Raw genomic sequence first — 280,434 nt, 5'->3', positions numbered from 1 at the left:
CCTACATTATCAGCTATGCTTCCTGGCAGGAACACACAACACAGGGGCGTACCATGGGTCTCCAGCACCTGGGGGCCAATGCTTGCATTTGCGCCCCTCCCTCTGGCCTCATACACCCATGTACAGGGTAGGAGGGATCCTCAGCTCCCACCAGACAGCGCCACCCCGCAGCTGCCCTGGGGAGGAGGGGTCTGTACCTGCGCAGGGGGGACACACTGCTTTCCTCCTCCTGTGCCCCAGAGACTTTCTGGAGCTCATGCGGCAGACCCCTGTTCTGGTAGGGCTCCGCCGCTGCTCCCCCTCGCACTTACTGGCCATGCAGTGCCCGCCTCTCACTCCAGCCCTGCAGCACAATCAGTCCGTTACTGGCTCCCCCTCCCGGGCATGGTGGTCTCACCCCCTGGCCAGGAGGTAGCAGGTTGGGAGTTCCTCCTCCAGGTCACCTACAGCTCCCTGCCTGCCCCTGGGCTCTGCCCACCTGCCTCTCAGAGCCTCCAGTGCCCCCCACCCCCTGCGCATTATGAAGGGCCCGGTCAGTGCCCCGCCCCCAGGCCAGCACCTGGGGCCTAGCCCCTCCTGCCTCCTCTCTCCACCCCCGTCGGTACGCCACTGACACAGCACTGGTGTTCCTTGATCTGCATTGGGGGCTTGTTGGTTTCCAGATTCAAGTAAAGGTGCTAGTTTTCACCTATAAAACTCTAAGACTCAGATTTTTCAAGATATTTAAGATTTGCTGTGCTCAGCTTTGTGACGTCTAAGTGATTTAGAAGACTAAATCTCATTTTCAGAAGGGATTTAGGCACTTAGTAGTTTGCCAATGGGGAATCATTCAAGCTTGGACTAAAGACTCTCACATCCCAGTCCCAGCACAGACTCTGGCATGCTGTTCCCTTTTATCAGGCAGGTTTTGCAATTAGTGTTTCTGTGCAGCAACTGACCCTCCTGCTCTATCTCTACCACTCTTCCACCTCACCTATAGGCTCCCACGTACTCCTCCACATTATCATTGTGGGAAGCAACACAAAGCTCAGCTCCATGATTCACAGGTTGCTGCAGTTTCCTTGTAAGGCATGACTGCTTCTTAGGCCCTTCCTCATGCAGCCGCAATAGGACTGGGGTAGTTCTGTGTGTTTTGCTTTCCACAGCCACTGCAGAGCCACGAGTCTTTGGCCCTAAGCTAGTATAAGGACATTTCTAATTGTTATAGTGTGTGCTGTATCTTTAAGGGCAGGCCAGGACCAGCACATCCCTGCTTCAAGTTCTGACCCTTTAAGAACTAGCATTCTGGGAATTAGAGTCTCCAGAGGGTCATGTAATTTGGGGAATGCTGGGAAGCAGTGCCAGGGAATATAATGAGCATCTGTCCCTCTACAGAGGAAGGAAAGAGCAGGTCTGTTGTACCATTCTCTGTTAAGGGAACCGAGGAAGTACTCAGGCCTGGAGGAGCTGTGAGGAGACCCATAGAGAGGGAGGATAGAGAAGGACCCTCAGGAAGGAATAGATGTGGAGCAATACGGTATAGATGTGGGCTTGAAGTCTGGTATTTGTACACTGCCCTATAAGTGCCAATTTGCAGCTCCACCTAATGGACTGCAGCATTCTGCAGCATTAGCTTTGACTTCTTAATGGTCCCCGTGTGTAGGCATAGAATGTGTTACATAAACTTTATATATGTAGATACTAGATGTAATTTTGAGGTGACAGAGCCATGGATAATTATGGTGAGAACTGCATCAGAGAGAAAAGGAGGAGCTTGGCTTGCCAGGAGGTGATGGAAAAATCTTTCTTGCCTACAGCTGCTACTTGAGCATCCAGTTGAACAGCTCCAGGGTGGTAGATCATGACTTGCTGCTGTTTTACAAAAGGCAAAGTCACCCTGTACTAACAAAAGTTCTGCCAATTTTTCTGGCTACTTTCCCAGCCTGCCAAATTATCTCTATCTCACCTGGGGTGAGCTGCAGCCAGCTAGCTCTCATCCAGGCCCCAAGTTCATCAAGGTACGGGGTGATTGTTCCACTGCTCAGCCTGGGTCAGAGGTGGTGAAGATGTAGACCTGAATATAATCATTGCACTGGATGCACTGCAGCATTTGTCCTCTCACTAACACTCATACACACGTTGAACAAGGGGTAAAAATACAGACCCAAGTGAGAGCCCATAAGAGAGAATCCTTGGGCCAGAAAAACTGCCCACATCTGCCCCTTGGGTTCTCTCAAACAACAGAGCCACTCAAGAGCAGCTCCATCCATCCTGACTAGTGTCCGCAAAAAAAACTGCCCACATCTGCCCCTTGGGTTCTCTCAAACAACACAGCCACTCAAGAGCAGCTCCATCCATCCTGACTAGTGTCCGCAAAAAAAGCCAATAAAATTTCATGACCAACTGTATCAAAGGCTGCTGATGGATCCATAAGACTCAGCATGGACACTTTATCTTCATCCCTCGTTAGTCCTATAACCAAATTGACTCAGAATGAAAAGAAATAAAAAAAAAAAATTGCAAAGTTGTCCGGCCACAATTTTCTCAATAACCTTTCCTAAAAATGGGAGATTTGGACTCTCGTTTGCCTTAGAGGGGAGTACTCTTACTGATTAATCGGATGGTGAAGTCATGGTCTTCTATGGAAGTAGACCATTTTTTAGGAGAAACAGAGGAAGATGATACATATATGATACAGAGAGGTAAGACATCTGTTACAGTAATATACAAAAATTGTTACTTGGGTGCATCTAGATAGTTCCTAGGGATGTGATCTTCTGTCAGGTCTCACAAAACAAGCAGAGTTGGGTCTGATCAATAATGAATGGGAAACCTATATAGAATAGCAGAGTGCTACAGGAAATGCTGCTGAGCATTCTGAGTCACCACTAAAGCACGAGTGACCTTAATTCTAGCATTCCTTAACTTTTGAGTGCTTGACTTTACAACATTAATATTCTTTTAATGTATTTGTGTGTGTGTAATTTCCAAGGTTTTTAAAAGCAAACAGAAAAACAGAAACTCCATGTGGAACCCACAAGGTTCACCAGCATGGTTGGAATCTGTCCTTCCACAGCACAGTCCGCTGCCACTTGAGCTAACTGAGTAGCAGATAGCAGTAACTGGTTGTGAACCACTGTGTGGACCAGCACTAGAGGGGATTAAGAGATACATTTTGGAGGCAGGTTTCACAGATCTTTGCTGACAGCAGGGGGATGTTGAGACTCAGGAATCTTGGGTTTCATTCCAGGCTCTGGAAGGGAGTGTGCACTAGCAGTCACAGACCCTTCTGCTCCTGTTCTCTTCCTTTTCCCACCTTTAACCTGGCCCCTGCTGCCCCATTCCCTCCAGTCCATTCCTGCATGTCTCTTCCCAGTCCCCTGGCTTCTCATCCCAGTATTCCTGCCAAGCCAGTTCCAATCTCTCCTACCCCTGAGTTCCTCCTCCAATATCAGTCTCCACAACTGGTCCTAGACTCCCCTCCCCCGGCTCCTTGTCCCCGTCTCTTTGTCCAGCTAATTTCAGTCTTTTCCCCCATACACACACCAAACCCCAATCCCCCTCCCCAGCCTTCTCATCCCAGCTTCCTTGTCCAGCTGGTCCTTGTTCCCCAGCTTCGTCCCCACTCTCACTCCCTGTCCCAGTCTTCCACTTCCCTAATCTTGCCTTCTGTCTTCTCCCAAACTCCAACTGCCTCCTACCAGAGGGGTCCTCATCTGATTCCAATCTCCATCCCCCATCCCAGTGCATTGTCCCAGTCTCCTTGCTCAGCCAGTCCCCACAGTCTTACCCCACATCCAACTCCTCATCCAGTCTCTCTTCCCTCACCTACACAGGTTCCCAGGTGACCCTGTTTCACCACATTCAATTGCCTCATCTGATCTAAGTCTCTCTCTTTCCACCACTCCTGCTCTTGTTTCCCTTCTGGCTTCCATTCTCCTTGCCTCATCTCTCTCTCTCTCTCTCTCGTCCCCTCCTCCAAACCTGGCCAGCCCCCAGTCATCTTCCCCTCAGGTTTCTTGTCCCGATCTACTCACCCTGTCTTCCAGCTCTGGCTCTTGTCCTCTCCACCTTTGAGTCAGGCAGTTTCCTGCCCCATGCTACCTAGATGCCAATGAGGGGCTGTGGGGTGACATTGAGAGCACAGGAGAGAGTCTCCCTGCTCTCATTTCCTGTGCTCAGCTCGGAGCAGCAACTGAAGAGAAAACCCTGTTCAGCCCCTGCAGCCCTGGAATGTAGCATGCTCCAGTCACTCAATGGGGATGATGCATGTGTAGTCCCATCGACATGTAGGAGCTGTGAGGGAATGGAGCATGCTCAGTGCAGGTGGAATCTTTGGAGAATTTAGCTGCCAAACTGCAACAAGTTTTTGCTGAGTACGTGTGAACTGAGATTTTTCCAAAGGCTTGTAATTTAGCCAGCATAGGGCAAATGTTCATGGAAACAGCAAAAGGCACAGATGGAGGCACTGGAGCGTCTTACAAAGTATTCTTGTAACCAATTTATTAACATTAGCAAAACAAAGTATTATCTCTAATATTGTTTTCAGAAATACAAGAAATTTTGGTGAATTTTTTTAAAAAAATTCAACCTGGGGCAGACATCTGGCATGAAAAATCTGAGCCTGAACGGTGTAAATGTAACAAAGTTGTAAGCAACTGGGGTCTTATAATGAAAAGTAGGGGGAACCTTATTATTATTATTAATTTGTATTACTGTAGTGCCTAGGACCTCTAGTCATGGAGCCCATTGTGCTAGGCCTGTTAAAACACAGAACAAAAAGACTGTCCTTGCCCCAAAAGCTTACAATCTAACATAAGAGACAACAGATGTCTACAGACAGATAGAGGAGTACAAGGAAACAGTAAGACTTTATTAGTCAGCATGATAAGTAGTCTTCTCCGCACACATGCGGCTTAACTGTTGTCAAGTTTATTGTAGGCCTCATGGAAAAGGAGAGTTTTGAGGAAGGATTTGAAGGAGGATAATGAGGTAACTTTGTGGACATTTACAGGGAGCTCTTTCCACGCATGAGAAGCAGGATGGGAGAAAGCACAAAGGTACTCTTTTGAAAATATAACAAGTGAGCAATGGAGGCTGGCATTTTGGGCTTATCAGAGGGGAGTATCAACAGCTCGATAGCAAATGAGAGATGATCTTAAGGTGGGGCTAGACCACGAAGGGCTTTGAAAGTGAATTCAATCAGCTTATGTTTGACATGATAGAAAAAGGGGAGCCAATGGAGGGATTCACCCATATGTCTGATGCGATAAGAAAGAGGGGAGCCAATGGAAGGATGTTTTAACTATATGCATTGCTGTGCCTATCTGCTAGTTGTGTGTGGTGGAAAATGAGGGGGCACCCTCATTCCCTTCCCCTTTCAGAGCCCTACTATTCATGCAAGGAGGGAACATGGACTACGCTTCTCACTATGGATCTGGCCAGCAACTGCGTGGGTGGGGAATGGCGTTCTTTGTATCATTTTGAGACTTCACCCCCACTGTGCTCCTGTGAAGGGACTGGTCTGAGGTAACTTTAAACAAGAACTCTTAACTAGATGTTTCCAATTCAGGCTCTCTCTTTTCGCACAATGCAATATGCTTCACTTTTTCCACTAGCTTTTTGAAGGCTGAAACTACCCACCTAACCTTCAGCATTGTTCTGCAGCTTTCTCCATTCCATGGAATGGGGGATATTGAGAGTGGCTTGCCTTTGTTCAGCTTCAACTGCTCCAGCTAACTGATCTGCACTGATGGGCTCTGAAGGGAGTATTGGTTGGTTCTCCTTTCCCAAAAGGATGATGGCAAAGTTATGGGAAGAACCTCAGGGATTTAGAAGACCCTGTTGGTAAACAGACATTTCTCCTATCCAATTGGGTTCATTAGTTTCTAAAATAGATTCTGACTATATCACAGGTCATCTTCTAGACTGCAGTCACTCTGAGTATGTGGCATCACATCTGTGTGCAGGGTAAAATGCTTGGATATTCCAATATTTTTGTATTACAGTCACTGAGATAATCCAGCTAAGACTGCAACAGATTCGGTTTTCAGGGCATGAAAAATGTATTGCCTGAAAACGTGGATATTTTATTCATATACAAATCAAACAAAACAACACCTTGAATAAGTCATTCTACAGCTTAGTTTTACGTATTGGTTTAAGCAGACTTTCCCCTATTGCATGTGGCCAGTTTTTCTTACAACCTTTGATGTCAGGCTCACAGGAGGGACCACTTTTCAATTAAAGTTATCAGCAGCATGCAGTATGACTGCCATCTCCTGGACTAGGCTTACCACTGCTAAGACTGGAACTTGTGCAAGTTACTTTTTCTTGGGAAACTTACTTTTAAAATCTTCTATTTTCTTTGGGAATGCTAGGCTCTAGCTAGGGAACCAGGGTGAAATTCTAGTGCCCTGTATATTTCACCCTTGGTTTAAAAAAACCCCAGTAAAAAGCTAATATTCAATGCCACACTGGGCATAGAGGGTGTGTAGTGATAAGTGTCGTCATCTGATTATTATTTCCTTCAGACTGAGCTCAGGGCTTGCCTCACTCTGGTAGAGGGGATGTGAAAGGTGTGTTTTGTTGAATTGCCCTCAGATTGATGGATTCAAGTGGATTCCAGTACTCTATCTGATCTACATCTAGGTTGCCTATCGCTGTAGTAACCAAGTGCCATGACCTGAAGGAGAGCTCTGCATAGCTCAAAAGCTTATCATTTTCACCAACAGAAGTTGGTTCAATAAAAGGTATTACCTCCCCTTGTCTCTCTAATACAGTGATTCACATTTGCACAGAGGTATCCATAGTGGACAGGCACTTTGCCTATCCCTGTTATAGAAGCATTGCTTGCAATCTCTATTCTGGTTTATCATCTTTTACAAAAAGCTGAGTCTTGCAGCTTGCTCCAAAAGCAGAGACCTCATCTCCTCAGGTAGGTCATTCCAGAGTTTGTAGACCTCAGATGAGAACACCTTGTCTCCAGCTCTTACAGTTCCATAGAAGGCACTGGCAGCTGTATTATTTTAGAGGAGGGGTCATAAATGAAGATATAGCCTCTAATATAGCTGGCCCCAATCTTGAGACTAAGAGCATGTCTACACTGCCCCACTGTTCAGACCACTGGGGTGTGAATATCAATGTGCATCAACGTACTGCACTGTAACACTCATGTGGACGTTGCACAGGTGAACTAAAAAGTTTCCAGTTTGCATTAGCATAGTCCTCTTCAAACTGGACTACATTAATGCAAACTAGGAACCTTCTAGTTCATGCTCACAGCATACACACGGGGGAGTTACAGTGCAGCTCTCTGGTGCACACTTCAGGGCAATGTAGACATAGCTAGGGCCGCACCTAGACCAAATGGCACCCCAGGCGAGGAGCATCTTCAGCACCCTCCCCCCATTTGTTAAGCTTTTGAATACCTTTTTTTTTTTAATTGCATTTGTAGCCCATTTCATGACTTTGATGTACAATTTACATGCATGATTTATCCCTGTCATATAAGACAATACATTTGCATGCTAGCATCTGTAAATCTGTATTTATTCATGTCTGATACAAGCAAATTAAAAAAAATCATTTCCTTTAAGCTTATAGAAACTTCTTAATTTTAAGAATAACTGAAATGTACTAACATCAAGAAATTGAACTGTGTACTAATATTGGATGGACCAGTATTAAATAGTGTTACAGTAGATGACAGCCTTAGAATGTCAATCCTAGTCCGTTAGTTCAAAATGTTGCTTTTCTTACCTTTACCCTTGTGAACTGAATCACACCATCAGAGAGATCCAAAGATTGGCCAATGGTATTTTCAAACGATAAAATAGCAAGTGATGTCAGTCTCTTGTTGGCCATCGTCGATCAAAGATATGTTATAGTGAGCCTGAGCTTCGAAAAGCTGTGCTCATCACTCACGACTATTATGAGCAGCGTGAGCAGACTCCTCAAAGCTATCCACACTCTAGAAAAATGTCCTTTAGCTCTGCATCATGAGTGAATTGGAGAACTTGGAGTGGAGAGTATTTCCCATCTGGCAAAATGTGACAGACATTGTCCAGTTGGATGTAGAGTATCTTTGACGTCTGAACATTCCACATGTGTCAGTGTCCAGTGAAGGTCCATACAATTGTTCAAGAGTGTTTTTCCTGTCTGCCAGCAGCTTACCAAGGTCATGCAAAAAACCCCAGGTCTTTTCATGGTTCTTCATTTGTCCAAACCTTTCTTTGATGGACGCTTGAGCAGTGTCAATGAGAGAGCAAAAAAACTCCCTCATCTCTGCCCTTGTAACCAAAATGTCTCTTCTTCCAATGAATATGAGTTTCCTTGAAGACCTTGTATTTGGCTGTATTAAAATGCATTTTGTTTGAATGAGCCTAACTTATCAAGTGCTAAAGATTGCTCTGTATGACTGCTCAGCCCTTATTGTTATTTACCACTCTGCCAATCTTTGTTACCTGCAAATTTTAGCAACAGTGATTTTATATTTACTTCTAGATCACTGAGGAAATTGTTGAATTATGTCAGCCCTAAAACTGATCCCTGTCGAACCCCACTGAATACAGCCTCATTTAATGAGGATTCCCCATTGATACTACTTTTTGGGATATGATGGCAACATATCTCCCACCACATGTGGGACCATGACTAAGTGAGGGATGTATGTTCCAGAAACTCTTTACCCCTTAGCACTTCTCCTTAGGAGTTACAGCATTCTCTTTTTCTTCTGAGGATGTGTAATATTGAAACTTCTCCTCTAGGATGTCCTCTCAGGCCTAGAGGCATTGCAAGGGGCCCTTGTCTCTGGCATCTCCTAGTGGCCACTTTATTGGCCCTGAAATGGCCTTTTCCAGCCTGTGTCTTCTTCCAGTTCTCTGTCTGGGTTTTCAGTCACATAAAATTTCAAACCCCTTCCAGGGTAACAAAAGGTCCAACTATCTTCAGATATAACTCTTCTGCTCTTCTTGGGCCACTCTAAAGTCTTCTTCTTTGCCTCCCCTCTTGGGGGGTGGTCACCGACACAGTCCCAGAACACGGGACATTCCAGTACTTCTGAGAACAGCGTGGGCCTGCCCCTAGTGATGTGACCCTGCTTCCCTCAGCATGTCTTCATGCCATATGGAGGACGCCATTTGAAAGAGCATGCCGCTCTGCCCCCCCTGGCATGACCTTGTGTGCACGATGTGTGCAAGGTCATGCCAGTGGGCAGGAAGCGGTGTGCTCTTCATTCTCTCACCCCACGTCTGATACCAGACAAAACCACATCTGATTTTGTCTCAGTACTAGGTAGGGGACTAACATTAGAAAAGCAGGACTGTCAGGTTTGAAACCAGACGAATGGCCTGTCTACTCCAGGGCCCTGCAGAGTTCCTGCTCAGCTGATTCTTGTCCAACAGGATTCCTTCCCCAGGGACACAGGCAGTTTATCTCAGAGATCTTCCCGACTCACGCAAGCCCTGTCTCAGCGCCACCCACACATGAGCCTGACCTACTCCTTATGAGTCTCTTCCAACCTGACTTCCCCCAGGTCTTTCCCAGACAAAGAACTCTCCTTGTTCCTCTCTCTTGAGTCTCTCCCTCCCTAACTGCTCTCTCCACTCTGGTTATAGTCTTTTCCTGACTTTTTCACAACTGGGGTCACTCATTATCATTAAGTTGTCATATCTCCGTCAGCTAGTGGCTAGCTGGAAGGTCACAGGCAAGGGTGAGCCCAGCTTGTCTTAAAGGGCCAGCCAGCCTGTGACAGGATGTCTGTGTGAAACAATCATACAACAGCAGTCTTAACAAAACCAAGCTTTATTAAACACAGAAACTGGAATCAAAACAAACAAAATAGAGAAAAGGCTTGCTTAACATCTACATTTGCACTTCTCAGAAACTAGAAGAGGCATTTTCAGCTCAGTTGCAGAGGAAAAAAGAAAACTCAATAGCTTACACCTCTTGAAAGCAATTCCATCTCGCTGACCATTCCTTGTTCAGCCTGCCAACATTGCTTGCTGTCTAGAGAGAGGTTTTCAGCGCTGTGTGAAGAGATCCTTCTTGTCAAGCCCACATTGTTCAGGGTTATTCCCCTTTTTTTAGCCCACTTTTCTCCAGTTAATTACACACACAATAGGGTCTGGACTTCTTGCTTTTTTTCAGGCCTGCACACTTTGTACCTATTTAACTATTTCAGTTAGGGGGTATGATTTTTATTTTTTATTGATACAATTAAATCTGTACAGTTCCCATAGCATGGATTTTTTTACAGCCCTATAAAGCTGTCTTACACCAGTATATCTTATTCCCCTGAACTTACTGGAATAACAGTGCACACATTTGGGGATTTTACCCCTTTAATTAGACCAGTTTCAAAGGGACGTCATTAATTTCCAAAAAATGTGTGTGGACCAGCACTAAGATATCCTATTGATGATACAGAGACCTTTCATAATTAATAGCCATCTTTTAACTGTTTAACTCAGAGACCATATTCCACAGATTCTTGTCTGCTCAGAACCCAGTTTATCCAGCCTCTGTTTCAAACCTTTTAATCAATTTTTCCTCCAAGCAATTTTTACTGTGTTAAAAATATATGAATTCTGGGCCCCATGCCCTCCATCACATCTTGTAATCATCTTTTGGTCCATGCCTGTCAATGCACTGGCCCCCAGATACACAGTCCCACCACATCATCTTTGGAAAAGGTGTTCGCAGAAAGCCTGAAAACAAATGGAAGAGCCGGGAAGTGGCTACAGTGTTGGAAGCAGAAGATGTCCTTTGAATCTGACCAACTGCAGCACAGTGGTGTTGCTGTGGTGGAAGCTAAAGCTTTGTATACTCTAACATTCTTTTTATTTTTGAAAAGAAATACTTCAGCGTTGCACTGTTGTTGGTGCAGCTCCAGTGGGGGTAGCAATGTGCTTGTGTAACCCCCTTTTCTTGTTTTCTTATTTTCTGGTGTTCAGCCAAAACCATTATTTCTGTAATTGCAGCTGCTGTTTCTACTTGCTCTGAGTTGATATGGAAACATTCCCAGACAAGGTGGCAATATAGACCTTGAGAGTCTATAAACAAATACTTGCTATTTCAGCACACTAGAAGGGGTGCGGGAAGTTGTTAACCGTGCTCAGTAGCTGTTTTGAAGCTGGTGTGGACGGAAGGCTGCATATGCCATAGAGGGAAGACATTCCTGCATGCACACACACACCCTTAGTTAGAAGCTGAGAGCTTTTGACCATTGCTGGTCTGCAGCATTTATATGTTAAGACATCTGTAAAATCCTTAGTCCTAAGAAGGAAAATAGGCATTTTTTTTTCATACAGTAATTGGTTATAGCTAAGGGGACAGGGAAATTTGCTACCTGCCTAAAGGGCTGCTGCCTTACTCTAGTTATTCTAAGAAGCAAGTTTAGAATCAAGTAAGGCAGATGTGTTTGTATGAATATATATTGTTGAGACACAAGGCATGGCCCTGCGCCCTGAGTGGTAGAGCTCCAGTCAGATCCAGCCCAGCCCCACAGAGAAGATAGAGCTGCCAGGAGTTGCCCAGACTGAATCTGTGGGTAGGATCTCAATACAGTTTCCAGAAATTTTACAGAAATCATTAGGATTGAGACTGGGAAAACACCGGAAAGGAGAAATTGTAGCCTGGAGGCCAAATGTCTTTGTGGGTTGTATTACATTGAACCAAAGACACCATGTGTGCCTAACAGCTACAGTAACTGTCAGCTACAGTAACTTTTCTTATTTAAAGTTGTGTATGTGGTCAGTATTGTAGATGCTGAAATAACTGGTTATGAGGTACCATTAAAAGTTTTATCTAATATAATACCCAGTGTGATCCTACATGAAAGCAGATCTCCAATTGTCAGAAGTTCCAGTCTCTGTACTTATTTTGTGAAGTTTATATATATGTGAAGGTTATATGTATGTGGATTTAGGCCCTGTATTATACTTTCTTTTAATTTTAAAGAAAAATAACAAATCTCTAGTTAGTGATGTTAGTCTAGCTAGGGTGTATTGTAACTGCTGTGCTGTAATGGTTTATTTGAAACTGCTCAGTGTGTGTGTGTGTGTGTGTGTGTATAACTGTCTTATGGTAAAGACTGGTACTGAGTTCTTACAGTAAATCCAGCTGTAGTCTCTCAAAGTCATGGTTTGTGCAAATACTTTAAATCAGATAGAGGAATTCTGTAGCACAGAATTGGTAAATAAATTGACTTCCCTCGATGTGGTTAAAAATGCCTGTGGCCAATCTAGATAGTGTAACCTACAATGTCCTCTAAGCCTGCTCAGAGCTGGTCTAGGTAACATGGTAAAATGTCTGTTCCTGGTTTACACTTCTGCTATGTCCAGTGTATCTGCGTCATTGATAGTGCAAATGAGAGAGATTCTCCAAAGAGTGATAACGCAGACACGGCCTAAGATGTGATTCATTCCCTGCATCATCACATTGGCAAAGTCTCAAGCAGCAGAACTCCTTCAAGTAATGAGCAAGCCAATTAATCTGGACTCTCTCCTTTCAGAGACATTCTTTCTCGTGAACAGTTTTCCAGCTGCATTATAGCTAAGATTTATCAGATCTGTGACAGTCTGTTCAGTATTATGGGACAGTGTCAGGACAGTGTCTAAGTCTTTTGTTAGATTTAACCTGGTAGAGCAGACATGTTTTCCTGTGAGGCTGATCTTAGGGAGAAAGCCTGGCTCCATTTAAGTCAATGACGAAATTTCCATTGATTCTGTGGAGCCAGGATTTTACTCTTGCTCCTCAACAATGGTGCAATAAAGTGGATAGTCTTTCCTCACTACTGAGGACTCAGTAAGTCTCCTGTGTGAAAAAGAAACCTGCTGCTTTAAAACAAGTATTTGATCAAGTTCTTGCTCAAGATACCATTTCTTTAGGTCATCAGGTTTTGCCCCGCCTATAACCTCCCCTTCTGGGAGAAGTTTACCAAGATGATTGTGAATGGCCATCTCCAGTGGCATTTGGATTCCTCCAGATGTTATAACCCTTATCACTTGGGTTTCAAGTCTGCATATAGCACAGACCACAATGATACAGTTGATGGTTGATATTTGGCAATAGAAAAAAAATAAAGTGTCCATTATGATGTGTGTTGCAGTAGCATGTAAAGGCCCTAATCAAGGATTGGCACTCCATTGTCTAAGGCGCTATACAAACATTTGTTAAGGGAAATTCCTGGCCCAATCAGTTTAGTCTAGGCTGATTCCATTGGGTCTTTCAAAAGACCAGTCAAGGGTGGATGGGTTATTTTGTAGTGGTTCCTTTCATGGAGAACTGACAGACTGGTGATGAGCAATTGCTCGTCCTCCCCGAGGTTCTGATCTCTTGCGGGACCTGCAAGGTTCCATCTTGCCATAAGTCTTGCTTAATATGAAAATGGAGACTGGTGGAGACTGTGAGATATTGATTATTACAGCCTTCGTACTCTGAATTTGCACTGGCTTCCTCTCTGCCTCCGGCTGCAAGTCAGGATCTTCAGAACTACTCAAAAAGCACTAAACCACCTGAGGCTTTGTCTACACTTAAAAGGGTTTGTCAGTATAGATATACTGGTACATTGGCACTGGGAGGCCCCCCTAGTGAAGACACAGCTTATAGTGGCAGGAGTTCGTGTGATGGTATAGGTCATGCTAGTTCCCCAAATAAAAAAGTACTTTTTTGCCAGTATAACTATGTCTATGCTGTGGGTTTTGCCAGCATAGCTATGTCTATTAGGCACATGATTTTATTTTCATAATCCTAACTAACATAATTTTGCCAGCAAACAACAAACCTGTTGTACTGTTGTATTCAGAAGCAATTCAGGTTGAGTTATTTATTTATTAGACTGCTTTTGAGTTAGCACTGTGACCACCAGAAGGAGCAATTGTAGAAACATAACAGAAAATTATGTTAGGCTACCTATCGTTGCACTGGCTGTTAAGGAACTTTTTCCACTTCCTCCACGGTGACCATTGCACTTGGCAGGATTGCTGTTGCTAGCTTTCCTCAGAGTTGAAGCCCAGGGAGCAGAGGCCAGGATGTTCTCTGTCAGGGGCTCCTGTCACTGGAACTTGCACCCACTTGATGTCCACTAACACCTGAACGTATCTGTCTTCAAGACCAAATACTCCCTAGCCCAGGGTTATTGATGGAGGGTGGGGATAAACTGTGGGATGTTTTGATTTGTTCATTGACTGAAAACTTAGAATATTTATTTGGTTTTCCACTTTTATATTTGTACATATGCATGTCTATGACACACATTACACAAGAATGTCTAAATATATTTTTCACACACATCTTCATTTAATTTAATCTTCTATATTTTAACCTATATGTTACTGTAACATACCTGGGAAGAGTAAGGGATAAACTCTTAGAATTCCTCAGTGCCTGATATCTCTTATAGATGGTAGATTTTAAACAGAGAACACATAACAAAAACTCCTCAACAGGTTTTGCACACCCCATCGGTAACAGCCACAGAGATCACCCTCTTTAGAAGTTTCTGCCTGTCAACCAATATTGCTTTTTGTCTTTTCTAGAATAAGCTTCAGATGCCTTTCTATCTCAGACAACCTTATTGTGGCTCTTATTTTCAAAGAATACCCACAATGCTGAGTTCTTCTGAAAATGTGGTCCCAACTGTGCTGAACTCACAAATCTGACCCTGTGCCACCAAATCAAATGAAGAAGAGAAGGAATGTGTGTGTATTTTAATTATTTTTTTAATCTTAACTGATCCACACCTTAAACTTTGGATGTTCAAGAAGGCAGATGTTCAGGGTATGTTGGCTTTTTTTTTTTTTTTTCATGAACTATTCACCCTTCCTAGCATGCAGTTCAGATATAAAATAAATTACTCAAAAACAGATAGATAAAAATACCTTCGGGTGAGCTGTATTTACATGAAGCTATGGGTTAGAAAAATATTGATGTTTAAACAACAGTAGACTAGAAAATCATTATTGGATGCAGTAGTTTGTGGGTGAGGGAATGGGAACAGTTCAAAAATAGGATTGCTTGTAATGTACACAGTGAGGAAGAAAGTTCAGTAGTATTACTGCCTATCCAAAATAGTCATCCTTTATTTGATTTCTTCTGTTTGAAAAAATATGACTTTATGCAAGTTATTTATTAGTCCTTTATGTGGTATGTTTTAGGTTGTAATCAGTATGTATAGAGCCTACAGTCTCAGATAAGCATGGAGATTATTGATTAAAAACACAGCAGCAACTTACTTACAAGCCCAGGATAGCTACTAACAGTGAATTTCCATTGTATCCCAGGAGTCACAGTGACAGGAGAACCTACACAATACTCTGGAGCTGCAGAAACATTATAACAATATACTTATATACAGAGCTGAATATTACTGCATGACCTGCAGATTATAAAAAAAATGCTTGGAATAATGACTCATTTTGCAAAAATGATTAAATGTTCCTTTAATGTTGTGAAGTTTGGGATATTAGCCTTCTTGAAATATGTATCTGAATTAGTACCGTTAAATGGCTCACTGGCCAGTCTTCCACTCTCATTTAGAACCAGGATCACATGAAAATTGTTTGCTTTTACCTAGTGTTAAACACTAGGACAAAGGTTTGGACATCATGTGTTAGAGGATTTGGTATTCATGATAGATGCTTGATTGAGTCCCTCTATTTATTCACAGTCACAACCTCAGTGTGCCTCAAACCTGAATGGGAGGGTCCTCCTTCAGAAGTAAGAAATAGAGCTGGGTGGGCATTTTCCAACAGAAAATGCAGTTTCTGAAAAATCAAGATTTTCTGTGGGAAAATCTTGGATTTTGCCAAAAGAATTCAATTTTCTGTTGGAAAAATCAAAATAAAACATTTAGTTTGGGATTAGTTCAAACTGATTGGAATAATACATTTTGTTGAACTAAGTTGAAATGTTTTGTTTTGAATAAGCTCAATAAAACATTAAACTGTGTTTCCCTATAAGCGCGTTGCCTTATGGAATTTGTCATTCAGGCCCCCGTTCTCTCCTATGGGCCAAGCTCCATGGAGGACTACATTTCCCATAATGCAAGCAGATTTCCCTCTAATCAAGCTTGGCATGGTGCATCATGGGATCACATGAATGTGGCTCTGTCATGGGAAATGTAGTCCTGCCAGGGAGTCCGGGGCATAGGAGAGAATGAGGCTCCCAAACTATAACTCTCATGAGGCAATGTGACACAATAGGAGAATGCAGTTTAATATTGAAATGACTCAAAATGAAGCATGTGGGGTTAGTCCAAGAACTGGAAACAATTTTTTAGTTCAGCAATGTCAAAATATTTGTTTCAATGTAAAATGTTGAATTTCCCGATAGATGTCTTTCCATGTGCGGTTCAGTACCTGATTCTCAAATCTCTCATCGATGTATTCCAGTAGTCCAACAAGCAAAGGTAGGGATCTGAGTTATTCCAAGCTAGATTTTTTAAGAATCCTTTTTACAATTTGAACTGCTCTTTCAGCCATTCCATTCAATTGAGGGAACAACTGACTTAATGTTTTTAAATCTCTGGAGCAAAATTGTGGTCCATTGTCACTAATGAGTTCTTCAGGTATGCCATAACTTGCAAATATAGACTTGGAAATGACAGGCATACTTATTCTATCTTGAAGCAAGCAGAATTTGAGGTATTTTGAATAATAATCAACTAGAATAAGATAATCTGCACTTTGAAACTCAAGCAGGTCCATGCCTAGTTTTTGCCAAGGTCTGTTTGGGACCTCATCTGGTAGCACTTGTTGCTTTTGATTTTTGTTTCTGAAGGTTTGACATGTTGCCGTAGGCCTGGCTTGACATAAGTAACTTGCCTCATTTCTTAATGACTAGGAGGGGTGTGATGCTGGCAGTCCAGATGCCAGCTCTTGTTCAGGCTGCAGGCATTAACTAAGAGCTGACAACCTTGTAGCTGGAGACCAGAACAGGTCCCCTGTATGTTAGTTTTGCTCAAAATAGATATTAGTTTTATAAGACTGTATTTAGTGTTTAGACTCTATGACATGCTTGCAAATTGCTGCATGCATTAATTCACTTGTAATGTCTGTATTACACATAAAAATATATATATAAGTTTTGCTTTATAATTTTGACAATGTTTGCTCTGAACTTGTGAATGGGAATCCTCCTTCCCCCCACCAATCCAGAAGAACTGTCAAAATCAGATAGGACATCAAGGATCATCAGAATACAAAGGACTGGTTAATGGCCCTATCACACCATGGAAATGCTATGTGCATGCTATCCTGTGGGCTTGGAAGCTGAATTAAAGACATAAAAACAAAGCCACAGGAAAAATGTTCATCTTTTTGGCTGTTTGAACTCTGAAAGGCCAGAGATTCTAAACTGAAGCCAGAGGTCCCTACAGGCAGTCTCCTGGGTCTGCTCTGAAAGACACTTTGAATTGACAGATCACTACAACTCTGTCACTCTCAGGATTTATATGGTAACTCATTTGTGTGTATATGTTTGCTTGCTTTAACTTTGTAAATAACCCTCTCATTTCTTTTTCCTAGTTAAGAAACCTTTAGATAGTTTATTACAGGATTGGTTATAGGCATTTGGTGTAAGATCTAGGGTACCAACTGATCTGGGTTAAGTGACTGGTATCTTGGGACTGGAAGCAACCTGAATGTGGTATGATTTTAGGTGTAAGTGACCATTTATCACTAAATCCAGTTTGTCTGGGTGGCAAGATAGACTGGAAAGTCTAAGGGGACTGCCCTGTAACTCCATGGTAAGACTGGATAATGAACCAAGAGCTCACATTTGTTACTGAGGGTATGTCTTCACCAACAGCGGCAAATTCGCTGCTGTCAGATTGATTTCTTGGGATCGATTGAGTGAAAATGAAGACCCACTCTATGGATCCTGAAACCAAGTTAATAAATCCACCCCCGGAAAAAGAGTAACGCTGAGTCCACGGGAACATATTTCCCATTGGCGCAGCATAGTGGAGATGATACATATCTTGCGTATCTCCCGTCAACTGCTGCCGAATTTGCCCGTAAGTGTAGATTAGGCCTGACTTTTGTTCATAGCCTTCATAGTTCATAGCCTTCATAGTTCATAGACTCTTGCTAATTTGGCTTTATATTAGTAGTGTCTGACTTTAGTTCAGGCCTTAGGCCTTACCCCAGGCCCCTTATACTAGGCTTCATGTCTCAGGCTTTTTCTCTTTCTACTACAGTTCTGTTGTGTAGTTGTCAGAGCTTTAGAGACATAATATTCAAGTTCACCTGGCTGCCAATGCCTGAGGTGGCATATGAACACTTGAAACAACTGCTTACAAGGGTACCCGTGCTGACATCAAAGAACCAGTTATTGCATCAGTAGATGCAAGTTCTACTGGATTTGGGGCTGTATTGCTACAAAACTGGGCTCCTCTCACTTATGACTCTAAACATAAAATCATCCCTGATTAAGTTTGCAGGTGACAGAAAAATTGGGGGCATGGTAAATAATGAAGAGGACAGGTCACTGATTAAGAATGATCTAGATCACTTGATAAACTGGGCGCAGGCAAACTGTATGTGTTTTGATATGGCTAAATGTAAGTGAATACATCTGGGAACAAAGATATATAGGCTGTACTTACAAGATGGAGGACGCTATCCTGGGAAGCAGTGACTCTGAAAGAGATTTCGGGATTGTGACAGATAATCAGCTGAACATAAACTTCCACTGTGAGGCCTGGCCAAAAAGCAATCCTGGGATGGATAAGCAGGGGAATCTCAAGTAGGAGGGGTGTGAGTCATCCCCAGGAGCTGTGCAAACAAATCAGATGTAGACTCCTTGATTTATTGTACAAGTGAGACAGAGGTAGAGAGAGATTTTTCCTTTACTGTTATGATAATGGTATAGTACTGTTTAGTGTGGCATAAGTGGACTCCATCTTGTTAGTTTCTTGAAGTGAGTGAACTCTTTCCTGAAACTTGTACTTTTGAACCTAAAAATATCCTGATGAATTCTCTTTGTGTGTGCATGTGAGGAATGTATGTGCAAGGCATAAAAAGACACCAACCTAAACTGCTCTAACAACAGAAAGGAGAGTAAAGACACCGACTGCCATCCTAACCCTGAAGGCCGAAGAATACCTATCAATGACCCTAAAGTGCAAATAAACGACCCTAAAGTAAGAAGGGGCTCTTGTTCTGCAATTGTGATCTGGAGCATCGAATTTGCGACCGACAGAAGCCTGGCTCCCTCCTCATGCCCAGTCTAGTTGACCACGAGGCTGGCTCGAACAACGCATAAAAGGACTGGTAATTATATTACACCAGCTTGCAGAATGTCTTCAGTATGAATGTGTGCATGCGTGTGTGTGTGACTGCTTTTTGATATTCTTACATTTACAATAAACTTGGCATATTGCCTTGTCCCCCTCGAATAAGATCCTGCTAGTATACAAGCTTTACAAGTATAACATGGGAAAGGTTATTTTACCTCTGTATTTGGCACTGGTGTGACCTCTGCTGAAATACTGGGTCCAGTTCTGATGCCCACAGTTCAAGAAGTATGTTGATACATTGGAGAAAGCTCAGAAAAGAGCCACAAGAATGATTAAAGGGTTAGAAAACATGCCTTTTAGTGAGAGCCTCAAGGCGCTCAATCTATTTAGTTTAACAGAGAAAAGGTTAAGGGGTGACTTGATTACAGTCTATAAATACTTACATGGGGAAAATAAATATTTAATAAGAGTCTCTTCAGTCTAGCAGAGAAAGGTATAACATGATCCAATGGTTCGAAGTTGAAGCTAGACAAACTCAAACTGGAAATAAGGTGTTAATTTGTAACAGTGAGTGTAATTAACCATTGGAACGATTTACTAAGGGCCGTGGTGGATTCTCCATCTTTTTTCACTTCTCTTGACTGCAATGTTTTATTAGCAGCAGGATGCCCTCCAGTCCATGACTGCATGTCTGGGTGGTTACTAAAGGCAGATTTATGCTTCAATGTGTGCACGTGAGTTTTTTGGTGCCCCCAACCCTTTCAGTTGCTTTGCAATCATCTCATCTGCACAATACAGGTTCACAGCACATTCATTGGTTAAATTAGTCTCCTTCAATAACCTCCCTTTCACTTAATGTGACACAATGCCACACATGATGCACTCTTTAATGAGTGATTCACACAGTTCTCCAAATTCACAATATTGTACAGCCAATTTTAGATCAGTCATCTATTGATCTATACTTTCCATGTCTGTCTGACTTCTGGTGAAAAATGTGTGCCTCTCATATGTTACATTTCTTCATGGTGCAGAGTATGGCTCAAACTTATTCTTTAAGACCCTTCTTTTTCTTTGGCTGCTGCATCTTCAAATTGAAAAGTGGTAAATACTCCTCTTTTTTCTTCACCTACCACATGAAGAAATACTGTTTTCAGCCCTTCATCTTTTTTGTCTGCACCACTTGAAGTCCTGTACAGTTCAAATCCTTGTTTCAATTTTCTCCAGTTTTCTGCTGCACTTCCTTCAAACACGACCTTTCCTGGAGGTTTTAGTTGATCCATTTTTTTTCAAGTTTGTTCTACTCTTTTCTTACATTTAGTTTTTACATGGCGCCATGTAATACCTTCTGCCAACTTGCTATTATAACCTAAGGAAGGTAAACTCTTAACTTGTTGTTGAGACCTGTAGAGATAGGTGGTGCTGGCTTGCCTGCCTGGCGAGTCCCAGTGCAAGCAATGTGCTTTTGACTGATAAGACTCAGTACATAATGATTCCTCCCCTACAACACTATGAGTAAATTTGGTTCCTCCTCCAATGTTCCTACTATTATTAAAACTGAGAAGTAATGGAGCCAGTTTAACTAGCAATACTAATCCTTATGTAAGCATAGCTCTGATTCGTCTTGTCATAGCATAGAGAAATCAAGATACAGAGGAGAGAGTTGACAAAGTCAAAAAAGAGAACTTGAAGGATTTTAAAATGTTCATGCACAAATAGGAGAGAAAATGCAGAATGTGGGACTGAGGAATAGAATCAATGGTTTGAAAGTGACCTTGAGATCTATGAGTAAAAATTAGAAAAATAACACTGTAGGTTCAACCTGGACACAATGGGTCAATATAGTAGGATCCTTCCACTGACATGGGATCTCAGCATTGTGACAAAGCACAATGGCTAATTGTCTCCTTGCCAAATCACTTAGCAGCTTCATCTTCCAAATATAACCTGAGAGGCTGTCTCAGATTCAGCCATAATTCATATCACTAATCTTTTCTGCATGTCACTACCACCCCAGTAATGTGCTGCCAGTAAGGAAATTTCATCAAAAAAAAATCCTCTTTGCCTGTGATAAGCCCTGGATACAACAGGAGGGGAGCATGTGCTTACAGAAAGGAAAGTAATTTCTTCTTCAGTTGTATATTATGAGGACCAGGGATAAGGTGTCTCTGGCAGGGATGATTTAGCAGCCATCCAGAGAGCTCCATCCCAGCCAGTGATATTATCTCATTCCTTCTTTTAGTTTGGTGGTAGAATTTTACCAAGGGTTTCCTGAAGAGACCTCCTGAAAGCACATCGCTGTATTTAAGTCATTACTTTTATGGCACTTGATGTCTCAGATCTTCTGGACAGGGTAAATTTCCCTGCAGTGACTGTAAAAACCAGAAACCATACTTGAGTTCATAACACCAGAGGATGTCCAGATAGTTATTCTAAAAATGCAGTAAGGAAAGGCCCCTGGCTCTGATGGCTTGTAAGCTGACTTTAATAAGAATTACCAAGTGTTTGAGCTCCCACATGGACAGGGTTCTTTTTGGTTTCTTAGCTATTGAAATAACAATCTGTTGCCCAGTTTCAATTTGTTTATGCCACAAACAACGTGGAATCCGTCTCCTATAGTAAACACTACTAGTCCAGGTTGTACAGCTTCTATCTGATCTCTTTTATCTTACTCAATTCTACTTGCTCTTTTTATCTGCATAAATGGTACTATTGACATGGGAGAATAGATATAATTTATAATTTTGGAAAGTCCAGGACTGACCAATTAACATGATAATCCAGGCTGCTTAAAGCTATAATTTCCAAAGACTTAAACAATACAAAGAGTGGCTGATGTTTGTCTAGATTCTTATATGATGTTTGCACAGTTGCACCATAATGTCCAATCAATTCTAATGGATATGAATGTGAGACTTGGAGGACAGTAGGTAACAGGAATTGACATACACTTTGAAAAATTGTTATCCCCAGAGAGTATCTTCAGAAGTTCATGCCTGCTTAGGCCAGGAAGAAACATTGTGAGTAAAAAGTAATGTCTGGTCCTTCGTAATGTACAGTTCACCTGTGGAACTCATTGCCATAAATTATTGAGGTCAAGAATTTAGGTGGATTAAAAAAAAATACATTTATATGGATAATGTTACATTAAATCAGATGGAAAAGTAGGCTATAGAAGCAATATAAACCATTCTGCTATGGGGCACAAAGCAATATCTAATTAATAAGTAATTGGGTAGAAACTTTCCCTAGAGGGTTATCATATAATAGTTCACTAATGGATTTCTTGCAGCTTCCACTGAAGTACCTAGTATTGGCCACTGACTGGCTATTAGACCACATAAACCGTTGCTCTGATCCAGTATGGCAATTCCTACGATCTGGAGTACCTATGTGGGGATATTACTGCAAAGAAATACCCATTTTGTGTAAAAGGCAGGCTATCTGTACATGACAGAAGATGGGTCTTAAACATGAATAGCTGGGAATTTGACACATTTATTCTCAAGGAGCATATATCTTCTGAGAGGCTGTCACATGTCTCTTACAAGAGTCAGTGAAGAGACAAGCTAATACTATACTGAAAATCCTGGTAATGTTTCAATATTCTGTAATTACTTTTATTCCTAATTAGTGATGCCATCTGCACTATTTGTATGAACATTTGTATTTATCTACAGAATTTATCTAAATCCCATTGAACTCTATGGGAAAATACGCATTGACTACAGTGAAATTTGGATGAAGCCCTACTTCTGCTAATCATTTTTTAAAGATTTAACACAAAACGAGTTGGGTGTTTGAATTGTTAGCTGGAGGCAGTTACTAGCTGACATTCTTGGAAAGAGCAGTTGTTTGCTTGCTTCTTCCTCTGTCTCCCTTCAGAAGTATAAGGTCACCAGCAGAGAAACACTTATGGCTAGAGCTGGTCATGACACTTATAGCTAGAGCTTGGTGCATGACAAAGGAGATTGCACTTTTTCTCAATGCTCCTGGCATTGGCCTAAGACAGGGGTTGGCAACCTATGACACGTGCCAAACGTGGCACACGAGATGATTTTGAGCGGCGCTCACGCTGGGCCCACGTCATGTGGGAGAGGGGTGGGGGGAAAGGGGCAGGGTTGGGTGGGGGGAGCAGCCTCCATGCAGCACTGCTTGGGGCCGGGAGCAGCTCCTGGCCAGGGCACTGGGCCCACATCATGAGGGAAAGGGGTGTGGGAGGAATGGGCGGGGCCAGCAGGGGGGAGTGGCCACTGTGCAGCGCCAGCGCTACGTGGAGCTGGGAGCAGCTCCTGGCCAGGACGCTAGGCCTACGGCACATGGGAGAGAGGCGAGACGGGGAAAGGGGAGAAGACTTGGCACGCCATGTCCGAAAGGTTGCCGACCCCTGGCCTAAGACAAAGATAAGATACTGGGGGAGATGGACCATTGGTCTATTGTAATACAGCAGTTCCATTGGTAGTTAACCAAACAGTAACATTTCATTTAAATGCAAGTGAATTAGGGCTCTTATTTGGGGTAAAAGGAATAAACTGGTAGAAAAAATAAGATAATAAGAATTTAACTGCAAGTCGTAAGGAGTGCTGAATCTCTAGGGGACCAAATGACCTTATAAAGAGGAACTGTAAATATTTGGTCTCTAAATGAGACTTTAGTTCTGCAAATGGAATCATGAATGGGGCTAATCTTAAAACATAAATGTTTTCCTATGAATCTCCAAAGGCCTTGTCCTGCAGTTCTTCCTCAGGCAAAACTCCCACTGCAGTTCTAAAGCTAAACTGTGGCTATAAGCACAGGGGTGGGGCAAAGAAATGCATCTCCAACAGGCACCGGGACCCTGGCCTCTGTTATATACTCTGTTATAAAAAGGAGTCATTTCCCTCTCATCCCTCTACACAGAGCAGGCTCTTTTCCTATCTCCCTCTCCCCATCTACCACAGCACAACATTCAGCTTGCATTAAACCCCGTTATTGAGTATGGGGTCAAGAAAGGTTTCTTGTATCCTTTCCCCAACCTCTGCACAGATCCAGTGACAGTCTAGCCCAGGACTGCAGGCTTGGCTTGATTAAGGTGAGATGCTGTCTGAAATACGAGTGTTCATTTGTAATATTATTAATGCCAATATGACAGAATTGCCATGAAGCTGACAAGATATTCCTTGTAAGGTATCATTAGAAAAGTTCTAATTTGCTAGGTGTGATAATATTGTTTATGTATTCGTATCATCTTTGTATTGTGAGTTATAAATATGTGTGATATATTTGTATCTCAAACTGGTGCTGTGCTATTGGGTGACACTCACAAGAGATTAGCATCAGCACTGTCCAGCCTGCTTGAGGGCCCATCAAGGACAATCAGCTATACAATGGCCCAGGGAGAAAAACCAGGGACTGCGCCTAAGAATCATCAGTACCTGTAGGGACATGCCTGTGGACAAGAACTCCAAGAGCTTTTGATTGTCCATGTGCTGTGAGATTCTGTTTGAAACACAGGATGTAGAAGCCACACGGCAGAGAATAGAAAAGTCATGCACGATCTCCATTTTGTCTCCATTCCTGCTTCTTACTTCTGGATCAACGTTTCTACAGCTGAAGCTTTGAACAAAGGGTTGTCTGACCTATCCAGGTATCGAATATACACCATAGAATCATAGAAGATTAGGGTTGGAAGGAACTTCAGGAGGTCATCTAGTCCAACCCCCTGCTCAAAGCAGGACCAACCCCAACTACATCATCCCAGCCAGAGCTTTGTCAAGCCAGGCATTAAAAACCTCTAAGGATGGAGATTCCACCACCTCCTTAGGAAATCCATTCCAGTCCTAGTGAAAAGCTTTTCCTAATGTCCAACCTAGACCTCCCCCACTGCAACTTGAAACCATTGCTCCTTGTTCTGTCATCTACTACCACTGAGAATAGCCTAGCTCTATCCTCTTTGGAACCCCTTTCAGGTAGTTGAAGGCTGCTATCAAATCCCCTGTCACTCTTCTCTTCTGCAGACTAAATTATTCCAGTTCCCTCAGCCTCTCCTCATAAGTCCAGTGCTCCAGCCCCCTAATCATTTTCATTGCCCTCCACTGGACTCTCTCCAATTTGTCCACATGCTTCCTGTAGTGGGGGGGCACAAAACTGGAGACAGTACTCCAAATGAGGCCTCACCAGTGCTGAATAGAAGGGAATAATCAAATCAAATCAAATCAAAGGCAATGCTCCTACTAATGCAGCCCAATATGCCATTAGCCTTCTTGGCAATAAGGGCACACTGTTGACTCATATCCAGCTTCTTGTCCACTGTAACCCCCAGGTCCTTTTCTGCCGAATTGCTGCTTAGCCAGTCAGTCCCCAGCCTGTAGCAGTGCATGGGATTCTTCCATCCTAAGTGTACGATTCTGCACTTGTCCTTGTTGAACCTCATCAGATTTTTTTTGGCCCAATCCTCCAATTTGTCTAGGTCACTCTGAATCCTATATCCCTACCCTCCAGCATATCTATCACTCCCCCCAGCTTAGTGTCATCTGTGAACTTGCTGAGGATGCAATCCACCCCATCATCCAGATCACTAATGAAGAACTATACAAGCCAGCAAACACACCAATACTGCTAAGAACCTGATATATGGACTTTGAAGTCTTATGTATATATCTGATTGCTTTTGATCATTTAACATCTCTCTTTTTGTTTCTTTTTTTTTATAATAAACCTTTAGTTTTAGATACTAAAGGATTGGCTGGCAGTCGTATTTCTGGGTATGATCCAAATTTATATTAATCTGGTAATGTGGTTGACTCTTTGGGGATCAGAAGAACGTTTTATGCAGTGCACAGAGTTTCAAATAACTTCTACTTTACTGGACCTAATTGCTGATTGGGAGTCAGAGACTGAACTGCAATAAAGGGGGCTGTGTATTTCTTTTTGGTCTTCTTGATAACCAGTGTGGGGAATCAGGAGCATTGTTTGTGAGTGGCTGGTGAATCTAACTTCAGTGTTATCCACCAGTTTTGAGAGAATCTGCTCACCTTTTTGCAGCCTGCCCTGCCCTGGGTATTTTCAGGTAGGCTACCGTAGGCACATATAAGGGTCACATAAGGACTAAGCACTGCAAGATTTGACCCAAAGATCTTAGTGTTTAAAGTAACTTCCTGAAAAGGGTTAATAAACAAATTGAAAGTCGTGCATTAAAGACATGGTTATATGCCTAGAATAATACAGAGGAAAAATGAAAGAACACTTTATTTTCAGGTGCCATTGCTCCATTCTATTTAAATTTGCTGACCTTCAGGGACTCAAGTTAGTTCTAGCTTTTAGTTTATAGATTTTGTGTTGGGTATTCAAGGTTAACTTCTTGCTTGATTAGACATGAGCAAATGCTAGCAGTTGCAAGAACCACTGTGAAAATGAAATACTGTACTGTGTTTGCTCAGAAATGTCAAGAACCTGATAGTTAACTAAAAAGAAATCAATTTGTCTTCTATTAGAAGCTCGAAAGTAAATTAAATGGTCTTTCCTTTTTATGTTGCAAAACCTAAAGATGTCATCATCTGGAATATGTACAATAATTGGAAGATAACCGCCCTCATTTTATGCGGTGAGTGGTGTTCTCTCTTTAATTCATTACCAGGATTATCACAGAACCAACAGATGGAATTTCAAGAAGTTAAGAAAGATATTTGTATGCTAAAGGAATTCTTAGTCATGTGCATTATCTTGGTAATGAAGTATAAATTTGTTTAAAAATAACTAAAACAGGCCACTGTATTTTTTCAACGTACTATTAATATTATGTAGCGTAACTCACACTCCCTCTGCTTTTTTGTAAATAGTTTTCTGGGTGTATTTTTTGTGTAGTAGCATTCCTGCGAAGACATACAGGACAAGATCCTCAGCTGGTGTCAATCGGTGTAGCTTCATTGACTTTAACAGAGCTATGCTGACTTTCACCAGCTGAGCTGGCCATAGTTGCCAGAGAGCTACATGGAATATAGCCACATAATTCCCAATGGGTTTTACTTGATTTAACAGTCTACTTTATTTTAGATCAGGGGTGGGGAACCTTTTTTCTGCCAAGGGCCATTTGGATATTTATAACATCAATCGCGGGCCATACAAAATTATCAACTTAAAAATTAGCCTGATGGTGGTACGCGGAAGACGGCTGAGTGTCCGCCGCCAAATTCCCCCCTGCCGCCGCCGCCGTGAAACCGTGCCGCTGCTGAATTTCCCCCCGCCGCCAAAAAGGGGCAAACGGCAACAGGGTTTCGGCGGCGGGCACTGCCCCCCCCCCCACGGAACCCCGCCGCCGCCATGAAATCGCGCCACCGCTGAATTCCCCCCTGCGGTTGCCTTGCCAGGGCCAGACCAAATGATTTCGCAGGCCTTATACAGCCCGCGGGCCGGACTTTCCCCACCCCTGTTTTAGATGCTTCAGTTACAAATATTAAGCCACTGGTAGGGCATAAAAACTGAAATTGCCACAAAACTGAGACCAAAGTTGCCTCTAATTTTTGAGTGCCATGTGTAGATCCTGGTTCTCAGAGGTGCTAAGCTCTCATTTATTTCCCCTGTTGTAAGTGCTCCTGGTCTCTGAAAATCAAGCCCTAAATGTCTCAGATTGGGCTCTCCAAAATAAATAAAAATGGGGGCACCAAAAATTAGAAGCCACTTTTGAATATATTGGTCTAAAATGTTTTATAATTTTGCGATGTACTTTGGTATCTCTGGGTAAGTGCAGCATAAGAACTTTAGATACAGAAGCAGATAACCCAGGAAGCCCAGATCAGATGCCAATAATTTCCCCTCTCTCCTTGTACCTCTGTCTAGGGCCAACCACAGTCTCATCCTTGCAAATCCAGCACCCAATAACCAAGGGAAGTCCAGCACAAATAGCAGTTTTAGGCTTCCCAATTGTGGAGGAGTGTGGTGAGGTAATGGGTTCACTCATCTACACTCAATGTTGGCCAAGGGAGCTGGGCTGCCGCTGAAGGGAGAATACACTGTGCCTTCGAAGAGGATGAGGCAGGGACTGCTCAGGTACCACACCCACAGAAACTTGGACCGAAGGACTTTGAGAGGAGCCACTGGTGTGCAACCAATCCCAAGCCCAACATGAGTGTTGGCATAAGCAAGAGTCTTTCCCTATGGTTTTTAGAGTACAAATACTATTGATTTCACTGTCTTTGGTTTTAAGAGACATGAACTAAATTTGAAATCAAAGGAGACATCTTTGAAGTAACCTTGGTGGAACAAATGGTTGTTATGTGTCAGCCTAAAGTAAACTCAACAAAGAAAGTACACACTGGCTGCCTTGTTTAATGCATATTTCAAGTGCAGATTTGAAAGTAGTGCCTGGAAATGCTCAGACAGATTGCATGAAGCATGTTTTCAGGTACAACTTCCTCCTTCACCTTTTTTTTCTGCCTTCAATGTCATTTCCTTCCCAGAAGTTTCTGCAAGGCATCAGTAACAGTCACTGCCATACAGCCAAGTGACTTTTGTTTGGAGACTTCACAGATCAAGCAGGAAACTGAGTCTAAAGAATAAGAATTTTTTTTTCACATAGTAATTCAGGATTCATTTCAGCATTCTTCCAAGTAGGATGGTGAGCAGGGGAAATGAGAATGCAGAACGATTAATTCATGGCAAAATATCGGCATTTAAATCCTGAAAAGCATATCCAGTAGCTCTCAGTTAGGCACCTTAATGGCTGGTTTTTCAAAACATTTCAGCTCCCTGTTAGGCGCCTACCACACTGATAATTCAATGGCACAACTCAGTGCAATGACTTAAGCACATGCATGTGCCAGTGTAGAATCAGATTCTAAATAAGTCAGCAGATTTTCAGCAATATCTGGTACCCAGCTACCAAGGGATTGCTTGGGAATCTAGTAATTGTGGGAGTGCAAGGGTTCTTCAGTCATGTCCTCTTTCCCCAGACCACGTCCTCTTCTCAAAGCAAGGAGTAATACTGCAATCTCTTGAGGACTCCTTTTTCCTAGTTACCTAGATGCGTGGGTTGGTATTATGCCATATCCAATGGAGAAAGAGTGAGTTGAATTTTAAATTTAATACAAGTCTGAGTCAAAGAAGACAGAGGAGGGAGCAGGTTTGTGGAAAGGAGATATGTGAGGCAAATTATACCTTCTCTTGGATATGTGAGCGAGGGTGAGGGGAGGACTAGACTCCTGCTTAGTGTGTCTGGTCTGGGTAACTTCATAACTTGGCTGCCTGCACTGGGAGCACAAGGGAGTGGTGCACTATTGACTCTAGAGGAGGGGGTTTCTGTCCAAAGCCATAGCCTTGCTGCTCTGCACACTAGCGTGGCTGTACTGGTGGGGGAAGGGCAGCCTTGTATACACCCTCTGAAAGGTGAAGCAAAAGGCTGGCCTTTTACAGTGGGTCCCCCATTGCCTATAGAGAAGAGGTTCCCCAAACTGTGGGGTTCGCCCCCCCCAAAGGGCACGCAGGAATGTTCAGAGGGGTGTGGCGGGGCCTGAGCCAGCCCCCATGGAGGTGGGGAGGAAGTGCCACCCAGTGCCACTCTGCCCTCATCCTGCCCCCAGCTGCAATCCCAGCGCAGGCTCCCAGCCCCACTACTGGCTACGGCTCTGGCCACAGCTCCTGACCTCACTCCTGGCCCCGGGACTGCAGCTCCTGACCCCAGGCCCTGGCTCCCAGGCCCTGGCTCCCAGGCCCGATCGCAGCCCCCAACTGCAGCTCTAGCCCCGGCTCCTGACTGCGGCTCCCATGGGAGGGCATGAACCAGGAAAGGAGGGGGCATGACCCCAAAAATCTGGGGATCAGTACTATAAAGATATCCAGACACCACAGCTCAGACAGTGCACCTCTTTCCCCTCCCCAGTTTGCCACTGCCTCATTTGGATTTTAATATGTTTGGTACTTTTTGCTCCAGAGGATCCCCAGTTCTGGGTAGCTGGGCTCTGCCAGCTGTGTGCCATTTCTGCAGCAGCCCCAGGAGCAGGGGAAATCCTGGGGCAAGAGAGTGTGTGGGTGGGGCGGATCTGCATCCCTGTAATGTTGCACCCTTGCAATGGTCCGATCATAGGTGTGAGGGTAGGGCTGCAGGTTAGAGCCTCTATCAGGGCTGCTCTAACCTTCACTAGGGGCTATACCAGCCCCGGCAGCCTCTGAATAAAGAAGGTGCTACCTCCATCCCTGTGTGGGTGCAACGATTCAGATCTATCCAACCATTCATGTTTGGGGCTTGGGTCACTAGTCATCTGCTGGAGAAATTCCATCTTCTTAGTGCTTGATTTCAACACCAACTTCTTACAGAATCCTTCTTTTAGCTGTGCACACTCAGGCTGGCCCATGTACTCAGTATGTACATGTATATATGTTTGTATGGTACTCTGAACATTATTTGAAAGTACTATTGAACGTATCAATATTGACTTGTCTCTAGTGGCATATTGTGCCCAGTCACTGATTGGCCTGATGTGCACTGCTCCGAACAGGCTTGGTGCACTGAAGTTGAACTGCAGCTTTTTCAAAACATGACATGTACCTCTTCAGATTCATGTGATTATTGGGTGACTAGTATACATTTGATTATTATTATTAACACAAGGGTAAGGGCTCTCTTCTCCTCTCCAAGGGACTCGTAAAGTAAATCACAGACACTAATTTTTCTGTCTTGGAAACCAAAGCTGGAGAAAACTGTCAATAAGCCTTACATAAATGACACTCATAATTTTTCTTGAGAAGAACTTGAACTCTTAAAAGTTAGCAGCTGGCACTTTTAAAGTCTATCTGTAAATATTAAAATTCTTCACTTGAAAAGAATCGTGAAATGTTCCTGGTGTGGAATTCAAATAAAAATGAAGTCAACCAAAAATGTTACCCCAAACCTTTTATAGTAGTTATATCAACTAACAGGAGAACTTCGTTATGTCAGAGGGTATGTTGACAGAGCAAAAGCTACACACACAGGCTAGCCTCTGCAAGCTGGCTTGAATCCAGCTCACACAGATAACAATAGCAGTGAAGACTGTGCAGAGGAAGTTAGAAAGCTGAATACCTATCCAGGGTCTGTGCTGGGCTTATACAGCCCAGCTGTCTTCACCGCTGTTGTTACCTGCACTCGCTGGAATCAAGCTCGCTCAGGTAGAAAAGCCCACGCACAGTTTTTGTTGGGAATACACCCCCTAACTGACATAACCTGGAGAATAATGCTTGTGCTTGTACAACTGGTTTGTTTAGTAGTTTTACTGACATTGTGCATCCTTATACCTTTTCGTACTTGCTATTTATGTTCACCTGTTGTTTTGTGGTAGTGGAACCCACAGTGCCCAGTTCACACAGGATATGAGTCTGTTATAGTCATAGATTGGGAGCTTTAGCTCAACCTGCAGTAGCACATGTTTATCTCTGGAATTTCAATCTCAGTGTGTCTGCTAAAATGGTGAACCTCTCATTAGCATGTCAATCCAGCATCAGGATCACATTTGTGTTAGACACCATACTACCGTGTCTTTGCATTTATACTGGTAATATTTCCAGTAATTATGGGCATTCTTCTACGTAAGTATATTCAAACACGATGAGCCCCAATCCTGCTACTCGATCTGCACAGCAGACCCATACGAAGACCTATGGATATCAATGGAGCTCTGCCTGCTGTGTAGATCCAATTGCAGGATTCGGGGATTCATTCAGTGTAAGGAACCTTGCAAAAATAATGGTAATTCACGACTTCTGAAATATCAAAAATAGTTTGTGATGCAGAAGAAATAATAGTGCCAGGCAAAATTGCTGTTTAGCTCAAAAGCACTAGGGATTGTTGCAAATTAAAGGAATATATTTCAATCAATTCAAGCACAGACTTTGCCAAGTGTTAGTCTTACTGTACACAATATTACTTGGTTATACAGAAAGACAAAATGGACATTATGGGGTCAGGTTTTTTTTAAAGAAAATGAAGCTAATGAATGAACATGAAAATGTGGTACAACTGTTTCTGTCAACCTGTAAGGTGAGGGATGATCAAATATTTAGGTTACATAACAAGAACCCTCCGGTTATATTTTATTTTTGGAAACATTAAAAAAAAGGCAGGGGCTTCTGTGAAATGAGCATTTAGTAACTTAATTATCAATGTGAAATGAAGTTTTTAACAAAACAAACAATACATATCAGATTGGGAAATCAGTGGAATACTCCAAAGTGCTTCTCCCAGTATAGTACATGCTGTCTGCAAGCAGCCATTACAGAGGAGTGTGAGCTATTGCAGGTGTCAGGTGGACAGTGTTTCCCTCTCACCTACATTCTCCTGTGTGTTTGGAAGGTTTTTAATAAATAGGGAGTAAGGTTTTTAGATAGGTAATGTATAGAGCAACCGATGAGTTACTAGTCCTTTGCCAGAATGCTCTATGTTGTGGAAACAGAGGGCAAGGAAGAAGATGGTCATAGCTCAGATATGTAGGAGATGCCAACACTCCACATAAGGTCCCTGGCAACCAGGACAGTCTTTGTCTTCACTGAGGCACAGGTAATCTGGAGGTACAAACTTACCTCAGAAAACGTTGTGCACTTCAGTTATGAGCCAAAGGGCGCCCTGCAGAGGGGTGACCAACAGGAGCTACTCCCTCAGTTGCAGTCAGGGTCACAACTGCCTTGAGTATACCAAGCTCCTGTGTCTTTTGAAAAAGTCTACTGCTTAGAGGACACCACCAAAATAAACCTGGCTGCTGCCTCTTACTGCCCTGAGGACTTCCTCAATGCCATGGTAAACAGAGCATTCCAGTAAGTCTCCTTGTGGGATGCATGTAGCCCTGAGAAATTATACATACTCTGCTATGAATGTGATACATGGATGACTCCAAAATAGTATGTGTGTGTGGTAGCAAGGTTCCCCAGAGCTCGCCCTGGCCCCTTAACAAGTCTGTCGCATCAGAATGGAGCCATTGTGCCTGGATTTTTATCTAACATGAATAGGGAGCCCAAATGCTATTCACACCACAATGGCTCATTCAAAGAAAATTCACACTCATGACACTGGTGCATGGCAGGAAACAAAGTGCCATCTGAAATCCTTGCTTCTCACCCCCATTGTTTTCCCTCTGAAGGCAGAACAGATACAGCAGCATCTTTAGATGCACCATAATGGTCACTGAGGGCATTTGGTCTTTTCAAAATACATTTCAGGTGTCTGCATCAGAGTGGTGTCACAAAAAGCCCACAGGTAGCTAAACATTATATTCTTAGTATGCTACTTCCCAACACGGCCGTCAGATGAGGAACTCCCTTGGCTGAGAGGACAGATTTTAATGACCTTATAATAAATCCTGCAAATAAAGGAGATGAGGATGAGTAGGCTGTGGAAGTGCTATAGGAAGCAGGAGTACTGGATTAGGAAGGTGGTGACAGTAAAGGAGCTCAGATATTAGCAAGGTAGCCTGAACCCCTCGGCTGTAAGGCAGATAGCCAGCAACTATGCTGGTGAGCAGTAAAGGAAGAATAAACATATGCACAATTCACACTCAAAGCTTTGAGGTGGTAATGATACTTGCTTATTTATTAGTCATGAGATCAAGACAATTATAATCAGGCTGACTGTATGATAAGGATATATTCCTACAGAGAGGGAGAACAAGGGAACTGTTCATCTTCGTTAAAGTTGGCTGCTTGTTGTTTCTTTGCCCCTATTGCAATAGTTACGCCTTTGAGAATATAAGCAAGGCCATATTGGGTCAGACCAATGGTTCATGTTGCGCCGTATCCTGTCTTCTGACAGTGGCCTGTGCCAGACGCTTCAGAGGGAATGAATAGAACAGGGTGATTATTGATTGATCCATCCTCTGTCCTCCAGTTCCAGCTTCTGACAGTCAGAGGTTCAGGGACACCCACAGCATGGGGTTGTGTTCCTGACCATCTTGGCTAAAAGCTATTGATTGGACTTATCCTCCATGAATTTATCTAATTCTTCCATGAACCCAGCAATACCTTTGGCCTTCACAATATCCCCTGGAAATGAGTTCCACCAGGCTGACGATGTGTTATGTGAAGAAATACTTCCTTATGTTAGTTTTAAACTTGCTGCCTATTTATTTCATTGGGTCATTCCTCATTCTTGTGTTATGTGAAGGACTAAATAACACTTCCCTATTCACTTTCTCCACACTATTCATGATTTTATGGACCTCTATCATATGCCCCCTTAGTTGTCTCTTTTCTAAGAGAAACAGTCCCAGTCTTTTTAATCTGTCCTCTTATGGAAGCTGTTCCATTCCCATAATCACTTTTTTTGCCCTTCGTTGTACCTTTTCCATTTCTAATATACCGTTTTTGAGATGTGGCAACAAGATCTGAACACAGTGCTCAAGATGCCAGGGATTTATATGGTAGCTTTATGATATTTTCTGTCTTATTACCTATCCCTTTCCCAATGGTTCCTAACATTGTTAGTTTTTTGACTGCTGCTTCACATTGAGCAGATGTTTTCAGAGAACTATCCACGATGACTCCAAGATCTTTCTTGAGTGGTAACATAGAATCATAGAAGATTTGGGATGGAAGGGACCTCAGGAGATCATCTAGTCCAACCCCCTGCTGAAAGCAGGAGCAACCCCAACTAAACCATCCCAGCCAAGGCTTTGTCAAGCCACACCTTAAAAACCTCTAAAGATGGAGATTCCACCATCTCCCTAGGTAACCCATTCCAGTGATTCGCCACCCTTCTAGTGAAAAAGTTATTTCTAATATCCAACCTAGACCTCCCCCACTTCAACTGGAGACCATTGCTCCTTGTTCTGTCATCTGCTACCACTGAGAACAGCCTAGCTCCATCCTTCCTGGAACCTCTTTTCAGGTAGTTAAAGGCGGCTATCAAATCCTCTCTCATTCTACTCGTCTGCAGACTAAACAAGTCTAGTTCCCTCAGCCTCTCCTTATAAGTCATGTGCTCCAGCCCCGTAATCATTTTCGCTGCCTTCTGCTGGACTCTTTCCAATTTGTCCACATCTTTTCTGTAGTGGGGGGCACAAAACTGGAGACAGTACTCCAAATGAAGTCTCACCAGTGCTGAATAGAAGGGAATAATCAAATCAAATCAAAGGCAATGCTCCTACTAATGCAGCCCAATATGCCATTAGCCTTTTTTTTGGCAACAAGGGCACATGTTGACTCATATCCAGCTTCTTGTCTACTGTAACCTCCAGGTCCTTTTCTGACAAACTGCTGCGTAACCAATCAGTCCCCAGTCTATAGCAGTGCATGGAATTCTTCCATCCTAAGTGCAGGACTCTGCACTTGTCCTTGTTGAACCTCATCAGATTTTTTTTGGCCCAATCCTCCTATTTGTCTAGGTCACTCTGAATCCTATATCCCTACCCTCCATCATACCTATCACTCCCCCCAGCTTAGTGTCATCTGCAAACTCTCTGCGGGTGCAATCTACCCCATCCTCCAGATCATTAATAAAGATATTGAACAAAATGAGCCCCAGCACCAATCCCTGGGGCACTCCACTTATTACCAGCTACCAACTAGACATTGAGCTGTTGATCGCTACCCGTTGAGCCCAATGATCTAGCCAGCTCTCTATCCATCTTATGGTCCATTCATCCAATCCATACTTCTTTAACTTGCTGATAAGAATACTGTGGGAGACTGTACCAAAAGCTTTGCTAAAGTCAAGGTATATCACATCCACCACTTTCCCTACATCCACAGAGCCAGTCATCTCATCATAGAAGGCAATCAGGTTGGTCAGGCATGACTTTCCCTTGGTGAATCCATGCTGACTGTTCCTGATCAATTTCCTCTCTTCCAAGTGCCTCAAAATGGATTCCTTGAGGACCTGATCCATGATTTTTCCAGGGATTGAGGTGAGGCTGACTGGTCTGTAGTTCCCCAGGTCCTCCTTTTTCGAAGATGGGCACTATATTTTCCTTTTTCCAGTCATCTGGGACCTCCTCCAAATGCCACGAGTTTTCAAAGATAATGGCCAATGGCTCTGCAATCACATCAGCCAACTCCCTCAGCACTCTCGGATGTATTACATCTGGCCCCAATCACTTGTGGGTGTCCAGTCTTTCTAAATAGTCTGAACCTGTTCCTTCAGCATTGAGGGCTGCTCATGCATTCCCATTCTGTGCTGCTCAGTGCTGTAATCTGGGAGCTGACCTTTTTTGTGAAGACAGAGGCAAAAAATGCATTGAGTACTTCAGCTTTTTCCACATCATCTGTGACTAGGTTGCCTCCCTCATTCTGTAAGGGGCCCACACTTTCCCTGACCTTCCTCTTGTTACTAACATACCTATAGAAACCCTTCTTCTTATCCTTCACATCCCTGGCTAGCTGTAACTCCAGTTGTGATTTGGCCTTTCTGATTTCACTCCTACATGTTCGAGCAGTATTTTTATACTCCTCCCTAGTCATCTGACCAAGCTTCCACTTCTTGTAAGCTTCCTTTGTGTGTTTAAATTCACCGAAGATGACTTTGTTAAGCCAAGTTGGTCGTTTCCCATATTTGCTATTCTTTCTGCACAGCGGGGTGGTTTGTTTCTGAGCTGTCAATAAGATTTCTTTACAATACAGCCAGCTCTCTTGCACTCCTTTCCCCCTCATATTAGCCTCCCAGGGGATCCTGCCCATCAGTTCCCTGAGGGAGTCAAAGTCTGCTTTTCTGAAATCCATGGTCCATATCCTGCTGTTCTCCTTTCTTCCTTTTGTCAAGATCCTGAACTCGACCATCTCATGGTCACTGCTGCCCAGGTTACCACCCACTTCTACTTCCCCTACCACTTCTTCCCTGTTTGCGAGCAGCAGGTCAAGAGAAGCATGGCCCCTAGTAGGTTCCTCCAGCACTTGCACTAGGAAGCTGTCTGCAACACTCTCCAAACACTTCCTGGATTGTCTGTGCTCTGCTGTATTGCTCTGCCAGCAGATGTCAGGGTGATTGAAATCTCCCATGAGAACCAGGGCCTGTGATCTGGAAACTTTCACTAGTTAGCAGCTAGTATAGAACCTATTATTTTGTATGTATAGTTGGGATTATGTTTTCCAATGTGCATTATTTGGCATTTATCAACATTTAATTTAATCTGCTATTTTGTGAGTTTCCTTTGTAACTCCTTGCACTCAGCTTTAGACTTAACAATTTTTAAGTAATTTTGTATCATTGGCAAACTTTGCCACCTCTGTGTTGACCCATTTTTCCAGATCACTTTTGAATATGTGGATCAGCACTTGTCTCCATACGGGTCGTTAGGGGACCCTGCTATCTGCCTATGTCCATTGTGAAAACTATTTATTAATATCTTTTTTCCCTATCTTTTAACTAGTTACTGATCCATGAACCTTCCCTCTTAAGCCATAACTGCTTAAGTTGCTTAAGAGTCTTTGGTGAGCCTTTGTCAAAGGCTTTCTGAAAGTCCAAGTACATTACTGTGAATGGATCAACCTTGTCCACATGTTTGTTGACACCCTCAAAAAATTCTAATAGATTGGTGAGACATGATTTTCCATTGGAAAAGCCATTTTGACTCTTCCCCAACTCTTCTTCATCCATGTGTCTGATAATTCTGGTCTTTACTATAGTTTCAACCGATTTCCCTGGTACTGAAGTTAGATTTACTGGGCCATAATTGTCAGGATCACCTCAGGAGCCTTTTTAAAAAATTGTCATCACATTAGCTATCCGCTAGTCATCTGGCACAGAGGCTTATTTAAGCAATAGTAAGTAGTTCTGCGATTTCATATTTGAGTATCATCAGAACTCTTGGATGAATACCATCTGATCCTGGTGACTTATTTAATTTATCAATTTGTTCCAAAACCTCCTCTACTGACACTTCAGTCTAGGACCATTCCTCAGATTTGTCCCCTAAAAAGAATGGTTCAGGTGTGGGAATCTCCCTCACATCCTCTGCAGTAAAGACTGATACAAAGAATTCATTTAGCTTTTCCACAACAGCCGGGTCTTCCTTGAGTGCTCCTTTAGCACCTGGTTTGTCCTGTGGTCTCACTAGTTGTTGGACAGATTTCCTGCTTCTTATGTATTTTAAAAAAATATTGAATTACTTTTTGTCTTTTGCTAGTTGCTCATCAAATTTTTTTGACTTGCTTTATAATACTCTTACACTGTCTCTCTCTCTCTCTCTGTCTTCAGAGCTCTCCCCCTGCTATTTTCTCCATTGCATCTCCCTCATTCCTAGTGCTGTCACCCCAGTTCCCACTACTGTACCTCAGCAATTGCACCTGCTCTGTCCCCCATCTCCCATTCCTGTGATGTTTATCTGCAGTCTCTCCGTGTCCTTCTTGTTGCTGTCCATTCCCTAATGCTGTCCCTTTTAATGTCTTGACTTGCCGGAGTATATGTTCCCTTGTTTTCCTCAGTAGTATTTGACGTCTAATTTTTAAAGGCTGCCTTTTGGCCTCCAACTGCCTCTTTCACTCTGCTCTTTAGCCACGGTGGAATTTATTTATTTATTTTGCCTCTTACTGTTTTTTGTTTTGTTTTTTGTTTTGTTTTTGTTTTTTGTTTTTTTTTTGGGGGGGTGTACATTTAGTTTGAGTGAAAGTATTATGGTATTTTAAAATATTTTCCATGCAGCTTGCTGGCATTTCATCCTTGTGACTATTCTTTTTAATTTCTATTTAACTAGCTTCCTCATTTTTGTGTAGTTCCCCATTTGAAGTTAAATGGTACTGTGGTGGCTTTCTTTAGTATTTCCCCCTACAAGCAAGTTAAATTTAATTACATTTCGGTTGCTATTAAAGAGTTCCCGTCCCCCACACAGACCTCACCATAACTACACAGTGCCCTGCACACAACCACCACCACCACCACCCAGTGCCCTCTTCCCACAGACCCCTATGCTCAGTGCCCCCATAGGTTCCCCACTGCACAGCGCCCAGCACAGCCCCCCACCACAACTGCACAGTGCCCCACACAGACCCCCCACTACCCAGCACCCCCCCACAGACCCACTCTCCCATGCCATGCACCCCAGCTGCACTCATGGATTTTGCAGGAAGCTGACCATGTCCGCCAGCTTGAGCTGGCAGCGCAGCCAGGGCCAGTCCCAGAATGCAGATTGCTCTCGCCCCTTAGAAGCAACATGATCAGCCAGACCGGAGGAAGAACGGGGCTTGCCCAGGCCAGGCTCCCTCAGGATCCACTTGCCTGGTGTGACCCAGCCAAGCCCCCCGCGCTGCCCCCTGCCCACTGACTGAGACTGTCTGGCCTTTACACCAGTCCCAGGCAGCTTGACCCCAGGGAGATAGGTGGGTCCTACAGGTGGCAGGCAACAGGGACTGCTTGGAACTGGAGCCATAATGGGCCCCTCCTGAGTATGGGCCCAGTGCCACAGCGCCATTGTAAACCCAGAACTGGCCATGAGTTGCTTGTACCAAATGCACACATATGCCACTTTCCCACCAGGCAGGTAAGCATACATGCTACATTCACTGCAATAAGCTGGATGGCCCCCCAGTCTGATGCTGGACTTCTGCCTGCATGATTTTTATTCTTGCAGGAGTGTTTATTCATTCTTTATTTTTTTGGAGGGAGGTGGTTGTGCTTATTGGTCTAAGTTCAGAGAACGTTAGGTGTATTGGCTTTCACGCTCCATCCTCAAACTCCCTTGGCAGACTTCCTGGTTTGCTGCTTCTGTTCACTAGCTTTGAGGGCTGCTTACGCCAGACACTGGGCTTAGCCAAAATGGCACTGGTACATGCAGAGTAGCTAGGTTGCTTATCCTCGCCTGCTGAGGACACTAAGTTGTTCTGTGGAAGGTGCCAGACATTTGTTGGACATTTGTTGTTAAGGTAAGAGCAGAGCAGGGGTTATTCACAACTCCTCTGGGGTGAATATAAAAAAATAAGGGTTCATCTTAGGTCTCTGCCTCATTCATTTGTGGAAGTAGTAGACCTGGAACTGCTGCAGTAGTCCATGTGCCAGTGTCCTGTTAGCACAGCGTGGGGGTGAGGGATGAGTGACGGGGAGGTGAAGAATTATTGCTGGGTCTGGCATAGCATCTGCTTGTCACTGTCTGGAAAGGATGCTGCAGATTCTGTGATAATCCTTTATAATGTTGCCATAGAACAAATGTGCCGTGTAACCCTCTCAGGCTCACTTTGTTTCACACCACTCAAGCCAATCAAACACAAGCCGAAATGCCAAGTTAAAGCGGGACAGTGCTAGATTTTCCTGAGCTTGTTAAGAATGATCATCTCTGACTTGCTAGAGCCTGCTGAATATTCCAATGATACTCCCTGAGATCTATAAATTCATCAAGAGGAGTCTCGTCTGTTGCTGCTCCTGGGAACTGGCAGATGGAGATTGTGCTGCAGTGCACATGTGCATAGTTCTGACAAGGATAGGAAATTAACTACTTTGCTGCTGGAAGCTCCTTTGCCCAAAATACCAGCAGTTCTAGTGAATCTGTCATATGAGCATCCCGACTCTGGCAGTGGTCTATAGCAGATGCTTCAGAGGAAAGCAAAACAGAATGCAAGTAAACTGCGTTTGGCCAGTTAAGAAATACTGTGACAGGAAGAGTTCCAGGGGGGTAGCCATGTTAGTCTGTTTTCAGCAAAACAATGAGAGTTCTGTGGCACCTTAAAGACTAAAAAAATTTATTTGGGCATAAGCTTTCGTGGGCAGAAACCCACTTTGTCAGATGGTTTCTGCCCACGAAAGCTTATGCCCAAATAAACTTGGTAGTCTTTAAGGTGCCACAGAACTCTTGTTGTTTTTGTGATAGGAAGGAGATTCTTCCTAACCCATGTGGTGCCACAAATCATATGTGACAGCTCCACAATTGGAAGGCATGTACATGTGAGAAAGGTGATTCATGAATTGTAGAAAAAGAGATTGTCAGATGGTGAAATCAAATTCCACTCCTACAGTGTAAAGACCATCTGGCATGTGTGAGGCTATGGCAATGTGGATATCTTGCAGGGAATTCAACATTTGGAAAACATTTAGGAATTTAGGCTCTGATTCAAAAAGCAGCTCCAGTACTTTGACATTGAAAATACAGAAGAGGAATGGCAGATGTGTACACCAACAACACTATGCACATGCACACTGTATGGGAAAAATTTAATGGTGCAGAATCCAGAATACATTTTGTGAAGAGGACCCAACAGTCTAGCTTCTGTTTCTTGAAAATCTAAATGTCCAGAGCATGTCTTACTTCTCCTTTCTTCTTTGTGCACATCACCATTATTTCCCATTTAAAGCATTCATCTCTTTTGGCTGGGAAGTGTTGAATGTTTGTATTCCTAGTATAAGTCATATTGCCACTGCATAAACGTAGCCTTTAAACAATTAAAACTTTAAGACACTTGTATTACAGCACGCAAGTTCCTAAATCAAATTAAAAACGCTCTTCATTGCTTCAAACTCAATACCAATTTGTTCCATAGTCCACGTTCTCCATCAGTCCAATCTACACAAACTCACACTAATTAACTGCATAGCTTCTTTTAAATTTACAAAAGCAATCATTCTTTGTGATAGCTTTATACCTATTCCTGACTATCTCTGACTAGACTTTAATGACACAGTAACCATGGTTACAGTATATAATATATGCAACCAGAAAATGTGGAAATGTAAATGTAATGTAATTTTCTCTGGAAAATAAAGGGCTTTTTTTGGCATATACACATTAATTACGACGTCAGATTAAATATTTCTCATGTCTGCATTGATAAAAATAAAATCCTTAAAAGCTAAAATGACTCTCACATTCGATCCAGTAGCAAATGGTTCTGATAGGAAAGGCATTTCTCTGATGAAATATTTTAATTGGCAAATCCAGAATGGCATTTTGGTGGCTCTGTGCTACAGTACATTGGAAATAATCCCTGGAATACATTCGCATTGGACTAGCTGTATGTCACAAAGCTGATGCTGATTGGAAGGAAGTGGCCAACTCTCTCTCACAGGCAGAACTGGGAAGATAGTGAGGAAAACTTGTGAACCTTTGTGACATTCTGTTCAGGTCACCCAGAACTGTGAGCCACTGTTACCCCTCTGCCTTAGCAAGAGTTAGCTTTACTGGAGATCAGACTGTGCACTGGCTCCCTGTCATACCAGTCTGCCCATTTTACCAGCAAACTCTTCGAGATTCTGCCAGTATTTACCTTAAGTTGCAGGTAACAATCAGTGAACCACAGTTCCCCCAGAGACATGTCTCTACAGTGTCCAGTCCCTCTCACTAGATACTCACAGAAATTATTCAGTTCGCTGCCTGCAAAGAGACAGTGCACACAACAGCTGTTTGGTTAGCTGAGGACTCACTTTAAATTTCAGTATCACAGCACTGAGATAAGTTATAGTAAAACTAAGAATAAGTTTATTAAAGAACAGAGATTTAAGTGATATGAAGCAAGAGAAAAAGAGACAGGTAAGGTTACAAACAAAACAAAGTAAAACACACTTTCTAGTGTCTAAAGTTTAACAGATTACAGTCTTGGTCTCAGGCAATGTCTCACCTATAGACAATTCCCAGAGACTTCAGCCCGTGGGGTTGAAGGATCCACCTTTCACAGATTCCAAGAGCTCTGGCGTCTTTTGTCCCTTAAGTGATGAATAACTAGAATTTCTTTTATGCTCCCGTTTCCAAAGTCCATGGTCTTTGTCTCAAGAGCCAGAAAGATTTCCTGGGGGTGCAGACTCAGATCCACGGTGAGCTCACGAAGGTCCTTCCTCCTTGCTTGCTTTCTTTATCTTATACTGAATTGTACTTTCATTGTCCTCTGTCTGTAAACAAGCCAGGCAGAAAAGTGACTCCACATTCCTTTGTCTAGGGCAGGCTGGGTTTATGCACTGCCTCCCAAACACATGTTAAGAACGTATTTCCAGAACATGCATATATAATTCTTGGTACACAGCCCATAAATACATTGCAAAATGATTTTCAGACCAGCCTGCCACCAGTCTACATATGATACCTTACATGACACCTTTTAGATACATATTATGACAATAGTGTGTTGTGGGTAGCAAGTGTGTCAGGTCTGATATGAGTTACAGTACAGTGGGCCCTCTGCCAGCAGGCATTGAGGGGGTCTTAGGATCACAACCTTTCAGCACAGTACAAACCAACTTTTGATGCACCGTGTTTGCGCCCCTTTTGTTTTCCCCTTTCACAAACACTCTTGTGAATGAAGCTTTGTTCAACAAGTGTTCAAGGAAAAAGAGTTTTGGGCCTGCAGCCAAATCTCATTTCTTGCTGAAACAAAACTTGTTTTGGATAGAAATGAAAGCAGCTGATTTCTTGCTTTTCCCAGGCAGTTTGTCCAAAGAGTTCTTGACAGCAGATTGTCAGGTTCTATATATCTAAGGTGATTCTATGGCCCCCATTAGTGGAGCCCTTGAGCACATATATTTATTGTATTTATCCCTGCAACACCTCTGGGAAAAAGGAAACTACTATTATCCCCATTTTACAGATGGGGAACTGATGCTAAGTGATTTTTCCAAGGTCACACAGGAAGTCTGGTGGAGCAGGCTTGACTTGATTTCATTGGGTCAGCTTGAACTCAAATCTTGGCTGGTGCCCTAACAATCTACCCTTTTTAGGTTGGCCTGTTATGCAAGCTTTGGCCAGAACTTCCAGGTGATGAGGACGAAGCTGGGGATGCCCATAATGAGTGTCACGGGGTGCTCTACTCACTTCCTTCTAGCCACATCTGGGGATTAGCACTGCCAGGCTGATGCCCCTTTCTGCAGTTGTACTCTGTCATTCTCAGTCTTGCGCGCTCAGGATTCAACTGCTCCTGCTTCATGTCTTGGCCCTCCAAGCAGGTCACTGTGGTTTTCCCCTTCCGGGAAAATTGCATGCATCAAAGTCTCTCTGGACTCACTGCCCCTTAACGGTGCCACTTCCCCAGTGGCTGGTGGGGAAACCTGGGCCCACCCTCTACACTGGATTCCAGGCCAGGGACCCTACAACAAGCAGTCAACATCTGCACAGTCCTATCCCTTACTGCTGTATCCCCGGACTACTTCCTACCTTGCCTTCTCTCACCCCAACAGTGACTCTCTCTCTCTCTGCAGTACCCCTTCTATTCTCAGCTCCTGGGTTTTATACAACCCCTCCTGTTCCTGTTCAGTGGAGCCTCATCTCTAATTAATCCTTGCTCCCTGGCTCCTCCTCCAGGTGCAGCCTAGGCAGCTAATTGGGCACCTAACCACTTTAACTCCTTAAGGCCTTGTGTGCGGTGAACACTCCCATCACAAAGGCTCTGCTAACTTTTCTCACAGCAATGTGACCAGCTGCAGTAATAGTGTGATAAGTAATGGCACATATCCACAGTGAATACAGCTGTGAAGTGACACACAGGCTACAACTTTTTTTTCTTGAAACATTTGATAACTTTGAATAGAAAACCTTTTTATCAGTCTGTTTGTGATAAGTCTGTGCAAAGAAAAGGTGAAATTCACTGATAAACATTCATTACAATAGTTCAGCCTGCAAACACTCCCCTAATCAGCTGGGTATTGAAAGATGCTCTAGAGCTTCAAATTTTTACCTCTCACCATCCCAGGCACAGCCAAGCGAGGGCAGCACAAAGAGGCTGCTGACAGGGAGGGAAGATTAACCTTATAGAATAAAAATGATGGAATGTGTCGGTGAAATCCTTTTTGGATCAAGCTAGCTTTCTACAAAGTCATCAGCACCTCTGAGAGCAAAGATTCCCATTAGATAACTGCAGTAAGAGTATTGGATCTTCAGCCTGGTCCTTGTCTCCTTCATCCTCATTGCAAAAGCAGAAATGAAGGATACAGCTATTTTTATTCCAAATGCAAACCTACAGTAAGTCTAACTAAAGAAAATGTACTGGATTTCTTTTTCGGATTATGATTATTTTCTTTGGAATACAGTAAAAATTCATAGATTCCAGGCCAGAATGGACCCTTATGTTAATCTAGTCTAACCTTCTGTATGACACAGGCCATAGAATTTCCCTCAGAGTATGGACCTTTTTGTGAAAAGCTAATCTTCATTTAAAATTGCCAGCGATGGAGAATCCACTACGACCATTGGTAAATTTTTCCAATGATTAACTACCCTCCTGTTAAAAATGTACACTTTATTTCCCAACTGAATTTTAACTTCCAGCCATTGAATTGTGTTATACTTTCCTCTATTAGATTGAAGAGCCCATTATTAAATATTTTTCCCATATAAGTGCTCATAGGCTATAATCAAATCACCATTTAACCTTCTCTTTGTTAAGCAAAATAGATTGAGTTCCTTGTGTCTCTCACTATCAGACATATTTTCTAATCCTTTTGTCATTCTCATGGCTCTTCTCTGAACCTTCTCCAATTGTTCAACATCCTTCTTGAACTATGGCTACCAGAACAGGACAAAATATTCCAGCAGCAGTCACACCAGTGCCAAATACAGAGGTAAAATAATCTTTCTACTCCTATTCAAGATTCCATTGTTTATGTGTCCATGGATTGCATTAGCCTTTTTGGCCACAGTTTTGCATTGGGAGCTCATGTTCAGCTGATCACCCACCAAGTCTTTTTCAGAGTCACCTTTTCCAAGGTTAGAGTCCCCCATCCTGTAAGTATGGCTTACATTCTTTGTTCCTAGATGTATACATTTATGTTTAGCCGTATTAAAATACATATTGCTTGTTTGCACCCAGCTTACCAAGTGATCCAGATCACTCTATATCAGTGACCTGGCCTCTGCATCATTTATCAGTCTCCCAGTTTTGGTATCATCTGCAAACTTTATCAGTAATGATGTTACATTTTCTTCCAAGTCATTAATCAAAATGTTAAATAGTGTAGGGCCAAGAACTGATCCCTGTGTGACCCCACTAGAAACGCACCTATTAGATGATGATTCCCCATTTACAATTACATTTTGAGACCTATCAGTTAGCCAGCTTTTAAACCATTTAATGTGTGCTAAGTTAATTTTATATAGTTCTGTTTTTTTAATCAAAATGTCATGCAATGCCAAGTTAAATATCTTACAGAAGTCCATTACATGAACACTTCTACTTTTATCTACCACGTTTGTAATCTCATCAAATAAAGGTATCAAATTAGTTTGACATGATCTATTTTCCATTAACCCTTGTTGACTGGCATTACTTATATTACCTTCCTTTAGTTCTTGATTAATCAAGTGGGAGAACACTGCTGCATACCTCCTATGATATTCCACAGAAAAGCCTCATGGACACAGGTACCTGAGTGAGTGTTCCAGACAAGTGCAGGATGCAAACCATCTATTGATCTGTTGTGAAGAAATGGCAGGTGTGTGTTTGTTTTGGTATTAAAAAGAGACTTTGGTGTCTATTTTAAGTGGGGATGGAATACTCCACTCCTGTTCCTCAGCTTTCATGTGCACATTGGATTGACTATTAAAGAGTAACTCCTATTAATGAGAGTTTGCAAACTAAAATGATGTGCTAAATATATGTATACAATACTACTCTTCTCTTGAGCTGCTAAGCTACATCTGCCTACAATGGGAAACTCAAAAGTCGGAGGTTTTCGTTTTAGCTGGATCCTTTTCCCACAGAGAGGAGTTTTGCTGTGCCAACTGAAAAGAAAAGACCCATCTCTCTTTCCCCACTGTGTTCTATTCAGTGTTACTTTCCCAGTTAGCATCTGAGACAGTGCAGCACCATCTGGATATCCTAAGATTTTGCAGGCAGTCCTGGGAAATCTGGCCAAAGCCTGCATCTCAGGCAAAATTCTGGGACCAATTATCCTGTCAATAGGAGCTGTATGTGACAAGCTAATTGGGACCTGCTGAGTGTATGCTGATTTAGTCTTAATTTCTGTCTCAGCCTTTCTTTCTGCTCTATGTCTATCTATTAATGTGCTCAGACTTTTCTGGAATGTGATTGTGTCATCTGGTGCACGGGATGCAGGCTACAAAACTTACCATCTCAAAAGTATGAGTTACACCCCAAACGACTACCAGGCAGTGAGGGAGACCGTAACCTGGTGCATTTGGCTTGCACAACTTCTGGGGCATATTGTAGAAAAAATGGGGATGGCCTTCCTAATTGGAGGCATGGTCAGGCCCAAATTCTTAGCTCAGTATGATGCTTTCTCAGAGCATTGTGAAAAAGGAGCTTTCTTGCTGACTGGCACAATGCTACGTTGGTTAGCAGGATACTTTTGTGGAAATCTTATATTGTGATTCACAAGCATTTCCTAGTGTTGACATACGGCTGCATGGGAGGCAGAATGAGAGCCAGAGCAGACAAAGAAGGAAAAGAGACTATAACAAAGCATACAGACGAGAGCAGAGGAATACAGGAGAGGCCAAAGTGAATTAAAAATAGAAGAAAGAAAAACCCAAAACAAAATAGGAAGTGAACAAGTACCGAATGTAAGAAACATAGCTGGAATAATATCAGATCATCATTCTTATAAACAGGTATCTTCTGCTTGTCACAGGAACAGAGAATCTTCACTTTTGAAATTGACTGAGCTCACTTTAACTGTACATTAAGCTACTGACAAGGTGACCTATGTGGAACCAGAATACACAATTATTTTTCATTTTTTCTTAATTAAAGTAAAATGACATTCCATTTATATTCTGTTTTTCCCCATTAACACTTAAGAAAAAAATTGTCTAAATGAATGGACCTTTTTTAGTCCTTGACTGAATCGTCCTTTCCGTAATAAGGTAGCTTGCCCTTCAGTAGATTAAGAGTTGACTAATTAGGAATCCCAGATGTGGAAGTATGCACAGCCCTCATTAGTAGAATCAGGGCTGAGGAGTTTAGTGCTGGTTCACCTAAAATGGACTTTGCTAGCTAGTTATGCATTATCTGAAATAGGAAAGCTGCATTTTTAGTTAACGGGTAGCACTGGCAATTTCTTGATTCAAATATTAATTATATTCCCATGAGACTGAATTGCCATTTGGTCTAACTGCCCTCATGGGATAGGCAGTAGGGATTTGCTCCCAAGTTCCGTGCGCACCTAAAGCTCCCAGTGAACTCAAGTGGGCTTCTGATTATTCAAAGCTTCTAGGATTGGGACCTAAAACAGGAGAGGTTTTTTTAGACTGTAAACTTTTGGGAGTTTCCTACCATATGTTTTTATGGTGCCCAACACAATGGGCCCCCTATCCTTTACTGGGGCCTCTGGGCATTACCACAGCACAAATGAATGAATGAATGAATAAAAATAAAGCATAGACTGATCTTTGCATATTTTCTCATGGGAAAATATTGTCTTTAGGTTATTTTCTGTCTGCTGGTTGCGTTTCTAACTCATTTTTTTCTGACTAAATGTGTTAATTCAGGACAGTTCTAGTGGACTCATTGCTCTAGTTATGCCACAGGTATAATAGATACCGCCAAGATTACAAAAAATGGACACCCAAAATCCATATCTAGGCACCTAAGTAAGACCCTGATCCTGCAGTTGCCTTCATGTGTGTGGGCCCCGGCACCTGCACAGAGCTCCATTGACTTCAGTGGGGGCAGGGGGCTGCTTGACAGCAAGTGGCAGGATCATGGCTTAAGTGACCTGGTTTTCAAAAGTGCTGAGCACCCAGCAACTACCACTGACTTTGATGCGAGCTACTGGGTGCTCGACATGCTTGAGAATCAGGCCACTCTTTTAGGTGCCTAATGTTAGGCTTCCATTTTTGAAAATCTTGGCCAGTCAGTATAAAGGCTAGTGACTGCAGTGTTTTCCTCTACCTAGCACCTTTGCATTCATAATACAGTGGGTAATTCCTCTGGAGAAATGTGTGATATGGAATGGAATGTTAGAAGAATGAATGAGCAGTTTGGGTGTGGTGAGCTCAGGAAGAGCTTTGTGGCACAGTACTGAACAATACCTATCCATCGGAGTCACTATTGGAAAAATATTTGAACAAGCTAAGTTCTTCTAGCAAAAGCTGCATAATTTAGAAATAATGTTTTGTGATCTAGATTGTTTGCATGGCTCTGATAAAAAGGAGTAAATATTACAAATAAAAAAGAAGATAACTGAAATTCTGCAGGACTAATGGAAAATATTCCAAAGGCATATTAACAACTGATGGAGGACAAGCAAAACAATTCACATACAGAAAAAAGGGTTTCCATTTTATTAAATCGGACGAGCAATGGGTATTGAAAGAATATGCCATCAAAGAGGGCTTAATATTGGCTTTAACGTGTAATATTCTAGGCCAGAAAAATAGCAATTACTAATATTTACATAATGTAGACAATTCAGGATTTTTTGATCAACTACCTGGGCTACTAGCAACATTGGTTAATAATGGGAAGCAATTTCAGTCTGATAATTCATCTCCTCATAGGCAAATCAATACTAAAAGTCTTTCTAATGCTTAGCTGAGAAAAAAATAGTCTAAGACACAAACTTGTATAAATCATAATTGTCTTAACATCTGGCGTTTATAACTTTAGTGGAGTTACATCAGTGATGGATTTTCCCAGTAAGGGAAGACTGCAGTCCTACCTCGACCATGTCACTAATGAAGAGGTTCGTAACATCATCACCCAATGTGCTGGGTCATATGAAGATCTCCTGGCAACCATGAAGAAGCGCAAGCTGAAGTGGTATGGCCATGTACCAAGATCATCTGGCCTATCTAAGATCATCCTACAAGAGACAGTACAGGAGAAGAGAAGAGGCAGGCAGAAGAAGAGATGGAGTGACAACATGAAAGAGTGGACAGGAATGGACTTTGTGGAGACTCAGGCACTGATTCACAGTTGTCAGGGGTAGAGACAATTGGTTGATCGTTCATCAGTGATGGTGCCCCAATGACCAAATGTGGTTATGGGAGTGATAGCGATAGTAATGCTCAGGGGAGATATAGTCCAGGTGAAAGATTAGGAACTAGTTAAAAGATTATAAATAGGGCTGGTCAAAAAATATCCATCAAAATTATTTTTTAACAGAAAATTGGGGTTTGACTAAATTATTATTATATTTTTGTAAACAGTGTCTGCTTTCTGTGGAAAATTTTGACTTTTCATCTAAAACCTAAACACCCAATACCTGAAAAATTCAGAAATGCCAGCACAGTGGCTCATGGGAGTTACAGTTTTTGGTGCCTATTCTTCTTCATGGGCTGTGTTTTCCAGCCAGACTAATGCACCATGTCCAGGGTCTCCCATGATGCTGAGCCACCCCAATGTAAGAGAAAAGACTGTGGTGCTCAGGGGATATATAGTCTAGCCACGGAACCTGTCCCATACAGGGGAATAGGAGTATAAAGCACCTGAACTACAGCTCCTTTGAGTCAACATGATGTAAGGGTGTGGTGGCCTAAGTCATATATCTCACTGCTAACTGGCGAGACTAATTTTCAAATCCACATTGAGAGAGCAGGCAGAAGGAGTTCAAAACCCCGAGGGAGCCCAGAAACATTACTTATTTAATGCATTTTTACAATTCTCATGATTTTGGGAGCAATCATTATTTTGGGAGGTCTGATTCACAATTTTTGTGCTCTTGGGTTTGAATGTACAATATCACACAAACGTAGCTGACACCGATGAAGAAAATAGTACCAGAAATGGCAATTAAAGATAAAACTGGATGGCTCAGGGACAAAGGCCTTTCACCACCAGGTGCCAGTTCTTAAAGAGTTCAGCCTTCAACAGCCCCCATTGGGAGCTGCTGAGTTTCACAGTTTTGGGCAATTTCACCTGTATTCCTCCTCTGTGGTCCATGAACAGCACCTGCTCTAGGCTCCTGGCTCCTCAGATATTACCTCTCTTGGGGAGAGACCCATGTCTCTCGCCCTCCTGACTGGGTCTTTTCTCAGGTTGCACAGTTCCCTGCTTACACTGATATTCCCAGCAAGCCAGACTGCCCAAACGGGCCAGCATCTGCACTTTTTTTTCTCGTCAAAGGCTATAAACAGTGTAATTTGCATGAGTTACCAGTACTACACAGCTCTTTCTAAGCAAGTGAATTTATTCTTAAGGTGAAAGCATTACACAGGAAACATATTAAAACAATAAAAGAAACTACATGCATACTAATATATTTTATGAAAGGTAATGTTTAAAAGTACAAACAATTCACAGAGTTTACACAAAGAGTTGCTGGACATCCGGGTATAGCGTACAGATTATTGACGAGAGCAGAGTTTGGTTAGAAGTTTTAACAAGTGCAAGGAATGTATAATCTGCAGTAACCTGGATATAGGGGTCGAGGATTTGATTTGAAACAAAACAAAACAAAAAAGTGATCAGTAATTCGGGAACATCACTTATTGCAGCGGTTACAGAGGATGCAGTAATGGGGAGTAGATATGTCCAAATTAGTGGATTGTCCCTCATTGAGTCAGTGATGTGGTGTAGATAGTCCTTTAATCTATAAATTCCTGTCCCTGGAGAGGAAGGTCTGTCAGTCTGCCTGATGCCAAATCACGGTGGCGCACTGGCTTACTCATCTCAGTACTGTCTGTGCCCAGTGATGTGTTCAATGTAAATATCTCTCAACCACCTGATGGCATCGGACACCATGAGGCGCGGCATCAGCCGGGCATAGCACAGACCGACACCGCAGGCTCACAGCACACACTCGTTGCAGGGATCCCAAGCGCTCAGGGCTCTGACGATCAGGGTGTCGGTCTGAACTTCGTAGCCCTTTGCTGTCAGGATGTCGGCCAGGGGAGCGTACAAGAGATGACCCCCCCAAACTCCAACAAGGGCTCTGGTAGGAGGTAGTCATTCAAACCCCAAGTACGGTTCTGTGGTTACGACTTCTTAACAGCCTTAGCACAACCAAGCACACCCGTGAATAGGTTAGTCTTTCTTTTATGCAGCTTGAGCCTTTGATCTTCAGATTCCAAGAAGGTAGTCAGCAGACAATGGTTCTCTCCCCAGAGTGGAGTGTCAAAAGGCTGGGATTTTTTGTGTAACTGGATTAGGGAATTTGCATTTACCTCCTCCTAGGGATTCCCCAGGCAAACTACTGGACACAGTTTGTCCCAAAAGTCCATTCTTGCCTGGTCAGGAGAACCCCTTTGGCAAAAAGCATAGAGTTTTAAATAACTGATCTTTTTACTGGACCTAGTGGCTGATTGGGAGCCAGAGACTGAAATGCAGTAAAGGGGGCTGTGTATATTTTTGTTTTAGCTTCTTGATAACCAGTGTAGGGAATTAGAAGCATTGTTTGTGGCTGGTTGGGAAGTCTGACTTCAGTGTCACCCACCAGTGCTGGGAGAATCTGATCTCCTTCTGCAGCCTGCCCTGACCTTGGCATTTTCAGGTGGTCTACCCTAAGCACGGACAGGTCACAAGGTCTCCCAAGGAAGTTGCAGGAAAATGCCATATCTGTCACGCTGAGTACTTCTGAAGATTTAACTCCTTCAATAGCTTGACAAAATGTGAGCTGATTGCTTTGGAAAATCTGATCCCAAATACCTAGCTCCAATCTGGTTTGGATTGGATAATGACTGAGGCTACACTCCTGGTGGCACCGCTGGCAGTGCAGGATCAATTTTGCAGGTTCGACAGAACAGCAGTAAAGACTTGCTCAATTGAACCTGGAAGTTGACTCTGTATATCCACCCCAGCAAGTAGCGTAGCACTGCATTTCCCATCGGTGCAGCACAGTGGAGATGCTGCGGTAAGTAGACATTAGGAAGTCGATGGGAGATACTCAAGTTATTGTACATAGCTTGCGTATTTCCTGTCAACTGCCGCCGAAATCCGTGGCCAGTGTAGACCATGCCTGAAAGTCATTAGCACGTCATGACTGGTACCTGATTCATGTGAAAAAAATGTGGTGGTTTCAGGCTATTTTCCAGTGGATGAATGTCTGCATCACAAAAATCACTATTGAAGTTGGTTCTGGAGTGTGCTCAGGACTACATGGGCAAGAATTGAAATGTATGCTTGTAACTGATTCAGGTTGACCCAGGGTGTCAGCCACAGAGGAAAGCCACACCGCTTCACTAGCCAGCCCCTCAGAGGTCTAGGAACCCCAGCCCTCTGGTAGGGCAGGGCGGCCCCCCGTCTATAGCCCTTGGCCAGGGCAGGACAGGCAAAGCAGTCTATAGCCTTGTGAGGCTTCACAGGCCAAGGCAGTGGTCACCCCAGAGTTGGCAGGATACAGTGGTGGAGGTGGGCCCTTCCAACTCCAACACGTCCCAGCCTAGGGCCCTAACAGAGGCAGGGCATCCCGCCACTGGATCAGGAGGGCTCCAGCCAAAACTTGCTGATGAGTGCCTGGGTTTGACCACAGCTAGACTGAGGTCAGCTATCCCTGGGCTACTTCCTCCACCCCTGTGTCCTCATACCTTTATCCCCAGTTGTGGTCCACCTCCTGGGGGTAAATTGTGTGGGGCAGTCCCAGCACGCCTTCAGCATTGCTAGCATCTGGCAGCTCTGGCAAGTCGCAGGCAGCAGGCAGCTCCAGCAGACCCTCTAGGCTCCAGCCCGTAGGCAGTGCTGGTGGCTCCCCAGGGAGCCCAGGGTCAGGTGCAAGTCCCAGCTCTGGGGGAGAGACATCCATCTCCTCCAGCAGCTCCCCCTTGACTGAGCTGCAAGGCCTTGCTTTTATACTTCCCGCCCCTGCACTTCTGGCATGCAGGGGGTGCCGAACCTGGGCCTTCCCACCAGGGCGTGCGTTGCCCTCGCAGTGTTGGCCTCAGAGGGAGGATACACTGCTTCGCTACAATGCTATATGTAAATCCCTATTTCATTAGGGAAAGATGTAGACCTTAAACAAGAAAATCTTTGTGTGTATGAATGACGAATGGGAGAGTTTTATAAAATCTTTAGGGAAATTTAGATCCAAATTCATGGTATTTTAAAATAAAAATACTAGATCCTTGAATGTTATGCCCAAGTAGTTTATATTCAAATCTAAGAAAGACTGGAGACTTTGCAATTACAGCTCAATTTATTTTCCTGATTTGGATGATAAAATATTAATGAAGTCTTCTTGTAGCCATGTTTGTCCCAGGAGAAAGTCCAGAGAAGAGCAACAAAAATGATTAAAGTTCTAGAAAACGTGACCTATGAGACAAGACTGAAAGAACTGGGTTTGTTTAGTCTGGAGAAGAGAAGACTGAGAGGAGACATGATACCAGTTTTCAAGTACATAAAAGGTTGTTACAAGGAGGAGGGAGAAAAATTGTTCTTAACCTCTGAGGACAGGACAAGAAGTAATGGGCTTAAACTGCAGCAAGGGAGGTTTAGGTTGGACATTAGGAAAAGCTTCCTAACTGTCAGGGTGGTTAATCACGGGAATAAATTGCCTAAGGAGGTTGTGGAATCCCCATCATTGGAGACTTTTAAGAGCAGGTTAGACAAACACCTGTCTGGGATGGTCTAGATATTACTTAGTCCTGCCATGAATGCAAGGGACTGGACTAGATGACCTCTCAAGGTCCCTTCCAGCCCTATGATTCTATGATTCTATATTACAGAAACAAAGTAGGTGAGGTAATATCTTTCATTGGACTCAACTTCTGTTGGTGAAAGAAACAAGTTTTCGAGGTTACACAGAGCTGAAGAAGAGTGCTGTGTAAGCTCAAAAGCTTGTCTCTCTCACCAACAGAAGTTGGTCCAATAAAAGATATTACCTCACTCACCTTGTCTCTCTAAAATATTAATGAATTAATTATTTTAGCTAATAACTGGAATGTACAGTATTGTCTAATTTAGGCATGCAGGCCAGATTGGCTTTAGCAGCTGCTGATCCATGAAAGATCTGCTAGTTCCGCAGCCACACAGTTGTGGAGACAGCTATCTATTGCAAAGGCAGGCAGGAGTTTCCAACTCAGATGCTGCTTTAGCATTCCTTTCCACAGAGGATGATCTTCTTCCTAGGACTGGATTCAAAGCCATTTGGGAGTTATACAGGGGATGCATTGAACAGAGGTCTTGAACTCATGGTGTATTCTTCGCTGCCTGACTGATCTCACAAAGTCAAGGAAGAGAGGTCCATCAAGTCAAAGGTTTTCCCAAAACATTAGTAAAGGGAATGTTTGGAGGAGTTCTGTGCTTTGGCAGAGGTAGATTCCCACTAAAAGTAGGGGAGTTCCGAAAGACAGGACAGAAGCCCTTTCTCTTCCTTCCTTGTTCAGCACGTGTTCCCCTGTTCATCTGTCAGGCTGGAGCTACCATCAGCAATGTTCCTTGAGGCTCTAGGCCACTACTTGAGGTCTGCCTGTTTGGGGAAATCTATCCTAATGGAAGCACTGTTGGTGGGTTTCTGCTGTGACGTTAAAGGTGTCCAACCAAGATGGATGCCCTGACCTTGTTGTAATCTTGGGTGTCCATCGTGTCAAGGTTCCGATATGCCGCTTGAGAAGGTCCAGTTAGCTATGGTTCCAGCAAAACAGCCCAGTATTCAGAAGGCCAATGAGCTGTGGCGGCTACTCTCTCAAAAGTGACCAGGAAAGCTTCTGGGTCGTCCCTAGACCCCATTTTCGAGAGTTTCATGGGGAGGGTCATAGTCATGGCAGAGCTTGGTGCCTCAGCCACCTGGCTCGCGCTGGCCCTTTGGATTTGTAAAATGGCATTATTGAACCAGGTGTTGTTGCTTTTCCTGTTGTTGAGTTGCCAGCCCCAGAATGAACTATTGTCCTGTTTGTTGTTGTTGTTGGGCAACCATTTGTTGGAACATCGGGTTCTGCTGTTTCTGGGCCACCTGTTGTTGTTGGTTGTCCATCAGCCACTTCAACAATTTGTCAAGATCCATTTTTTTCTCTTTTTTCTTTTTCAGTGTCTTATCATAGATCCGGGGCAAATGCCTGCATTCTCTACCAAGTTGTAATGGTTGATGCTTGACTGAATTGGCACCTAATGATTAGAGGGTGGTAGGGGAGCTTGGGCTCTCTCACTCTACAAGGCTCTGGCCCAGGGCCCTGTGGGGTTAGCCAAGGTCAAGCACCCAGGAGCATCTTAAGACTGCCTTGCTGGGCTACTTCCTTCCTCTCCACTCTATAGTTCAAGCTCTTCCAATCTGCAATCTAGGTAATGCAGAACAATCACAGTGTCTTTAGTCTGTCTGGGTTCTAGTGGGTCAGTTCCTCTCTTCTCAAAGGAGCAGCTTCTTCATCCTTCCTCAGGACCTCCCAAGGCCAGGTCCTTCTCCCTGCCTGGTTGGCCCCCTTCTGTGTGCCTTTTAAGCCCCACCTCCACCTCCCATGCTCTTCAGGGCTGACTCGGTGGGGTTGTCTGGGCCCAGAGTTGTCCTTAACCCTTTCACTCCCAGTGTGGGCTTTATACACCCCATCACAGATGGTTATAACACATCACATGGGAATAGCATGATTAAATAGAGAGTGGCAGTTGGTTCTGTCTTACCTTGTTTGTTTTATATTCACTGAATTTGGTTTTGGTCCCAAACGTTGCAATTATCAAAATTATTGATGTGAACCCCACAAAAGTGTTCCAGATGAAAGGATGTCAATTTTTTATCTGTTACCCTGCAGGACTCACATCAAGGTTGCCTAATGGCCTCAATTATTATTGGACTCCATAGTAAGTGAGCCATTTGCTGCCATGATTAGGAAAAAAAAGATATTAAAAAGGTAAACAAAACAGGTCACAAACTCATGGTATTACACTCTACTTGGATGATATATTGTTATTAAAGGGATAGATGTCCCAGTCCCAGTTATAAATAGATGTTGCAGTGTTTCAAGATAAAGAACCTGGTAGACAAAATCCAGTATTTTTGCTCTATCTAAAGTCTGTTACTCCAATCTTTTCTACAATAAATGAAGGCTTAAAGGAAGTCCTAAAAACCTAGGTTCAGATTGCATATGTATCTACAGGGCAGAGGGAACTCTCCAATGGCAGATCTCCTACTGCCCATATAGAAGAAGGTGTGTAGATTGCCAGCTCTCCAGGAGAACTCCACAGCACAGATGCTATGTGGATCTGGGCCAGGCAGAGTCTCTTCTGCAAAGAGACAACTTCCATTCTGTAAACTCCATGTCCAACTAAATCCATGACCCTAAAAGGAAAAGATTTACAGAGAAGTCTGTGAAATCAACTTTGCAGAGTTTGCCTGGTTCTGTAGCCCTCTCCCATTGGCTTCAGCACAGGATAAGCCAATCTGGCCCAAAGTTAAACTAAATAAGGGCTTTCATAGCATAGTGAAACATATTCAGTCACCTATGGTGCAAAATATATTAGATTATTTCAAAGACAGGACAATCTGATTCTCTGGGGAAGAGCAAATGTAATTAAAATTATTTCTACTCCAAAAATTCACTTCTCATTACAAATGTTATCACTGAGTATTCCCAGTGCAATTTTTATTCAAAGTTAGAGAACGAGGTATCCGCCTTCATGAAACTGTGTTAGCTTGAATAAGATACTGTATGCACCGCCCTGAGTAAAGGGGGATTGAAAATTAGATGTTAGATTTAGATTGTGTCAGATGACTTTCAATCTTTCTCAAATTTATACACCCTGGATGGTAAATCTTGATTTGTGCTAAGAAAGAGATGGAAAAATTTGATCACATGTGACTTTGGAGCATAATTATAGGATTTTAAATCCTGTTATTAAACATATGGAAAATATGAAATTGCCTCTTGGATGCAAAGAATATTAGATACTAATGTGATGGGGACTATAGAAAATTCTCAGAATTAAAATGGGAATACATAGTTGTACAGAATCATATAAATTAGAGATAAGAGAGTTATCAGATCATCTTGTCCATCCTCTTTATAATGTATTCTACATTGCTTTGCTTCACACATCCACATCTGATTATTCTTTCATTTAAATTTGATTTAAAATTTAAACTAGATAAATTGGATTCATGGGGGTATAATATATCCCAACACCAGATATACATTTTTCATTGAGTTACAACAGATGGTAAAGTTTGATCAGAAACAAACATTGCAATACCGTCTACCATGACATTGCATTCAGATAATATTTGGTATATACCTTGAATAGCTATCTGAAAGTAATATAATTTTACAAATGTATAATTTTGCTTCACACCAACCATCTGGTGGATTTTTGTTTGTTTTTTTGTTTGCTAGGTACTGAAATAATGTCTTGATTTATTTAAAAACAGACTGGAAGAAAGAGGTTGGGACAGACTGCACTGAGACACAGGAAAAAAGCTGTGAGGCACTAATTACAGAAGAGTTGAAGATATAAAACTATAATTGAAATAGTTTAAAATACTTTGCCTGTGTGTACTTTGTAAATGCTTAAGGCAGTCAGTCAGACAGCTCACTTAAAAAAAATCTGTCACTTATAGCCAGGCTTACAACAGGCTTAGATTGCTGTTGTGTAACTGAAATGGAGGCTCTTGTCCATATGTTATAAGGTGTTGATGCACACTGACATCGTATCAATTTTCTGGATGGTGGCTTCAAGAAGGACTGAAGATGTTTTGACAATAAAAAATTAAACATTGATATTTGGGTAGCATCTAGAGGCCCCAATGAGAATTAAAATTAGAAAAATTAGAGCCTCATTGTACAAGGCACTGTACAGAAGAATAACAAAGAGACAGTCCCTGCCCTGAAGAGTTGTAATCTCAATACACAAAAAAGGGGGAGAAGGAGAAGGTAAACAGAGACACGGAGAGATGAAGTAACTTGCCCAAAGTCACCCAGCAGGTCAGTGGCAGAAATGGGGATAGAATTCATGTCTCTGAGCTCCCAGTCCACTACCCTAAACAATAGACCACACTGCCGCTCAGGTCATCAACTATTCTAGCCTTGTGTGTCCTGAGTGATATCATGTGTGCACTAAACTGTGAGTTGGCAGTTTCTGTAGCCGGCTATGCTTATGGTCCATGCTAATTGCAGTGAGTCAAAACTTACCCCCTTCCTGCTTATCACTTTTCCCTCTTGCCTCCTCCTGGTGGCAACAGCACAAAGAAAGGGATGTTCCATCACCTCCATGGAAATGGAAAGCCAGCTATGGCAGCCATAGAAGTGCTTAAGGACTTTGCAGTTTCATTTTTCTTCTTCCCTTCTTCCCTGAAGGAAGAACACAAATGTGAAGAATGCAGCAAGAGACGGACTACAGTTACAATCCTTTAAAATATCCTGCCCCCACCAATGAGAAGCAGTCCCTTGCACAGAAAGATAGGAAATAAATGTGTCCTCAATTCTTTAAGCTGTTTTCTGCAGAGACTGAAAGGTCCCCCTACACGCAGCAGCTTGCAGGATCCAGGCCCATGGTATCTCGCATATTGCTATATGTAAGTGTTCCATTTAGAATGGCAATCATTATACATGCAAGTCAGAAGATACCCGAGCTGTTCCTACAGCATATGGTGGAAGTTGTTCACCTCGAGTCCCTTGAAAAGTTGCAAGGGCATATTTTCTGCAACAGGAGCTGCGGAGGAAATTTGAGGGAATAAGGCTGGGTTGGGGTTTGTATATTTAGGAGTGTGGTCACCTCAACCTGTGCTGGCCTCTACACACAGCTCCTCAAATAATGATCCTGCAGTGGAAGTTCTCTCATGGCCGTTCACACAGGCGGAAATTCACTACTGAGGAGAGGGTCAGTACAGACCCTCTGCAACATTTAACATCCTCTTTTGAGGTCTTAAGTAGATTTATGGCCCTTGTGGTGGCCCGGCTGAACAAAGATTATTTCATATTGCAGCACGTCACCATTTGTGAGATGGCTTATGACGTTTTTCCCACACTACCTCAGAATTGGCCTGGGCTACTTTGTCTTTCTGGTGCTGCATATGGTACTGTGTGATCATATAATGAATCCTACTCTAATACATAAAGACAAGTGGGCAATGTTAAAGTTGCTGTGGGAAGCTTAATTCTAAATTTCCTGACTTTTGTTGGCAATTAAAATCTCAGCTTTAGAGATATTTTATTATGGATTTTGGAGCAGTCAGTGCTGAAATAAAAGAACTATAACAAAAAAAATAAAGCAACTATAACAAAAAATGTAGAATAGTCTTAAGAATTCACTCAGAGTACAGACAGCAGCAAAAAAGAAGGTGCAATTCTGGGCAAAAAAAGAAAAATGAGGCAGTCTTATGGGAGAAAGAATTGAAAGAGGCAGATGGCAATTAGGTGTCAGTAGGTTCTTAAAAACGAATGGGTTCTGGATACAATTAAAAGAAATCTCTTTTAAAAGGCTGTTCTTGGAGGTGTAGAGAGAGAGGGAATCAGAAGCATCAAAACCTAAGAAAGCCCAAGTGTGTAGACAAAATATTTTTCCCCTCCAATGTTTGGAAAGAAAGAAAAGGGAAGAGAGGGAAAAAAAAGTTGAATTCTGCATTTATGGTTCATTAAGTTACATAAAAACTAAAAACACCACCAGACTTTTATCACACAGACGTGCGATCCGAAGGGGAAAGAGGAATGCAAAAAAAGTGAAAACAAAAATCATTGTACTGTATGTTCTTGCAGTTTGTTAAAAATAATAAGCTCTTTGTGGCCACATTTAAAAAGAAAAAAATGCAGTGAAGCCTGAAAAGGCAGTTTTCAGTTGTATGATGGGCACATGCCAGACACAGCCAGTTAAATAGTTATTTGTAAACTATAATGATACTATTGCCTTTTGTCTTGAAGAAATATTAATGCCAAAGCACTTGGTCTCAGGGCAGGTCTTAGATGCTTTGTTACAGTCTGATGTTTTCAAAGGTGCTTGCAACCACTGAGGGCCTTCACAGTTGTTACAGAGTAAACCTAGAGTTAGGAGAAAGCCACTGTTGGTAATCACTTCTCTTGCATTAGCGCCTAAAGAATCTCAGATGGAGTAAGGGCCTGATCTTAACCTCCATTAGTCATAATTTCAAAGCTTCCATTGACTTTAATAGTGCAGGATCAGGGCCGAAGGACCCAGTGTACAAACAAGCTCAACAGAGACAGTCCCTGCCTCAGAGAGCTCACCAGCTGTGGGTACACTGTAATCAGAGCTGTGATTGCAGCTCATGTTGGTACACCTGTGCTAGCTTTAATCTACCTATCTTGCTAAAAATAGCAATGAAGATGTAGTGTTATGGGCTGCAGAAAGCTGCCCAGAGCCCTAGGTATACCTCGAGCCAGACCAGGCACCATGCCACCTCATTTTCATTGTTATTTGTAGCTAGATTAATGCTAGAGTGGATGTGCCTACCTGAGCTGCAATCACACATTTGAGTGCAGTATAGACACATTTACAGGACAGGTAGATAAATGAGGGGGAAGGATAAGGTTATAGAGGAAATGCCGTTGCCTTGCTGTTGTCAAGAAGGATATTACATCTAGCACTATCCACACTTTGGGTGAACCTGTGCTAATTTATTGTATTTAAGTTACTCTGTTTCTGGCCAAAGTGAACAGGTATTTTTTTCCTTGAGCATTGAGTTAGCTGAACAGTGCTATCCATAAGAGGACTGAGACTCTCCTCACTTTTACACCAGCATAGGTCAGAAAGTAACACCACTGACTTCACTGGAGTTACACTGGTGTGAAACTGGGTGTAAGGGAATGGAAATCCAGGCCCTGACACTCTAAGTAGTGTATTGAATTATTTTCTAACAAGATCTAAAGGGCAGGGGGAATTCCCTGTCATGCTGATTGCAGAATTATGCAGAAATTGTGTTGACTGGGCCATATATGGAGAAAAAACATTCTGAATGCATATATTCAGACAAAGGATTCCATACATGCTAGCATGTTTCCACAATGCAGAGACCCTTCACAGTATGGTATTAAAAGTTCATACAGTGAGAGTCAGGTTCTCCTTGGGCAGTCACTGACATCTGTGCAAAGAGGGCAGACAATGCTACCAAATCACAGCTCACTTTGCAGAGGTGTAAGTGACAACACAATGTACAGAGCGTTGAAAATCAGGCCCACTATTTCCTCTCTAAGGCCCACTCTGAGCCAGTTGCAGGATTGGTGCCTGCAAGCTGAATCCAGCAAGGAACTGAGCAACTTCAATTCTCGTGCAGAGAGTTTGAATCTTTTGACACCCAAGTGGAGGATCTTAAACACCACATAATTTATCTTCAACATCCATATGGTACTATAGATACACAAAAAGTATGTGCTTTTGTAATCCACTGTTCAGCACATACTATGCTTGTGTTCTAGCCTCTTCTGCCACATAGGTCATCCATAGAGGATAGCCCCCTTGTTGCTGTTCTTAGTTCTTTAGCTCACATGATAGACATCTGTGCTGAAAGTCAGAGGTTCAAACCCCGCTGTTGGACTCTACTGGAGATCCCTGCACTCAGACAGACAAAATGTGTTCAGATACATTGCTAGTTTATGGAAACAATTCCAAATGGCAGGAGTTACCAGATGGTGGTGTTAAACATAATTTTATAAATCCTTTTTCTTAGCTCATAAGTAGTGTACTATCTTGAAAAAAATGTTACTTTATTGTTTTGTGATGCAATTCCCTTTGAGAGGAGCTGTTGCAAACAGCAAGAGAGTTAGTTCTCTGCCTTAATCTCCCTAACCAGAATCAATTATTATGGAAATGTCCTGGAACTTGACATTAGTTTTGAGGATGAGATTTTAGAGGGAGAAGATTGCCTGCATGCTGTTTGTGACCACCTCTGTTCAAGGACTGGTGTAAATAAAACAAATTACACTGAAAAAATACCTAATCTGTGTTCTCCAACAGGAAATAGACCTGCAAGCCCTGACATCTGCTACTTCTTGGCAAAAGAGTGACAGTACATTTGCATGTATTGAGTATACTCTGAATTCTTAATACTTGGAATACAAGTAAAATTCCCTTCTCTTAACTGTTCAGTAATAACTGGAAGCTTTTGAGAAACAATGTAGATAAGACTGGTCTTTTTTTGTGATGGAGCCAATATTACTTATTGCTGGATTTTTTTTATGAAGTTCTTCCACTCTTTGGGCTGTAAAAGCACATGATGATGACATACCATGTACAGAACGTAAAGTAACACTGCATGAATGATCTCATGTCCATGTAGAAAATTAAAGGAATGAAGAGGCTGATCCTATGCTGTCTGGCATCTTGCACAGTTCTTTACATTTGTGCAAAAAGGGTGTAAAATGCTTCTCTCTTGAAGTGGGAGTGTTTCCCCCACACTCTTCACTGGTGTAAATTACTACAAAAGCTGCAAGGCACTGATGAATCAGGCCCATAATATTTGTCGAGTTCCCGAGTCACCTTTTTGCGATGAAATAAAAAGCAACGCAGAAAATAAAAACCATGTGTGACCTTAAATGCATTTATCTGATTTGCCTTATTAAATGCTCACAAATCACTACCAACTACTTCAATTTTTCAACACTACAATGAGCAATTCACCAGCAGGCAAAGGTCATTATGCTAGGTGTCATCAACCTCAATCATTATTAAGTTATTATTATCTGTAGTAATACGTCACTGATTCTATCCTAACCACTTCCTTCTATCCTAACCACTTCCTAACCACTTCCTTTTGTTTGTTTTAGACCTGCTGCCTGTTTATTTCATTGAGTGAACTTCTTGTGTTATGTGAGGCAGTAAATAACACTTCCCTATTCACTTTCTCCGCACCATTCATGATTTGATAGACCTCTATCATATTCCCCCTTAGTCATCTCTTTTCTAAGATGAATGGTCCCAGTTTATTTTAATCTTGTCTCATATGGAAGTTGTTCTATATCCCTAATTATTTTTGTTGCCCTTCTCTGTACATTTTCCAATTCTAATATATCTTTTTTTGAGATGGGGTGATCAGGACTGCACATAGTATTCAAGATGTGGGTGTGCCATGGATTTATATAGTGGCTTTATGATATTTTCTTTCTTATTATCTATCCCTTTCCTAATGGTTCCTAACATTCTGTTAGCTTTTTGACTGCTGCTGTACATTGACCAGACGTTTTCAGAGAACTATCCACAATGGCGCCAAGATCTCTTTCTTGATTGGTAACCACTTGGCATTTATTAAGGCTGAATTTCATCTGCCATTTTGTTGCTTTGTAACTCTTCAGTGTCAGCTTTGGATTTAACTATATTGAGTAATTTTTTATCATCTACAAATTTTGGTACCTGACTGTTCACCCCCTTCTCCAGATCATTTACAAATATATTGAACATCACAGGTCTTTGGGGGAATCTGCTTTTTACCTCTATCCATTGTGAAAACTGATCTATTCCTACGCTTTATTTCCTATCTTTTTACCTGTCACTGATCCATGAGAGAATGTCTACTTACATTGCTAAAGAGCCTTTGGTGAGGGACCTTGTCAAAGGTTTCTAAAAGTCCAGCTACACAATATCAACTGGATCACCCTTGTCCATGTACTTGTGGATACCCTTAAAGAATTCTAGTAGTTTGGTGAAGTATGATTTCCCTTTATAAAACCTGTGTTGACTCTTCCCCAGTATATTTTGTTCATCTATGTGTCAACCAATTAGTTTATCTGGCTGTGATTCCCTGCAACTGCCATCTTGTTATCACTGGTTGTAACCACTTAAAATTGTCTTTATTAGTTATTAAACCCTTATAACTACAAACAATTACACATTTGTATGCAACTTAACATTAGGATTCACTGTCACCATGTGACATTCCTCTCTGCAATCTGGACTGGTGAATCACTGTGTCACTCCAATCCCTCACTCTCGGAGCCAGTCTTACCCTGCTTTGCTGTGAGAACCCCCACTCCTGGGCAGCTTACGTACAGCCTATAGCATAAATTGCTCCCAACTCAGTAAGTGAGTGCCTCTAGCCAGCCACTCATGGGATTATGCAGTAGTATGACCCCAGACAATATCCCTAATCCCAGATGCAACCCTAGGAACTGCTGTTTTACAATGTTCAGGGTTGCCCACTGAAAACTGCAAGCTCATATGTTCGTCAATTTATCAAATAAATTGATATGAACCAGCCTTGTCACTTCAAATGGAGTCTCTGACACACCTTAAACCAAATGCACTGCTTTAGATCAAACAAACAAATATATTATATTAAGTACTGAAAGATTTTAATTGATTATAAGTCAGAAGAAAGCAGGTCAGATTTGATCAAGAGAAAATAAAAGGCAAATCACATTCTAAACTAAGCTTAACACTTTCAGCCACCTTACAAAGTCAGATGATTCTCACCTGGCTGGAGGCAGACCATCCAGGCTTTCCCTCTGTGATCAGCACTTCAGTTGCTTGGTGGTGTCTGTAGATAGAGGCGGAAGAGAGAGCTTGCAAAATGTCTCTTCTTTTTAAAATGTTTCTTCTTCCCTCTGGGGTTTCACTCCCTCTCTTTCAGGGTCAGGTGACAAACAATGTCCTTGTATGGCTTCTTCCATATCTGAGTCAGTGAGCATTCCCTTATCGATGCTTAGGCTAGCCCATTGTTCCTGAAAGAGCTGGTTTATTTTATGCATGCCTTAGTGAGGCGCAAATTGCCCCTCTGCTCTTGGAGGGTTTTTCCTGAATTTGCTTCAAGCTATGAAACACACCTTTGGGAACATTACACAGCAAAGCCTCATAACCCTACGTATGACATTGGAACAAAAGTATAACAATAATGTTCAGTACGTAATGAGCATTCCAAAAACAACTTACATGACATACTTTGCCTTAAACAATACACAATTACACTATAAGGGTGAACATGAATGATACACAATTACACCATAAAGGTGTGCATGGGAGTGCAGTGTGTCACACACCACTCCAATTTTTACTAATTTAAATGAGTTTAATTTCAAACCTTCCCTTGCTTCAACTAGTGGTGATGGGCATGTTGCCCCTGCTCTGTCCCCCAACTCCCATTCCTGTGATATTTATCTGCAATCTTTCCTGTTGCTCTCCATTTCCTAATGCTGTCCCTTTTAATGTCTTGACTTGCTGCAGGTTATATTCCTTTGTTTTCCTCAGTAGTATTTTACTTCCAATTTTTAAAGGATGCCTTTTTGCCTCTAACTACCTCTTTTATTTCACTGTTTAGCCATGGTGGCATTCTTTTTGTACTTTTATTGTTTTTTTTTTAATTTGAAGTATACATTTCATTTGAATGAGAGTATTATGGTGTTTTTAAATAGTTTCCATACAGCTTGCAGGCATTTCACCCTTGTGACTGTTCTTTTTAATTTCCATTTAACTAGCTCCCTCATTTTTGTGTAGTTTCCCTTTTGAAGTTAAATGCTTCTGTGCTGGCTTTCTTTGGTATTTTTCTCCTACATGGATGTTAAATTTAATTACCTTATGGTTGCTATTACTGAGTGGTTCAGCTATATTCACCTTGTGGACCAGATCCTGTGCTCCACTTAGAATTAAATCACTTAGGACTAAATAAAAAATTGTCTCTCCCCTAGTGATTTCCAGGACTAGCTACTCCAAGAAGCAGTCATTAATGGTGTCTAGAAAGTTCATCTGCATCCCTTTCTGTGGTGACACATACCCAATCAATGTGGGGATAATTGAAATCCCCCATTTTTATTGATTATTGACTTTGTATTGATTTTATTTATTTATTGATTGATTGATTATTGATTTTTCTGCTTTTGTAGCCACCTTCACCCACTGACTGACCTCAGCGGGCCACCCAGCCTATCTGGGTTGCAGGGGGTGTTGTGCAACAAAAAATGGGGGGGGCATGTGACCCTGCATGCCCCCCACATGCATCACTTCTGGTAGTGGGAGCAAATATGCTTGCTCGTCCTGGGAGCTAAAATGCCTACTTACTTATGTGCTCAGCCTCAGTTTGGTCTCAGCACTGCAGACAGAGGGTGTGACTGCAGCATGTGTGGACATACCCGAGATAGTTTTTATTAAGTTTGCTCATATACTGATCGCGATGAAGCCGCAGCAGCACAGGCTTCTGTGCAAGCTGTATGAGCCTGCTTGGGACCTTGGTTAGCCCTCACTGAAGTCTGTGCTGCTGCAGCTTCATAGCTGTCAGCACACAAATTAGGTAGATTAAAGCTGATTCAGATATGTCTTCATGTCACATTGCCTAGTCAGTGCAAAATTTCCCCATCTGTGAAAAAGAGCCAACATTGTTGCCATTCTGAAACCACATAAACCAAACAATGATCCAAAGAGCTATCATCCCATTTCCCTCCTGTCAATTCCATTTAAACTTATGGAATGCTTAATATTAATCAGGATTGAGTCACAGATTGAGCAGGCTTTATGTAAGGAGCAGGCTGACTTTAGGAAGAACAAGAGTACAGAAGATCAGGTTCTTGCAGCCACAGACTATATTGAAGGAGACTTTGAGTCCAACCAAAAGTGTGGTGCTGTGTTCATTGACCTCTCCTCAGCCTATGACACTGTCTGGCTCAGTGGCCTTCTCCTCAAGCTATATAATTGCCTCCAAGACCGTCATATGACACTTATAATACAAGAAATCATCACCAACTGCTGCTTCCGCGTTACAGTCAATGGACGGTCCAGCCGGACAAGGCTCCTCAAAAATGGTGTCCCACAAGGGTCAGTCTTGGCCTCCATGCTCTTCAAACTCTATACTGCTGACCTTCCTCACCTCACCTTCTTCACCTGACACACCTCAGGCATGAAACTTGCATATGCTAATGACATGGTCATTTTCTACTCCAGCAAGTCCTTTGAGGACACACAACAGATCCTACAAAAGGGACAGCCAAGCAATGCATATCTATTACCACCAGTGGTGACTTTGCCTTAACATTCAAAAAACAACCTGCTCAGCCTTCCACCTAAACAAGGAAGCAAACAAAGAACTCATCATCCGACTCAAAGAATCATCCCTGCCATTTTTGAGCACTCCAAATTACCCAGGAGTAAAGCTGGACAGAACCCTTTCTTTCTGCCATCATACCAATGGAGTAGTAGTGAAAGTGGCAGCCCAGATCAACCTGCTGTGAAGGCTGTGTAGTTATGACTGGGGTGTGGATTTCACAACCCTGCGCTCTGCTGCGTCAGCACTGCGTGTCTGCTTGGGGCAGGAGTATACATGCACCTAAGGTGGACACGCGTCTCAATGCTGCCCTTCACATTATTGATGGATGCCTACACCCCACATCATCTTACGAACTGCCCATTTTGTCTGACATTCCACCCCACCACCTGAGATGGCTGGCTTCAACCAGGCAGGCAGCATTCAAAGCTGCTAACAATCTACTCCACCCCCTTTGTGAAAGGATCCTCCAGCCTCGGTCGACTCAGCGCCTCAGGAGCCACAGGCCTTTCATAAGAGTAGCTCAGGCCTTCATTCAGGCAGACAATGGCCAAAGCCGGAGTTAGTGGGTCATGAGCCAGTGGAGGAAGGAACAACACCCTGGCAAACAGCAACAACTGTCTCCCATCTCCACCTCACCCATAGACTGCAGTCTGCCATGAAAGGAGTGGATCCACTTAAACCGCATAAGGACTGGTATTGGGTGCTTTAACTCCTGCATGCACAGCTGGAGACTTTGTGCTACTGCAACCTGCAAGTGCGGAGAAATACAAACTGCTGACCATCTTGTGGAAGAATGCCCCATCCACCGCCTTGAAGGAGGATGGGTCTCCCTCAACCTCCTGACCAACATTGCACTGGAATGGCTAAGGTCTGCCACATACAATTGCTGAATGAATACTCGAATGGAACTCTATACTACATACAAGAAGAAGAAGGTACGTCTACATAGACTACAGTCACACCCTGATTGCAGCTTAGACAGACCCTTGCGTTGTCATATGGAGAGACGGGAAGAAACTCAACTTATTAGTTTTCTAAAGAACAGAAATTAAGAACCCCAGGTTCTGATTAACCACTCCTGAATCCACACTAGTAGAATCTCAGCTGAGGAATTTAATGCTAGCTCACTTGAAATAGACAATGCCAGCAAGTTCTCCATTGGTTTTAATAGGAATCCACTGCAGTACTGCTTTTTCACTGAAGTAGCATTTAATGTTGCTGGATTCATACAATACACCCCTATATTTTCTTGAATCAGCACTGCCATTTGGTCCAGCTCATGAGAGTCTGGATAGGCTATGGCCTACTCCTACCTTCTTTATGCATCCAAAGCTCCCTTTGAATTCAGTGGGATTTTTGAGTGCACACAAACGTAGGATCAAGTGGTAAAGTGCGAGAGAGGTTATAAAGCATAGACTGACACTTGCATAAATTTCTCAGAATAATTTTGTTCCTCTCTTCCTTTCCCTCTGCCTTCTCAAACTCCTTCCTTGCCTGCACACTGCTGGCTGCTGTCTTAAGTCTTTGATATCTTCTAAAATGGCTTTAATTGTATAATATCTTCCTTGAGTCCTATATGTAGGATTATATCTGCAATATAAGCAGATCTTTGACCCATCAGTTTTAACGCTATCACTTGAAGAAAAATAACCTTATTCTCAGTATCTGGCACTCTTCAGTTGGCCTGCAGCCTTGATCCTTTTTGAATAAATAAAAAGAACTGTAAAACAAATTCAAATAATGTGAGCAATGCACTGTTGTGGTAATACTGACCTTCTGTACCTCAAAATGGTAAAGGATTAACAGAAAAATAGAAAGAGCTAGTTCTCTATCTATATAACTGCTAACACTTCCAGTAAGTGAGATTTAAATTATAGTAAAAAGAAAAGACTTCATTAAATGACTCGAGAGTAATTGGGCTATATAAACATTTTACAAGTATGCAGCAGTAGTATATGCTACCTGAGAACATACCACTATTTTCTTGGCTTCTAACCAAATACACTCCTATGACCAAATCCTGGCTTTGGACTATTTGTGTGTATGTCCCCAAAACCATAGCCCCATGAGGAACTATGCCATGTAGCAACTGTATCCTTATCCTGGCTTCTCCAAAGGGGTGTAGCCCACTCTCCACAGGTCATCTATTTAGAGCCATGAAGTAGGGAGGTGAAAGGGCGTAAGTGGGTTGGAATTTTTAAGTCAGTGGGATATGTGCTCCTAAATCTCCTAGGTCCTTTGGAAAACCTTCCTGCATTTCCTCATCCTGATTTGCCCTGAGCCATTTTGTAACCTCTCTTGCAGGTTTTGGCACAAGTGATTTGCATGGGTAGTTCTGTAAGGATTGTCTTGGCACTCCCAGGCTGGCCAAAATACAACATTAATTTGCATCCATTCAGTGCTGTAACAAGCCTCCTGCCTCCTGAGCGCTCCCTTCTGGCTTGAAGTTGCTCTGCCAGTGCCATGCCTCGATTTACCCACTTTTCAAAGATGCACTCAATCAAACTCCCAAAACAAACTCTTCTCTAGTTCAGCCACCCCGTTTCCTGGGGCTGGATTTATTAACATCATTAAATGTTCAAAATGAAAGTTCTCAAATCCCCATCAAGTCCTTTCTCAGAGGCACGGTTTAGTAGTCTATGTATTAGATTGGCAAGACCCATCCTTACTCAAACCATTTCAAATCCCAAGAAAATCCAGTCCATGCTCCTTATCTTTCTGCTGCGGTTCTCCGAGGTCTTCCCTGTCTGGATGGATACTTTTCCTTGAAAACTCAGGGATACCTGCTGGAGCCTGTTTGTTCCCAGCAGTTATTCTCTGCTTTGGCAAGTCTCTGCTGAAGTCTCTTACTTCCTGCAGACTCCTCAGTCAATGCAATCACCCCCCTTTTGCTGCAGCTTCCTGCTGCTCTTATAGGGGAATCACTTGATCATGCTCCAGTATGCCTACTTTGTAATGAGAATTGTAGGGGACTAGCCCTTAAAGGGGCAGGCCACCCTGTCACACACACAAAAGGTGAAGAGGTGAAGAATTTGGTCTTTGATATACCTACTGTACATAGAACCTGACTCCACAAGTTGTCCCACTGAACTCAATAGGGCTATCTGTGGAGTAAATACTATTCAGCATAAGCAAGGGGATGAGACTCTGGCTCACAGAAATTCAAACTTTGTTAAAAATGTGCTGCAGCTTTATAGCAATGTCAGAGAACCACAGCTGCAGTTTCAATGTCAACGATTGCTCCCTACTGCTGTTTTGTGGCAATCTTGCTTAAGAATGTTGCCACAAATTTGATTCAAGCAACAACCATCTGACATGCTCCTAAGTTTGCATAAAGCTGTTATCTTGCTTACCACAAAAACTGATTAATCATTACTAACAACACTACTTTCAGATCATTTAAAGATGGCATTTCCATTTATCTGGCAGTATTCAATGGCACACATGCCACGTTGCATGCATGGTTTAATACATTAGTGTGATACAGTCCAATCATCAACCTTACATAGAAAAGGGATATAAATGTAGTAAGCAGGCACAATATTGCCAACTGCAAGATTCAAAAATCACGAGTGAGGTTCCCAAAACCATGATCCTGGCTTAACAATCATGAAATTTTGAAAGGAGGGGAGTCTTTTCATTTGCCTTCTGGGGACTTGAGCCCTTTGGCACATTGTGATGTTCCCCTCTACAATCTGGACTGGTGTATAGCTGTGTCACCCCATCCCTCACTCCTGGGGCCTGTCTTGCATTGCTCCACTGTGTGAACCCCCCACTCCTGGGTCAGCCCACACACAGTCTCATGCAAGCAAACAACTCTTAACTTAGTGACTGAGTGTTTCTGGCCAGCCACTCACAAGTTTATGCATTAGAATTAGCCCAGCAAAAATCCCCAGGCCAAGAAGCAACCCTAGGAACCCCAGGATATTAAGTGATTATAAGACAGAGGAATATAAATCAGATTTGATCAGGATGAAATAAAAGCAAATCACATTCTAAACTAAGCTTTACACTTTCAGTAACCTTACAAAGTTAGAAAATGCTCACCATAGGCTGGCTAACTCCTTCAGCCAGGTCCTCCCCCTGTGGACAGTCTTTCAGTTGCTCGATGTTGTTTTGTAGATGGAAGTGGAAGAGACAGAGAGAGAGAGCAAAATGTCTCCTCTTTGAACATGTTCCTTCATTGCCTCCTGGGGTCAGGCTTCCTCCACTTGAGTCAAATGAATATCCCCTTATCAATGCTTAGGCTAGTACATTGTTCCTGGAAGAGCTGGGTTGTTTTATGCATGCTTTAGAGAGGTGTGAACTACCTCTCTGCTTTTGGAGGGTTTTACTCAGAACTGCCGCAAGCCATGAAGCACATATTTAGGAATATTACATAGCAGAGCTTCATAACGATACATATGACATTGCCACAAACATACTACTATAACAATAATGTTCAGTGTCATGAGCATTCCACAAACACCTTACATAACATGCTTTGCATTAAACAATACAGTTACACTATAAGGGTGAACATGAATGATACACAATCACACCATAAGGGTGTACATAGGATGCTGTGTGTCACACACACTCAAGTCACATTTCCAGCTTTTCTCTGCAACCATAAGGGCAAGAAAGCTACCTTTCTTTAAACTAAAAGCTGAGATCCTTATGTAATTAATTGACTACAGGAGCTGGGAATATACGAAAACACCAGACATCGCAACAGTCATGATAAAATCTTGAGAGTTGGCTATACAGCATGCCCTTTGATCTTGGAAACAAGGAATCACCCAATAAGACCATTCTATAATTTAAGTAGTAGTTGAAACTTAAATTTAGCCAATAATTAGCATAGGTACAAATAGTTAATTATAGTATTAAGACATACAATGTATGTCAGCACTGTGCTGGTACATGTCTATGCTGTGTTATGAAGGAAGATCACTACACCACTAAAACATGCTCTCTGATGTCTTAGTGGTAGAAATACTAATGTTTAAATGGTATTAAACACATTTTTAACTTGTTTCTTATTTCTGGGATGATTACAAATTCTTCTACAGTGGAATGCAGCTTGTAATAGAAGCAAAGGGGAAAATTGTGGAAAGGTAATTAATAAAAAGCTTTTTCCTATGCCATTTATATCACCTGAGGATCTGGCTCCAAATAGTTATTATTTATATTCTAATATACAGTAGAGTCTTGCTACCCTGTAATATTCCAGTTCAGGGATCTGATCCACACAGACAAAAGAGTCTTGCTTGTATGGGTCAGACTGTAGGATTGAGACCTAAAATACCAGTCTCTCCCCATTTTTCAGCAGAGAGGGAGGGATTTAACAGCAGATTCTTTAGTTAGGTCCCATTACACTAAGACTTTATTATTTTTACAAAATATATCATAGCACATTTACTAATGTGCAATGAGATATTGCAACTGAACTACAATTATACATATATAAAATCAACAAAGTACATTTTGGTTATGTGTACATGTAAGCTGGGGAAATGACCTAGTAAGTCTTTTTCTTAAGGAATGCCATTTATTATAAGAAATCAGAATAAATTAACATAAACAAAAAAAAAAACAAAAAAAAGGACACACAACAGCTCCCCACCTTCCTCCTATAACTGGATATGGAACCAAGCTTCCCTGAAGGCATTCTTTCCTCTCTTCTGTCCAAGCAGTTCTGACAGATGAATAGGGGAGCAGAGCTGGAGTTAAGCCTTTGTTCACCACTTTTACTCCAGTAGGTTGCATTTGCTACTGAAACCTTCAGTGGTGTGTCTTATTTAAAATATCATGTAAAAGCAGTGGGGGGGAAACTCCACTATGTTTTTAATCAATGTCAGTTACATATACAGTGCTGGGGCCATAACATTTATCCCATACTGTAGAGAATTACCTGCCCTGAAGGGTGAATTACATTTAACAGAATTGAGTTCCTTTAAAAAGAAATCCACATACTGATTTTCTGCACTACACATGGGCATTTTAAGGATCCAGATATGCAGTGTGTAAGTAGATATTATGGTATCCTGTGATAAAGCTGATGTCATGCCAGTGTTTCATGGGAAACTTAAACATGGCTATAGTATCACTAAATAGATCATGGTCAAAGTTTGCAAACAAATCCCAGTCTGGACATCTTAAAAGGGCCTGATTTTTAGTGAGTCAGTGGGTGGTCATCACTTTCTGAATCAGAGCCTTTCAAGGTGTCTCAAGCAGGGCATCCAAAAATGGAGGTATCCAGAATCACTAGTCACATTTGAAAATCTTGGCCTAAAGCAATGGGCACAAGATGGAACTCTCTGGCATGCCATTAAAGAGATCATCAGGTGAAGGCTAGCAGTGTCTGTGCCATATGCTCATTGTTCTCATAAAGGGCCACTAAGATCTTGAGTAAACTGTAGAATTTTTCAGTAAAGTAAAAGGGAAATAGAAAGCAAGATAGAGACGGGAGATAATATTGCGGTAATGTATAAAACACTTAAGGTTTGGTCTATACTCAGAAGTTTTGCCAGTATTGCTATGTTGGCTAGGGGAGTTATTTTTTGCCAATACCTATGCCAGCAAAAGGCCTAAGGTAGCTGCAATTAAACTGGCAAAAAAAGACCTTTTGCCAGCCAGTATCCCTAATTTTACTTATTTTGCTTAGGGAGCTGCTATAAGTGATACTGGCAAAAGTACTTTTTTTTGCCAGTATAAACTGCATCTATGCTGGGAAAGTTTGCTGGCCTAGCCATACCTATATAGGTATATTGGCAAACCTCTAAAGTGTATGCGAGATTAGATGAGAAGAAAGACAGAAAATAGAAAAGGGAAAGAAGGAAAAAGAAGATAGAAAGCAAGTGTGAGGAGGAGGCTTTCTTTGTGTCAAGGAAACTCTCTGGGCTTTGTGGAGGCTATTATTTAAGGTCTGGTGTTAGATAGAGAGTTTTAGCTAGCCTGATCTAACTAACACCTTCTAAAACTTGAGTTACAGATTATGCACCCTCCTGTATTTTAACTCAACCAGTCTGACATATATTAAAACATAACTTGCCTTGTCTTGACTAGAGTTTATAAGGTTTAGGTCATATTAGATAGTTTAAGTTAGGTAACATTACATCTTTAAATCCTTGGTGGCCCCATTTACCAGATTGCCTTTTCCCTCATTTTGCTACATTCAACAGCCACAATATTATCACTGAAAACCAAATTTATTTTTCAAAGACTTATTAAAACTCTGGCCACCTACGACTCTCAGTTGCCACTGTGCTATACACCATTGCTATTCAGAACATCATAGCAACAGTAGGGATAGAATTCAGAACCTCCTGTTTCAAAAAATACACCTCCCGCCGCCACCACCACTTCAAATAAAGGAAAAATCTCCGATAGCACTATAGGATCTATCTGACTCATAAATGAACAATTCTGATTCTAACTAGTAGAGGGTAATCATATACATATACCCCAACTAGTTAATTATGCTACTTTGTCTCCAAAGTTTACCACAGTTCATAATGGGTGGTTAAAACAAATACATAAACTTAACCTCCCCCCTCCCCAAATAAACAATACTTCTACTAGACTCCATAAAGGTTGTCAACAGTGTGCTACAGCAAATTGCTAAAGATTATTATTTTTTGTGCTTGGAAGTATCACCAGCTCTTTGCAATCCTTATTATTTATAGAGCATTGCAGATGTGCCCAGTGCCTTACATAAATGACAAGGTTGTTGCTTCAGGGAGCTTGTAACCTGACAGACATACACAGTACAAATACATATGAGAGAAATAGCTCAAATGCATATAAGAGTAATCAGCACAGGTGAGGTAATTACTATAGGTCAGCCCTGGAAGGCTTCATGAAAGAAATATATTTTAAAGGTGCCCCGTATAAGATTTTTTGTGCTTCTTCAGAATATACATCCTGGAATATTTTTTTCCCAAAATCATTTTTTTTATCATGCTTATTTTGTTATTTTAGAAATATCAGGAAAGTCAAAATTCCTGGTTTGTGGAATTCCAGTACAGGTGTATTACGAGTTCACACTCCATTTTGAACGAGTGGGATATTTAAGGAAGATATCCTTTCTTCAGAACGTTCATTAGTTGTTAGCACCTATTTAACTCTGACAAATAGTAACAAAAACGATAAAGTTTCAAATGGCCGAACCCCTTCCTGTTTCAGTCATTCAGCTATTATCCTCTTGAATCTTGAGTCATAATTTGATTAGTTCCCCCAGCTGTAGACAAGTCCTAAATATTTTATATGTATTTTTTTTTTAAAAAAAGGCAGGAAAATATTACTGGGGGGGGAAGACGGGGGGAATCTTTCAAGTCTTTTTTTCAACCCTCACAAAGGGCACAAGCTCACCCAACTCCCCCACCCTCCCATGGCAGGCAACATTTCAGGACAGATTTTAAGGATGAGAGGTTGGTTGGATCAAGAGGTGTGGAAGGCTGAAGCAGTGCTGTATGGTATGTCTACACAGCAACGAAACACCCGTGGCTGGCCTGGATCAGGTGACTCGGGCTAATGGGGGCTCAGGCTGTGGGGTTGCAAAATTGCTATGTGAACCTTAAGGCTCAGGCTGGAGCCCAAGGTCTGGGATCCTGCCTGGGGGGAGGGTCCCAGAATCCCGGATTCACTCTGAGCTTGAACATCTACAGTGCAATTTTCAGCCCCGCAGCTTGAGCCCAGCTGGGCTGAGTCAGCTGCCCCAAGCCAGGTGCAGCCATGCCGTGGGTCTTTATTCCAGCATAGATGTATCCTATGACTGTGTGCCCCTTGCCTCCTACTATTAGAAGAGGAGTTACATTACTAGTATGAAAGCTACTATTACAAAGATTCACTCCAATATAAAGGCCACCAATCCTGCAGCCCTTGCTCACATGGCTAATCTCACTGACTTCATGGGACTACAAGATGGTACTATTTACGTCAGAAAGGGCCTATTTTACTCTGGTTCTTGTTCCATACTCGTCACCATAGTAGCTGAGTGCCTTCCAGCAGTGCACTAAGCAACAGGATTCCAAATCTGTGGTGGCCTAAAGGACGAACTACCGAGATGGTTTTGTTCTGACAAAATAACTCTGTGGATGTTGCCAAATGTGACGCAGAGATCCCTTGTCAAATGGTCCCCTGTTCTTTGCAAACAACTCTCATCTCAGACCTGACAACCTCACTACACCAAACACGTGTCTTGCAGGATATTTATCTGTAATGGGTGTGATGCTGGCTGGATTAGGGGGAACATTTATGATACTATTTAAGATCAATATTTCAAAATTACAATAATTCACGAGAGATGCCATCTCAGGTACCATTAGAAAGATTATAGCTTGCTAAGGATGATAATATTGTTTATGGGTATGTGTCATATTTGTATTGGAAATTATGTTTAATGTATCTGTATTTCAAATTTGTGCTGGGTTTCCTGGCGACTCCCCAGACAGAATGGCAGCAGCAATAAGATGCTTAATGGCCCACTAAGGAAACTCACAAGTACAATGGGCCTGGGGAGACAAGCTGGGGCTACACCTGATGAGTCACCAGGAATTACTTACATGACCCTGGACTTCATCTTATTTCTGTAAATTTCCACAAGCAGCATGACAGAGGCCAAGAGACATAAAAGGCTGCTACACCACTTCCATTTTGTCTTTAGTCATCATCTACCTCTGGATCAACTCATATGCAACTGAAGCTGTGACTCAAAGGTCTGAGACCCATCCAGGTACTGGATGTACATCAGAGGGACTATACAAGCCTGCAAACTCCACAATTCTACTGGGAACCAGATGTATATGGACTTTCAAACCATTTGTATGTATCTGATTGCTTTAGTCATTTAACATTTTTGTATAGTTTGTTTCTTTCCTTTTTTAATAAACCTTTAGTTTTAGTTACTAAAGGGTTGGCTGGCAGCATGGTATTCTGGGTAAGATCCAAACTTATAATGATTTGGTACTGTGGCTGACCCTTTGGAGTCAGGAGAATCTTTTTGACAAAGAGCATAGAGTTTAAATAACTTATCTCTTTACTGGATCTAGTGGCTGATTGGGAGCCAGAGACTGAAATGCAGTAAAAGGGGCTGTGTATATTTTTGTTTTAGCTTCTTGATAACCAGTGTGGGGAATCAGAAGCATTGTTTGTGGCTGGTTGGGAAGTCTGACTTCAGTATCACCCACCAGCGCTGGGAGAATCTGCTCTCCTTTTGCAGCCTGCCCTGACCTTGGCATTTTCAGGTGGCAACCCTAGGCATGGACGGGTCACAATGGGTAACATGTAAGATATCTACAGAAGTTCTTCACTTATCAAGTCTCATCATGATGAGGTGCATGTATGGGTAATATTTAAGGAATAATGTAACTATGTTGAAAGTATGTTTTATGGTCTTGGATGTAAAAGTTAATCACCAGGGGATACTAAGTCTCGGTGAGTCAAGTAGGAGGGAGTTGTCACCCCTCCCTGGTTAGCTAGTGATGTAATGCAAAGCTCAATTGCCTAACCTTGCTCCATCTCAAGACTCAGTGGAAAACCATTAAAGATAACTGCAAACAATTGAAACTACTTGGAGATAAAAAAAGAACATTACAACAGACAGGAGTTTGTCCTGTCTATGAATAGAGACAAAAGACTGTTTCAGGTGCCCTGGTTGCCAAGAAGGCTAATAGCATATTGGGCTGCATTAATAGGAGCATTGCCAGCAGATCGCAGGAAGTGATTATTCCCCTCTATTCGGCATTGGTGAGGCCGCATTTGGAGTATTGTGTCCAGTTTTGGGCCCCCCACTACAACAAGGATGTGGAGAAGTTAGAGAGAGTCCAGCGGAGGGCAACAAAATGATTAGGGGGCTGGAGCACAAGACTTATGAGGAGAGGCTGAAGGAACTAGGCTTGTTCAGTCTACAGAAGAGAAGAATGAGGGGGGATTTGATAGCAGCCTTCAACTACCTGAAAGGGGGTTCCAGGGAGGATGGGGCTAGGCTGTTCTCAGTGGTGGCAGATGACAGAACAAGGAGCAACGGTCTCAAGTTGCAGGGGGGAGGTCTAGGTTGGACATTAGGAAAAAGTTTTTCACGAGGAGGGTGGTGAAGCACTGGAATGGGTTACCTAGGGAGGTGGTGGAATCTCTATCTTTAGAGGTTTTTAAACTGCGGCGTGACAAAACCCTGGCTGGGATGATTTAGCTGAGGTTAGTCCTGCTTTGAGCAGGAGGTTGGACTAGATGACCTCCTGAGGTCCCTTCCAACTATGATTTTATGATTCTATGATTATAACATAGAGTGGGGATAAGCACCCTGTATCCATTCACTGAGGAACCATCTTGTGGCTCAGGGGTGTCTTTCATGAAAGTTTGGATCCTGGTCCCTGGGAAACCACCCAGCTCTGCAACAGACTGAAGTTTGGGATAAAAACCTAGTTTGTTAGATAGAAAAGGTAACAATTAATAAGCGTAGGCCATAGTTTATGTTTTATGATTTTGTTTTGTACTGTAACCATTTTTTCCTCTCACTCTCTCTTATTTCTAGTGGAAAATCTATTATTTCTTCTCCTGTTTTATTACAAGGGCTGTGTGTTACACAGCACTGGTGTTTTAAGGTAAAACTGGTAAACTGGCATACACTGGTCCTTTGGGGGCAAAGGATCTTGGGTTTCCATGAGTAGCTAGCATCAGGGGCTGAATAACATAGGGAAATGATTCAAAGGGACTCAGGTGCACCTATTGTTCACCTTCAAGTTGAAGGCAGGGCTGGTGTAGCCTAGAGGATAGTGCTTGAGTTTATGACAGGCTGGTGGTTTTAGAGAGCTAAAACCCTGCCACCATGGGCAAGATTACCTTTCTTGAGAGGGAGGGGATAACAAGGTGACTCACGGTCCTCAATACCCTGAGAACCATCCTCCAAATTTCAAAATATATTTGATCCTGAGCTGATGCAGGCAGACCGCTGCATGAAGCTACATCGACTCCAACATGGCTCTGTGTAAGAGCAGGGATCTGCCCACATAGAGCTCTTTGCAGGATAAGACCCAAGTTTATTAATGGAGCTCGCAGTTCTTGTGAGGAATCAGAGACTTTTTTTTCCCCTCCAGAATGTTTAATTATTCATCTGGAGGTGGATGTTCAGTACTGGCCTAACTCTGCTCTCACTGAAGTCAATTGAAGTTTTACCATTTACTTCATTGGGAACAGAGTTAAGCTAATGCTGAGCGCTTTTAAGAGTCCCACCCTTCACCATTCATGATCTGAAATATAAAAAGCACATTTTGAAATAAACAATAAAACAATAAAAAGTATGCGAGTCTGTATAAAAGGCACTGGAAATGGGCAATGGAAATAGGTACATTTATTAATTTATATGGTAACAAACCAGTGGGGAGCATTTATTTGATTTTTAAAATTAAGTCCACTTTGATATTAAGCAACAACACTGTTCTTGTTGGTGTACAAAGACAGCCTTTGTCCCAAGATTTTACAAAATAAAGCAGAGTAAAGGATGTTCATTTATATTTTTCCATGGTAGCATTTACTGAATTGGTATATGGAAAGGGAAGAGTGCCTGGATTGCATGAAAGCATTATTATTTAATCAACATTGTGTTCTCAGTGCTATATGAAAAGAGGCCTCATCCCCGAGGAGCTTATATTGGAGGAAAAAAACACCCCAACGCTATAGATATATAATGGAGCTCAGATACTATACTGATGGATTTGGGATAGAGAGAGGACAGGAAGGCAGTCCACATGGGAAAATATTCCCACCCTATTTTGTCCATTATCATGCGATTGCTAAAATTAGTGCTGAAATCAGATTGTATGCAACCATTTTGCATTTTGACAGCTGCAAAAAGCAACTGCCTAGGGACCAGATGCTTTCTGCTGTGCAAGGTCTCTGATCACTCACACAATCTTCTGCGGCTGCCCAAACCAATAAAAGGCGTTTTTCACAAACCCAAGTCTGCCTCTACCTGTCTCCCTCCCTAATTTGACAAGGAAGTTCAATCAAACAGCCCCACTCCAGGTCTCTGGTAAGACCGAACTGGTGCATTGCGGGACTTGTAGTTCTCTGCCCCGTACCTCCTGTGTCTGATCCAAGCAAAGCTTGCGGAGCACGGTCCCCCCCCGTCCCTGCGGTATCGAGCTCTGGGCCGGGCGCTACATGCGACCCTGGAGCGAAATGTCGAGGGCTCTCCCAGGCGGGGCTGTGCGGGTGCGGACCCACGCCGGGGCCCGGAGGGGGACTACATTTCCCAGGCTGCCTCGAGTGCAGACTACCCCTGGTTGCGTGAGAGCTGCAGGTTGATCGTCTTGGTTGCAGATGAGCAGAGAGGAAACATTGGAGGGAGTGAGGGAGAGAGAAGGGGGGCTAGAGGAGAAGTGCCTTTGGCAGGCGAATTATGCATGCACTAGGCGGGCGCTGAGAGCATGGCTGTGGAAGGTAAGGGCTGCTCCCCTCCTGCCTGCCTTTTCCTTGCACCCAGGGCGTCGGCGGGGGGGACCCCTCCCCTTCGCACTCACCTGAGCGCCGCCGAGGGGCTGACCCCGCCGAGCAGCTGCCGAGCCGGAACCGGGGAGGGCGGCGGCAGCTCCAGCGGTGCCTCTGCCGCATGCCTGGAGCTGGGTGGGCTCAGGGCTGGCCAGGGCATGAGTGTACCCGCTGGCCGTGCGGCAGCGGATCGACGTGCCTGAGAAGTGCCCGCACTCCTCCCGCGGACAGCCCAGGCAACCCAGCCCTTCCCTCCTTCGCCTGGCTGGTCTCGGGGAGCGATCGTTAGCCGAGAACTCCGCTGCCCCTCTTTGCTTTCAGCCTCCCCCCCATCACCTTATTTTAGAAGAGCTGGTGTTATATATATATATAGTGTGTGTGTATAGGCTTGATTCCCTCCTCTTATTTTAGTGCCTGGCTAGGCCAGGGATAGAAATCACTGGCCCTGAAATTGACCCAGAGAAATGCCAGTGTTTTCATTTCTGACATAAGTCGCTATTTATGTTTAATTAAATGGTAGCTGAACTTCAGTGGATAATCAGGTGACTATGGGAATAAAGAAGGGCTCTGAAGTGGGTTCCCCCCCCCCCCCTCCGGCCTCTTCTTTTTCAGAATAGTAGGAGGCTGTCTGTACTTCTTTGGCCATTATTACTAGTGCATTTCCATCCTACACTTAAACGTTGTCTCCCTAAGTGCTGCCTTGAGGCTACCTGGACTCTTGCTATTGCAGCTGGTATTTTTAGTTAAACAACTTCAGAACTGGCTCCTAAGGTGCTGATGTCACAGGAAAGGCAGCTGAGCAGCTCCTGCATGTCTCACAAATTATATAGGTTTTCTCTTTTAGCATGAATTGAGTATTGCATATCACCTCTCCTGTCTGGCCCACCCATATTTTAAATACAAAAGCAGATGCTATAATTATCTCCTGTTATCCTTAAATAGCTTCTACATTTCAGAAGTGTAATATGGTGACACTGTATTATGCTTTCCAATCACAATATAGAAAGTGAATGTGAATCTGGTTTTATTAGCTTGAGTTTCTAAGATACGGGTGCCAGAGTATGCTATTCTATCCCACATCAGCAAGTGGAGAAGGAAAAAAATGCAGACACTATAGGCCAGGTTTAAAAAAACAAAAACAAACAAACTCCAGCTCCCACAGAAACACTGAAATGAAGTGGCATCTGTTGCGTGCTTGTGCACTTAAATCTGGCCACTTTATGTAGGTGCTTAAATGAAAACCAAGCTTTTCTGAAAAACTGACTGTGTATGTAGCAGCACTTGTTTTATTTCCACTGAGTACTTCAAGGCGATTTGGGAGAGAGAATTTGTGGTTAGGTACACTAGAAAAAGTAAACTCCCTTTTTCTCCACTGTCCTTCTCTGAAATTCACACTTGTTTGAAAGGCAGTATATTCTAATACACTAAGCATGGGCCTACGTATCAGGAATTCCTAAATTCTAATTCCATCCTGGCTCCTGCCTTTCTCTGTGGTCTAGGGTAAGTCACTAAGCCCCACATTTTGAAAAGCATCCCTTAATTGTGGGTTCTCATTTATTGGGTGCCCAAGACAACTCTGAGCTTGATATTTTTTTTTTTAAAGGTATTGAGTATCAGCCACTTTATTGGAAGTCAAAGGGAGCTGCTGGTGCTCTACATCACTGAAAATCAAGCCTCAGCTGTCTCAAATTAGACACCCAAAATCACTGGCCAACTTTGAAAAGTATGGATTCAGGTCCTAATTTTCAGGGCCTGGTTTTCTCTAAGCAGGCACCTGTTGGCTATTTCTGAAAATGTGGCTATATGTATCCAAAGCTGGCCACCCAAAATTAAAGGCCACTTTGAGAATTTGTCCTTAAAACTCTTATAGGCCAAATTAATTGCTTCTTTCAGCAGATGCAACTCCATTTTTTTTTTTTTTTAAATTTGTGAACCACAATAAACGAAGAGTCATAGTTTAATTATTGCTGCTTCTGTGGCAAAAAGGGTTAGCAATGCAAACTGGATGTGTCTGCTTGGTGGGTAAAGTGATGAAACAGACTACTGTTTGGGAGTGCTCCAGTTCACACATGAGCAGAAACCCCATTATAGTGAATTCTATAATGTCATCTTTCTTTATTCACTGGATTAGACTCTTCTTTTTCTGTCATCTAAATCCATTCAGATCTTTAATAATTCTTGACATTTCTGCAGTGCCTTCCATCTGAGGAGCTCAAAAAGCTTTATAAATATTAATAAATTAAAGCCTTGTTAAACCGCTCTGAGGTAGGGGAATATTATCTTCATTTTATAGATGGGGAAACTGAGGCACAAAGGGTAAGTGACTTTCCCTAGGTCACATGGGTAGTCTGTTGCAGAGGTGGGAATTGAACCTGGATTATTTTACCCACCAAACCTCTCTTCCTCAACAGGTTCTATCTCACTGGGAGATAGCTGCATTGCCAGGTGACTGAGGTGAGACTGGAGTAGGCAGAAGCCACACCTGCATGTAAAGGATTCTCAGAGGAGGGTGATAGTCCTGTTTCCTTTCCTCCAGCATCTTCTGGAGTTATGTCCCTCTCTCTCGCTTCCTGGGAGGGGAGAGAAATGGCATAGAGCCTTTCTCTTCTTCCTGAGGAGATCTGGGAGTTTTCTTTATTTCCCCCTGGCAGAAGCAAAGAGCTTCTCCCATTGGGCTTCCCCATGTTTCTCTCCTCCCATGTAAGCTCTCTTGATTTCTCCAGCTACTGAAATTATCCCATTTCCTTTTCTCTGTATCTCTCTCCATTGTCCCCCACTCTTCTCTATGTGTCGTCTTTGTCTTTCCTTCCGTTTGTGTTCCTTTCTCTTGTGTGTGAGAGAGAAAGAGAATGTTATCTACTTCTCAAAGTTCACCTGTGTAAACCTGTGAGAAATCAAGAGAGCCTACGTGGGAGGAGAGAAATGGTGTATACACACATCCACATACATATACACACTCGCATGGGGCAAGGCTTACGTTTTATTCGTAGGATAAAATCATACTTCCATACTGAGGTATATGACTCTTCATGTGACCAATGCTTGAAAACCTACTTGTTATCTAACCAAATGTTTCTTAGTCTCTGCATATAGGGTATGGATCATAGGCACCAAATAAGCAGTGTCCAGTGCCACAGAGCTGGAAGGAGGTTTTGGAGCTGTGCGATGTTCCTACTTTCTGCAGGAAGCCAAGAGGTTACTAGCTCCTCACTGCTCCACTCTTCTCAGCCTGTGCATCCCTACCCCAGAAAGGAGAGGGCAATTAGTCAGCCACAAGCCTCCTGCTTGACTTGTCCCTCTAGTGGAGAGAAGCCATTTTTTCTTTTGTTCTTTAAGGCCAGGGGTCCATCTGTACTGCTCCCCTTGCAGAATCAAGGCCTTACTCAGTCAACTGTCCAGGAATTTAGCTGGGACAGCAAATACCTAGCACTGGATGTAAGAATATGGGACCTTTTACTCCATGTTGCGGCAGTGGGCAGGGGTGGTATTGCAATCACAAAATGTGAAATTTGGAGTAGCTCAAATTGCTTTGTGTGTTAGAGGATAAAAACCTGAAGGGGGACAACTGGTACAGCGTGAGACTTGGTCTTAGATCAGTGTAGTTATCCCAAGAGGTAATGCGTGGATTGGCTGGGTTAGTGAGTTGCATGTCGTCTATATTTCCTGCTTCACCAGAGGGTTGGTTGGAATGGGGAAAATCCATTTGCAGGCCTTAAAAAGTGAGCCCATATGGATGGGAGCACTGCCAAGGTAGATCTATTTTTAGATCTAACAGTTTTGACAATGCTCCTTTCAGTGTTTGCTTCCCCTCAGTAAGAATGAAAGAAGTAGGTCAGAGCTCATAGAAAAAGCCTTTGGATCTTTGTTCAAAAATATTTTTCTTTTAGTTCTTGTGCAGTGGGGAAGGCCGGGGGAAGTTGAATCTAGTACATATTTATTGCTCATAAAAATGAGTGACCGACAGCACTGGCTAGGTAACACAGACATACCACACACAAGCAGTCGTCAGTGCCCCATAGGCTCTGACCTGCAGTGCCCTACCTATTCCTGAACAATAATACTGCTAATTATATTGTATGGTGGTTTTATGACAAATGCTGTGGTCTGATTTCTGTCAGTTTGGTTTTAGGCCTGGATATAGTATGAGTAATGCATTGGCTGCTGAACTCCTCCCGATGATTGACTAAGACTAGGAGCCCAATTTTTTGTTGTCCTAGGGTCCCTCTAGAATGCTGCATCAGCATAAGATGTGCCTTTAAAGGCAGTGGATCTGCACTCTGGGGCATACCATCACTAAAAAGGCTGGCATGAACCTGGTAGAATGTTTCTATGCTCACCCTTGTAAACCTAGGGTAGAAGGCATTCGGGGGTGTTCTGTGAATGGGGCCTGGGTTGGAACACTGCTACGTTCTAGCATTATCAGCCCACAGCCACTAGGGGGCACAGGCAGTCCAAGTGTAAGTTAGCGCAGTCCTTAGGCTGTTCTAACTTGTCTAGGGGCCAAACCAATTTTCCTTCCTCCTCCCTGCCACTCTCTTGTCCCTGTACTCACTGAGTACACTTTGGCCACGATGGACAATCAGCCCCAGGTCTCGTTGCTGATTCTTTCAGATCAGCCATCTGCTCTTGGCCATGAGGTGTAAAACGAGGAGATGAATTTTTTTTCTTGAGTGTCTTACTCCTTTCCTCCGAGATCCCAGGGTATTGGGCAATTGCTTTTCTGTCCAAGGCACTCTTATGCAGTTTTCCATAAGACTTCATTCTTTCACCCCTCCTGTTAAACTTGTGTATGAAGCTTTCAAGATTCCCACTAAAGTGTGCCACAGGCAGTAGCAATGGTGGGAAACTGAGAAAAACACTAGTGTACATAAGGACTTGGAGAGTTATTGAGGAACTATAGGTGGCATGGTATAGTTCAGCATTTCTCAAATGTGGCCACCGGGGGCTTCTCTTGAGGCCACAACCTCATGGGTGGTGATTTTGGGGGGGGCAAAGCAGCAACCCCTCCTCTGGGGCTGCGAGCAGGGGTTGGGCCCTGCCCCCCTCTAGGCCCACAAATGTCAGAGAAGCAGGCAGCTGGTGTGAGTCCCCCACTCTCCTGGGGGCGGTGGGGCTTGGGCTTCAGACTTCAGCCCTGGGATGGTGAGCAGCAGGCTCTGGCTGTGGGGTTTTGGGCTCTGGCAGTGCGGTAGCAGGCACCGTCCCTGAGGTCTGGTCCTGGACTCCTCTCTTCCTCCCCCCCCCCCCATCACTCCTAGCCCCCACTTTCCCATTGCCCCTGACCTCCACTGCCTCCCTACTCACTTCCCGATCTAGGGCTTAATTTGTCTCCTCTGGCTTGCCAAGGCTGACTAAGTCTGCTGTGGAAATTGATATTTGTATGCTTGTTAATATAACTTTTCACAGCAAAGGTAATAGCTAGCTGGGAGGTTGTGAAAAGTGATATTAACAAACATACAAATATCACTTTCCACACCAGCAAACTTCCTAGTTAACAAGTCTTTTTTTTTTTTTTTTTTTTTTAAACAAAAAAACCCAAAAAAGTTAAAGAAACAACAACAAAAGACAAGAACATGCAAAGCACCCTATTTGCGTCTCTGTTTTGTTTAGGTCCAGTAAAGAACAGAGACAACTGATTTGGACATTACAACGATTTGCACATGTATATGTGCATACTTATTTGTTTTTCCTAAATTTAATTAAGTATTTTATGAAAAATTGTCAGACCGGCAACCAGCAGGAATTGGTGGCCGCACTCTGAGGCCACCAAAAAATTTGTTATGAGAACCTCTGGTCTAATGGATAGAAGCTTAGACTGTGAGTTAGGACACAGAGGTTATGTTCCTGCCACTAACTTGCTGTACCTGTTCCCATCCCACACTCTGTCTCTCTCTGGGGCATTTAGATTGTGGGCTTTTTGAGGCCGGGATGTGAACAAGAGCATGAGCTGAGGTCTAGTACAGGGCATCTCTTATTTTCATTAGTGGATACTTACTCATGCAAACAGAGGTATTGACTTCAGCTGGGTATTTGTATATGTACTTACCCATGAGACTGCAGGGATCTCCAGCCTAGCCCTATGTAACTTGCTAAAGGCATGCAGAGAAGAGGTATAGTTATTAAAGGTGCCAAAAGTAGCCGATAGAGGAAAGTGACAAAGCTGTGCTCTTGGTTACCCTTGTGCATTTCCAGAGTAACTCCATTCATTTATTTAACCAGAATTATTCTGGATTTGCATGATGTCAGCTGGGAGCAGCACGTGGCCAAAGACCACCAAGTATGGAATGCAGAACGTGAGCAGAGCGCTGAACGCTGATTTTTGTAGGACATTGTAGTGGTGCTTTGGGTTTAGTAGATGCCACATAACTGTCTTCTGCTTTGACTAGATTTCTGGAGTTGGTAGCAACCACTTGTAATTTATTTACATGGAGCTTTACATTTTCAAAGCGCTGTACAGACAACATTCCTGTCAGTTTATGGAAATAAAACATTAGCTCCATTTTACAAATGGGGCTTCTGAGAGAGAGAAGCTGTGATGTGTCCAAGACCCCTAGTGCACGTCTGGAGCCAAGATCAGTTCTCACAAGTTCCTGTGCTCGTTCCATTAGATTTGAATTACCAGGTATTTCAGATAACACGGCAACTTAATGCACTAGATCCTGCAGAACAGAACGTAGGGGTGGAGTGGGCAATAAGCAGCATATTCCCCGTGCAGCATGAACTAAAACTGGCATAACATAGAAGGATTAATTAATGCTGCTCTGAACAGAATTAACTTCTAACTCAATCTGTGACTCCCCTGGGAGGCATCTGAAAGAGCAGCTAGTAGGCGCTTGGATTGAACATGGGCAGAAGCAAGCTGTTTTAGTCCTGTCTGTGAGAACTAAAACATATGCAGGAAGAGAGACCCATCATGCATCTGGTCAAAACAGGGGTTGAGGACACTATTTTCTGTGGATCCCAGACCCTCTGAATGCTTATTTGTTTACAGAATTTGGGTTCCTGCCCAGCTCCGTCTCCTTGCTGGCTCTGCAGTTTAATAACTGCCTTTTTAATCCCATGAGGTTCCGCGTGTGTGTGTGGGGGGCGGGGACCATAAAATTATTCTGTATGTATGAATAATAAAGTTACTGCAAAAGCAAGAAATAGACCCTTTTTTCTAATTAACGCTCTTGCAAAAAAAAATGAAAAAAGAGGAATTGTAATTCGTGTAAGTGACAGCTTTCTTCTGTATTTTTCTCTAGCAAAGTGATACACTGCTGGTTGAAAGTGTATTTCTACAGGAGTGGGCTGGGTATCTGAGACAGTAGGATTCAATGGTATGAGTAAGCAGTAGGAGGTGAGGAATTACATTGTTGGAAGGAAAGAAGGGATTTTCAGTCTCTGTAGGGAAGGGATATGCTCAAAGAGTGGGAGTGATGGTAGGTAGAAGCATGTTGTAATAAAATGAAGAAAAGCGGGGAGGAAAAACAAAAAGTCAATTACCAGATAACAAAATAAGTTAAATAGGCAAATGAGATTTTATAAATATTTTCCAGCTTCCTTTGTGTGCCTAGCAAATTTAGGTGGGGATAAAGCATGGATTCACAGCTGAATCAAAGTCCAATGCATTCCATACACTTACTGGATATCTGTTTTTATAAACCATAATAAGGCAAGTGCGAATTTGTGTCCGGTGTATTGAATTCCTTACTGTGAGATTTATGCAGTAATAAAAAAAGACCTTATCCAATGTCTGTCCGTTTTCAGGCTTTCTGTACTTTCTAATCTTCAGAAAATATTTCTAATGTTACAATTGCTGTTTACAGAATTGAATGGTGGAAATGATGAGGCATCCTTAGAAATATAATTTATCGTGGAATGTAAATAGCTAATCTCTTAAAGCAAGCTTCTTTAGCAAAGTGAAGATTAGTTCTACTGCATTTTGTTATCTCAGTTTGCGAAACAAATTTTTTTCTAATCTACACATTTTCATAATTCACACCAGAAAACAGGAGTATCTGCCCACTTCTCAGAAAAGTCTTATGAGAATGGTGTCATAAGTCTTCGTACTAAGAAGAGCCATGAACTGCCTTATGTAGACCTAATTATGTCAGTGCACACACGACTGCCTTCCTCCCGCTGATGTAAGTGCCTTACTACACTGACATCGTAACTGCACCTCCATGAGAGATGTAGGCCTTGCGTCAGTGTAGTTAGGGCGACGCAATGTCTGTGTGGACAGTGCGGGTTACTTACATGGGCTGTTGGTGTCATTCTTGTCAATGTCGCAGCTCCATGCTAGAGCCTTCAAATTGACAAGAAAGCTGGGTAGGTTGGGAGTTCCATCTAGATCCTGGCTGCCCCTCTTTCTCCCCTCCCCATGGGCTTCCCACTCACTGCTTCCAGCCAGGCTACTGCCTTGAGCTTCCTAGCTTCCCGGTCCCCAGCAGCTACCCAGTGGAGACCTGAGAGCCCAGAGGGTGGGGGAGGCAGCTATGCATCCATCAGGGAGCTGGGAGCCTGAGGGGAATGGGAAGCCAGGACCCTCAGACCAGCACCTGGAATCCCAGCAGGGAGTGGGAAGCCTCAGTGCAGCCAGGCTCCCAGCATGGAACAGGGAGCCAGGAGCCGAGGGGGACAGCCCAGCTGGGAGCTGGGTGGGGGCAGCCTGGCTCCAAGTGGGGAGCCCTGGCAGCATCTGGGCTTCTGGGTCAGACTCGATTCTAGCAGGGAGCTATTAGCTGAGCCCAGGCTATCATCCCCTCCCCCCACTGCCCCTCTTCAGTTGGTGGAAGCGCTCCTGGTGATGATACACATCACCGACAGAAGGAGAGCAGTGGGGACATGAATCACTGCAGTAATTAAGTTGAGCTAACACAGGTCGATTTAGGACATATCTACCCTAAAAACTTAAGTTGACGTATGTGAAATGAACTAGAGGCCTCCAACTAGTTTCCAGTAGACAGGTATCCATGTTGCGTGAGTAAACTTCTTGTATAAGCAGGGCCCCCACATGGGTGAGGGGGGGGAGGGTACACTATACCTGGGGCCTGGAGGCCCTGGGTGACCCGTCCCAGGCTGCAACCTCCATTACCATGAGGAAAAAAATTTTCACGGCTTATGAGATTGTATGTATGGGATTGTGGGATGTGTGTGGGAGGGGGGCCGTGTTACAAGTTTGAACTGGGCCTGAAAAAATTATGCTTGGACCCTGTATATAAGTTAAGTATGTACATAAATGACGGCAAGATAAGGGCCTAAACTGTTAATTCAGACTTTGTCCTTCATATATGATTTCAAACATAGCAGGTGTATTTCATACAAGTTTCTGTTCTGTAGGAAAGTAAGAGGTTTTTTTCCATTACAAACGTAAATCTTTTGTATGGTCATCAGTGATATTAGAAAGAAGAAAGATGATTGAATTGGTCTGATTGCTAAAGAATGAAATTGCCAATTTATCATTATTAGTAATAGCCTCAGCAATATCTGTGGTGCTACATTTTCCACTACCGACTCATTTGTAATTGTCTGACATTCTTGTTGTATTGATGGGCTAGTTTATTGTGATTAATAGAAACAAATGCCTAGACACAGATGTTATTTAATAAAGTAATCCAAAAAAACATGAGCCTTAGAAATGTTTTGTAATTATAAGCCTATATGTAATCTACATTGATGTGCAAGAAAAAAGATGATTGATATGGAGACTGACTGACTGTATGGATTATACTGACTTTACTGGCCATTGGATGTGTAGATTCATGGAAATGGGATTAGACAAAATTGGAAGATGCTACCTTTGCATATTACCAGCATTCAATCAGACTTGTTACTAGTCAGCATGGGCAGCATTTCGATTCAGGCTGATCTGTCTATACTACGGGCAACAGCCAGAGCTGATGTAAATCGGAAATTTTGGTAGAGCTGTGCCGGTTTACACCTGCTAGGGCTCAAACCCCCAAAGCTCATTTATTCAAGTAGTTCCAACAAGTAGAGTCCACACAGCCCATTTAAAATCTAGAAACAGACTGATTCATTAGAGTCTGACTGCCAGATAGATGTACACATTGGTTACCTTGAATGGTCTTCCACTGGGTAAAGTAGTCCAGATCAAACCTTAATCCCGCCTAGTTCCACTGGTGGAGATTTATCGGTATCGACTAATCTTTAAATTTTGTTGCTTTGGTAGGGATGTGGCAAATACTCAGTTCAGATTTAATCTGTAGGATAATCCACATTCTTTGAGGAAATTCAGAATTGCTCAGATAGTGGCTGCTGGAAATGTGGGAATCTAGTATTGCATGTGGCCTTTCGCAGGTATCTTCCCACTAGTTTGGCTGGTCTGTCAGGTCACCCATCTCATTCAGTTGATATAAGACTGCTATTTTCAATCTCTAGGGTCAGAACTGAGCAAGGAAATGGTGTCTGCCAGTGTCTTAGGGCTTGTCTTCACTTGCCTCTGAGATTTGGCGGCAGTCGACCGGCGTTATGCAAGCTACGCAAAAAACTTGCGCAACTCCCGTTGACTTCTTTGCTTCTGTTCTGCATGCCGTCTTCACTGCACTGCGCTGATGGGAACCATGTTCCCGTCGACGCAGCGCTATGCTACTTGAGGAGGTGGTCTTAATATGTTGATTTCTGGATTGACTGAGTGGATCTTCACTGACTACTCAGTCAATCCAGAGAAGTTGATCTGACGGCAGCGAATTTGCCTTAATGAATGCTGCTACAACTGACTAAGTTCTGTCAAGCAGAAGTCTCTTGAGGGAATGCTGTCTGGCTACTTTATATTAGCTATGAAGAAATATGTTAAAACGAAGCTCTTGGAAATTTACAAATGTCCCATACAAAAAGTTAACAAGGAGTTTTGATCCATCTATAAATAAAGGAGCCGGGTAAGCAGAGGTCTATGGAATAGCCCAGATGAGGCTTTAAAAGGTTAATTATTAAGATTTTGGCAAGATCTCTCTTGCCTTGGAGGAATGTTAAAAACCTGCAGAATTTTCAGCCGAGGTACATGGGGATTGGGGGCGACTGATGGGATTGTTGGAACCTCTGTGGCTCCCCACCTGCTTTGGTTTGTTAATCTTCCAGACGCTCAGCCGAGCTCTGCTCCCTCTCCTTTCCAACCTCTGTGGGATGTTGTGGAGGGGACAGCATGTAGGTTGTATGGGGCGATTTCTTGACATGGGACAGCTACATTTTAGGGCTGTCTCCAATTTATGAGTACGGAAGACCTTGCAAAGGATTTAAATGGTTTAATATTTTTTTAATTCATGGGGAATTTTAAATTTTCTAATGGATACTTGGAGGTTAGAACAGACTCTCATAGTATTTGTTTTTCAAATCTAAATAACAAAAGCAAGCAGATTAGACTGTGATACTCACAGAGCAGAACAGATGAGTAAGAAAGTGCTATTTTTACTCAGTTGCTTTTCCGAGTAGAGCAATTATTATTGCATACAGCTAACCCACTCACCAAATATGCTTTAATGTTGTTTAATTGATCTGCTTACCTTTTTTAAGCATCAGGCAATATTTCCACAGCAGTTAGTAAAATTATGAAACATTTCTTGCCCACTATGCAAGAATGCACAATACATTGTAGCAGTAAGTGACTATAGATTTGAATTCAAATTTAGGCCCTGTTTTTGCAAGTTACACCCTACAGGATTCTACACCCATATGGAACCCCATTGGACTTAGTGGGGATTTGTGTGGGCACAGAAACCTGCCCATATGGATCATCTTGCAGAACAACTAGTTTATACAAATTGAGCAATGAATCATTACTGAGATTCGTATTTGGCCTCTGAAAAAATCTACAGTGTATGTTCGTATAACATCCCTAGCTTTTAGAGCTACTATGAAAATCTTAAGAGCAAGAGAATCATCTCTTTCTTTTCTGCCATTCTAGCCTCACTGCCTACTAATGGCTCAGTGTTCTCATCCGTAGTGTTGCCAACTCTTGTGACTTTATTGTATGTCTCAACAATAATTGGTGATTACCTTATAGCTCCTGGAGCGATCTGATTATGTGATAAACTCAGCTTTAATTTAAAAAAGAAAGGAAATGGTTTCTGGCTCATATGGTTGTAAAGGAAAGCTTGAAAATGTAATTCCTAAAGGCTGAAAAATCTTTATAGGCAAATAAAAAGAATTGCCTTATTTATTTTATTTATTTTTTTTATTTTATTAAAAATCATGAGTTACATATTTTGGGGGGACTTGACTCATGATTTCTGAATGCTTAAGGCTGATGATACTGCTCCTGTGGTTCTCCTCTTTCTTCTCAATCATGTGAGTTCGGGGCTTGAGGCGTTTGTGATGCTGTCTGGAGTAGCTCACCACTGTGAGTATGTATCTCAGGGTAGGCATTCAGGAAACAAGGAGAGACACCCCAAACTGGCGGTATATTCTATGATTAGATTTCACCACGCCAGTAACAAATGTGAACTCCTGGATCATGATACGAGTCTTACCATGGAGTCACAGACTTAGCCTCTCCAGCCTATCTTGCCATCCAGACAAACTGAACTTTGTGATAAAAGGTTACTTAAATCTAAAATCACACCATATTAGGTTTCTCCCCATCCCAAGAAACCAGTCAGTTACCCCAGATCAACTGGTATTCCAGATCTCATACCAAAGACAATGCTGGCAGCCAAATCTATAGTAAATTAACTAAAGATGTATTAGCTAAGAAAAGGAAATGAGAGTTTTAGAGGTTAAAGCAGGTAAAATACAATAACTGATTATAAATCCAAATGGTGGCTATGATGTAATAAACTGCCAGTTTCCCAAAAGTCTTTCAAGGCTACCCAGAATAACTCGGGATCTCTGTGTTCTCGTTCAGTTATTCTACGATGTTCGAATCCGAAGAGTCCAGAGATAAAGGATCTTTCCTTGAATCCATATTTATAATCTCTTCACAAAGAAAGCAAGCGGACAGTATCTCTACCCACATGAGCTTTTCCTTTGACAGTGCGTGAGGAATACACTGAGACTTTTGACCTCTGACCATATACAGAGTGGCCATTTGCATTGAAATTAGCATTTTCTGTTAAAGTCCTTCATTAGCGTTTCCCAAGATTTCTTTGATGGGTAACCTAATAATAATACAAGGGTATTTACCATATAAATGTTTTGCTGTTACATTATGACAGGAATAGATAAGTGAAAATAATGCATGTAACATTCCATTAGTTTTATGAAGTTTAAACACCTAAAACACTTATACATTTGCTCTAATATATGAGTGTATTGACCTGACTACATTCTACCATGACCTGTTCTTCAGCCAGCGTCACAAAGTTCAGTTACCCATGGTTAGAACGAAGCTTTCCTTAGTAGGTGCCATCAAATATTGGAGAAACTTAGTTTTTCAATTGAGAAGAATCACTAAATCTCCCTCTAGTGCCTGGAACAGCTTTGAGGGGAAGCAGAGACATGAGCAGGAGTTACTCATTGGGGAAGGAAACTGGGCTTGTTTAGTCTGCAAAAGAGAAGAATGAGGGGGGATTTGATAGCAGCCTTTAACTACCTGAAAGGGGGTTCCGGGGGAGGATGGGGCTAGGCTGTTCTCAGTGGTGGCAGATGACAGAACAAGGAGCAATGGTCTCAAGTTGCAGTTGGGGAGGTCTAGGTTGGACATTAGGAAATTTTTTCACTAGGAGGGTGGTGAAGCACTGGAATGGGTTACCTAGGGAGGTGGTGGAATCTCCATCCTTGGAGGTTTTTAAGTTGAGGCTTGACAAAGCCCTGGCTGGGATGAAATAGCTGAGGTTAGTCTTGCTTTGAGCAGGAGGTTGGACTAGATGACCTCTGAGGTCCCTTCCAACTCTAATATTCTATGATTCTAAAGCAGAGGAAAGGGGTGGGCAGAGTACACACACACCTCTTTCACAGCAGCCAGAAAGCTGAGGGGAGAGGTACATGGTGGAGAAACAGAGACACACGTCCCTCTTCAAGACCTGCCTGAGTTCAGTTCTATAAAACACCATCCGTACAAACACTCCTTAATAATTTTCTTCCCTGTTGAGTTCTATTTAGTTGACCCTGCAGTTCTTGGAGACCCAGGGCCAAATTCACAGTTATGCTAAAGCCCTTTTACACGTGTTAAAATCTAAATACTATTTTTTCCCCTAGAGTAGTAGGCTCCTGTGAGGAGACTAGAGTTGACTTAGACCAGCTAAACCAAGCTAAAAGCTGTTGCCCTGTGTTGATTCTAGGGAAAAGGTTAAGTTAGCTACTAACAACCTGACCTTGACCTCTTTTCCTACCCTAGACAAATATTGAGAGAGATGGACACTAACTTGGGTTGAAAATTAAAAGGAAAAAAACCCAAACCCTAAACTTGGCTGAGCAAATAAATGGAATTGACTTATTTATTCTAAGATTACTGAGAGTGGGGCAGAAAATTACAAGTCAATGCAAGCAAACATTTTTCAGAGGTGCGTGGGTGTGTGTGTAAGAGAGAGATGGGGGGCAGGGTGGGACAAAAATAAAAGCATTGGGAAGTAGAGGAGTGCTCCTGAAGCAAAATGAATTCACTTTGCTAAATGAGTGCAATGACCCCCGTTATGGTGACCCTTTTCATGTTGTTTTGAAGGAATAAATTCATTAAAACAACATTTGCTTACTCTGTGTTTAGTCTCTCTTGCAATTATTTAGTCATTTAAATCCATGGTAAAACAAACAAAAGAACCCAGGATGACAAACTCAAAATGTCTTTCTCCTTCCTTCCTTCCTCCTAATATCAACAATTTTGCAATGGGCTTCTCTTAAGCAGCTTGTGTTTGTTTGGAATAAGCTTCTTCTTTAGTAAAAGCCTATTGGAATCTGAATCACATCGTTGCCAGCAGTCATTCTTTTTCTTTTGTATCCTGAAGGATCCCACTAACGTTATTTACCTTGAAAGGATGATGGGCTGAGAGTGGGCAATGTGATTTTTTTTTTTTTTAAACTAATTTAACCCTTTCAGGTACCAGGTGCTGTTTATGCTTGCATGTAATCATCAAATATTGGCTCACTTATTCTGCATGGGCATGGCGCAGTGGGAAGCAAATCAAAGTGGCTTCACGAGAGGCTTCCGTCAACCCGCCAAAAAATAAAAATCTGTATTGTCTTTGGGCTGTGTGAAAGAAATGAGCAAGAGCAAGGATAGAGTGGAGGACTGCAATTCACAGGAGAATCAGAATGTTTCCTGAGGCAGCATTCACTCCCACTGTGTGCTTTGTGTCTCTCCCCTTCAGAAAGGCAGAGCACAGATGCGAGTTGGCAGCCAAAGGCTGCATGACTATTGGTCCTATTGAGGTGCTGTAGCAGAGGCACAGGGCCTTTAAGCGAAGATGAATAAAGCCTGGTCTACACTGCCACCGGTGGTCAATGCTACGATGCTAAAGTACTTACGTTGCCATAGTGCGGCATCTTTACTGCGCTGTGTCAACCAGAGATGCCTTCCGGTTGACACAGGCTTACTCCTTTCAGGGAGGTGGTTTAATCGCATCAATCAGAGAGCACTTCCAGGATCAATTAAGCGAGTTGTAGAGACCTGCTCAATCGAATTGATCCTGCTGCATCACTGCCAACTTGCCAGCAGTGTAGACCTACCGTAAGAGTCTCTCTGTGTGGTTAGGCAAGATCTATCAGGTTTGGTGATCAGCTTTCTGTAGATTCCAGGGTTTCTGCTTCCCTATTAATTATAATTTCCTATCCATTCTCTGCCCCACTGCTTTTCTGGACCAGGGTGTGTCATGGGAGACTACTGCTGTATTAGTGTCAGACCTGTTGCAATAGGAAGGGGGCATATAGGTATATGACTACAGTTAGCAGGACAATCTGCCTCTGCCTTGAGGGTGGAAGGCCTGACCCAGTACATCTTCTCTTACCTTTCTATGGTCTGAGGCTAGACAGTGTAGATTTTTCCATGTACTCCTTTCTTTCAGACCAATTTCTAGCGTCTCATCACCTCATGTTGAATTTAGCCATAAACGAATACCTTTCTGTAACACCCCTGAAGCCTTTGAGCACAGCATTCAAGAATTTAGGAGACCGAAAGATTGCTTTGAATTGTGCACTGTGGCAGGGTCTAGGACCCTGCACTTGGATGCAGAGCAGCCAGATCAGGTGAGTCCTATTACCTCCAGCCCAGGAATACATGAGAATTTTAGTGTCTCCCTGATAGGGAGAGCACTAGAGGGGTCCTGCAAGGAAAAGCTCTAGGAACAGCTAGGAGCAAAAGCAATGCTTAGGCTGAGGTATATTTCAATTATAGTCATGTAAGGTAACAATAAAGGCAGAATCCAAGAGGGGGTAAAGTTGAACCAGATCGAGAACATTAAGGTTGCAAAGTCAAGTACTAAACAGTTAAGAAATGCCAGAATTAAAGTTACTCGTGCAATCTTAATTCAGCTCCATTTGTGTATGCATTGTGAGGCGCTCTTTAATTACATGATCACAGACTATTTTTCTCACAGGACCCCCGCTCATTCAGTGCATAGGCTGGCCCTGCTCTGGGGAAGAGTCAGGGTTGTGTAGCGAATGAGTCTTTTGTCCATAGGACCCTGTTTGTCACTCATAGACTCTAAGGTCAGAAGGGACCAATATGATCATCTATTCTGACCTCCTGCACAATGTAGGCCACAGAACCTCACCCACCCACTCCTGTAATAAACCTCTAACCTATGACTGAGTTATTAAAGTCCTCAAATCATGATTTAAAGACTTTAAGGTACAGAGAATCGACCAGCAAGTGAGCCATGCCCCATGCTACAGAGGAAGGCGAAAAACCCCCAGAGCCTTTGCCAATTTGCCTTGGGAGAAAATTCCTTCCCGACCCCAAATATGGTGATCAGTTAAACCCTGAGCATGTGGGCAAGACTCATCAGCCAGACACCCAAGAAAGAAGTCTCTGTAATAACTCAGAACCCACCCCATCTAACATCCCTTCACAGGCCATTGGCATATCTACCACCAGTAGTCAAAGATCAGTCAATTGCCAAACTAGGCTGTCCCATCATACCATCCCCTCCATACATTTATCAAGCTCAATTTTGAAGCCAGCTAAGTTTTTTGCCCCCATTGCTCCCCTTGGAAGGCTATTCCAGAACTTCTCTCCTCTGATGGTTAGAAACCTGCATCTAATTTCAAGTCTAAACTTCCTGATGGCCAGTTTATATCCATTAGTTCTTGTATCCACACTGGCGCTGAACTTAAATACCAGGGAGGGAGAGGAATTATTTATCCCTCTGATGTATTTATAGAGAGCAATCATCTCTCTCCTCAACTTTCTTTTGGTTAAACTAAACAAGCCAAGCTCTTTGAGTCTCCTCTCATAAGGCAGGTTTTCCATTCCTCGGATCATCCTAGTAGCCCTTCTCTGCACCTGTTCCAGTTTGAATTCATCTTTCTTAAACATGGGGGACCAGAACTGCATATAGTATTCCAGATGAGGTCTCACCAGTTGCTTGTATAATGGTATTAACACCTCCCTATCTCTACTGGAAATACCTCATCTGATTCATCCAAGGACTTCATTAACTTTTTTCATGGCCACATCACAATGGCGGCTCATAGTCATCCTATGATCAACCAATATGCCCAGGTCTTTCTCCTCCTCTGTCACTTCCAACTGATGCATCCCCAGTTTATAGCAGAAATTCTTATTAGTCCCTAAATGCACGACCTTGCATTTTCCACTATTAAATTTCATCCTATTTCTATTACCAGTTTACAGGGTCATCCAGATCTTCCTGTATGATATCCCAATCCTTCTCTATATTGGGAATACCTCCCAACTTTGTGTCATCTGCGAACTTTATTAGCACATTCTCACTTTTTGTGCCAAGGACAATAATAAAAAGGTTAAATAAGATTGGTCTCAAGACTGATCTCTGAGGAACTCCACTAGTAACCTCCCTCGAGCCTGACAGTTCACCTTTCAGTATGACATGTTGTAGTCTCCCCCTTTAACCAGTTCTTTATCCACCTTTCCGTTTTCATATGAATTCCCATCTTTTCCAATTTAACTAATAATTCCCCATGTGAAACTGTATCAAATGCCTTACTGAAATCTAGGTAAATTAGATTCAATGCATTCCCTTTGTCTAAAATATCTGTTACCTTCTCAAAAAAGGAGATCAGGTTGGTCTGGCACAATCTACCTTTTATAAAGCCATGTTGTATTTTATCCCAATTACCGTTAATCTCAATGTCCTTAACTACTTTCTCTTTCAAAATTTTTTCCAAGACCTTGCATACTAATGAGGTCAAACTAACAGGCCTGTAGTTTTTTCCCTTTTTAAAAATAGGAACTATATTAGCAATGCTCCAGTCATAGGGTACAGCCCCTGAGTTTACAGATTCATTAAAAATCTTTGCTAATGGTCTTTCAATTTCATGTGGTAGTTCCATTAATATTCTTGGATGAAGATTATCTGACCCACCCGATTTAGTCCCATTAAACTGTTCAAGTTTGGCTTCTACCTCGGATGTTGTAATTTCTACCTCCATATCCTCATTCCCATTAGCCACCATACCATTATCCCCAAGATCATCATTAGCCTCAATAAAAATGGAGGCAAATTATTTGTTTAGATATTCGGCCATGCCTAGATTATCCTAAACCTCCACTCCATCCTCAGTGTTTAGTGGTCCCACTTCTTCTTTCTTTGTTTTCTTCCTATTTATATGGCTAATAGAACCTTTTACTATTGGTTTTAATTCCCTTTGCAAGGTCCAACTCTACTTGGCTTTTAGCCTTTCCCACTTTATCTCTACATGTTCTGACCTCTCAGAGGTCGCTTTCCTTACTGATCCCTCCGATTTTCTACTCCTTCTAGGCTTTCTGCTTTCTCTTAATCACCTGTCTGAGATGCTTACTCATCCAGCTTTGTCTACAACACTTGCCTTTGAATTTTTCCCCTTCCTTGGGATGCAGGTTTCAGATACTTCAAGTCAAAGTTGCAGGAACTAATTCCAAGCCTCCTCCACCTTTAGATCCATGAGTTCTTCAGTCCAGTCCCCTTCCCGAACTAATTCCCTTAATTTTTTAAAGTTAGCCCTTTTGAAGTCAAAGACCCTAGTCACAGATCTATTTTTTGTTTATCCTTCCATTTAGTTTGAACTGAATTAGCTCATGGTCGCTCGAACCAAGGTTGTCCCCTACAACCAGTTCTTCTATGAGGTCCTCACTACTCACCAATACCAAATCTAAAATGGCATCCCTTCTTGTTGGTTCAGTAACTATTTGCTTAAGGAATTCATCAGCTATCACATCCAGGAAAATCTGGGCCCTATTATTACTACTAGCACTTGTCCTGCAGTCTATATCTGGGAAGTTAAAATCTCCCATAATCATACAATTCCCAGTAGTATTTACTTTATTAAAAGCCTTATAGAGGTCTCTCTATCCATGTCCAAATCAGATCCTGATGGTCTGTAACACACCCCAAACACTATCCCAGGGGAAACCCTAGTAGTTTTCCTCCCCAATTGATTTTTACACAGATAGACTCGGTCTGATCAATTCCATCGCTTCTAATTTCTTTACAGTCCACCTCATCATTGATATGCAATGTTACTCCACCACCTTTGCCATTGCAGAAGTCTCATTTGTTGCAGAAATTGGAAGATGTTAGGTGAATGAGGGGGTGAAGAAAGAGAAGAAGTGGAGTCATGCTTAAGGCAATTGAATGTTGCCCTGGAGAACTGCATTCTATCCTTGTCTCTGCCAGAGTTCTGTAGTGCTGGGCAAGTCTCTTAAGCCAAACTTATTATAGGAAATGCTATAGGTCCCTAATTTTCTGAGTGCTTGATTTGAGTTCCTGGAGTCTAATCTTCAGCTGTGAGCACTCACATCTGCAATGGAGATAAGAGACTGTACTTTGAAGCTATAAAGTGCAGATAATGCTCAGTACTCAAAGAAAGAAAAAAAAAAAAAACCCCAAATGAGCCTTGGTGATGAGCACCATAAAATGCCCATGAAGAAATTTAATAGTTCTGTTTTGAGAGCAGGGTTTGAATAAGACCTCGGGCTGCAATGAGTATTAAACCAAACATTGAATGGTTGCTCATTAAGAGATCATTGTCCATCCTATGAAGTGCTGCTTTTCTTCATGGACACTCTTACTCTTCCCCTCTGGGCTTCCTGGCTAAGTCTCAGTCTGCTTTCCCTCCTGGGCTACACTAAACTTGTGCTCCCCACTCTCAGCTTCTTGTCCCAAACTCCTTGCCTAGCCAATTCTAGTCTTCTTGGCTGACTGGCTCTCAATCTCCCTCCCTCATAGCTTCTAGTCTCCTTGCTCAGCTAGCCCTAGTCTCTCCCACCCCAGGATTGTTATTTCAGTCTAGTCCTTCCACCGCTGCTGTCCCAGGCTCATCTCCCCTCTGCAGATGAATCAGGCTGTTTCCTTCTCCATTCTGCTTGGGTGCTAGCAGTGGGATCATTGAGAACACAGGTGAGAAAATCTCCATGTTCTAAGTTCTGCCTCCTAGCAACCCCGTGCAACTAGGAACATTAGTTGTTGTGAAATTCCTGCATCCCTTAGTTGGATCATGCTTGGTGCAGATGAAATCTTTGGCAAATTTAGTTGCCTAACTCTGACAAGTCTGTACTGAGCATATGTGAACTGATTTTGTTGTTGTTGATTTTTGTTTCTCCTCCCACTCATAATTTTGGTGGAACAATGGGACATAATCCTAATGGGACCTTTGGGCATCACTCCTGCTGTTTATTACCAGTACTACATTTAGTTCCCTATTTTTATGTTTGTATCTCAAGAAAACATTTAATTGTGATGCTTTCTGTGCAGATTTCTTTCCTTTACAAAGAGATAAAGGAAAGACTGTTCTACTTTAAGATGGTAGTGTTATGTTAATGAGTTTCCCTGAACCATACCACCATGACTTCCAATCAGTTGATGATTTTTATATCCAACGTGCAGATGGAAGAAACTGAGGCACACTTGCTGATGAAGTAGCTTGTCCTACATCACATGAGGTGTTTATGGAAGTTCCAGGACGAAAACCCAGATCTCTTGGCTCCCAGGGTTGTGCTTCAACTTTGTGTTGCAGAATTACTGTTTCCTAATTGAAGTCTTCTGCTGTGCTAAGACTTTGGAATCTCAGCTGTATCAATTTTAAAAGGGCATCTGGGATTTAATGAAAGGGCTTTCTAGTAAGAGAGTACTGGCTCATGCTGCTTTAGCTTTGTCGCCTATGACCATTTTTCAAGGCTAATCTAATGGGGGGTAGAAATGAGACCAGTGGGATGGAGAGAGAGCAGGAGGCAGAACCACCAGTGTCTAGGCAAAACAAAATCAGATTAGCTTTCATTTGAATTCTTTGTTTTCTTTAGTGACTCTTCAGTTTCATTCCCCCTAGGAAGAAATACTGAACAAAATTGCCTGCGCTAATTCCTTTTGCAAATAGAGGGAGATTGGACCATTAATTATAAATATGTCTGAAAAAAGTACATTAATCAGAAAGATCAGTAAAAGGTAAAAATCTGGGTGCTTGTTTATATCAAAGAGAAGCAGCCTCATGATCAATTTATTTGAAAGTCATCTGTTTGCATAAAAGGTTATCAATTCATAAATGCTGGGAATATGTAATTTAAGAACAAAAAATCCAGTTAAACTATCAACACAATTCTAAATTCCATTGCATATTTCAATGCGTTTTCCTGTTTCTGCTTGTGTATCTTTAGTACACACAGGAGTGTGTGTTTATAGAGATGTTCAGTTCCTTTCATTTGTTCATGTGATGGAAACATTAATTTTCAGTGGTGCATAGGTTGAAGGGGAGACAATTAGCTGTGTAAGTCTTTATTCTTATTCATTGGAGTTGCCTTTCTGATTTTCTGTGCATGCCCCATGCATGTGCCCCGTACTATTTAGAAATTGCAGTACTATATTAAGCAGAGACAAGTAACATAAGGTTTTACATTTTTAAAAATGAAATCACTTTCCATTCCATCCAAGCTCTGTGTGACTGAATAATAAATATAAAAAATGCATTTAATTCATGCTGATAAGAGCTATATGATAAGGTATTTGGAACCACAGAGATGCTACCTACAATACAATACCTACACCTACAGTAACCTGAATAGAATAGTATTATGCAGTATTGTTTTGTTTCCTCCTCCACAAATGCCATATCCTGACTCAATATCAAGCTACAATACCTTTGACATCAGGAGTAGCCCTAGATACCTGTGTGATTATCTGTACTTCTTGTTTCCTGTAGTAGACATTTTTATTCCTTCGAATGCAGTGTTCTCTCTGAGCCATATTTGTCATATTTCCCCCAGCTATCCATTGCAATCTGAATCCCAATGGCATTGATCATCCTGTCCACACAGAAGGTATTAACCTGTCACTTGAAGGTGAAGGAGTTGAATTGCCCACACATAAGAATGATAATACTCAGAAGATGCTTGAGTCAAAAGGGTCACCCAAGAGACAGCAGCTGGAACCAGAAACATCTAAGGTAGGTAAATTCAGATCACTATTTATTTTGCCAAACCCTGAAGTATGCAAGCACTTCACAGAAGACACAAAGTCATGAACCAAGAGTAAAAGCAACAGCAGGAGGGGAACAGGTGTTCCAGCAATAGAGAAGTATAGCTACACTAGGTGCATGCACTTCATGGTGGTTCCACTATTTTATATTTGTCTATATGAAAAGAGTAAAAAATAGTTGAATTGCTCTAATGCAGGCATTGCAAAAGAGGTGGGTTTTCAGAGTGATTTTTAAAACAGGATAGGATGGTGACTGAGTGGACCAACGTGGATTTGTGTTTTTAACATGAGTTTATGGAGACTGAGGGCTGGTCTAAACTGAAAAGTTCAATTGGCATAGCAACGTCTCTTGGGGTGTGAAAAATCTACAACTCTGAGAGATGTAGTGAAGCCAACCTAACCTCCAGAGTAGGCAGCGCTAGGTCGATGCAAATGTTCTTCCATTGATCAAGCTACTGCCTCTCCGGGAAGTGGATTACCTACAGCGATGGGATAACCCCTCCCATCACTGTAGTAAGTGCCTAGCAGCTGCAGCTATACTGCTGTAACGTTTCTAGTGTAGACGTACCCTGAGTTTAGTATGATACATTAACTAATTTGAGGTAGAATATACCCAGTCAGCTTCTCCACATCTGACATCACTGTGAATAGCCATACTTCAGATGTGAATTTTTTAAGACAAATACATTGTCCTGGTTAGTAAGTTGACATGAATCTTTAGTTATTTTAGTAATTTTTAGTTATCTTATTTATATGCAGTAGAGATACTCATCAAATATAGGTGAATCCTGCTGTCATTTTGGATATGGGAAAATAACCTGTCTCTATGTATGGTCATGGCAGATGCGCTGTTAACTAGAATGAAAAATAGGGAGAACGTAAAATATTTTGGGCCAGATTCTCTGAAAACCCGGTCAATGTTTTGGATCTTGTGAGCCCTGAAAAACTGGCTTTTTATATGTATGGAGGTGAGGAGAAGGAAAGAGAGATGGGTGGAGGGAAACTTCTGCTGAGTGGAAGACTGATGGTTTTTACTGAACCTTATTCTTCAGGAGTTACTAGAGCAGATAAAACGAGAGTCAAAATGAAAGATACAATAACAATTGATTTGAATATCTTTGAACAAATAAGTATATTTCCTGCAGTAGATGATACAGTAAATGTAATAATGTACACACAACCAGTATGAACTTTACTTTTAGAATCAGTCAACATTCGATATTTTGCAAAATATCCTGGCTTGTGAACAGTAGCTTACTGTGAATTCACCATAATAGTTTTTATCTAAGATAGCTGCTTTATAAACAGATGCAACTAAAACTCAATTAATCCTTTCTTCGGTAAACCAATGAAATGAATCCAACCCAAGTTGACATCAACAAAAAGTAATTGCTATTTGCAGTCTGTTTTAGTGGCCCATGTCAAGTGAACTGTGGACTTCGCTTGAATCCTTACTGAACAAATTTTCACATCAGTCTGAATCTTTTATTTGCAGTCTCAACAAAGGGTACATCTAAACTGCAATCAAAAACACCTGAGGCACTGAGTCTCAGAGGCCAGGTCAATTGACATAAGCTCATGGGGCTCAGACTGCAAAAGACCAATATTTGCAACCCATCAAGGCTATATAGTGGAGCCTTATGCCACTGGACAAGGAATGAAATATACAACACTCCTGGTTCTGGAATGTCCTAAAATATCAGATTTTGAGGGGGGAGAAGGGCTGGATGTTATATAAGTTTTGGAAGTTTCTAAAATGTTCATTCTCACAGTAACTAGGGCATCTGACTTTGAAGATCAATTGATATGGGAAAAAAAGAACCTTCCCCTGCTCCACTTTTCTTTAAAATGCTTCTAAAAGATTTTTCCCGCAGTATATGTAACAAACACCGAATACATGACTGTGTATAAAGACTTTATTGGCATATGTTTGGGTTGATATGCATAAATCAATGAGACTCCACCCAAGTACAGGGACCACACAAATAGATGCATGATCAGGGTATGTTTGTGCATGCGCACATACACGTGTGTTCTTTTCCCGGTCTGTGATTGCTATTAATCTTAGTAGTATGGCAAAAGGTAAACTTTAAAATCTATTCTGCTGAATGAACCTGCACGGAGCGGAAACCTCTCCCTTTTGGTTTTTCATTAACAACTGTCAAGAATGGTTTTAGAAGACATTTTTCCCCATAGCTTCACTGTTAGGTCCACTGTTAAGAGCTTATTTTAGTGTTTCCTCAATTTTATCCGTAATCCTTAATATCATTTCTCCTGGCTCCTATGTCCATCTTGACTTCTTTCATTTTCTTCCTCTCTAGCCCCAGATTTTCTGATCTCTTGTTCTCATTCACAAATTTTATTCATGATTTTCAAAGTAGCACTACAATGTTTGGGTTTTATTCTCGTAAGAATTTTAGTAGCATCTTTCTCCAAAAGTATTAACTTTAACAAGAGTTCACATGGAGTAAGGCACTATTCATTGTGAGCAAGGGTAATAGAAACTGGCCCTTCATTTATTAAGACAAAGATTATTCAGAAAAGTTTGATTCTCATATGCAGAAAATATACCTGATGAAACACTTTGTTCTCATTACGTAGTAACCGTTGGGCAAATGTTGCGGGCTGCCTAATGGTGACCACTAGAGTTACAATGACACTCTTGTTTAGTCAGCAATTGCAGTTTTATATCTGCCTTGGAGACAAATTACAGCCATTTCAAATCTGCACAAAAACTGTAAGAAAATAAAATGGTAGATGAAGTGATATACTTTTCTGTTGCCTTTTGTTGACAAGTGCTTATCGATATCCGTGTACTGAACTTTTTTTTCTGTTCCTTTGTATTGTAGCTCATTAACATTTTGCTTCTCTATATTTTTCTATAATTAGTTATGAAAAAATGACATAAAAACATTAAAGATCTGGTGATGAGAATTCTAAACCAAGTACTATTACCTTATCTCCGCTCATCAGGCCTAGTTCACCACTCAAGTACAGAGGAACAGCTCTGTTGATGTCAGTGGAGTTCTGCTTGCTTATGGCAGTAGTTAAAATGTGTACTGCAGAGCCGGGCCATTAACAGTGTGCCTTAAAATATCTGAGCACAAAGAGGGAAGGCAGGTTCCAAGCGGCAACTCTTAGATTAATATTGACCCAGCTTTGGTGATGTGTAAGGATACTTTGTCATGACCGTTTATAAAGAATTTTCGCCTTTAGCTTCCACTTTTAATGCCAGAATAAAGGAAAGGAGCATCCAAAACAGAGAACTCTCCCAAAAGCACAAGTTTTGCATTAGTATCTTCTTTTTATCGTAGGGTTATGTTGTCACGTTAAACAGACCCTGTTATAGTGGTGCTATTAAAGTGTGTGTGTGTGTGTGTGTGCGCACAAATATATAGAAATATTCTTGGTGGTAACTTTTTAATGGTGATGTGGATTGGTTAAATCAAAGTTTCTTGCTTGCTGATTTAAAGTTATGATTTAAATCATCAATTTTAATCTTATTTTGTGTTTTGTACTTTATTTTCCTAAAGAGAGGTTGATTCTCATTTGTTGGCAATCATTAAAAGTTGATTTGCAACTAAATATAGCCTTTATGCTAAATTTGGTGATTCTATTTACTAACCAGGAGGTTACATTGTATCTATGTACACATTTATTTGAGCAGTTATACAGCTCGATTGCATTTATTCAGATTCTTAACTTTTGCATTTGTATTAAGGTGAGTGATGCATTTCTTATTTACTAGATGATCAGTTTTTTACTTATTTGTGTCAAGCCCTATTTAGGTGGAAATTCAAATTCAATTAAATGCATAAAAGCAGTATTTTATTTTAAAAAAAAAAAAAATTAACATAAATTACCTTAAATGTGCTGGATAAGAAAAAAAATTAAAAGTTTATCAAAACATGTTTTGCATTTAAAAATAACTGATTTATTAAATTAAGGAAGCTAATATCTGTAGTTAATAAATTGAACTGACTGTTTCTGATCAACAGGTCCTTCATAATTTTAGAACAAGTAGATCTTTTCCTCTCAGCCCTAATTTCTTTTCATAGATTGGAAGAGGAAAACAGGCTTTCCTACTTTTTTAACTCACAATTAATTTCTTAACTTTGAATAAAATAGCCTTTGAATTGAACCCGCTGAATAAACTAAAATGAAGAAAATATTCTCTCTGCCCTTGCAGAAGCTACTGCTGTCAAAAACTGGGTTATCCTATCCATGATCTCTGGTTCCAGGTGCTTAGCCAGTGACTTCCACCAGTTCTGCGGTACGACTTTCTTTAAAACCTCCGCAGCAAACATTTTTTCTCCCAGTCACTCCCAGTCACTTTTCAATGGTGTGTCACCAGGAAATCCCAGCAAGCTGAAACCCAGGCCAGTTGGCTGAGATTAACAAACATTTCATTGAGTGGGAGGGTGTGTCACTAGAACCCAAACAGCTGTTTGAAATAGCTCAATTCTTAACATAAAACCCTAGAGGAAGTAAATTTAATGTGGGCTTTCCCCCCCATTAATGGTAGTTATAGTTACACACAAAAGCTCTTCTTCCCCAATCTTTGATAGAATTAGTAAGGATAGTTACAGAGTCACAGTCTACAGTAGCTCTGAGTACAAAACAGTTTCCAATTTTTTTTCAATTTGGCATGTAATATAATGTAGTGCAACTGACATCATTACATTTTAGGATAATGTGGCTCCCTGAGGTCTCATTTTGTGGTTGTTTGTAATCTTCAGCACTTAGCTGTTCTGGTTTCTATCTCCATTTTTGATGTTGTGCTTTTCTTTTAACTCATAGTTAGAATTCGTGTGTCTTCTGCCTTCCATTGTATCTAAACTGGAGGGCTGAAATGCTTGATATGAACATCCTTTTTTCTCTCTCAACGTCCCCTTGAATCTGCTGGAGGAGTGATGTAATATTTTTGATTAAATATGAATCAAGGCAGAGAATTTGTATGACTTACATAGGCAATTTTTTAGATAAGATAAGCCCTCCAAACTGTGCATAAATAATACAATTTGTGTGCAAAATAACTGTCAAACTTATACACAGAAGTACAGCAATGTCAACAAAAAAATTGAAAAAAGCTTTCAGCTTTTCAAACTACAGCTTTTCTTGCACATGAAAACTTGTATCTGCAGTTCAACAAATGACTGATATAAAACAGAAATATCCATATTAATATCAGGCTAAAGAGAAGTATAATTTAGATGTTCATGACTATGGCCTGTGTGTGTGTGTGTGTGTGTGTGTGTGTGTGTGTGTGTGCGTGTGTGCGTGCACTAGTATGAAAATGAAACCGAACCATACATTACCTCCTGCCCACATGAAATGCGTGGGGTCTTTTCATAATTTTGTGGTTGGTCCTGTCCAGTCAATGAGAATATTTTTATAGAAACTCCCTCTGCTGTATGCAAAATCTTTTCTTACTTTGAGACTTTAATCAGAAATAGCTAGCAGAAAAAGAAAGAAGGTGTTATCTCCATTCTATTGTTGGAAAGAAGGTGTTGTCTCCCTTCTAGTGGTAACAGATAGGTTATTTTTAGAGGAGAAATCCAGTGACATGCAGTCCAGGTATATTCTTAGTGATGTGTTTATTTTACACTATTATTATCTTTTGCTCTTTGCACAACTAACAAAATATGAAGACACCAAATAGCCCAGTGGGTCCAAATAATTGTGACAACATAGAATTCCTGGCTACATGAATACACACTGCTGATCTGACAGAGTATTGGTGGCTTTGGAAACTAAGATGACAGTGAGGCCTCTTATTTTTTAACAATATTTTCCTTTAAAGTCAATTATTTTACAGTTAACTCTATATACACTCAAGTCTAAGACTCTGCTTTCTGAGCTCTGTCTTGGCACATCTGGGCTGGAGAGGCTGTGTCAGGCTCTGATTCCCAGGGGGGATCTGTATCCTTGTGATCTCTAGGGTAGATGCGGACAGCCTGGGACTGGCTGAGCTCTTCACACCCCCCCAGCTCAGGACTGTGCCTAAAAATTAGCTCTGGTGGGTTGGTCTGTAGATCTCTTGTTTGTTAGTTGCATTGGAGTAACGCATAGGATTACCAGTCATGGATCAGGACCCCAGTGTGCTAGGTGCTGTACAAACGCAGAACAAAAAGATGGTGCTTGCACCAATGAGCTTACAATCTAAGTATAAGACAAGAGACAATAGGTGGAGACAAACAGATGGGGGAGCATAAGGAAACAGTGAGACAATATATATATCTGTGGTTTCTATTCTCCTACCAAGGCAATCAAAATGAGATCCTCGTATTTGTATTCTTCCTCATAATACTAATGTGGGTTTGTGCAGGGAAAGGAAGAGCTATTATCGAATGTGCTGCAGTAGTGATTAGTAAGCATATAAGCAGTAAAAAGCAAAGGTGACAGTACTATGGAAATAAGCTTCAAGCTTTATTCTCTTTGTAATATTCACACTGTAGACAAATGAAGACATAAACTCACTTTTTAAAGCTGAATTTCCTTGCTGGGGGGGAAAAAAAGAGTATATAGTTTAAAAGTGATTGTGTGTGGGGAGGGGGAAGGGGGAATTGGTTCCATAAAGTATGCATATGAATCCTGTAGTTATTCTGCTGCTGATGTGTTTTGCCTCACTATGAAGCTGCCCAAGAAAGCCATCTAAAAACTGTTTTCCGCTTTGAAGCGGCTTTAAATGGGTTTACAGATATGGCTTCAAGAATAAATCAGTATTTTAATGGCACAATTGCCTTGATGGGGAAGAAAAATATAAAAATGCCCTTAAAATATAAAATCCTGATTAAAAGGGATTACACTTTTACAATCAAGACATAGTAAAGAACCAATTTAATGCTTAAAATAGGAAAGCAGTTTAATGCTTCACTGCTGGCACTCCACCCTCTCCACGCAGATCACCTCATCTGTATTATAACAATAACTACATTAATCTGCCAAATTCTTTCACTAGGTGCCTTCTACAAAACTGATTAGCAGTTACAATAGCTCACCTTTTTAAATGGGAAACTTCTTCAATTTCTCTCTTGAAAATGCTTTTAGTTGCTTATCACCACTTGTGAAATCCCTCCCAGAGCCACAAAAGGGATCTGGGAATGCCTAGATTCAATAGCAATGATAGATACATAAAGGGTATTTCCAGGTAGCTACTGTAACTATAGCCTGGATTTGACCAGCTTGTTTACTACCAGATTGTTAACTTCCACTTTTAGTAATGTGAGGGTCTAAAGAATGAAATCATTTCATTAAAAATGTCCTGGAATAGCTCATGTATCACAGTGTAGGCACAGTGTTCCATGGCTGAACTGGATATCCTTCCCCATCCCCAAAATATAAATTGCACTCCTTTTTTTTTTTTTTTTTTTCTTTTAAAGAAACAAGTAAGGATTTCACTTCCTTAGACTGGTGTTGTTACTGAGATTGAAAGTATGTCTACACTGCACACTGAGGCTGTGACTCAGTTTTGAGCCCAAACCCCACTTCTGTCCACACAAACATCAGGCTGATTCAGATCAGCAAGCACTCAGGAACCAGGACATAGAAACCTACAGGGGGAGGGTAAGAGCCCAAATCTTGCTGTGCATCAGGTCCAAGCTCTGTCATTTTGTAGTATGAACACACATCAAGCCACAGACCAAAGTCAGAAGGCCTGTGTAGTGCAGCATGGAGGCATTAGCATGGCTGAGAGACCTGAGTCCAGCAACTGGAAACCCAGGTTTACAGTGCAGTATGGACACTCAAGCATGGGTTTGGAAACAGACCTGGATTTAGGGCTTGTTTTCACTATGCAGCCAGGTCAATGTAAGGTGAGCAAGTCAAGTTAGATAAGTAATGTAACTGAAGTCGAGGTACCTTACATCAAGTAGCCTTGACAGTCTTCACTTTGCGCTGCCTTCACTACTCTATGTCGACAGGAGACCGTCTCCTGTTTGAAATAGCTTACGCTTCTCGTTGCAGTGGAGTACCAGAGTCAACGGGAGAGTGCTTGGCAATCGGCTGAGCATGCTTTCACCAGACCCACTCAATTCATGCCGCTGTATTGATGGCTGCATCACCAATGGAGCAGCTTTGTGAAGAGAAGCCCTTAGTGTGCAGTGCACACATACCCTATATGCCCGACTTCTTCCAGTATTAGTAACGTTTTATTTTAGGTGAGTTGGATTTGTGCAATAAAGTCTTGTTCAGTCTGAACATTAATTTTAGAACTATGGGTGCCGTCTTTGTAATGTTCTCACACTGGACTAATGTATCCCAAATCTGTTGATTTCTATATATGACATGTCCTTATAGGCACTTTTTTGGTTGCCAGGAAATCAGGAAAATGCCTGGTCTTATATAAAGAGAAAGATTAAAGCCCTGGGCTGGGACTTTGATGATCTATTTCTAACTCACACACAGATTTCCTGTGTGATCCAGGACAAGTCACTAGGGTATGTTTACATTGCAATTAAAACCCCCCGGCTGACTCAGGCTCAGGAGAAGAGGCTGTTTGATTGATTGTGGTGTAGACATTCAGCTCAGATTGGAGCCTGGGCGCTAGGACCCTGCGATGTGGGAGAGTCCCCCAAATGTCTTCACCACAATAAAACCGTCCCTTAGCCTGAGCCAGCTGGCACTGGCCAGCTATGGGTTTCTAATTGCAGTGTAGACATAGGCATAATTTCCTTGTGGCTCAGCTCCCATCTGTAAAATTAGGGCTAGTTAAACAATGAGTTTGTAAGCACCAAGAGGATAATAGGGTAATAAGTAATAGTCTGCATGGATTTGTGAAGAACAAACCATGCCAAACTAACCTAATTTCCTTCTTTGACAGGGTTACTGGCCTAGTGGATGGTGAGGGAGGGGAAAGCACTAGATGTGGGGTATCTTGATTTGGCCTTTGACACAGCCCCACATGATATTCTCATAAGCCAACTAGGGAAATGTGGTCTAGATGAAATTACTATAAGTTGGGTGCACAACTGGTTGAAAGACTGTACTCAAAGACTAGTTATCAATGGTTCACTGTCAGATTGGGAGGGCATATCAAGTGGGATCCCACAGGGGTCAGTCATGGTCTAGTACTAGTCAATATTTTCATTAATGACTTGGCTAAGAATGAGCTGGAGTATACCTATAAAATTTGCAGATGACATCAAACTGGGAGGGGTTGTAAGCACTTTGGGGGACAGGATTAGAATTCAAAATGACCTTGACAAATAAGAGAATTGATCTGAAATCAACAAGATGAAATTCAATAAAGTGTAAAGTACTATACTTCAGAAGGAAAAATCAGATGCAGAGTTACAAAATGGGGATTAATTAGCTAGGCAGTAGTACTGCTGAAAAGGATCTGGGGATTACAGGATCACAAACTGAAAATGAACCAACAAGTGATGCAGTTCTGAAAAAGGGTAATATCATTCTGGGGTTTATTAGCAGAAGTGTCATAGGCAAGACACTGGAGGTAATTGTCACACTCTGCTTAGCACTGGTGAGGCCTCAGCTGGAATACTGTGTCCAGATCTGGGTGCCACACATTTTCTAGAAAAGATGTGGACAAATTGGAGAGAGCCCAGAAGAGAGTAATAAAAATGGTAAAAGGTTTAGAAAACCTGTCCTAGGAGGAAAGGTTGAAAGAAACAAACAATCAAACCACACCACACTGATGGGGGCTTGTTTCTTCTTAAGGGGAAAAAAAACTGAGGGATGACTTGATAAGTCTTCAAATATATTAAGGGCTATTATAAAGATATCAGTTGTTTGCATGTCCACTGATGGTAGGAGAAGAAGTAATCAGCTTAATCTGCAGTAAGGGAGATTTTAGGTTAGCTATTAGGAAAAACGTTTTAACCATAAGGATAGCTTTAAGCACTGCAATAGGTTACCAAGGAGATTTGTGGAATCCCTGTCACTGGAGGATTTTAAGAATGGGTTTGACAAATACCTCTAAGGGATGGTCTAGGTTTATACGGTCCTGCCTCATAGCAAGGGGGTTGTACTAGATAACTTCTTGACGTCCCTTCCAGCCTGACATTCCTATGGAAACTGGTTTTTCAATGCAAAATCAGGGGCTTCTTTTTAATACATTAAAATTTTCCAGGCAAGTATGTGCTTTCCATGGAAAGTTTAGAGCGTTTGTGGAAATAGCAAATGCCCCCAAACTGAAAAACCTTTCAGTTTTCAGCTGAAAACCAAAATATTTTGAATAAAATATGCCACAGCCGTGCATGATAGGAGCTGAAGTTCTGTCGCTTCCTGACTCCATTTTCTCCATGGTTGAGCTCTGTGGCTGTACTACATCTATTATGATGTGACAGTGACCCATATGATGCATCACCTTCTCTCTGCAAGAAGAGAGAGACTGGTGCATCGTGGGCAAAGTAGTCCAACAAGGGAGCCCATCCTATAGAAGAAAAGGGAGCATGAGGCACTACAGCAGGATTTCCAAACAGATGTTTTTGTTTGTTTGTTTTCAATTTAAATTATTTTGGCATTTGAATTTCTGCTGAAAATTTAAATTTCCTGTGGAAGATTTAGACAGTTTTTTCCAATGGGGGATGGGGGGATATTTTGACCAGCTCTGATAATAATTCTTCCCTTGTCTTTTAGCCATACAGAACTTAGCATAGTAGGAGATTCAAGGTGCTACCATAATACAAATAAGAAAGTTTCTAAATGAAGAGGGTTTTTTAAATTAGAAAACATTAATATTTCAATATGTACATTTAATACAAAAGCCTACTGGATATTCTCTGAATGTATGCTTTAATCAAAACAACTCCTGCCATTTCTATTCCAGAGTAATCCACAATAGATTCCTATGCAGCTGATGCAGTATTTTTTTTTAAAGAACATTCTAATATTTCTTAAATACAGTTACCTTCAGCTGGTGCATTGCCATTTGAGCACCACTAAGATGAGCAGAACTCAAGAGCATATCTTGTTTCAGGCAAGACAATTCCTTTCCTCTTTTTGACCAAGCAATTGCAAGGTGCATCCTAGTAGATATAATGCAACTGAGGGCAGGGAGGGAAGAATGGGGACATGAGATAACTAGACTACAGCTCCCGTTAGACAGTGTGATAGTGTATTTAAATCAAAATATTTCTTTTTACAACCAATTATTGGCCATGTGGGCCTTGTTGCTTTCCTAGCTCAGGTCAAGTCACCTGAGTCAGTTCTGTTAATTAGGGTGATGTTGGTGTCCTCATGTAGATCTGAACTTTTCTAGAGTGAAAGTTCTGTCTCTGTTTTTAAATTTTCCCATCTTCCCTATAAAATCCTGGGAGTCTGGCTGAGTCTGCTTACTCCTCTCTACTGCTGTTTTCTCTAGGTATCCTGCCAGCAAACAATACCTGCAGCTATTCTGTGACCACGTAAAGGTGCTGCAATCTTTCAAGGATTAACAGGTCCTGGCTGTCCACGTGTCTGCTTACGAAAGAGTATAAAAAGAAGGGCAAGCTGGGTCAAACGAGCTAAGGGGAACGGGTGTGTCCTCTGTCCTGTTGAAACAGGCAAAGCTCTTGGGGGTTATGGCCTAGTGTTTGTAGTTGATTTGCTTTTGTTTTGTGGACACCAGAACAAGCCCTGAGGAAAGGGCCTTAAAAGGACCTTGGAGCTTTATTTGCCCGGTTAATGACGCTACCCAGCAGATTACACATCCCTTGGGAGAGTATTGCCAGCTCTCACAAACTATGTAATTTTTGGCTGGCCCTGGAGCCAGTCTCGCTATGAGGTGGGAAGCTACAGCATTAATGAGCATTTCAGCCCTACCTAAGGAGTGAGCCTCTTCTGATTGGCTACCTTTCCCACTTCTCCAATCAGGGCTGCTGCAGTAAGTAGGCAGCTGCACTCTCCTCCTGCACTCCCTCGGGTGAGTTGGGAGCCCAGGAGAGATTTTGGGTACAGAAGGTGGGAGAGGGAACTGCTGATATTATTCTCACAGAAGGGAGGAGGAAGGAGGAAGCAGAAAGAGCTCAACAGCTCAGTCTGCTCTCTATTCCTCCCCCATCCTCCCTTGCAACATCAGGCTTGGGAGGATGGGTTTGAAGAAACCCTGGAGGATCAGGGGTTGTGGGGAAGGAGTGATGTGGGGTCTGGAACACTATATAATTAATCCCTGGGTTGGTAGAAGGCCAGGTGTGGGCCTGTGGGACATAGAAATAGTCAATTCACATTTTGGAAGTTAGGGAGAAGCTGGAAGCTCTGCATCACGGGGCAGCCAAGAACTCCTGTCAAGGGGCCAAAATCACCTTTCCCAATACATTTGGGAGAGTTGGCAACATGACTGACTCTCAGAGACACACACACGTGAAGTGGGCAGCGGGGGTTCAAAAATCAAGGCAGACAAAAAATGTACCTGTGACGTCTTGCTCAGGACACCCGGAACTCGAAAGCTTTCTTGCTGCTAAGCTGGGTGTCTGTTCCCTGACACACCAGCCTCTTTGCATTGCCAGCAAACTCTTCAAGACCCTGCCAGTCTAACCCTTGCCTTGCAGGTAACAATCACTGAACCCCAGTTCCCAAGAGATGAGTCCCAGCAATGTCCAGTCCTTCTCACTGGACACTCACCGAAATTAATTTCAGCAAGCTACAATCTTTGCCTAAGTAATGTTCTCACTTGCCTCGAGTTACCCCATCCTGAGCCCATCAGACTAGGAGATCCAGCTTCCATAGATTTGGAGGGTGCTGCAGTGGTGTTGGAACAACTTGCATAGTTGCTGAAAGCTATTGAACAAAACTGTAAACTCTGTATATGATGGAAACCACTTCAAGCCAGGGGGTGCCACACCCTCAGCACCCCTAGTTCTGCACCCCTGGGGTGCTGTACTCTGTCCCCTCAGTGATGGATCTCAAAATGGCTTTTTGCTTCTGCTTATATTTCCCCTAACCCCAACCCCAACCCTAACATCAGTATGACCTTTGATCTTCCCTTTCTGTTCCCTTCCAATCTCCCTCTTGATTAGAATGTAAATAGGTCTTCCATTATTTTGATTTCATAGGGCTTAATTCATATGGAAGACAGGTTGATAGCTGCCTTCCCTCCAGTCTCGGAGAAAACCTGTTTCTCCCTTTGTTTGATCACAGACTTTAAAGCATCGTATCAGTGAGTATCCAGAATGTGGCATATAGTGTTAATACATACATTTCACTGTAATATTAATCACTGGCTTTCACAAAAGACCTTACTCGATATACTTTTATAGTACAATAATATTGTATAAGTATTGCTTATTCTTTGAGGTTCAGACTCCCTGTTCTCCCATCACCATTTAATCTTTTTATTTTCTTTTTAAAAAATCTCCTGACTTTTTGGGGTCTGGCTCATGATTTTTCAAATTTTGGAGTTGTCAGTACTGAGAGAGTCAGACTGAGGCACTCACATTTTGGAAATGTTGGTGTTCAATGCTGAATATTTAAGGTACTGTTTCCCCTGAGTCTGAATGGTTAACTAATATATGGGGCTTTGCCATATCGTTTTCATTAGGAGGAGAATGTCCAAATATATCAGCTACTGGAGGCCTAAGACTGCAGTCTCCTGTACATTTAAAAATAAAATACTTTTTCGTATTGCACCTCCATACTTGTCAGGGTGTAGAAATTCCAGCTCCTGTGATAGGTGCTTATCACTGTTGCTAATAACGACAATGTATTATTTGCTAGTGATATAGTATGAAGGCTCACTGCTCTACCAGTATAGTATTGCCAAATTTAGAAATGATCAAGATTCTAAGTAATATTATTAAAGGTTATCTCTGATTACATTAATTAAGAGAATGGTGGCATCAAGACCATTCATGGATATTGATAATATTTTCTTCTCCTCCTTTTCTCCAGCATACCTGGCTGCCATTTTATGTAGTAAAACTACTAATAAATTTACAATAGTGTATTTATTCAAAGAAGTAAAACTGAGAAGGAACAGAAAAGTATGGAAGAAACCTTTACCCAAGATGAGTCTCCTTTGTGAGGATGTATAAAGATATCAGTAATCATAAAAGTGGCAATTATAACTCCACCTAGGGACTGATTGAAAGCTCAGTGAAGTGAATGGAAAAATTCCCGTCAGATTCGGTGGGTCTTGGTTTGAGTCCTCAGGTGTGAACATAAATCATTAGCCATTAAGCTTTTATTGTAAATGATTTTTAGAGTTGCTACTCTATATTATGTGGTCATGAACAATAAGAGTAAGAGATGGGGTTAAACATAGAAGGGCAGATCTGAGAGGAGGCTTAGTGAGAAGGTCAATGAACTGGACATAGAGTAGGAGACTGAGTGATGGAGCTCCAAGGTGTGAAAAAGCAGAGAAATATAGGAGGCACAAGACTAGCAGGTCAGGGAATAAGCTGGATAAGGCGAGAGTGAGTGAAGGAATATATGGCATGGAGAACTGGGTGAATTCTTTAAAAGCTCTGTAATCCAGTAACCCTTTTGTAATGCCTAACAGTAATTCGCTTGGTCTGACAAAATGCTGCATGTTCTTATCTGTCAATAGATGGTGCTCTTTATATAAACTATCTACATAGATATAAGGGAATCTCTTTTATGTGAAGCGCTTGTAAAAGTCCTTAACCGTTAATTTCTGTGCATTCTAACGGCTGGGATTTTTGAAAACGTGTTGAATTTTTGGAAGGAAATCGTGTTGTTTTTAGGTGTTAGCTAGACTCCATTGAAACACATTTTCACCATTGTTCTCTAACGAATATTTTTGTTGGCGAATATGCATTATTCTGAACTTTGCATAACTGGATTCACTTGCAGTATACTCTCCAGTCCACAAAATGTCTATTCAAGAAAATATTTTTGATCCTGAAAGCTTTCTAAATGTGTTAATTTACCTGCTAGATGCTACAGTTAAGCACATGCAGTGAGACTGAAGAAGATGCTTGAAGTTATGTGCCTAAGTGCTGTCTTGACTATGGATGGAGTTAAACAATTAAACACGTTTTCCTGAATCAGGGGTCAAATTCTATGTCTGAGAAAGTGATAAATTGAGTTTACCCATGTGAACTATCTCTAGATAATTTGCATAAATAATATTCACTAGATGACATTCTTGTTCTTCTTCTGGGTAGAGATAGAATGATTGACAAAAGTTTCTCAGCTGTTTAAACAAACAGTAAATGACCATTGTCAAAGAAAGAGAAATGAGCAGTGATATAATGCAAACTAAAAAACTACAAAATGAGAAGGGTGATTCTAACTCATCGGTTTACAGTATGATGACTAACAAAGCTATTATATTTCTCTGTTAAAACTTGGCAGTAATGAAAGTGTGGTGAATTTAAACAGATGGTTTAAAATGCCTTGTAGGACAAGCAAAAAGGGTTTTGCCTTGTTGTTCTATTACTTTGTTGATGACATGCTGATGTCTTCCTTGATTTGTAGGTACATTTTTGGAATTCTTATGTTTTACTTTTTTCATTTCTGAAATCTTGTCTTGATTTTTTTTTCCTTTGCATGGTTGCTTTTCTAGCCCATTTGTTGAACCCACTTGTTGATTCCCTCTTCATGAAGATTATACATTGCATACACTCCACTGAAGTCCATTATTTCCACCAGCTGAGAATCTGACCCATAATATCTAATCCATCTAAAATGGATTAGATGGACCTGTACTCTGAGACTTGTTTCTGCAGATCTTTTTTTTTTTTGTTTGCTGTGTAGATGTACCTTTAGTGCAGTGGTTTTCAACCTGTAGCCCCGTGGGCCACAGCTGTGGCCCATGTAACATCCTCAGGGCCAAACAGGTAGTATTGGATGCAGCCCACAATGGTAAATAGCTTGAGAACCAATGTTCTAACACGCTCATTGCCGTAGCAAGTAGGCTACATATCTGTTACATAATATTAGCATCTAATTCTGTCTAAACTCTCCTTATCTCCACACTCACTCATTCCAAATAGGATCACTTTCATGGTTGTCTTCCAGGAAAAATTTGCTTGGGCATTTTATCGTTAAGAACATTCTTGCTAACTACAGTTGGAAAATTTGAAACTAAATCCAGCTCAAAAGCAAATTAAGTGTTTTGAAAAATACATAGTACACTGTCCTCCTACGCTTTAGTTGGTAAAACCATTATGACCTTCTACACATCTTCTGAAATGCTTATTGTATTAATCAAGTGACTTATCTAATTTATCTATTGATACAATAGCTACCTTTCTCTTGCTCTTTCACTGGAAATGGTATGTCATGTGAGGAAAGAAGAGGTTGACTTGTCAGCCAAGATTCCAGCATCTATTTTTACTTTTATGCTTGTACAAGTCTGGCCTATAAAGTTGTCCTGCTCTAAATGTCTTTGACCTGAGAGAATATAGTTAGAGGTGTCTGGCAGAGATAACCAGAAAAGACTTGGATTGCTGTTGGGGTACGTCTATACTGAAAAAACAGTTCCATGGCAGAGAGTCTCAGACTCCCAATTAACTGACTTAGGCTTGTGTAACTCATACTACAATGTTAAAAATAGCTATATAGACACTCAGACTGCAGCCTGGGCTCTGAGACCCTCCCCGCCTCACCAGGTTTCAGAGCCCACGCTCCAGCCAAAGCCTGAACTTCTACCCAGCTATTTTTAGCCCTGAAGTGTGAGCTCAAATCCACTGGCTCAGGCTCTGAGACTTGCTTCTGCAGATCTTTTTTATTTTGCCGTGTAGATGTACCCTTAGTTCATTGGTTTTCAACTTGCAGCCCCAGCCCAATCAGCACACAGCTGCGGCCCGTGTGACATCCTCAGGGACATACAGGTAGTCCAAACAGGTAACAGCCCACAATGGTAAATAGGTTGAGAACCAATGCCTTAATGTCTAAGGTGCCTTGGCTGCTGCACATGAGTGAACTTATCTATAAAGACTAAAATTTAACATAAAAATGTTATACTGTTTCATACAGTAGAATCCTCTTAATTGGCAGCTTTGCAAAACAAAAGTGCCAAAAATGTGATTCAATTGAATGGAAAGAAAGCAACTTATCTCTCCTTAATGGGTATTAAAATCCTCTCAGGATGCCAATATCCTCATTGTTCAAATACTTTGTAGAGCTAATAACAGAATTAGCTACCATACCTGGTAAGATTGAAACAACAATACCCTGCCTTGCACCTTTCATCTTGAAATGCTTTACTAACTCTGTTAATTATGAATTAGGTCCCACACCTCTGATATGCAGCAGCTGTTTAGACAATGAGCAGCAACTGCCCAATAGTTCGAGTCAGGAAACACAAAATACCTGCCCCTAAGCATATTGCTATTGTAAATGACTGGATTTAGGTGAGATCTACACTAGACAAGCGTTGCCAGTATAGCTCTTCCAGTATATATCTACTGGTAGACTCTACTAGTGTGGATACAGCTTATACTAGCATAAGAATGCTTTTGCTGGTTTGGTTATACCCGTTTCCTGAGCGAAATAAGCCATGCTGCCAAAAGAACTTGTATGCTGGTATAGCTGTGTCTACTCTAGGACATTTGCTAGTATAGAATTGCTGTACTGGAAAAAGTTTCTAGTGTAGATTTGGCCCTGTATTTTTCAGCAAATGTCCAATGGGTGAGACCCCTGGAGTAAATTGATGATACAACCTAAACATTAATGTGGTGATTGGAAGATAATTTGGAATGTCCAAATATGTTAAAAGGTGTTGACTGTCTGTTCTTTAGTGCAGATGCAAAATCCAAAATACTGATTACATTCTTAAGCCCCGATTCTCCACTGTATCTGAGCTACTGGTTGCAGCTCACTAATCCTCCTCAGCTTCCCAGAGTAGGCCCCTTGCAAGCACAACCTTATACCACTGGAGGATGAGGTGTAGCTCCATTCCAGTGCAGTCCCTTCCATCCATGCCCCATCCTCAATGCCCTACATATGCCTCATCCATCTGTTTATGTGAGAGGGTGAGAGGGGCGACTGGCGGTGCTCAGCAGCTTGGTTTAGATCATGAGGTGCAGCTGCTAAGATGTAAAGGTGGCATAAAGCTCACCCCATTTGTCCCTCCTACAGCAGTCTCTGTGCTGGCCTAGTTCCCCTGTGCTGAACTTAAGGATCCTGAGAGTTGCTTTAATTAATATTGCTACAAATTGTCCCAAGTAGCTGAAATATTCAACCCTGGAAGTTTTTTTTTTAAAAGATATACACTAGTTCCAAAAGAATAATGTTGGAACTGCTATGGCCCTTGTTACACAGGATATCAGATTAGATGATCACAATGGTCCCCTCCATCCTTGGAATCTACAAAAACCAGCCTTACACGCTTTTGCTACTCTCTTGATCAGTTACACTGAATTCACAGAGTCTGCTGCTGGTGCAAAACAAAATAGCCATACCCCACGTGAGAATATGGTTCCTTATGTCTGAGTAGTTAGGCAAGTTTTGTATTATTTAGATGTATTTGAGGGAATATTCTTCATTTTGTATGACTATAACTTACTTTGCTTCATTTACAATTGTATGCTTGCTTTTCTTGTAACACTGTGATTGTCAGACAAAAATGTATCAAATTTATAATTTTTGTTTCATGCAATTACACGTGTGTGTACACAGACATGCTTGTGTTCTGCTGTGTCTCAGATTTATTCACAATTTTGACAAAATAGCAAAATGGTACAGTTTTTTTTATGTGAAAGCTGCCTCTGCTTAAAAATTGACTCTGATGTTGCTTGGAAATGAGTCAGTTTTTCCTCAAAAACTGGCCACCTCCCGCCATATAAAAAATGGGTCTGCTCTTCCAAACTGGTGTACATATGTATGAAATTTTCCCTGAAAGTAATTGCTTTTGAATGTATAATGTATTTTGAGCAACTTTGCATTTATTTACCCATATTTTGCATACTTTCAATAATTATCTTTTGTGAAGTGAGATGACTCATTTTACTGTTTTTCCTTTTATTCTGCATGAAGTTACATTTGTGTTGCAATATTCTTCCTAATACAGACAAATAAATTTTCTGCAAATCTTAGATTAATAGCTGAATTATCTACACTTGATCATTCATTCATGTCTGTCTTACAGTGAGTCCAATGCATATTAAAGAGATGTGGTAAGAAAACATAGCCATGTCTAACTCTTCCAACTTCAGAGCAGCCTGCTATTCCGTTTGCAGCTCATACTGCTGACCGTTGATTGCTGAACTGGGTTAGAAGGAATCCAATTAACTTAGTAAAGAATTACATGTCAAGCATTTCCATCTATATTTGCTTATGTCAAACAGTCAAAGATCTTCTACTGATCAGCAACACAAGTGCAGAGTGGTTGATTAGATTTTCTACTTTAGAATTCTAACAATAAGAATTAAAAGAAAATCTGATCTTGAATTTATTTTTTCAATTTTTGCATGTTCCTCTGTCTTTTCCAGCTCCATGCTGTTTAACTATATAACAGCAGCAACAATGTCACTTGAGTCATCTTAATAATGTTCTTCTATAAATCTCCTACTTCCTATTCTAAGTTGGTCAGCAGATTTTTATGGAGAACAATAACTAATATAGTTATATTGCCCTGATTCAGCAAAGTACTTGTGTACATCCCTCACTTGAAGCATGTGAAAAGTTCCATGGAAATTAATGGGACTACTTGCATGCTTAAGGTTGAAGCACCTGTTTAAATTCTTTGCTGAGCTGAGGCCTTTGTCGTTATCCATGATTTATATCCATGTTAGCATTGCTAAGATCAGTTGCCGCCAACTGTGATCTTTCTAAAATTGTCCTTGAGTTCTGCCTAACAATATGGAGGCTACTTTGTGAATGCCTCACAGTCAATTCTGCAGCATCCTTCAATGCTTGTGACTTTACTTAAGTGGCTGTCGACCTGCCTGTTGTTATAGTGCTTTGCAATACAATGATGGCAACAGGGATGATGTTAGGTGAGCTCCTTGACAACGCTGAAAAGTACCCTGGCTTCACCTCGCTTATTCTGCCACTTCAGTTCTTTCAGTTCACTGATAATGCAAGTACAATTTATCTTGACAGTAGCATCTGTCAGTCATGATTCTTGTGTTCAAAGTGTGAGATCTCGTTGCATTAAAAGTACTTTCACAAAAATGTAACACCTTATCTGTTTTCTGCCTGTTGTCTGGATATTGTCTTTATCTCCATCATGCTAACACCTTGTGATATATTTCATTTGACAACACAGCATATCTTTCCCTTCAGCAAGTTATGCTTATGACAGCCTTTTAACTGGATAACTCCCACCAGGTAGCTGTTACTTTACAGGACTGATTTTTTCCTTCCTTTTTTACAGCTTGGTATAATGAATTTAAATAAGACCAGGACAATATATGTGGATTACGTGGCATCCCTATGTGGCATTGCCTGAAAGGCTGTCCAGACCTCGGTCCTGATTCATGGAAGCAGTTAAGCACATGCCTATGTGCTTTGTTAAATTAGCCCTGGTGCAGAAGTTTTCCTATATGTCCTTATTCTGCATCATCATTTTCCTTTTTAGTTCTCCTTCTTCTGTCAGACAGCCATTCTTCTTTTCAATTGGCTGCAGTGGTGGGTAGGTAACCTCCCACTGAATCCAAACTTGTTCTCCTTGAAAGGTACTTCTTTTTAACCTCCACTCCAGATTGCAGTTGAGCTCTGCTGGCCTGTAGTGTCAAGTTCTGTGGTCAGATCTGAGCCTCTCATGTGACATGGGATTGTGCTTCTGTGAAACCCAAGAGAATGGCTATGCTTTTTCTTTTCCTCCTATAAAAATATACTGGACCATTTGAGAACCTGGGCCTTGGAGTCACCGGAGTCATGTGACTCTACTGGCATGAAGTAGTACTGACCAGTCATCATGATCCACCTCCACTCCCTCTTATGAATAAAGTAATTTTCTATGGGCCTGGTTTTCATTTAAACTGGATGATTTTTCAGTCTCAGATTTACTTGCCTTTTACTACAGTTAGTGAAATCTTTATAAACTGTTAAATGTTAATGGTGTAGGTAAGAACTGCTTATTCCTTTTGGTCAAAACTGAAGTCTGTGCCACACAGGCCCATTAGTCATGGTTCAAGTTTGCTACAGCTAAATTGGAACTGTGTTGTTTGAAAAATTTTTATCTACAGATCATTCTTATTTTCCAAGGTCGCTTTACTAATCAATTAAACATGAGAGTTCTGAATTAAATACAAATTGAGTGTTTTTAAAAACTTAATATCATTATAAAAGATGGTGGTGGTTCCTTTCATCACAAAAAAAAAAATTGTACGCAGGCATAGGTGTTTTGTAATGCCTCCTGCTGGCCAACTGTAGCACTGCAGGCACTTCCTGCCTCAGTTTCCCTCACTGAGGTGGGTGTCCATGGTTCTGCACAACCAGTCAGTTCTGAAGATGTCTTACCCTTATGGTCATGTCCCAAAACAAGAAGTCCAAACTATAAAGTCCCAACAACCAAAAAAGTTTTTTCCCTTTGGCACTTCTCTTCAGCCCACCCTCTGGACACTATTCTCGACCCCTGGGCTACCTTTGCAAGTCTTTCTCCACTCTTGGCTAGAACTCTGGCCTTGGGCTTCCCCTGGAGTACTCTTTCCCCTGAAGAGCCTGGTTCAGGGCTTTCCACAGGAGCCTGCCTGCTCCTTGTGGTCCTAACTGCCAGACTGAGCTCTCTGAGCTCTCTTATAAGGTCAGGTGAGCCTCCTAAGACCCACTCCTTCAGGGAAGCATCAAATTAATTATGGCACAGATGTGACTGTCCCCGTTTCCACTTAAAGGGGATCATCACCCCATGACAAACACCTTATGTTTGGTATTATATCCTGTAAACTCTTTATGGCATAGACAGTTTCTTGCAAAACCAGACACAATGAGGCCCCAATCTTTGTTGAGGCTTCTAGAAGCAATACAATCTTATTTTAGGGCATTTTAAGAAAATCTAAAATTGATTTCTCTGTTTAATTGATGTTTTTGGAATCTGTTTATTAAAGAAAAATGTGGTCCTGTCCAAATTCTTGAATATTTTAAGAGACCACTTAAAAATACATTCTCAGTTCTTACTCAGTCCATCTATTCTTTCCAGAACTTAAATTTTAACTTTTATGTTAGTCATTCATAAAGAGTTTTACAGGCAGCTTAGCAGCAGAAAGATAATTTGGGATATAACAAAAAGATTCCTATTTTCCCAGCTTAGGGTAACCGAAGCATGTCTTAAAAAAATTGATTTTGGGATTCAAATGTGTTTCTTTGCTTCTTTTTGAACTAAATTATGAATACGACGCTGCTAAATTATGACCTTGTTCAATAATGTAATTTTCAATTCTCTGCTTCATAAACATTATTTTTCTTATATTTCTTCAAGGCCTATAGGCCCCAGTTTTGCAAACACTTAACCTCATTCCTAACTTTAAATACATGGTAGTCCCACTTCTTTCTCTCGCCCTTTGCCTGTCTTGCCTGTATACATTGTAAATGTGAGGTTTTAGCGCATGCCTTTCTTGCTCAGTCATTCTTCTTTTGTACATTAGTTTACATATTAGTGCTCTGAAAGGTGAGGGCCTGCTGTTTGGGTGAATTGGTTGGTGTGCAGATGTACATCTACTTTGTGCCTGGATGTGTCTACATATGTTGGATATTCTAAACTTGAGGTGGGTGTCTACAAACTACAAATGCTTCCCTGCAGACTTGCTGAAAGATCAGGCCTGTATTCTTTAATGGATCTTGAGTCCCATTCAAACATGTTCTCCAGATTTGTAATCTATCCACAGACACTTCCAAACATAGACATTCATCGACATTTATTAATGCTTGGTTTTTGAGAACCTGTTATTTAAAACACTTTATGTACTATGATTCAAATTATGTACCCAATATTGCTGTTCTCCACTTCAATCCTTTGTCATTCAAAAATACAACAGACTTGTTTAAGGAGGAAGATACAGTTAATAAATACGTAGAAGTGCCAGTGAATACATTGACCCTAGAAATTGGCAGCTTTGTAAACAGCACCTGATGAGATCCCATTGTTTAGAACTTTCCATGGCTGTTAGGGGCCAGGACAGGACTTGAGTGCTAATGTTATTCTGAACACTGAGAAGTGCTGTCTAATCATGCACAAGCTATCATTTTGATTTTTATATTATTTTGAGATGGCAATTTTAACTACTGTATACTTTGCACAATGGAACAGATAGAGCATGAAATTAAATGTCACATGTTAAATCTACTGATTTAACTTTTCTGGTACAGTCCCTTCTATAGTTAGAGCAGGGGTTCCCGAACTCGGGGTCGCAACCCCTCAGGGGGTTGCCAAGTTATTATAGAGGCGGGGGGCGGGTCACAAGCTGTTAGCTCCCATGCATGCAGAGGCTCTGGCTGTCAGCTATATGCATGGCTGACAGCCTGAGGCCTTCAGAGCTGGGTGGGCAAAGAGCCACTGGATGGGTGCCCAGCTCTGCCCCCAGCAGCTGCACAGAACTAAGAGTGGCATGGCATGGGAGGGGATCCTCACTTTCGGGGGGAGGGGTCATCACAGCCTGAAATATTTTCAAAGGGGTCCTAGCAAGAAAAATCTGAGAACCCCTGAGTTAGAGGTACCCATAACCAAGGCTATGGCTATGCAATGCTGAAAAAGAATTTGAATGCAAAACTCCTAATAAAAATAGTTTTGAGTTGGAATACTGTAGAAGAAGTATACATGGAAAGGTTGGCAGACTCAAGGCTTATACTGCTTTTATAATCACTAAACCTAAATACAGCATGATGTGAGTAGCCATAATTTTTGTATGATTATTAATAGTTAACCATGTACAATACGGACAAAGACAGTCCCTGCTAGGAAGAGTTTGCATCCTTGAAAAATGGACACACAGAAGAAAGTGGGGAGTGGGGCTTCAGATGACAAGTTTGGTATCCAGTTGGGGTAACTGCAATTGTTCTGACTCCCAGATCTGCCTTTTCACCTTTGACCAGTCTCCCTCCATTCTGACCTGTATCTGAGCTTGTCTCTGCAACTGCTCCTCCAAGATGTCTTGGCATCATTTTGCTATCCTCAAAATTAAACTTTATCTATCCTCTGAAACACTCTGTTCCACACACTCTCCCACCCTCCCCATAAGCTCTCACTGCTTAAAACACCACCATTCTCCATGTCTCCCAAGTCTGTAACCCAGGGGTTATATGCCTCAGTCTTCCCCTTGAAGAGAGAGAGAAAACCAGCTGTCACAAATGGTAGTCCTAATCACCTTCCAGTAGTGCATTAAGCAATAGAAGTTACGATGATGAGCTGTACAAGAACTTGAATAGAATAAGTTTGTCACATGTGGCCAGATCTTGCTGCTGCCTTGGCTTCCTTCATAACATTTCTAAAATCTATCCTTTTCTTTCAGTGTGGACGGCCAAAACTCTCTCACCCAGTACCTGGTCCTTTCCTGTCTTGATTACCATAGCCTCATCCTCTCTAACCTTCCTGATGCTCATTTCATCCCCTACAGTCCATCCATAATGCACTAAGATCATCTTTTTTGTCTATCACTCTGACTCTGCCTCATTTTTCTTTGAATTCTACCACCAGCTCCTTCTGTTGCACCACATCAAATTCCAGCTCCTTCTCCTTGTCTTCAAGACCCTTCCCAACTCTGTCCCTCACTAATAGGGTTGTCAGTTTTGGTTGGACATATTCCTGGCGGTTTTATCAATGACATAATCTTTAATTAATGATTAATCTCTAATTCCTGGAGACTCCAGGACCATTCTAGAGGTTTGGTAACCCTGCTCGCTAATTGCTTTCTGTTGCTCACTGGACTTCTCTACTTGTTTGCAATTCTCTCTGAAACGTCTTTATGCCTTTTACAAATGGAACCCCGAACTGATCCATAATGTCAATCTCCCTCTCTTCAAGACCCACCTCTTCCATAAAGCCTACAATTTCTTCATGATTTCTAGGTGGGTGTGGGGGTGTGCAGATGACGGGGTGTGAGAAGGTATCTTGCCTCCCTTCCTTTCAGATGTAGATGCTGTCTCTTTTTCCCCTTGCTAACTGGATAATGTAGCCCTTTGGCTAAACCCCAAAACTACTCCTTTTCCAGGGTAAACTGCTTCACCTATAGGTGCAGGGGCCCATGAGTAGTCATTTACCACTGGACTTCTTCCACAGGTCTTTGGTGGAGACCTGTGAGCAGCTGCTGTACTGTCTAGGTCTCTCAACAGTCTCTAGCTTTCTAAACTAAATCAAGCCTCTCTTCTGTGTTCTTCACCTAGCCCTTTGCCTGTTCCATTAGGCCTCTTCCTAGGATCTTCCATAACCGAGGCCATTTACCAGGAGAGGCTCCACAGCAGGTCCTGTTCCTTTCAGGTGGACACCCACAACAGCTCTCACATGCGTCTCTCATCTCTCACTCACAGTCGTTGCCCTGCATATATTGCCCTGCAATCTACATCTATTATCTTCTGGACTGCAAGTCCCAGAATGCCTTGGCTCTGGGCAGAATCAGGAACATTGCCAAAGCTGGATCTTGAATCTTACTTAAAGGGCCAGCTCTCCTTGTGATATGACAGTTGATACTTAATGTACATACAATAATTTTTAAAATGTACATGCAGATTGTATACATTTCTTGGTATTCTCTTCCCCCAAACTCCCTTCACGTGTCACTTGTTTTCATAAATTGTATAGTGGGTTTTTTATATGTTTGTACAGCACCTAGCAAACGAAGCCTTTGTTCCTGTGTTGGGCTTCTGAGCACTACTGCATTAGAAAGATCTAATAAAATCTAGCTTTATAACAGAGAGGCATTTAATTCAATGAAATTTTTATTTTTGGTAACCGGACACCTGGTTGAAAAAAGTGTTTGGATGATGTTCAAATGTGACAATGTTATATGTTGTTGTCTCTAAAACCCCTGTTCTTCGACTCATCTGGACCTTGCAAATTAGAGAATTAAATGTTATGCTTAGTTTCAATATAAGGGCATAGTGCTGTAAAAAATGCAACCTATTTTAACGATGGTTATAAATTAAAGCCAGACATATTTCAACTAAACATTCTGAAAATGTGTAAGAGACACAATGAAAAATTTGCAATGCATGTTTGCTCGCAATGGATTTGCTGTGCAATGGCTTGCAGCTATTGTGCTGAACAATATATACCTATGGTCAGCTTTCACTTCCAGAGGAAAAGAGAAAATTTTGCTTTGGTACTGTGATTGTTAATAAACTTTGCTATTTGAATACTTAACACTGTGTTTAAAACATACAGAGGGGAAAAATATTTAGTGAACTGAAAAATGCATCCATTGCAGCATTATGAGGACAAACATTTTAATCCTTTGTGTCCATCTAAGAATATCTTCTAGATCTACCAGGCATTTCTTTTCAGACTCCATACTTCTCAGCTACTTGAATTCAGCCAGGCATACACTTTTTTAAAATGACAGCTATTTTTAACTATGGAAACAAGATTCTTCTAGGGAGAAGTCAGTCATTGTTGCTTTTAAATTCTTATGCAAGAAAAGAGTTTAACTGTTTAGCCTTTCAGCATAAGGATATTCATGCTTCTTCCAATCTTCAAAATTTCCACAAGTGTTTCTAAAGATATATCTTAAAATTCAGCATAAAGAAGATGTTTATATTTTAGGTATGAGGCTCCTGGCCCTTTTTGAATGGGTTTCTTATGGAATTTTATCTTCTGACACAGGTATCATTACTTGCATGGCTCTCTTTAGTTGATGTATTTGTATATGAAGGGCGCTTATGTACATGTAACAGAGACTGTTCATTTGATATTTAGTATTTGATTCTTCAGTGAAGTTCTGTCCTGCATTCCTTCATTGATTCTCTCACAGATCTTTGTCTAGTGATGACAAGTGGGTTCAAAGAGAAGGAAGACCAGTAATAGTGATTCTTTAGTGAAAGTATTAAAGTGGAGGAAATCTGTATGGAAGCATCAAATGGGTACCCTGTGGGTTTTGTAGGGTTCTATCACTCCCTTCCTATGTCAGTATGTGATAGTCCTGGGTGACATGGTTTGGGCTGCGATACTGTCAGCATGTTGGTGACAGACAGCTCTAGGTCTTGAATTGAGGCCTGGTGTGATGTCTCCTTCCTCTGTGTTTGGCCAAACTGGGGACATCATTGAGGATAAGCTCGATGAAGCTTGGACCAGATAAACTGAAGGCGGTGGTGTTTGACTGAATAAGGGATTTGGAAAGCTTTGTGCTTGTCCCCATTGGGTATCAGTTCGATGTGCCACATATTGTTGGTTCTGGACCTTCAATTGCTTCTAGAGTCCGAGGTGGCTGGAAATGCTTTTTTTTTCTTCTTCTTCCCTAAATGAGTGGTTGGTTGATGATTACAGCTCTTTCACTCCGATACACACTTTGCCACTGTTATCCAGGCCACTGTGGTTTCTAGATTAGATGAATATGAAATACTCTATATAATCCCTATATAGAGTATTTCATATTCATCTAATCTAGGAACCATACGTAAATATCATTGGGAAGCTTCAGCTAGTGCAGAAGGTAGTAATTCATTTTTTTAGCAGGGTTGGTGATAGAGAACACCACATGCCAGTTTTGCAGTGGTAGTGCTGGTCTCCTCATACAGATTAAACCATTGATTTTTGGAAAGACCATCTCACTATACACCATAGTGGCAACCTGGTTGCCAAAGGTTCTCATATTAACAACCCTTAGATTTAAATATGGGATGGTGTGTGGTAGAACTTTTCAGTGGAGGATGAGCAATTCTAGAATTAATTTACCCTGTTAATCCATTAAAGCCCAAATTTAACCTTCAAACCAAAGCCCTTTTTCTGAGTAAAAGCACTAGGAGTCAGGTATTAATATTACATTATTAGACTTTTACCTGGTGTAGGTTGGTGGGCAAAGGTTTTATATTGACCCTTTTGTGGATATTTGTTCTGAGTTTTTGTTTGTTTGTACAATAGCTGTACGTTTAGCTGTTGTCTTCTCATGATCACACTCTTTCTATTCTACCAGTATCTAAAGAGGATGTTAAAGAGCAGCTACTAAAGTTAGACATTTTTAGATCAGTTGCTCTGGAGAACTTTCATCCAAGAGTTTTAAAAGAGCTGTCTGACCAGCTCCCATGACCATTAATGTTGATTTTCAATAAGTCTTGGAACACTGGGGAAGTTCCAGAAGACCGGAAGCAAGCTAATGTTATGTCAATAATTAAAAAGAGTAAACTGGATTATGTAGGTAATTATAGACCTGTCGGTCTGACATTAATCCTGGGCAAGATAATGGAGCAGCTGATATGGGACTTAATTAAGAAAGAATTAAAGGAGAGTAATATAATTAATGCCAGTCAACACAAATTTATTTACACAAATATATCAAATTAGTTTGACAGGATTTCTCTTTTTTGATGAGATTACAAGTTTGGTTCATGAATCTTATAGTGTTTGATATAATATACTTAGACTTCTGTAAAGCATTTGACTTTGTAAGACATGACATTTTGATTAAAAAATCTAGAAAGATATAAAATTAACTTAGTACACATTAAATGGATTAAAAACTGATTAACCGGTAGCTCTCAAAAGACTATTGTAAATGGGGAATCATCACTGAATGTGTGTGTTTCTAGTGGGATCCCATAGGATCAGTGCTATTTAACAATTTTATCAATGACCTGGAAGAAAACATAAAACAATCACTGATAAATGCAAATTACATATATTTTAATATGGCTAATGTCAATGCAGACATCTAGGAACAATGAATATATGCTTAAGCTTTTGAGACTGTCTCACATGGCCTTCTTATAAACATACTAGGGAAATATAACCTAGATGGAACTACTATAAGGTGGGTGCATAACTGGTTGGAAAAACGTTCCCTGAGAGTAGTTATCATTGGTTCACAGTCAAGTTGGAAGGGCACGTCGAGTGGTTCTGTTCAATATCTTCATCAATGATTTGGAGGATAGGATTACATTTCAAAATGATCTGAACAAATTGGAGAAATGGTCTGAAGTAAGTAGGATGAAATTCAATAAGGATAAATGTGAAGTACTCCATTTAGGAAGGAACAATCAGTTGCACACCTATAAAATGGGAAAGGACTCCCGAGCAAAGAGCATTACAGAAAAGGATTGGAGGTGGAGGGTATCATAGTAGATCACAAACTAAATATGAGTCAACAGTGTAAACTGTTGCAAAAAAAGCAAACATCATTCAGAGGTGTATTGGCAGAAGTGTTGTAAGCAAGACATGAGAAATAATTCTTCCACTCTACTCCACAGTGATTAGGCCTCACACTCAATAGTACCCCGTTCTGGGCACCACATTTCAGGAATGATGTGGACAAATTGGGGAAAGTCCAGAAAGAGCAACAAAAATGATTAAAAGTCTAGAAAACATGACCTATGAGGGAAGATTGAAAAAATTGACTTTGTTTAGTCTGGAGAAGAGAAGATTGAGAAAGGACATAAGAGTTTGAGTACATAATAGGTTGTTACAAGGAGGAGGGAGAAAAATTGTTCTCCTTAACCTCTGATGCTAGGACAAGAAGCATGGGCTTAAATTGCAGCAAGGGTGGTTTACGTTGGACATTAGAAAGAACTTCCTAACTCCCAGGGTAGGTAAGCACTGGAATAAATTTCCTAAGGAGGTTGTGAAATCTCCATCACTGGAGATTTTTAAGAACAGGTTAGACAGACATCTGTTAGGGATGGTCTAGATAATGGTTGGTCCTGCCACAAGTGCAGGGGACTGGACTCATGAGATCCCTACCAGTCCTACGATTCCATGACAATTCTATGACGTGATACTTACAGGCTGGGGAACTCTATCCTGGGAAGTCGTGACTCTGGGGAAAAAAAAAAATTGTGGGTTGTGGAGGATAATCAGCTGAACATGAGCTCCCCTGTGGCCAAAAGGGCAAGGGCACTCTTCGGATGCATAAACGGGAATCTCAAATAGGAGTAGTGAGCTTATTTTACATCTGTGCAACCGCTGCTGGAATACTGTGTCCAGTTCTCACGTCTACAATTCAAGAAGGATATTGATATGTTGGAGAGGGTTAGAGAAGAGCCACAAAAATGATTGAAAAACCTGCACAAAGAGCTCAATCTGTTGAGCTTAACAAAGAGAATGCTAAAGGCTGACTTGAGTACAGTCTAAAATTACCTATATTGGGAATACATATTTAATAATAGGCTCTTCAGTCTGGTAGAGAAAGGCATAACATATTCCAATGGCTGCAAGTAAAAGCTAGACAAATTTGGACTGGAAATAATGTGCACGTTTTAAACAGTGAGAGTTATTAACAGTGATTCTCCCTCACTGGCAATTTTTAAATGAAGATTGGCTGTTTTTCTGAAAGAGCTGCTCTAGGAATCATTTTGGGAAGTTCTATGGCCTGTATTGTACAGGAGGACAGACTGTATGATCACAGTGGTCCCTTCTGGCCTTTGAATCTAGAATCTATTAATTTATCTCATTATTATATTATTATTCATGTTTAAATCTTTGGATATGCACCCAGAAGACTAGTTCCTGATTTCTGTGTTTGTAAAGAAATATAACATATCTAAATTGAGAGATGGACTGTAATGTACTTCCTGCTTTAGAAGGAAGATTTTTAGAAGATTTATATAACTTCTTCCCAGGCAATAAGAGAGATAGGATAGAAGAGATTGAAGACATGTTAATCACCTGGAGATTTTGCTATCCCAAAAACTTTGGAATTAGGTTAGTAGATTTTCATGATCTCCTTCTTTATGGACCTAATAGGACAGGCAAAATGATTACCTGAAATTACTCTACTCTTTTGAGCTTACAGTAATGGAGTTTGCAAAACGACTTTTACAAGTTGTATCTGACAGCATACATTTGCAGGAGTGTTAGAACAAACTCTGCATGATAATTCTAAGAGACTTCGCCCTGAGTCACAACAGATAAAAACACCCCCAGATGACTTTATATCAATTTTTAAGAAAAAAATATATTTGGCTTACTTGTGTAAAACCAAAAGGAGATGGAGAATATGTAAGTGAAAAGAGGTTCAGTGCAAACAAGGTTATATTGCAAAGTGATCTTCATTCTGTAGAGTCAATTCCTTGCTGATTTTAATGGGTGCAACTCCATTTTCACTAGCAGAGACTTTTGTCCCATGTTAGTTCAAAATCACTTTGACATTAGACAATGTGAAATATTTATTGCAAAGTAATTGCAAATTTGTACATGTTCACTCTCCTTGACATAGAGAATGTAAGCCACTGTTACCATGAGTTGTAGAAAATATGAAATCTTTGAGAACACTTTCATAGCTCTCTGGACCCTTTTGCAGGAAATTTTAAATCTATGTAGCTCTAAATCTGTCCCTGTGAAACCCAAATTGTTCCATATAAAAGAGAAATAGTTTGGCCTGGGAAAAATATATCAGAGAGAGATTTTTGGTGGCATTAAATATTTTTCAACCATATAGTTACATCAGAGTACCTAACCCAGAAGGTTTGGAGTTTACCTCTGTATAAAATGTTAACTCAGGAATTCATCTATCTGTAGAAAAACTAATTTTGCAGAAATATATCAAAACAGTAACTCCTTTTTCCAAGTACATATCAATTTTAACTGATAGCAATACTTAATTAAATTCCAGTCCAATGTAGCATAGATATGCTTGGGGAGGGAGGTGTAGAAGAGAGGAAATCCTGAAAGAGACAGATTTTATCAGGGGGGAGGGGCAGTGGATTGTGTTGATAGATATAAATAGTACACAAAGCAAGGAATGCATGTTAGTATGAGCTCCAAACTAAGTTGAAACAGTCAGTGTGTAATCTGTTACTCATAGATTGGTTTTATCTTTGTCCACGCTAGAAAACTCTGCTGGTTTAATCGTACTGATATAGTTAAAATGACAAACCCACTTGGTATGGGTGCAATTGAACCAGGATATCTTATTCCGGTTCTCGTAGGCCTGATCATAACCCTGCAATTTTGCTCTCTATCTTTTTAAATTCATGGTACTAGGTACATCTGAATATTCTAGCATTTATGTAAAATCATTTTATTTTCTGTATGTTTCTTTTCATGACTCTTATTGTCTTTATGTAGGAGTATCTGTATACAATATTCCAAAAATAGTCTATTAAATTGATCCATATTAACTTGTGGTTCTGCTCTGCAAGTGATTATGTAAAACTGATTGTGGATTTTGTGTCTCACTAACTGCATCTCAAATTTTGTTCAATTTACAAGTAAAATTGTTTTTCATAGCTCCCAGCTGCGCAAACTCAGCCTGGGACCTGAAATTCAAGTTGTGTTCTCACCGTTAGTACCAGATATTCTGCAAGCCAGATTCTATTCTCTGTTAAACCAGTGCACCCCAATTATCCCCAAATTCTGCCCTCACTGACACAGGAAGTTGCACAGCGGGTCATGAAAACCAAAAGCCAGTTTGACATTAGAAGCCCAGATTGAGTTTAATGGACTGATAGATTTAAATAACAAGCCAAACCACTTTGCTTATAAACTAAGCTAAATGGGTATGGAACTCACAAATCTCAATAAATGTGAAACCCCATTAAACCAGTTGTACCATCACTTTTATGAATAAAATATCACTTTGACTCTGATCCATCTATCTGGAGAAAGGGTAGTGGACTATTGGTTCCGTCTGTTGGTTCAGAGTCTACTCCCTGCTTCAGAGGAAGAAGTGTATTTTGTAATCTAAAGCATAAGCTAAGAGGCATACTCTATGCAAAATTGACATGGGAGAAAGAGAGCCAGGACTTTGTAACATCTTGACATCCTCTGTACTAAGTTGTCTTCTGTCAAGAGTAGGATCCTGTGAAAATTAAGAACATTGGCCAAATTTGCAGGACCATTGCTATGAAAAGTGCACATTCAGTGACTTTTCATATTCAATACAAAATAATTAAATCTGCACTAAGTAGTATTTAGTATCAAGGTGTATACACTAGTCACCATTAAAAAGTTAACATTTAACTATAGTTGTAACTATTGAGGTATTTCTGCTATCTCTGTGGGTAAGTGCTGACTTTCTAATGGTGCTCATTATGGCCCTTTATGACTTAATTCTTTATACAAGTTGGACTCTGAACCTATACAGCTAAGAGAAAGTGTTATGTGTGTGTGATACAAGGAACATGCAAAGAGAATCTTGCACTAGACATGATTCCAGCATGTAAACTTGAATAACTGATCCTCCTATAATCCATTTATATCCCTTGCCCTTTTGCCACTAATGAAAGCTCCCAAATATAATTATTTTGCTACATTATATTAATCACATTAGAAACAAATCTGATACATAGGGCTAAATACCATTTCTTTTCCTGTTCTGTCTTTCCAGTCTGGTACTGTGAAACTGACAAAACCAGTAGCTCTGTGGACCCAGCAGGATGTCTGCAAGTGGTTGAAGAAACACTGCCCTAATCAGTATCAAATCTACAGTGAGTCATTCAAACAGCATGACATAACTGGTAAAGTATGCAGTATCAGAAATATTTCATTTTATTTAAATTGCTTTTAGTGCTGCCCTTAAATAGGTTATGACTATACAATAAGGACCTTTTGTTAGTTAATTGTAAGTTTGCTGCAGGAATACACCAACTTGCATTAACCTTAGTGAGTTGACTGTTCTCCATTGCTCAGAAAATTAGATTTGGAAGGGATAATTCAATGGTGGGGGGGAGAACAGGGGGAATGAGTATATAACCTCAAAGAACTGGATCTTGCTAGACTGTCAATCCACATACTTGTCAACTAGAGCTGGTTGAAACCTAGAATTCCCATTCTCCAGGAAATTCTGAAAAAAAAAGTTTGCAAATCAGAAATGAAGATTATACATTTCAAAATATGCCATGGAGCAAAATTGTGAAACTTCATTTCAACCTGACTGAAAAGTTTTATTTCAATAAGGTTGAAATGTTTCTTGTAGTCTCAGTTTTTATGGTTATACTACCACAAAATTAAAAATATTTGGACCATTATATTATGTTTCATCATGCTATGATATGACAATAGTTGAAATGTTTTGAGTTTTATATTTTAAATCAAAATTTTAGAAACTGGCTTTGAAATTGGTCTATGGTGGTCATCTTTCATCTTTGGCACTGCCTCGTGGCGAGGTTGGATGACACAGCAACGCTCCCTCAGTTTCCCTCTCTCTTTGATGGGTTGCCCACATTCTAGCCTGCTTGTCAATTCCTTTTTATGGCCTCAGTCCATTGGCCAGGCCATTGGGAGTCTTTTTCCCCTCTTCAGGAGACTGGTGGCCCTAGATGAGTGTCCCTGGTCCCTTTGGGTATGGCTGTCTTATTCAAGGCCTTAATAAGCCCCTTTGCTGGGCTTGGTAGGGGAACTCAGGCCTGCCCACTCTCCTGGATTCTGGACTAGGGACCCTGTACAAAGTGGTTGACTCCAAACTTTCCCAGCCTCTTACTGTTTTCCCTGGCCTACTTTCTACCATGCTTGACCAGCAGGCTGTTTCTCTGAGTTGCACACTGTGGTCCCCTCCTCCAGAGTGTTCAGTTTCCTGGCAGCTAACCTGTTGCCAAAGGCACCTACTTTCTGTGGCTTCTCAGCCTTATTGGCAGCCATCGCCCTCTTCTGCTCTGCAGTCATTTTATCTCTGCATCTGTTGTGAGTCCCCCAATCAACCCCAGGTGAGTAGGCAGTCAGTTTCCCCATTAACCCTTCAGGCCGAGACATCACAGGGTCTGGTATTTTAATTGGTAATTTAGTTTCTAATTAGTAATTGGTGCTTGGTTTCCTCAGTTGGTATTCTAACTGGTCCTTTGTAATAGTTATTCAAATGGATAATTGATATTTGGTTTAGTAATTGGTTTGGTAACTGGCAATTTCCTATTATAATTGGTGAAATATCAAATATTAAACTGAAAAAACCTGAGTAGCTACGGAGCTAGCTAGGGAGCCAAGCTGCCTGCTTTCCTGTGGAACATTTCAATTCCATTGAATCAGCATTTTCTTCTAGAAAACTGTTCCATCAGAAAATTTTCAGCCAGCTCTATTGTCAACATTTCAGAAGTTTTCCAGTGACAGTTCTCCAAATAAATAGCCTGTTTTGGATGAGCAAGTTCCTAGGCACCAAAACCACTCCACTTCTAAACTGAAAATGGCTTTTTTGCTTGCTTTTTTCAGAGGTGGTTTATTTTTATGATGTTTTATCAATTCAAAGTAACAAAGGATCGTGAAAATAAATGTTAATAAAAAACTGAAATAAAACAAATTCAGTTTGAAAGGGGTTGGAGCATGAGACCCACATTGGTCCTGGGACCAGGCACCGGGCTTTGCAGGGGACTGATGTTGAAGGTTGGGCAGCCAGGGAGATTGCAGGAATTCCACTGCTCAGTCCTGCTGTCAGCCTCTCTGCCTCCCTCTTTGTCCATCCAATCCACAGACTCCCTGAAGTCCATCTGAAAGGGGCTGCCGACTAATGATCCAGAGGAGTTTGGCAGAAAACAGCTGCCTCCTTAGCAGAACTGCAAGTTTTGACAACTTGGGCTTCGATTTTCACCCTTGTTATTTAAACGTATTAGGACAGGATGGTGGCAGTCAAGTTGTTAGAGACTGGGAGCTTGCAACTCCTGTACAGAAGTAGATGCCTCCTGTAACTTCAGAAAAGGGAAGTAGCTGGTGTCTCTGAGCAGTTCCCTTGGTTGTATTCAATAGACCACTACTAGTTTATGAAGAATGAGGGGAATAAGTATGTGTTTAATTATGACATTTCAAAATAAGCTTGTGTGTGAGAGGTTATAACAACGTATATGTGAAATGTAGACTTTGGGAGGACTGTGGTTGTTTAGCTAGGAAAACACCTTTCTCCTCTCCCCCAGTATGCTGCCTCCTTAAAACAGAGGGATGAGAAATGACTGTCACAGCAAAATTTCAGGGAGGGAGCATTTTAAAATTTTCCTGTGCAAAAGTCAGTAAATAACTTTCTAAAATGCTACATGGAAAATTCAGTTGTTCTCTGGAGCATTATTGTGCCAGACTGGGGGCTTCAAGTGCAAATCCCAATTGACCTTTAGCTATAGAGTTGCTACCAGTCTCACATAATACGGGCATGTTCATCAATGTATATTTGTATATATGTGGTTGTATATAGATATAGTTTTAAAATAATAAAACATTGTTATAAAGATGTGGCTAGTCATCACTTCATAGAATAGAAGATTAGGGTTGGAAGGGACCTCAGGAGATCATCTGGTCCAACTCCCTGCTCAAAGCAAGACCAATCCCAGCTAAATCATCCCAGCCAGGGCTTTGTCAAGCCACTCCTTAAAAAATCGCTAACTGTAGAGATTCCACCATCTCGCTAGGTAACCCATTCCAGTGCTTCACCACACTCCTAATATCCAACCTGGAACACCCCCCCCCCCCCCAACTGCTACTTGAGACCACTGCTCCTTGTTCTCTCATTTACCACGACTGAGAACAGCCTAGCTCCATCCTTTTGGAATTCCTCTTCAGGTAGTTAAAGGCTGCTATCAAATCCCCCCTCATTCTTCTCTTCTGCAGACTAAACAAGCCCAGTTCCCTCAGCCTCTCCTCATAAGTCATGTGCCCTAGCCCCCTAATCATTTTCATTGCTGGACTCTCTTGAATTTGTCCACATCCTTTCTGCAATGGGGGCCCAAAACTGAAGACAGTATTCCAAATGTGGCCTCACCAGTGCCTAATAGAGGGGAATAATCACTTCCCTCGATCTGCTGGCAATGCTCCTACTAATGCAGCCCAATATGCCATTAGCCTTCTTGACAACAAGGGCACACTGTTGACTCATATCCAGCTTCATCTCCACTATAACCCACAGGTCCTTTTCTGCAGAACTGCTGCTTAGTCAGTCAGTCCTCAGTCTGTAGCCATGCATGGAATTCTTCTGTCCTAAGTGCAGGACTCTGCACTTGTCCTTGTTGAACCTCATCAGATTTCTTTGGCCCAATCCTCTAATTTATCTAGGTCACTCTGTATCCTATCCCTATCCTCTAGCATATGTCACTCACCCCAGCTTAGTGTCATCTGCAAACTTGCTGGGAGTGCAGTCCACCCCATCATCCAGATCATTAATGAAGATGTTGAACAAAATGGGCCCCAGGACAGACCCCCGGGGGCAGTCTACTTGATACTGGCTGCCAACAAGACATTGAGCCATTGATCGCTACCCGTTAAGCCCAATGAGCTAGCCAGCCAGCTTTTTATCCACCTTATAGTCCATCCATCCAACCCATACTTCTTTAACTTGCTGGCAAGAATATTGTGGGAGACTGTATCAAAAGCTTTGCTAAAGGTATATCACATCCACCACTTTCCCCACATCCACACAGCCAGGTTGGTCAGGCATGATTTGCCCTTGGTGAATCCATGCTGACTGTTCCTGATCAACTTCCTCTCTTCCAAATGCCTCAAAATGGATTCCTTGAGGACCTGCTCCATGATTTTTCCAGGGACTAAGATGAGGCTGACTAGTATGTAGTTCCCCAGATCCTCCTCCTCCCCTTTTTTAAAGATAGGCACTACAGTTTCCTTTTTCCAATCATCTGGGACCTTCCCCAATTGCCACGAGTTTTCAAAGATAATAGCTAATGGCTCTGCAATCTCATCAGCTAACTCTCTCAGCACCCTTGGCTGCATTGCATCTGGCCCCATGGACTTGTGCACGTGCAGCTTTTCTAAATAGTCCTGAACCTGTTCTTTCACCACTGAAGGCTGCTCACCTCCTCCCCATACTGTGCTGCCCAGTGCATTAATCTGGGAGCTGACCTTTTCTGTGAAGACAGAGGCCAAAAAAGCATTGAGTACTTCAGCTTTTTCCACATCATCTGTCACTAGGTTGCCTCCCCTGCTCAGTAAGGGGAGCTTTGACCACTTAACTTTTAGATTGTATCTATTTCCTCTCTCCGTTTTGCTGTTTGCTATTCTTTAGATTCTAAGCTTGTCATGGCAAGGGATGTGTGCCCCCTTTTGTGTGCACAGTGCCTACCACCTCATGGCAGTTACCAGAAGCAAATGGTACATCATCTTCATTCTCCGGCCGTCTTGCGCTAGCCCCATGCTGCCTTTTTTCGGCTGCAAGCACTCCATGGAGGTGCTGAAATCCAAACAAAAAACTGTCTTTATTGTACTTAAACATTTACAAGGGAACACAATGATTGCAGATGTTGTAAAATCTCGGGCATTGCACCTTGTGTTGTAATTTACACCAGCGTACAGTGAATGTAAAATCCTTCTGTTCCGATAGGATAGCCGTTTAACCCACTTCACATTGAATCGCAATATAAGGTGCAGAGCAATGGAGAACCAGGCCTTTGTTTTTAGAATATGGTGTGACAGCACGAATTTAAATATTGGAAGGGGGCTTTTCTTGTTATGAGGTGGATTACCCTTCTGTTATAGACTCTGAACCTGCATGACTGTAGACAGTAGGAGTTTTGGTTTGCATTGACTTTAAAGGGAGCAGAACTGGGCCCAGGGTAAATAAAGAACAACTATCCTTGGGAAAACTTATCAGCCTGGTGGCGGCACAGTAAGGAATATGCCTAAAGAACCGCTTATTAGTGTGTTTTATTTTTTTAAGAAACCTTCCATCATCTCTTGTTTTTTTTTACACAGAGTCCCCGAAGTGTGCTAAGGTATCTCTTTGGAGCAAGAATCTTTAATGCTATGATCATTAAACAAACCTCATTCTGTCAAAGTAATACTCAAGAGGCACCTAGGCCCAAGTGAAATAATTTGATTGGAGGCACTTGAAAGGACACAAGCATTTTTTTAAAATGAAGGTTTTAAATAAGAAATGAACAGGAGTCAGTATAACCCTTAAAAAAAAAAAAAAAAAAAAAAAAAAAAGTCAGAGGAGACCAGAACATATTCATATTTGCAAAAAAGTACCTTCGAGATGAAATGTTCACCAGCACTGGAAACCTGCTGCAAATCAGCTTTTTAAACTCTGGCTAATTCTATAATCTCAGGTAGAGGCAGGTGTTAAATCCACTATGCAGCCTTCCACTGTTATACACACAGATCTGGCTCCTAAATATGAGCAGCTTTTAACTTGTCCATTTGAATAATATACCAGCCAAATGTTAAGGGTTTACCATATCCATATAAATCCCAAGATTAACTAACACATTAGTGGAAGGATGGTCTTGTGGTTAAGGTACTACACTGGATTTCAGAGAACGACCAGCTCCGCTTTAGACTTCGCTTATGATCTGGGGCAAGACACTTACAGTATGTCTCCACTGCAATTAGACACCTGTGGCTGGCCTGTGCCAGCTGACTTGGGCTAAGGGGCTCGGGCTAAAGGGCTGTTTAATTGTGGGGCAGACATTCAGACTTAGTCTGCAGCACAGGCTCTGGGACCCTACCACTTCACAGGGTCCTAGAGCCCAAAAGCCTCTTAGCCTGAGCCACGTTGAGTCCGAGTCAGAGGGCATGAGCCTGCCGTGGGTTTTTAGTAGCAGTTCAGACATACCTTAGTCCCTCAGTAACTCAGTTACTACATCTGTACAATGGGGATATTTCCTTTCCTCAAAGAGGTGTTGTGAGGATAAATCCATTCATTTTTGTGAGGTGCTCAGATAATATGGTGATGGAGGCCCTATCAATATTTAGATAAGTCACTGACATTTTGCATTTTCATCTTGCTTGTTCACTCACACACGTTAGTGTTCAGTTACCAAGATAAGGCTTAAATATCTTGCTTTCATCCCTTGGTTCATAGAACTTGAATGGAAATCCTGGTGAGCTCTGATGAAACCGTATGTGTGATCCAATGGCTAGGGCGATGGCCTGGAGCTCAGGAGATATAGATTCTGTTCCTGGCTCTGCCACTAGCCTGTTGGGTCACCTTGGGCAGGGCACTTCCCATCTCTGTACCTCAGTTTCCCATCTGTTAAATGGGGATGACCTTCACTACTTTGTATAGTGCTTTGAGATCAATGGATTGTGGCTCTAGGAACCTTCCATGCTGATTGGCAGAGGGCCAACTTGTCTGTGAACTCCTGTCAGGTGTGACACACTCACTACACCTAACACATTGCCATCACAGTATTTATCTGTAAAGAGCATAGTATTTGTGGAGTATCAAATGAAAGCTGGTAACACACCAGTCTTTAATATCATTGCATGATGTAGGTACGGGGGGTGTGTAAAAAGTTATGTATGCTGGAAACATGTTTTGGGGGCAGACTTGATAAACATGTTTGTCCTAGACAAAGGGGTGTTGCTTTGCCTGTGTCTACAATGTAAATTGAGCAGTGTGATGCCAGAAACAATAAGCAGTTCATTTGCATCTCAGTTGTTAGGAGGATGAGGAAACAGCATGGCATCGGTTCACTGGCACACCAAACAGCAGGGGTGAAGACCTTTATCTGGGGATACACTTAAAAAAGAATGCATTTCTAAGGGTTACTGGAGTATCAAAAGGGGGGGTGAGAAAACCCCTTTGTTATCAATCACTGAAGGAACAAAGAGATCAGCGCTCTTTGCATCTATGAACAGTGGATCCCGGTCTCCGCAGGTTGATAATGCTGAAAAGTAACTGTAGGTGAGAAGACTGTTTCAGACAAAGGTTGGAGCTTGCTGAGGTTACATGCAGACTCTTAGAAGCGTATTATTCTTTTATTTTGTTCGTAACCATTTTCTGTTTCTATAATCTCTGCTCAGTATCACTTAAGTCTCTGTTCTTTAGTAATAAACTTATTCTTGTTTTATTATAATTTCATCTCAGTGCTGATATACTACAGTGAAAGGTTCATTCTCAATGAAGCCAACCAGCTGATGTGTATTCGGTCTCTTTGAAGACAGCAGACTTGGTGTTTCTGTGGGCATACAGTGACAGGGGCTGGATGCTGCAGAGGAACACTCTTACAGGGGGTCTAGGAACTGGGGGCACCAAGAGTTACCTGTAAGGCAAGGGAGGGACTGGCAGTGTCTCTGAGAAGTTGTTTGGGCTGGCTAACAGACTGGAGTGTCAAGGAGCAGACGCACAGTTCAGCAGCAGCAGCAAGTCTCTCTCACTAAGGCAGTTCTGGACACCCCAAGAAAGCGTCCCAAAGAGATGAAAGATGTTTGTAAGAGCAAGGTATTATTAAGATCCACTTAGGATCAAAGAATTTCCTGTGTTCATATATTTGTTTGAGTTTGAAGGGACCTATCTGTTTATGTATTCAAACCACACCGTATATCCTGCTGTCTGAGCTTCTCCATAATATTTGACTGCTACTGGGTCATCTGTAAACTTCTGCACTACTTCTATAACCTTCACTCTGGCAGGGATTGGCTTCCATTATCCCTATATCTTTCCTAATGGATGAGTGCCATATGCAGGCTGAGTACCTCTAGTAACATCAATTCCACAAACTCCCTTGCTAGCTTGTTATGTAGCCAAATTAGTCTTACACATTTTCTTCCTCATTTAACCTAATATATCTTTGCTGCAAATTAAATCCATCGCTGCTTCTTTTGACCTTGAGATTGGTGATTGGTTTCTGTCTTCTTTATAACAAGATTATTTACTGAGCATCCAAAATGTGCTAGGTTCTTTGTAGGCATTAAAAATAAAAATGGTTCCTGTCCTAAAGACCATAAAGGTAGCAGGAGCTGGAAGTACCAGGAACCCCAAACACTAGTGGTCCCCAATCTTTTTGGCTCGAGGGCCACAGATATTTTTACAATCCTGAAGGGCCACCAATCTCTGCCAGCAGGCCTTTCATCCCCACCCTCCCCACCCCACTGCAGGCAGACGGAAGGAGTTCAGCGAGGAGGCAGCCTCCTCACTGATCTCCCGTCCCCTTGGCTGCAGCAGGGAAACCGCACGCGTCCTGTAGCCCCATGTGCGCCACCTGGGTCCTAGGCAGTGGCTCCCTTCTGCAGCCAGGCAGACAGAAGATCAGTGCTTCCCTCCCTCTGGCACCAGCAGTGACCCCAGTGCCTATGGACCCAGGTGGAGCACTTTGCCGTGCTCCCTGCTGATCTCCCATCTCCTTGGCTGCAGCAGGGAGCCTGCACCGGTCTTTTAGCCCCGCGGCAACATGCTCTGCCTGGGTCCTTAGGCAGCAACTCCCTTCTGCAGCTAGCAGGAGGGGACCCGTGGGCCACTTTGAAAGCCCCCACAGGCCACTTTCGGCCTCCGGGACACAGGTTAGGAACCACTGCCATAGACTTTGTTTTTCTACATGCAGACATGACCGAAGAGAAGAAGGAAAAAAAGAACAGTCGGGAAATAAGCTACAACGGTCACAGATACTGTTATGGTCAAAATTTAATGTTTGAGTGTCCTAAGAATGTTTTTAATATGAATCCAAAGTGAATGGAATTAGGTGTTCTGAATGAGGTAAAGGAGGGATTGAGGGGACTGCTAGGGAAGAGATGAGTTAATATAAGGAAAAGCGTGAGGACCATGTTCAGAAAAGCCGTGAGGAGGAAGGAAAGGAACATGGAGTGTAGAGAGCATTGGGACTGGGAGGGAAGAAGTAGGGACAATCAATCAATCAGCAAGTCAAGTTCAATTTGTGGGGTCAATCGTGAAAACAAGGTCAAGCTGTGCAGTGTAGGCCCTGGCAGCATAGGGCTTCAGCGGATCTCAAGGCCCTACCAGTGCAACTCCTGTTGCTTCCCTATCTCTTTCCTCCCCAAAGCTTGAGACTTCCTCTTCTAATTAACCTGGCTGGGGAAGGAGGGCCGCAGGGGCAACTTGTGTCTCCAGAGAGAGGGTAAGCTCCATACAACTGCAGGTCTGGAGTGAGGACCAGCTTGGGTTTCTATCATTTTATGTGTTTTAGGCTATTATAAAACTGAGGGAAGTGACCATAAAATCTCACCTGGGTTAGGGTTGTCATTTCAAGTCTGGCCCAGATTGGTTATGACAAAACACTGTTACCACCAAATGACTATATGACATCATTTTGGTGGATTGAATCCAATTTCAAGTGGGATGTGCCCATCAGAATCTCCACTACCCCTTTGTTGGTCTGAACCTAGATTCCAGGTCAGAGCTGAGGTGCATTAGCAGAGGAGTGTCTGGAATCTTATGCTGACCCTGTCCACACTAAATGTTTTTTAAGTTGGATATTCTACAAAGAGAAACAACTATTTCTATGCTGGACATGTCCCGATAATCTTTTCTCATAGGTCTCTCATTTTTCCAAACCTGTGGCTGTTGTAGCATTCTGCTGTTGTAGCTCATATTTGTCTTGGAATACAAAATCTTCTGTGTATCCAGAGGAGAGAACCAGAAAATGGCTTTAATAACAAACCACCAACCAACCCCCATTGTACTCAGACCTGACAGTCTTCCAGATAAAAAATCACCTGTGCCGAGTTCCGTTGAATAATTATCTGGCTTGTTTTGCATGATAGGCCTCTTAATACGCCCAATACAGCATTTTCCTCCCCCTCAACACCTCTGGTTTAGTGAAGATTACATAGAAGTGGTTTCAGGTAGCATATCAGTGTAACGCCCCCACATCCATCTCTTTCTTTGGGGTGACAAGTCAAGCATAAATTCTTTATTTGTGCATTTGCTCTACTATATCTGTGAAGTCTTGGCCAAAGCAACTGTGTGGTGGGCTGTTGAATTGATGCAGACTGCTTCCATCTGGTGGTGAAGTCACTGTTTCTCTCTGGAAGGAGCTTTCAGCCTACTGCCTGGATAAGATCTGCAGCATTCCCTATAGAGCTACAATACTAGTGTTGGAACATGAGGGACCAAACAGTTTCCTCTGTTTTGTGTTTCCCATTTGGAGACTTCTCAAACTTTTCCATAATGTGGAACACATCAGAGAGTGATTGTCTCATGGGTCACCAACCTGCCTATTAGCATAATCTGTAGAAACTATAGCAATTTTTTTTTTTACATGGAAGAGGAATATTAGGAAGTATTTAATATAATTTTAGCTCATTTTAGTGCAATTTAGAAGCTGGAATCAGGGAAGAGAGCCAATACCTTGTGACTAGCCAGGAGGTCTGGTTGAAAATTTTCTCTTGAAACGGTTCTCGACTAAATGGAATTTTTCACAAAAAGTTTGTGCCTCATGCCCCCATTCACTTTCGTGGGCTGGGCTCCCTGCCTGGACTACATCTGCTATGATGCACCATGGCCAGGGATTCCTATGATGTACCATTTCCCCTCACCAAGAGGGGAAGAGACCATGGTGTTACACTTATAAATTAAATAAACAGCAGGATATTATGGGGGGGGGGGAGGGCGCTAAGGCAATATGCTACATTTATTGTGAATACAGAGATTCCACAAAGCAATTCCTCCCCTCCCCCTTCCTCCCCCCAACACACACACACACTCACTTCTGCAGGAGGGATATAACCAGCCTCTGTGTTGCTCGGGCCAAGCCACTGGCCAGGTGGATCGGACACGAGGATGGAGCCGGGCTCTGTTGGTCGTGACACGATGCTCCTTGGAGGTTGCAGAACGAACCCGACGCCCTCATCTTTTCGCCCAATATTTATAGTCATCCAACCCCCATTAGGATCTATGGATTTCACCACGTCACGCTGTCTCTGTTTGATGTGATTATCAATCACTCTTGATGTTGCAAACTTGACAGCTTTCTGTTATCCTTCCGTTCCTGTTTCACACTTTGTCTTGTTTCTGTCCTTGGGTGTTAACTCCTCTGTGTTCCTGAGTTATCTTGGTTTGAGTTCTTCGGCCATCTGGGTTGGAAAAGTTTTTTTTTTTTTTTTTTTAAACAAAGCATCTTCCCTCCCTCCTACTGCCATGGAGATTTAGGGTCTCCACCTCTCCATCTCCTTATTTTCTACAAACTCAAACTGCATTCACTCCTCAATCACACAAACTAACTTTTTACTTCTAATGGAACATTCTTAAATTCACTAACTGGCATCACATACCCACCAAATACTACATTCTACAATCTTAGAAAGAAAACAGATACCAGGGAAACATTAACCATCAATATGGGTTCCACTGACATTAATTATCAGAGACCAATTTACAATGGATGTTCCTTGATTTACAAAACAAATGCATTCTTTATAGGCATCTGACACTTACATGTTACAGCAAAAGGGCCTCAAGATGTTTCCAAACAAACATACATAAGTTCTGAGGAACAACGCTCCAAGGTGTTACAGAATGTTAAAGCAGGATGTTTCCCATGCATTTGTAAACACAATTACAGCCCTAGAAGTCAAGGATGCTAGGATGTCTAAGTGACAGCAGAATAAACATCAGGATGTTAAGCTATTACTGTTGCTCTTTCTTGTTAGATTTCAGCGTATTAGGCCATCTCTATAGTGGAGGTCTCAGATAGTGGTTTAGATTTTAGTTATCAAACTATTGCTCTCAGTCTGGCCTACAGCCTGGCCTACAGTGTCTCATGGGAGATGTAGTCTGATCAGGGAGCCCAGCCTAAAGAGAAGGGGAGCATAAGACAACCAAACTACAACTCCCACAAGGCATTGCAGTGGCATTTTCGAATAAAAAAAATAGGTTTTTGACTTTTTGCTGCATGGTGGAAATTTCCCATGGAAAATTTCAACAAAATGGATTTTTTTTTTTCCATTTTTATTTAAATTTTCCACAGACCCCTCTCCCCCCTTTCGTCCTATTTTCCTACTACCTCAACCAATAAGGTCTCTAAAGATCATCCGTAAGCTGATCATGAGTGGGGGAATGATGCCCTAGGTCCAGTTGAGAATCTATTCAATCTCACCAGAGGGGAGGGGAATGGTCCAGCCCACAAGTAAGCCAGTGGGAATTGCCTGAGCCTTCATTTGTTGATACCTCCCTGGACAAAATAAACCTGCCATCAACCCTCAAATGTGCTATGTTCAGCTCTAGCACAACAAATTATCTCTTGACATTAATGTTTGAATGTCAGGCATTAATATTCTAATGTCAGTTATGGACCTGCCACTAACCTCACCTTTTTGAGAAATGTCACTGAGGGTATGTCTACCCAGCGTTTAAATACTTGTTGCAGGCCTGTGCCTACTGACTCAGGCTCACGGGGCTTGAGCTAAGGGGCTGCTTAATTGTGGTGTGGATGTTCGGACTGTGAGGTGGCATCTACACTGCAATTAAACAGCCCCTTAGCCCAAGTCCCAATCAGCTGACACGGGGCAGTCAGGGGTATCTAACTGCTGTGTGGACATAGAGTGAGAAAGTGGTGGCAGGCCAAATACACCTGCATTTGTTACCTGTCAACTCTTTGGACCCCAACCTGCAGGGTTTTAGACCTAGAGTCAGCACAGGAACATTATTGGTCACAAGTGATATGTGATCATATTTGGCTATTGGGAAGACGTCAGCTGTCCTTCCTGATAGTTGATCTTTCAGCTGCCTTCATAACCATTAATTATGCAACATACTTGAAACAAGTTTGGGGCATGGCAGGGAGGATTAGAAGACTCTGAAGTGATACCCATTCCTTTCAGAGAGCCAAGAGGATGGTTTTATGAAATTGCTATTCCCCCCTGCTGTTCAGTCCCTCAGGATTCCATTTTTTCACCCTTCTTGTTCTGTTAAAGAGAAAACAATGAGGAAGATTCTGGAAGCTTTGGGCTTATCTGTATGTCCCTCATCAGGCTCAGTGAACAGTTTCCTTGCTTCTCCATTGTCAGGCAGATGGAACATTGATGAAAACAAATGGCTGATGGAAATAATACTGTTTTGAAAAGGGGAAACTTTTGTGGAAGAAGTGGAGTCTGTAGTAGCACCGTCAGCTGAGGGAGTCTTCTAGCCTATTTTGAAATTGATTCACAGTTCCAATGTCTTACTAGACTCACCATACTCTGATTCCCACATAACAGCAATCAGAGATGCCACATTTAATCTCTGGCTGACTAAGACTGTGCTGTTCCTTCACCTTTGTCACCTCATCACTAGACTTTTACAATATGCTCTACCTGAAACTATGTTGGAAGGTCTCTCCTAAATTTCAGCTACCGCAGAACGTCAGCACCCACCATTCTGAGTACATGACACCTGTGCAACACACTCGGCACTAGTGGCCAATTCACTTCTGAGTCAGATGCATGCAAGGTGTTGGTTACTACCTATAAAGTCTTAAATGGTCTAGATCCCAGTTACTTCAGAGGTTAACTCTTCTTCTCGACTTCATCACTGTGTGTACATTTAGCAAGATAAACCAAGGTAGGCAGATTATTCTGACTAGTAGGTGTTGCCTGTAGCATTGAGTCCTACCAAAAGTATAACTGAACCCAAACCTGGCTGTATTTAGACTGGAAACTTTATCCGCTACCTGCAGGTCTGGAATCCCCCGTCATTTAGCCCATGGTTAAGTTTTCCCAATTCTTTATTTTTAAATGTGTGTTTTTGCGAGACAGAAGTAAAAGGTGGTCTCAATTTGGAGAAGCAGTTATGTGTACTTATTTCATGTGAAATGTGCCCGGATACCAAGGGAAAAGGGGGAATTAATTCTTAATCAATGCATTGTCATGGGATTCTCTATTCACTGCTGTGACTCCTCCTTGTCTGCGTCTGGCAATTAACTCTTGACCAGCCTGTTGCCCCCTCCTTCAGTTGCTTGCCCTGTCTCGCTCCCTTTCTCTGTGTGAACTTGATTGCTCCCTCTTTGTAACTTAGGGTGTTCCTTCTTTGTGGCTTGACCCTCCAGCTAGGTCACTATAGTTTTCCCCTTCCTGGATATCAAAGTCTCAGTGGAATGGCTGACCAGGTATTGTTCCAAGCAGTCCTCCATTTCAAGGCAATGCCACGTCCCCGGTGGCAGGTAGGAGAACCCTGGCCCACTCACTACTCCGGGTTTGAGCTCAGAGACACTCTAATCAGCAGCCAAAGTCTGCACCATCCCAAACCTTGCTGCTATTTCCCTTGGCCTTTTCTTTCTTTTCCTCTCTTAGATTCCACTCCCCCACTCCTCTGGTATCCCTTCCTTCAGGGCCTGGGTCCCAGGGATTCTCCTCTCCCTCTGAGCTTCTTCCTTTCCCTTTCTAAGCCCAGAGAGTGACTGGAAGCTTCCATGCTGCAGCCCTTTTTTTTCTTTCCTTTCCTTTCCTTTCCTTTCCTTTCCTGTTGTTTTCTGGTGCAGCAGCCTCAGCATGTGAAGCTATGACTGCCACCGACCATAGTTTTCGCATAAGCAAAAATCTGTCCTCTCACGCAGTCCTGTATCCTTAAAAAGGCGAAGTCATGCTTTTATAATGCTACCTCACATTTCCAGTACTATCAATCCATTCAGACTATAATCTTTCACCTTGAGGCATCTCAGTCCTTCATCAAGAATAGTTCTTTCTGTATAATTCTCCCTGCATTGCCACAGCAGATCTTATCTGTTTCTTGGATTTTGCATGCGTCACACAACCCATCTTTGCATTTGTTTAGTAAATATAAATTGCCATTCAGGTCACAGTGACCTGTTAGCACCCTAAATATAGTTACTTCACTTCTTCTGTCTATTAGCAATTAAGTATACCATTCTCCTCAAGTTCGGGACATATTTCATAGAACCTTTGTCCTTTTTTTCTTTGGTCCGTAGTTCTCGCCATTCCTTCTTAAGTTCTCTCTTAAACAGCACTTCAAAAGTTTGTTTACTCAGAGGGATCTGTATATCAACCTCCTCATTTGTGAAGCATTTTTTGCTGCTTTATCTTCCATTTCATTCCCTGGTAACCTGACCTGTGCTGGAATCCACACTATTACTATATGTATACCAAATTGTACTAGCTCCGTAGTTAAGAACAATATTTCATTGACTAAGTCATTCCTGCTTTCTGAGGCTCCCTTTCTAATTGCCATTATACTTGATAAAGAATCAGATAGGGTAACAGTCATAGTTAGGTGTGCATCCCTTACCCAGGTCAGTTCCAGAAGTATGCCCAGCAATTCAGCCATCATAATGGCCACAAAATTGTAAGTCTCCTAGATCTCTTAAATCCAAATTCAGGGATACAAAAAAGCCATTCCCATTCTCCCTGTGCTGTCATCTCTAGAGTCATTAGTATAGATTTGGCAATGCTGACCCCATTTGCCATGTATAAACTCCTATATCATAGTTGTATCTGATTGTCCTGATCTTCCCTTTGCAGCCCCTTTCTGCTGCCAACTTCTTAACTTTATACCAGCCCTGCCTGCTCCTGTCCAGCTGGGCTCTATCATCAGTCAATGCTTTCCTATCAAGCCTGTCAGGTTTCTTTGCCCCTTCTGAGCCACATTAATTTTTTTGGGGCTAATGTGGGGTGAACATCCCATCGCATCATGTAATAATAATGTTCATGCAGCACATTAATCATGCTGCATTTTTAGTTGAATCCCATTTCGTTTATTCCAGTCAATTTCTTCGAGTTAGAGATCTTGTTGTCTCTTACTCTAATCTGCAAAAATCTGTGATCCTTTCAGGTTAAGATTCTTCATAATTCTGATCAACTGTATCCTCCTCATGTTCTATGACAATACCAATTTAGATCAGCCTCACTTAAGACCTCCCACAGCACTTTCTTCTATCTTGACACTCAACTTTGTTTTATTTATATTCCGTCACTTAATCCAAATGTCTTTCATTCCCTTATGAGTATTTCATGAAGAACCGTATCAAACGTCTTCGTCAAATCTAGAGCAACTGTGTGCATTCATCTTTTTATCGTACCAAATACTTTAAGACAAGCACGAGCTGTTTTTGATTAATCCTATTTTAAATCAGTTTATGTTTTTCAAGTTTCTTAGTGTTGATTACTTTATTAATTATTCCAGCAATTTGCTAGGTATTGAAGGCGAAGTTCCTGAGGATTAAAAGGGAGACCCATCCTCAACAAGTTCTCAGAACTAAGCCAGCGCTTACAGTATTATTCCTCCTTGCTCCTTAAACATTGGGTTATATAGGCGCTGACTTGGGAGGTGCTATGGGGCTCAAGCACCCACTGAAAAAAAATACAGGGTGCTCAGTACCCATGAGCCACAGTATGGGCAGCGTGTATACGAGGCTTGGGGAGGTTAAGCCTCCTAGACCCTTATATTGTCTTCTAGATACTAAGCAGGATCAAAGTACTCGAATTGGAGACCTCTGAAGAACACTTAGTACTGTAGGAAGTGTTAATTCTGTGCTCAGCACTTGTTCCTCTTTGGGTCTGTCTACAGTGACACGGGTGCCTCCCAGCATGGGTAGAAGACAAACTAGCTGTGCTCAAACTGATATGCTAAAAATAGCGGTGTGGAGGCAGCAACATAGGCGGTAGCTCGAGCTAGCCATCATAACATGTATCAGAGGTCTGGGTGGGGTTGTACTCATGCAACTAGGCCTCGCTGCTCCCTGTGCCACCACGGCCACACTATTTTTAGCGCACTAGCTCAAGCAGAGCTAGCACATATCTGTCTTCTGGCTGCTGTGTAGACACACCTTTAGTACTGAACCAATTCTTCAGCAGGGTACTCCACAATCTGGAAGAGCTATTTTTCCAGTGAGATGTAAAATGGGGCCCTGACTACTTGTCATTAAATATTAATGCTCTTTTTGTAAGGTATTAAGTGTGATGCACTGATTAGATTTTCACTAAGGGACTTACACTTTGCCTACCTAAAATTCCCATTCTGTTGGACATGGCATTTATCTCTTATTGCCTTAGACTGTTAAACCAGAAAAGGCAGAACAGTACATCATAAGATCAGTCTTTCTTTTGATACGTTGGCACTTCTGACACCAGTTCTCTGTGGAACCAGGATATAATTACACAAAAATGAAAAATACCAGGGGATTTCCTTCCAAATTACTTTTGCTATTGGATGGAAAGAAATACTATTTTCATACTATACTGACACTAAATCAATTTTATTAGCTCAGTCATAGGATAAGGAAGTCTTCGATGGGGAGAACATTAGGGATTCAATGGATGAGTTGTAGGAAATCTTGTAGTTCCTGATTTTGAGCAAGTGGTGAATTAATTTTTTTAAAAAGGAGGAATTTTTGCAACAGCAACAAGCAGTTAGCTGATTCTTTTTACTTGGCTAATTATTTGCCAGCATATGTTATCATATGAGGGTCTAGACTTAATGTAATCTTGTAATTTTTTCTTTATTCCAAGTTGTACTGAGGACATCTAAATATTGACAGCTGAATTTCTTCTATTATATACTTATTGATATGTCACTTCAGCAATAGGTGTGCTTTTAGTTTCCTATTTAACCTTTTTTACTTGTTAGGGCAAATGTCAATAGTACTGGCAATATTCCTCATTCTAGTAATATAATTCCCTAATGATAAAAATGTAGACAGAAGATTTAAGGGCAATACTGTGCATTGCAGCTCAGGATGAAATGCATGAATAAAATACAGCGTAAGTTTTCTGAACATGCAAAGCTGCTGGAAGGTTCACTTTAAAATTTGGTTTGTGTCTTGGGGCATGCAAGTTTGTATTTTATCTCACCTGTCTAGTCCTTCCTTAGTTCCTTTGTTTTCCCTCTTTCATCCTGGCCCACACTAGGTATTAATACTCTGTCCATCCTCTGTGATCACCACTACACATGAAGACTCCCAACTGATTACCTCTCTGTCCCTCCCCCAGCTCTTCCACCTTAACTCCCCCTTGATTCTCCTTTCCTATTCCCTCTCTAGCAAATTGATCCTTCTACCCTTTGTCCCCAACCCCAAAAATGGACTTTCCTATCCCCAGTTTGATCTTTCCCCAGATCCCTAACTTTTAAGCAATTCCCACCCCCCACTGCTCCGTCCCTTTTTTGGGGGGGCAGTGTGGCAAGATTCCAATGATTGCATTGGGTTGCCCAATAGGGAGAGGAACCTTATATGCTTCGCACACTCCTCCACAAGTTCAGAGAATGTCCATGAGTGTAATGAAATAATCTTTTGTAACTTTTAATGTGAATTTATTTTGATCTGCAAAGAAATGCATTTTATGTGAAAATAGGACCAATTTAAGAGTGGACGAACTTAGAACTGATCTTCTTTACATGGAAAAACCAAATACTATGGACTGGCCTTTTTTTTTTGCAGGTTTGACAGAAAGTTTCAAGAACAGCATAGAAAACGTCTGATTTTTTTTTTCACACCCCTCTAGTAATTGTGAAGAAAATTTTTATCGTTTCTGAAGTTCAAGAAGGATTTTGGTTAGTGATGCTTTTGAGATGTGTAGTGCAATAATTCTTAGTACCTCAAGGGGGAGCTTATATACAAGCTAACTGGCTGACTTGAAGCTGCTGGTTTTGGGCTTTCAGTAGGCTGTATTTTCAGCAATGCTGTTACTTTTATAATACAGTATTGGGATTCTGCTTTCCACTATGAAGTGCAATTATAGAGAGAGCTATAATTTATTACAATAGACTCACTTTATCCCAATAGACAATGAAAATTCTTGCAGTACTGGGTCTGGTCATGTTATACAGACCATTACAGTTAAAGTTGTATAAGAATTGCCATTCTTAGCCCCTACCTTCAGTTGTTTATAGCTCCTGGAAAACCTGTTGGGCTGAAATTTTCCATGTCTCTGCTTGAAAGCAATTCTGTTTGTGGAAGTTTGAAACAAAAATGGTTGAGCTTTTCCTTGAGAACAAGGAGAATAGGGGAAATCACTTTCCCCCATTACAATAAAAATAAATAAAACCCACCATTCTTTCTGAACAGCACTAGCACTGAAACACTAAAGAGAAGTGCCTCTGAGTGTTCCGGAGAAAATTATTTGTGATTTGGCATAGTTATTAGGATTAGATGAAATTCCTGCAATATGTACATGGAGTTCACTTGGCATTGAATTTTCTCCCTGTGCTCATGGAGTGCACATCTAATGAAAGCCATGTTGCCCAGGAGTGCTAGGCTCACTTAGCTGCACAGTGAAGCATCAAGCACCTTCCATTGAATTCAATGGAAAGATTTCCTTGGACTTTGATAGGTTTAGGACTGGGCTCAGAGTAAACAAGACAGGACTCTCTCTAAGCCCCTGCCTCGTTCAAGACTTGGCCCTGAGGTTGTGCGCACCTTCTGTGACATGCTGATGTATCTGCTCTGAGCTTGGATATGCTGAGTACTCAACAGGTTGCTGAGAAAGGCTAATTGTTCCTTCTCAGTGCATCCCCAACCCAGCAGAGTTGTTCAGCACTCAAAAGGGGCATTCCATTGGGATATTTTACAAATCCAGGGCCTGATCCAAAGCCCACTGAAATCAGTGGGAACCTTTCCAATTACTACAGTGGCTTTGTACCAGACACCAAGTACTTAAGTGTGATCTTAGACAAGTATTGAAGGTCCTTAGCTTGAACAAAAACATTTACACCATGTTCTAACCAGTAGTACCTCCTCAGGCAAGTGTATGCAGACATTATGCTGGCCAGGGTTTGTTGTGTTCCTTTATAGACTAGTAAAGTATTGCTACCGGATGAGGGACTTTACTACTTATCTCAAGTGGTAGTGGCCTGAGTTTTGATGCTGAAAATCACTAGTTCTATTCTTGCTGATGACCTTGCATGGAGCTTGATTGATTGATTAAATCCTGCTTATGAGTGTAATATGGTGGAGTCTGTGGGCAGCAGTAACCTCCTATAGGAAAGCACAGCATAGGGATCTTTCCAACTCCAATGATTCCAGATCATACACAGACATACCCAGCTACATGTTGGGCCTCTAATTATACATTATATGTATCCTGTATATTAAGAAAGTTACAAGATGCCAAGATGATCCCCTCCATCTAGATGAGGGATACAAAAACTCAAACCCAGGGAATTTTCCATGCATATTAGAAATAAGGAGACTGCAGAGAACACACATGCACATTGCAGACCTGATTGCAGTTATGAATGTTGTGCCTACTGTTTCTGCAAGCCTACTCTGAGTCAGAAACCTGCAAACACGGTGACGGGCAATATGTTAGCACAGAGCATTCCATACCCATTCACAGTAAGATATTCCGTTCTGAAGTCCCTGGCTACTGCTACACATATTAACTCGGTGTCTGTTGTGTAACGGGGATAATATAAACCTGTCAGAACACAAATCCATGGCTTGAAAGTCCTGACTAACTGAACAGCCTGCAGTGCCCACCAGACCAGGTAGGTCAAATGCCCTTCCTTGTTCTCTGTCTGAGACAGGAAAGAATTCCATCTTGAAAGAACAGACACCAGATAGCCAACAGAAACATAAAATCTCCACAAACTCAAATTTTGCTTCTTAAATACTATAACAAAGAGTCAGGAGTAGACAATCACTGACAAAGGGACATCTGATCTCACTCCACTTTAGAAAATACAGAGCAGTAATTCATATATCATCAGTATACCTTTGTCAAGGGTTCCACATGCTTAAAAAAATCCCAACATTAGTGTAATATCTATACAGTCTTTTGTATTGATCATGAAAGGAGCTCTCACTTCTTTAGGATCCGTTGAGGCTGTGATCTGGAACACTGGTGATAGGAACCAGTTTACACAAAACTATTAAGGACTAGATCTTGCAAATAAGTCTCTGTAAGTGGCACTCTGACTTCAGTGGGACTCATGGTTGTAGTGATTGCAGGGTTGGGACCTAAAGCACCACTTCAGGAACTTTCAGGAAGATTTATTCATTCTCTGGTCTTCGGGCTGTTTTATCAGTAGTGTTATAAAAGTGGTTTTACTTTTCAAAGCTGTGTTTTCATCTCTGCTATTTTGTACTTGTGAATGTACCATTTTTAAGCAATTGCTTATGTTGAGGACTTTTTTTCAGGGTTTATTAATTTAATTTTGAGGGTTTATTTTTAGCAATTTTTTATTTTTAAGTAGCTGTCCAAAAATCAGGAGTTAGGGCTTTTTCTTTGTATATTCACATAATACTCTTTCCAACAGCACTATGGTAAAGTGCACCAGGCAACCTTTAGTGTGCACCAGCAGGATCTATATGGACCAGTTAATGTACAGCACATTAGTATCGGGGATGTTTATTGGTTAAAACCTAAAATCAAAAGCCCTGTTTACGTTACATAATGTACTCTAAGTCAGTGGTTCTCAACAAGGGGTAAATGTACCCCTGGGGGTATGCAGAGGTCTTCCATGGGGTACATTAACTCATCTAAATATTTGCCTAGTTTTACAACAGGCTACATAAAAAGTACTAGCCAAGTCAGTACAGACTAAAATTTCATACACACGTTGACTTGTTTATACTGCTCTATATACAGTACTATACTTTGAAATGTAAGTACAATATTTATATTCCAATAAACTTATTTTGTAATTATATGGTAAAAATGAGAAAGTAAGAAATTTTTCAGTAATAGTGTGTTGTGATACTTTTCTATTTTTATGTCTGATTTTGTAAGCAAGTAGTTTTTAAGTGAGGTGAAATTTGGGGTACACAAGACTAATCAGACTCCTGAAAGGGGTACAGTAGTCTGGAAAGGTTGAGAGCCACTGCTCAAAGTATTATGTTGTAGCAACCATTCTTGATCCAAAAGGAGTAGCTATATAACTTTAAGGCTGGCTAAAGGAGTTACTCAAAAACAAAAAGTGTGTTCTCTTGCATTCTCTCTTATCCGTGTGTGTGTGTGTGTGTGTGTCTGAATGATTTAAAATAAATTTTAAACTCTTTCCTCACATGGCTTCTGAAGAAGAGCTGGTAATTTTTGCTAATTCATTTTTTTATAAGCAGACATCATGTGACAAATTTTATCTGCAAAATTACATAGTCATGTAAATTCATGGTTGGCTTAATAAACATTTTTAATAGTACAATTACATTAGTTTAGCTTAAAAGCTTGATAACGCATTAAATTTCTTTATACACTTAAAATGTTCGCAACACACTTTGTCATTTCTCCGAATGACTTTCCTACTAAAATATCTAATTTTGAAAGCAAACTCCTTGTATAAAGATGAATAGCACCTGTAACTTCATCTTAAATTACATGTGAACTTATAAAGTTTGATATAAACTTTTAAATTGCACTCAACTTAGATGTATGCCATAAAAATAGCAACTCAGAAAAAGATATAACTCTGTAGCATTAGTTTGTTTTCAATAGACTGCCGCCCAAAATGAAGGCTTTTAAGCTGGTCAAATTAGCAGCTAAACAGGCATTGCATAGGATGAGGGACCCATTAGCAAAGCTGAGACTAACTGCTGTTCATGCTTTATTAGCTACCCAAACCTCATTCTTGTTGAAGATGAGTAGTTTTCTTAATATACACACAGCCCCAATTATGGAAATTACTACTTCTAACACAAAGGTAGCTTGCCACTTACCTTTGCACTTCCAGTTAGTGTTGGAGGGGAAAAGTCTGTCCTCTCTATCTGATGCACCCCACCCTAATACAATGAAACATACGAAAGAGTACATATAGGAAACAACATCTCTTAAACATATCACTAATTTGCATATATAATAATTGTACATGTAAGGAGAAATCTCACAATAGCTCTGAGGCTCAGATTTATTTGTTTAAATTAACATGTTAACATAATCACGTTTATTATTTTTAATTAACATATTTGCTCATTTATGTATAAATGAGCAAACTCAGACATTAAAAACAAAACAAAAAAAAATACTCTTCAACCTCCTGTTAGACTGTCCTTGTGACTTTATACTTTTATTTACATTTATCTGAATGTGATATATGCCAAGATTGTCTGTTAAAAAAAATCAGTTACACATTAATCCTGGCTTCTGAAACATGGTCATTCAATGTTGTGCAGTGCTGATGTATGTTAATAAACCCATTCTTGTTAAACAATTCTAATGTACAATACAATACAATAATACAATTCCCCCATGCAATCCCGGCAGCATTTTAAGAATCTCTGTCCGTTATCAGTGTCTACTTACACATTCTTAGAAGACCAGATAGAAGTTTATTGTTAATATTGCATGTGATGTACTTGTAATGAGCCAGGTATTGAATCCTAATGACTTTGAGGCTCCTATCATTTTTAGAGCTACTGCGAAGGTACAGTTGTAAGGAGCACAGCTGGCGCAATAATCAACTCTTCTATTTTGAAAAGAAAGTATCCCTGTTATGAATTGTTTGCACTTTGCAACAGTGAAAGTGACAATTTCATTGTTACAAAGGCAATGATGAAAAAGCCTTTGGAGAACATCATAAAACCTAATTCTTAACATCTCATAACACTGTTGCAAAAGGTGCCTAAGACCTTTTCTATACTTGGGGTTAGCTCAAATACAACAGTCTATGGCCAGTAACTAGTATAGCTGCACTGGTGCAAGCCCCAAGTGTTGTCAAGGAAAAACACAGTTTGCACCAGCTGAATTTACCCCTTTTTCAAGCAGGAGTAAACTCAGCCTATGGAAATGCTATCTTTCCTTGTCTACACTTGAGTTTGCTTGGTTGCTAGCCACAGATTGCTGAATCTCCTCTTTAGACACTTCCATAAGTGCCTAAGTGATTTAGGTTCATAAGTCATGTAAGTGCTTTTGAAAATTTTACTCTTAAAATTGTATTTTTCAAAAATGTTTTAGGGTAAAGTCTTCAAAGTCACAAAGTGGCTTAGGTTCCTGATCCTGCAGCCATTAATTACAGTGATGTGTTGCCATTTTCTTTGACAGAAGCAGGAATAGGCTCCTGGACCTGAAACTGTTTGGTGTAGTCTGTGTTGATTTCACTCTGTGACACTGTCTCTCTCAAAGCAACACTCCAGAAACCCCATATTCCCAACAGTTATATAATTACAAGATGTTTTGTACAAAGTACGTCTTGTAGAGGTATCATTTTAAAAGTCTTAATCTGTTGAACATTAATATCTTGTTGGATTGTAAGTGCCCTCATTGGTTGATTGGCATCCTTTTGTCTGTGAGAGATGGTGGAAATTGCAGCCTATGATGTAGATGGTTTGCAATGTCTCATGTGACTAAATAGTCCAGTCCAAGATTTGCATAACCTTTTGCAGTTATTGCAAATATATGTGTCTTGGTTGGGAGCTGCTTGCTTCCTACAAGGCTGAGTTACTGAATTCCTCACATCATGGTTTTAAAACTTCAAGTTACAGAGAATTCACCATTTACATGAGTTTAAACCTGCAAGTGACGAGGACCGGGAGTACAAGCTCATTGATCTGTTGAAGTGATGGTAATGGGACATTTATTTGGGATGTGAACAGTTGGGTATACAAATCTTTGCAGACCGTTACCATCCCTGTTCTGTCTATTACTGCTTTTCTGTCCCTGTTCTTCAGTGCTGTTATTGTCGATCTGAACAGCGTCAATTCCCGTTTGCATTTTTTGAGGCTTCTGTGATCTTCAGCCATCTTTAAGAGTCTTTCATTTCAGTACTTCTTGAAGTCCTCCTTTAGTCATCTTATTATCAGCTTACAGAGAATGGAGTACTCGAGTTTGTCACCACCATTTCACTTCATATTCTTCCGTTTCTCTCACAGGTTGCTCATTTCCTCTGAGATTCTTCCCTTCGCTCTTTTTGGTCTTTCTTTCTTTCTTTCTTGGCTGATTTCATGCATTGTCTCAGCTTATCAGTAAAGTATTAATAGTCCTCGTTGCAGCTATCTATGAGACTCCAGTCTTCCTTGGAAATGTTCGTTTTCAGGATTGCCGCGTCATATATTTTCAGCTACTGTCTCTGATTTGCCATCTGTAGCGCTTTCTTCTCCATCTTTTCATTGAAGCTAAGCTTAACTCTAATCAAACAATGGTCACTCCCGATGTTAAATGATGGCACTACTGAAATGTTTCATTTAATGTATCGCTTATTGATCAGAATATAGTCAATCTTCTTCTTGTTCTTCGCATTTGGCATGATCCAGGCATGATCCAGGTCCACCTCCTCTTGGCCTTCTTCTTAAACCAGGTGTTGCCAATGAATATTTCTTTCATTTCTGCCAAACTTTCCAGTCGTTTTCCACGTGGATTCCGTTCTCCGAAGCCATATCTTCCAATGAACGATCTACCTTTTGTGAAACGATGTTGTATTTTATCCCAATTACCATTCATTTGTAGGTCCTTAACTACTTTTTCTTTCAAAATTTGTGGTAAGACCTTGCATACAACTGAGGTCAAACTAACAAACCTGTAGTTTCCTGGATCACTTTTTTTCCCTTTCTTAAAAATGGGAACTATATTAGCAATTGTCCAGTCATAGGGTATTAACTCCCACATTGTTCACCAGTAGGTTAGAACCTTTACATCACCGAACAGACTTCTTCCAATTGAACTAACAGAGTAACAGATAACAGGAGTGGGTTGTCGTTTTCTAGAAGGGACACATTTTTCCCACTGGATTTCACTGCTATTTGCTGAGAACAGAGGTATGTTGAAACTCAGGAATCCTGGGTTCTATTCCAGGTTCTGAAAGGAGTACACTCAAATGGTTGAAAACCCGTCTGCCTTTGTTCTGCTCCCTCTCCTCTGCTGCCACTCCAGCCTGGCTCCTTCATCCAGTCCTTGTCCCAGTCCCCTCCCCTGCCTCCCCTTGCAGTTCCATAGTCCATGTCCAAGTCTTCTCCTTGCCACTGCCCCAGGCCTGGTTCCTCATCCCTCTGCATTCAAGTTGGGATGCTCCTCCTCCTCTGCCACATCCTCACTCCTTGGGTTCCAGCAGTAGGAGCACTGAGAGCACAGAAGACAAAATTTCTCTGCTCTCAATGTTCCCATGTCACAGATGCCCCTGGCTGACCTGAAGAAGAAATGCCATGGAAAATCCTGCTCAGCCTCCGCAGCCTTGGACTGGAGCAGGTGCGGAATAGATGGAATCTTTGGATAATTTAATTGTAGACTTTAATGAGACTCCACTATGTGCAAATTGAGATTTTTTTTAAAGGCTTCTAAATTTGGCCAAATTTGGGCGGCTCTTCATGGGGATGGTAAAAGGCACATCCCTACAAAGGTGACATCCATGCCCAATTCAAACCCCCTGATCCCAAGCATGGAGCGTCTCAACCAAATGTCCGTAAGAATTTTTTTAACATGGGCAAAACAACTTAAAAACTTATTTAAAAAAATGCAGACACCTGACCAATAATTTCAGCCTAAATGGTTAGTTTGATGAAGTCATAAGCAACTGAAAACTGAGACTGCTAATGGAAAATGTCAGGCAACCTTAATTATATTATATAACAAAGGATATGTGGTGTACATGTATGTATGTATATACATGTGCATATGCATAATTATGACTTTATTTTCGCTGTAGTGCATCTTTCTATATCTAAGGAGAATGCCTGTTTCTAGGAGCAGCTGCAGTTATATGAGGCAGAATGTTACAGAAAGACACATGCTGTGCTCTCATAGAACATTAATTTTGTTCTCTCTTGTTTCTATTTCCTTTAATGTATTTTAAAAAGTCATTCAGACGAAGTAAAGTATTGCTTGATGATTGGAAAATGTGACACAAGCAAAATCATTTTTTACTACTAATCTATAGTAGGTAAAAACAACGAGAGTTCTGTAGCACTTTAAAGACTAACAAATTTAATTTCAGTAGGCATAAGCTTTCGTGGGTTGCACCCCACTTCCTCAGATGCAGTTAGTAGGTACATTTTCTGTGTACTATAAATGGTGTAAGTAGATGCTTGCTCAAAAAGAATCCTAAAAGATATACACTGTCATTGTGTCACTAAAGTGGTAGAAAATTGAAGGTTGTCATTTGAGAAATATTATGTGATCATGTCAATAAAACCTCTATTATAATGCACATGCACAAAGGATAGAGTTGGGGTTGTTCATGGAACCTTAACATTGGCATTCCTGACTTCTAAAAGCTTAATAGTGCAACCTTCTCACTTCCTTTGCACATGTTGTGTAATAATTGTTCGGTCACAAGCTGATGAAGGTAGATATTTTGAGAAGGTGATGTTTTAACATAACAAACACTGGAGTACAGAAACTGTCTGTGTACTAAAGAACGTGGATTATAAAACTACTCAGTTTAAAATGTAATTGAAAATAAACTCTTCAGGTAACTCGATGTCATAAATATTTGTACCTCCATAAACTGGCTCCAATGCTAGCACGTCAACAAGCACTCATTAGAGTTTTCAAGCATGTGGCATTGCACATGTCAATGAGTATACATGCACATTTTGTTTGTGCAGTTTAGGAGGTTTCTTTCAGCCTGTAAAGATGATCCTTGCTTCTGTTATATAGAAATGTGTTGAAATGTAAGTAGGCCCAAAAATCTATTTCCTAAAAATAGGATTGACAATAGTCAAGTGAGGTCTTGTAATGTAGAGTTTGTTAGTATAAGCAAAAGTTGGAGATAAATTAGGACATAATCCCAAGTCATGTTATAAACATGTTTTGGTCCTAACTGGTTTTTAGATAAAATGTTAATATTTGGGAAAAAGCTATCTGTATAGATTGTTATTGTTGGTGTACCATTTACACAGATGTTGTTAATGATGATGCTTAATGTTAAGTAGCCAGTGAGAAAGTAGAAAATATTTAATTATGGTAAAATGGTGAATGTAATGGTAATTAATTGAGAGGAGTTATTATAGTTGATTATAAGAAGGCTAGTATGGTGATTTTAGATAAGTGCACACATCCACCATCAAGATATCGGTAGAGAAAGGTTCATCTATCTTTTCTCATTCAGGGATGAATCATCCCTGAATACATCATTTCATCATAGAATGTGAATATAAATGCAGTGTGTGGTTATATTGTAATACCTGTTTGCTTAACTAACTAATTTATATTAAATAAATTCTTTAATTTTATCACTCATTGTCATTCACAGTCCTCCACTGAATTAAATTATCTGTAACCAGCCTGGAGGTTTGAACTGTAATGAATTCAGTTTAGTTTTATTTCTTATTTTTAAAATACTAATTGGGGCACATAAACCAAAGGTTACATAAATTAACTTAATTATCACAATGGACTATGTTTGGTGGTAGATTACTAGAAATGAGTTAAATTCTGACCTTCACAGTGCATCTGAAATCAGCTATCTTGACCAGTCTTTACTGTGCTGAAGCTGATGGATGCCTGACTTTCATTTCACTGACAGATAAAGAATGCTTTGACTCTTTCCCAGATACGTTTCAGGACTGCCTTTTTGTTTATCTGATTCCCTTATCAGAGATATTGTTAGTTCTCAGTAAACCATCAGTTACAGTATCTGAGCATTTTCTACTTGTTCTGGAATTCCAGATGTCAGAAAAGGTAATTTATGATCAGAGAAGATGGAAAATAGATTCCTTCTTTTCTCAGAACTCTCATAAGAAACAACTTTTTTTTTTTTAAGGTGGGAAGAGATGGTTCTTTTCATCCCACTTTAGCGCCAGAATGAATGGTAGAGAACAAATATTTACATATTTTTATGTAAGCAAACTCTTAGTAAACAACACGTACTAAATTATGCCCAGGCTACTCCTGACTTGGAAAAATTATTAGGAAATTTTACACCATTATGATCATCCATCTGGAAGGAAAAAAAGTCAGGAGTGGCCTGTGCAAGATTTAGTAGGTGTTGTAAACTAGTTCATTAACACTTTGGTAAGAAAAGCTTTGATGAGCCAGATACATTTTATACCACAGTGAACTTCCCCCATGAAAAGAATTGTATAAGCCACCCCGTTTGGAGATGGAGCCACTTGTACAAACATGCAATTACATCCACTAGTGAGAGTCTTTACAGGAAGCAATAAGTTTCATTCAGTTCTTTTCAAGGGATATGATCACTTTCTACAAAGCATTTTGAGGACCTGCTAAATTTAGACTACTTCTTGATTACATTTTTGCTTTTTTTCGTATAACAATTAATGACTTTCCCTAACTATAGAAAAGGGGGAATTTTTCTGTGCTTGGACTAGAATTATTGCTGGAATATTGTGTTTATTTTACTGTCAGTAAATCATAGTCACCAGCAGATAGGTTTAATCTGCAGAACGTTATTCAAAAGCTTGTGAATGGATTGCATCTATGGTGGCCAGAATGGATTGCAATAGGGCTATTCTGGGTTGTGGAGCAGCTTGTTGACAGTTGTTCAAGGCCCTGGGATTGCTCAGCCCCTAGCTGAAATTAGGGACCACACCAGCCCCAGCAAGTAGTCCAGAATTAGGGAGATACAAAGTTAAAGCTACTTGAAGCTACTTTGCCCCATCTGCCTGGGCTAGACTAGTGTCCTGGATCTAAGAAGTTATTCAAAAGAAATTATTCCAAAAAGGCCCCATCACAAAATCTATGTTCAGACTTAGAATCCCAGGTTCTTATTTAAAGACACTGAAATCAATGGAGTTACTCCATACCCTATGAGCAGAATTTGGCCTAAAACTAGCAGTATCTATCAAACGTTCATTCACAAACTATATAAACAAAGGCTGAATAGGATTGGTATAGGCTTTGAATAAATACCCTCCCCCCATTATTAGAAATCTACCTCCCCATTTCTTTGCCTCGCAATATGATCCTGTTTTATTCTTGACAAAACTTATTTTGGGGGGAGAGATGAAATCCATTCAGTGCTGTTGTGGAGACTGTATATTATTGCTTTGCTGATGGCAGTGGAAGAGAGTCCACATCCTCTGGTAACCTTTTCATAGAATCCTCAGAGCAATCCAGGTCTATTTTCAAAGAGAGCAATGCTATGATAAGTTCCTAAGGGTTAACTTAAATTCCAGAGATGAAAGCCCAGGGTTTTACACGCCTAACATCTTTCATCCCTCTCCCCCTCTGGCCTTGCTAGCTGTAACATTTCCTTTTATAAAAATCCAATCTCTGGACACTTTGTCTGAGTGATGCTGTACATGACTTGCATTGGTATACTCACAATTTCAAATAGTTTCACCTACTCAATGTTTTTTCACTTCCCATTTTCCCACAGCTTGTACATTTCAATCGATTATATTGATATACAAATAATGTAAGACTCTACTGCACACTAACTGCTAATTGTGACCTTGCTAACTTTATTGTAACCCAGACAGTGAGGGTTTTCAGTGATTGTGATAGTCTACATTATTATTTTTAATTTTTAAAAATTCCTATAGCATCATAAATGGACCTTATGAAATGTCCTCCACACCATTTAAAAACCTGTGAAGGCAGCACGAGGGCAATGTGTATGTGTGTGCATGGGTGACTGCACATCCGTGCGCACTGCAGAACAGATCTCAAGCCACCCCTGGCATAGAAAAGTCACAAGGGGCGAGCTGGAAAAGGCCAGGCAAGGGATAACTTGATCCATGTAAACATGGACCCGCTTGCCCCAACACCTCATGCAATCGGTGTGAAGGGACTGTAGCTGATAGTCCATTTATGGGCTAGAAAAATAACTAAGGGACCCTGATCCATGATGTGGGGAAAGTGTTTGCTGTAATCCTCCTCTGTGTCACCCACACAGAGACCAGTTACTCTGACTTTTTGGGCATGGACTGGATTTCACCCTCAACATTGTCATACCTATCCTCAAAGAGCATAATAGTTCAAGATAGACAAGACGAAGAATGCACAAAGCAACCGTTCCAGGAAGGAAGGAGTTGGAGAAATTACTGGTGAGGAGAGCAGGATAGAAAGGATTAATTGAACAGGACTTTAAGAAAGAAAATGTATTTATCATGGATTGCCTATTGTGTAAATCATATACAGTATCTTAAATATATGCTAGAGGATGGGCTAGATGTCTAAGAAGGACTTTTCCATCTTCAACTATGATTCTAATATATTTTTTTTAATTTATGTTCACTTCTGTTGCTGTTATACAAACCTTTCTCTTTGAATATGTTTAGTAGATCAGGATCCATATTGAGAAGCATGTGAATGCTGCTGATGCAAGACCACTGAGCCTAAAATGTTCATTTATTCTTTAGAATCAAGAAAATGTAACTCATGCATAAAAAGAATCTTTCTTTAAAAAGCTAGTATAAAACGTTTTAGTTTCTACACCGAGGTGGTGAGTGTAGATTAATGTACTGGAGGGAAATGAGCGATTTTGTTACTGCCTCAAGGTTGAATGTGGCCTAATCTGGATATAGAGATTTTCCACTGAACATACGGTCTGGAAAAATCTTTATTAAAATTGTCAACACCCAAAAACGTTAAACACGTGTTTCCTTAAATATAGGAAGATTATTTGCATCTCTACATTCCTATTTCAGCTCTGATGTAAATGGCTGCATTGCAGTTGAAATCAGATATGCTGTGCACCTATATGCACCAGAGCTGAATTTGGCCTAATATCTCATTAACAGATCTTTAGTCTCTAATGCACATTTTGTAAGGAAAACATTGTTTTTAGCAAAGTGCTGTCTTGTTCTTTTGGCACATTTAGATTACAGTTCTTAGCGATAGAACGAAAGTGTGATGTATGAAATCCTTATGCAGATAGTTTCTAATTTTACCTATCTGCATGGTTTGTTACATACAGAAATATATTTATCAGATACAAGTTGTTTTTCTTCCAATCTAATTTCTGTAATTCGTGGCTGATTAGTATTCATTGGAATCAACTCCTCTGCTGACAAGGGACTCATAAGGTATGTCTACACTGCAGTTAGACACCTGTGGCTGGCCCGGGCTGGCTGACTCTGGCTCGCAGGGCTCAGGCTAAGAAGTTGTTTGTTTAATTGTGGTGTAAATGTTTGGGCTGGAGTTGCAGTCTGAGCCCTGGGACCCTCCCAATTCTCATAATCCCAGAGCTCGGGCTGCAGATTGAGCCCGAACGTTTACACCGCTTGAGTCTGCCGGCACGGGCCAGCCACAAGTGTCTCATTGCAATGTAGACATACTCTTACTGTGTGGTTGCTTTTCAGATATAGACTGTATGATGTATGTAAGTGCATTTCTATCTGTATGCTGGATTGAAAGGTGTGTACTTTAAGGGCTCATCTTACAGAGCCTAGGTATTTACTAATGTGAAGTAGTTTTAAACTGTGAATTGACTGTTGCATTAGATTTATAAAGCTGGAAAGAAAACCCATTTAAGATGGCAGGTTGCAAATGGACACATCTTTCTTGAACTCCAGGGCCTCATGTGTTTGTTTTATATATACACTATCTCATTCCCCCCTCCCGCTCTTTTTTTTTGTTCTTTCTTTTGCAGATTCATAGGTGGCTTTTTAAGATTAGATGGGACCATTGGATCATCTAGTCTGACCTGTTGAATAGCACAGGTCATGGAATTTTACTGAGTTACACCTGAACTGATCCCAATAACTTGTGTTCAACAAAAACTTACCTTGCAGAAAGGCAGTCTTGATTTGAAGATATAGATGGAGAATCCACCCCCTCTTTTGGTAGTTTGTTCTAATGGTTAACTACCCCTCACTCTTAAACATTTGTGCGTAATTTCTAATTTGAACTTGTCTGGCTTTAACTGCCAGCCATTAATTATTGTTCTGCCTTTCTTTGCTAGATTAAAGAGCCCTTTAGTTCTCGGTGTTTTTCTCCCCAAGAGGGTTTTTATACGGTGCAATCAAGTCACTATTCAATCATCTTTTTGATAACCTAAATAGATAGAATTCCTTAAGTCTCTCAGTGTCAGGCCTTTATTTTATTTTATTTATTTATTTATTTTTTTGTAGCCCTCAAATCATTTTTGTGATTCTTCTCTGCAAAGGCTGATCGAAAGCCCACTAAATCCAGCAGAAGGACTTTCACTGGCTTAAACAAGGTCTGGAACACTCAGAGCTCAACTTGCCAACTCTATCCTTTGAGTAGTGCCTGACCCTGAAAGTGCTATAGTTCTATGGATTTCAATCGGACAACTTTGAATAAGGTGCTGCTCAACTGGAGTAGGAGTGGCAGAATAAGATTGTTATTGCTTAATTCCCCTCTCAGTCATAGTGGTGAAAATTGGAAGAATCTCCATTGAAGTCTGTGGAGTAACATGATGCAAGTGAGATATGACTCAGACCCACAGAAGATAGATAAAAATCAATATCCAGAGCTATAGGAATGTGCACAAAATCGACTAGAGCTGGCTCTTACAATGGAAAATTATTTTCCCCTGAGGTTGAAAAATGATCAGCATGTGCTGTAGGCTAAGGGCCCATCAAAGGTTATATTTCAACTTAACAGGTGCTAGGCTGCCACTTAAAAGAGAAATGTCAATGCTAAATGTCTAATTGATGCCATTGAGGGTAGGGGAGAGGCTGATTCTGAAGTTTGAAGATTTCTGTAGTACTTAAACTGTGACCATGCTACTTTTAATTTACCTTTTTATTAATATTATTAACATGAATATTAACATATTCTTCTTTCCTTTATGCCACTTTTCTTGGTGAGGGTCACGGCAGGAGCATGGACAGCAGGGAGGACCAGACCTCCCTTTCTTCCGCAACAGGGTCTGGGGGGATTCTCAGGTGTTCCCAGACAGGGGTCTCCTCCCAGTGGGACATGCCCAGTATAATTCCAAAGGAAGGCTACCAGGGGGCATCCTTATCAGGTGCCCAAACCACCTCAGCTGCCTCCTCTCAATTCGGAAGAGTATCGGCTCTACTCCAAGGCTCTCCTGAATAGCCGAACCCCTCACCCTATCTCAGAGAATCAGCCCAGCCACCCTGTGAAGAAACCTCATTTCCACTGCTTGTACCTGTGATCTCATCCTTTCAGTCGTTATGCAAAGTTCATGACCATAGGTGTGTGGATGGGGATGTAGATTGACCTGTAAACTGAGAGCTTTGTCCAAAAAATAGCTCCTGCTTCACCATCACAGGTCAGTACAGCGTCCGCATCACCACCACACTAATCCGCTGGTCAGTCTCACACTTCCACTTACCATCACTCATGAACAAGACCTGTAGATACTTAAGCTCTTCCACTAAGGGCTGATGCTCTCCTTCTCCTGGAGGGAACACTCCACTTTCTTCTAGGAAAGAACCATGACCTCTGATCTGGAGTTCCTGATTTCATCCATTCTCTCAATTTCATTTTTTAATAAAAAAGGAAAACCAGTGGAGGCATGGAAAAAAAGCACAGTTGAAAACTCTGCTGAGATAAGGGTCTGGAGCAGGAGGGGGGAGTTTTAGGAAACATTATTTATTCAGTGTTGGTACATGAAAGCATGTTTATAATAGGGCTCAGTTTTGCTTTCCTTTTAAAGTGCTAATGATGGGAAAATCTAGTGCTTTAAAATGGAGGTTCTTAAACTGTGCCCCACAGGGACCAGGGATGGCCCACAGAGTTTTTGATAATGGTCTGCAGAAAGCTGTCTGATTACACGATTTGGGTTCTCTTGATTTCCAGCAATTTGGCATTAAAAGAAGCTAAAAAAATACATCAAACATGTTCCTAATATTACTTTTCCATGTAAACCTTTGCTGTAATTGCCACGTGGGTACTGGACAATCATGAATGGGGAGGGGTAGGTGATCTGTACATTCCCAAATGGGTGAAGAAACAGTCCCTAAGATAACTTTTCTATTAAGATGTGGTCCACACTATAAAAGTTTGAAAAAAACCAGCTCTTAAATGGTTTGCCTTTTTTTTTTTTAACCAGCTAGCAGAAATGGAAGGGAGAAGGTTAATGACTTAGAAGAATGTTTTGTTAGAGGCCTAAAGGTTTTGAACAATTGATCAGAACGACTAATATCAAATTAGAGCAAGTGACAAAATATTGAGTTCCGACTTCTGTCCTTGGATCTGGGTACAGGGCTTCCAGAGCAGAATTTGACCCTTAGTCATGTGACTCTTTGACTGTGTTTTGCAATCCAAGGGGGTTAATGAATAAATATATATGCACTCACAGTGGAAGCAGGTGTACGTCTCCCACTTAAATAAATGGGAATCTTGTTTAAATTCACATCCGTTGCAGAGGTTTTCCCTCTCTTTTTTGGATACTTATCTAAATCTATTTCCAGACAAAACCTCATCATCTCTTTTGATTTAGAAATCTGTCTAGAATTCCCAAAAGAACAGGTTTACTGTTGTGGTTTCCAGTACTTACCAATGCTGGCTGGGTTGGATGTTCCAAGAAAGCAGTGTGTTTTCTTGTGGTATTTAAATATTTCTCCTTTTGGCAGAAATCAGGACTTTTTTTTAAACTCCATCTCTTTTATAAACTCCAGAAAAGACTTTGTTTGCATTTTGTTTAAAGGGTTGTATCAGTTCTAATACTATCCAAATTGTCTTGTCCATTCCTATTCTTTTCTACATCTACACTGTACATTATTATATATGAAAATGTGATTACTCTTTTTGCCAGTAGGTATGCTCTAATGTGATTCTTTGCAATTAATAAAGAAATGGGATATTTGTAGCGCATAATGGGCCGCCTACTGAGCAACATTAGATTAACAAGGAATTGAAGAACAATGTATCTAGCTGATGGCAGATAAAATCAAAGGCGTTGACAGATTTACTTTACCTGTCACAAATAGAAAAGACCTTGAAGGTTGTTTATTTGATTAGGGTACTATAAATCTACCAGATACATACAATCAAGCAATAGTACTGGAGTTCATTGCTTGAAAAATATGATGTGCAGTGTAAGAGAAGTCCATTATTACATGTCTTTGGTGCTTAAATATAATTAATTTTGTGTAGCCAGGAAGTAGCTTGGCAAATATATATACACCAGATAATGTGGATTTATAGACTGCCTGCTAAAGGTTTACATTCATCCTTAATTTGCTTTGTGGGTCCTGTTTGGTCCTTCCTGAGAGCACTAAAATGATTGTCTCACATTTTACAGCACATTTGAAAAGCAGTGTAATATGATTTGCACCTGAATTTATATTTCAGATGGGAATTCAAGTTATTACTATTTCCTCCTATTAAAATCATCAGGTCCTGAATATATTCATCTGAAAAACAGGACTGGCTAACAGTCTTTACCCAAGACTTGTAAGGAATCAATATAGTTCCCATCAGTACAGTAAATTACTTACTGAACCACTTCCAGTAATCATGATGTACAATTTCTCATTAACCCCGTCCCTTCTCTGCACAGAACAGTGTTATTGACTTGGAATGATGTTCTTTTGGAATCATCTATGGCTCTTAAGTCAAAGAGCAATTAATTCAAAATGTGATTAAAATAAGGTACAGTACAAGTTTACAAGTGCATTTTTGGACAGCTGTCTCTTAGCCAGCTCCTGAAAGAGGAATCACGGACTCTCGAGATTTAGGGCAGGCATTGGAAAGCAGTATTGCCCACTTCTGGAGATGATTCTTTGCCACTGATTTTGAAAGATAATTAGCTATTTTCTCCATTTGTGAGCTACCTGGCAAGTAGATAATTTCTATTAGGGAAAAGATACGAATACATTCTTTCTTTTGAATCTTGCTTGTAGATTTCTTTTAAGTGATTCTATAAAAGAAACATTATGAGGTCCCATTTGTGTTATTACTCCCTCAGTAATTTTAAATTAAATTGATCCTATTTACAATTTTAGAAATGTTGTTTTTTTCCATTGGTACCTTTGCAAATTCTTTCTAGGATCTGAAAGTCAAGCTGTATTCCTTCTGCTTCTTCAGTTATAACTAATTTGAAATTATTCTACTATCAGAATTTAGTGGGCTGTTTTGTTGCTATCTGGGTAGAATGGAATTTAGCACTATATGGAGTATGTGACACTTCATGAGAAAAAAGAGAGAAAGACAAGGTCCTTGGCCACTTATAATCCACTTAGGGCCAGATTCTGATAGCATAACTTGCACTGCATCATAACCTTACTCCACAAGTAGTAGGAATCATTTCTGGGATACGGTGCTACTCACTGTGAGTAATGTTATCTGAATGCAACCAAAGGGTCCAATCTTACAAGGCATTTAGCATCTGAATTCCCACAGATTGAATGAGAGTCAAGGACACTCTAAGCCTTGCAGGATTGGATCCTAAATTAGAACGAGAATAGAGAAAATGACAATCACTATATGTGGAACACATGAGGATGGTGAGAAAGACAATACTAACACAAGAGAGGAAGGAGCTGCAGACTTAGTGATTTGTGTTATTGAATTTCACAGATTTATTATTGTTTGCTTAGTATAGCTGATCAAAACCCCAGGAAAACAAATTCACAACATCTTCATTTCTTTTCCTGTTTTTTAATTTTGAAAAACTTTGGCAAAATTAAAAAAAAAAATCATTTTACTTTATTACTTAGTTTTCTTTTTAGTTCATGTTTCTTCTTCGAGCGCTTTCTCATGTCCATTCCATGCTAGGTGTGTGCATACCACATGCACAGTTGCTGGAGATTTTTCCCTTGGTGGTATCGGCTCTAGCACCCTCTGGAGCAGCGCATGTATGCACCAGAACCAGGAGCGCCATTGGCTTCACACCATTTCAGTTCCTTCTTCCCATCCGTGACAATTGCCTGGAATGATCCTTCTTTCTCTTGAAAGGCTTCTTCCCAGTGGTTTGGACTCTTTTATCATATATTGTATTGTTATTGTAGATTGTGTACATAGTTCTGAGTTAGTGTTAGTATATACAGTAGTATGAATAGTTGCTCCTGTTGACGAGGGACTTTTGGCCCAGGGGCTGGGCATGCCCCGATACCCAGGCTTCAAGCTGTGTGCCTCCTGCGGCAAGCCCACACCAGAGAGTGAATCACGCTCTAGCTGTCTAAAGTGCCTCAGGGTAACTCACATTAAAGAGGAGTGCCAGATCTGCCAGGGCTTCAGACTGAGCACTCAAAAAGACAGACATTCATCATGGAGGCAGCCCTCAGACCAGTCTCGGAGCTGAGCCGCTCCGAATCGGTGCTGAGCACTTTGGCTTCTGTGCGAAGTGCTCCACCGTGATCTTCACAGCACCATTCTCCATCCCCAGTGCCGAGGAAGACGCATAGGACACAGCAGAGAGGGTGCTCCCCGAAGAGGGACAAACTGGAAGGGGCCAACGTAGTGACACCCATGTTGGGCCACTCATCCTCCCCAGAGCCACTCTTGGCTCCAGCGACTCCCCCTAGAGCATCGAGTCCGGTCTGGGACCTGCCTCCAATTCCTGGCAGTGGTCCTGGGACCTCGCACCTGTGGGCCCCTTTGACTCTGGAGGCTTTCCATGCATCAAAGGACCTGAAGTCTCTCCTGATCCCACCAACTGCTCAAAGCCTGCTGCCAGCCAAGGCAACTGGGGATAGAAGGGATCAAGTGGCAGAGAGTTCCATCGTGGCACCAACTTCCATGGCACCATCCAGGAGAAAACCTTCCCGATGCAGCGATCTCTGGCCAATCATTGTTCACTGGTTCCCCAGCACCACCCGGAAGTAGAAGCGGGTACTGCGCCACCATGGTCTTTGAGGGAAGAATCCTCTTTGGAATCTGAAGGGGAATCCTTTGCTTTACCAAGGACATACCGGTACCCAGCCTATGCACCAGACTTTGTCACCAGCCCCCCAGCTGGCGCATGGCCACCGGACCACTGGCCAGTGCAGTGGCAGTATTGAAACCCGTGGGGGTTTCCCCCAGTACCGTGCCCCCCTCTGCACTGCTCATATTCAGTGGTGTCCAAGAGGCAAGCCACTGTCTCTTCCTGTCTGGCACCGGACCCTGACTCCGGTACTGACCCTGGTACCGATATCCCAGAAATGGCCCCAATGCACATGGTGCAGGTGGAGGAAGAGGAGGCAGTCCCTCCCCTGGTGCAGGTGGAGGAAGAGGAGGCAGTCCCTCCCCTGGTGCAGGCCTCTTCCTCATCATGCCCAGATGAGGCAGTCGCAGACCCCAGTAACCTGCTCCTGCTGAATGAATTCAGGGCCCATTGAGAGCCCCTGAAAAGAGTCGCCACAAACTTGACGCTGAAAGTTGAGGTGCTAAAGGAGTCTGCGTGCAGCCTAGTTGACATCATGGCTGCAGTGGCTCCCTCCAGAGTGTCCCTTCTGTTAATGAAGCGCCGTTGAGACCTGTCAGGGAACTATGGCTGATCCCTTCGTCTCTGCCCCCTACCTCAAAAAGGGCAAAAAAGAAATACTATGTCCCAGCCAGGGGATTGGAGTACCTATACTTGTGCACACGCATGCATACCCTGTGGTCTCAGGTAGTGTTGGTGGCAAATGAGCAGGTCAGACGGGGCAGTCGAGTGCTACCCTCAAAAATAAGAGATTGCAGCTGTTCAGACACAAGGGTTTATTCGATGGGTAGCCTCCAGTTCCATATCTCTAACCAGTAGCCTCTTCTGGGGAAGTAAGATTTTAACTTGTAGGACTTGTTGGCCAAATTTAAGGACTCCCTGCTGCAAGAGTGGAGGCAGGAGTTCACAGCCATTCTGGAGGAGGAATTCACAGCAAGTTAGTGTCCAGGTCCTCTCTCCAGGCAGCTCTGGATGCAGCTGACTCAGCCACCAGGCCTACGATGTCAGCGGTCACCATGAGACGCTGTTTGTGGCTCCAGTCATCGGGCCTCCCTTTCTCCATCCCCCTCCCTCTTCAGGGACCCTTCTCACAAGCAGCTTCTCTTCCAGGAAGTGCAAGCCCTCCTATGTGTTGGGGCCATAGAGGAGGTTCCTCGAGACTTGAGAGGGAAGGGGTTTTACTCCTGATATTTCCTAATCCTGAAGGCCAAAGGGGGTCTACGGCCCATTTGCCTCAAGAAATATCTCAAGAAACTGAAGTTCTGCATGGTCTTTTGGCCTCCATCATCTCCTCCCTTGATCCAAGAGACTGGTACGCTGCCCTCGATTTAAAAGATGCTTATTTCCACATCTCTATCTTCTGTGGACACAAGAGATTCATCAAGTTTGTAGTGGGTCAACGCCACTACCAATTCACTGCACTTCCCTTCAGCCAATCAGTAGGCGCATGAGTATTCACAAAGTGTATGGCAGTGGTAGCAGCCTTCCTCAGATATTGAGGCATGCAAGTCTACCCGTACCACGACGACTGACTGCTCAAAGGCCGCTCGCAGGCTCAGGTCCAGCACAGCATTAGTGCAGCCTTAGTGCAGTACAGGCCAGCTTTCAAGCACTGGGTCTGTTTGTAAATGATCAGAGGTCAACTCTAGCCCAGATCAGAGAACAGAGTTCTTCAGGGCAGTGCTCAATTTGACCTAGGCCAATGCCTCCTTAGCGGAGACCAGATTCCCAACTATGTCGGACCTGATCTCCAAGATCACAACCCACCCACTAATGACTGTTCGGGTTTGCCTCAAACTGTTGGGTCACATGACAGCATGTACCTATGTGGTGGCCTTTAACCCCTGCAGATATGGCTACTGTCAGTCTGCTCCCTGAGCAGACACCAGTTGGACTCGATACTCATATATCTCCTAGGAGCTTGAAATGCACTGGTGGATTGTCTCATCAGATCCTTTACCTCTCACCTATGCTACATTGATGACATTTTCATCATCTGGATCCACAGAAAAGAGTTCCTTGAAGAATTCCACTGGGATTTCAACAATTTTCACCACACCATCAACCTTAGCCTGGATCAGTCCACACAAGAACTGGACACTACAGTGCAAATAAGTGATGGCCACATAAACACCACCTTATACCGAAAACGCACCAACTGCTATACGTACCTACATGCCTCCAGTTTCCACCCAGGACACACCACACAATCATCCACTGTCTACAGCCAAGCCTTAAGATACAACCGCTTTTGCTTCAATCCCTTAGACAGAGACAAATACTTACAGGGTCTCTATCAAGCATTCTTAAAACTACAATACCCACCTAGGGAAATGAAGAAATAGATTAACAGAGCCAGACAGGTACCCAGAAGTCACCTACTACAGGACAGACCCAACAAGGAAAACAACGCCACTGGCCATCCCGTACAGCTCCCAGCTAAAACCTCTCCAACACATCATCAAGGATCTACAACCTATCCTGGACGATGATCCCTCACTCTCAAAAACCTAGGGAGGCAGGCCAGTCCTTGCTTAAAGACAGCCCCCCAACCTGAAGCAAATACCAGCAACTGCACACCATACAACAGAAACACTAAACCAGGAACGTATCCTTGCAACAAACCCCATTGCCAACTCTGCCCGCATATCTACTCAAATGACACCATCGTAGGTCCTAACCGCTTCAGCCACACCATCAGGAGCTCGTTCACCTGCGCATCTACTAATGTGATATACACTATCATGTGCCAACAATGCCCCTCTGCCGTGTACATTGGCCAAACCGGACTGTGCAAAAGAATAAATGGACACAAATTAGACATCAAGAATGGAAACATTCAAAAACCAGTAGGAGAGCACTCCCTGGACACTCAGTAACAGACTTGAAAGTTGCCATACATCAACAAAAACAAACTTCAAAAACAAACTCCAGCATGAAACTGCAGAGCTGGAACTCATATGCAAACTTGACACTATCTGACTAGGTCTGAATAGAGACTGGGAGTGGATAGCTCACTACAAAAAGTAATGTTCCCTCTTTTGGCATTCACATCTTCTCATCACCTGTTGTGAATGGCTTCATCCATCCTGATTGAATTTACCTCATTAACACTTGCCCTCCTCACTGTGATGTAACTCACCCATCCTTGCATGTGTGTATATATACCCACCGAACTGAAGTTTCCACTTTATGCATCTGACGAAGTGGGTTTCTGCCCACGAAAGCTTAAGCCCAGAGAAATGTGTTAGTCTTTAAGGTGTCACAGGATTCTCGTTGTTATGATAGAACATTAGAAGCATCCTGTTACAGGGTTCTGTCAAAACAATTTTCTCTCAATCAGATACATGGCACATTCCCTGGGTATAATAGGCTCCTCCTCAAAATCTTTTAATTCTTTACTCCATTTCCTCCTCTGAGCACTTCCCCCCAATTCATCGATCCCTCCACTTCAAACACTGATCCACTTGTATCCCTTGCTTCTCCCTCCCCTGCGCTTCACAGTGTCTCCTTTAGGTGGCTTCCTAGCTGGAAGCTGCTCCTCACATCAGCGGTAGTATCCACAGGTGGTATCTTGCAGCCTCTGCTGGTTGCAGTGTTGGCAGCTAGTTGTGCAGCCTCTGGTAGCAGTGATAGTATCTTGATTATCCACAGGGCTTTGGGGTGGTTTGGTGGAGCAGGTTTCCCCTGATTCACTGGTGATATTCCACAGCTCAAGTGCAAGGGGAGGGATTGGAGGATCACTGCTTTCTTTAGCAGTTGCCATGGTCAGCACAATAGCAAGTGCAACTTGCAGCTTGCTGGCTTCCTGCATAAACAGCAGCAGTTCAGTCCCAGCCTCAGATAGGGCTGAAGCTGCCAACAATCAGAGCCAGGCTTGGTGTCTGGGGTAGGCCCATGAAACAATTTTCTCCTGCTTTCCTCAAAGGTAACCAATTCCTGTCCACCGTATTCATACCACTGAGTCCAGGGCAGGGCCAAGAACTGGAGAGAAGTTCTTTTGATTATGCCCCTAATGGTTCTTTTGATTATGCCCCTAAATTAACTGACTCACTTTACATAACAAGTATATTAGTCTTTTTTAATTCTCCTTTCTCAGCTTCTTGCTGCAAAAGTGGAGGCAGAGGCTTGTTCCTTACAATTTGTTCACCAGTCCTGACGTCAGTTTGAAGGGCTGTTTTTAAGGTTATCTTTTTAAGGAAAAGGACTAGGAACTTACCTTTAATGAAAGTTCATGCTGCCCAAAGGCTGCTCTATGATGTGAGCCACCTCCAGCTAATCCATGCTGGCACAAGAGGCTTGTTCTTAAGTGCTGAGTTGAAAAGGAGCAAACTGTAGCCCACCTGAGCACAGTTAAAGGCTATGATTGGATTCTTTAAGTAGAACCAGTTTTGCAAACATCTTTTTTAAACTAATGAGGTAAATCTGAGCACAATTTGTGTAACATTGGCTCTGCACAAAAACTAGGGCAGCACATTACTATCGATTAAGCAGGAATATTCATCATATCATGTCAACAATCACTTAACAAATTATGTGGTACAGTGTGTGAATTTAAACTACTTTGTCACCTGGATAATTTAGGCAGCTTAGTGCATCCACTGCCACAGATCATGCACTTATCCCAGTCAGTGGGAATTCTGCCTGCATTAGGACTGCAGGATTGTACAGGGAATTGCAGCTGAGTATGTCCAGAACGGCTACTTAGGTCCATTCCTTCTTATCAGTTAGCTGCTATGCCCCACAATACACATACTGAACATTAGGCATTGATCTACATATGTACATCTTCTATTGAATGCAGGAGATAAAATAATCTTCCCTGCTGACAATTCAAATCCTGTCACTCCCTTCTACTGGCTTTGTTTTACCTTTTCCATAAAATCTGAGCTTTTCATGGTCTCTATGAAAGCCTTGCTAATACATCACTCTTTATTTCCCTCTTTATTTCTTTTTCTAATTCACCTTCAAGCTTTCTTCCATGATGACCTATATATATACCTAGAATAATCTCCCTTTGCCAAGTGCGCTCTTTCTCTCTCTCCATTCAAATCCCTCTTAAACCCTAGTCTGCAACTAGACCTTGGCTAGACAATGCCTGCAGTGAGGAGAGGTGGCGAGAAACTAACACAATAGAGCCAACTTTAAATTTCAAACGTTATAAAGGTAAAAACCCAGAAATTTGGCAGGAACAATAATATAAATAATAGACTAATTGGATAAAGTAACACCAAGAACTTGCTTAGGAAAATAATAACTGTAAATTACTATCACAATAAAAGAAGTTTTTTAACAACCTGCTGTCACCCCAAGAGGGAATCAGCTCCTCTTTTCCCTGGCTGCAAAATTCAGCTTCACTTCTGGTGTTCCTTCGCTTGTGAGGACTGCACTTCTTTGCACCAGGCCCACCTGTGAGTGGCAGCGCCTCACCTGGCTCATCCTCCTAAATTATTTTAGGAAAAAATGCTGTCACTAATCCATTATTGAAATAGAAAATAAACTAAAAGGGCAGTGGTCGAAATCTAAATTAAATCTGCCCTCCAGGACTCTAGGCCTGATCTTTGTGTAGGATGTAAGCTCCTTAGGGAAGAGATCATTCCCTTTGATTCATTCCTAGTAAAGGTCCAAGTACACTGTCGGTGTGCTACCTAGTTCATGATGTTTCCTTTAATTTTATTAACTCTTTTGAATTCTGTTTATACCTGCTGTTTGTTCAGTCATTTGAAATGTAGTTTTTATATTAATTCATGCTCCTGAAGTGTCAACTATTTCTAGTCCTCCTTTAGCTTCACACCTTACCTGGGCTTATCTTGTGCTTGTGCTTGATACTAGCCAAATGGCCATCTTTGTAATCTTAATAAACTAATCTTCTCCAAAGAATATTGACCTAGACTAAGATTTTGATGAGTGATTTTGACACACCTTAAAGAGACCTTATTTTAAGGGATTGGATGCTTAGTACTGCCTGAAAATCAGACCCTATTACACTTGGACACCCAGAAATGGAAGCCCTCCAGATCACTAGTTACTTCTGAAAATCTTGGCCCTGATTTCTTTAACTTTGTTCTGAAAAATGTAGGTCCTAGAGCCATACACTATACTTTTCCCATGTGAAGTATTATGCCCCCTCCCTTATGGATCTCATAAGTTTATCAATTTTTGTTTCATGTCTGTTTTCTCCTTGCATCTCTGAAATACCACCTGCTGGTTGATGCTGGGCTGCGTGTCTCAACACTGTCTAATAGGTTGTATTGGATTTGGTGCGTGTGACACCTGTAAAACAGCTAATTTTAGGCAGCCGTCACAAGCTGCAGTAAATGGTAACTGTCAGAGGGCTTGTTCTGATGAGGTAGTGCTTTGAACTGAAGCTAGGAAAGGACTGGCCACTAACAGAGTTGAAAAGAGATTTTTTTTTATGTATATGCAATAAACTCAGTGGTTGAGGCAGGAAATGAATAAGATATTTTGAGAAATGAGAAATAAATAAGTGCCTAGGAAAAAAAAGATATTAAAAGCTATGACTGTTAGCCGGCTAGATGGACAGAGCTGGGTGAGCTACATGGCACCCTTCTGTCTTGACACATTATTGTATACTGTAACTTTCTGCCCGAAGATGACACTTTTTAAAAATTTTTGCTTGCTTTCAATTGCTAGATTGGCATTGCAAACTGCATTCTTAAGACTTGTATATCCTTTGTAAATTGCTTTGAGATGTCTTGGTATGATAAGGTGCTATAACAATTGAAGTCATTATTACTGTCTCTTTCACTAGGGGAATTTGATGACTGGCATTGATCTTTAAGACATTAATTTCCATATATTGATATTACATTAACCCACAGAAGTCCTCTGGTTTATGATTTCACAGAAAGGTTTACTGGACAAAGGATTATCACCCTTAGTGCTAAAGAGTGCCACCACAAAATTGGGACAAAATGCATGAATTATTGTAATTTTGTACCTCAGAAGATGCAGATTTAATAATTAAAAGGCAAAAGAATTCAGTTAAACTAGTAAGTAAATGAAGCGGAACCTAGAAGAAGCAAAACGCTGAGTTTGCTTTGAACAAACATCGTGTGCCAGATTTTCAGCCAGTGTAAATCAGTGTAGCCCCAGTGTGACTTGGTGCTTATTTACTAGCATTGAGCTGCGGAGGCAAGGACCCCTTTGGAAAGGGGAGAAATGGGCTTCAATGGGCATTGGGCTTATGTCTGGGCCTTAACCACCAGCACCAATACGTTAGGGGCTAAAAGAACAGGGAAAGTTTTTCCTCCCCTAAGATAAAGGGGTTGGAAGCATTGCTGCAATTGCTTTAGGATGTGATTTTTTGGTAGACACAGGTGCCTCAGTGCTTATCCTGCTATTTGCTGCCTCTTAATTTAGTATTTATGTTACAGTGGTGTCCAAAAGACCAGATCAGGGTCCCATTGGGCTGAGCACTGTAGTAACACGAGAGGATTCAGTCCCTGTCTGGAAGAGCTAACAGTCTTAAGTGTTTGAATTTAGCATGCTCTGCATTATGGATTATCTCAGACCATGACCTCATAATACACCAACATGCTAAATGCCAACATGAGGCAACCTGCCAGCCCAGGATTCTGATCCATAATTCGGTTGCACCTGTACTCAGTCTGTTGCTATTTAAAGGGATCTTGGCAGGGTGGGGGATGGTGGATTTTGTTTTGAGGAGTCCAAGGAAATTTCGTTGTCATTCTATAGGCCAGTCTGATCCTGCTACAAATTATGATACCACAACATACCTAAGACAGGTGGAACTTGCCAAATTCATTTTCACTGATGATGCTACAATTCTGAACCTGGATCTCTGGAGTAGAAAGTAATTAACTCACCAAGTCAGCTCTGTGGATCCGATGACGTCTCTGAGCAGAGGTCCTCTGGGCCGCGTCCGCTGACTCCTTGGCTACTTTTGAGGAGCAGTGGGGGCTGTCTGGGGTTCTGTGCGCAGGTGTGCCCTTCAGGTTTGCTCCGTTTAGCCCTTTGACCTTCACGCCCGTCCCTGTTTTTTTCATTCATTGTCCCCCGTAATTAGCTGAGTCCTGGGTTCAGTAGCTCCTCCCCTTAGAATCATAGAAGATTAGAGTTGGAAGGGACCTCCAGAGGTCATTTAGTCCAACCCCCTGCTCAAAGCAGGACTAACCTCAGCTAAATCATCCCAGCCAGTGCTTTGTCAAGCCACAGCTTAAAAACCTCTAAGGATGGCGATACCATCACCTCCCTAGGTAACCCCTTCCAGTGCTTCACCACCCTCGTAGTGAAAAACGTTTTCCTAATGGCCAACCTAGACCTCCCCCATTGCAACTTGAGACCATTGCTCCTTGTCCTGTCATCTACTACCACTGAGAACAGCCTCGCTCCATCCTCCCTGGAACCCCTTTCAGGTAGTAAAGTCTGCTATCAAATCCCCCCTCATTCTTCGCTTTTGCAGACTAAACAAGCCTAGTTCCCTCAGCGTCTCCTACTAAGTCTTGTACTCCAGCCACCTGATCATTTTTGTTGCCCTCTGCTGGACTCTCTCCAACTTGTCCACAACCTTTTTGTAGTGGGGAGCCCAAAACTGGACACACTACTCCAAATGTGGCCTCACCAGTGCCGAATAGAGGAGAATAATCACTTTCCCTTGATCTGTTGGCAATGCTTCTACTATTGCAGCCAATATGCCATTAGCCTTCGTGGCAATAAGGGCACACTGTTGATTTAAATCCAGTTTGTTGCCCACTGTAACTCCCAGGACCTTTTCTGCTGAGCTGCTGCCCAGCCTGTCGGTCCCCAGTCTGTAGCTGTGCATGGGATTCTTCCTACCTAAGTGCAGGACTCTGCACTTGTCCTTGTTGAACCTCATCAGATTTCTTTTGGCCCAATCCTCCAATTTTTCTAGGTCACTCTGTATCCTATCCCTACCTTCCAGGGTATCTACCACTCCCCCTAGCTTAGTGTCATCTGCAAACTTGCTGAGGGTGCAGTCCACCCCATCCTCCAGATCATTAATGAAGATGTTGAACAAAACCAGCCCCAGGACCGACTCCTGGGCACTCCGCTTGTGACCGGCTGCCAGCTAGACATGGAGCTAGACATCACTACCCATTGAGCCCAATGATCTAGCCAGCTTTCTGTGCATTTTATAGTCCATTCATCCAACCCATATTTCTTTAGGCTGGGGGAGGGGCTTTAGCATGTCCTGGTACCCAAATAATACTGGTGCCCTAACTAGAGGGAATGGAAAAGGCTGAGTAAACCCTGCACAGAAGGGGGTAATGAGGAGCAGCTGCTGGGCTTCTAGGCCAGGCACTGTAAAGGCTCCCAGGAAGGAAGTGTGGGGGGGGGGGGGGGCAAACAGCCAGCAAAGGGAGAAGCTGCAGCAAGAGGGTGCGCTTCCCTTGAGCAATGGCTGGAGCAGTGAGTCCCCGGGGGCTGGTAGGCCATACTGTATATCAGTAGATGGTGGTGGGTTATAAGCTGTAAATAAAGAAGTATCCCTTTTGCATTTCAGATCTACCACATTGTGAATCAGATTGTTTCACAGCTGAGGATTTTAGTGTAGCATACATCGGTTTATCTGCTAGAATGAGGTGATTACATCAATGGAAATCCTTAGATGATTTTTTTTTTTTTTTTTACTTTTGGATCCAGGCCGTGCCTTGCTGAGGCTTACTGACAAGAAGCTTGAACGAATGGGGATTGCCCAGGAGAGCCTACGACAGCACATTTTGCAGCAGGTGCTCCAGCTGAAAGTGAGAGAAGAAGTCCGCACTCTTCAGTTACTTACACAAGGTAGGAAGTAATTTCAGCATGGGCGTATAAAAGGGTAGTGGAGGGAAAGTTCGCACAAAGGCATAAAAGGTGACTGGACGTTCCCCAGTAAGAAATGATGCGTGAAGATGTCTCATCGACTCCAAATACCTTCCTAGTGGAGAACAAAAGGTAAAACAATGCATAAATTAAAAAGGTATGTTAAGCTGACTGTTGGCATGATAAGAGTAGTTTTGATCTACAGCTTGATGGCATTCTCATTTAAATGCCTACTTACTAAGACAAAAATAACTTGACTATATAAAAAGAGTAATAATACAAAACTGTCTATCTTTGCAGACGTTGAAAATTTTGCATTAATTGTTTACTCTCATCACTGGATATGGTAAAAGCTGGCAATGAGAGTTACCTGGTAGGCATCTGAAAAATATAATGATCTACTTTCCCGTTGGGGTAACTCCATTGATTTTAATAGAGTTGTTCCTAATTTATACCAGTTCAAGTCAGAACAGAATCAGATTCAGTCTGAAGATCTTGTGTGTCTAGATGTGTATTTGTGGGGAGGTCATCTAAAAACAACAAAAAAGCCTGTACATCTTTTCCAAATGAGGCTGAAACATTTAATAATGGCTTGCATTATCAGCTCTATTGAGGAATTTGTAGCTGCTATAATAATATGGGAACAGAGCAGACGTACTCACAATGTAAAGTAAAGGCTAGGCATCTTTTATTATAGATCTGCAGTTCTCAATCCTTGTAAGATGTGGTTTGATAGTCCAGCCAGATAATTTCTATGTCCTTTTCGTTTAGTGCCCATTTTGTGTCAATGTATATGAAAATAAATATTGTTAAAATACCCTGTGTGCACTGAGTAGCACTATATATTTCATATGCAGCATTATGTAGCTGACTAAGGTGTGCTTACTGTGCGTACTCATCGGTTAGTCCAGTAACTGCCTTTTGACAGGAAAAGCCTCTGGCTCCAAATGAACTGTTCCAGAAATCACACCAACTGGTTTGCTGTGATTTCTGATGATGATGGGCCATATTTCTAGGATTTTCCCTGTCTTGCGCATGCCTCTCCAGCCCACTCCCCTGGATTTGTTGTGGCACTGCAGGTACATTGCACTCGGCACTCCAGACAATTACCTGGACCAGATTAGTTCAACCCCTCTTTGCAATGTCTTGTTTATTCATTTATTCTACAGAGGGTGACTCACTTATTTTGCTGCTTATCCTGGGTCCATAAGAATGTCCTGGTCAGTTTCTTCTCCTATTCTGGAGACCCCATCCCTCCTCCGGGATCTAGTCTGTACTTTGGGCAGTCCCTCTCCTTCAGACAGGAGCCTCCTAGCCTCCTCTTAGAGCTGGTGTTGTACTTTAGACCAGCTGTAGAGACTCAGCAGCTTCTCTTCTTGCTGGCCCTTTTACGAGTCAGTCCCTCCACCCTCAGGCTGGGACGTTCCCTGATGCTGTCTTCTCCTCGTTAACTCAGGACCCTGCAGGAGCCTTCTTACAGGCATCTGCCCTGCTTTGAAGGAGGAGGCAGCATTTATGTTGCCTTCTTCCAGCTCATTCTTTATTGGTTGGATGAAAGGAGAGCCTGGCCCCACCTTCTCTGGAAGGTTCCAGGTCCCAGGCCCTTAAAGACATAGCAACAGGACTCCTTCTAAATGCTACTTCTTTCCAGGACCCCCTTCATCTGTCATCATAGTTCCTCACCCCAAACTGTTAAAGGGCCATACCAGGTGACTGAGAGGACTGTGCAGTAGGCCATCCTGCCCTTAAAGGGGGGAGACTACCCTGTCACTCTACCACCTGCAAATATCACCTTATCCAATCCTGGCTGCTTAAAGCTAGTGTGTGTAGCTGAGATATGAACAATAGCAGGTATTCAAAATGCCTTAGTAAGGAGAAGGTGCCAAAGATTCTCAGATGTTCAGAGATCCACCTCTTCCTCAAAAACTTATCTCTTCAAACCATTTCTTCCCAGTTTCCACCCTTCTCAACCTGTTCCATTAAAGGGAATGTGATTTGAGAGCATTGTGGATTTTAAGTTCCAGTTGTGTATCAATACCAGACACCCTGGAAGTTTCCCCCACAGGTTTAGCCTACTTATGGAAAGTGAGACTCTGTTTGTAAGAGTCATTAATGATCCACTGTCTTTAAATTTTGACTCAGTTAGCTATTTATAGTCTTGCTGACCTCTTAATAACCCTTGATTGGCCCCAGGTCATTGCTTTAGGGTGTATCTGCACTTCAAGCCTAGGGTGTAATTCCCAGCTTGAGGAGACATACTTGTGCCAGCTCTCATCCAGCTAGTGAATTGAAAGAGTGTAGTTGTGGCAGGTGGGGGGCTGGCTTTCCCAAGTACATGCCCATCCAAGACCCTAGATACATACTGGGCCAACTAGCCCATCCCATTGCTCAGACTGCCATGGCTACACTTATTTTCAGCACACTAGCTGGATGAGAGTTAGCACAAGTGTCTCCCCTGGGAATCCCACTCCACGCTCAAGGTATAGCCAGACCCATAGCGACTAATGGGTGTTGGAGGCTTGACTGAGACTGCTCTCTAGTGACTCCACTGGTAGCTTGATTGGTCAACTGGTGGTATCAGTCATCCAGACTCAATCAGTAATGATTGACATTTCAAGTGTTTTGATGTGACATCCTCCAAGACTTTAGCCTATTGTCCATGCTGTTGAAAATACATATGTGGCCTTTGGTAAAATCACATGTAAACACAGGATAGAGTATCATGAGTCTGCTGCTATAGATAGATGAAAGTCTCTTGTCCTGGGCAGACATCTGTGTAATTTGGTCTCTGCCTTGGGGGCTTGTATCCATCTGGATGCCCCCTTAAGAGAATCTTACTGGTGGGAAAGAATCATCATTATGAAGAGGTTCCCTCTCATTTGCTTTGCGAAAGAAACATTTTTGGAAGTGGGCAGGTTAAGAATCATGGTGTGATTTTTTTCAATACACACTTTCCATGGAAAGCCATGTGTCTGTTGGATATTCAGTATAATTGGTTGACTCCCCCCTTCCCCAGCTGCCCAGTTTTCTCAGTCTGTGTCTAAATTTATCCTGCAATAGCTTAGCAACAGGAGTGCATACTTGCAGAATCACAAGCCCTTATTAAAGTAATGTCCTCTTAGAATCTCTGGTAGAAGGAATATTTTCTTGCAGCTCTTATGGAATGCAGAGCACACCTTCATCCTGATGAATATTGCATCTATGCTCAGATACTTTCTGCCTTTTAGGGATTCCACCTCCATAGGTTAGATCAGAAGGTGACCATGATTGTCCAGTGGTGTCTCTAAAGTTTGATGTTCTTCCAGATAATTGGTGTGAGACAAAACGTTACCCTCAGTGCACGATTTCAATGATACTTAAAGGAAGGAGGCAAGGGCATATAGTTAACAAACCCTTTCTTGAAGTCATTCAGTGAACAGGCTGGCCTATAATTAGTGAAGTTCTAATCCAAAACTCAGTGAAATCAATGGAAGGTCTCCCATTGACTTCAGTGGACTTTCAATTAAAGTTAGGGTCCAGTCAATGAACACCAAAGATTAAAAAGAAGTACTATGTAATATTTATATATAATATCATTTATTTTAAGAAGTGTTTGGACTTTCTGTATGGAAGGTAGATAGCTCATTATGTAAGGCCTTCCTCCTTACTTCTGTTGTAGTAACTTACTTACAAACCCATTTCATACTCCTTCATTCAATGCGAGCCCTCCAGGCTGTGCTAGAGATCTGACAGTGGCAATATTATGTGATTGTGTAATTGAAGGCTGTATCTTGAATTTCAGTGGGACTATTCTTGTGAGTATGGGCTGCCTGATTGGACCATTTATCAGCAGAAATGTTTTCCCGACTTCCACTGGGGTGGAAGGGTTTCCTCACCTGACTGAGCTTTTCGGCAAGAAGCACAGCGAGGTCATGGAACTAATTTGGCAAAATATCTGCAGATGTCTCTTGGGGAGAGCTGTTCAAGGCTGGCATCATCGTTGTTATATTGTTTTTTCCCTAATCCTGATTCATAAGAGCCAAAAACATGTCTTACATAACTACACAGTGATGTTGTGAAGCTAATTTTGGATTTTCAATGCTAGTCCAGCTCATAGCTGGCATAGAGAGAGCATGTCCCCTTGGCACTGGCATAGCAGACCTATGTGGCATGCTGTGATTTTGAACAAAATATTTTTAGACAGGAATCTGCTAATGGTGCTTGGATTTAGGTTCTGTGTCATACTTGCACTCTGAATACTTTTAAGGTGACATTGTGCCCATTTATAAGTTGCTGTTAGTTTCAAATTGGGCTAAGTGCTACTTGAAGTTAACCAGCCGATCACAAAAATTGATGCTAATTCTGCAAGAAGATTTCCCTTGGTGACAAAATACGTTAGATTAAGGCCATATGCCTCATTATAAGGGATTGCAGCTGTTGATGCTTGTTGGCATTATTCTATCAGGGAATGCTTCATCCTCTGCTGGTGCTCAGCTTCTAAAGAGGGTACGTGCACATTGTTAACTAGGGCAAATTACTCACAGCTACAAATAAACATTATCATATTCTCCCACCCTTGCTAAGGAGTAGTCCAGTTCAAAATCTACTGAAGTATCCTAGTAATGCATCTGCATTAGATTAATTTAAGGGACCCAAAAGGTACATCTTACCTTTTGGAGATGTAGGAAAGCTGCTGCCCAATGATGCGTTTATCTTCCCAAAATGGCTTTTGAGGAACGCTATGGCCAGAATTTTTCCTGCTGTGCTGGACAAAAATCCCTATTGCAAGAGCTTTGCAACATTGTGAGCTCTTGGACAGAAGGCTAAAGGGAACAATGATCTAACTTCAAAAGGTTCAGCTGTTTGTTTTCGTTTGGATGCTTATTGGCTTATCTAAAATATTTGAAGAGCTCTTTTACTACTCTCCCCTATTCTTTGCCACCTTCCTTAATGGTGGTAAAAGTTTCCTAGGATGTGGAGACTCTGAACACTGATCCACAATTGACAGAGGAAACCCCATTCAGCTTCCTCTCCTTTCTTCTCCTCTTTCTTTCAACCTCCAGCATCGTTTAGACACTTAGATGGATTTAGTGCCTCTTCTCCCTCCCACCTCCCAACTTACTCGCATCTCTCTATTGTGAGAAGTTCCAGGCTTTATCCCCTCTCCCCATAAAGAGGCAGCATTGGTACTAGACTCACTGTTGTCCCTTCCTGAATTTCACACATGAAGGCTTTCCTACTTGTGATGCCCCAGAGTACACAGAATGCAAGACTTGGAGCTGCTCCCTTTGGGGTATCACTATTATGGAAGATTGAACAGAAGCAGGCCAAGTCATGCCATCAGAAGTTTAGAGGACAATGGAGAAAGTCAACTAATTTAGCCTACACCATTGCATCCCCAGTGCTTATGTTCTCTTCTTATCTGGAAAGGGTCTCGGGAAGAAAAAATTCTACATAAGGAGCCTGACAATAAGGGGAGATAGATGAAGAATATTGGATGAAAAGGGAGAGACTGTATATGTGGCTGTTCATTCAGATATTTCTTTCTCTTATCTCTTCTCCCCCTGGCTCCCTCCGCCATGTAGACAATGTAGGTGCATTAGTTTCTTGACTGCCATGATCAACAGTTTGCTGTGCCTCTTGAGAAGCACTTGTACTGCCAGAGATGGGGGTATTACACTGTCATCCATGACCAGAAGGCAAATCACTGAAGCTCAGGATTAGAAATCCCTAATGTTACACTTGCAAAGTCTTTCATATTATTTCTCCTAAAGGCCTGTCTGTTATTTGCTTCCCCAGCAGAAGTTTGGGCTCCAGATTTTGGCACCTGGGGAATCCTGAATTCCTTTCACCTGAGATATTTGTTTTTCATCCTCTCAGGACACAGCAGATGTTGCCGTTGTCACAACTTTGGGTAGGGAATTTACTAGCCTTCCTGGATTGTGGCCTGAAGAAAGGAAATGCGTAACACCTATGGAATCTTGTTTTCACGTCCGTGTTTCGTAGTCCCTGGCGTTGCATTATTTGAATTGCATGACAATCCTTTTTACTCCGTTATTGTGTGTCTCCCTCTTTTGTTATCATTATCCTGTCCTGACCTTATTCTTTTCCACCACCCTAAACAAACAATTTCTACCACAGTCCGGAAGGGCCTTGTTTCTGTTCCTTATAGTACAAATTACTATGCAAATGTTTCCTGCATATGCTGCATGCATGGCATCTCTCCAAAACAAAAAACCTTGCTGTTTCAGAGAAGCACACTCAAACCTAATTCCCTAGAGATTTCCTTTGCCCTATGCCTTTTTGGTGTCACCAATCTCTGAGACACCTCATAGAATGGTTCCTGCGGAATGGAATGGCTACGTCTTTAGGAGAAGGTTTCTGAGTCAAAACAGTTTTCTTCCTTGCCACAGGATCAAAAGTGTATTCCATAGCAGTTCGTAATTTGAGGTAATGGCTCGGGATATTAGTCCATACAAAAGGGGATGTAAATACCAATGCACACTAGTATGTCGTGCACCAGTTGGCCTATGCAGACCTGCATACACTAAAAGTTCTGTAGTGCATATTAACATAAGACTGTTTGAAGCAGGACTGCATTATTGCGCAGTAGGGAACTTTTAGTGCATGCCATCTGGGTTCACACAGGCCCAGATAGCACGTGACACACTAGTGCCCACAAGAATTTACACCCCTCTGGTGTAGACTAACGTGCTGTGTAGACAAGCCCTAAGCCTGTCTGCATATTAGTACCTGGGCTTTTTCCCTCTTCTTGATATAGGTTTTTTACATCACTTATACGGATCCCTACATATCCCTTCCACTACATATCCCTATCCAGTGTTCTTTTCCTGTAGCACAGCAGGAGTCTTAGCATTCATCCTATAAGGCTGTCTCCTCTAAGTCTGAGATGTCACTTTATAACCATCCACCTGAGTACAAAAATGCCCTCTCCACTCCCCAATTAAGATCATATGAAGCTCTTAGATGAGCTAGGGCAGGGAGCCAGAAGAAGTGATCACTCCTGCAATGCTTCTGAAACTTCAGGCCACCTATGACCCGATTTCACTGAGAATCATTGTTTTCTCAGATAACTCCACTTCCTGCATGTGCGTGCACATGTGCATATTATATACACAATGTGCACGAGTGAGGTAAAGTTTTCCAACTGAACCATTCAACTCTGGATGACTTAGAGCATTCACTTTTCAGATTTCTAACTTGAGCTGGGAGATGCATATACTTTGCAATGCAACAGATTTTTTCAATCTCTGTTATATTGTTGAATTAACTTATTGTGCTTCCTATAGTTATGCCATCCAGTCTTTTGATAATTAAAATATGTGTATAGTCAGACTTATGCAACTGTGGAATTCTGCAGCAGTGAAATAGTGCTGAAAAACCATATCTGTACAACTTACGATACCTGTAAAAGATCCAAGAGGTATATATCTCTGTGACGCTGTGAGTAAGTTTCCCAGACCTGAAGAAGAGCTCTGTGTAAACTCGAAAGCTTGTGTCTCTTACCAACAGAAGTTGGTCCAGTAAAAGATATTACCTCACCCACCTTAAACTTTTAATGACAGAAAATGTATATTTCTTTTTTCATCCATGATAACTGAAGGCTGCCACTGATGTTGGGTCCAGAGTTTAAGTTCTTGAAATTCAGTTTGTTTTGTGAGGTTTCCCACAAATGTGTGAATCCCTGGGCTGACAAGGCTACTCTTACCTGATGAGGAAGTGGCAGTGGGCTCCCACTCGATCCAGACAGGATGGCGTTTTTAAGCAGTAATCAACCACTCCTTGCCAATGGCTGCCATAAGGCACCGGACAGTTCAGCTGTATTTAAAGAATCATTGGTTCAACGAGAAGCAGTCAACAGGAACGGAGACAATGGGCCAGATTTTTAAAAGTATTTAGGCACCTAAAGATGCAGAGAGGTGCCTTGTGGGATTTTGACTTCCACACTGTCACATTGTAATTTCTGGATCTAAATTTAAAGGATGTTTTACATAACCAAATTGTTTTCCAGCAGAAAGAGACAAGGCAGAGAAGGGATGCAGCAATCCTGCCTTAAAAACTCAACTGATATACCAGTTGGCATGGGCACTTGCCTAAATGCATCTTTCATTAGCCTCAATTACTACTTCACATCTCTTTAGTTTATCTAGCTAAGTAACACGCTCCCCATTCTGCCATCCATTCTATTGCGGCTTTGTTAAATGACTCTACTGACCTAGTGTTTCCAGTGTAAAATATATACACATAAATGTAACCTCTTACATTCATTTCATTCTCCAGTATTTTCTCTTGGTTTTTGTGAGAGGTCAAGTAAGCAGAGTCCAAATGAGAGACAAACTACCAAGGGTCTGAAACTTAAATAATGGAGATGGGATTCTTGCAGCCAGTGCTGGTTTCAGAAAATTCAGATCACCATAGAATCCTCTTCTGCTTCTTAGAGACACTCCTTTTACATTCCCTCTGGATAGAGGCTCTGTGGAAGGCTTCAGCTGAGCCAAGCACAGATCCATTCTCCTCATGGCTGAGTTCTGTGGCAATTCCAAGCACTGGGGGCAAATAGCAATGGTAGTTACTCTACTCAAGAAGCGTGTAAACCCACACACGCAACGACCTAAGGGATTATTACACGCCTATCAATCTGCCTTTGAAGATTTTAGGCCTGATTTTGCTTGTCCATATACTGGGGTTAATCAAGATTAATGCTCCATTAAGTCAATGGAAAGATTCCCAATGACTTCAAGGAGCTTTGGATAAAACCCAGGAACCTTAGTAACACAAATATAAAAACATACTCATTCTATCCTTTAACCCAGCACAGCTTTTTCATAAGTAGAAAAGTACAGTCTGGTGCTGCATCGGACACATGCACTATTTATATTCCTTAGAACAATTGACTTAAACACAAACAGCCTGATTTCCATTGGGTATCAACAAACCATCTTCTGATTTTGCATATGGAAATAACTGTGGACATAATTATTTGTGCACCCGAGATTAAAGGCCACAGTTGAAAATGAAGCCCAGAACATGTGGTCTTCTCTTCCCCATTTCTTATATTTACTTCCCTACTATATTGTTTCTTCCATATGTGTATATACACTCTTGTGAACATGCAAACTTTGGCTTAGCAATTCCCTAGAAAATTACATATTTTGCTACAAGTTCTAGCTTCATCTGTTGAATTCCCCTCTTCAAGCTGCTTCTGTGTTGAAACGTTCCTGTATGCCAAACACCGCTCCTCTGGAAAGTATATCAAAGGGAAAATGCAGTTGTTATACTTTTTTGTCCCTCGCCTGCCAATCACACCCACCTAATTGTATCTTAGATGCTCTTTTGGTCTCAAGCAAAGAGGCACTCATTTTATTGTCTCTGGAGATGGTTATAACCTTTACTGTGTTTAGATGGACGTTTCCTAAACTGCTTTATTTTAACAGTAGCTATAAAGGTCCAAGTCCTGAGAGTTTGCTCCCTTCAGTCTGACAGTGGTGAGCACTGATACCAATTTCACACTGATTGTAACTTCACTGACTTCAATGGAGTTGCTCCTGCTTTTACTGTGTTTTAAGTGAGGTCAGAATCAGGCCTACATTATTGTTTCGAATGCTGGTTGGTTACTGGACTCTCTTCCAGTTCAGACAACCCAGTACAATGGTTTTCATTTCAAATAATTGGTACTGACCAAAACCAAAAAAAAAAATGTTCTCTGAAAGAAGTTGCGTGGCTTCAGTGAATTGTAGAAGCTGGTATAGCTCATCAAGAAATGAGTGAAAATAAGAGCCCCAATTAATTACCAAAAAAGAAAGAGTGTAGTTTTTTAGGTCCCATTTCCTCTGTTAGGACTTTGTGTCTGCTTCAAAGGCTCTCATTCATTCCCCTGTAGTCTGTTAATTTTATCTGAGGCTTTATCATCCGCCAGAAGATTTTATTTTGGGGTTTCCTCTTCTGTGGGCGGGTGGCTTCCTCCTTCCCGTAGAGCGGGTTCCATCTCTATCTTTAGGAACTGCAGAGCCTACTGTAGACCTTCCTGTCTCCTTTTTATTACATACTCTCATCCTTCCTTGCTACAAGTTTCTGGCCCAGGAGCAAGACATAAAATGAGAGTTGCAGCTACACTTTATACTGCTTAGTTGATCCAGAAGGCTGTTGTTTTAAATACCAAAGTACAACATTTAAAATCCAGGACTGAGCATGCTCAGTAGAAAATTCTGTTATCCAATAATTTTCAGAAATGACATGCATGCTCCTGCAACTAGCTATTTGGTTACATGATTTGACAATCTCAGGCACTGAAGAAGGAAGAGATTGTAAACTGAAGAGGCTTAGTACTTTAAGAGCAAAGGATTATGGGCCTTAAACTGTCTCTCTACAGCGGTGTGAGTTTGGTTAATCCTATCTATCCAGACATTGGATTTTTTTTTTAAATTCTCTTGCAATGGCCCTTTTTTAGGAAGTCTCACCTCACATATTTATTTTTCTATAAATGGATTGATTTCACATCTTTACTTCTGTGTTATAATGTGCTCTGGAGAAAAAGAAGTGAAATTTGAATTCTTACATTTTTAGAGTCACTGAATTATATAATCTTTGTGAAGGTAAAAAATAATTAAGATGGTAATTCTCAGGGTGTTAACTATGAGGGGTTCTTTTTTGCAGGAATGTTTTTATCACCACATATTGCAGTAAGTGGTGTGTAGTGTAACAGTGGCAATATAGTGCTTTCTGATATATATATATATATATTTTAAATAAATTGGTATCTTGGACTCTGAGATCTTTTGTATTTATTTCCTTTGCTCTCTCTAATGCTCCCCACATCACCACCGTGCTGTGTTTTGAGGTCTATCTTTTTCTAGGTTGTTTATACTCTCTATAATTGAGAACTTTATTGGCAGGCACCATGAAAAAAATTGATGCCTAAAAATAAATGATCTATCTCTTTATTTCATCTGCTAGTTCTTGTGTCAACAGGAATATGTTGATAACATAACTGCACAAATAAATGCACATCTCGACTGTTAGTAAAGCATTGTACAGAGGCAGTGATACAGTGATGCTCATTTTGACAGCATAAATGGTGGCACATAACCCGGTAGGTGGAGATAGCTTTCTCTTTAAAAATAAGAAGGCTGACTGAGAATTCCAAGTGAAAAAGTGGCAAGCTCCTCCCTAATTAGAGAGGAAGATTTCTAAGTCTCTAACAATTTGATGATATGTCAGTCTCTCCAGGATTGTTAAGGGGTCAGATCAGTTTTTGCCAGGACTGCGTCATCCAGTCATTGTACTCCATAGTAAACCAAATCTCTCCAATTCTCTCTCTCACACACACAAACAGTAATTGGATAAAAATGTAAACAATAAATATTATTAAAAATTAAACCGCTTCTGCAGAAGCCATCAATATAGTAAGTGCTTATTAGCTTATATATAACTGTGCGCTGGCATGATAGCTTCAAATTGGCTGCTGAGACTGATTTGCCATGAACGGGGCAGGCTTTCTAAAGGATAATATCTGGGTTTCAGTAATCAGACCTTCAGCTTTAATTGCCATTTGGGTGCCTTTAAATTTGTACCAGTTTTTGAGGCAATATGCGTGACTTCCTTAATGGTAGTAGGTGAAGTGCGTTAACTCTTTCACCACTGGTGCTCAGCGTTACAGGAAAGTAAGGGCCTCATCCTGCCTCCATTGAAGTCAATGGTGCAACTCCCAACTGGCCAGCAGGCCCCTAGTTAGAATCCATTATAACACCTGGCTCCAAGTTCTAGAATTCAGTTTGTGTCACTGAGTAGATAAAATTATTCCTATTGTAAGATGGATCTTTTCATAAAGTTAAAGAAAAAGCAGCTCAGTAGACCACAGACAAGCCTAACGGGCCTCAAAAAACGTGATGTTTACCATCAAGTGAGGTCTTTTTCAATGTTGTTCTACTGTCTGTTTGGATTGCAAATCCCTTTTTGGGTAATTGTGAGAATTCCTCATTCACTGACCATTCACTCTGCTCGTTTCCCCACCTCACAATAATCTGGAATGACCGAAATAAACTACTGCTCAGCCAAGAAATGAGTTATTAGTAGCCATTGAACTTCCGGCTTGTTGTTTGGGTTCCCATGGCCTGTGTCAGGCTAGCAACTAACTCTTTCCTTGCCCCTCCCCCCCCTTTTATTTCTCTCCTGCCAGTTAGAGTCTAGAGAGGAGGAGTGTTGTGTTACTGAATTGAGAGCTTAACATTAGTGCTCTGTGGTGCGATGTGAGAAACCTGGGCTCAAGTTCTTCATAGGTGTTAGGCGGGAGTTCATCAGGCTGTTTGAAAGCATCTCCTTGACAGGATTGGCTGGCTCTGATATGAGCCAGGTTCAGTCTTCATAGGCTGATAGGATGCTGCAATGTGGAACTTCTCAAGTGGAAAGATGAATCAGCAGAGGTAGGAACTGCAGATGATTCTCATCAAACCCAGACGATTTAACCCAAACCCTTGATGGCATGTCAGTTTCCTTGAGCATGTCTGGAGGAGTTCACCAGGCATCTTCATGTCTGGGAGACACTGACCCTGCAGAAATACCTAAGCCCTCTCTACACTAGGGACACATTGGTAGCCCTCAAGTGGACCCCTTCTGCCAGCATTTTAAGCATAGTGTTTGCTAGATCCACTCTTAATAGGGTTAAGTAACATGGTGCTTAAAATAGTGTCAGCCGCCATCAGGCTGTGTACACTAGAATTCCCAACTTTGCTGAGACTCATGGAACTGAACTGATATTAGCAAAAGCGGGAAATATCCCCCCTGTTGACAGGGCCACAAGGACCCAGGTCCCTTTCTCTTCTGTTTTCTAAAGAGCAGACTGGATATTAAATAACTGGCCTTAGATTGTGTGAAGAGTTTTTTCTATTGTCATATCAGATCTTCCTGATGCTTGAAAGTTTTTCCAAAAAACCAAAACAAACCTCTGTTTGTGCCCAGTTGCATTGTCTTTAGTTCCATTCTAGAACCATTCTGTTTATTATAAATGCACCAAATTTACCTGATATAGAAATGTTGAGATGTTTTGGGTTCTTAAGTTGAAGAGAAGACACACAAACAAATGTACTGCTATGATTGAAAACTGATCTGGTGAGCTTCAAAAGCAGAGCTTGGCATTATCAGCATTTTGGATTGGAGATATGGCTGAAGCAGAAGAAAATGTCAGAAACTTAGTGCCAAGAAGTAAGGTTGAACTCATGGCAGTAGTAGTGTAGCAAGATATGTACTGCAGCTGATAAAAGGTTAGTCAGAATAAACTTTTCAAGACTATTTTAAAATTGCAAAAGCATGAAATAGAAGCTTTGTAAAGTAAATAAGGTATTTGGTTCAAAGTAATCTCATGATACTTCTGAGCATCTAAGGCTGATTTTTCCTGCATTTTTTTGGAGGTTGGTTGGTTTGTTTGTTTTTAGTGGCAAGGATCCACTCATGTTTTTCTTCTGATATTTCTGCCACCCCATCTATTTAAGCAAAAAATTATGTAGACTGTTGCGTACTGTTTTTGGCAGCCTCAAAGACTGCAATGTTACTATCTGTCAGTCATGGTGTTCTGCTGTAGGGCTTCCTTATTTAAAAGGAATCAATGGGTGCTCCCTGTCTTGGAGTAGGAGTTTCATGACTAATGATGAAAATGGTGGAGGTTCTTAAAATTATCCTGGAGCTTTTGCTATAATGCTTAACATTTAATTTTTTCAGTTAATTGATTGAAGCTCAGGAACCTCACTCCTCTGGAATCAATAATGTTGGAATGAATGTAAATTGTTTTTAATATGTAACACATGCATTAAGAAATGTCTCCAGTCTTAAAATGAACCACTCCTTAAATACATGCTGCATCTGTATTTAAGTATCTTATCAATACCACAATGCAGTAGTGTACACAATTCAGCAAAGCGATCAAAATGGGCACTCTTTAGTTATTTTTCATGTTTGAGTTGCTTCTCTCTGAATTTAATGTAAAGATGGTTCTGTTTAGCTAATTGTCCCTCAGCTTTTTACTTTCTGCTGCTGAGTGGAATCATGTGGAAGCTTTTTTTCCTTTCTCTGAAGAATGGAACATTTGACTACAATTACCATTTTTTACATTGGATAAAGAACCTTCCTGTCTATTACAAAAAGGTGATTTATTAGTACATGGTGCACACTCTTTGAAATGCAGTGTCTGACCAGCCAATGAGACATGGGTAATCACAAATAGTGATGCCTGGAGAATCGAATTACATTTGACATTTAATATAAACCCAAACACCTAAATGCAAAATATGACCTCAATAAAAAAAAAAAAAAAAGCACAATTTCTAGGATGAATTGTTTCCTTATCATAAATCTATGCTGTGCAAAATGACTGATCCTTATGGATCAGAATTCTCATTGCTTTTCTGAGGTGTCCTACACATTGTGCTGTCTCAAGCTTTCCTGCTTATTCTTTCTGTCTGTCTGAATATATGTGCCACCCTCCTGAAGAAACAAGTAAGCAAGGCTGATCCCAAGGCCACACTTTGATCCCTGAAGTGGATTCTGATCAGGAAGATTTCTCTTGCATAAAAATAGATTGTATAGCCACTTGATTTGTGCCGCTGAATGTGTCACTTCTGAGATCAGATGCTGTGTGGTTGGTACCTTTAGTATTGTAATTCGCTGCTAGCCTCTTAACCATGTATTGATGCGCAGTACATTCCCTCTGAGGAAAACAATTCTGACCAGTAGTTTATGTTTCAAACTCTGACTAGCATATTAGTGATGGTGGTGAAGTAGTTAATTCATTTTCCATCCATAATTTTTACTTTGTGAAACCGATTTGACATAGTCTAGCAGGGTGCTGTTATTGAAAAATTGAAGCACCAAGTGTGATTAAATAAGATCATACATTTCATTCCCTCTTTAATTTCACATCACTCTTCAGCAGCTGTATCCTTCTGCTTCCCTATAGTTGGAGAATGCATTGCATTCCTAGTGGGCATCTCACCACGTTGGTAGCTTGCACCATCAGGCTGTTGCGAATTGAATCTGTTTGTGCACACAAATTATTTATTGTTTGATGGACCAGGGTTATTAATCTGGTTGTTTCTCTAAAGAATGAAATGCTTTATTGTAATAGGGATAAACGTGGCCTATCCCTCAGCAGCTGTGGAGGGTCATGCATGCAGTAGAATATAGGTGCCATTCCACTGCATTGAGGAAGAAGAATTCTGAAGCCTGCAAAAGGATCTGGATCCGCTTATCCACTGTGAAACACTGCTCTGCAGGGGGCTCCTCTGTACACTCTGTTTGCTGGGATTACATTGTTCTTCACAGGCACAAGAACAGCAAGGATTATTGTAGTCTCATTGCTGCTCTAATTGTTATGAAGCAGTATCACTGCTGCTATGTGACTTGTGGTGGAGGGATTCTCCCTTTAACCCTTGCTCCTGTGCCTGAATGGGGGCAGAGGTGGTATTTGGCCCATATTTACTTATAATGTGATGACAGGTCCTAAAAAGAGAATGATGCATGATATTTATTAGAAGACTAACTGGATTCTGAGTAAACCACTGGTAGTTATCCCCGGATATCTGCTGCATTTTAAAACCTTGGCTGGCCTACTCTGCTACAGCTTAAAGCGCCACATGAACAGGATCATTAAAATCATAGGCGAGTGGATTCCTTAACAGTGTTGGAAGTTGTTCCCTACTATGTATTCAATAGGAAGTGTGTGTGCAAGTGGCACTGGCAGGGTCTGAGCTGATCCGGTGCAGCTGTGCCAAACTGAACCCGAACAATGAGCGTCTGTTCAGTTGCCAGCGTTGTGACATGGTTTGCGATGTACATTATCACACTGTCATGTCAGCAGAGAAGAGCCCAATTCATGTTGACTCATCCCTGGAATATGCATGACAGAAAAGGGCTGTTGTAGGCCACCCCAACCATATGCTACCTACTGGGCTGCCATTAAATCCAATGATTATATCTCACATCCTCCGGAAGAGTAAGCTAAACTGAACAAATATCACTTCTTACTTCTGAATGAGAGCATACATAGAGGGGTGTAATGCACCTCAACTAATGTGCGTTACCTTCACAACTGTAGTTAACTCATCTTAACTTCCCTGAGTGTCCTTGTGTAGACATGCTTTTAGAGCTAGGAGAGGGAAAAAAAGCCATTTCACCTGGGGAAGAAAAAGGGGTGGGAGGGGACCAGGCCTGGTTCATGGAAGAAGTTTGAGGGGTCTAAGAGGTGGCATGTGCCCATCTTAAAGAGATGTGTAAGCGACGTGTCATTGAGCGTAAGAAGTGTCTGTGAGCTGTCTGACTTCTCTTAAATCTGATTTAGGGAGCAGGATGAAGATTAGCTTCTCACGTCTCCCAGTTTAGACTGGCTTCTCCAGATCTAACCCCAGTCAGCTCAAAGTGCAAGACTCTTTCCCCCAATAGCTGAGTTGACACTTACACCTACCTGTCTTACTTCATGCACAAGGACATACTGTTTGGTCTGAGAGAGGAAAAACATGGAAGTTTAAACGAGAGCATAACAGGGTGCTTGGAGGGCGGAGCGGCCTAGTGGTTGGTACATGTGGCTTCCAGTCCCTTGTTTCTCTGGTTTAGGTGCCTCAGTTTTTTATGCAGTGGGGTAAGGAGACCCAGGTCCTCCCTTTCCACTGGGTCCCAGCCCAGGGCCCTGTATGAATCAAATCCACTGCCCTGAGCTACTTCCTACTGTTGTTCCTTCAATTTAGGGCATGGCCCTTGCAGTCCAATTCGCTGGGGTGGCTGGGCCTCCAGTAGTGCCCTTTGGGTGGTGCCCTGTCATAGTCTCAGGCTCCTTCAGGTAAGGCAGCCATAAATTTGGTGAGGCCGAGCCCTGCAATGTCTCTGGGCTTCAGTCACCCAGTTATTTCAGTTGCCCCACGCCTCCTAGGTCTCCTCCGCAGTCTCTGTTGGCTGGGGAGACAGTGTTTCCTCTCTGGTGGCTGGCTACCCTTCCCCTCAGGTAGGGAGACAGCTGAGCCAGGCACTCTCCTTTTCTCCCCCCTTGAGGTCTGGCATTGGCTGCAGGTGTGACAGGGCAGGGTTAGCTGGGCCCACAGGCTCTCTTTAACCCCTGCTGTGCTGGCAGGCAGTTTCTCTGCTTCATCACAGAAAGCTTTTCTTTACATTAAATGAAAATTAACAGAATGATTTTCTTGGGGAATGGAGGAAAGAGTTCTGACCTTTCTTTCCCTGCGTGATACAGAGTAAACACCACAGATGCATCATAAGTGAAGCTAATAATCAAATCAGTGATTTGAACTGGCTAACTTTTAATCTGACTTTCTACATAATTATTACCATGTGCCATGGAACTCATGTCCAGGAAATGCTCATATGGTGACACTGTCGGCTGTGAGATGGTACTGTGAGATGGCACTGCTGATATAGACAGGACTATTACCTGTATGTGCTTGCTTCGTTTTTCTCAGGCATTCACCTATATAGGATGAAAAGATGTCTTTTTGCTGTGAGTGAGGTGTTAAGAAAGAAGGAGCTGAGATTTTCCTTTGTGCTGTTCTACTTTCCTGTCCCCATACAAGGCACCCAGTGTTACGAATCCCAACTGTCCAAAAATCATGAGTCAGGCCCTCCAAAATTATTAAACTGGTTTAAAATCTTAAAATTTAAAAAGAACCCCAGATTTTATTATTTTGTATTTGCCTTGTGGTTTTTGAGCCTTTCAGATGTGCTTGAGGCTCAGTTTGGAAAAGGGCAACAAAAATGATTAGGGGTATGGAAAAGCTTCTATACGAAGAGAGATTAACAAGTCTGGGACTTTTCAGTTTGAAAAGAGGTGACTAAGGGGGAATATAATAGAGGTCTATAAAATCATGACTGAAGTGTTATTTACTCTTTCTCATAACACATGAACTAGAGAAATGAAATTAATACCAAATTGAACACACCAAATGAAATTAATAGCAGGCTTAGAATGAACAAAAGGAAGTATTTCTTCACTCAATGAACAGTCAATTGTGGAACTCCTTGCCAGAGGATGTTGTGAGGGTCAAGACTATAATGAGGTTCAAAAGAGAACTGGATAAGTTCATGGAGGATAGATCCATCAATGGCTATTAGCCAAGATGGGCAGGGGGATGGCTGTTTGTCAGAAGCTGGGAATGGGCGATGGGACTAATCACTTGATGATGACCTGGTCTGTTCATTCCTTCTGAAGCACCTGGCATTAGCCACTGTCAGAAGACAGGATATTGGGCTAGATGGACCATTGGTCTGACCCAGTATGGCTGTTCTTGTGTTCAAGCTTTTCTCCCCAACCATGAGGACTAAACATTTTTTTAATGAAAGCAGAGATTATAACATAATCACAGGATTCCAGGGGCTGTTGCTTTAAGAAAAACACTAAATATCATGTTACTCATAATAATATAGTGAAAACTGGCACCACGGGGTGCCTGTCCTGTGCAGCTGTCTTACTGCCCCAGCAGAGTAGGATGGTTCCTGTTCTACTTACCTCCAACATGTGGCATGACACTATCATTTGCCTCCCACTCACCTATAAGCTGCTTTCATCATTCTTGCTCTCACGAAAATGCCCCATCTTCCGACTAACTACTTCTATGTTGCGCCTTTTTCCTCTCATCCACATGCAAAGTGCCCTTCACTCACACCTGCCTTGTGATAAGATGCTCCACCTGAACATCTGCTTTATTTCCTGACCTGAGAGACAACCACATTATGAAGGAATTCTCCTCCTTTCCTGCCTTGCTAACAACAATAAAACAGACTTTTAAAGACCTTCAGTGCTTTGGAGGGAGGAAAAAGGTGGGAGTCCCGGACAGGAAAAAACAATCATATAAAAATAAATCAAATGTAATTTGAGCTATAATTAAAGGTCTCTTTAAAACAAATAGAGTTTGGAAAGAAAAATGTGTGCTTTTAAACCTGTAGGGAAAGCTGTGTTTGTGGTTAAAGCCAAAAACTGTGATTCAGGACATGTGGGGCTACTGACTTTGTGTGGGACATGGGACAAATATCTTAACCTCTCTGTGCCTCAGTTGCCCCATCTGTAAAGTTGGGACAGATGATCCCTAGCTCATAGCGGTGCATGTTCCTTGATATTTGTAAGTGCAGTGAGGTGGAAGTTCTTTCAATAGCATGGCTTTTCAGAGTTTACTGTATTAAGATTTCATATGTTTGAGATCAAATATTAAAAGCTTTGTGAATCCATTCAATACAAATACTGTATATATAAACTATATATCCATTTGTTGTCAGTATAATGCATCCAATGGCATGATATAAAAGCAGGAGCTGCTGCAGAGGGGAACTAAATGGGTTGTCTAAGGACATTTTAAATGCATATGCTTGGGTCCCCTTTTGGTGGCACTAGTGCACATTGTTGCACATTGTTTTTTTTTTTTTTTTTTTTAAAGTGGCATTAATGCTTGTGAAAGTTGCTAGACTGACAGTCCTGGAAACTGGACTCTATTTATCCATAGAACAAGTGCAATACGGCTAACAGTAGTGCAAGTTTCATGGGCAGTCATGCCATGCAGGAAGGCAAATGCAGCATGGGTCATCTCCCTTTGGAGGCACGCCAGCTCGCTGTCTTTAGAGTGCAGGAAACCAAGTTCCCTAGAAGTGTGGGGGCCAACGGCACCCAGACTGTGACCCTGTCCTTCCCCAAGACTCTGCTGCTGCTCAGCCTTTTCCAAGGCCCTGCCCTCACTCTACCTCTTCCCCCAAAGGAGGAGGATGTAGGGGGGAGAAGAGGCAGAGAGAAGAATGTCAGTGGGTGGGGGGGCTTTAGGGGAAGAGACAGAGGAGTGAGTGGCAGGCGGGGGACTTTGGGGGAAGAGGCGAAGTGGAGTAGACGGGATGGCCTTGGTGGTGTGAAGAGGTGGAGCTAGGGTGGGGCCATGGGCCAGGCGCCGATGCCCCCTCTCACATTTTTAGAGAGCTTCCAGCACTCGCATTTAAGCCTCCCCACATTGAAGACTCATGTGCCACTTATAGCAAGTTTTCCCACTCTTCTCAGTCTTCATGGTCAGTTATGATGGTGGTTTTGTGATAGTGGAAATTCATACTCCTTCATAATGGCTATTACTGTCATTGGATGAGAGAGAGAGAGAGAGAGAGAGAGAGAATGACTCTATGGCCTGGTGTGCAAGCCCCAAGCTCAGGTTCCTGCTTCAGTGATTATTCCCCATGCAGTCAGCTATGTGGCTCCAGGTTTATGTACATTTCCCAGTGCTAACTGTTCATACTCTTCTTTCAGCAGTTTACAGTACAAGAGAACTAGACTCCTAGCACCATTGGGGCCAGTGAAACTACTGCATAAGCAACAAAGAGCTATACAAGAGAAACACTTAAATAACTGAATATTGAAGAGAGGAAAAATCAGAGCTTAACATTGGTTGAGTTTCTGCAGAAGTAATGAAGTGTGAAATGTGCTTTTCCCAACCAGTGCGCCATGCTGCTTTAATTTACAGAATATATAATTATATAGCATTAAAATTCTAGTACATCCGTCTTTGGCAAAAAAATTAAATGAAAACAGACAAATGCATGAATCTATTTATGAGACAATTATTGCAGAAGGAATGGGTACGAGCGTAAACTCTAACCATTCTCATTATTTTAAGACTTGCCCTTAGGATCCTTTGATTATGAACCCTGTAAATATTCACTTACTGTTGCAAACCAATTTAGTGAAGGCCAACCACCTACACACTAAATACAAGTTCATCTAAACCTGGATATGCACATAAGTCCTAGAGTTGCTTATACACATACACACAAAGTTGCAATGTCTTGAGAACACATGGAAGATTGCAAGGACACACACAAGACTGGTTATTCGCAATCAAATCATTGGTCCATCTGGACCAGTATTGTGCATCTGGCAGGGAACAGCATCTGAATTCACCTTAATCCATTTAACTAAATGTGCAGTGCTGCAGTGACCATCTTTAAGTGCTACATGTCCACCACTCTAGGTGTTTGCTTTAACCATAAAATCCTTAGAAGAGGAGATACCGTGGTGCATTTGCAAATTGATGGCAAATGCAGGGTTTGTCTACCCTGCACTGCACTACACTACTACAAACACCAATGGCTGGCCCATGTCAGCTGACTCAGGTTTGTGGGGCTCAGGTTGCAGCCCTATAAAATTGCAGTGTAGCCATCTGAGTTTGGGCTGGATTCTGGGCTCTAGGACCCTCTCGCCTCATGGGGTCCCAGAGCATGGTCTCCAGCCTGAGCCTGAACATCTACAATGCAATTTTATAGTCCTACCACCCAAGCCCCACGAGCCTAAGTCAGCTGACATTGGCCAGCAATGGGTGTTTTACTGCAGCATAGACTTACCCGTAGAGTGTTAATGGTGCCCACTGTGCAACTGGGGGGAGGAAAAAGAGTGAATTCCTTCCCATCCTCTGCAGGAGAATCTCCACTGTGAAACACCATTAAGTAATTTATACCCAAAATCAGAGCTACTGCACCCTTAAATCTTGTGGAATTGAGCCTCTGGAGTCTAAGTATCTGCTATTTAAACTTCTTAAAGAGGAATCCTTCAAGGGACTGGATTGCTTAGGAGGCTGTTAATTATATATGTAGTCTAGATCAGTGGTTTTCAACCTTTCTTCATTTGAAGACCCCTAAAAAATTTCAATGGAGGTGTGGACCCTTTTGGAAATCTTAGACATACTCTGCGGACCCCCAGGAATCTGCAAACCACAAGTTGAAAACCATTGGTCTAGATAACTAGCTCAAATGTAGCCCTGGCCAGGAGTGACCAAAAGTTTATGATCAGATAGCGGTTTGGTGACATATTTGAAATGAATTATTGTTCTCACTAGCAGACAAGTATCCACATTGCCAAACCACCGCAAAGTATTGAATGGCCCCAAGACTGAACCACCATCTCACTTCTAGAGATGATGCTTCCAGGACAGACTTGGGTCACACTGGCGGAGTTGTCACATTGGTGCAATTGTGAGGCTTTTTGCCTGTGCCCTATCTTTTTTTTTTCCAGCTGAACAGTGCACTTAAATCTGCAGTTCTTCCAACATGTTTCATAAGCACTTAATTAACTGAGGCAAATAAAAGACCAACTTTCTTCCTTCCTAGTTCTTGGTAATAAACAGAGTCCCTAGACAACCAATGGGCTAAAAAGCACACATATATATTCTAGTTAGAACAAAAAAGGAACTCATGAAGTTCAAGAAGGAAACAGACTTGTTTAGTCTCTGGGATGCTTAGGAGGCTGTGGATGGAGACAAGTTGATTTTGGTAGGGTCACAGAAGAAAAAAAGGAAATAAACTTAGAGCTTAATGACCTTAACAGGAAAACAAAATTTCAAAGGGAAAACATAAAAAGATGACAGGCACTAGCAGAAAACAAGAAGATTTGTGAACTGGGGAGTGAATACAGGGGAAAAAACCCAACATGGAATATATGATATAGTTCATTAAAAAGTAACACATCTGATAGAGCAGTTAATGTGGCTGTATCTATAAACATAATCACTGCTATTAAAACAGACCGAGATCTCCGTGTTTCTGACCCTCAACTAATGAGGGAATTTGTACATTTCTGGCAGAAATTGTATACATCCATCAACCGTCCTCTGTAAGCGGGAGGAAATTGTGGAACATCTGGGATATTGAGGAAGAGATAAATATGGCTACATTACAGCAAGAGGAAAGAGCTCCATTATTGGTAGGGACTGGAGGAGCAAGTGAGTCTTGTGATTGAGATGTTGCTATGGAAAATGATTGGACCTGAATGTTTTTTTCTGGCTGTAGTATTTAAGTCTGGGAATAAGGAGGAGGCTTCTTTTGGAAAAATGTGTTTAATGGATCTTTTTTAACGTGGGATACTAATATACAGCCAGATTGTGGCCCGCTCTGCACACAACACAAATTGTCAAGAATGAGGCTCCATACCCCAGCACTGGACCAGTGATGGCAAGCCAATCTGTAATAGTATTGCACTACTTGCCTTTGTGACAGTGCTGGCTCTTATTGCTGGCCCTTTAGCACAGTGGAAGCTTCAGGCACCTTGAGTTGACACAGCAATCCTTTCTGCTTCCTGGGGTATATAAGCCAAAGGAGTTCAACCTATCCCTGAGATAGCTCAAGTTCTTTGTGTTCAGTTTTTTTAAAATGACAAAAAATTGCCAAAGTCATTAATGTATGTCCTATATAGGTCTGGGTAAAATACTCAACAACTATATTTTATACTCTTAAGCTTTTTCTGCTGGTTTTACAGATACAGAAAACAAACTCTATTCCCAGAGCTCTGCTGACAACACTGAGCTGGTGGTGCACAAATTAGGAGGTAAACAAAAAGCCATGTTCATTTCAAGCTCCATTAGAAACAGAGGCAGAAAACAATCAATGTCTCCCAAACAGAAAAGGTCAAAATTGGTAGGCAAAGAAACTTTGGTTTTCAGGTAGCTAAGAAGGACTGTATACAATGAAGACAGTCTTTCTCCCTCGCTTTCTTTTTAATTGGCAAGCAAGAAAAACCTACCAGAGAGTGTAATGAAGAATACATGAAAAATAAACAATTACCAATAATCATTTTAAAGAGAAATACACTGCAAGTGTCTGATTATGATTAAATTGTTGCATTTAAAGGCTGCCTTTCAATTTTAAATCTTGCCTGTAGGATTTTATGAATGTTCAGTAATGTCTATAGTCTTGGCCTGACCCATGTGAAAGATCATTCTTTTGACAAGCATAATTGTGAAATTTCACTCTGACGTTCTGTTGGTGCAGTCTTGTATAAGAGTCCTTGGGGCCTTTTAATCGAGTTTTAAACTTTGTTGTACATCCAGGATTAAGTCTGGAGAATTCATGTGTGTCATTTTGTTATCCAGTTGCGCAGCAGGGGATGGCCAGAAAAACAAATATGGTTTTATGCAGTGTTGTTGTAGCTGTTTTGCTCCCAGGATATTAGAGACAAAGATGAGTGAGGTAATAATACCTATTTTTGGACCACCTTCTGTTGCTGAAAGAGTCAAGTTTTCAAGCTCTCACAGAAGTTGGTCCAATAGAAGATAATACAGTTTTATACATTTTCATTTTATGGTGACATGCATTCTTCATCTCTGACAACTACATGTTTATCTGTAAATTTGAGATTTAGTTAGCATCCTAAACTAAATTCCACATGGCCTCTTTGAGTTATATTTTCCCATACTACTCTGAATTAGTATGAGTGCCCAATTCTTCAAATATTAAAACGTATACAATTTTATTAATGTGAACAGTCCCATTGAAGTAAATGGGGCACCTTATCAATGTAAAGTTATTCACATGCTTACGTGTCAGTACCTTAGTTTGTGTGCCAATGGATGTACTGAAAAACTATGCCTCTGTTACAGTTATCCATGGTACCACTGCTACAGTTAAAAGTATGTCTGTACTCACTGTAAATCCTTCTAGCATTGATCAGTATCTTAAGCACTACTGGCAATAAAACATCTCACTCTTATAGCACCTTCTAGCCAATGATCTCAAAGCACTTTAAAAAACATTAATGAACTAAGCCTCATAGCACCCATGTGAGGTGGCTATTAGTCCTGTTTTACAGATTGGGAAACTAAGGCAAAGAAAGAGAGAGGGCCACATTTCCATAGGTGATAGAGCATTTACAACTGTGTATGTGATGTTTAGACTAGCTAAAAATCAACTCCAACAAAGTCATGGTCAGGATCTGTGCAAGAACAGGCTTTTGCATGTGTGGACAATGTAGGTACTTGTAAAAGGCACTTCGGAGCGCTCCTCAGCTTTACGCCTCCTTCCAAAACAGCTGCATCTCATTATCACTTCTTCCCATCTTTGAGACGTAGCTTGCACTTCTTGTCATTATCTTCAATGGATATTAACATGTTTGTTAAACTAGCCCTGTGAGCCCCAGAGCGCCTGTGCCCCTGCACCCATATAATTTGTCTGTCTTCAAGTTCTTGTCCTAAATTTCCATATATCACAGTCGTTCATTCCTCATCCCTTTCTTTCATTGATCATTTTAATTGCATTTTACATTCAAAGAAAGTGACTTCTAAAAAGGTAGGGTCCAGAGTATCCTTGCATAATGTTTCTTTTATATAGTCTGCTCAATTTGCAAGTTACAAGATGACATTTTTCCCTAACAGTCCACTGCAAACCTACCTGATTCTGCTTTTTCATTCTAACATAATGGTTGGTCATATTGCTTCTGTAACCAGGACTTACTGTAGCTGACAATATTGTAACTGATGTGTATGGTGAAATATAGACATCAGATCACTCTTCCTACTTGCACTGGTTGTGTATTACTAACTGTACTAAAATCTTCTTTTGCTCAGTACAGTACACAGCTATGATTCAAGGACATGTAGGAAGCTAATGTATTGAATTCTATTTTTTTACAAAGTTACTATGATCTCTCAAACTGCATGCTAAGGTTTGTCTCTTTGTTTTAATAATCGGCAATGCTGAGAATGTGACATTTGTGTTTATATCACAAAACAGTGCTTTTAGTCCCCCTTTTGTAGGTATTTATTTCCTTTGTGAAAGCTCTGAATGCATCCTTCCTTTCAATCACTTCTACAAATAGGAGGTCAAATTCTGTTTGTCTTACACTGAAGTTAACTTCTCATGATTAACTCAGGATTTGGCCGTCTGGTTTTTGTGTTTGCGTGTTAATAAATTATGAATGTCAGATTGAAAAAGTCTGCATTCTGAAAGCTGCCTTCAAGACATGTAAGAAATGATGTTTTCAGTGAAGCTTGAGGGCATATAGTATGCATTTAGTATGCTTACTACTACAGTAAATTCTTTCACAAGGCTTTTTCTCTTTTGCAGCACAGTTAATTTTACATTTCCTTTACTGACACTGAAATGCACTTGGGTTTATAATATTAGGTAAAATTAGTTTATGATGTCACTCCTGTTTTTTAGCATGCTGGAAGTGGAGGAAGAATTGAGGTGTACTGTAGCACAGCTGAAGGCTTTTGGTGGAACTTGGAGAATCTCACACAAAGGACTGAGGAAATGACATTCCTGGTTCAGTCAGCCTAGAGGGAATGGCTTTTCTCTTTAACATTTTATTGTAATCTCTCTGATGATACCTCAGAATGTCAGTTTGCGCCTCATAGCTGACATTGAATTCTTCCCAAAATAACTTCTGATGTACATAGGTTTTAAAAATTAAAACTCAGCAATTAACAGCCGAAAACACAACCCCGTCTGAAAAAGCTGATGCATTGCAAGCTTTTTGTTTCTAATTCATCTTCTGTTCTTTAAATGTTAGCACCAATGTTGGTGCTATGAAATGCCACAGAACAATTAATATCATTGGTGCTAAAATGCTTTATTATATATTGATTAGTAACGTGAGTCCTTAATGTTCAGATGTCCCCGTCCAGAGAACTCTGAGGCTTGGCTTACAATTAACAGTTAGGTCAACATAGTTATGTCTGTCAGGGGTTTGAAAAAAAAAAAAACCCATACCACTCCCCAGCATAGTTATGTCGACCAAATCCCCAGTGTAGTCACAGCTGTGTCAACAGAAGAATGCTTCCATCCACATAGCTAACTTTGTTTGGGGAGGTGGTGTTCCTACATCAACAGAAAAACCTCCTTCTTCAGTGTATGCTGTGTCTACCCGATGGTATTATGCCAGGATGGCTATGCCGGTATAGTCTTCCTAATGTAGATATGCCCTTAATATCTTTGGTTTCAGGAAGGAAAGGGATTAGGATTCTATTTTTGTCCTAGTGGTGGTTTAATCCTGAAATAAATCTCTCTTGATTAGGAAGAGTTTTGGTAGTTTTTCTAGAAATAACTGAAAGTTCTAGCAGCTCAATCAGGCACCCACTGAAGTCAATATTTGGACCTCCGTAGATTTCCATGGGTACTTAATTGGGCCTCGTGGTAAAGTGGAGGAAGGGAATAGTCATGAATCTTTCCCATCATGAGTAAGGTTCAATCACAAGTTAGTAGGAGAAATGTTCTGAGACATCTGCATGTGGATGGAAACTTGCCTGACTTGGGTTCAGAGAAAACAATATATTTAGATCATAAGGGGAATTTGTTCTTTAGTGCACAAGGGAAACTATTTTGTTGGGAAACAATAAGTAAGTGAATTCCATGTGCCTCATTTTCTACTTCCTGTTTTTTCCCCATGGTGATATAGCAACTGCTTGTGAAAGGTTGGAATTAGCAGAGCAGTACTATATCAATGCACAAGACAAAGATGACAAATAATAATAGTTTCTCCAGCTGCTTGTGCCAATCCATCAAAAATTTACCTTACAGGAATCTCCCCTTTCCTATGTTGAAAAAGTGGATTATTATTGCCACAGTGTCCTCCTGAACCCTCCTTATGTAACTTAATTTTCTCTTTTGGGCTTGTTTCTAAAAGCTATCTGTTTTGATTGCCATCCCCATCTGCGATATTTCAGACTAATGAAACAGGGTGGTTGTTTTTACTCAGAAATTATATTTCTTTTTCTGTGGAAGGATTTCACACAATAGAATGCCAATAGAAATCTGAGCAGATATCTCTGCTAAGCTGCTTTTAAAAACTGAATTAGCCTAGTAAAGAACGTCAAAGTATGTGCTGTGTATTGTGTTAAAATGTTGTCTCTGCGTATTTTCAAAAATAGCAAGGTAAGGAATCACAGAGTGGGTAGGCTTTTCACAATAGAAACTGTTACCAGACTAAAGGTAGCCGTTCTTTTTCTCCTTCTACCCCCTGTCCCTCCCGTTCTAAATACATTAGAAAATGATCACAGAAACGTAGGGCTACATCCTGCAAACACTAATTAATTTGTGCAGTACTTACTGTGGTGAGTGGCTCCATTAAAGACATAGACACTATTGCCATAATAAGCACTACACCTAGTAGTAAGTGCTTTCTAGATTGAGCTCCATGTCATAGTTACTAATGAAAACATAGTACAGTTTTTCTACTGCTATATCTGTATTATGGGGCATCCAAACAAGAGTTACGCTGGCCATTTTCCAAGAGCCAGAGGGCCATGTTTAATTGCATAAAATACATCATACTAAAGTGTCTCATCTTTAATATGAGATACACCCTACTATACAGAGACTACGGGTCTACTCAGATCAAGATGGAATGCTACATGCTGAGTCCTGTGTTCTACATTACCTATATCTGGCAGTACAGGCCCTATTATGGAACTCAGTGTTTGAACAATGGATCACACTTTGCCAACTCCTGATTAACTAAAACTATATTGAACTGCTTACAAATTTTAGGGATAACAAATAACTTTTTCTGGCATATCTGGATGTAGCTACCTACTGAGTAAGAAATAATAAATAAATTGGCATTCTGCTAGGAGACAAAAATATGTAAGTCTTGCATGATGGTAAATTTTTATTTTAAGCAAGTATTTTAAGTATTATATAATTATTTTTTGTGTGCCCATCTCTGTGGCATCTGGGCACATGACCCTAAGTTAAGATCAACATGTTAAAGTAAATTGCCAACAGCAAATTCAGTGGCAATGCCTACTATAAGGCCTTGTCTACACTAGAAAGTGTTGTCAGCGGAAGTTACAGTGGTGATCAAAAAGTGCTGTAATTACAACGCTTGTGCCTGTCCACACAGCACTCGTGTTGCCAAAGCATATCCACAGTTAGTGCTCTAGCATCAACATGAGAGCAGTGCAATATGGGCAGCTATTCCACTGTGCAACTTGCTACCTTGTGCTGCTAGGAGTTGTGGGAAGTTGGAGAGGATCGCAGTGCATGATGAGTGCAGGCTCAACATCCCATGATGCAGTGATTTTTGTCCTTTCATTCCATGAGTTTCCCATTGTGTTTTGCGACATTTTTCAGTTTCCGGAGTGCCCACCATCTCCATATGAAGGATGGATCCTGCACTGCTCTCCACTGTTATTGTCAGTGTTCTGAACACTTCATGGCTTGTCATGTAGTATATTATGAGCTCCCAATCAGAACTGGAATCTGATGCACCTGACCTGCGGTGTGCCATGCAAACAAACAACACCAGATTACTGTTTGCATTCACGGAACATCTGCACACGGTGCACCGCCACTTTTGGGCATATGAAACAAGCACTGAGTGGTCGGATCGCATTGTTATGCAGGTCTCGGATGACCAGCAGTTACTGCAGAACTTTTGTATGGGCAAAGCCACCTTCATGGAACTCTGCAGAGCTCGCCCCTGCCCTGCGGCACAAGGACACCAAAATGAGAGTTGGCTTCTCAGTGGAGAAGCGTGTGGTGATTGCCATGTGGAAGCTGGCAACTCCAGACTGCTACCGGTCGGTTGCTAATCAGTTTGGAGTTGGGAAGTCCACTGTGGACTGTGTTACCGCAAGTGTGTTGGACCATTAATCGTATTTTACTATGAAGGACTGTGAGTCTTGGAAATGTGCATGAAATGAGGGATGGCTTCACAGCAATGGGATTCCCTAACTCTGGTAGGATGATAGATGGCACCCATTCAGATTTTGGCACTGGACCATCTTGCAGTGGATCAACATCAATAGCAAGGGTACTTCTCTATGGTACTGCAGGCATTTGTGGATCACCATGTGCGTTTCACGGACATCAATACGGGTTGGTTAGAGAAGATGCATGACGCACACATCTTCAGGAACACTGGCCTGTACAGAAAGCTGCAAGCAACAACTTTCTTTCCCGACCAGAAGATCTCAATAGGGGATGTTGAAATCCCATAGTGATCCTGGGAGACCCAGCCTACCCCTTACTGCCATGGCTCATGAAGTTTTATACGGGCAACCTAGATAGCAGCAAGGAGCACTTAAATAGCAGGCTGAGCAGGTGCCGAATGACCGTTGAATGTGTGATTGACAGATTAAAAGCTTGCTGGCTATGCCTTTATGGCAGGTTAGACCTAAATGAGGAAAATATTCCTATAGTTATAGCTTCCTGCTGTGTGCTCCATAATATTTGTGAAACTAATGGTGAAAAATTTCCCCCTGTATGGAGCGCAGAGGCAGATTGCCTTGTAACTGAATATGAACAACCAGATGTCAGGGTTATTAGAGGACCACAACGGGGGTCCATTCGAATCAGGGAGGCCTTGAGGAATTGTTTTGACAATGAGCACCAATAAGGTGTTTTTGTAAACAGCATTGTGCCATGCTATGACTGCTATCCAGCTTGCACTGTATATCAATATAAGCTGCAACCACCGTGGGCAAGACAAACAAAGATTGCTTATTCTTCACAGAGTGTCTTTGTTAAACAACAATTGAACACACACAAAAAGCTGGGCTGGAGGGGAGAAAGCAGTGAGGGGCAATGTGAGCTATGAGAGCTGGAAGTAAGTCCAGCTGTCGTTCTAGTAGCTCTCTGAAGGGGTGAAGTGAATTGGGGACCAAGACTGGATGGGAATTGGTAGGAATGTGTGCATGGAGTTTGGGGAGGGCATAGAAAGCAGTTCTGTATTGGCTGCAAGGAGGCGTGAGCATGCATTAATTCAGTTTGTAGCATTATGAGTAACTTTAGGAGCTCTGTTTGCTCCTCCATGGCTTTTATTATGCACTCGTGACCTGCTATCACTTGCTCCTGGGTTTCCCTCCTGTCCTGCCTATCCATTTTATGATTTTTGGACACAATGTGTCTCCATGCCGTTTTTCTTTTTTTTCTGACTCAGAGGACTGGAGCAATTCTTGGAACATCTCCTCTTTGCTTCTCTGTGGGTGTTTTCTTATCAGCCGCATGCACTCAGCAGGTGTGGAGGGGCTTCCCCTCAAGGGCACATCTGTAGAAGCACAATAAACAATGAACAGAAGCATGATTGAGAGTGCAATAACAGCACTGATGCAATGCTGTAAAATACACCTCTTTCTCACTGTCCCCTGGCAAGAGCATAGCTCAACAATTGCCTACGGCATGCTATGTTGTGCCCAGGAGGAGGAGGCACTCAAGCTGGGGAAAAGATTCTGGGTGGTTATTTGGAGGTATTGATGCAGATAGATAGGGACAAAATTTCAAATTGTGCCAACATTTTCTACAGGCAGGGGCCATAGAAGCTGATATGTCACTCCTGAGAGTAAGCAGGGATGCTAGGGTGCATGTCCTCCATGTGAGCCGCTTCAAACCAGGTCCCTATGTTGCTCGCCTGTGTGCTGCTTTGGTCCCTGCACAAATGATTTCCAATTGGTGCAGGAAAGTTTCCAACAACAGGGGAAGAAACAAAGCAGTTCTGCTGAGGAATGTCTGGCAGAGTATTGGCAAGTACCTCCAGGAAAGTTTCTAGAAATCTCTCTGGAGGATTCCCATGAAATCTTGGTGTGCATTAACACACATTTCCACTGCACTGCTTAGCTGAACAGGGGAATGGGAAGCACATGCAAACACAGCTACTTCTGTGCATTTCTATCCCTTCAACCAGCTGTATCATGCAGCAAAGCAAAGGACAGCTGTACCTCATGTAACTGAGCAGTATCAGCTCCAAAAAATCACATACCTGAGCTCTTCTCTCCTGCATCCTGCACGCGAGAGCTGGAGGACTGCGATTCACTCGAACAGTCAGGGGTCAAGAAGAGTTCCTGACTCCTCACATCACCAAACGACCCAGTCCCCTACTCTGCATCATCCTCCAACTCGACCTCCTTGTCTACGACTTCTTTGTTGGGGTTGAGTCCAGTGTCTGTTGTCCCCAAGCCTGCGGAAGTATCTACGGGTCTCTTGATGGTGGAGGTGGGGTCATTGCTGACGATGGCTTCCAGCTCCTTATAGAAGTGGCAGATCTTTGTCTCTGAAGCAGAGTGACGGTTTGACTCCCTAGCCTTTTGATACCCCTTCTGCAGCTCCTTGATCTTCACGCATCACTGCAGCATGTCCCATTCATAGCCCTTCTCTGCCATTAAATGAGAAATTTGACCGTAGGTATCATAGTTCCTTCCGCTGGAGCGGAGCTGGGACTGCACAGCCGCCTTTCCCAAATGCCAATCAGATCCAGAAGCTCTAGTGTACTCCAAGCGGGGGAGCATTTGGTGCGTGGAGCTGCCATAGTCATCTGGGAAGATGAGATATGAGCTCTCCCCGCCGACCAACCCATGTGACACACTGCACCCCCACGTACGCCCTTATGATGTGATTGTGTATCATTTGTGTTCATACTTATAGTGTAATTGTGTATGATTTAATGCCAAGTATGTCATGTAAGGTGTATTTTTGGAATGCTCACGGCATACTGAACATTATTGTTGTAATATGTTTGTTGCAATGTCATGTATATAGTTATGAGGCTTCGCTATGTAATCTTCCCAAATACGTGTCTCATGGCTTGAGACAGATCTAGGCAAAACTCTACAGAGCTGAAGGGCAGTTCACACCTCATTAGGACTTGTATAGCACAACCCAGCTCAGCATTCCAGGAACAAAGGACTGGCCCAGACGTTGACAAACGAATCCACAAAGAATCACAGTGACTCAAGGTATGGAGGGAACCAGGTACGGATGCTGTTTGTCACCTGACCCTGAAGAGGGGGACGAAGGAACACGTTAAAAAGGGGAGATATTTTGCAATCTCTCTCTTTTCCACCTCCATCTACAAACACCACCAAGCAACTGAAATGCTGATCCAGGGGAGAGCCTGGCTGGGAAGGAGATCAGCCAGCCTGTGATGAGAATCATCTAAGACTGTGAGGTTGCTGAAAGCATTAAGCTTTGTTTAGAATGGGATTTGCCTTTTATTTACATTTGATCAAATCTGACCTTCTTTCCTCTGACTTATAATCACTTAAAATCTTTCTGTACGTAATACATTTGTTTGTTTTATCTAAAGCAGTACATGTGGTTTAAGGTGTGTTAAGACTCCATTTGAAGTGACAAGGGTGGTGCATATCAATATCTTTGATAAATTGACAAACTAGGGAGTTTACAGTGTTGTGCAGTGGGCAGCACTGAACATTGTAAAATGGCAGTTCCTAGGATTGCATCTGGGACTGGTGGTGGTGGCTGGGGTCATATTAGTGCATAATCCCAAGAGTGGCTGGCCAGAAGCACTCATTCACTTAGTTGAGAGCAGCTTGCTTGCTGTAAGCTGTGTGTAGGCTGACCTAGAAGTGGGGGTTCACACAGCGGAGCAGGGTAATATGGGCTCCAAGAGAGAGGGATTAGGGTGATACAGCAATACACTAGTTGAGATTGCAGCGGGGAACGTCACAAGCTGGAAGTAGAATTTCAAAAATTCCCAGGACTTTAGACGGGGAGGGGTGGATGGCTGTAGGGCAGCAGAGTTCAAACTGTTGGCCAGAGCGGTCCGGATGGGCACTGTGGGACACTTCCTGGAGGCCATTTTCCACAACATAACCAAGCATTGTGTCTACACTGACACTTTGTCACTAAAAATTTAGCGCAAAAAGCTCTACGCCTCTCGTCGAGGTGGTTTTATTTTGTCACAAAATCAGGGGAGTTGTGTTGGTGAGGGAAGGATTGCAGTGTGTACACTACCACTGATTTGGCGCAAAAAGCTGACTTTGGTCGACAGAAGTGTCTAGTGTAGACCAGACCTAAGTTTCATGTAAGAATTTTAGTTTTTCAAGTATCTTAACTAAACAGACACCATTTTAGGACGATGTCGTAATGAAACTGACAGTAAAGCAGTTTAATATCTAAGTATATGGAAAGGTTTTTATTGATAACTGTACCGATTTAGAGATCATTTCTACCTTTTAAAAATACAATTTAATCTCCTTGGTATTCATATTTTACCTGGAAAATTTTAACTGCCTTATGTTTATCCTTAGCCTTATAAATTAAGACTTATTAATCATTAGGCATCACTTAATGGCCCAGATGAGAACAAATGTGATACATGCGCATACTAAAAGGTAATTGCTGTGCCAAAGACCCAACAGGTGAAAGGAAGGAAGTATTATCTCCATGTTACCCATTGAGGAATAAGGTCACATAGGAAGTCTGAGACAGAGCCAGGAGCTGAATCGCAATCCAGTGTCTTAGCCATAAGACCATCTTTCCTCTCTGAGGAAAATTCCTTTCTTTAATATTTTTCAGATTGTATTTGGTAACACTTAATTGCTCTGCATTGTTGAGATGTTGTTGTTTAAGTATCTCTGTGGGCAATATCCAAAGAAGTGCTGAATACCCATGTCCTCCTTTGAAGTCAGTACCTCTCAGGACCCTACATTGGTGTTCTTTTCAAGAGCGCTAACAAGATCTGTTAGTGTTTCTTTTTCAATCTATCAGTTAGGTGAAGGCCTGGAGTAGATGTGATTTATTAGATAGGTCCAGGATGGATAGCATCACAAATCTCATCCAGGCTCCAGCAATTGAAGTTGCCAGGGCTTTGTAGTTTGCCAGATGAAATCCACATAAATCTGACTAGATTTTTCTGGTTAATTTTACTAAATGAAATTGCTGAAGTGACTGTCATGGAGTGATTAACAAAGTCTGTAAATCAGAAGCATAAAGCGGGGGAAGATGAATCAATACTACCATATTTATGAAACGGAACAAAACAAAACAAACTGAAATATAGCCCAATCCAAAATAATTGTTCTTTGTCACCAGCATTGCCATAACAATAAGAGATCTATTTCTCTGCATTGCGTGCGTGCGTGCGTGCATTGCGTGCGTGTGTGCATTGCGTGTGTGCGTGCGCATGCGCGCATCTGGTATTTATAGAAGACTTTTTTTTTTTTGGTGCTAAAAACCGATTTGCACAGTATTCCTCAGAGCTGCCGTTTTGCTTTTTGTTAGTAATCCCATAAGGAGGGTTGGCAGTTTCCAAAGTAATTAGAACCTTGGAGCAAATAAACACCAAATGAACCCTCTTCCTTTTAAGTCAGCTTTTTTTTTAAATAGCCCAGTTCCACTATAATTATGTACCAGTCATTATAACATTAAAAATCATTTTAAGTGAATGAATGCTATTTTTGTTGTTGTTGTTCCTTGCTAATTATGAACTAATTATAGTTTAGGGTAGTCTTCTAAAAATCTCATCTCATTATTGTAGAGCCATTGGCTCTGATTGCTTCAGCCGGCAGCTCAAAGTTTTATAAATCTAGGCTGCCTCAGAGATGACTAATGGGTATTCTGGTGGCTTGTACTACACTCTTAGTTAGAGAGTTAACAGACACTTCGGTGTAACTCATGTTCATTTAATGAGTGGGCAAGTTAGATATGAGATAAAACAACACATTATATGGCAGCTATAATGGAAGATGGTGACAGAGACATCACATGCTAACATATGGAGGTAATAGCTCTTCCCTATATGGCTCTTTAGACACCATACCTGGAATAATTTTGAATCATGAGCAGCTTGCTTCCAGAAAGATATTGGCAAAAAGTTCAGCGAGGAACAATGAAAACTACTAGTGGGAATGGAAGGATTGACTTCTTCAGCAATATTAGCAGAACTAAATAGGTATCAGTTACCCCCCTGCAAGCAAATACAAATTAAGAACAAATCAGGTACAATAATGAAAAAATTCAGCTTGTCTCTCAGATCCCAGCTTAAGTTTTCAAGGCTGGCACTTAGAAAAACCAAATCTTTTACTTATAAACTGAACACATGCAATTAGGAGTAACGGAGACAAAATAAACATGGAACCTTCCTTATTTTTAACAGAATCATTTTTCGGAATAGAACACACGTAAAACTTTAGCTTACAAACTCCTGCACTTGTGTCATCTTACAATGCCAAACTTCCTCCTACCCAAGAGCTTTCTGTAGCTGGCAAGCCCTGTGATATTAACCTGATATTTTCACATAAATGGTACAAACAGATTTTTATAGATATACTGTAGCCTTATGTGCTTTTAATACTTGTAAAATAAAATTCAAATCCTTTTCAGTATATACGTTTATAGTGTTGCCTGTGGTGAGAATTCTTTGTATTTTTTAAACAGAGAGACTTAGATATAGCAAGGCAATTTGCTCAAACAACACTTACAGCTTCCCAAACAGTTGCCACACACAGATCTTAAAAGTGACTTTGAATATGTGATACTCATCATGTTCTGTCCTAGAGTATGATTCTCTGACTCAGATTCATAAATGCAACTAAGGGCTTGTCTATCCAGGGAGTTACTCCAGAATAGCTATGTGACAGACTCAGAGTACCCTGCTATATCCTAGACACACCTTATGGAATAAAGATAAAGCTTATTGAATTGGGTTTGGTGCCTATGGGGTCCATTGTACTGAAAATGCTATTGTTTATGTGGGATGGTAAGGTTATATGTAACTTTTCTAGGGACTTGACTAATATGAATGTTAGGAACTTCAGAGGACTTTTTGGGACAATGCATGTAATGTGGATTTCCTAGAAAATACCTGGTGGGGGAGGGGATGACCCACTTTGAATCCAGCCTTTTGAAACTAAACCCAGGGGACGAAAGCCAAAGTCTATTAATTACCTGCTCCTGGAAATTCCAGATCAAAGATTCCTGAACTGTATAAAGGGCAGACTACATATGTTCTGAGAGTGCTAGTTCTGAGCTGAGGCTGTGATGAATTTATGACCACAAAGGAAACCCCGTGGGTGGGGTATTCAAGGACTGCTGCTACCAGAGCCCATGTTTGAGTTGGGGTGATGTCTAGTAAACTTACTATCATGGGTAGGTTCTTTTATTGTTTTCAGTATGTTTTCTCTGTAAAGCTTTTTTATCTTAAGAATAAAGTAGGCTTGTGTAGGAAGTGCTGTGTGGTACCTTATAATTGTAGCAGTTAACCATCTCTGAAGAGACCAGTTAACCATCTCTGAAGAGAAAGCAAGCAGGTGCCTTTGGGCAACCTTTCTGTGCTTCACAATGAAAGCAAGGAGCTATGCTGTTCAGTCAAAAGAGAGAGAGATGCGGGTCACCTTCCAGAAAGGCATTGGCTTGAGAGCTGGAAGCTGAGAGAGGGTGCTGGACCACTGGGAGGAAGCACAGGTGCTGTGCCCTGAACTGTGACAAGGTATTCCTGATTAACTCCATGTGCAGGCACTCTTATTCCAGAAGTCTGAATCCACTTCCAAAGCAGATTAAGCAAATTCAGAATAAGGCACTCTGATTCCAGAATACGAGCATCCCCACATGGAGTAAATCAGAAATAATGTATCCACTTTAAATTCACATTCTACCTAATTCCAAATTAACTTTTATGTGTAGACAACCCTTTAGATAGTCTATGAGACCGTTTGCATCTCAGATATTAAGCCAATATTTTTTGCTCTGTGAGAGGCTTTAGTCAGATCTTTTAGATTTGCTCTCGTATTTTGGATAACTGTGTATATTCTGTGGGCCACCTTCAGCATAAACTTTATATTTTATTTTGCCTTTCTTACCTCTCAGATTCAAAATGGCAACTGCTGTATGCTAATATATGTACTATGAAATAGAATAGAAGGCATTTGGTAAGTATTTGGTAATAGCTTATTAACTAATATATGCTTGTGCTTAATGTTGAGACTTTTTTTGATAAATTTGTGTTGGGTAAGAGTGAAAATTTTTTTTTAAAAACAGTTTTTTGAGAGGCTAGTTCAGGAATTTCTCTCTCAAACTCCTCATGCTGCTGCAGAAAACTTGATATATTTTTGCTGAACTGAGAGTTTCTGAGCATTGGAAACAAGACATGCCTCAGGGACCTATATTGATTCCTGTATACCAAAAAAGAGGGGGAAATCCATTTGGAGGAGAAAATTCAGTTTGCAGAAGAAATGGAACTGTTTGTGTGAAGGTCCTAAATTACTGCATTGGTCCTTCATGGAGCAAATCCCACATATGTGATTGGAATGGAATCATGATTGTTGTTACCTCACTTGGTTACATGTAAGAGATGTGAAGTAAAGCAGAAGTAATGAGCTCTTCAAGACCTTTTAAAAAAAAAAGGGGGGGGGGGGGGGGACTATCCACTAACTGCCTAAGAAACGCACATGTACACACACATACATACTTGTTTTTAATCCAGCAGAAAGTGGGCAAAACGATTCACACTGCAGGCATGCAAAGAATAGTCCATAGGAGAGTTGACAATAACTTCTCTTGAGTAAATATTTATTGCTCTGTTCTTGTTAACTTTATTTGCTCTCAGAAACATATTAAAATTTGAACAACTTGAATGTGATTAACATCATTGGAAAGAAAAAACTTCAGATTGGTGTATCATTGTGTTCCTTGGATTTATTTCTTATGAACGTCAATTGCACAATTTCTTATGAATGTCAATTGTATTGATGAGAAATTCTCATTTGAATTATTGTCCAGTGTTGGAATATACCAGTTCTAGGCAGAGTTGAGAGTAACAGAACACAATTATTTATAATGTTGCAAAAGTTTTAAAACTAACATCATAGGATTTTTTATCAGAGGTTCCAACATCTGAATATAATAGATTCAGAAAAGATGTATGTTATCCTCTACACTTCAGTGGAAGAAGAAGAATTTAAAAATGAGATGTTTATAAATATTTAACTTTTTTTCTCTCAAAGGAGGAAATTCAGCCTTTGTAGAAGGGCAGCACAAGGGGTATACACCTTTTACACCGGAATGAATTTCAGTGATCATGCAAAGTACCTTAACCCAGTATGGCTTTTGGGGGAATGGTTTCCAGAAATCCATCATAATAGAAAATCAGACAGCCATATGCTGCCTATATGTTAATTAAGGGCTCCTGCAAAGAAATCCTGGCCCCCTTTTAGCTTGCAATACTATGCTGTAGGCAGGAAGTGTGAGGAACAGAATACACTTTCTTATAACCACAAGCACGGAGAACAAACAAATTATATGAACATACAGTTTACTGGAGATGTTTATAATTTGTTCTTGAACAGTACTTTCAGTTCAAAGCACTGTATTTAGAATGTGTGCCTGAAAGGGCATATCATCTTCAGGAAAATTATGGAAATTACCTGTCATTCTTATATGGTCTCATCCATTCCAAAGGCGAAATGTGTTCTTCAGAAATACACTTATCAGCCCAGGGATAAGTCCTCTCTGGGATGACCCAGCAGTTTTCCGAGAGAGCATAAAATACAGCAGAGGCAGTGAAATCACCTGAAAAGCCTCTTCAGTTGGGTGGCAGAACTTTAACAGGAATTCCCCCAAAGCTCTCTCTAGCCAGTTACTGAATGAGCCCTAAACAAGTATAAACTTTGCCATTTTTTCCTGAATATCAAGACCATTTTGACACATTGGTTCCATAGGAAGCATGCCCATCCTCTGCACCTTGCAGGATATGGCCCTAATATGCACTATTTCTGGTTTACCGTGCCTGATTGCTCACTTCTGATGACACACAGGCTGGACAGCAGGGACCTTCCTGTTTTCCCATGGATATAGTCTCTATCTACATTCTCTGCAGTAGTCAGGACGTGTGCCAATGCTTCATGGAAAAGGGCGGGGGGAACCCTTTATTCTACATAAATTATAAATTCAACACAGAGTATCAGACAGTACAATTTATCTTACTCCCATAGGAAAGATAGGCTGGGGTGGAAAAGAAATAGAACCAATATAACTTAATTGGCTTTTTGTGTCTTGTTTCTTTTAGGATCTTCTGTATAATGTGTTGCACCAAGCATTTTCTTGAATGGTAGAATAGAGCATCCTGTTAAATAGAGTGACTCCTCAGCTAAATGACCCTGAAGTGGGCCTGCAATTAGTGCAGGAACAACAGCCAGAGGAATTCATGTTGCACCTGACCAATAATACAACAATATAGCCAGCCAGAAAAACACATGCCATGATAAGTATCAACTGACGGCATACCTTCCAAAAAGAACACACTCTAGCACAGCAAAACTGAACCAGCGCTGTCCTCTTGTTTTTTTCCTTCTTTCTTGTACTTTTGTGTCTTATCTCTTCCTGAGGCATCTGCAACTTCTATTCAAATTTCATTAGTGCTTCAGATTGCTGTGTAAATCAGGGACCCTAAAGAAAATAATCGACGGCTGACAGGTTTTGGTGAGAGCACTACACTATGTAGAAGTGCTGCAAGCGGTAGACACAATGACCACTTTTCCTAGGAGATATATTAGAGCTGGAGGGATATAGAATCATGAAGAGAGACATGAAGAATGAAGATAGTCTTGTACCACACTGATACCATCCTATAACACCATGGTCCATTTTAATTACGTGGAAGGGATAGGGTTAGGAACAGAGTAGTTCAGTATGGACACTTGTCCAGGAGCAAGACAATAGAATGCTTCACCTGCTATTAACTAATTTCACAGGTGGTGCAGCCAGCCTATTGCTTGCACGATCCCAGTGTAAAAAAAAGTAATGAGAAGAAAACACAACATGGTCATTCACAAGCAAGACAACCTTCTGTTTATCATTCTGTTATCACTCTTTTCTATTTAATTTCTATAATAAATTGTTCCATTTTGTAATGTTGTTGTCCATGTGTTTGAGTAAAGAGGAAAGATACACTTAAAGCATCAGACTTCTTAGGTAAATCACTTAATCTTTTTGAGCTGAGTTTTGACAAATGATCATGCTATTTGATTGTCCCACTGTTTGAGATAACTACCTGCCCACCTCACCGGGTGTTTTGAGGCTTTGGGTGTGTCTTCACTGAAGAATTAACTCAAATTATCTACACAAGTTACTCCTCTTGAATTAGTCTACCTCAAGTGAGAGCAGCCACACTGCACAATAATACTTGTTGTTGTGTCCACACTAGCAATGTAGTCACTCATGTGGAATTAAGACTTCTGAAGGCACATCCCATTATTCTTAGTATTGCACTAAGCTGAGCTCCACTTATGATTTCACAGCATATTGTGAAAGAACTTCTCTGTCTTTTTTGGACACTCGGGGCAATTCTGGGAAGGACTAGCAACACTAGCAACCACCCTCTATAGGGCTCATGTTAGCAGCTGACAAGTTGTGCTCACTCATGCTTTAGCCTTTACCTTTCTGAGTCCAGCCAACTCTAGTTAAAAGCATCACCATTCTCGAGTTAATGGGTTTTGTATGTGGCAGAAGTCAAGGGTAGGGGTAATGCTTGAGTTAGCGCTTGAGTTAACTTTCCAGTGAAAACAAGCCTTTTGTTTATGCAACTAATGTACTCTGAAATCTCTAATAGAATGCTTCAAAATATAAAAGTTAGATAATTGCTAAAAGTTATTACTTAGATAAAGTATTTGAAGATCATAAGAGTACATTCCAGTAACTCCTTGTTTCCATGTCCTCTTCTGCTCTGTCTTCTCTTGGTTGTTCGAGTTGTTCAGTCACACAGATAACTCCTTTTTTTGTCTTCTCAAGGCCACTAGCATCCTTGATACTCTGGACATCTGCCAGCATTTCCAAAAGAAAGACTTGGAGGGCATCTCCTCTATTATGCAGACATCTGAACCTCGTCTTTCAAGTTCTAAAAGTCCTTGTAGTAGTAGATCTTGCTTTTTTTTTTTAATGAGCCTCATTATACCTAATTTGTTCAGCTTTGTGTGAGCTGCCATATGGCATCAATGAATACCTAGTAAAAATGTATTTATTATCTCATAAAACATATATAAAGATGTCAAATGCATATAATTAAAGGAAGTCTCTTTGAGATATATTCTTACCAATTAACCACCTGGAGTTTTCTGGCCAAATCTTAATCAGTTAGCTGACGGAGGACATCTTGAAGATGTATGTGTCATGAGTCAAGCTGGGATATAGAGCGAACATATTGGTGGTGCTATTTCAAGTATCACAGAGACAGGATCACAGAACCTGAATGTTCTTATTGTGGAAAAGCTATCTATCTATTCCCATTTCCTTGAGAAATCACTCCCAGCACAGTGGGGAAAGTTAGCAACACAAAAACCTTCCTTCTCTCGCTTGATAATAGTAGAAACTTCAGCTCTAAGTCCTGCTTCTGTTGAACCCAATGGCAAAACCCCCATAGACTTTAATCAGACCAAGATTTGGCTTTCAATGAGTAAGAAATTACTTTAAGACACTAATCAAGGCCATCATTCCAGGTCTCACTTTGCTAAAAGGATGATACATCCATTCCTTCCCCAAAGTTCAGGCAACTGGATTTTCAGTTCAACCCTTCTTCTGAAAATGCATGTCTTTCCTTCATTCTCCACTAGCCTGCAGAAGAGGATCATAGGTTCCTTCACGTTTCTGCTCTTCTTAAATTCTCCTGTGAGTCATTCTTGCATTACAGAATCCAATGGTGCACATGCACATATCAAGGCAGTGAGATCCCTTCCCAGCGTTTCATAAAGCACAGTTCTGATTAGGTATGACCACTGGTGGACTGGAATCTTAGATCTTTTGCTATAAAGGGAGAAACATTGTGGATGTTCTGCACCATCATTCAGGTTAAAGCAACTTGATTGTGGAAATGTGATTTTTTTTCCCCCCTGACAGATTCTCTCTCTCCCTCTCTCTCTCTCGCTTCCTGTTTTGGGTCAAAAATTAAAAACTTATTTCTGAGGCCTGATTTTTTTCAGATCCTGGCTTACACTTGTGCCTATGTAACACTGCTTACAAAAAACACCTGAGTGGCCACTTTCCATTGTTAATCTCTTGTGCATGGTTTACTGGAACTTGTGCAGAAATTCTGTTGCCTGTGCCACAGATATCCAGTGCATGGGCAGGTATTGGCACTGGAATAGTGCATGCTTAAATGGAAGCTGAGTTGGGCCTCTCTGAAAAACTGGACTTAAATGTATTGTGATGTACCGAGACTGATTTGTGTCTGTATCACAATGAAATGCTCTTTTGTGAAAAGGTTTGGTAATAACCACTCACTGTTAGAGAGTGCCTTTTCTCTTTGCTATTGTTACTTTTATCACTGAGTCTCAAATTCAGCAAGTGCACCAAGGAACCTGTGGGGCTGTTACTTAGTAACCGATTGCCTTGTGAACTGCAAGAAAGTGATTTGGACTAGTTGAGTGTTAATTTTTGCAGGTAGATGAACAGTCTGTGTTTGTGGGTGGCAGGGCTTGGCTTGAAAGTTGAAGAGGCCTGTGACCCAAGAAGAGAGAGGATGATTCAGTGTTCCCTTTAAAACCACAAAAGAGATCAGGAGTGGTGGGATGTGTCCTCAAGTTCTTTACTAAAATAATATGAAAATAATTGTTCATTTAGCTAACATACAGTCTTCTTTGGATTTAGACAAGAGAAGGTGCCTTACCCAGGGTAAATTATAAATATCACACATCATTGCTGGATTTACTATCAGTGCTTTCTAATTTAGGGTTCAAATCTTGATCGTAAATAACCAGGCTGTACATCACTGCATATCTTGTAAAAATAGCTACAGCTCTTTTGTGTACATTCCCAGACACAGGCTGATTTTATTTACAAGGTACAAGACTGCATGCCTGTGTATCAGAGACAGGATTAAATCCTTGGGATTTCCCTTTGAGAGTGAGCTGTCTTTGACTTCAATAAGAGTTTCTGGTGCTCAGCACCTCTATAAATCAAGCTGCTAGTGTACTAGTTAGAAACTGCACCTCTTCAGACCTTCCTATTCTACCACAATAATTGCATGTTTCACCGTTCTTGAGCAGCTTCTAAATAATCTGGGTGCATGGGGTAAACAGAGGTTGGCCGTTTTATTTGCCAGTTTAGTCTTTGGAGAGACTCTGGCCACTGTTTTTCAGATCTATATATTTCTGAAACTAGGAACCTAAATCCATATTTCGACATCTAAATAAGTGGTCTCATTTTCAGGGGTACCGAGTCTCTTCAGCTCCCACTAGGTCTACATACTACGTCTCAGGGTGGGCCACATGGCAGCTGGGAGCATGCTCCCCAAGATGGGCAGACAGACGCACTAACTCTGCTTGAGCTAGTGCACTAAAAAGAGCAAGATGGTCACAGCAGCCAGGGTTGTGGCTCAGGCTAGCTGTCTGAGGATAAGCCTGGCCAACCCTCTGGGTGGGTACGCGAATGGCTAATCCACACAGCCCTCTGGGGCACCGCAGCCGCATGGCTATTTTTAGTGCAATATCACAAACAAAGCTAGCATCCATCTTACTGGGAAGCACACTCCCAGCAGCTATGTGTAGCCCTGACTTAACATGAGTAATTGGACGTGGGTGAAACAGAATTAGGGAGGTAAACAGGAAACAGGATTGGGGGAGAGGGAGTAAATGGATCAGAAGGCTGGAAACAGAGTGTCTGTACTAGCTAAAATAAGGGGGTGGGACACTCTGGGGACACAATGGACAAAGTAACAATGGATAAAATAAGCCTGGAATGTAAGAGGAGGTTGTAGTAAGAAGTGAGTTTAAGAGTAAGAGTTTAAGGCCTGTAAAACAAGCTAACAAGCCTAAATGGAAAAAGCCGAGTGAACAGGAGTATAAGGGGTCACTCAAGTTAACTGAGATTGGCACAGGAAAGTGCTGATACCGCAAGATTGCCAAAATATTACTAAAATATGTAGCAGGCTTAGGAGGTACCAAGATACTAACGCCCTAAAATGACACTTTGATGAATAGAAATGACAAAAGGTGATACATTGAGTTGTTTTGCCCAAATCAGCCAATTAACAGAAAAGGGTGGCAACCACCTACGTCAAAAGGGGCAGAACAAAAGTGTATGTAACAATGCATAGAAGAGGGTGTCAGAGGGAATACCAGTGTCCAGTCTAGGGGATAACGGAAAGTTCCGCCGTTGGGCCGTGGTCGTTGTAACGCCGCCTATATGAAACTGACCCAGAGATACTCTGTAAGTCACTTCTTATTGTGCCGCACGCAATAAACCTGGCCTGGGTGCCTTCATTGCTCAGCTAATCTGTGGTCGTGTCGATTCATTTGATCATGAGAGCCGTCTCAGGTACCTGCGCAGAGCTGGGACAGCATCTCCACGGGGACACACGCACGCAGCCTACACTGATAAACATTGGTGACCAACACACTGATTACCATAGAGGTAAAGGATAATTGTGCATGGACAGGGCGTTGATAGAACATGCTGTACAGGATTGGTTCCTACACAGTAACCACGCCGATCCCAAAGTGTGTAATACAATGTATAGTAATCGCAGTGTGATGTGTAAATGTATAGAAAGGCAGAGGGTTTCTGTGTAACTTTGGATGTGTGGTATGCCCTATACCCACCCAATACACTTCATTCTGATCACCTCAGCATGGCTTTGTTGTAGGCCAAATAAAGGAAGCTGAGTGACAAGACTGGAGTCAGACTGAATTCCTGGGGAACCGAAGGGCGAAGGTCTCAGAGAAATCCCAGCATAGTGATGCCGTGACTTGGATTCCCAACACTGTGTACACATAATCAACTGGGAGCAGGAGGGGATCAGCACCTCTGAAAATGAGGCCACTTGAGTGAGGGCAGGATACATTCAGCAGATCCCAAAGGAATATGTTGGCAATCCATCATTGCCATTAAAGTATTTAAAATCTATTTTAAAAAAAAGAGAGTTCTGTGGCACTTTAAAGACTAACAAATTTAATCTATAGAATCTCTCATCAGCAGGTTCAAAGAAGCTGAGATGCAGATGAATTAAGCAGTATGCTTCTATGATTCCAAATGAAGCTAAATTTTCAGATTTTTGCATATGAACTGTGGAGGAAATGTGTCTGTGCAATCTGTCTGCAATGTGCCTGATCCTTTTTCTGTGAGTTACACTAGTTTCCCCATTTCTTACTGCTGCAGAGTAAACTCACTTTTCTGTTTGAGTCAAAATCTGCATTTTCTGTATGCTTTTATTTTTATTATTTATTTATTATCTATATTACCATAGTTATAAACCAGGAGCCCATTGTTTAGGCCCTGTACAAACACAGAACAAAAAGACCGTCCCAGAGAGTTTACTATGTGAGTGTAAGACGAGACAACAAGTGGATACCACAAATAGAGGAGTACATGAGACGTTATTGGTCAACATGAGAGGCAGTGGTCTCAGCACACCAGCTACTTTTAACCATTGTCAAGTTGTTGGTGGGTATCAAAGCTAAAGTGAGCAAATAATTGATTTTTCAATTCAGTGGCTGAACTGAAAAATCAGAATACAATTTAGTTTTACTTTGGCCCAAAACAGAAATTTCTCAGTTTTTCTCACTGAAACAAAAAACAAAACAAAAAAAACATTTGTATCATGTTGAACAAAACTTTCTGGTTTGAGGTGTGCTTTATCCTCTCTTTTTTTTTAAAATCAAATCCAGCTAAATTTTTAATAGTGTCACTTCAAAACAGTCACCGTGTTTCATTCAGAAAATGTTGAGACAAAAAGTTTTGACTATTAAAAAAAACACATTTTCTTTTCTTGGCTGACACTATTAGCCAAATTTGACCCAAATTTATCAGTAGTTTTGGTCAACCCCAAACTGCATTTTTCAGCAAATGAACTATTTGTCTGAAAAAGATTGTGCAGTTCTAATAAGAGCAAAGGAGAGTTTTAAGGAAGGATATGAAGGAGGACAATGAGGTGGCTTTGCAGGTGATTATGGGGAACTCCACCCAAAGATGAAGGACATAGAAGAAAGTATAAAGGTGTTTGAAAATTTAACAAATGGCTGATTGAGGCTGGCAGTGTTGACAGAACAGAGGCAGGAACTCACATTTGATAGTGAATGAGAGATGATAGGTCAAGGGATGCAAAGAGAGGGGTAACAAGGTCAAAGTGATGAGGTAGGAAAATGATCTTTGCAATATTTTGAAAGGCTATGAGAGGGGTAAGGTGCGATTTGTTAAAGGCCAAAGAAGGGGATGTTGCAGTAAACAAGACATGGGATGATGAGTGCCTGGACAAAAGTTTTAACTCTGTGGATAGAGTAGAAAGGCTGCACCATAGATCATATGCAGAAGGAATCAGCAAGATGTAGAGGTTTTGTAAATCTATGTTGAATTTCCCATGACCTTGGTGGTGCACCATTTACAGGATTAGATTTCAAAGGGAAGCTTGGGTTGCTAGGCCTCAGATTTTATGTACTCTGATTCAGCTTTTTGGCTCCCCCATTCTAGTCTTGCATCAGTAATGCCAGCAGATCCAGCTAGCTGTGAATTCCCTATGCCTAGGTGAATCCTTCAGTGGTACAGAGCCTCTGTAACGACTTCTGTGCCAACACTCTGGTGCAGGGGGCATCTGAATTAAAAAGGGACATAGCTGAGTGCTTGTCTACCCCAGTGATTCACAGTGACTGGAACAGCCCCTTAGGGCCAGAGGTACCCAAGTATAAGTTAGATCTCTAACACACACCTAGGATTGTCTGACCCTGGATCAGGGAAGTGTCAAGATGGCTTAAAGCCACCGATCTTGTGCTGCATATATTGTACCAGGTTTAGAGGATCTTAGTTTTCATCTAGGAAGATGAATGTTCTTTTACCAGTTATCAGCCTGACTGTCAGGTACTTATTTGCTTTCTTATAGTAATAATCACTTTAGCGCTGAATTAAAGTAATTAAATTCTCTCCCTCCCCCAGTTACTTTAATCCTAACCACACAAAGCTGTGCATGGCTTGTGCTCACCAATCACATGTGCACAAGCAGACATGGATTGAACGGATCTATTTTCCTTACTAACAACCTTATCTTGTGTCAAAATTTATCAATCTAACGCACAATCTCGCCATTTATTGACTTTCCATAGTAGAGGTTATTATTAGGTAACTGACAGCAATCTAGCTAAACATGGGAGCAATCGAGTATGTGGGCCCACAGTCACAGAGCACAAGATGTGCTCTCCCCTGTTGTGGAGAACCTACAGGAAATAAATTTTGGGTTTTTTTTAATGCGATTAGTTAGACCTAGACTTACAGATAATTAAAAGGAATGTCACACAGGCTTAAACAAAAAGGAATTTACTAAAACAGTATGCAAATTTCAAGGTAATTAAAATTTGAGGCCTGCCTACTTGGCAGTATCTCTTTAATTGATGCTAAATGTGAGCAGATCAAATACGTACACTTTCTGTTGTGTGTTAGGTTTGTTTTCGCTCTATAAGCTGATAATTGCTAATGCTCCCTTTGAATTATTTTTCTGTATGATCTGTTGGAGTTCATCATTAAACCACTTGCCTTCTGGGGTCGATGCTTACTGGTTGAGTTGGATACACTGAGCTGGTCTTGCATAATACAAAGGTGATGGGGAACTCATTAAAGAAAATAAGACATTATGATATTAACTGATGACAATAAAGAAGAAAATCCTATCCAAAAATATTGACTGCTCAGTGTGCTAGTGTGACCGAAAGGGAAAGGGAAAGGGATCTGGAACTAATAACATGTAGAAAAAAGCCTTCAGGAGGCTCTGGAATTGGTACTCACAAAGGAATTGGGCCAAGTCCTAAGTGTTCAGGTAGGTTCCCAAGTGCAACCAAAACTGGATTTTCTGTAGGGTTTTGAGCTGACGGGGGAAATGGGGAGTCAGCAGAGAGGCCATGATTCTCCACCCATCCTGCTGAGATGAGCTGTGCTGTTGATCTCTGCACAGGGCTGCACAAGGAGAGATGCACAAGGAGAGGAGGGTGAATATGATGAGGGTGTAGCCTGTTGGTCTGAGCAGAGCATGAATGTCAAAGCCAAAATCCCTCACAAGGAGGAAGCATCTCCTACTTCTCACATACCCTGCAGTAGTTGCTGTGGCCCAGATGCACACCAGCTACTGTATGGAGGGGCTGAAGATTCTGTGAAGATTTCAGTGCATCCTGCTGAGGACATGCCTGGCTTTTAGGGAAGGCCCCCGAGAACAATCTGAATGTTCACATAAATGCCAGCTGTCCCTCTTACTCTCATTCTGCCCCACTAAAGAGTCCTCCTATCCCAATGCATTTCAAGAGAGGCTAAAGGCGTGGCCCTTCTCTCCCCCACACTCTTCTTCACCCAAATAATCATCATTGCTGTCAGATGTTGCAATCTATGTTTCATGTCACAGATAAAGTTGAAATAATTGAAGGAATTGGAAACAAGCAGGACTTCCAGGGGATCTGTAAAGCTCTGGCGACAGAACAGAATATAAATGTAGACCTAGAAATTACAAAAACATTTACATTTTCAAACAAAGCAGGTGAACACCTTGGTTTCGCTTACTCACCTTTCAGGACCCAAAGAAAGAGAATTCAATTCTTTCTGTTTTGAACCTTGTGCTTTACACTAGTTTTAAGCCTTTGAAAGGCCTAGTTCTATCAGCATTTTTATAAATCAAGCTGACTTTGGAGATAGGGTTTGTGTATGGTTTCAAAGTGAAGAGAGGAGTGTTATTTGCATATTAAAATCACAAAGACGAATGTGTGCAATATTTAATTTATTTAAAATTCACCCGGTCAAATCTCTGGGCACAGGTGCAGAAAATTAATACAAAGAAGTCACATACAGCATACAAATTAATATCAAGGTCCAAAACTAAAAGCCCTTTCAAAACTCTGTCCTCCCTCAAACTCAGTTTTTCTCACTACAAACTCACATCCACTAACTCCCTGTCATCACTTCAGAAGAAGCTTGGGAGAACAGAGAGGACCTTTGAGACGTAACCTGAATGTCCCCAAATCTGGCAGACCAAGAAGGGTGGGGAAAATCTGCTCCAGTGTTGTGGTGTTGATGGTTTACTAGCTGTAATGCTCCATTTTGCTTTGTGCGGCGCTCGCTCAAATACTTTGAGGCAGATTATATGAATAAATCGATGTATAATGGAGCAATACTCGTCTGTGTCTGTTGACGGAAAGACATTTTAAGTGTATATCTTAAGGGATCCAGTCACGTCTCCTAGAGAAGTAAATTTAGACCTATGTTCTAAATGGTGTGTCTGCAGTCACTTCAGACGAAATGATAAGTAGGACCCTGAACTGCTAATGATGCCTTTTCACTATTACAAAAATCTGTGACGAACAGATTTTCAACAAAGAAGCTACGTTTCCGCTAATGTCCTGTGGAGCGGATGTTACCTCAGTGCAGTTTATGTAACTGGCCAAGTGTGGTATGTCTCCCTCTAGTGGTTGATCATCATAAAGAATAAAAATCTATTCCTGCTACAAAGTAATGGATTTACTGCTTTAGTTCAAGCAGTTGATAACTGTGCTGCTGCAGGGATTGAAATTAAGTCTGCAGGGGGTATTCCAGAAAGCTCCATGGCAGAGGTTAGGGAGTATGAATAAGAAACTGTCTATGTGCAGGAAGTATGGAGACCAGCATTAGGTATTAAACTGTTGTCTAATTTGAAGGTATGACTTTAAAATATTAGCAAGGTTTTTTTGGTTGGTTTTTGTCCTACCCAAAGGGTGTGTCTCAGTATCATACAGCCAGCCTGGCACACAGAAGGGATGTCTGATGATAAGTATTCTGCTTATTTTCCTAGCATGCGATCAATTAATATGATCCCTGCTGCCTTCCTAGGGAAGATGGTTACATTTGCATTGTTATGCACATAATGGTCTTTCAGCCGTTACTCCAGACGGTCCATTATTGAGAGGTTTATAAAACACTGCCATAAAAATTTGGTTGCAACACCTCATAGAGAGAGACTATCCAGAAAAGTCTCTCCCTCCACCCACTTTTTTCCTCTATACTTTTTCTTCCATAGCCAAGTGACAAAATATAGCATAGCTTTTGGTATTTTTTGAGCTTCCGAGTTCCAGGCAGTGCCTTGTGTCAGATCTGGAAAGTGTTGGAGGGTGCTTAGATTTTTTTCCCCTGCTTTTCATTCTCCACTTTCCCCTTCCTTGTCTCTTCTGAACCTGTCCGTTTTCCCCCTCCTGTTCCTTTGCTCCCTCCAGGTCTCTTGACAATGAGCAAGTGCCACACATCTGCAAACTGCCAGCCCACTCCTTTCCCTTCCCAGTTCAATCATCAGCAGTCCCAGCTCTGCCATGATCTGTCTTGACCAGATCAGGTCCTGCTTTGCTTGGCACTATACAAACATAAGCTAAATGACCGCCCCTGCCCCAAAGAGTTTACAGTCTGACAGATGAAGGAGACAAACAAGAGGCCAGAGTGTTTTAATATAGATGAGCTGTGTGCATAATTCTTATATATAGTAAGCCATTCAGTAGCAGCAATCAAAGACATTGCAGCTCACCAGCTGCCTAGCCATAATCAGATGGCAGATTTCTATAGGCATTGTGGCAGAGGTGATTTTAAGAAAGAGCTTGAAGGTGGATAATATGGTGGCTTTCCAGATTTTGGCAGAGAGTTCTTTTTGGTTTTGCCTCCTGTGTTTAGAGCAGATTGGGAGAAAGCATGGAGATGCTTATGTGAAGATTTGGCAATCTGCCTGTACAAGTTATAAATTGTGTGTGAGATTATGAACTCCAAGCAGCAAACTCCATTTCGAAGGGGTAGTCTTTTGCTTTCTCTCTCATCTGTTTGCCTCTACCTTGGGCTGACATCCCACCACATAGAGATACAGGGCTGACAATAGAGGGTAGTTGACTTTAAATACCCAGTCATTGGAAATCTAATCACTCTAGAAAAGATTAGTTTCTCCCCAGGGGAACTGGTTTGTCAGAGGAAAGGTAACCTTGACAACAAAGTGACCTGGCAGGGGTTTGTGCTCATGTGGAAAAGCTGGCAAGGTGTCACCTGATGGGGGGCTAAAAAATTTTAAAAGGATGGAAGCAATACTGCTCAGAGGCCATTTTCTCCAGTCCTTGAGGGAGAATCAATCCAGCATATAATGCTTCCTCAGACAGGGGACTCCCTACCTAGATACTGATAGTCCCTAAGAAGTCCCAAGGGAAGGGTGAACTAGAAAGTGAGGAAACTGATGCAGGGATGTGTGTGTGGTGTTTGTTTTGTCTACATGATTAAATATAAAAGAGCATAAATGGGTTAGGCTCTGTGCAAAGTGTCTCTTGTCTGTCTGTTAACTGCATCACAACTGCTACTTGCCCTAGAGAGAGAGGTAAAATGTAAACCAGAAGCTTCACACTTTTATGGTGGAGTTCTGGGACAGGGTGTATTTAAGTATGGAAATATCTGAAGGGTCACTGCTGTGCTCAAAGTGGGTGCCAGGCAGAAGGTCTGCATCCTGAGAGCTTACTCACAGACCCTGAGATTGGGGCAGTAGCTGGACTCTGTTCAGGCTGCGGGGGCATGAAATCCCCCCCTTAGCAGTCTGGTGGATAGCTGCAAGGAATCCCCCAGCCAACCCTGTGACAGCAAGTGGGACAGTTGAAGCTAATAAGGTAATAGGAGCATAGGTAGCAAAGAGCATGATGGTGCAGGACTTAGAAGGTGGAGTGAGAAGTCTGAGTTTCATGAGGTGGAGATGAGGGAGCCTGTGGAAGGACTTAAAGGTGTTGGGGAGACATAGTCCAAGTAGTGGAACAGGAGGATGACTTTGCGGCACTTTGACTGGAATGGAAAGGGTAAGGTGGCAGCAGTCAGGGTTGGGAGGAAGGAGGAGGGTGGTAGTAGTCAAGACACAAGATGAGCAGAACTTGGAAGAGAGTTCTGACAGTGTGGGCGGAGCAGATTAACACATATCCAGACCAGGAATCTTTGTAGTATTATCTTTACACAGATTCCCCACTTCCTTTGTAAGGAACCCAGGAATTAGAGTCAGAGTAGGGGCCCAGGGCCTCTGTGCAGATAACAATGGATTTCCATAGATCACCCAATGCCTACTTGGTTTATTCCCCACACGGTTCGTAACGGGAGCCTAATCCCACCCCAGTGACATAGTGTGATGTAATCTCCATGAGGAAATCTCTGTGAGGATTTTCCTCCTTCCCCCAACAACTCTTTACAAGGAACGGGACAAGCTAGTCCGCTGTTAAATTGTATTCAGATAAGACGTTAGAGCACTGAGAAATTTCCGAGTTCTTTAGAGTGGACTCTGAGGCTATGGCTACACTACAGATCTTACAAAGGCACAGCTGCACCGATGCAGCTGTGCTGCTGTAGCTCTGCGAGTGCAGACACTCTGAGCTAATGGGAGAGAGCTCTCCTGTCGACTTAACTACTCCACCCCCCACCAGCGGGCGATAGCTGTGTTGGCAGGAGCAGCTCTCCTGCCAACACAGGGCTGTCCACACTGGAACTTAGGTCGATGTAACTTATGTCACGCAGGGGGGTGGCTTATTCACACTCCAGAGCAACATAAATTATACTGACATAAGATATAGTGTAGACATAGCCTGAAGCTTGTAGTAGCAAGGACGCTAAAGACCACATTTGACTCTGCTACACCAGGTTGGTCCACAGCTACTTCAGGCATATCCTGGTGAAACTGACAACAAAATGCAGCCCTAGGCACCTTACCTGGTAAAAACCATCAACAAACACAACTGGAGTAGGTACTTTCATTAGGGCTGAATGCTTTGAAATTAACACGAAGGCTCTGAAATATAAGTAAATACCCTTTGTTGAAGACAATACCCATTTTAAGGCAGGCTTGTTTTACAGTATCTCAGAAAATGCTTTAGCATGTGACCCTGCACAAATGTGGAGGAGAATATTGCTATTTATTCTTTTCTTAGACAAATGTAAGTGTAACCTGCTTTGGAAGAGATTTCTGGCACATGCATGGATCAAAAAATATAACGTAGACTTCATGACAGAATAGGAAAGGAGAACGTAAAATGTTTAGAACTGAAAAATATTTTCCCCAGGGAATGATATCACATCTTGATTTTTTTTCCCCTTTTTTAATGAAAATTCAGTCAACTGAATATTTAGTTAGCTGAAGGAAGAGTTTCAGTTATCAGTTAGAGAGTGCGTGTGTGTGTGTTCATCCCATTGGTTGAAGATGCCATATCTTAAAATGAATCATGGTGCCGGATAATTATCACTTTATTCTATATTAACTTGCTGCTTTTCCTGCAGCACTGACCATGGCAGCTGTTCAGCTATATTTAGTAACTTGTTAGAGTAAAACTTTGATCTTTACCATGCACTCTAATATCAAATGAGCAATAGGTTAACTTTTAAAAACTTTAATTGCTTTTTAATATGGAACCACCAAATGCTTAATGATTTTGATGTTTTGAATTTCCCTTCTTATAAAGAAAGACAATATTCAGAGGTACAAGTTAAGTTCGTGATTGGGGCATTATGAAGAAGTTTGCATTGCTGCTCAGTGCCATTAGTAAGAGGTTTCATTTCTGAGAGTTCACATTCAAAACAACAATCAGGCTATCCAGAAGATGAAAACAAGCAAATTAGCAAACCAGAGGATTTTCAAAGAGTCATTTATAACGGGGAAAATATTCTCTTGTGAATGTTAAAAGTGTAGGATTTGTAATGTTATGCCATATATTGCATGGTCAATCAGGAGTTAGGCCAATGCATAGCTCTGATGCTGTGCATGAACAGATATTTCAGTACAGTGGACTAAGGGAGAATTCACTGACTTTTCCAAGGCTCTTGATACTGTAGACCAGGTTATTCCAAACCGTAGCAGCACCAAGAGCCACAGTGGCAATGTACCAGATGCCTAAGTATTTTTTTTGCCAAAAAAAATAAAATGCATAAAAAATAAATGCATTCAACCTTAATATTTGCTGTTATGTCTACTTCATAATGGCTAAAATGAAGCTGGAGACTTGTCGGAGTTAATATTTGCATTGCCTATTCTCAAATTTTGGCCGGTAAAGTCAGAAACCATTATGGTTAATCTCTCTGGGTATCCTTACATTGAAAAATTCAAGCAGGCAACACAGGCAAACTTTCAGCGATGTTGGAATTCAGCTTCTATAATTTACAGCTCACACCATTTTTTTATGGGAGAGTATTTTTCCCCCAGGGACACTGGGAATTTCCAGTCATTATCCCACTTTGGGATCCATCAACACTGATCTTCTAATCTGCTACAAAGCATCATTAAAGAGCAAACAATGAATGCTGTCTCATCAGCTCTCTCCCACCCCAGAAGGGGCTGAGCAAGCCACTTCCACAGCAGCCTTAGCTCACGCCAGGCTACGGGCTGAGGCTCAGGTCTCGACATTCTGACCCCTGCAGAGCAGGCCCTGATAACCTAACTTTGAACATTACTTGGTGGGAAGAGATTAAAAATGGCAACTGAAGACTAGCACAGCTAGTGTCCTTTCTGCCAACACATAGACTGTTGTATTCACTCAGACCTGCAGAATTTGGACTGGGAAGAATGCCTACTTTGGCTTTTCTTTTTGGAGAAAAAAAATCCTAACCTGCTGTCCTGTACGTCTGAAGGGGAATGTCTGTGTGAGGTTGATATCACTCCCAAAAGAGACACAGATACCTAACAGAAATCACTATCTGTCTAAGGCCACGGTTTCCAAACGCTACCATGTTGCGTACCACCAACATAAAATGCCAGCACCTGTAGTACCATCACCGGTAGGGGCAGGGGGAAGGGGCAGGACCAGGAGTGGGGAGTGGCCACCATGCTGCTTTGGGGCAGAGGCGGTGCTGGAGCGGTCCCTGGCCAGCCCCCCAGCAGCAGGTGGATACATACTATTGGGAGGTGCCTTCATACTACCAGTGGTACGCATGCCACTGTTTGGGAATCGCTGGTCTAAGGTATTTATATAGCCTCAGTATTTGAATGGCTCATAATCTTTAAAGCGTTTATCCTCTCAGCACCCTTATGAGATAGGGAAATATTATTATCCTCCCTTTACAGATGTGGAATTGAGACATTGAGGTATTTAGCCTTCTAACTTCCATTGAAATCATGTGATTTAGGCTTAGTTCTACAGAGGTACTCAAGCTCAGGAAGTCTGTGGTGGAGATGGGAAATGAAGCATGACCCAGGCTAGTGTCCTAACCTTCTTCTCAGACCATCACACTAGGCCAGACCATTAGAGCTAGTTCTAAGTTCAAGTTAAACACAGTAAGGAAAAGCTCTTCCTGTGAGAACTCATCCACTATGTGCCTGCAGTTCTGTGGACCTCATAAGGTACTGTTCAATGTCTGAGGTCTCTTTGAAATCAATATTAAATACCATCAAATCAAGAGAGCAAAGATTTGATGCTAATTGCCTGTGCACCATAGATAGTGAAATTGAAGGAGAAAATGGAAAAACTTGAAGGACACTCTCCAACCATATATGCTTTCTTTAAGAGTTGAATTAGACAGCATTAAACATGTTTCTGCTTTAGCAGTAAAGGGTAACATTGCTTTACATAGAAAATTAGAGGCCACAGAGAACAAGTACAAGTATAAAAATCTTAAATTAATTGGCATTGCTGAACGGAACAATGACATTGAAACAGCTAATAATGAGACTTGCTAGAACTAAAGTTTGTTTCCCACTTTAAAGTGGGATGTTCAGTAAGACTGGAGGAGCCCCTTGTGAGGTACAAATCCCAGAAATTCATTACAGGATGGCTCAATCTTCCATTCTATAAAAGTTAGAGATTGGAGCCAAGACTTTACAAAATAGGAGCCTAGAGTAAGGCTCCTAAATTCAAATTTAAATAAGTAGCCTGAGTTTCCAAAGTGCTGAGAACCCCACATTTCCCATTCACCTAGGTGGAAGTTGGTGAGTGGTCCATTTTGTAGGTGCCATAATACGGATTGAGGAGCCTAGAGTAAGGCTACCACTTCTGAAAATTTTAGACTCAGTTATTTGCAAAATGAAAGTAAAAAAACACCTTATGGTTCACCCATATGTTTCCTCACTTTTCAGGGCAAACCCAGACACAGGCTGCGGAAAAATGAACGTGTCTAAACCTAAATTTGTACTTGTTGAAGTACAGATCGCAGTCTTTTATTTCCACTAAGTTGCAGCTTGTCATATAGGTGATAGAGTGAATCTTTTGAGACTACAATGATGGGAAAAAAATCTTTGCATCTAAAATTACACTATTGCCTGGAAAAAGAGTGACTTTGTGTCCTTGGGAAAAGGATTAAACACAGAAATTTTATTAATCAGACTTTCGATGTTTGCAACAATTTTACTGTTTTCTTCCCTTAGTTGAATTTGTCTACCAGGAGAATTTAGGGGAACAGATATTATGATGTTTTTCTCTTTTCTGACATTGGATAAATGATTTGGACAATGCTTCCATTTTAATTTTAATTTTCCTCTCTTCAGATTTGCAGTTAGCAATTTTAATCTTTGTTAAGGTTTTAAATTAAAATGTGACTCCTTCCCCAAATGAGATTTTGAAATGTGAATCTTATACATTCTTTGTAGAGTTGTATTTGTGCTGGTCCCAGAATATGAGAGAAACCAGGTAGGGGACGTAATCTCTTTTAATGGACCAACTTTTGGTGGAAGTTTTCAAGCATCACACAGTTCTTCAGGTCTGGAGAAAGTGACACTCTGGTTGCTTTCTCCAAACCTGAAGAAGAACTCTGTGAAGCTAGGAAACTTGTCTCTTCCACCAACAGAAATGGTCCAATAAAAGATATCACCTCACCCACCTTGTTTCTCACAATTTTATACATGCCTTATTTCTTACTGTTTTATTTGTATTTTAATTTCTCAGGAGTTTGCTTTGTATTAGATCTTACTTTTTAAAGTTTCTACAAAAAGAATCTAAAACAGAATGTGATTACATTGTCTTTCATGGTTGTATCGCTCTATGCTAACACTGGCGGTACCAGGTAACATTAACAAGGTGTCCACTGGTCTTAGGAAAATATTGGAATTTTTAGTAAACTGAAATTCCTTGCAAAATAATGTGAATAGCAGAATGATGCTGGATTGTTTGTAATTTACTGATGAATATGTTCCATTATTATTTTTATTTGTGGCAAATTTCCAAATCATTAACAAAGAGAAACAGCAGTAGCATTTTGTGTATTCTTTATTCTCACAATTGCAGCACTTCGGACAGGTTAACTACCAATGGTCATGTCCCATATCACCTCTCCTCAGGAGACAAGTTACCTTACATCTCCTGTCTGAAGATGTTTAATCCATCGAGTTCTCAGTTCAAAGTGTCCCATTTGCACATTTCCCCTAAGGAACATCAATAGTGCCTCGAGGTGGTGTACTAGGTGGCAAGAACAAGCTTCAAACATAACCTGTGCCTATTTTGGGTCAGATTCACTCACCCAGCCCCCAAGTTTTGACCTTTCATGCTATATTTGGGTAAACCTCGGTCACTTCAGATATGTGCAAATGACTGTAAATGAGGTTTTTGTGACTCCTCCCACTGATGATGTAGTCAGTAAGATTTAGGCCACTTTTGCAGGCTGCACTCATCAGCAAGGACTGTCTCATTCCCTCATGGACTTGCATGATGCCCTTCCTTCAGCTACTGAATGGTTAAGATACTTAGACTAGCACGCTTGACTTGAATCATCTATGTAGATGCAATAACATATAAATATGTATACCACAGAAAATTTGGAAAACCTGAACAATTCGGGGAATTTAAATGCGCTGGACAGCACAGAGAAGGAAAACACAGGATATAGGTCAGGTATTACTCCTAGGGTGGTGTTTTCCGAAATGTGCAGTGTTGATCTAATTCTTCTCTCATTGAAGTCAGTGGTTTCAATTTCAAAATCATCCCTCAGTAGATGCTCTAAGATAAATCATTTACTGGAATATCTTTTTACTTGCCTTGGATTTAGTTTGAAGCATGTAAATTCATAGATAAATTCTAACTTCTGCAATTCATTTAGAAAAGTTTACAAAAATATTCATGATGTACTGGAGATGTTTATTAAAAGAGCGATGTTGGTTCTTTTTTGTCCTATAAAATGGTTTCCTGGTTTTAGTGTTATATATGCATCTTGATTAAAAGTGTAGCTATATGATCTGCAACCAAAGACATGGTCTCAGCTTTCAAATCCTTAAAACAGTATTGCCAGCTCTCATGGTTTTATTGTGAGTCTTATGATATTTGGTGTTTTTCTGCAGGCTCCAGCTTTTGAAGTGAATTGATTATATGAGAATCTCAGTAACTTTCTAGCCTTTATGGTGATAGAAAACAGCTTGAAACCATGACTCCTAAAGGCTCAAGAACCAGAAGGCAAATTAAACTCCTCAAGTTTATTATTTTGTATAATCACATGATTTTTAAGCCAACCTCATTATTATTTCAGGGCCTGACTTTTGATTTTTTGAGTGATAATGACAAACAGTGGGGGGGGGGGGGGGGGAAGGGAAGGGCGGAAGAGTCACAGAAACAGGATCACTTAAGCTTATGCACTTTGATGATTCCTATAAATATATATATATATATATATATATATATATATATATATATATATATATATTCTCTAATACACACACACACACACACACACACACACAGAGTCCTGCATAGTGTGAACTGTAAGTCTGAGTAGCAGACTTGTTGCAAAAAGTTTGAGACTGTTTACAGTGCTTTATGCATTTTTGTGAGGCAATGCCCTTTTCATATTCATCATTGTATTTCACATGATGCATCTAAACTTGTCTCCTCCAGTCAAGAGAGAAAAGTACTGGGCAAAATGTTTATATAATTATAGATGCAATAAACCACTTTTACATTTCGTCAGGAGCAGCTAACAGAGAACACCCATCAGCTCAGATCTAGCAATCTACTATTTTAAGATTGCCCAGAGGAAGTTAATTTTAGGTTTAGTGCTTTGTAATTTAACAATTTAGGATTCGCTTTTGCCGACTTTAAGAAGAGCTGCTCCTTTTGGTCCACTGTTATTTATAGTTGAAGTGTGCTTAATAATTTGCTGTGCACACAAAACCCCCCAGTACAATCCCAGTTTAGTGAATGTTAGTTGAAAGCAGTTTTGTTTTGGTCTCCTGAGGGTTGTATAGAGCCTGTACTGTGATCACATGTTGACCCTAATAAGACCTGCCCTGGGGGATGTGGAGGAATAGTCCCTCAGAAATTTCAATGTAGTAGTTATATTTTAGGTTTTAAATGGGAGTCTCCTCTCAATTCTTGCATAAGAGACGGATCTGGGCCATTGCAAGGAACAAGGAAGCAGAAACTGCTGCTGATGCGAATAACCCTAAGAAAGATACTGCCGTATTCATAGAATAATATTCTACATAGAAGCCTGTGATAGGAAAGCAAATCCTCCAGTCCCAGCCATTTTCCTGCTGCAAGAATCCAGCTGCAATTGAACTTCCTCCTCGACCCTGCGCTTCATCTGGGTGTAAGAATAGGGTCTCATTGAAATCCAAGGTATCTAAAAATTAACTGTTGAATTGCAGTTATTGAAACACACACACACATTGGGGGTTAATTCTTCAATGGCTTTTAAAGTTGGCAAAGGTGAGTGTCAAGTGACACTTGAATGAAGCTGGACTCCATCTGACTCTTTAAAGGCAGCTGGTTGGCAATATTTTCTTGTCTGTACTCCAGTGTTGGCAACCCAAACTGTTCCGTGCTTTTCCTCCAGCTCCCCTCTTTCATCACCCAAAGCCCTGTTTATGCAAAGGCGGCTTTCAAAACTATAACAGAGTTGTACTTCACTAGCTGTAATGATCTGACTGTGTATCTCTGCCGGACAGCTGACAACTTGCAAATGAGTTGTTACCTCTCAAAGGGGACTATCTGGTTACATTTTATCAAATCCAATAAGGGCATAAGAAACTGGTGGGGGAATAGGGGAAATTGCTGGGAGGAAGACATTAGTATCTATATACTCCAAATACAGCCACCTTTGAGTACATCCTGTCACAAATAAGTGGAGAAAAGTTGCCATTGTAGAAAGAAGAGGACAAAACATGAGGAAACAGGTACAAACAGCAAAAAATGAGTCAGCATACAGGAAGCGAATTGACACGAATCGATTTGCAAGTACAGTCAGATTACAGGAAATCTTTTCTTTCCCCATAAATTGTGGTTGAGAGGCACTCTGCTGGAAAACTGAGTAAGCATGACACTCTTCTATACCTTCCTGGAGCTTAAAAATTCCAGCTACCCTGCAGGAAGGGAGTGTCTCTGCTACAGGAACTCAGCATTGCTCAATGGAATTCACCCTGCAGGGTAAGTGGAATGGCTCCAAGAGTGTGCTGTAGTAGGTTCAGTTCTTGCTTTTCTGATCATTATGTTGAAGGGAGAATCACTTTGATTTCTTGGTGAGAATTTCAAAGAGCTTTTTTTTAAGTAGAGTCCAGAAGGGATTTTCATTCCTTTTGGTCTCCATTGTTAAAAAGAAAACGTAAGACACTGAAGGCTAGATTGCGGCTGGCCCTTTATGACTGTGCAATGGAGGGCAGAGGTCACAATGAGCCTTCGAGCTCTTTTCTCCCTGTACAAGGACCAGCTGCAACATGCCTTGCACAGGGAGGAAAAAAAAAAAAAACTAGCATCCCTAAATCCAGCCCAGGTACGGACTTAAAGTTCAGAAGTTTATCTGAAATGAAATGATGGTCTCATTCCAGTTCCTATTAAACAAGTTCCCATACCACCGTATCACGCACTTCTTAGCAGTGTTGGCAGAAGGCAAGAATTCAATAATCATGGAGACGGAGCGGAACAATCGCTACTAGAAATGGTTCCCTCACATTGCCTTTCAAATTTCAGCTCAGTTCTAGAGGGAAGCTTGTACAGTTGCTGCCTGCATTGACGCTGTTCTGCAGATCATATAAAAACGCTATGCTCCCGGGCTGTCAATCTGGCACCTTTATGAGTGCTAATATATTATGGGGGGGGAAGTTGGATTTTTTTCTTCAGAATTGTGATATACTTGATAAAACAGAATCGCATGCACTGGCAAGTCAGGTACACTAATCCCCCTGGGATGCCCAACCGTCTACTTTTCTGAGTACATGGTGTTCACCCAGCGTAGGTTGTATGTGATGCAACTTGAGCCAACACCCTTAGCTCTGTTACAGGAATGACTAAAATTCAAATTTGCTTTGTCTTTTTTTCTTCCCTTCCTCATAGTACAATGAGCTTTGCTCACGTAGATTGCATTTGTGATTCAAGTATGGAAAGCAGAACTATGTTTAACTACGCTTAGGGAAGTGAAAATTTCCCATCCACTCTTCTGCTTCTGCAGATGTATCTGCAATAGCAGCAAGGAGAAATAAAGTTTTTGTTTTCTTAAAAGGAAGTGTGTTTGTTTTAAATCTTTAGATATTTGATTGATATCTATAGGCGTATTCAGGCAAAATTCCCACTGACTCCAAGATTTGGCCTTCTGAAGTAGATTCATTCTTGCTAATGCACACTGGCCAAGACTTTCAAAAGGGAATCCTATAATTAGTCTACTAAGATCATATTTAGGTACCCAAATAAGTGGCTTGAATGCTCTCACTCAGGTTGTCGTCTAGGTGTTTAAAGTTAATGGGAGCTGTTGGGTGCTCAGAAGTTTTGAAAATCAGGCCTCTTGTTTACATACCCAATTATAGACATAGGAGCCAAATTTTAGGCACCCACTTTTGAAAATCTTGGTCTATGTGGTGACTTCTGGCCACTTCTGAGCAAAGAGGTAAGAGCAGATGTTGTATTGCTCTAATTTTACTAATGGCTACATTTGAAAAATAGACTACTGTACATTTACTAGTACATGATGAAGTATTATAAATAATTGAAAACACAGTTGTCAAAATAAATGAGCAAAGTGCATTTTGTGATACATTACCCTTGCTTTTTTCATTGTGTTTCCCACTACACGTCTTGCAAAATTACTTATTTGCAAAATTCAATAATTTGCAATGGATCTCCCAGTCATTAGTGTGGATTAGCAAACTTCTACTCTAGTAGCCATAAATTTAATCTAAACTAGAAAAGAATTATTTAGTAGTATTTTGGCAAAGATTCTTCAGTAATATTTTAGAGTCCTAGTACTATAATACAATTTAGGTATTCATCCTTCTCATTCAAAGGAATAGTAAATGTTGTATTGAAAGCTGATTTATTAAGAGCTTAAAAATGGTGGGGCTTGCATTGAAATGTAATTGTTGTAGGGAGAAGTTTGAAGAAAGACTGGATGCTTCATTCTCTCCTTTGGAATACAAAACTGTTGATGTCAATAAGATATCTACATGCTTACAGAGCACAAAATAGACTTTATTTCTTAAAGAACCACCATTAACATTAACACATACAAAAACTACAGACCGATCAGCCTCACCTCAATCCCTGGGAAAATCATGGAGCAAGTCCTCAAGGAATCCATTTTAAGGCACTTGGAAGAGAGGAGGGTGATCAGGAACAGTCAACATGGATTCACCAAGGACAAGTCATGCCCGATGAACCTGATTGCCTTCTATGAAGAGGTGACTGGCTCTGTGGATGTGGAGAAAGTGGTGGACATGATATACCTTGACTTTACCAAAGCTTTTGATACAGTCTCCCACAGTATTCTTATCAGCAAGTTAAAGAAGTATGGGTTGGATGAATGGACTATAAAATGGATAGAGAGCTGGCTAGATCATTGGGCTCAATGGCTAGTGATCAATGGCTCGATGTCTAACTGGCAGCCGGTCACAAGCGGAGTGCCCCAGGGGTCGGTCCTGGGGCTGGTTTTGTTCAACATCTTCATTAAGGATCTGGAGGATGCGGTAGATTGCATCCTCAGCAATCATCCTCAGCAAGTTTGCAGATGACACTAAGTTAGGGGGAGTGGTAGATACCCTGGGTACCCTGGAAGGTGGGGAAAGGATACAGAGTGACCTAGACAAATTGGAGGATTGGGCCAAAAGAAATCTGATGAGGTTCAACAAGGTAAAGTGCAGAGTCCTCCACTTAAGATGGAAGAATCCCATGCACGGCTACAGACTGGGGACCAACTGGCTAGGCAGCAGTGTGGCAGAAAAGGACCGGGGTGTTACAGTGGACAAGAAGCTGAATATGAGTCAACATGTGCCCTTATTGACAAGAAGGCTAACGGCATATTGGGCTGCATTAGTAGGAGCATTGCCAGCAGATTGAGGGAAGTGATTATTCCCCTCTATTCGGCATTGATGAGGCTGCATTTGGAGTATTGTGTGCAGTTTTAAACCTCCCACTACAAAAAGGATGTGGACAAGTTGAGAGAGTCCAGCAGAGGGCAACAAAAATGATTAGGGGGCTGGAGCACAAGACTTAGGAGGAGAGGCTGAGGGAACTAGGCTTGTTTAGTCTGCAAAAGAGAAGAATGAGGGGGGATTTGATAGCAGCCTTTAACTACCTGAAAGGGGGTTCCAGGGAGGATGGAGCTAGGCTGTTCTCAATGGTAGTAGATGACAGAACAAGGAGAAATGGTATCAAGTTGCAGTGGGGGAGGTTCTAGGTTGGACATTAGGAAAAGTTTTTCACTAGGAGGGTGGTGAAGCACTGGAATGGGTTACCTAGGGAGGTGGTGGAATCTCCATCTTTAGAAGTTTTAAAGCTGCGGCTTGACAAAGCCCTGGCTGGGATGATTTAGTTGAGTTAATCCTGCTTTGAGCAGGGGGTTGGACTAGATGACCTCCTGAGGTCCCTTCCAACTCTAATAGTCTATGATTCTATAAAAATCAGACAGACGTGTGATTTTGTTTAACTGCTGTTGTTACAGGTAACACCTTAAGATATTGTAACTGAAAGGATGAGAAAAAATATTTTTCTTTCTATTTTCAGTTTTTTATGTCCAAAGTTTAAGTATAGTGAACTTCACTCTGGTTCCCCCATAATTTCCCCCCATATACTCATTTACAACCTGGGTTGTTTTTTTTTGTCAATACTAAGTGCTTGTAGTTCCCACTGAAGTCAAAGGAAGCTATTAGTGCTCAGTACCTCTGAAAATCAAGCTCTTAGCCAGTTTCCCCTTTCGGTTGTGTGGGTCTTTGTGATGGAAGAAGGGGAGAGAGAAATATTTTTTTAAACAGGAAAATGTGACTGAAAACCCACAAAAATTGGCAGGGAGATTGAGGAGCAGATGAAATACCTGAAGCCACTCTTTTAATTCATTTGTTTTGACTGGCCTAGATTTCAAGTTGACGGCATGCCTTTTAAATGAACAAAGACAGGAAAATTTTATTTCAGTCAGCTAGCATCAGTGTTTGTCAATTTCACCCTCGTCCCAAAAGCTACCAGCAAACTTCCCATGAATGTTAGTTCAAATGTGAAGTGATGAAACTGTTTGTGAATTTGAAACATTAAAATAAAAACCTTCAGGGGTAAGCCTAATTTGCATAATCAAAGTCAGAGATGGAGTGGAGAAATATGTAAAAATGTCCTCTGATGGAGTCACTGGTAGCTTGACAGTACACAGGAAAAGGGTCTGGTTACTTTAATCAGAAAGATATGAGGAGGTGAGAGGAAATTATTTATATTGATAAAAATTTAAATTAAGACTTTGTCTGCATTGGGCATTTGCCCTGATTCCAGCCAGTGGAAGCCAGCCATCACAGTATCTACACCAGTTCAAACTTCTCGAAACCCGGGTTAGTTCCACTGGTGCAGATCACATCTACACTAGGCGTTTGTGTGGGTTCCCTTACAACTGCGGATGGCCATGGATGGCTGGAATCAGGACATATCCCTGAAGGAGACAAGGCCTAAGTCATTATAAATAAACCGCCCGTAACTGAAATAATACAAAACTAATCCTGCCCAGCCTAAATATTCCATTTAATTTTTAAAATGTACTGCTAGAAAAATACTAGAGAAATGGAATTCTAGTTTTATATCAATTGATTTTAGTAAGTGGCATTTGCTATTAAAAGGGTCAGAGTTTACGAATGATTAACTAAATGTATTACGGGGAAGTGATGACACAAGAGAGCAGATACAGGATCAACGCAGGCCCAGCGGGGTACAGCAGTCCATAAACATGATACTTCCAGGCTCCCAATACCAGCCTTAGAAGAGGTTGATTATCCCTTACCACAAGGATGAATACAGCTGCTGTGATGTGGGAGGTAACATTGGACTAGAACAAAAGCTACACAGAGTGAAAGCAGTCCCTTCAGGACTGGTCTAGATCCCTCTCCACACTGCCTCTCCCTAGTGAGAGTTCCTTGTGTATATTCCATGCTCTGGGTTGACTGAGGTGAAAAGGGGAATTCAAGTTTCCTGATTCTTTCCCACCCCAGTCAAGCAATTAACATTTGAAGGAATGTAGCCAGTGTGGGTCTTTCATGGAATTGTTATAGAAAGGGAGAAGTCCAGGAAAGCCTATCAGGGTGGGTAACGGTGCATTTAAATACCTTTTAAAAAAAGACCGGCCAGTGGCACTCGTGTGAAAGTAGCACAGAAAAAAATTAGCAAAACAAGGACATACATTCCAGTCCTCAGTTCTTTGTCTTGTCTGTAGAAAAATCTGTGCTGAGTGAAAGCTTTAACACAACTTGTTGCTAGTGCTAGAAATATTATCTGTGGCAACTTGTTGTTGACCAAAGGACTTGAAGCATTCCATAGCAAAGTCAGCAATTTTAAAAACAATTCAGAGCAATTAACACTTTGAACAGAAAACAGTGACCAGGGGAGATTATTTCTCACCTTCCTGATGGTTGCTGTGATGCATAATCACCAAAAGGCAAAGTATCTGAGTTAATTTAATCTCTAAAAATGGAATCATATTGGAGGAGTGATAAATAATGAAAAGGACAAGTTACTAATACAGAGTGCTCTGAATCACATGGTAAGCTGGATGTAAGCAATGTGTGTTTTTATTATGGCTAAATGTAAATGTATACATATAGGAACAAAGAATGTAGGCCATACTTATAGGAAGTGAGTCTCTATCCTGGAAAGCAGTGATGCTAAAAAAGGTTTGAGGATCATGGTGGATAAGCAGCTGAACATGAGTTCCCAGTGCGACTATGTGGCCAAAAGGGCTAATGCAATCCTTGGATGCGTAAACAGGGGAATCTCAAGTATAGGGGTTCTTACATATGTATTTGGCACTGATGTGACCACTACTGGAATACTATGTCCAGTTCTGGGGTCCACAGTTGAAGAAGGATGTTAATAAACTGGTTTCAGAGAAGAGCCATGAGAATGATTAAAGGATTAGAAAACATAACGATTAGACTCAAGGAGCTCAGTCTATTTAGTTTAACAAAGAGAAGGTTAAAGGGTGACTTGATCACAGTTTATAAGTAGCAATATGAGGAACAAATATTTTATAATGGGCCTTCAGTCTAGCACAGAAAGGTCTGACGTGATCCAATGGCTGGAAGTTGAAGCTAGACAAATCCAGACTGGAAATAAAGCAGACATTTTTAACATTGAGGGTAATTAACCATTGAAACAATGTATCAAGGGTCATAGTGGATTCTCCAACAGTGGCAATTTTTAAATCAAATTTGATTTTGAGTTAGGGTTTTGTGTTTTTTTGTATGTTTTCTTTTCTTTCCTTTTCTTTTTTTTAAACATAAGCACTAACTCAAAAGGAATTATTTTGGGGAATGCTGTGGCCTGTATTATACAGGAGGTCACTCCAGGAGATTACAGCGGTCCTTTTTTGGTTTTGGAATCTATTAATCATATAAGACATTTTAAAGTGTCTTTTTTATCCTAAGTGACTATGTAAAAATTGCACCCCTCTATTCAAACGATATGTTCTTTGTGTGTGTTCAGATTCATGCCTGCTCATTTGATTGACTAAAATAATTTTGGCTGTTTTTTATTTCTTTTAGCACTCTAGGGCCAATATAGCTCACATATCAGCTGTATTGATAACTAAATTCCATTTGATGCACGAGCCTGAAAATACCCAGCTTGACATTCAGATTTCAGGTTGAATTTTGGTGTATCTTTAAGCGGCTATTTTTGAAGGTTTGTTGCACCCCACAGGTTCTAAGACAGCTGATCTTTTAAAATCATTCCCTGCTTTAGCTGCTCTTGAGTTCAGCCCACGTCATGATACCACCTTTAATCTGTGCTAGGGAACTTTAAGTGATATCAAAGTGGCTAATCTAGTCCATATCTCCACTGCAAATTTTAAACCAACATGCATTTTAGAGAACCATGATTGTGCCCTGTTTATGGGGAGTAAAGAAGGTTAATCTTAACCTTGGGTTGATTAAGCCTTTTGGGAACTGGCTTGAATATGCTAACCTGATTTAAAAAGCAGTTTCACTAACATGGATAGTAAACATGTGTTTAGCTTAGAGATGGTGATCTGGAGTTTTGCAAACGATTTAGCTACAAGCCATGAACTGTTATCTCAGACACTAAGCGGGTCAATTTTTAGTTATGAATCTCTAAGAAAAACTTCAGTGCCACAAAGAGAAGGGCTGTTGACTGTCATTTTTTCTCAGTTAGTGCCAACTGATGCTTCTGCATGAGTTTATGGATCAGGTGCTCCTGAAAGGTACTATAAGATGAGAAAAAAATACTCCTGGCTACTTGTGGTTATTAAAAGTCCTATGGCACTTTTGCAAGACTTATTCTAGTGCTCTGTACAAATTCAAACTTGTTAACTACCTACCTAACATTCCCCCTTTTAATTTTGATTGGATACTGTAGTCTTCTCTTGAGGTCCCTTCCAGCCTGACATTTCTATGATTACTTTTAAAAGAAATGCATGTCATGCCAGAGATGGCTGCACTTCAGCAGTGGGCAAAGCAATTCCTATATTTCTATACAATTATGCAATTGGTTTATAAAATTCTTGGGGACCCATTTGGAAGAGTGGTGCTGGGTAAATGCAAGATCGTTGTCATTCATCCAAAATAGTTTTAAAAGGATGGTAAATACATAGGCTTTCATTATCTTATCTATTCCTTTAAATCAAAAATTCTATTGTTAATAAGACTGAATTGTTTTCTGTTAGTTTAACATTGGGTATATAGAATATCTTAATTTTAAATATCTGAACTGTAAGTGCAATGCATATTTTTTCCCCCAGAATTTCATTACAAATGGCATATGTCCCATTTGTCTACTCCCTGGTTATGTGAATACAAAATAGTTGTGTTATATAAAAACAACTAAATTATATATTTGCATAAGATACTAGCATGGTTCTGTGGAAGCCATTTCAGTTTTGTCAGTTCTTAATAGGGATATGATTTAAATTACTTGTTTTTGTTTTACTAGGGATACTGCAGAGTTGTTCCAATCTCCTGGCTAAAAACAAAATTTGCCTTTTTTTCCCCCTTTAATTACTTCACAGTAGCTAGGTAACACTTGTTTTTCTATCTGCCATGAAAAAAGTAAGTTAATACAAAAATGTAATACACATCAATAATCCATACTTTCATTTAAACCAATGGGTTTTTTCTTGCTTAGATTATGAACTCTTACTTATGCATGGTCTAAATCAGGAAATTAGGTCGGTATAACTATGTTGCTCAGGGGTGTGAAAAATCCACACTTCTAAATGACGCAGTTAAACCAACATAACCCCCAGTGTAGTCAGCACTAAGCTGACAGAAGAATTCTCCCATCATCCTAGCTATCACATTTGGGGAGGTGAAGTACCTACACCGAGGGGAGAAGCCCTCCCATCAATGTAGGTAATGTCTTCAATGAAGCGCTACAGCAACACAGCTGCAGCATTTTAAGTGTAGACAAGCCTTAGATTGTAAACTCTTTGAGCAGGGACTGTGTTCTGTGTTTTTGTTCTGTGATGGTACATGGCCTAGCACAGTGGGGTCGTGGTCCATGACGAGGGCTCCTAGGTGGTACAGCAATACAAAAAATAATAATAGGGATGACTCAGGTGAATAAGGGTTTCCAGTATTGGGTCCTAAAGTAGAAAACCCAGAATTCAGAATTTGTTCCAATGCTCTGGCTGTTATCCGTTTGCCTGCCATCGTTTCTGTTATTTAAATAGACCTATCTGTGCCTATTGTGTACTGCTCAGTTTACATACATTACTGACTCTCTCATCTTGTCTCACTCTTCTAAAGTAACTTAGGCCATGTCTACATGTACAGTGCTGCAGAGGCGCATCAGGTGAAGATGCTCTATGCATATGGGTGAGAGCTCTACCGTTGGCATAAAAAACCCACACACACGAGTGGCATGAGCTACATCCATGGAAGAAACTCTGTACACACTAGCACCTACATCGGTGTAACTTATGGCTCTCAGAGGGGTGGAATATTCAAACCCCTGAGTGACATAAATTATACTGACATGAGTGGTAATGTAGATATTGCCTTAAAAACCCAGCTTTCCCAGGAGGAACATCATTATCACGGACATATGATGTTTAAGGATAAGATTTTCTCACAGAGATCATGGATTCCATGTCTTTTCAGGACCGTCGTGACTTCTTCTGGGGCAGGACTGGAGCTGAACAGCGGCCAGCGACCAGCCCCAGGACTACCACAACAGCCAGCCAGTGGCACTCTGACTATTTGTCTCCCCCGCCCCCTCTCAGGGTATTTTTTAGTAAAAGTCAGGGACAGGTCACAGGCTTCCATGACTTTTTGTTTATTATCCGTGACCTGTCCCTGGCTTTTACTAAAAATACCCGTGACAGAATCTTAACCTCAACTATGTTACATGTGCTGTAGCAGAATGGACTGGCCTTATTTTCAAAGGGACTGAGCATGTCCCATTCTGTTTAGTGGAAGCAGTGGGTGCTCAGCATTTTTTGAAAATCAGGCCATGAACATTCATCCGGGCACATGCATTTCACATCACCGCAAAGTGCACAGCAGTCCTTTTAGGAAGCAAACTTTTTTTATCTGATTCTGAGATTAGAGTGTAAAATACACGATAAATCTTGAATCTGCGACAGCAGTTAGTCCTGCTCTCATATATGAAGCAAAGAAGTCTTCAACGAAGACTTCAAACGAAGCTGGATCATTGCTAGCCTGGTTTATAGAGACCTTACATTAGGAGGGTCATAGTGTGCATATACTCCAAAGACAGATATGAATGAAATAGTCTTAAAATATCCCAGTGAACTATAAATCAGTATAGCCACATATTGCACTATGCTAAGACTATCTCATTGAACAACAGAGCAATCTGCAACCATGGGAGCACCACTTTTTAAATAATGACACCAGCATTGCTATCTTTTTACTAGAGGATGGAAAGGTCTGTGACTTCATCACTTCCAGGTTGAATTCTTTAGAAGTTTTGAATCCAAAATAATGCCTGTACTGTCAAGAATGTACCAAGAAGCTTTTACTAATGATCTCTCTCCAGACGGAGCCCACCCAGTACAGTGGAAATCTGAAGGGGATACGTTTCAACAACACCCAACTGATTTCATCCGAAAGAATTGGTTTTTAATGTATACTCAAAGCACTAGCTAGGAAATCAAAGCTGAAATCAGGTTTTGTTCGTGGCTGCTATATGGCAGTGAATTTTAAAATGCTGTTCCATCTCTCTGGAATGGCTAGATCTGAGTGGGGACTAGGAAGGTTGGCCTTGCTCGTGGAGAAGCGGCCTTCAACTGCACCAAGTGGGGTAACTTTTAGGGACATTGACCCAGTTGAGATTTGGAGTTAACTTCCAATACTGGGTACCACTCAGGTCAAAGGGACAAGGACAAAAGTTCAAATAACTTCTTAGTGTCTGGAACTTTTCCATTCTTCAGAAGAACTCCATAGGGCTACCATTATTGCCCCTTCTATTTAGCATTTCAATAGAATCTTTGGCCCAGTTAATCAGAAATAATCCATTAAGTGGAGGGCATTGGAAGTGGGATGAAAGTCGTATACTGTAATAGCTTAAACCGTTATTAAATCAAGAACAATTTCACTCTGATCACTAAAATGAACTGAGAAGGCTAAGGAAGGACAATGCTATTCATACTTTGATATTCAGCACAAGGTACTTTAAATTTTGGAAATTCACTCAAGGAAGTCTCCCTCTCGCCCACAAGCCCCATGTACTGGATGGTCTTAGAGATAACCTTCTCCAATTCTGGGATGAGCTGAGTGTTATGTCCCTTAAAGTTTTATATTATAATTAAGCTCTTTGGTTTTCTGATAGGACTAGTACCGCTTACATTCACTGTTCTCACTTGTGTAGATATTTTTCAGTTTAGACATTTTATCAGCAAAATGACTGATCTCAACTCCGTCAAAGAGCCTGAGTTCAGTCCATTAAAGTCTATTCATGAAACAGTCTCTAACCGATATTCCTTTTTATTGGACTGTAACCAGGTGGCTTGCTCCTAAGCCTAGAGCCAACCAACCCTGATTACTAAGGAGCCAGGAGAGATCAGGTTATTTGCCATATAAAAATCACCAGGAAGCTACAACTGGGATGGGGGTGATACTCAGGGATCAGAGACTTTTAGGGGTTAGCAGGAGTTAGCAGAGAGCCCTGGGAGTTAGGACTGAGTGTCCAGTCAGGTAGGGCATGGGATTGGCCTGCCAAAGCAGGAAAGGCCCCAGGCAGGAAGGTCTGGGAGGAAGAAGAAAAACCTTTGTTCTTTGAGTGCTGGTCCTATGTGGAATCCACACATGGGTGTGCATCCGCACCATGCAGTGGAGCCAGAACTGTTTGAAGCAGTCTCCGTCAACCCGCATGCGCGTCATGCGTTCACCATGTGGTGCATCTGATGGGTTATGAGACTGCATGGGTTGATATCTTCTCAGTTCCCTCTTACTACCACGTGGCCAGAGTCAAAACATTCCCCTTCAACTTCCCTGCTGCATAGCAAAAAACAAACAAACAAATTTTAGTACATCTAGGCTGTTACATTTTACATAGAGTTTAGTAGTTAGTACTTTAATAGTCTTTTTAGATAGTTGTAGGAAGTAGCTAGTTCGTTTCAATCAACGGTGTTACCTCAGAGGGACCATATCAAAATGCAGCACTCCCTCCCAAAGCCAGGAAGAACCGGGAGAGAAGTCACAGATGGATGCTGGGGCACCAGTGTCAAAAAGATCCAAGGCAGAATGTAAGACCAAGCACCAGGACAAACTGTTGCCAACTGCCACCTCGGCTGCAGGAACACCTCCACAGCCCCAAGCACCATCCACTCTGCCAGGCCCATCCAATGTACCACTCCCCGTACCACACATGCAGAGTCGATTATCGCCAGTGGCATCGATAGTGGAGCTGCTCCTGCCCCTTGAGGGCTCCATGCAGCAGCACTGGTTGTCCAGCATTGCACAACTATCCCCAGCCACCAAACCGCTGCTTCTTTACCACCATCCTCCACATGAACCTAGTGGACCACCTGCACTGCCAGTCCCTCCTGCTCTGACGGCACCGCCCTTTCCTGAACTATCAGAGTCAGATTGGTCTTTGGATCCAGGCCAAGCTTTCTCACAGGTGAAATCATATAGTCCACTCATGTATGCGCCGATACAAGGACATTGGGTACAATACCCACGGGGACCACCTACCCATAGGGAACATCAACCCCTCCACATTACTGGCCCCCATCATCGTATACTGCCTCTCCTCTGTGTACAGCGAACCACAAAGCACCAGTGCACCGTCAGCATTAGGAAGCGTCGGAGCAGCCGTTCCCAACTAGTCGTCATCCTCTCTGGATGAAGCTCTCATCCCCCCGACACTCTCTCCACCAGATGATCTTGGCCAGTATCAGGATCTCCTGTGGAGGATGGCAATGGCCCTCAACTTACAGGCTGAGAACATTTCAGGTCCTCAGGACAAATTCCTGGATATTCTTCAGCCAACAGGCCCTTCACAAGTGGCGCTGCCATTTCATACTGCGATCTTATAACCAGACCAGGCGATCTGGCTCATTCACCCCAACACCCAAAGGGCAGAGAGGCATTACTTTATGCCAACTAAGGACACAGACTTCGTTTTATTGCACCCCCACCTAATTCCCTTGTGGTTCAAGTGGCCATTCAATGGGCAAGACAGCAACACCCGAGAACTACCCCTGCGGATCAGGCTGCTAAGAAACTAAACCTGATTGGATGCAAGGTCTGTTCTTCAGCAGGCCTACAATTCCACATCGCCAGTTACCCAGGCTATATTGACAAATTACAACTTTAAATCAGATGCGAAATTGACAGAATTCCAGGCCTCCTTACCCAAAGACAGACAAACTGAGTTCAAAGCCTTCATAGAGGAGGGCAAATTAGCGGTTAAGGTCTCTCTCCACGCGGCAGTAGATGCCACAGATACAGCAGTGCGATCCCTTGTCTCAAAGGTGGTATTTGGAGAAACTCCTGGCTTCAGACATCCGGATTTCCCAAGGAAGTCCAAACGACCTTGGAAGACCTGCCTTTTGACAATAATAAACTGTTCAGTGACAAGTCAGATGAGCACTTAAGGACTTGAGAGCCATACTCAGGTCATTGGGTCTCTACACACCGGCCCCTGCCCAATATCAAAACAGACCAGCTTTCAGCTCTCCTACCAGCCATACCTCCTGCACCAACAAGAACAACCTCGCCACTGCCAACGTCCTCAGAAACCCAGATTCTCCACCACTATGTCCACCTTCCACCAACAACCCTTGAGACCAGCCTTTTGGGTCCTTAGCAGGGAGCAGCCAACCTCACCTCCCATCTTTCCCGACAGCATTCAGAGGACATCTTGCTCTATTTGCCCACAATTAGAGCAAGATTATCACCTTTTAATGAGTATTAGATGTCGTACACTGGGGATATCTAATAGAGTTCTACACCTTCCCCCCTGCTACTCCTACTGACACAGATCTACAGATCCATCCCAAGTGGACCTCTTACAGAAGGAAACAAAGGCACTCCTCATAAAAGGAGCCATAGAAAAGGTTCTGCACCATTATCGGGACCATGGGTTCTACTCCCCTTATTTCCTTATGCCAAAGAAAGGTGGAGACCTTCACCCCATTCTGGATCTTAGGGTCTTGAACAAATATATATGCAAATTATGCTTCCATATGGTCACTCTTCAACAAATCATCTCCTTCCTTCCCTTGGAGCCTGGTTTGCAGCTCTCAATATGAAGGATGCGTATTTTCATGTGGACATTCGCTCCGCCCACCACAAATTCCTCCAATTCACAGTGGGACACACCCATTACCAATTCCGGGTCCTCCTGTTCGGCATAGCCATTGCGCCCCATGTCTTCACAAAGGTCTTCACGGTGGTCGCAGCCTACATGCGACACCTGGGTCACTCTCTTTTCCATATCTAGATGATTGGCTCCTGGTGGCGTCATTCTGCAAACATCTTCTAGACACTATCTGAATACAACAACAGCTCTTGAACAGTCTGGGCATCTGTATCAACCAGGCAAAGTCCACTCTCATCCCTATCAGAGAGCTCAAGTTCATAGGAGCTCACCTGAACTCTCGGGTGGCCCAGGCCTTTCTACCAGAAGACCGATTTACCATTCTCAAGGTCCTCATTGCACGCGTACAGCACTGCCCCCACACACGTGTTCGATATTGCCTTTCACTCTTGGGACACATGACAGCATGTACTGCCATTACCCCACATACACACCTCCATACACGCCTCCAACTGTGGCTACGCATGGCGTACTACCCACCGAGGGATCACCTAAACAAACAAATCATCCTTCCACCCACGGTGGTAGCTTCCCTGGTATGATGGCATGACCCATCCAGAGTCATGGTGAGTATCTCCTTCAAGTCCCCCGTGCCAGAAATCATCTTTACCATGGATGCTTTGCTTGTCAACTAGAGGGTCACATTCACAGCCAATTGGCGCAGGACCTCTAGACACCCGGGGAAGCGAGGATGAACATCAACATCCTAGAGCTAAGGGCAGTCCAGTGTGCATGCCAAACACTTCTTCCCCTCATCTGCTCCAAATATGTGCAACTTTTATCAGACAATATGACTGCGCTCAGATGCATAAACAAACAGGGAGGTGTCAGATCTATGGAGAGTGGCACTCTGGTTGTGGAACTGGTACCTATGACACAGTCATGTTACATATGACCCACATACCAGGCACAGAGAACACCTTAGCAGATATGCTCAGCTGCTCTTTCCACCGCAGTCACGAGTGAGAGATTCACAACCCCACTCTTCACTCCATCTTCCAACAGTGGGGCACACTGACATGAGACCTATTAGTGACAACAACCAATCATAAGCTTCCCCTCTTCTGCTCCAAGGGAGCCCTTGAGCAGAACTTATAAGGAGATGCCTTTCTCCTCCCACGGGCACCGGGACTTCACTTTTCCACCAGTCCCACTTTTCCCACAAGTCCTCCACAAAGTGAAAAGGGACCGTGCAGTCCTCATACTCATAGGCCCCCTTCTGGCCCCATCAATATTGGTTCACAGAGCTCCTTTGCCTTTCCACTCACCCTCCAATACATCTTCCCCTCCTTCTGAACCTTCTTATGCAACAACAGGGCCATATCCTCCACCTCAACCCATACCTTCTGCACCTCACGGCCTGGTGTTTAGATGGGGCTCGCAGATAGACATCGGATATTGCATGCCAGTGTAAGACATTCTCACCCACAGCTGACGCCCCACTACCAGAGCCTGTTACCAGGCCAAATGGTGTCAATTTACAGAATGGGAATCCAACAACCATCACTCAGTTGATACTATGTCCATACCAACCATACTAGATTATCTATTTCACCTTCACCACTCAAGTCTCGCCCACTCCTCCCTTAGGGTCCACCTTCCAACAAGCAGTGCCTTCCTCCCACCTGTAGATGGGTTCTCTGCCCTTAGCCATCCAACTACTGCCCAATTCCTCCATGTCTCCTCAATACCTTCCCTCAGATCAGGAAACTTACCCTCTTGGGACCTCCACCTTGTCCTTTCCAGCCTTACAAAACCACCCTTCAAACCCCTTGCCATTTGCTCACTCACCTACGTCTCGATGAAAGTGATCTTCTTAGTGGCCATCACGTCTGCCCGCAGGATCAGTTAATTAGCAATCATGATGGTGGACCCACCCTTTACTGTATTTCACAAAGATAAGGTCTCCCTACAGCTCCATCCCAAGTTTCTCCTGAAGGTTGCCTCATCCTTCCACCTAAACCTAGTAATCCATCTCCCAACTTTTTACCTGAATCCACATTCTTGCAACAGGGAGTGCATATTACATTCCCTCAACGTCCAACATGCACTAGCCTTTTATCCACACCTGTGTCTTTCAAACTTCACCCAGACTTTTTCTTACAATAGCAGAACACACTCAAAGCTGTGCCCTCTCCTATTAATACCTCTCCAAGTGGATTTCATGCTGCATTGCTGGATATTATGCTATCATGAAAGTCAATCCACCATCAAACATTATGGCCCACATTCACAGCTCATTACGCCATAGCCAATCCGGCGACAAGAGACATAGCAATCAATCGCACAGTCCTCCAAACACTGACATATGTTGAGCCCTTGTGCCCACCTCCATACTGATTATTCCACCTCCATACTCCACCTCCATACTGATTACTGCTCACTATGCTACCCACATGTGAAATCCACATAGGGACCAGCACTCGAAGAAGAAAGGGAGGTTATTTACTGTAACTGACGGTTCTTCAAGAGGTGTGGTCCCTATCTGGATTCCAATCCCACCTTCAGTCCCCTCTGTTGCAGGCTTTGTGTCTATCAGTAAGTGGGAGCCAAGGGGGCATCAACCCACGTAAACACCTTGGACGCACCACGTGGTGAACGCACGACGCACACGCAGGTCGATGGAGTTCCGGCGCATGATGCGCTTGCACACCCATATGTGGAATCCAGATAGGGACCATACCTCTCGAAAAAACAACAGTTATAGTAAGTAACCTCCCTTTTTTGAGTGCACTTTGCTTTGGAACTTTTGAGTTTTATTTGGAGTTTATTTTATATTAATAAACCCAGTCCCCAAGGAGGGGTATTTCTGACCACAAAAAGCCTGGGTGAAGTTTTATTTGAATAGTCCAAGAGGGGAAACTGAGGCAGATGCCTGATGTGTGACCCCAAGCCATGAGGAGGAGCATGGACTGTGATTAGCTCACTGAAAAACGCATTGGTCTGGAGGTAATGCTAAAAGTCAGGGGGAAGGAGACCTAAATTCAGAATCCCTGGAGGGTGACTGTTGTGTGAATATTAATTAAATGAATATTAATTAACAAAAGATCTGTCTCCTTCTGTTTTATTCTAAAAATGTATATATAATAGTGGCTAGACTACCTAAAATGAATGCTAATTATGTTAAATAGACAAAATGTTAGATGGAAACAGAGGACTTGGGGAAGGTGGAGATACCAGAAGTTTCAGCTCTTTTGTGGGTGTGGTTTAGAAGTGTCTGAAGACGTTACTACAATGTGCTGCAGCCACAGATTTATCTTTTGAATAATCTGTTATCACTTGTATGGGCTAAATGTTAGAAAAAGATTCTTAAGTCTCATCACGTAAAATTTTCAAAAGCACTTAAGTAATTTAGGAGCTTAAGTCCCAGTGACTATCAATGGGACTGAGGTTCCTTAATCACTTAAGATGTTTGAAAGTCTTGCCCTTCCCTTTGTACCCAAAATCCTTGACATGCTCCAGTGGCATAAAGGTTACATGCTTTTCTTGGATCAATGATTCAATGGGTCTGATGCTTCCCTGTTTCTAGGGGGGAAAAAACATCATTGGAATTTCTTCCCAGATTTTTTAAAACAACTGAAATTTGTATATGGATCCACTCAGATAAACTGGCCTGGCTTAGCTTGATGTAGAACCCAGAAATTGACCTCCAACCTTAATGAGTACTATTGAGTAAACTGTGAACAGTATCTAAAAGCAAACAAAAATACGTTATTTACTTACTTGCATTTTATCTGCCTGTGTCAATTGACTGACTGTGTTGTTGATTTGTTTGTATACTGCAAATATAAATTAAAAACAAAATACCAAATCAATAGCCAGTAAAAACATTAAGCAGCATGGAGACAATAAGTCATCCAAATCCACAAGGCTACAAATAGTGCTGAGTGAATAATTTATTTGACAGATTTCATGACTTTCTGTGTAGGAACAGTTTGATTATTTCAGCTTTTGAATTCATTTAGTGAATAATTTCCATATAAAAAACCTCATCTGCATCTTGTTCAAGACAGATCGTTGTGGGTAGTACATGTTCAAAATTTGAGGTAGGTTAGCTATTTCTGTCTGGACATTCAGGTGACATAGTATGATTGCTGTTCTCTGATAGGGAGGCAGTGTGGCCTAGTGGATAGAACACTGCAGTGGGCCTTAGGAGAACTGGGTTCTATGCCTGACTCAGCCTCTGGCCTGTTTGGAGGACACAGGGCAAGTCACTTCACCTCTCTGTGCCTCAGTTTCTCCGTCTATACAGTGGGGATAATGATACTGACCTCCTTTGGAAAATGCTTTGAGATCTACTGTTGACAAGTACAATTTACAAGCTATGTATTATTATATTAAGTTGCTCACTCGACTGTCATAGGAAGTGAGCCCATAGGGAGCATGACAGCACTCAGAATGAGTTTGTTTAAAAATCTGAACAATCAGTGGAAAAAGTGTTTACAATATTCACATACTCAAACTCCCAGTAGCATGCAGATAAGTTCAGAGAATAAAAGTCCTAATGACTAGTAAGATTCTTCTTCCTGAGACATCATTTTCCCCTAAGAGCCTCTTTGTATGGTCAGAATTCTGGATGAGTGTTCAGATGACCATCTGCTTAGCTCTTACAGGTCTATTTCTAGCCTGAATGTTACATTATTTTTCTGCCACCAGGTACCATTTGGTCCAATCTCCCCCTTAAACGGTGCTCTGGTTCTTTGAAGGTTAGCAGGTCTGAGTAGCATTTGCTTGGACAACTGCAGCTAATCACAGCAATGCCCCTTGCTGGGTATAGACTAGCCATTATGGTCTCAGGCAGTTTTTATTATGGCTATAAGCTACTGTATTTACAGAAACATGTGCAACAGGACATTCATTAAAACAAGAGACAAACCAAAATGCAAGGGCATGCCTTTGACAGCCTCGCAGACTAAAATAATAAGAAATGTGCAGATTAAAATAATAGGAGCCAGAAGTCAAGCCGAGTTCCCAGCTGGTCAAGGCTCATTCCTGGGTGCTTCTGTGGCAGAGCCAGCCAATTATTCCTAAAAAATAAGAACAGTTTAAAATAAGAGGACCTCTAGAGCCCTCCGAGCACCATCAGAATTCCCCCAGATATTCGTTTTGCTTTTTAACACCTGCTATATTTTCATGAATGACTTCCTTGATCAGCCATTTGTACCTAAGATGCTCTAAGCCATAAGGATCGAAGGACATTCTGAAATCGTGCTTGTTGTAAAAAGGTCAGTCAGCCTTTCCCACGTTTAACAGGCAGTTCTTCCAGAAGCATTCACCACCACTGTCTGTGCAACCTTAATCCATGCCCCTCGTGTGTATGCAGTCTGATACAGTAATCAATTACATGATCACAAACTATTTTTTCCCCAGAGGACTCTTGCCTCATTCGGTGCATAGGATGGACCTACTTTGGGTGTAGAGCAGGGTTGTGTAGTGAAGAAAGCTGTTGTCAGTAGGACCTCTGTGTCATTTCTCACAGAAGTTGGAAGGTGTGTAGCAAATGAGACAGGGGACTTCAGGAAGAGAAAAGACAATCTCAGAGTTAAGGCTGTAGAATGCTGCCTTGGCAAACTGTAGTCTATCCCTGCCTCTGCCACCCAGTGGCTATGCGATGCTGGTCAAGTCACTAAAGCCAAAATTTTCACACATGGGCATTCATTGTGTGTATCTCATTTTCTGGGTGCCTGACTTGAGACTTTCCTGATTTGACATCAGTTGCAGTTGATGTCAGTGCTCCCCTGCTCTGGCTCCTGCAACCTCAGAGGTGGGGAAGGCTTTGTCTGGGCCAGCAGGGCAAAGAAAAGCCATGGCTCATTTCAGGATTGCATGCATCCCTTGTGATTTGAAATGAAACAATCCTTTATAACCCCCCCTCTTAATTAGCCAAACTGGAAGCACATGCTCTGGCACTGGGGAGCTAGATCTGCTTCATTTACAGGGGCCAGCCATCCTGTGACCCTGTCAAAATTATAAAACAATAAAAATCCAATCCTGCCAAGTCTATCTATATGGCAGTCATGGGATATGATTGCAGCTGGAGCTGACACGCTCGACCTAGCTTTAATCTAGGTCCTGGAGCAGCAAAGTAAAGCAGTGTGTGCTTTAGCGCAGGCTAGCCCTGTGAGTAATAACTCGGGCTCGTACAGCCCATGCTGAAGCATGCACTGCTGCAGTGTCACTGCTCTGGGACCCAAGCTAGCTAGGTCAAAGCTATCTCAAGTATATCTACTCAAGTGATAATCACAGCCCAGGACTGCAGTATAGACATACCCTGCACATGAAGAACGACAACTTTTCACTTTCCACTGAGCACCCCTACAAGGTCTTGTGTGATTAAGGCAGATGTTTACAGGCAAACACTGAGCAAACATAAGATAAGGTGTAAACGCTGCAATCTCATATGCACTTTCAGTTTCAGACATCATCTGAAATAACCAGGCTCATTATCCTCAAATCCAATTAAACCTTTCCATTCCCCATTGTCTGGCATTCTATATGGTGAGATTGGTGGACAGCAGATTCCTGGACAAGTTTGTATCACTCCAGGTGAGTTCTTTGAAGGAAACCTATAAATGCTAAAGAAGTGGTCACATACACAATTTCATGTTAACTTGTTTTACGTGTCTGTCAGTTCAGAGAAGTCCCCCAGTACATATTATTTTCTGTTAAACACAACTTTATATTGTGTCAGTTTTGTTGCTTTTGTAACTTCAGCAGATGGTATTAAGTATCCTTACTAGACATGGGCAAACCCTTCTGTATAAGTAAGAATCTTCTCCTAAATCTGTGCCCATTTTTAAACCAAATCTTTGGGATTTAGCTATTCCCAGGTTGCAGCGAGGATCAGGAACGACAGTGCCAGAAGTCTTATGAGAGAGGCTGTTCTTGTCAGATTTCCAGATTAATTTTGTGTGGAGAAATGTTTGGACTGAATCTAAACTTGGAGCCTTTTGAGGCTTGTCTATTGTTAATTCTGGTTTTCGGGGAAAGGGTATGGAGACAAAATTGCTGAATAAAACATCTGTACAAAGGATCTAGGTATCTCCTTATCTGATTTACTTTGTAAAATTGGTCAAAATTTCCCTGGGATACTGGGATTTTGAGTCACTCATCAGCAGGCTTTAGCTGTTTTAATTACCTGAGGACATTGAATAGCTGACTAGAATCCATTTTGGGCTACTACATTTTCAATCCCTTCTGCGTCAGCCAACTGTGCTTCATAGAACAGCTGCAGAAACCGCTGACTAGTTGGCTTCACACAAGGCTACCTACTGAGAGCATCTGCCATGACATTCATTCTCCCAGAAATGCTTAATCTCAAAATTACATGGTACGAGTTATATAGTCCAATGCTACAAACAAAAAGCTAGAAAATAGGTGAACAGATTATCAGTCCAAATTGTTGGATAGTTATCATTGAAAGCAACGGCCGATATTGGTTCCTATATCCATAATTAGGCTTTTAATTTAAAGTGGCCTGATTTTTCAGAGGTGATGAGCAACTTCTGCTTCCCACACTCATTTAGGAGCCTAAAATGGATTTAGGAGCTTGACTTAAGGAACCAGGTTTCAAAATTTTACCTAGTGTATATATTTACTAAAATTGGATTAATCACAAATTTCCTATGTGAGTAGAAGAGGCTTATCTCTGTGTACTGGATAATTAGATGTATATGGGCTCAGATATTTGCTTACTCTGTCTTCACACTACAGATGAGATGACCATTCCCAAGTCTTCAGGAGAAGCATCAATGGATTAAATTAAATTGCCTCTGAAATCAGAATATGCTCATGCCATGCAAATCTCAGAGTATCTTTCCGTGTCTGCAAAGTGTTATCTCATTGTGATTGCACTTCTCTGATTGTGATGGACACATACAAGATTTTGACTGCGTATCTGACCAGCTATGGGATAAAAATGGGACAAATATCAGATCTTATTCTGTGGTTTCTATGGATAATGGATACAGCCATTCTCTACAATGGGATCTTTAGGCAAGAAAGTTTGTTTCCTAGCAAATTTTTGATTAATGTATCATCAGACATTAAAATTATTCCCTGGTATCTTAAATTTGACTCTCCTAGAGGAGCAAATGCTCCAAAGATGACATTAATTAACACACAAAACCCTGGGCATTTATGGTATTGTCAGTTCTCACAAGATATGGTTTTTCTTAACACCCCAGATCCTGGAGTTCTGTGATTGTGAGAATGTCAGCTTTCATATTTTAAACAATATGTTTTAGTTTTTTGGTTGTAGAGAAAAACATTGAAAATATGACCTGCATGTATCCTAAAGATTCCAAAACCAGAAGGCAAATAAAAAGAACTCACAATTATTTTTAGATCTCATGATTTCTAACCTCATATCATGATTTCAGAGGACTTGACTTATGAATTTTGAACATTTGGGTTGGCAATACTGCATATGAATGTGCTTCCTGATTAACCTTTTCTGCTGTCCTGGACCAAGACTAAAATATTGCCTCCTAACTGGCAAACAAGTGTATTTAAACAAATTTAAAAAACTTGCCCCTTTTTTCATCCTCGGTACTTTGCCTCGATACTGAATTTGGCAAATGGTATTTAAAAAAATCCTCAGGAATGTATGAGACAGCATGTCCCAGCGATCAGGGGAATATCCAGCGAGCCAGAGCAAGACATATGACCAGTAGGAATCAAAATAAAAATGGCAATGTTATCAAAAATCATCTGTGTATCCATTTTCTCTCTCAGCAGCTGAATGTTCCTTGTTTGCTGCGTCGCTTGGTTGCTATTGCTCTACTCAGCCCATTGATTAATGTGTCACTGCTTAACATCATTTTAATAAAGGCTGCTAGACTGTTACACTTGCAGTGAGGCAGATGGTTGTCTTTGTGCAGCCCCAGGGCTTTACTTGCTATGTGTTTCTTAGCTTCATTCAAAGGCGTAGTATTCAGTACACTGCCATTCTGAAGAAGGGAGGGATTGCTGTGATATGGACAAAGTGTACCACAGTATTTTGCGCTCAGTTCTGTTCTGTGCTGGCTACAGTCCAGCAGTGAGTAGTCAGGTACAAGCTTTGATCTCTGTCAGTGTTGATTCTGCCTATCAGTGGACTGTTTGGTAGAAGGATATGTGGCAACGTCCATGTTTACCTAAAGGAGACATGATGCAGAGATTCTGTTCCCTAATAACGGTTGCCTGGGGTAATTTCTTTTCCCCAAGCTCAGAATGGTAATACCCTGATTTTCTGATACAATGAAAACAGAATCGGGCATGGCTTTCTCCTTAACCTGACCTAGGGCAAATCACTGCAACTTGAAACCATCTCTGTTCCTGTCACAACTCCTGTTTGTCCTATTAGCAATGGTTTGCGGCAATTTTTGATACTACTTCTCTTAGAATCATAGAACTGTAGGGTTAGACGGGACCTCAAGGGTCATCTAGTCTAGCCCACTGCCAAGATGCAGGATTTGTTGTGTCTAAAACACCCAAGACAGATGGCTATCCAGCCTCTTTTTTTAAAAACTCCAGTGAAGGAGCTTCCACAACTTCCCTAGATAGTTTGTTCCATTGTCTTACTGGTCTTACAGTTAGGAAGTTTTTCCTGAGATTTAATCTAAATCTGCTATGCTGTCCTTGTCCTGCCCTCTGAGGCAAGAGAGACAAACTTTTCTCCATCTTTTCTGTGGCAGCCTTTCAAGTATTTGAAGACCACAATCATGTATGTTCCCCCTTAATCTCCTTTTTTTTCTAAGCTAAACATACCTAGTGCCTTCAGCCTTTGCTCATATGGCTTGCATTCCTTCCCTTTGATCATCTTTGTCACTTGCCTCTGGATCCTTTCCAGTTTCTCTAACATCCTTTCTAAACATTTGGTGACCAAATTTGGACACAATACTCAAGCTGAGGCCTAACCAGCACTGAGTAGAGTGGTACTATTTCTTCCCATGACTTGCATGCTATGCCTCTGATATTGCAACCCAAAATTGCATTTGCTTTTTTTGCAGCAGCATTGCATTGTTGAGTCATGTGGAGGTTCTGATCCGCCACAACTCCCAGATCCTTCTCAGCAGTGCTGCTGCCAAGCCAGTTATCCCTCATTCTGTATTTGTACATTTGGTTTTCCTTCCCTAAGTGTAGCACCTTACATTTGTCTTTGTTGAATTTCATTTTGTTGTCTATAGCCCAGTTCTACAATTTACCAAGATCTCTTTGAAGTTTAGCTCTATCCTCCAAAGTATTGGTAACCCGTCCTAGCTTTGTGTCATCTATAAATATGGTTAGTATGCTCTCTATTCCTACATCCAGATCATTAATACAGATGTCAAATAACACCAGACCCAGAACAAATCCCTGTGGAACCCCACTTGAGACCTCCCTCCAATCTGACATCATTCCATTAATAGTTACTCTTTGTTTGCAGTTGTTTAATCAATTATGTATCTACTTAATGGTAGTTCCACCGAGCCCGCATTTCTCCAGTTTACTTATCAGAATGTCATGTGGGACTGTGTCAAAAGCCTTGCTGAAGTCCAGGTATGCTATGTCCACTGCATTCCCCCATCCACGAAACCAGTTATCTTGTCAGAGAAGGAAATCAAGCTGGTCTGGCATGATATGTTCTTAGTAAATCCATGCTGGCTGCTAGTGATCACCCCTTTTTCCTCCAAGTATTTGCAAATTTCTGGCTCCTTAACTGTCACCTCTCTGGGGTAGAGATCCATGTCTCCCTCCCTCCTGCCCAGAGTTTTTCCAGGCTGCACATTTCCCTGCCTACACTGCAATATTCCCGTCCAGGCAGACTGCCTAAACAGGCCAGCATCTGCACTCTGCTTTCTTTTCGAAGGCTATAAAGAACATAATGGCTCGCAGTTATAAGTTAGCACACAGCTCTTTATAAGCAAGCACATTTATTCTTAAATAGAAAGCATTACAGAGAAGACATACTAAAAACAATAAAACACATGCTAAAAAGTTTGTCGGAGGTCACCCCAGCTCTGACCTCTGGCTCTGGTAGATGCCCGTCCTTCAAAACTTGCAACTGGGTTTTGCCTATGGTTACAAGTTCATAACTGTCTCAGATTCAGAACCACCATGAATAGTTCAGTCTTTCCTTTTTATGTCTGGAGCCTTTGAGCTTGGTTCCATGTTACAGGTGATCAGCAGACAATGGCTCACTCCTGAGGGCATAGCTTCAAAGGCTGGAATTTTATGTAACTGGAGGTGGGGAATTCGCATTCACCTCCCTAAATATTCACCAAGTCTCACATCTATCACAACTCCCCCCTCCAAAAGATACATGCAATCCCAGCTCACAATAATACATAAACCATTCATTTAAGTCAATGGACCTTAAAGATATTTAAACTTAATTCAGTAAGGTCTTCCAAGGAAATGGCAGGAAATTGCCATATCTGTCACAACCCTTATTGTATATCATTCTGGTCTTTATTGCCTCATTCTGGTACATACTTATCGTTACCTTAACTTGTATCCAAGGTTCCCTGTCCCATTGCAACTTTCCAATTGTCTCAACACTTGGTGGTTATGCATTGTTTACGCTCTTTTTAATAGTTTCATGATTTATACATCTTGCAGTTAATGCTTTGGAAAAGTATATCTTAAAAACAGCTTTCAAATAGGATAAGTAAAATAGGTTAAGTAATGCATAGTGAAGAAAAATTCCTTAGACATCTTTATCTTAACTGCAAAGCATCATTTATGTCTGGATTCATAGATTTCGAGGTCAGAGGGGACCATTGTGAACAATTAGTCTAACCTCCTGTATAACAAAGGCCATAGAACTTTCCCAGAATAATTCCTGGAGCAGATCTTTTAGAAAAAATTCCAATCTTGATTTTAAAATTGTCAATGATGGAGAATCTACCACGACCTTGGTAAGTTGTTCCAATGGTTAATTATTCTCTCTGTCAAAAATTTGTGCCTTATTTCTAGTCTGAATTTGTCTAGCTCCACCTTCCAGCCATTGAATTGTGTTATACCTTCCTCTGTTAGACCGAAGAGCCCAATATTAAATAGCTGGCCCGTTATCCAGCAGCAGACGCACCAATGCCAAATACAGAGGTAAAATAATCCCTTTACTCTTACTCAAGACTCCCCTATTTATGCCTCCAAAGAGCACCTTAGCTCTCCGTGCGACAATGTGGCCAAAAGGGCTATGTTCAGCTGATTATCCACCACGATTCCCAAATCTAGTTCAGAGTTACTATTTCCCAGGATAGAGTCCCCCATCATGTAAGTATGGCCTATATTCTTTGTTCATAGACAAATATGTTGACATTTAGTCGTAGTAAAATGCATATTACTTGCTTGCATCCAGATTACCAAGTGATCCAGATCACTCATATCAATGATCTCTTCTCTTTGTTATTCACCACTCCCCCAATTTATGTGTCATCTGCAAACTTTGTCAATGATTTTTGTGTTTTCTTCTAGATCATTAATAAACATTTTAAATAGCATAGGGCCAAAAACCAATCCATGCAGCATTCCCCTAGAAATGCACCAATTCAATGATGATTCCCCATTTACTGCACATTTCGAGAACTATTAGTTAATGCATTTACATGTGCCATGTTTAATTTTGTTTAGTTTTTAAATCAAAATATCATGTGGTACTAAGTAAATGCCCTATAGAAGTCTAAATACATTACATCAATATTAGCACCTTTAGCAACCAAACTGGTAATCTCATCCAAAAAAAAATCAAATTAGTTTGACAGGATCTATTTTTCATAAACCTATGTTGACCGGCATTAATTATATTATCCTCTTTTAATTCTTTATTAATCAACTCCAACATCATCTGCTCCAATGTCTTGTCTGGTATAGGTGTCAGACTAACAGGCCTATTAATATCGTGTCATCCTATTTACCCTTGTTAAATATTAGCACAATATTAGCTTTTTTTCAGTCCTCTAGAACTGCCCCAGTGTTTCAAGAATTATTGAAAATCAACATTAATGATCCAAAATCTCCTCAGCCAGCTCTTTCAAAACTCTTGGATGGAAGTTATCTACACCTGCTGATTTAAGAATATCTAACTTTAATTGCTGCTGTTTAGCATTGCTCCCAGGCAAGCCTTGACATCTTTCTCAGCCTATTTTAGGTGTCAACAGACTCCCTATCTCGTTGCCATGAGATTTTTTTTCATGGTAACAACCTTCTTAAATATGCACACATCTTAAAACTTTAAACAATAATTACTTTAAACAGTTGTTGTATAATAATAAGAATCTGCATACAAAGTGACACAAGTATCAGCGTAAGGCACAGAAAAAATAGCATACAAGACATTTGTTTTGGCCTTTTGCTGCTTAACCATGCATCTTAAGTGACAAAACGATACACTGACAATCAGGATCACCTGTCACAATTAGAGCCTTAAAGGTCACTTCTGTCCAGCTTTGTGTGAATAAGATGTTTACATCTCCCTCATGCATTAACTGATTGAGAGATTCCTTGGTTTTTCTCATGCTATCAGCAGTTCATATGACATGACTTCCTTTCGCTCTTGCAAGAACTTTAGGCTCAAAGTTAAAGGACTAATATGCACATCAAGGGAGGGAATATATTATTCTAATTTCTCAGTTAAAACATTAGTGGGTCTGCGTTTCACATCAGGGCATTGCAACATATTTGCAGGTGATTGTATGCTTAATTGTGCATCTGGTGGAAAGATACAAACCAGCTTGTTACTCATAAGTTTATCATTTCCCTACCAATACCCAGGGCATCTTAAAGGAGCAGGGGTGGCCACAACTGTTCTCTGGTGGTGTAGCGGGTGTGGACTGCTCAGGAACTAGAGGTGACCTATCCGTATGCTGACTATGTGTCATGGATTGTTTGACCCTCTGCTGTTGAAGTTGCTAAGGTTATATTCTACAGTTCTACATCTGTAATGCGAATGACTAAAACACAGGTGCTCCAAATTTATGTGAAAAACTTCACTGCTTCTCCCTCCTCTGCCACTGAGCACTTCATTTTAGTAAGAATTTTAGCTAATAACCAATGCATTTTTAACAACATAAAGGAAATAGTATAAAAATTAAGACAATTTTTGTGGTACCACACTATTTTGTGGTCATAACAATTATCATATTATTGTAACATCAATTCAATTCTTGTGCAAATGTCAGTTATAAATATATGTATCTATATTTCTGCCTTAGTGAATAATTTGATTGCAAACAAAGGATTTTTTTCAATATAATCAAAACTTTATATCCAAAGAAAACAAAACTGTAAGGAAGAAACTTCAATATTAATGTTAATAAATAATTCAATAATAATAAAATAATATTAATAATATTATAGCCTTTTCTTTTTAAATTGTATAAACTATTAAATTCTCATAGGATAGCCATGAGTATGTTATAGCCAAAAAATATATTTTGTTTAGCTACTTATTTTGCTAACTGTTAAACCTATTAAAATAAGTTTACTTTTAAAGATGTTTCTATCTTTGTTATAACAAGTTTATTATGTCTTCCACAGAGGTGGGTAATTGTATACCTCTCTTTGTATGGGCTGTCTTACTGTTTAATTAATCAATCCAATCAGAGATGATTTATCTGAGGTCTGTTATTAAACAAATCTCAGCTCGAGGGAGCGTTACTCATTGAACATATAATCACAATTAAAATTGCTATCATTTTTGGTTATTGATTACTGACAAATTATGGATAATTGATTGTTGACTATGAACAAATGGCACCTAAACAAGGAACACAATAGGTGGCTATTGATTGGTCTGGCAGGGTGGATTCATGATCTACCTGCCAGAAGTAGGACTAAACAGTATTGAGGACTGGACTCTTAGTAGGATGTTCAGGCTGAGAGCAGTGCACACACCCTGTTGGCAGGCTTTCAGATCTGTCTCTATAGCGATAAATCCATGCAGCTCAGAACAGAATAAATAAATGAAATGCCACTTTGGTGTTAATATCCGAATAAGCAGAAAATACAAAACAAAGAAAAGGAAGAAAGAAAGGGTAAAACTATATTAATATTAAGGGAAGGAAAGTGAAATGCTGCCCTGTTGAAACACCACATTTAACAAGTACAGTAATAAAATGCTGGCTAATAGTATTAATAGTAGTAATAAAGGAGCTCTTGAATTGTTTGTAAATATATATATATAATATACACGTTCTTGAACATGGAGGGGGGTCCATCTTGCTGGGCGCAGTCCAAGAACTGGACCTGTAGAGTCAGGTGTGTTTATTGTTTGTCTCAGAGGCAGGGGAAAAGGTTGAAAAGAAAGAGGAAATAGATAAGGACCAGAATGATACACAATCAGGGTAACTAGGGTCTAATTGCCCCTAAATTGTAGGGGAAGTATCACCATCAGCAGGCTGGATGCAGACTGTCAGAAACTACAGCCGTTGGTAATTGTATGTCTCTCTGTGCATGTGCTGTCTTTACTAACTATTTGATGAATAAATCCAAGCAATGTTGACTTATTTGAGGTCTGTTATTATTAACCAAATCTGAATTTGAGAGCACGCCATTCATTAAATATATAAATGCAATTAAAATCCCTATCAATTACTGCTGATTAATTGGTTATTGATTATTGACAAATTGATGATTGATTATCAACATCCCTGAAGCAAAGGCGAGGGAGATCACGAGGAGCACTCCTGCTCTTAAAAGAGGAGGGGGAGCTGCTCTCCAACTTTTTCCTGCCCCTCCCACAACCCATAGAGCTCAATGAGCACCTGGGGGAAGGGTCTCATGAGCAGAATGTAGTGGGAAGGGCATGAAGCAAAGCTACTTCCATATCTCCCATCCAGTGTCTGACAGCTTTGGCTCCCCTTGGCCAGTGTCAATGCGATGGAAGAATCCAGACCCGCCATTTGGCTTTGAACTTTGAAGGATTCTTTTCCATGATTTGAATATAATGGGATCAGTAAAGCAGGCAATCCTGGCCGGTGATGTTACAAACAGAAGGGCCTGCTTTCCAGGATTTGGATCACAGAAACATTTCATTCTAGTTTATATCATGGTGCTAGATCCAGGTAGAACTAATTAAATCGTGTACAAGAGCATTGCTTTTGTTGTCGGTCCTAACTTGATCTTTGTCCAGGGAACTGATTAAGCAATAAGTATGTGGGTGATGGGGAAAGCTTGTTAGAGTTCCAGGCTGACCATATAAACTACTAGGAGTAATTTGTCTTTACAGTAAGCATACATTTGCATAGCACAGTGCTGACTTTTTATTTCTGTTAAAATACAGTGTAATTTGCCTTTCGTGAGGTGAACTTATATTTACTAGCTCTGTCTGTCTGTTTATTTTTACAGCCCCAACAGAGAGTTCTCCATAAACACTACCAGCCTCTAAAGCTTCTGTCCTGCCAGGTGATACGAAAGTGAACTTTACTTCGTGAAAAGCATAACAAATAGCACTGCCAGAAGATGACCATGGAGAATTGAAAGATTAACTGAAATACAACCATTCAGTCAAGATGATGCATTCTGAAAAGTCCTGGTTAGCTGTGGAATTAAAATGTGGTGCATAAAATACAGTGCTAATTTGTTCGAAGTGGTCATTGACAGACCATTAGCTGGAAATTTGTTTCCAGTTCTCATCACTGTGCATAACTTTGAGTTCCCTTTATGGGACTTATCTGTGACCTTCACTAGAAGTCTTGTTTTAGCATGGCAACTACTGGATTATTTTATTATGTATGCAGATGGCATTATGTTTTAGGAAAAACTTACAGCAGTTCTCCAACCTCAGTAAAAATGTTCACAGTATTACACCCCTGATAGGAATGTAAATGTCTTGTATATGTTAGTTATGCAGTCTAATGGTATTCTGTTTAACTCTATCAGCACTTCATATGTGATCTCCACACAGAAGAGTTAGCACATTCTATACATGTCAGGAAAGATCTTTTTTTATTTCAATACTAAAATGTGTCAGTACTTACACTGAGACTGGATCGAAAATTGAGCCAATACTTGCATATATTCACAGGTTTATGGGAGATTACATAAATAGATGTGCTCATGGCAAGTGTACCACTAAACTTACTTTATTGATACTGACTGAACAGCTGACATGGAGGTAGCCAGGAATAGGGGAGGTTGAATGGGCTATCAGACATCATGTCTGCTGTCCCCCACCCCCACCAATAAACCAAGTGGTCCGCATTTCTTCTGTGCCAATATGAGTTTCCCATTAAATTGTAATGAAAAGATCCCTTCTCTGAGACACACTGTTCCCATGGCTTTGGTCTATATTGAGAGATTGGAGAAATTCTGGTTCTTCTGTTAATAACTATTTTTTCAGGGTGGGGTGGGGAGTCACAACTTGTAGAATCCAAACAAAAGCTTTTGAAGATAATAAAGAGTGAAAGGTGGATTAGATGCTCCCAGTCAGTACGGCCCCTTCTGTAGGGGGTAGGCACCTCCGTTAACATTTCTTCCTCTTTCTACCCAAAAAACTTTTTTTTTTTAAATCTGAACTGAGGACAAGAGATATGATTCTAATAAACTTTTTGGTATACTGTAGCAGACTGAAGACTGTTGCATTCAAACCGAGCATTGTTATTTGTCGTTCAGTCTCTAAGTAGCTGACATCATTGGTTGTGTCACAGCTGGCTGTGATACAGTTTTCATCCATGGGGATTTAGGGGAAGTACTTTTCATCCCAGCCCTCACATTTGAAACAGACTATTTACAAAAAAGTAAATTAAATAGTCAGCAGCATCACAAGAGACCAGCCTTGTTGTTCCTGCAGTTCCTAAAATCAAAGGTGGCGGCGCTTTGGGTATTCACAGAACATATTTCTCTACAGTCTAATGGACTAACTCTTAGTACATCTGCCAAACCTGTAGTGAGCCTTCCATGGTGGAGGAAAGATGAATCCTAATGTGATGACAGTAAGGCAAAGGGATATTTCTGAGAGAGTTCATGTGTTACACTCTTAGAAGCTATTCTATGCTCTACTAGTGATCTACTACTACTAAGATCGACCACTTGGAGCCCAGTGCAATCAAAGTGTATATTTTTGGCTTTTTCAGAACTTTTCAACCATCCCTGGCATATAAACAGTATAAATACTTTTTAGCTCAGCATGTTGAATACTGTATAATATCAATTCATAATAAAATTATAGTTATTCATGGCCAAGATTTTCAAAAGCGTCAAGTGATTTTTTTGGGTGCTTAACTTAACACCTTAAAGAAGCCTGATTTTTTGGAAAACACTGCAAACTAGGTCTCTTTTAAGGATTTCCAACTTGAACACTCAGAAATTTAAGGCATGCAGAATCACCCATCACTCTTGAAAATCATGGCCCTTAATTTAGATGGGTTAGAAAAACTCCAATAAATATATAAAATAATATCCTCGAAGTGCAAGTTGCTATAGCAATACTTTAGCAGTTTTCACTTTTTAGAGTTGTCCATAGTATGGCAAGTTAACTTTTTTTTATAAATTGGTCATGTGCATTGCAGAATTTCATTAAAAGTTTTAGCACATTTTTTTGCCCTTTTCTATTGTTTTAGAATGAATTCTGGGAACTGAGATCTGTCAATTTCCTAGGTCATTCGTATTGCTACTGCTGTTTAAAAAAGTTTATCAGTTTGTTCAGCAAAAAAAAAAAGAGAGAGAGAGAGAGATGCATATGTTAAGGATTCTCTTTTACTATACTCAAGTTTACGACGTAGTGATAAATTCTAGAATAATTCAAATGATAAAGTTAAGATTGTTACAGATCATTATACTATCTGGGTATAAGAGAAAAAGATGAGTTAGGTTATCATTAAAATGTTTTTATATTAATGTTCATTTTGAATGTCTACTATTACGTGGGTATGAAGTTAGATGTCTGAACTAATCCTCTTAAAACAGTTTGTTCTAAATGATTCCTGGGGTTTAATTAGGATGATCTTGGAAATACAGTGTTAGAGGCACTGAAAAATGTGAAAATAAGGGCCAAATTCTGGTCCAATTGAATTCAGTGGAAGTTTTCCATAGATTTCAGAGGGTCACCATTGGACACTATGCTTGAAACTTACTTCCCTCAATCCTACAAAGACCTATGCATATGAAAAACTTTAAGCATAAGAATTGTACCACTCATGTGTAAGTGTCTGCCGGAGCAGGGCCATAAGGAGCTTACTGTATATTTGATTTGTATTTAACTAATCACCATGTTTAATCACTGTTACTCTCCAAATGTAGGCCATGCTTCCTCAGGGATATTTATGGAATTATTATACATCCACTGAAGAATTGTCTGAATCCCAACACATTCCTTTGAAAAGTATGTAATATAAATAAGACTAGGAAGGGGGTTACGTTATTGTCAATGGAGCCCAAAACTGTGTTGTCAGATAGGCTACTGAAGGCTTTCTCGTTTCTGTGCTGAACACCTTATTAACAGCAGACCTCTTCACTTTTGCCTCAGTCCCAAGAATAGATCCATGGAAAGAATGCTCTGTCTATAGTCATAATTAATTTATATCAAGGGTCCAAGACTAAGCCAACATGAAAGAGAAGGAATAAATTCATTCCTGCAGAAGGAAATGAATTTAAATATGCTCATAGCCATTAGTTGTGTGCAAAAAGCAGAGTGGGAAACTAATGCCATTGTGTTAGAGTAGCAAATTTCAGCCCTGTGGAGATATATAAGTGTGTATGTCATGGAGGTTAATTTATTGGGGGAGGGAGAGGGGTGAGAGAGAGAGAGAGAGTGTGTAATTTGCATATGCCAGTCTCACCATTAAATTTACCACTGTAACTCTGGCAATTGAACTACCACAGACTTGACTACTACCTCTGAAATACGGGTAAACAATAATAGTATCACTATCCGAATGCTCCTATCTCAGCACCCAGTCCTGCAGCCTTGGTCCTATGAATGGGCCTATTGCCTGCTACCCTTATTCACGTGGAGTCACTGATTATTGATTGATGTGAGTAAAGGCTGCAGCATCAGGCCTTCACTAAGGCGTTTTCACAGAGACCAAGCCATCTTAACTACTTCAGATAATGTCTTTTCTTATACCAGGAGGGTGAAGGAATCGCCAGCCTACATAGGAAAATATACTACAGATTAAAATATGTGATGTGCTTTTTACTCCCTATTTTTAGCTATATTGCTTTCTTTGTCTGAAACTGTCATATAATTGATTGGTTAAGAAAGATAGTCTTAGAGGCAAGAAGCTTGCAAAAGCTCTATTAGCCCTTCAGTTTTGCCAATCCATCTGTA

The 280,434-nt window shown here is 41.5% G+C and overlaps 1 protein-coding gene across 10 annotated transcripts; it reads left to right on the top strand.

Annotated features, from left to right (window-relative positions):
- The first annotated feature begins 80,821 nt into the window (after nucleotides 1–80,821).
- On the top strand, nucleotides 80,822–278,698 carry SAMD12 (sterile alpha motif domain containing 12). Of its 10 annotated transcripts, none has more exons than XM_067530638.1 (6): nucleotides 80,822–81,197; nucleotides 103,543–103,721; nucleotides 137,005–137,134; nucleotides 185,461–185,601; nucleotides 222,937–222,998; nucleotides 276,513–276,549. In XM_067530638.1, exons 1-5 carry the CDS (start codon nucleotides 81,185–81,187, stop codon nucleotides 222,981–222,983), a joined length of 510 nt encoding a protein of 169 aa, XP_067386739.1. In that variant the 5' UTR covers nucleotides 80,822–81,184; the 3' UTR covers nucleotides 222,984–222,998; nucleotides 276,513–276,549. The 10 variants fall into 10 exon arrangements, with proteins under 10 accessions (XP_067386739.1, XP_067386769.1, XP_067386728.1 ...); XM_067530668.1 differs by lacking the exon at nucleotides 276,513–276,549 and adding an exon at nucleotides 226,855–227,128 and having other exon boundaries at nucleotides 137,005–137,104; XM_067530627.1 differs by lacking the exon at nucleotides 276,513–276,549 and adding an exon at nucleotides 226,855–227,128.
- Nucleotides 278,699–280,434: the final 1,736 nt, after the last annotated feature.

Source organism: Emydura macquarii, unplaced genomic scaffold, assembly GCF_026122565.2.
Source record: "Emydura macquarii macquarii isolate MOO-44397 ecotype Brisbane River unplaced genomic scaffold, CSIRO-AGI_Emac_v2 contig_369, whole genome shotgun sequence".
Classification (NCBI taxonomy): Eukaryota; Metazoa; Chordata; order Testudines; family Chelidae; genus Emydura; species Emydura macquarii.
This window is presented reverse-complemented; position numbering and strand designations above follow the sequence as displayed.

Coding starts and splice junctions, on each gene's coding strand:
- SAMD12 (XM_067530638.1), top strand. Junction 137,135..185,460: donor CAAACAGCATGACATAACTG/GTAAAGTATGCA, acceptor TTTTGGATCCAG/GCCGTGCCTTGCTGAGGCTT. Junction 185,602..222,936: donor TCTTCAGTTACTTACACAAG/GTAGGAAGTAAT, acceptor CTTACCTCTCAG/ATTCAAAATGGCAACTGCTG.